Genomic DNA, 288,358 nt, shown 5'->3' on the forward strand with positions numbered 1-288,358 from the left:
GGGTTACAGGTAGACAGGTAGTGGTTACGGTTTGAATCAGTCTCCAGGAAATTAATCTAAACATTTAAACATGAGGTGTTAGTTGTAATTAATAGTAGTTTCTCTATTTGATTGTTTGGTGATTTGATTTTAAAGCTCCTAATTGTGATTGGGTAGAAACATTACTGAATGGGAGGGGGCAGGAGGGACAAAGTTTATGATGGATTCTTTAAGAGGCACCAGCCATTGCAGTGGTCATCCCAGCAGGCCAGCTCCACCTGGAAGGTGATATGAATTTACTAAAAATGGAGGCATTCAGGAGGGCTGTTTTTTTTTGTTTTTTTTTGAGAAACGGACCAACTTGTGTTATCCACTCTCAGTCAAATATTCAGTTCAGTTTACTAGCTAACAAGTTGACCAGTTAGAAAGAGCCATATAATTCATATCAATGTTACTGGTATTAAAAAAAGAGAGGGCCAACAACGTCAGTAGCTGCTGCATTTGAGTGGATCCGTTCGTTTTGATTAATAACAAGAATTTCAGGTCACCTGACAAGCAGTGCTTACGGTTGCTAAACTTTATACAGTAATGAACGCATCTTTAGCACAGGTCTTTTGCTCACATCCCAGACGTCCGCTGACCTCCAACAACCGGGAACAAACGTAGTCGGCTTTGATGGTTTTGCTAGGCTACTCCCAAACCATCCAAAAATGAAACACAACTCACATCACCAAACGTACCCTTAGCTTCCTCCGTCCGGCGGAGTTAGCAGTGAACTCACCCAAACGGCAGCTACACTGGGAGGTCAACTTATGACCAAATTGGCCAATCAAATTCCATCGTGGGCTGGTTTTCAGGCTTGCACGAGGAAATTCTGGTGATTGGCGTGCTCATAAAAATCTCTAAACCAATGAATGACAGCGGTAGCTCAGCCTGTTTGGTAAACCTGGCCATTGACATTTGTGCGTGGGAGGGGTCTCTTTCTCTTTCCGCCTTCTCATGACATGACATCCAGAATAGCCAATCGACAGCAATTATAGGCGGAGACTAAACGGGCTAACTTTCAATCATCGTCCGCGGGCGTGGCTTGCGTTGACAAGGCCCGCCTATTGGCCGGTCTGCGGACTTCCCACAGACAGTTGTATGTTTCATAAAAATGCACTCTGATGCGGCAAGTAAGTAGTAACGTTATAAAGGCTTTTCTGCATCAAATTACGACCCTTCACGGATACCGTACAGTTTGTCGTAGAGAAGCAAACAGACGCTTTGTGTTTCTACATCTACTTTTAGCCCGTGATTCTGTAGGCTTTGATGAGAACGAATGAATTCCGTGCTATTTGCTGGTCTCTTTGTATTTGCCAGTGCTGTCTAGGGCGACAACAAAGGAAGGATAGCTAGTGTAATTTCAGTTGTTTTGGACATACAGGAGGTTACGTTTGACTCGGCGGTATTCTTTAAGTTATTTTTCTGTGTACCGTCAGCAGTGCTCAGTTGAATGCAGCCGACGTTAGTTAAATTCACATGCTTTTTGATGGTAATCAGTGCGTTGTGATCTTTATATTCATCATTACTGAGGATGCACAATGCGTTTCAGCTCAAACTTGGGATCAACGTAATGCCACGGTAAATAGGTCAATTTTCTGGTCAACTGCGGACTATTACAGAGAATGAAAATTGTGACGCAGTTGTGTAAAACATCTTTCATTGCCTGGTGCAGCAGCGCTGTCCGGGTTTGCGGCACTTACACCAGCTGCTGCAAAACGTCTGCGCAATGTCTATGTGACAGTGAGCATATGATGGTAGGAATTTTTTAAAACAACGTAAAATGCATTCAATCAGTTGGGGTATATGCTGGGGGGTAGAGGGGTCTGAAAGAAGTAGTTGTTTGTTAAAGCTTGGGAATTGTAGTTTTGCACTCGAGCCAGAGCTGCGCGTCCAATGGCATCTTTGGAGGAAATGGACTACAACACCCATACGCCCAACTCTCCAGATACTTTGTAAACTCTGTGCAAGTTGCGCGTCTGCACTGCTATTTTAGGTATGCAGCTAGTGCTATCAGCTCGGCTGTGTGTTTTTTTGCCCGGTTTTGGCCTCCTGATAAACATTCCCACCGTCGGTGTTTGATGACAGCCTTTGAACGGCGATGTATAGATGACATTTGGCGAAAAGGTAGCACGCACGATCAAACATTTTCGACTTTGCATGTCTTTCGAGGAACGCCGAGAGTCACTCCCTCATTCGTGTGAGATATTTTTCTGTCGTAGAGCATTGCAGTAGAAACCAGACGAAAGTAGCCTGAGCTCTGTGGAGTCTCTATTGATTACGGACAAAAACTAAAACCATAGCTTCTCGCTGCTGTGATGATGTCACCTTCTTGTACCCTTGTACTTGTACGTCGCATGTAAGTTTGACCAGGAGCGGGAGCTTGTGTGTTTTGCTTTAGTTTGAATTTTTGATGTCATCTTTCATTTTTGTTGGACATAGATTTTCAGCTGAATTCCCACTTGACTACACTGGCCAGCATCCATAAGATCCACCACACCTTGCACAGGCTGGTAAATACATATTGGCAGCGTGTGTGTGTGTGTGTCTTACACGTGTGAGCGTGTGCTGTGTACATGTGTGTCCTGCTCACAAGCATGAGGTCTCTTTCTATCTGTTTTGACAGAACCTGACAGAAGACGTTGGACAGGATAGCCACCCCTCAGGTAATAATTCAGCCGGTGTTTGTGTGTTTCAGTCTTGCATTAAACTGCTGCCTCGAGCGGCTCTTTGGGATTATTTGCATGTTTAGCAGGAAAAATATGCATCATCATCAGCTGTGAACTGCCAACAAGTGGCCCCCTTTCATTGTGGCTTCCACTCCCCCCACCCCAGCTTGTTGCTCTAGAGCCATGCCTCCGAGGAAAAAGAGGAGACCCTCCGCTGGAGATGACATGTCAGCCAAGAAAAGTCGCCAGGACAGGTGAGACGTCCCTCTGTTGAAGATTTTTAACTGACCGCTTCAGTAGCATGTCTGGAACTCGGCATCTGCCTCAGTTTTGCAGGAGCTCTTGATTATTGTGGCTAAATCTGCAGTGAGGAAAACTACAATAGGAAAAACCTTTTTTTAACTGACTGCCTCTCGTAATCCTGCTGCTGATCTGGAGCCTGAAACTTTCTTTTCATCTGCAGCGTTTTCAGAAAACATGAAACATCACAAATCCGCGAGGAGGAGACGTTTTCCAGTAAAAGATGCTTAGAGTGGTTCTATGAATACGCAGGTGAGGGGTTCTGTTGTAAAGCTCTGCGCCAGCAGTTGCTCCGCTCGCATCGTCCTACCGTCCATTCTTTGAGCCGCGTTTATGCACGTTTAAGCATTGATCAGTGGCGTAGGTTTTGCGATCGATGCTGTATGTGGCTTCACGCTTGTCTGTCTGAAACAGGCTGTGACGATGTGGTGGGTCCAGAGGGCATGGAGAAGTTCTGTGAGGACATCGGAGTGGAGCCAGAGAATGTAAGCACATTTTGGTTATTTAAACAGGTCTTGCAGTGTGGTTGCGTCTGTGTGGCGGCAGTTCACACGCATTTCACTGTTTCTCTCTTGCTGTCAGTCAAAACATGCAGCTCATTTGTGGCTGTGGTAACATGTGATGAGCATTTCTAAAAATGTGCAGTCAGCACAATCAAAAAATCAGCAATAAGTGGACGTAATTGTGCAGACTTAGCTTCACTTCAAGGTCACTTCTTACTGTCCCTCATTTTCTGTTGTCTCAGTTGCTCTCTGTGTTTGACGTGTACTTGACGTGTCAGTTCATTTGATGGATTCATAATATGGATTGACACATCTTCTATTTAGGGATGTCTGTGGCTATAAAGGTTGTTGTTTGTGCCCAGGTGGTGATGCTGGTTCTGGCTTGGAAGCTGGATGCCCAGAGTATGGGATATTTCACCCTCCAGGAGTGGCTCAGAGGCATGGGCTCGCTGCAGTACGTCCTTTACCTCCGTTTTGTCTTGTGTTTTCTCCGTCTCTACTCATGTCTTTCCTGAGTGTCCTAGCTGGCACTCAGTCAGCAGGTGTATGTCTAAGGCTCTTCTGCTGTCGTCAGGTGCGACTCCACAGAGAGGCTGAGGAACTCGCTCGACTACCTGAGATCTGTCCTAAACGACAGCACCAGTTTTAAGCTCATTTATAGATACGCCTTTGATTTCGCCCGGGTGAGTCAACCAAAGCTCTCTCCGCAAAGATGGTCACATGCACAGCATCGCTACAACAAATTTAATTCAGTTCATTTGAATAATAAAACCCCTGCAGGACAGATGTTTGCTAAGTGCGCTTGATTGAAATTCTTGTAAGGTCTTATTGAAGTTAACGTTCAGACCACATGTTGATATTTTGCAGGTCAAAATCATTTTCCAATTTGACCTGGAGTGAGAGAGCACTTATCAAGTGTGTTGTCCATTTACATAGCCCTACTTTTCTCTCATGTAGACACTGAAGTGTGATTTAAGTCTCTCTGATATACTGAATGAAAATACAAATGGTGACTGTAAACATGGCGTGGATGCTGTGTGAACAGTTGTATGTTATGAACAGGGGCAGCGGTGGGTTAAGGAATTCACTCTGTTCTGTGTTCTGGGCGAATGTTGATGATGATGATGATGATGTTACGAGACTGCTCCTCTGTTTAAAGCAGGCTTGACATTTTGCATTGATTTCATGAAGCTGCGTGTGCTCTGATTGGACAGGAAAAGGATCAGAGGAGTTTGGACTTGAACACAGCCAAGTGCATGCTGGGGCTTCTCCTGGGAAAGACGTGGCCTCTGTTTCCTGTGTTTAATCAGTTTTTAGAGGTAGGCATGATGTTCACACATTTCCTCTACAACATTTTACCAAATCAAAGATCTTCTGTTCAGTAGGTGTAAATAAGACTGTGAAATTCTGTTTGACCTTGAAGAGAGTTGTTGAAACTAAAAGAATTTTCTTCTGTATTAATGTTTTATATTAATGTAAAGCCTTTATTTACTGTTCCTCAGCAATCCAAGTACAAAGTCATCAACAAAGACCAATGGTGCAATGTATTAGAGTTCAGCAGGACAATCAACCTGGACCTCAGTAACTATGATGAGGATGGTGCCTGTGAGTGAACACACACCTACACATAAATGTGAGCACAGAGCTTCGTGCGTGTTACACGAGTCTAATTTCTTACACCCTGTCTTTCCTTCTAACAGGGCCAGTTTTGTTGGACGAGTTTGTGGAATGGTACAAGGAAAGGCAGATGTCATAGGAGCAGAGCAAAATGGAAAATGGAAAAAATACAACTGTGACAACAACGACTCTGAGAATCAACAACCAATAAGTAAACAATAGAACAATGGTAAAGCAGTGACAGTGGGTGCTTCCTGGTAGAGGAGGGGTTCGGGCTGTGGGTGGGCGAGGGTGGGGGCGCTGGGTTTGCGGCCGGGGTGCATGCTGCCCAGAGCGCGGAGGCGGAGGGCTGCCATTGTGGAGTTATGTTCCCCACCGAAGTTGCATAGTGGGCAAGCTTGCAGCAATCCCCAGTGGCATTGCTCTCTCTCACTGTGACATGTCATATTGCTGTCTGTGTTAGGATAACATGGTATCATACATGGATGATGGAAGCGAAATGGTATTGTGTGGGAGGACCACTCCTCACCCCTTGTCTTCAGCACAGAGAAACCAACAGAAGTGACCATTCATGCATTGTGTCTGAGTCTTAAACAGGGTTGCTTTGACCTGGGCACATTTGAACATATATCTGTGCAATGAACTTGAACTTGAGCTTTTCTGGACAGATGGCACTAACTATTGTTTGTCATGTTTTGAGTTAGTTCGGAGTTCCTCGAGAAGCACACTGTGTCAAACGGTTGATCGCAGGTTTCTGATGCCTGTGTTGTTTACTATTGATTTGTGCCAGTGACACCCCCCCCCCCCCCCAAGTTTTTGTTCCCTCCTGCTGTTTTGCTCCAGCTAATGCTAACAGTTTGCTAACCCCCCCTGTAAAGGCTTCAGACCTCATAACACCAAACAAATCAGCATTGCTGCTTACTAACTCTTAATACAGTACAGCGGTGAGCCACTAGTGCTCTGATCAGCATTTATTGGTCTGATGACCAATTTATGTACATACGTTGTGTAGGTAAGAGTATTATTGTGCCTCAAAACATGGAAGTCACTTTGTGTGTCCCACACACATACCAACAAACCCAAATGTATATACACGTGTGAGAACACATACAACACACATGCACACACATGCTCATGCACACACAGACACACTGAGTGGTCAGGGATTATTTCAGGATGAATTCAGACTGTTTGGGCTGTGTTATAAGTTGACATAGAGCTAGTTGGTGTCCATTTTGTCTTGATATGTGGCATCTGTTTTGTCCTCCTTAGTCCACTGATAGTTTCAGGTCCCCTCTTACTAGTAGCATCTCTCCCAACACTGACAGTGTTAATATAACTACAGTGGAAGACAAGTGACCCTCTCAGGACGAGGTCCTTAGGGCTTGAGTAGAAAGGTAGGTTTGCTGAAAGCATTGCGTCGCACCACCCGTAGGATCTAATAAAATAAATGGACACTGACAGTTTGGAACTGTGTGATGATGCTATGCTGTTCTTTTCGCCTAGTATAATGTTCTTGTAACACATGTATAAATTTTTGTCTTTGGCTGTGGTGTGATGCTGAAACGTCAGATTTAATATTTGCATGCATGCTCCAACAGAGCCTTTTGTGAATGGATGAGATTTTTTTGAAAACATTTTTCCAAACGCGTTTTTGTTTTGTACAGGAATTTGTGCAAGTGTTTTGTGCTTAATTTGATATTCACGATCATGTTATCTTAATTCTGATGAACAACATGATTGTGTCTATTAAGACTTGGAACACACCTGTAACCTCACGGTGGAACAGGAGTTCCCTCCTGCATTTACCCCGACACACACATCCTCCCACATGCTGTAAAGCTTAAGGTAGCTGCAGCCACAATACAGGATCAAATTTTATTTATTGGAAGTGCATAATTTGTTTTGCAACTTCTACACCACACTGTCATGACACACATAAAACACATGTTGGAATTTGTCGTGAAGATATCATTCATCAGCTCTCGTGTCATTGAAATCCACTGCTGCTGAAATATATGAAAGCCTCTGTCATTACAACGCTTCAACCATCAGCATAACATCTAAGATTGAAGTAGTTGTGGGATTGCTTACCAAATACTGTGTAGAGATCAATGTTTTAGTATTCTCCCATCACAATGCAGGAGGATGAACAACCTTGTCCCAACTGTATATATGTATGTAAACTATGTAAGTGTCTATATGTCTGTTTTCACTATAACCTATGTCTATATACATAAATAAAAGGGTTTATTAACTTACTGGCTTATAATTGGGTTCTTTAGTTCATAGTTTATCCCTAACAACAAAAAGAAAACATTAAGAATTGATAGTAATGCTGTCATTGCTGTTGTCATTATTTACGTGCACTAATTGCTACAAATGAAAGCTGCATTATGTTCAGAGATATGGTTTTATTAAGGTCCTTTAATGCATAGATTAAAAATACATGACCACAGAGGTGATTTGGAATCTTGTTGCACCAATGATTACATGAGGACATCTTTGTGATGGATGATTTAACAATGTGATTTACAGAAATAAGGCAAATGTAAAAGACAAACACCATGTCCTCTACTGCACTCTGTGACAGTTCAATAAATTGTTAGTATTTACATCTCATTTCAAGGTTAATGCTGTGCAAATAAAATTGAACATATTTAGAATATTTGTGTAATTCACTGGCCAATTTAAAGGTCTAACAATGGCACTAATTTGCTTGTTTGGTCAGTCTTGAGGATGCCGTGACTTCTTTATTAAACCTGACTAATGTTCACATTTGAGGAGTCAGAAATAGGCTGCCTGTTTTGTGATGTAACTGAAGAAGGTTCAGATTCTTCTGTGTTTCTGCTCTGTCGCAAATAGGATCTGTTGCCCTCCAAGCCTTGTTTCTTACTGCTCTGGGGAGACCTCCATGTTAGCCCTACTGCCTCATCTGGCAGTGGTGTTGATGGAATAGGAGGTGGGGCCTCCTGCAGGGGTTCAGTTCCTCCAATGTTGTGCCTCCTATAATGTGGAATAACATAAGGCAAATTGGCTTCTCTCTCATCTACTGCACTAGAGGAAAGATGTGATTGTGTTAGTGGTTGTTTTGCCAGCAGCTTGACGTCCTCAGATCTTTGATAGTTAAAACTGGCATCAACTTGATCACGGCCATCAAATCGAGGAGATGCACCCTTTTCTAAATTTCGGGACAGTGTATCCCACTTGTGTCTCTCTGATGACATGGCTCTTAGGGCACTGAGGCCTCTCAGTTCCCTCCTGTCCTCAGGTACAGCCCTCAAAATCTCATTTGTGCTGCTGAGTGAGTTGTCAAATTTGTCAAGACCTCTGCTGGATACAAGAGAAACACTACTGGCCCCCAGAGATGAGTATTTATGCGTTACTGTCCCATCTGAGTTGCCTCTGTCTGGTTTTATTTTATTGTCACTTTTACTACTAGAGTAGTTGGAGGAGTCAAATGAAGGTAATTGTGGCTCTGCAGGTGAAGCCCGCTGTGGACTCGATAAGCCTACATCCAGGTGTCTCCTTGGACCGGATATAGAAAGGTCAGACAGCTGATGACCTACACCAGTCCACCTTATCTCAGGTGGCAGTTCCACATCTGTGGTGCCTGTGAACTGTTCGGCCCTTTTCTTTACTACATGATCAAAGCTTATACTGGCAAGTCTTGGGTCAAGAGATGCATTGCTGTCTCCCACACTAAGGGATGGCCCTTTTTGTGCAGCCGCTACCAGTTCAGCAAATCTTTGTCTTTGGGTTCTTTGGTCTATAGTTGTGCCACTCTGAGAAAAAGAATTACTTGGTGGTAATGAAGGTTTGAAAATTGTCCGCTTATAAGTGATCAAGGAATCATTATCTGCCATCCCTGTCGTATCTGATGCATGTCTGCTTGGTCTTGTGGTGTGTTCTGTCACCTCATTTTCATTTCCGCTGCTGGAAGATGAGGAAGTACTTGACTCTGATAATGATGGCTTCTCATTCGAATGCCTCTCAACATGTGGAACACCAAGACTCAGGTCAGGAACATTGTGATCTATTGTCTCATTCTCACTGTTGCTGCTTGAAGATGCTTCCCTTTGTGATGGTGCTCTGATATCCACAGCCTTCCTGATATTGGTGGTATTGGTGAGACTTAAATGAGGCCACACTGAGTCAGACTTCTCATTGCCAGCGTGGCTCACATACAGAGAGGTATGAATCTGGGATGGCTCCTTGTCAGTGACAACAGGCAGCTGAGCTCTTGCCCTCCATCCTTTACTGGCATACTCTGTTGATGCATCTTCGTTCTCACTGCTGGAGGAGGAATCAGGCAGTTGTCGTAATGGTGGTTTAGCAGGAGCCTTTTCACTGACCTTGGTATCCAGGTCCCTCTTAAAATGTGGAGTACCAAAACTAATCAACGTAGTGTCTGGATTTGACTTTCCTTCAGTTTTGGGGAGGCTGTAGTTGCCAGAGTAGTCTTCATGACCCTTCAAACTGAGAGAAACATTCCCTTGTTTGTTTTTAGGGGTTAGAGATGATCCTGTGTGTATGACTTCTTGCATTCCAGCTCCTCTTCTCTTTCGTCTTGTTCTGTCGCGTTTACTCCCAGTGTCATTTTCACTGCTGGAAGAGGAGGAGGACTCAGGTGCAGGTGATGAGGGCAGATTTGTTGATTCACGTGTATCCGATGTGATTTCAAGACGCTTCCTGAAGCGGGAGATACCAAGACTCATCGTGGCCCACCGTGACTCAAGTTCTGGGTTTATATTTGGTGTTGTGTTGATGTTGTCACTTGTTTTTTTGTCCTCCGTGTCATCCGTAGTAACTGTATACTTTTTTAATTTGATATTGTCATCTGTCTTTGGACTACGGGAAGTGTGTATCAGTGGGGACCTGATGAAGTCCTTTTCTGAGGCTTTTGATATGGCAGGCACTCTCAATCCTGTTTGTGCATGGTTTCTGTTTTCATCCTCACTATCACTGCTGGAGGAGTTTGATCCAGATTGTTGAGAACTTTCATTGTTGCTTGCTTGTTGAACAGGTGCTTTTATATTCAAACGCTTCTTGACAAGGGGGATTCTCATGTTCAAGTGAGGCAATTTTGTCCCTTGTTGGTAATTTGACATCCCACCATCAGCTCTGTCTCTCTCCACTTTCAGAGCTAGGTCTGTAGTCCCACCGTCACTCTCATTACTGCTGGAGGATGACTCAGGTGGAGGTGAACGTACTCTGATATCCAAGGGTCTTTTGACATGGAGGGCACGGCCAAGATCCAGTTGAAGCCACCTTGAATCAGGATCTGGTTTCACTGTTGTTGGCGTGTTCCTTAAAAATTTCATACCCCCCTCTTGCTCATCTGAGCTGCTTGATGACGAGTATTGGGGACTAATTTTGATAGCTTCCTCTCTCTTTCCTTCCACTCTGTTCTCTGTACTCCCACCACTTAATAATGAATCAGAATATGTTGTTGGGGCTTTGATGTCCAAATGCCTCTTGATGCGAGTAATATTACCAAGATCTACAGCAGGCCACTGTTTTCCTGGATCATGACTTTGTACTTGAGATTCTTGAGATTGAGGGCCTGCAATTCCCATCAACTCTGGCCTCTCCTTTGTATGGTGTCTTGCTTCATCCTCACTGTCACTACTAGATGATGAATCAGAAGCTGGTGATGGTGCTTTGATATCTAGATGGCTCTTGAGGTGTGTAGTATACTCAAGATCTATGAGAGGCCACTTTCTTTGTGGGTCATCACTCCCAGTTTGAGATACATTATTTGGAAGCCTTGCCTTGTACGTCTCCCCTTGCTTCTGCTGCTTTATGTGGTTTGTTGTTTCATCTTCACTGTCACTACTAGATGATGAATCAGAAGCTGGTGATGATGCTTTGATATCTTGACGTCTCTTGATGCCTATAATATGCTCAAGATCCAGGGCGGGCCACCTTGTGTCTGAATCGCGACTTTCTGTTTGAGATTTTTGAAATGGAATACCCACTTTACTGGGTCTCTGCTTCTCTGTGTGGCCTGTTGGTTCATCTTCACTGTCACTACTAGAAGATGAATCAGAAGGTGGTGATGGTACTTTGACATCTTGATGCCTCTTGGTGTGTGTAGTATGCTCAGGATCTAGGACAGGCCACTGTGTTTCTGGATCATGACTTACCACTAGAGATTCTTGGAATGTAGGTCTTGAAACATGAACCTCCCCTAGTTCATGTTTCTTTATTTGCGCTATTTTTTCTGCATCGGTAGGTGGCAATGGTGCTTTGATATCTGGATGCCGATTGACCCGAGGAATATGCTTGAGATCTAGGGGAGGCCAACTTGTATCTGGGTTTTGACTTTGCGATTTTTGAAGTGGAGGTCCTGCAGTGTCCACCTTGTCGGGCCTCTGCTTCTCTACTTGGCCTGTTTCATCCTCACTGTCACTACTAGAAGATGAATCTGGATGCCTCTTGATGTGTGTAGTATGCTCAAGATCACGGGCAGGCCTTTGTACAGTTTGAGGTACTTTAATTGCAGGCCTTGTCATTTGTGTCTTCCCTTTCTCCTGTTTCTTTAGCTGGTTTGTTATTTCATCCTCACTGTCACTACTAGAAGATGAATCAGAAGGTGGTGATGGTGCTTGGATATCTAGGCGCCTCTTGACGTGTGTAGTATGCCCAAGATCTAGAACAGGCCACTGTGTTTGTGGCTTATGAGATGCTGTAATTGGAGGGATCACCATGTGCATCTGCCCTTGCTTCTGCATGTCTGTGTGGTCTGTTGGTCCATCCTCACTGTCACTACTAGAAGATGAATCTGGATGCCTCTTGATGTGTATAGTATGCTCAAGATCACGGGCAGGCCTCTCTGTGTTTGTGTCATGATTTACAGTTTGAGGTACTTTAATTGCAGGCCTTGTCATTTGTGTCTTCCCTTTCTCCTGTTTCTTTAGCTGGTTTGTCATTTCATCCTCACTGTCACTACTAGAAGATGAAGTTATTTGTGGTTTATGAGATACTTTAATTGGAGGAATTACCATGTGCATCTGTCCTTGATCCTGCGTCTCTGTATGGCCGGTTGGTCCAGCATCAGTGTCACTACTAGAGGATGACTCAGGAGTTGGTGATGGTGCTTTGATATCTAGACGCCTTTTGACATGAGGAATATGCTCAAGATCCAGGGCAGGCCACCATTTGTCTGAACCATGACTTACTGGTTGAGATGAAGGCTGAGACTGAAGGCTTTTTACTTGTGTTTCTCTGTGCTTCTGTGTCTTATCTATTGTTTCATCTGCACTGTCACTACTAGAAGATGAATCAGAGGGTGGTGATGGTGCTTGAATATCTAGACGCCTCTTGACGTCTGTAGTATGCCCAAGATCTCGAACAGGCCACTGTGTTTGTGGCTTATGAGATGCTGTAATTGGAGGAATCACCATGTGCATCTGCCCTTGCTTCTGCATCTCTGTATGGCCTGTTGGTCCATCCTCACTGTCACTACTAGAAGATGAATCTGGGTGCCTCTTGATGTGTGTAGTATGCTCAAGATCACGGGCAGGCCTCTGTGTGTTTGTGTCATGATTTACAGTTTGAGGTACTTTAATTGCAGGCCTTGTCATTTGTGTCTTCCCTTTCTCCTGTTTCTTTAGCTGGTTTGTCATTTCATCCTCACTGTCACTACTAGAAGATGAATCAGAAGGTGGTGCTGGTGCTTGGATATCTAGGCGCCTCTTGACGTGTGTAGTATGCTCAAGATCACGGGCAGGCCTCTGTGTGTTTGTGTCATCATTTACAGTTTGAGATACTTTAATTGCAGGCCTTGTCATTTGTGTCTTCCCTTTCTCCTGTTTCTTTAGCTGGTTTGTCATTTCATCCTCACTGTCACTACTAGAAGATGAAGTTATTTGTGGTTTATGAGATACTTTAATTGGAGGAATTACCATGTGCATCTGTCCTTGATCCTGTGTCTCTGTATGGCCGGTTGGTCCAGCATCAGTGTCACTACTAGAGGATGACTCAGGAGTTGGTGATGGTGCTTTGATATCTAGACGCCTTTTGACATGAGGAATATGCTCAAGATCCAGGGCAGGCCACCATTTGTCTGAACCATGACTTACTGGTTGAGATGAAGGCTGAGTCTGAAGGCTTTTTACTTGTGTTTCTCTGTGCTTCTGTGTCTTATCCATTGTTTCATCTGCACTCTCACTACTAGAAGATGAATCAGCAGCTGTTGATGGGGCTCTGATGTCCAAACGCCTCTTGATTGGAGTAACATTACCAAAGTCTAGAGAGGGCCATTGTGGCTTCATGGGATCATTGCCTACAGATTGATAATCTTTAGTTGGAATCCCAGCCATGTGCTTACCTCCTTGCACTTGCCTCTTTGTGTATTTTGTTGTTTCATCAGTACTCTCATCACTAGAAGTTGAATCAGAAGTTGGTAACTGGGTGTTGAAATCCAGACGGCTCTTGATTTGGGGGATATGCTGGTGATCCAGGTCAGTTGACAGTGTTTCCAGCTTATTAATTTTGATCCCCTCATTAACTCTGTTTGTATTCTGTTCCACTTTGAGATTTATGGTATCAACTTCACTCTCACTGCTTGAGGAGGATGAAGAGGCTGCAGGCGGAGACGGTGCTCTGGTATCCAGACTCTTAATGTGACTAGTAGTTGTAACAGCCAAACTAGGTATACGCCACTTTGTGCGTGGCATGGGTTCAACTTTCCTCCTTGTATCTGGCTCCTCTGTAACTATCCTGCTGCTTAGATTGGACTTGTCCTTCCTCTCTGTTTCTTTTTGGTCCTCCTCATCACTGTCACTGGAAGAAGAGGAACCAGAGTGCTTTGGTCTCGCTGCACCCACTGCCACTGAAGGCAGTATAGGGTTTACACCATGGATCTGCAGTTGAAAAGTATCATCCTGATTAAGGAAAGCATTAGAGATCTCAGGTTTAGAGTGGTTCCTTTCTATATCCTCCTCCCTCTCTTGGTCTGAGTTCACAGTGTAGTCTGTGGGTTCATGCCCACTGGTACTTGAGCTAGAGCTGGACATATCATTCCCCTTCTGTTTATCTGAAGTGGTTGCCACAATCAATTTTGAATCCTTAAAAGAACCAAAAGTACTGCTGGACCTTGCAGATATGCTTCGAGCAGAATCACTAAATTCAAATTGTTCTTCATTTTCCTGCTGCAGATCAGGGTCTGTTATGTTGGTGTTCTTTGTATGTGGTGACCAGTCTGCAAAAGGCTCAGAAGAAAATCCAGGAATTTCCGTGCTCTCTATGTAATTTTGTGGCACCTCTGCCTGCTGAGCAGAATCCTCTGCCAACTGAGGAAACTTGGGTGTTCTGTGGTTTCTCTTAATCATTTGGTCTTTGTCATAAACCGAAGAGTCTGAGCTTGAAGACGAGCTTCTCCTCTTTTCCAGCTCAACAGGGTCTGGGATGTGCTCAGACTCTGTGTTGCGCTTGCCGCCTGTGATCCCTGACAGGTCTCTTCCAGCTTGCTGGTTTTCCTCTGAAGTAGTTGGTTGCATGCTGTTTTCACTTCCTGAATTTCCAGCTGTACGCGCAACCCTCTCAGTGGTACAATATTGTACATTGCCGTTTTTTCTATATGTGATTCTCCTTTCCCTGTGAGTGCCTATCTCATCTGGTTCATCTCCACTGGAGTAGCCCTCATTGTCATATTGTCTTTGTCCTGCAGTTGAGGCAGAGTTGGCTTCAGGGGAGCTTTTCTTCTTGGTGACCCTTCTCCAAAGAACATCTATACAAGGCCTTGCGAGGACTCCAAGGATAAAGGCTACCAGAAATGTGATGAAAACCGACAGACACACAGCCAGAACCAACTCAGACTCGGTAGCTGTCTGATTCCTTGGTTGGCCTATCCTATTTGGGGTGCCTTGTGGGATTATTTGTCTGCTGGTTCTGGTTAAACTTCTAGCTTTTCTTCCTGGGCCTCCTATTTTACTGATTTGGAGGTTAAAAACAGACAACACTTTGTTTTCCTCAGACATACACACATATAGTCCTGTGTCTCTCTCTGTGATGTCATTGATGACCAGACCAGCCTGAGGTTGTTGCACAGATGCTTGTCCATGGGGCATCCACCACACTGAATCTACAAAAAAAGATAACATTGACATGTATTTGAACCAACCTATATTGTAATATATGTATGAAGTCATTTTACACAATGTTACCTTGTGAAGAGCAAGACAGCAGTATCTCAGAGCCACTGTAAACTGTCACATCTTGGTGACTCTCTGGCCTGTTTTGAGTACTAAAACAGTTCAGGTCATCCTCCTCCAACTGCAGCAGGTCCCTGTCTGCGAGGACTGAGGGGGAAGCACACACCATACTCCAGGCCTGCAGGCCTCTGCTGCTGTCATAGGCCATCCGTCTTCTTAGGCTGCGCATACTGCAATCACAGTTCCACTTGTTCCCACCAAGCCTAACATCTGCCCCAATGTTGCGCAGGGAAAGGTACGTCAAAGGATGGAGACTGGTCAACATGTTGAAGCTCAGATCAAGGACCTTTGAGAGGGAAAAAATATGGACAGAAAGCAGATAACATGTAAACTAGTTGATTAAAGCTGTTGTATGTAACTTACATAAAAGTAATTTTTTGTCATATTTGCTAAAACTGTCCCTATGCCCAGACAGCAGCACATGAAACACGTAATCTGTGAAAAAACAGATCCATTGGTCCCACCTACTGCTCCTACTGCGATTTGCAAGAATCCACCAGGCCCGACACAAAACAACCAATCAGAGCCAGAGGAGCGTCTGAGGGAGTGTCTGACATCTGTCAATCACTACTCAGACACGCAGCGAACTGCCCCCCCTCCCTCCGTTCCTGCTGCCGGCTGCCGCTCAGTCAAACAGCTCTGTGAGCGGCTTCAGGAAGCTAGTGAAAGCTATGGCGGAGCAACAGCCACCTGCAAAGGAGAAACTGCCCATGCCGCCGCTACCAACAGCAGCATATACGGCTAAGACAACAAATAACCATTAAGCTAATATCGTGATTGTTACAGTAACACTCCGCAGTGCGTACAGTATGTTAGCGACTGTGATATAGCGGCTGGGCAGAGTTAGCTTGTTTCTGATGCTAAGGCTAACGTTACTGGTTGTCATTGCAGCTGCGTAGACACCACAGGGAGGGGGGGCTTGGAGGCAGCGCATGAGTGCAGCAGAGAGGGAGGGGGAGTGACATAGAACTTGTGTTGGTTCAAATTTTCAGGCTCAGTCTGCTCTCTTCTCCATCTTATATACTGCAGCTTTAAACAATTAAATATTCTCAAATTAAAAACTAAATTATCTTTTAAGTACACAATACTGCTGTGAAAATGACACAGAATGTGTGAGTTTATTGTTGCAATACTGAATATTCTGTGCATGTGTTCAATGAGTTACATTCAGAAATCAGTCTTACCCGGAGCTGGGCTAAATCCTGGAACATCTGTGGATGGAGACTGGTGATGAGGTTATGTTGTAGGTGTAGCTCCATTAGCTGCTGAAGGTGGCTAAGATCTCCTGGGCGTAGCGTTGAGATCCTATTGAAGGAGAGCTGCAGAACCTGTAATGACTCACTACCTTCCAGTCCTGGATTACAGAAAACAAGAACTGTAATTAGACCTCAATATTACCCACAATGGGGTAGCTCCTAAAGGGAATAAGGATTGTGCTGCATCTTGCAGGTTTTCAGTGTTAATAACAGAGGTCAGTCTGTCTCTTCTCGTCTCAGTTCTGCACTGTTTTACTTTCTTCACTGTAATTTGCAAGATGAAAAACTTATAGTATTTATAGTACTGCAGTGATTTCAATGCTGATATTAAATAATGTAAACTACATCTCTTTCTCTCAGGTGCTCCATATAACAGCTAGTATAAAATCAAATCGAAATCCCTTCACCAGAACATGAATCCACATTTTTCTGGCTTATTTTGACAGTGAAAACTCTTACAATATGACTAATTAGGGGCTAAGAATTTTCCTGTGGTGCTCATTCTCCCATGCTGTCTCCCCCTTTTCACTAGCCAGAGACAATCTCCCCGAGACTGCTGGGCTGAAGTAAGCCACTGTGGGTCTGTGCTTCATTAGAGAGGCACCGAGGGTTCTGTGAGCTGAATACCAAACAGGAAAGAAGTCTGTGACTGTCAACACAGCTCTTGCTAAGTAAATGGGCTGTCCACACATGCCTTTAAATGAACCACGGTGAATGCATTTCTTTGAAACACACATATGTTTGACCAAGCAGAAGGAATGCTATGAAATAACACGATGCATGGGAAAACGTAAAAGTTGTGCTGTGTGTTTACACCTTTCTTTGAGCCACTGGAATGTCAATAAAACACTGGCTGAAGGGTATACAGTGTGATTATCTTGGAAGGTTTAATCATTTCTGACTCGAGCAAAGTACCAAAGATAACGGATATCAATGAGAGAGTTTGTTTGGATGTGAGAAATGAAAGGACAGTAAAAGCAATGCACACAGCTCAGATTTATTCTACTTTATGGACAAATTAGTAGACCTCAGACTGCCTTTTTAGGCTGAATTTGGCAAACAGTATGGACCAACAAAGTGGACCTATCTGACGGGTCTGACTCATGGACATTTCTCAATGACATTCCACAGGGCAATTAAAGGTGTGCATCATGACTGTACAACTGTGCTCCACCTGTAATCACCCCCACCTCCACCCACACACACACATAAATGTTTTTAAAAATGGACATTCATCATCATCAAGTCGAAACATTTGGGAGCGTTATGGTGAAATGACGGATGACATAGAAAAACTAGTCACATTGCACTGATCACCTTCTTAATATACACATGCAGAGAAGATTTTCCAAGCATGTTGGATAGGATAGTTCAGTTCCATCAAGGATTCATTAAGTATGTGTGTCATTTTGTCTTTTTCCTGTTTATACCCGAGAGATACTGCGGTGTATGTATATCATAAACACACCCAGATAATAGTCAGTCATGTCACATTTAACCTTGAACATGTTGGGTGTGGTCTGTAAGTCATTACATGACACCAGGCAGTATACTTCTTGCTTGAGTAATCCCATTTTACATTACGTTATATTACAGTTCTGAGGGAAATATTAGACATTTTATTCCACTGCATCTGCTGAACAGTGATCAGAGTGAGATTTTATATACGAAACATATCAGTTTATAAAATGTGATTGTTGTTATAGCTCAAACTACCCATTTATAAAGTAATTAAATTAGCTGCACCATGACCAACTACAGTATTGAAGTGGTGCTGATGTAAACGCATCAATATTAATGATCCAATAATATAACTCTGTGAGGGAGCATTTTTTACCAACTCTGCTGTAGTTACTGAAGGTAAGTATCTTACGTGTAATGATGTATTTTTACACTGTGTTCTAGCAACTTTGACTTCAGTAAATGCTCTGATTAATTAGGGATGTCCAAGTTTAATCTGTCAATAACTCATCATAGATCAAAATGCATAAATAAAATGGGATTACTGAGTTTGGAAACAGACACTCGGCTTTCATGCACTGAGATGCAGATAACAGCAGCTGATATGGATGTCACTGTGATCATGTGAGGATACTTTAACACCAGAGTGTGCACCCTTGTAAGATGTCTATCTCAGCATGCAGCAGTGGCACTGATAGTGAAGTCTTTGTAATGCATTTATTTTCTTTATGCTGAGCTCACTGGAAGCAATGTGTTCTGTTCATGTGCTGTGACAGTATTTTATATATGGGCATATGACCAGATTACACTGACTCACCCTCTGGGAGTTGCTCTAGCTGATTCCTCTCAACAGATAACAGCTGCAGGGTGGGGGCCCAAGATACACATCCCCGTCTGCTCCAAGGTCTCAAGCGATGTAGATGTCTACCTCTGACATAACGGCCTACCAAGTTACTCTCTATGCAGAGAGACAAGCGTGTGATACTGTTGTTTCCCAGCCACACATTCCTGAGGTGATGATAGGGTCGGCCGAGTGCTACAGAGTCAAGGAGGTTATGAGACAAGTCTAGCTCAGTGACAGAGTCTGGGATGCTCTGCGGCACAGAGGAAAGGCCAGAGGAGGAACAGTTCAACAGGGGAGCTCTCTGACAGGCGCAGGGCTCTGGGCAGGCAGGCAGGGGAAAGGACCAAAGGAGGCCCGAGGAGACAAGGAGCAGCACGGCGGCCAAGAACGGCCCCTGTGTCGCTGTCATCACAACCTGGCCTGAGGGTGCAGATAGATCAGAGGCGACAGTTAGGCGATTCACTCAAAAAGAGAGAAAAATCCATTTTTAGTATCAGGATATTTGTACGCAACACAAACTGTCTTCACACAATCAAGACTAAAATCACTAAATCAAATCCTGCAAGACCAAATTCAAAACATGGATCATCACACAGTGTCAGTAAATTAAAATAAGTTGTAATGTACAACCAGTAGAATAAGTAAACATCTAACTCACCTGTGTGTCCACTCTTTGCCGAGCTGACAGGAAATCTTGTGACTGTCTTTCAGCGTATTAACCTCGTCTCCAGCAGCTCTGATCAAAGTCTGAGGAGTGTTTTGCTGCGTCGAGCTTAACATGCACCTACCCAAAGATGCTGTTCAGAGATTCATTCAATCATTGACATGTCGAGTTAATGTCTTACTGTCAGTGTTTTCCTCTTTATGTATGATAGATAACTGTGATCCTGAAAGTTTATGGCAAGGAGAACCATGCCCCAGCTGCACATTCTAATAGATAATAAAACGGCGCAGCACAGTATCGGTTTATGGTTTTAAATCACCATGTAAACACTTGAGACATTTAAGAAGTTTCACATAGCAACATGTTTCTTTATTGAAACAAACAGCAATGAAATGTTGGACAATGCTTCAAATAAGGCTGATTTCATTCAGCTGATCAAAAATACTCTCACAATTCATGATACTTTGTGACACTTCTCACATCAGCACTGTTACAAAACAGACAAGACAATCCAAAGCAAAACGCAAGTCAAATCTTTAATACCATATTGCACAAAATTCAAACCACTCGATATAGGCTTCAGTTCAAGCTACGGATGATTTCAACTTTCCAGACGTTCATGAACATTTCACGAGATCTGCATTCATCTGTAGCTTAATGTAGTGCACACGCTCTCCTTCTGTTTTTCAATATTATCGTTTTGCTGTAAAAAAGGTTCTGCAACAAAATTAGAATATTACATAAATATTATATTCTACATCATCCCTTGTAAATCCATTGGCACGTGCATGATAGACAGTCCATGATGTGCAGTAAGAGACCTACTCTGCTTTAGCATTGCTGGATGGCTTAAAATAGATCTTATGTGTTACACCCTCCAAATTTAATAATACACAAATCATTAAACTCATGTAGTGTTTCACGCTTGTCAGTGAATATAATAAAGAAAATATCAAACACAGCTGCCAGAAACAAAGAACAGCGAATAAAACGTTAGCAAACCCCTCTACAAGGTTTGTAAATTAGCAATACTGGACGGTAACGCAGAAAGTGAATACTGTACCTTTTAATTGCTATCGATGGGCAGTGCAAACCATAGTATAATGATAAATATTGGAGTGTTACGCACTGATATAGCATTGGCTTTTTAGGTAAAGTTGGCAAACCTGCAGAACAATAAAAATGCTTAAGCACTTCCAAGTTTTAATATCTTTGGCTACGTGGCATTGACCTGTAACACAATTCCTGTTTGGCAAACAATATGAGGAACAGCTTAACTGTAGAGGTATTATTACGTGCAATTAATGATGAATGGCCTAGACAATGCTCTACTGTACTGCAGTGGTGACAGATTGGAGGAAGGTGTAACAGCAGATTCCAGTCAAGTCTCCTAGTGAGCTTTTCTACAAGGGTTATCTGAAGTCTGGCAGCCCATGTTGGGATATTTCACCTGCACGCGGAACAGAGTCCCATCTGCACACATGCACAGTTTGTACCGCTCCAGACCTTCATCAAAGTACACATCTCCGGCAGAATTAGGGATGCGTGTAGCATTGAACATGACTGATCCGTTGAGGACGATGCTGTTCTCCTGCAAAGAGAAAATCCATCATCCGTCATCTGCAAGAGTCTGCAAAAACTTTACTGGAAAAGACAAACTTATGAAGGTACCTTTGTACCAAAGAGGGAAAACATGCCCTCCTCAACCCCAGTGTCACACACTGTCACGTTAACGGGACATGTTGCCGCATTTCATACTTACAGCCCTGAGCTCGATGCCCCCACCCATTTTGAACTCCACGGTCCGGCCCATGATGTTGACACCCTCGTTTCCGCGAATGATGGCCTTGCCGTCCCCTTTAATGTTCAGGTCAGAAGCTGCACTGCTGGTGATCTAAAATCAGAGACAAAACATGAGATCTATCAGCGCGATAAACAGCATATACAGAGGTCTGCAAAGTATTTAGACTCCACTATCGTTCCACATATATGTGTGTTCTAAATATATTTTTGCCATCACACACAGTTCACTGCGCAAACACCTGGACTGAATCTTCTTGGGTCAGCACCTGCTCCTAATCCTATCAATGCTTAATTTGTGCATTTGCAGAATTTCTACTTTACCATAATCGATCACTGTGTGTTGACAGCGTTTTGTGGACAGGTTGTGAAACACTAAGATAACATCATACATGGATTACTTTTGGTTACAGCTTTCAGACGTCTTTAGCGTCTTACACACCCTTTCTGTGGAAGCCTTTTTAACACTGAGGACTTTGACTCCTTTGGGCAAATGGAACTCATGGTTTTCAAAGTCTGTGCTGAAGAACGTGGTCTGTGTGCGAGGGTCCGTGAAGGATATGCCGACATCACTGACGACTGAGGTCTTATCCTTCTCTACACTCAGCTTAGTAGTGCCTTGCTGGAACACAACCTGGAAAAACATTAAGAAAAGAGAATAGTGTGAAAACTGTGCACACATGTGGTCATTTTTGGTGTTTTTAAACGCCCAGTATGGACCGTGTGTTTCTTACTGGATTATTGTTGCCGACAAGGACCAAGTCCTGATCCTTACGCCCCCCAACTGTGCTCTTGTGCAGCGGATGAACGATGCCCATGTCCGCCTTCTGTTTGAAGCGCAGCAGCCCAGACTCATGGAACTCCATACTGTCGCACCCATTGGGACCGATGCGGATCACTGTCCATATTACCAGAGTGATCTGAGGGACAGGAGAGACCGTGATTCATGGTTCATGCAACAAAACGTTTTGAAACTAAGAGGATCCATCAGATGGACAAGAACAAGGATTGTAGTACTCACAATGAGGTTGATTAAGGCGAGGAGGAAGAGGAGGACAACGATGCAAACAGCCATGTTTCCCTTGCGTCCCCTCAGCCCTGTCTTATGGAGCCGCTCTTCTTCTATGGGCACATAGCCCGCTTTGAAGTTACTGTTGTGTTCCTTGTTGATGTTACGTCTCTCTATGGCCTTCTCTCGCATGGACTTCTTCACAGGCCCATTGGAACTCTCCTGGAAGAAATACCACAAAGAATGAGTGAAATGACACAACTAAAATGAGAAAATCTTAGTGTCATAAGCTTATTACACACTCCATACGGACAGACCGGTTTTGCTCTTTTAAAATCAAACTTCCTACATCGATTGACATTCCCCTCAAAATCAGAGTCATTATACACATGTAACAAACTGTTTTCATGCTTCTCACTCAGATTAAAGCATGCCTCACTCTGTGCATGAAACGCTGCATTAATCTACATTTCCTGTCAACAGCCATATCAGACATCAGGTCTTAACTTCCCGGTGTGTCTTCGCTGGCGCAGCGTTGGAATGCCTCTCAGTTAAACGCCTGTCTGTCTGTGACCATAACTAAAAATAAACTCAACTCATTTTAACAATAAAACAGAAATAAACTCGACTGTCTCATTCCAATACAGCTTATATGCTCTTTATATTCGTAAAATTACGCTGCTGTCGACCAGCAGATCTGTTATAATGCAAGCATTTTTATTTCCACATAACGCTAGCAATAATAACGAAGCGAGGGCCGGTGGTTATTACACTGATATTATCGTAAGGGCGGACGACAAAGCCCGGAACATTCATATTTATTACGCTAAGGTTACTTAGCAATGCATATCATTGCCCTCTTAACAAACACTTGAGCAGAACACGAAGTAAAATGTGAGAATAACAACAAATATCGAAGATAACGGACCTGTTCAGACGCCATGTTGACCCTCCCTCTCCTGCTCGCCGAGCGACAGGGGACATACCACTTTTCACGAAGATGAAAAACTTAGGTTAAGTTGCAAGTTATTGACTGGAGGATGCTAACTCATGAATGAAAAAAGTCAAGTTAATACGAACGAGGGCAAACCGGGGGTATTTTTATTTGCAGTGAGCGAGCTCAAAAAATGGATGTTTCTATTATGCTAGAAAATGGTCCATTCCAAATTCAACCAGCCAATGACAGCCGGATCCTAAAATAGAAAAACACGTCCATTCATATTTTCCATAGGTTAACTTGTAAGCGGGCCATAAAGCTCAAGCTCTCCTTATTAATTAACAAAAACAACAATTATTAAGCAGTATTTGATCAAAAATAACAATGATTAAACAGGAATACTTTCACAAAGTGTAGTCAGGACATCTGACTCCTGACCTCATTAAAGCTCCGTGCTGCACAGCAAAATTATTTTTTTTTATTAGACATTAGTTTGCTCCGGCCAGTGATTCAGTTTTATGTCTAATTTATACGAAATTCTCACTGTTAAATACGGATATTAACAAATTAAGAGGAAATCTTGAGTCTGAGGCAAAGGTGTAAGGCTGATGCAGATCAGGACACTGTATGGATTGAAATGATAAAATACAATATAAAATATGAAATATATAATACCCAGTAACATTATTATTATTATTATTATTATTATTATTATTAGTAGTAGTAGTAGTAGTAGTAGTAGTAGGAGGAGGAGGAGGAGGAGGAGGAGGAGTAATAGTATCAGCATTATCATTCTTCTTGTTTTTTGTTGTTGTTATACTATATTAATTATTATTAGGTAAATGGGCATCGATATTGTATATTATACTACATAACTCCACAGAAGGGCTGCTGATTGCCTCTTATCACTAGCAGTCTGCTCCTTGGTCTTGGTTTTAGGCTGATATTCCTCACTTAGACCAGACCTACAAATCAGTTTTAAAAGTGCTTATGATCTGACGAACCCTCGCTGCTCATGTAAATCCACTTTGTGGGGATTATAATCGGATCTGAACTCGCTCGGGCGGAAACATCACCGTGTGTGTTACTGAGCGTCAGGGTTTCCTCTGCGGCTTTTGGTGTCGTTTGTCAGGATGACATTACGATCGAACTGACTCCACAGACTCCACAGCCACAGACGGAGCCCGTTCTTCACCCGCCTCCAGTTATTATTTAAAACACCGTGTGATTCTTTGGTCTCCTCACTTTGGTTGCCACAACTGAGGCGGTGCTTGGCATCTGTGCTGTAGGTGGAGAAAGCTGCCAGGACAGGAATTTTAACTGCGCTCACGGCTCTCCTCCTCCTCCTCCTCCTCCTCCTCCTCCTGCGGCGGCGTTTTAAACCCGTTACGCTCGGTGTTGTGGACGGACATGGCCGACTCTCTGAGGAGACTGACCAACACATCTTCCTTCAGCGTCTTGCAGGACAAGCTTGAGAGCTGGCACAAAGACTACCATGTAAGTTCATTAATAAGTGATGTCCGACCCAAATCTGACCAGAGCACTCCCAGGCGAGCTGTCTGTGGTTCCCTCGAGAAGCAGCCGTTAAAATATGTTTGTGTGTTATGCATTAATTATACATGTTATTTTAGTCAAGGCTTTGTGGATAATATTATAAACTGCTTTGTTTACGAAGGGCGACAGGTGTTTTTTTCACTATCTGCCCTAAAATTAAGATTACTAAATTAAATTTGACCCGTTATCATATCAGTTATGGATAACACAGTTGCAGCACGATGGTTTGCAGACTCATGAAACCGTTTGAAACATCACAGTAGAGGAATTCACTTCGTTTAGACGACATTGATTTCCCGGTAGAGTTTGGTTGCTATGGACGCCAGTCCCCATGGCTACGGTTGGACGATTCCAAAGATCTTTTACGTCACTGTTGAGATGGTTCACGTCACGTTACTTCCTGTATAAAACCCGCCGGGCGGCTACACCGGAACAGCGCTTTGCAGAGCGACCGGAAGCGACTTGAACTTCAAATATAGTGATTATTTGCAGGTTATATAGGCAGAAATACACACAGCAGTCATTGTGCGGCATTAAACATTTTGTTGTGTCGTGAAAAACTGGGCTAGCTACCTGCTGCTCCTCTTGGATAGTCCTCCGACTCTTCCTGTGGGCTATGAGAGGGAAATCTGCCCTCATCTGTCTGTTATAACAACTCTGTCTTTACATAAAAAAAAAAGTTTTTCTAACAATAATAATAACCAATTCCACAATAGCTTATAGAGATCATAACAGTAAAAGAGCAAGCCTATAAGGACGAGCCTGTAACGTTTTATGATTTCAAATGCTTTATGGGTTTTTAATGTAAAAACTTGACTACTAATTACTGTTCCAGGTTATTTCCTGTGACCAGAATCTAAATAGATGTTGTGAGCTGATTGAACTAACTGCCAAGATCCAGGGCCAACTGTTCGCCATCCTCAACCTCACAGCTGCTGAAGGTGAGTTTCACGTTGAGAGCATAGCACATTTTCATTTGCAAAGCATTAACCAGGTTGTAATCAGTCCTGAACTATTCAACGCGGCAGGCGGACACTATGCTGGAGTGGACACTCTCAAAATGCGGCTGCTGCCGTGGCTTGGAACCTGTTTCTCAATAGCGAGGCCCTCGGTCAGTGATGACACCAGTCTGCAGCTCATCCAGGTGCCATTACCTGTTACTAGGCTAAATAACAATCCACATTGCAAAATACATCAAAATGTACAACCAATTCCTCTCTTATGGCCACCTGGCATTGTGGTTACTGTATATCATTGGTACTGTGTTGTATCATTTGTCAGGATTCAGCAGAAAAGGACCGGAGAATCAGGGAGCTCTCTGCCTCCCATGATAGCAACATGCAGAGGATGGACACTGAGCTGTGCTCCACCCGTCTGCAGTTGGACTCCGTCAGATCAGAGTGAGTCTAGGAGATATAAGGCAGTAGAAGTGGAGCAATAGACTGCAGCCAGCAAGTTTACCACCTCTACTTGCATGACTCATGTTTAAATAATTGAAAAATTACATGGTATAGATACAAGTCCATGTACAAAGGGATGTATAGAAAAGCTGCTTATACATTTTATTTCCTTTTGCACCCTCCCAGGTGAACTGAAATGCTCTGAAATGCATGAAACATGCTATTAAATGTTCTTATTTTTTGTTGTAACAGATTGGCCGATGCTCAGAGGGAACTGGATGAGACAAAGAGCAAATCAGCAACCACTCTGCTGGCAACTGAAGATGAAATATTACAACTGAAAGCAGAGTGGGTGTTACCGTCAGCTACTGCCGTAATCTTCTGGCTTTAAAATGCAACATGTTGCGTGTGCTCCTCTGTTGATGTGAAGCGTGTCTGTGTTTCAGCCTGCGGTCCACACTTGAACAGGTGGAGATTTATAAGAGGAAGGTGGATGCTCTTGATGACTACGAGCGCCAGATTCGCTTGCTGAGAGATGAAGTGTCCTACCTGAGCACAGAGAAGGCCATGCTGCAGGAGAGGTACACCTGCACCCAGCACACACATGCAAATACTGAATACACACACAGAGACTCCACCACCACACAGAGCAATGCCTCAAATGGCAATTCCAGGTGTTCCTCTCTCCGCCTCCCTCAGGTTGGTGAGAAGTCGTTCTCCGAGCCCCTTGCCCAGGCTCAGTCGCTCTTCCAGCCCTTTGAGGAGCGAGTCGCCCACCAGAGCTCAGCTCACTAACTCCTCCCGCCACGCACGCCTGGTGTCACGCTTCAGTGACCTGTACGCTGTGGAGCGTCTGGAGGCCCAGACCCTGCTTAGACGCTACATCGCTGACTTAGAGATGGTCCAGAAAATCATCTTCATTGCTGTCGTGGTATGATTGTAGTTAGAGATGGGCAGATCAGAAGAGCATGTAGAGAAACTGAGTGCAAAATCTGCTTATTTGATCTGCCTAGTTGCTTTATTTAATCAGGGTTGTATATGATGATATATTTTTTCATGTTGTTGTGTCTCAGGAATCCTTCAAGACAGCAAAGCTGGCCTACCGTCAGTTCAAGCTACGTGTGAGAAAGACGTTGTCCCCGTCCCACTTCGGGCCAGAGAGTCTCGAGGATGCAGCTGTGGACTACATCGTCAGAAACCTGGACCTCTATGACGTTCAGGCCAGCGTCAATGTAGGACTGAATGCTTCTCTCATGTGTTCTCTGCGTCATTTCTGAACAAATGAATGTTTGATGCTGACAAGGGCCGACTGTGTGTATCATCCACGCAGGATGTGATCAATGCCATGAATGTGAACCCTCGGATCTCGTTCCCGCCAGAGGTGGACTTTGCCCTCATCAGTGCCTTGATCAGGGACACGTGCAGGGTGGCCTTCGCCATGCAGACGCTGGACCCCCCGCTCGACTTGGCCTTTGCCAGTGATGGAGAACTCTACGATGACAGCAAGTCAGTTCTTTGTGCAGTGATGTGTCTAAGTTCTTTATCAAGGCTGCATGAAGTTTGCTTTCACAGGAAATAGACGCCCATGAAAGGTTTCAGAGTAAATCTGTGGTGTTTATTTGGTCATTTTTATGCACTGTTAGCATCACCCTATGAACTACTGCCTGTATGGTTATTTGCTGTCTCTACCAGTAGATGTCACCCTCAACACATCACACTCACACATAAATGCTCACAGCCCTCCTTCACTGTTTAACCTCCCTCTCTGTCTGACAGGTACCGTCGCAGCTATGACTCCGAGTTCACCGCTCCTCTGGTGATGCACCATGTGTGGCCAGTCTTGCTGGAAGGAGATTCTGTGGTTGTGAAGGGCGAGGCTGTGACCAGAAGAGGCGCTCTGGTACTGACTGTATAATACTCCAAAAAAATAGCAGAATTCGTCAAAGTGTTGCCGTGTGTAAGAGCCTGAAGGCACATGGGAAAGCTCATGTGTTTACTGGTGATGTGTGTGTCCTTGCAGTGGAGTAGAAGCCGGAGCAGGAGTGTCAGCCCCATGCGCTCTCGTTCTCTCAGCCCAACTCGCAGTCTTGTAAGTCCTTATTTTATTTAACAGGGCAGCCAAACACACAGACATCTGGGGATCTGCTCAGCTACTCATAAACCTCAGATTCATTTTTTTTTCCACTTAACATGCATGCACACCCCCGGCCCAAAGGGTATGTACTGTCTAATCAGTTTATTTTGATTTGCTTTATTATAACTTTACTCAAAAGATATGAATGTAATCAGCGTCATTATCCCTTTTTAGGCATTTAACAGCAAAAGAAGCCTCTCTCCTGAACGTCTCACAGCCAGCCGCCTGTGAGCTCCGGCCGCTCTGTCAACACCTGTACGACATGTCAGTTAAATAAAGTCTGAGGTATTGTCACTTCTGGTTACTCTTGTGCTTCCACCAAATAAAGTAATGAAATCCTGAGATGCTGTCCCACCCAAAGGCTGCTCAGAGTTTACATTGATGGAAGGCAGCTTGACGGCACATTGACAGTAGCAGTAGTGACAGTAGGTTATAGATAAAGCAGCTGACTGAACAGCTGTCTTAGTTTACCGCGTTTACTCTGTGGCTTTTCATAGATAATACTAACAGTGTTTTAGTGATCATCAGAGACTTCAAAGTACACCCGACCTGCACAGTAGCCCTTTCTTAGTCTGGCAGCTATCTACAGGAAACACACTCAACCTTGACTCCTCTCTACTTTTTACCAAAAGTCAGCATCTATGGAGCAGACCTCTTTGGCCGTGTGGGACATGCAGTATGGTGCTAATGATCAGTGCTAACTTCAGCTCCTTCAGTACTTGAGCGACTGATATCGGTCAATGTGATTTTTAGTGTTAGTGGTTGCTGTGTGCTTTTTAAAACTTTTCTTATTTTGATTTTTTGGTGCTGTTGTTTTATATTCTGAAAATTACTTTTATAACCCTGATTCCAAAAAGATAAATAAAAACAGAATGCAGTCATTTCCGAACAAACTGTGTTTACTGACAACGGTTTTGAAGTGTTCCTGAGTCCATGCAGTAATCTCCTTCATCCAATCATGTGTTCACAAAGTGGTGAACCTCGCTCTGTCCTCTATGAACGACTGAGCCTTTCCAGGATGCCCCCCCTTTCATACCCAATCATGATGCTCTCACCTGTTACCAATCAACCTGTTTACCTGTGGAATGATCCAAACAGGTGTTTTTGGAGTGTTCCACATCTTTCCCGGTCTTTGAAACGTGTTGCCGCATCAGATTCAGAATAAGCAGATATTTACAAAAACCAATGAAGCTGATGAGATCAGACATTAAATGTACTGACTTTGTGCTGTTTTCAGTTGAGTTTATGTCAAAAAGGATCAGCAAATGATCACATTCTGTTTTATTTATGTTTTACACAGCGTCCCAACTTTTTGGGAATCTGGGGCTGTAGATCTGTAGATAAAGGTCGAGGTTTGAGAACAACCCTCAATGTGACAATTCTGTTTATTGTTTTTGTCATTTGCATATCACCACTTACATGATCACATCCAATACTACTGAACGCAATTTCCCCTCAAATGCTTGAATTTAAAAACTGACTCAGCACTGTATATGAATAAATTCTTTGACTGTGCCTTTCATGAGAGTGTTTTTAAAGAATAAATGACAAACCTTTAATTAAATTTTTGTTTTCAGTTTTTTGTTAATTGTGTCTATTTTTTATTGACTATAGGTGATTTTCTCAGCAGTGTAGCAAATTGTAGTTTAAAGATATATACTCATATGTATCCGGTGTTAGAATGCCATGGTAATGCAAATTGATCAATTAGAACTGAACAAGCATTCAGAGACAAATTTATAACAACCCTCCTTTTCATCACTTGTATTTTGGGCTCTCAAAGGATTCCACTGTAGTTATTTTCCCACAGTAGACTCAGTAATTCCCCCAATTAACATTTTCTGATGTCACAGTATTACTGCTACCCTGTTTTAACAACAGATGGTGCTGCTGCTCCATCATGAAGATGAGCTCCAGTTAAAAACACTGCAGCGGAAGTTTCTGAATACTCGGTTTTTATGTCACATTCATGTCAAAAATTTAATATGACAAGATATCTTCCTGTACCACACATGCAAAAAGAAAAGAAAAACATCTGTTAGAACATTCTTTGTACTTCTGCACAAGTATTTATGTGGAAAAATGTCCCATAAATTATACAGTGGCGTTGCTAGGGTCTCTTGGGGCTCCAAGCAAGGAATCCCTGGGGCCCCCACCCCACCCGTGCACTCTGTAAAAAATTTGTATTTTGCACACATAAATGCACAATTTCTGGGACATTCGAGATGAATACTGAAAAAATAGATTAGTGGTTCTCAAAGTGAGGTCCAGGGACCAACAGAGGTCCCTGAAAGCCCAGGCCTATCAGTAATCGTTGTTGTAAATAAGTGGCTGGGGCCCCCCTAGTGGCTGGGGGCTCCAAGCAACTGCCTGGCTTGCCTGTCCGCAAGCCCCTGAAATTATACCCTGAAAAGAAATACCAGAAGCCTAAAGTTATTCCAGATAGAGGACTTTTAAAAAATAAAAAAATAAACAAAACAACCCTCTCAGTCACTCTGCATCATCCATGTGTGCGGGTGCACCAGCATGTTCACATCTGAATGAGTTCCTTCAGGGAATCCCAGCAGCATCTTCCCTCTCGTGATGCCTTCACACACTGCTTTAGGATGTTCAGCCCTTTAATTACGTCTCCCTATCTCCAGGTCTTGCCCAGTCATGCACTCCGCTGCCTCACTGGGCAAACCAATTATATTGCTGCCTCTTCAACCCATATCTAATATCTAAAATCAGGCGTGTGCTCTGCAGGGCCTCCATGACCTCTGAGCCTTTAAGAAAAGTCTGTCAATAAGACGGAGTGCTGTTTCTTGTTAATTCTCTGCTCTATTCAGGATTATCGAGTAGAAAAGAAGTTATTTAGTGGATTAGATGGAAACTGTATTCATCTGATAACGCTCGGCTGAACAGCGCTTGTCTGTGCTGATGCTTATTATTGATTACATGGTGGGTTTGAAGCTGCACTGAGACGATGCAGCATGAACTGTGATTTTGTGTCAAGAACAAAATATACTGAATGGCGTAGCTTACTTAACATGATTTTACTCACAGACAGGGTAACAAAATATGTTGTGATTTCGGCGTCATACCAGAGTAAACATAAACCACCAACAAACTCTCTGTGGAGGCAGACAAATTCAAGTGTATCCTCACAGAAGTAGAAAACATCCTTTAACCCTTGCATTAGCAACACTGAGAGACTTGTGGAATATAATGGAAAATAAATGTGAAGAATATGCAGAAGCCCATGTCATGGAAACTTCTCCATGCCTCCTCATCGCATTCCCACACAATGAGTTTCTTGTCTGATCTGCAGCGGTTCAGAGAGGTCCTGGCTCCTGGGACTCAGACCCGGTCCTGCTACCGTGATATAACTGGGAGGCAGCCTGAAGGGTCTGCCTCAGTTCAGTTGTCCTTCTGTGAGCCTGGTGGGAGGAGGGGGTGTTATTTACTTAGGTGTGCTGTGCTAAACTGTGGTCATGGACACAGTGACCCCAGACTGTGGATAGATAGAGATGAGAGAGAAGTTTGAAATGGCTGTTCTCTGTCTCTTCAATGAGCTGTAATGCAATAAAGCGCTGGAGAACATATTTTCATTTGACAGCGAGAGAGCAATAAACTTCTACATCCAGATTTAGCTGTCTAGCAAACTGATGCAACCACTATTTCCTCTGCCACCAAAGTGACAAGGGCTGAGCAGGTGCTTGAAGTGAAATCTTAATTCACGGCCCAAGGTGGAGAGACGGTAGTTGCTGGAGCTCACCCTAAACAGACTCAGAGCTGCAAATCCAACCAAAGTTTCCAGTTTGGTGGAAGAAGCCTGACACAACACTGCTGGACCGTGTGATGTTTCCTCTGGACGTGCTTAATACGCTCAATGCTGGCAAGAGCTGAGATTCTGGAGCTTGAGCGTGATGAGTACCCGCCCTCAGCCAGACCAGAGGGGGAACTTTAATGGGGCTCTATATCACAGCACATGACGACATGGTTATGGGTGACCAGGCTGCAGTGCATAAATCAAAGGGAATATTAAAATAGAGAGCAGGAAATCAAGGGCGGGAGATGCAAAAACAGACATGGAGCAAGAATGTATCAGTGACAAAAGAACAAACTGAACATGAATATGCGTTATCAGTCAGCTCAGGCTGTGATTGTGGAGTCAATGAGTCAATGCAGGTCGACAGGGCCTCTGTACCTCCAAGAGAGGCAGTGCTGTCTTTGGCCCAGAGAGGCCGTTAAACACATCTGGAACAGAGCAGGATGCAGGTTTTGCACAGGAGGATCTCAAAATTTATGACAGGAGGGACAAAACAGAGGTAGACGGAAACATGGAGGACCCATGACTGCGGCTGCATACATGAGTGCAGTGCAGCGCGTGAATAATTGTGAGTGCACCACACGGACAGCCTGACCCCACCCTCTTTATTCGCTATTCTCAGCAGCGCTGGAACACCCAAGGGGAGACTTCCTTGGCACTGAGGAGCATGTGAGGTCATAGCGAAGGCTGCGGGCGTTGGCCCAATGGGTGCTGAGGAGCAAACAGGCCTGGCTGCTCGTCTTCTTCTCAGCTCCAGTGAGATCAGACATCAAGTGACCAAATCCTCTGCCAGAGACAGCGCAGATAAACGCTTCCTTCCGCTCTCTATGACGACTATCATATCAAATAAAGAAAAACGACTCAGAGTTTGGACTCTCATTTTCCCAACGCAGACATTTGTCCAGACTGTTTCCTCTTCCTGCTCTGTCATCCGTTTCACATCTGGGCTATCACAGGCAACGGTCGATTAAGAGGATTTGTAAGTCAAATGATTTGATGCGCTCTCTTCAGAATAGTCAGGCTCTTGCAAAGGCTGGAGCCTGTGGTAATGAACGTGTGATCGGCTGACGCCTGGGGCAGATTAAAGGCCTCAGCTGAGGTGCAGAAAACATCCAGCTCTGTAACATTTTCCTCATGAAATCCGCGTAGGTGCTCTGTAACGAGCAGTCCAGACCTGGCCTGGGAATCGTGTGCCCTGCCTTTCATGATCTTGAAAGAGCAGCGACACAAAAGCAGAGCCCAGACTGAGGTGATTTGGTTCATGGTTTCCCACAGAATTGTTTTTAGCACACCATTAAAGCCTCATAGGCTGTCATGATCTCTTCTCTTTCTCAGGGAAGGGGGGGATGTCAGTGGGTTCTGAGGCTCTGCTCTGCTTGGCAAAGAGGAATCTATTTTCATGTCAAACTGAAGAATCTCTCAGCTGCTAAGTGGAGATGTCAGAGATGTGATTTGCTTCGACGGCTGTGGTGAACTTAACCTTCTTCTCGTCCTCAAAAGGGAGCCCTGCCTGGATGCTGGAAGGCTTCATGTGAAAACACATCTGGATGATGTGATTAATGTGGATAACAGCCATCCTTTTACATTACAGAGCAGCACTGGCAGGGTAGAGTGCCATGGATGCAGGTGTGAGTTTCGAAGGTTACTGCTCCGCTGGGGCTTGTTACACTTTGCTAAGATTTGATACTCTCACGGAAACAGGCGATCAAACCTGGCGCCAACCTCGTGTCCGACTGGCCTCGGTGCTGTACACCCCCACCCTGAACAAGGATGGAGGAAATGAACATTAGAGGATGAGAGAAGGAAAAAAGAGAGGAAGATGTGGTGAACTGCCTCATGATGAACAACTATTAAATATGTGGAAACTTTCTTGTGGTTGTGGTTTGACCTCCGGGGGCGCTGAGTCTTTACAGCTTCGCTTACACTGACTCAACAGACTTCCATGTTTTTGGACGTGTCTGTCTCTGCTTTCTGACTGTTTCTGTCTCTCACAGACAGCTGTGAGGAGGTGGAACTGTTCCTGCGGTAAAAGCAGACAGAAATGAAAGCTGCTTTCTGCAAAGAGATTTTCAAATAATAGAAAAAGTTAAAGAGGCTGAGACAGAACAAGTAAAACTCTACAGTGAGACTTCAGTGAGAAAGCATTTGGATTGATCAATAATTTATTATTATTATTTTTTTCTTCAGGAAATTGGTTTAGATCTGACTTTTCTAATTCAGAACTTGCAGAAATGTGTCCAGCATTAGTTTCTCATCAGCAGTCATGTAGGTTCACCACCAGATGGCAGTTCAACACCAGATGGCAGTTCAACACCAGATGGCAGTTCAACACCAGATGGCAGTTCAAAACTATAATTTACTTCTTGTTCCTCAAGAGGAGATCCTTTACTTAAGTATTAATGATAAAAAAATACTATTGCAAGTAAAAATCTTGCATTCAAAGTTTTACTCAAGCAGAAGTACATAATTACAATAATAAAGTATCAAAAATGTAAGTAAAAAAAATACCTGCAGAATAACAATAAAATAACTTGCAATACTTCAATAATAATAATAAAATTCTTGCAGAATAAACCTCAGAGTGTTACTATATAATACACAGTATGCAGTAATATTACAGCTGCATTAACATGTAACCATGTAAGCACTGGGATTAAATATTTTAAATGTATTCTGTTTGTTCTCTGGTATTTTGCATCTGAGATCTTAATCCGTAGAGTCACCACAGATAAATGCACTGCAGTTAAAAGTACAGAACTGTGGTAATGTGCATTAATATGGCGTAGCCGCAGAGTAAAGTGCTTTCTAGTAAATACAGTACTGGGAATGGACTTTCCAGCACTGGAAACACTGCGCTCCATCAGTAAGCCTTTCTTCTCACTTCATGTTAACATTTTCTGCCTGGTCTTCTGTGATGTATGCGGGCCGGTCTGGACTGTGTGGACGCTCACTGCTGCTCTCCTGCTATAAGCCCCTCTGTGCTGCCCGACAGTTAGTCCAAAAGACTGGCCAGAAAGAAGATGGAGAGGATGAGGGCAGGATGGCTGTGGCAGCTCCTCCTGACCACAGCAATCGTACAGAGACTGACCATGACTGGTCATCAGCACTCTCTGACTAAGAGCCAAAGCTGATTCGGGGGTGAAGTAAAGGTGATCGGAAATCTTATGAGCAACATAATGTGGTTAGAAGTGATTGAAGGACACACGCGTCCTGTGAGCAATGAAGAAAATAAACATTATTTTAAAGAGGCGGTAATAAAAGGGCAGGTCGTGCCCATGTAGTGTCTGTATGTCTCTGGATGGAAAAGGTCTCTCATTTCTCAAACACGTAATGTTTGAGAAGTGAGAGAGTATTTCACCATTTATTTTCTGAGCTGCAAACATTTACTAGTCTTAGTTCTCAGATATGTTTTCAGACAATATGACTGCTTGTCCAGAGGTATCTGAACTTGAATGTTTCACATTATGTATTCATGTTGTGTATATATGTGTTCTCCTTTATGCCATTTTTTCAAGGACCATAAATGGACTACAGAAGTTTTGACGTGCCCACATATCAGTATTTTATAAGAGGGAGGAAAAGCACAAGTTATATTGATTCATAACTGGAAATGTTTAAGGCTCTGTTCTGTGAAAACACCTGAATGAAAATAATTCAAATTGTCTCATTGTCACTGTGAGCCTCCTGATCTTTTCTCCTTTACTGGGAGAGTAAACAACAACCTGAGCATCGACGTGTCAGTACAGACTAAGTGTTCAGAACAAATCAGAAAAAAAAAGCATCTTCAGAGAGAAGACGAAGACACATCATGTGCTGAACTGCTCATGTTTACTCACAATTTGGAGATATGAGGAAGTTCACCTGCAGGACAGTCGGGTCCCTGAATGAAACAGTGACTCCTCATTCATTCATTTGTTCAGCCATTCATTCATTGTGCTTGAAGTGTATATATAGCTCACTTATCTGGAGTAATGGATGAACGTTGCTATTCTAAAAATCAACACATATTGTTAAAATACTTTGTTAACAACCACATAAACAAATGACAGTGTGAGTAAGATGTTTAAGAAATGATTAGCAGATTCCCTTCCTTGTTTGTGTTTCTCAGAGTTCCTTTAGTCTAACATCATATTCCTCAGACGACCACGCTGCTGAAAGTTGAGAGCTATTTGTTCCAAACAGTCTCTGCTTCTCATGCGAAGCAACCAATCACATGTCCTGACAGTCTGATCCATTAGCACGTTGTTCTCTGCAGCTGGAGAGTCAGAGTTCTCAGGAAAGCCTCGTATGTTTACAGAAATCACTTTGCAATTCTCAAAGAGGAAACTGTTTGGCTCTTAGCTCTGTGGGTACTCGTGGATTCCCTTTGATGGAAACTGGAATCAGACGGTGAGAAGAAGAAGAAGAAGAATGTTTGGCACTCCATCCAGCTGTTTCAAGGCTGCCTAGACAATAAGAAAATAAGCCTCACATATTGTGTTTTTTGAATTCAAGCAAATGAACAAGCCAGAAATGTCCTATAACCATCCCACACGAGAATGATCTGACTCATCTGTTGCAATAATCAAAACAGAATATTTGTCCCTGACACCCTGTTATGACTGCTTAAAGTCAGACATCCGCACTTCTCAACTTAAACTGTCATAAAGACGTCACTTTTAATATTAAACATTTGCTGCAGGTTGAAGCTTTGTGGCGATTTAAACCCGAAACAGTCAGTCACTGCTCGTCACTGTGCTTGGTGGTGACGTATCGGTGTGTTTAATGTGAGCAGGAATGTCAGGAAACATCTTTTGGGAGGTTTCTGGGAATTGTGGACAGAAAAAGGGCTCAGTTGTCCAGTTGTCCAGAAAGACTGACTGGAAGTTATTGAGCCCTCCTCCTCCTCCCTCTAGGGACTCTGCAGAGGAATTTACATAATTCGTCTGTTTTTAGAGCACTGTTCCAATAATTAGTGAGAAACAGTGGGTTTATTTTGGTCTTTTCTGATACGCCTGTCACCAAAATAGCCATGACTCAGGGCTCAAGGTAGCGTTACAGGGTTTTATTAAGTATCACATGATAAAAATAGAGTCTGCTCCTCATTTCTTTGGAACTCTGATCACTGATTTGATGTGTAAATGCTGCTTCTTGTTTGTTCAACTGAGCAGTTGTTAATTTTAGAGCAACCAGTCCAGCTTCAGTCCATCTGCACAGCCTCAGAAGTGTGAGACAAACAAGGCAAAGAGCGAAGATAAAGACAGCTGGAAGTGAAAGAAGTGGCAGAGATTGCACAAATCGAACTGCTGCGAAGTGAGCCCATGAAAGTGAGTTTTCAAACCAGGATTCAAAAGAAGCAACAGGTTTAGTGGCTTCATAGTGAGGAAGGAGACTCAACATGTGTCTGCAGTATTTAAAAAAAAGAAAATGATATGATATTTTGCCTCCAAATATTCTCGTTCTTCTTCAGAACTTCACATAATAAATTGATTGATCTGTTACTTTGTTTTCCAGATATGACCCTGCACGAAAACAGAGCAGACACTGTAAGAAATGACACTTTGTCTCATTTCTGTTGCTTCACATCATTGACACACATCATATCTGTAGTTTCTGGGAAAAGCTGAAGGTCTGCCAAAATGTTCTGATAACTGGGACACTGTCATTGTTTGGATACAGATTCTGTGTGTGTGTGTGTGTGTGTGTGTGTGTGTGTGTGTGTGTGTGTCTTCATCCTTCTGTACAGCACTCTGTGGGAGATGAAGTGTTTCTGAGAAGAGGCCTGGAGCTTTCCATAGAAACAGAGTGAGGGGTCAGCGTGATGTCCGAGACCACCCATGGGTCTTCACCGTGGCTTCGTTTCCACACCTTACAATAAATTACTGGAAAACACAAACACCCACAGTCACCCTTCTCCTTGTCGTGCCTCAGACTTTTATCAAATCTTTTTTATAAGATAGAGACTACTTTGTATCAATTGGTGAGCATGTGTCTGAACGAAAAAAGACAATGGGTGGAATGCCACAAGGTTCCACTCTTGGACCACTTCTTTTCAATATCTACATGTTGCCCAGAGCTCAGATTATGGAGCATCATAATATTTCTTATCATACTTACGCAGATGATACACAACTTTATATTTCTGTGTCAACACATGACTACAGTCCCTTACTTTCACTGAGTGAGTGTATTTATCAAATCAATGAGTGGATGTGCCAGAATTTTCTTCAGCTTAATGCAGATAAGACAGTGATTGTATTTGGCCCCAAAAATGAAAGGTCAAAGATCAGTGCTCACCTTAACTCCATGTCACTGACAACAACAGATAAAGGCAGAAATCTTGGTGTAATTATTGATTCTGACCTGAATTTTAACAACCATTTAAAGCTCATTACCAAATCAGCCTACTACCACCTGAAAAATATAACCAGAATTACAGGATGTCTGTCTAAAGAAGACATGGAAAAACTTATTCATGCATTCATTTTCAGTAGGTTGGACTATTGCAACGGAGTCTTTACTGGCCTAAACAAAAAAAATTAGGCAGCTACAGCTGATTCAAAATGCTGCTGCACAAGTCCTTACAAACACCAGAAAAATGGACCATATCACACCAGTCCTCAGATCACTACACTGGCTTCCTGTGAGTCAAAGAATAGACTTTCAAATCTTACTGTTGGTCTACAAATCATTAAATGGTCCAGGACCAAAATATATTCTAGATTTATTAACTCCATATGAAGGTATCCAAAACTCTCAGGTCATCAGGGACAGGTCTATTGTGTGATCCAAGAATGAGAACCAAACAAAGTGAAGCAGCTTTCAGTTATTATGCTCCTTACCTGTGGAACAAATGATTTTAACAAATTTGAAATGATTTTAATGTATTTTTATGCTTCTGTAAAGCACTTTGAATTGCTTGGTGTATGAATTGTGCTATACAAATAAATTTGACTTTTCCTTTGGCCTTTAATAATATTCAGTTATGATTGCAATATAGAGTGCCTTCAATGTATAAATCTTTGGATTATTTATGATGGATGATTACTTTGTGTAATTACTCAGTCATTCTGGCATGCAGCAGACTTTTCCCCAATCAGCATACCAGTAATGTTCAGCTGATGCGGGTGAGCTAATGATGCAGATGATTATTACAATTATGTGTAATTAAAATAATTCGTGATTTGTCCTTTCAAGCTCTGCAAAGTGGAGGCGATGACCCACACACAACATGGTGAGAACAGGAGTTGTTTCCTGAAGCGGTGCTGACGACCTTCTTTTAAAGTGTAAAACTCCACGACGTCACCAGAACAGAATGTCAGACTTAAATTCAGGTGTGATGAGGGTTCAAAACATATTCTGGAGGTTGAACTCAGTTTCAAAAAGTTCTTCAGCTGACAACAAGCTGGTATGTTAGGACCTTCTGGGCTGTCTGCTCTATCTATATTTACAGGTGTCTTCATTTAATGCCTAATTAGGCCTCGCCTGTGTGGATGTGAACAGACAAACTTGATTAACCCCAAACTTTCCTGTGTTGTTGATTCTGTTCAACAGCTCACATCTTCAACCCAAACTCACTTTAAATTGAGGCCACAGCTGTGACCAAACCAGTTTTAAACCTAAAACATGTCTCTCACCTCAAGTAAGACAATCACCAGGTTCCACTTTCTAAGATATACCTTCTAATTTGCCTCACACCATATTAAAAAGTTGTACCAAACAGTGGCAATGATGATTATCCAGCAGACATAAAGAGGAAATATTGTTAATTTTATTGAAGAAATGATAGAAACAGGAAGAAAGAAAAGCACACAGGTTGAAGGTAAATACAGTGGAGATGCTAACTGAGATGATATTTTAGTGCAAACTAGTTAAACTTCTATGATCTTCAAATACACAGCGACCTCTCGCCTCCCAGTCTATTTAAAGGGTTTTTGAACTGGAAAAAATTACATTGCAAATATCTTCAGTGTGTGTGTGTGATCAGATCACTCTCTCATGAAGACACACAGAAAGATCTAATACTCATCTGTTCAGTCTAAATTGCGTCAGGTGTGTGTTTATGACTCCACACGTGAATGCTGAAACCGTCTCCCGTGTTTCCTGTGGATGCAGCCTCGGTGAGAGCTGAAAGAGGTGGAAGCATCAACACAGAGTGAAGACTGTGCCGGCCTCCTGGCAGCTGCTGCAGCGTTTCTCCTCAGGGATTAGCTGAGGTTTCAGGGTGACTGAGAGGACACAAAGCTGATAGCTGCAGAGATGGACATGTTGTCTAATTTTCAGTGAAAACCAAAACAAACAGGAAGTTTCTTCCAGGCTGAGATACGCTCGGGACGCTCTGGATGCTGCACAGGTGACGAGTCTTGATAATGTTTCTCTCCCTTCTTTCTCAGGAAACTGTGATATAACATTAATGTTCTGCAGGGGACATCCTGTTTTTCAGAGAGGCTGTTATGAGGATGCTTTCCTACGGGATGAGCATGCAGTGACAGGACTAAAGCTACACACACCGACACCATAGAAAGCGTTCACGCTGGTAAATTGACAGAAACAGAAATATCCTTGATTTTTGAATGTACTGCACTGCTGAGCTGGAAAAATCCTCTTTATAGAGACACGATATGAAAATACTTAACTACATGTGAAAGTCCTGCATTTTAGGTAAAGTTGAAACCTTCCACACTGTCATTGTAAAATATCCCTTATAGCTGCTCTATCAGTACAAAAGCATTAGCAGATAAATTATCAAAAGTAAAAGTACTCCTTAAGGACAGCATGTCTCCTGTCAGAGTGTAACATTACTGTAAGATTACTACACTGATTATCAAGTAAGCAGCATTTTCATGTTGTAGCTGCATGAAGTTAAGATAATCTTAAGGGCTTTATTTTGGGGATGCACTGATCAAATCCATCAGACAGGAGTCGGCCCTGATGTTGACTTTAATGAGCAGATCAAACATCTGCCAGAAGACACTGATTAACAATTAGCGGGAACCTCAGCTGTTTCTAGTTCAAGTTGTATTAGGGTCAACTGAAAAAATGCTGTTTTTAGTATTTTCATCATTCATCCCACCAAGTTTGGATGAATGCATGCCTGCTTTTATATTATTGGGTAGTTTAATCCATAACATATTTTATAAGGTGGTCACATATTAAGTATGTAAAACTTTGATCTGCAAAGTATTTAGCGCTAACTCAAGTTGTCAAATGAGTAAAAAGTGCAGTATTTGCTTCTGAACTGCAGAAAGTAGCACTGAGTGGAAATACTCAAATACCTCCTAAGTGATAGTACTTAAATAAACATACTAGACAATTACTATGTAGTTGTGTTCCAGATACATTCTACTAATTCTATTCAGCATGTACTTCAAATGAATCATCACATTATGCTGTTTAATTCTTCTTTTTTGGGGAAGTTTATTTCCTCTGTGCATTGCATTGTGGGAGAGTAGCAAGACTCTGCAGCCATGCAAGTTAATCTGTGAGGCTGTACTACTGCATATGCTAATCTAAGGCATAACATTTACCATGCTCAACATCTGAGTTTAGTGTGTTAGCACGCTAACATTTGCTAATTAGCACTTAACACAGCACAGGTGAGGCTGAGGGGCGTGTCATCAGTTCTGCAGGTGTAACAGGAATGAAAACAAACACTCCAGCAAGTTAGATGATAGTCATTTTATTGAACAGAAGGGAAAAAAAACTCAAAATGAGTGTGTTAAACTGTGGTTCTTCATGTTAAAGCATTGAAGCTCATCACTAATAAAGTGCACTTTCAGTTTACAGCCAAATAGAGACTCAAATTCATCTCCTTCCCTTCCACGAGCTCGGTCAGATCCCGGCTGGTGCAGGATCCTCTGCAGCCGAGCTCTCACAGGCAGAACACTGTCACAGTAAGATACATAAGACCAAGTGCAACGACTGATCGTCTCAGTGAGGGCCAGTGCATAAGTGTTAATGGAAGATCGGCGCGTTAGTCTCTTTCCTGTCACCTGTGTCTAAAGTGTCTCACTATTCCTGCTACTGTTTTCTATCCTGGCTCAGTTCAACCCCGTAAAAGCGTGACTGACGGTGACGAATGCGACTGATTATGTGATCGAGTGATTGTAAAAGAACAGCATTTCTCAACAGGGTTTCACTGATGGTCAGCGTAATGCTAAAATCTTTGCCATGAGTGTCTTTACATTTTAAGATCTTCACTTTAAAAAAATATTTTCCTATTTCCAGAAGTGTTTTTCTACATAATATATATGTACAAGTTGTATCTTTACAAAGAAAATAATGTTCTGTTAAAGACTGTTGCAAGGTCAGTTTGGACTCCGGTTTGGCACGTGTTCCTCGTGACTTCACCCAGTGACAGACTAAATGGAAGAGACGGCAGAAACAAGCGCATTCAACAGCCCGAGTTTCGCTGAAATCTGCCTCTCCTGTACGGACACACACAAAGCTCGCTGATGTGCAGCAAACAGGAATGCCATTCACATGAAAACAAACCGTCTGACGTCGCGCGGGCGGCTGAGGAGAAAACACCCACAGCACGGGGGGTTTGCATGACTTAACATTGAAAGTTGAAATTTCGCCTCTGTGGGGTTTTAGGATTCCAATGTGCTACACGTGACACACACACTTTACGCCATCAAAGCCAGAGACAAACAGAAAGAAAACTACCGAGCCGTCGCTCAGTGTTGGGGAAAAAAGAGACGATGCTGCGAAAAGTTACAGAAAGATGGACGAAAGAAGGTCGTGGGTAACGTCCTGGCAGGAAGTGAAGGGGGCGTTTACTTTGATACCACAAACACACAGCACGGGGAAAAGGTCAAACACATCTACCACTAACGTTTAAACTACTCCATATCAGTTGCACCCTTGGATAACTTCACCTCTTATTGCACTAGTATCACTTTTCATGCCGGTCTGAAGATCCTGGGTTGTGTCTCGCTTGCATCCTGTTCATCTGTCTTCTTTTATTTAACATGCAAACTACAAAACAAAATATTTTTTTGCCATCCTATCAAGTTGTGTATTACATACACCGTGTCCTTCACGCAGAGACATAACAAACAAAGCTCTCAAACGAGCCATATTACACACACACACACACACCTTCATTATCTAACAGTCTGCATTACAAATAACAGTAATAAATATGTTCAATAAATAGGGGTTTTCTAGCAGAATAAAAAATGATAAAGATTTGAAGGAGATCCATCTTTCCTGTGTAGTGTTGGAGCATTTGGCTCAGCTGGATTAAAGTACTGATCACACCTGGTTACCAGCGGACAGACAGCGACTCACAGAGTGATGCTCTATGGGAAAAAACCTCTACACTGTGAAAGTTTAGGTAGTTTTCAGTGCGTCGGTTCTCTAATCAATGCTCAGATATTGCTTCAAAACCAATGGAAATTCAACAAATCTCTCTACGCATGTTATACAGTGTTTGTCTCCAACGTCATTCACCTCTCATGCATCCACCAGGGACGTGAACATACCAAAGGACGAGACAGTGATGGGGAAAATAGCCCTAATGAGAGGAATTATGGAGGGGTGACACAGCATGAGAGTAGACCTTATTTACATAGAAATGATATAGTACAATTTCTGACAAGTCTGTAAGTGCACCAGACCCTTTACCCCGCTCCTCCACCGTGTTCCGGGTGGAGAATCACCTCTCCGGGCTTCTCCAGCTAGCCTACACCAAGCGCGTGGGGCTTGACGTGAACGTAGACTCCTTTTTGTTTCATGCTGTTGAGCATTTTTGCTTTTGTTTTAAAGTGCAGTCCAGATGCAGGTGACTAAAAGGCAAGAAGCAAATTACACAGAGAGAGAGAGAGAGAGAGAGAGAGAGAGAGAGAGAGAGAGAGAGAGAGAGAGAGAGAGAGAGAGATGAAGCACAGGTGAAGCCAGAGGACGGGACAGAGGATTGGCACATGCGTCAGACTCGGAGGGCCTGACTTGGAGAACAGGGAGCAGGATGGGATGAGGATGGCGGGAGTCCGGGTCTGTTCAGCTGAAGGTACAAAAACAAAACAAAAAAAAAACCTATTCAGTCCTCTCCTGTGTCGCTGATCCGGCTCCAGTCACTCCCTGGACTGGTAGAAGAGGATGTATCCCGACTCGGAGTTCTTGGAGATGTCTGAGGTAAGCCCGTAAAACTCCTCGATGGCCTGGGCGTCGATTTTCTGCATAAGCAAGACGAGGTTTACTGACAACACAAACACCGGTGAGCACAAACAGATGAGCCAAGGAACACGGAGCAGACCATAACAGGCTGAGACTGAGAGTGACGCACCTCCACAATGTCATCATCAAACAGCAGCCAGAAGCCGTGACTCTTCACGATGGTGATGTAATGACCTCGATTTGGACCGCTGAGGAAACAGAGACAAACAGCAGGAGATACGATCTTTGAGCTCCTGCACTGTGCCGCAGAGCAGTCTGACAAACAAATATCTGCTCATTACATCAGCGTTCGAAAACAGTAAAGTTTTTATCACGCATCATTATTTTCTAATCATCTTCAGGTCACATTTAAATTCTGTCTGAGGCATTCGCTGCACAATTTGAGAGTGATTCCTCGTTACTTAATGCCACTCAATGCACACTGGAATAGACATTTTGGGAAACTTTTTTGCTTTCTTGCCTTTAGTCTTCTCGTCATGGTGAGGATTTACAGTATCTGTGAATATGTAAATAAATTTCCCTTCAATAGCTGCGTTTTGAACCGAACTAGCTGTGATGCTGCACGCACGTGTCGCTGACTCAGAGAAACGAGCCTCCTTTCAGCACGTGGATGTGGGATCAGTCTTTCTGTGTCGCACTCTGCACCTACAGCCTTCTGCGCGGTGAAGGTCGAACATCCAACAATCGGCAACTCACACGCACGTTTTAGCGCATTTCATGACACCGACGTGAGCGGCATCAATCTTCTCATCTAATTCTGGGCAAGAAAGCGAAAGAGCGTGACCTGCCAGGTGCGATCAAAATGTCAGAAGTCTGAGTCTGCAGGAGCTCGAAGGGGATGAGCTTCATGATATATGTGACTCCTCGTAACCCTCCTCCTCTGGGCTGTGATACCGTACCTGCCACAGTGAACCACCACAGCCACCAGGTCGTACATGCGGTCCAGGTTGACCGCGTCCCCGGACGTGTTGAACAGACGGAGCTCCAGCGGGAAAACCACTCGGTAGGAGAGCTTGGTGTAGCGGTGCAGCTGCTCCATGTACTTAAACCTCTTCAGGTGCAGTGCCAGGATCATGGGAAGCTTCTTCACACGCATCCTGCAGGGAAAGCATGCATGCTCAGAGTGTGTGTGTGTGTGTGTGTGTGTGTGTGTGTGTGTGTGTACACTAACACATCGCAGTGGTGTTGAGCTCAGCTCTTTACTGACCGCTTCTGTGCTTCCTGCTTGCTGCAGCATGTCTCACAGTAGTATTTGTATTCACTGCACAAAGTCTCTGTGTTACTGAAGTCCCTGGAGGGGAGAGCATGCCACAGGAGGCTTTGTTATTCACTTCAATTCGCTCTACTGTGAGCTGTGTAGCTGTGACCGAATGGATAATAAATCAATCCTACCTGAGACAGTGTGTTATTGACGTGTTCTGCTCCACATCCACGGAGAGATCCAGAAAATCTTCATCTTTGCTGCTCACCTGTCAGAGAGGGGGAGACGTGAGGTAACTGAACAGTCATTTTCTTTGGCTGAGTCGGTGAGGATAAGCCCGCTGTGACGGAACATCCACCCGCCCGCCTGCCCGCCCACACCTACACACACAGCCAGGCTTTGAAATGCTTATTACACCGAGCGGCTTTTGTGTCTGCGCGGTGCAGCGCTTTGGTGTTTGCAGGGGTTGTTCGGGGCAACCCGTCCCACTGCTCGCCCTCAAACTTGCGAGGACAAAGCCTCCGGCAGCCCTGACGTAGGCTGGTTGGCCGGAGCCCACCGGGTGTGCACACCTTTTATTTATTTTGCATCTCTCAGCATCTCAGCTAAAGGCTAATCCCTTTCTCAGACGTATTCAGGACAGCTCTCTCGCTCAGGGTGACGCAGGGACACCGAACGTACGAGCCCTCCGGCGGAGCGCGGCCACACACCGTTTCACAGTTGAGGCAGCGCGTCTCATTGGTCAGCGTGCCCTGGAAGATATCGTGAACCCACGTCGGCTCCGTCTTGTTCTCCGTCTCGGCCTCGGTGGTGACGGCCGTGCCGTTGTTCTTGAGCCGTCCGTTTTGCTTCTCCTGCTTCTTCTCCTCCTGCAGGATGTCAGCCACCGTGTTCAGCAGGTAGTTGAGGAATTCGTGGGCGTCCTGTTGCATGTAGTTGTCGAACAGATCTGGACGGACATGCAGGGATAAAGAAAAGGTAGAAAAGTTAGAGGTGAACTGGCCATTGATCCATTTAATAACTATTACCTGCCCATACTGAGCCAATGTTTCCCGCACACATAAGCCTGAAGCAGGCCTATAATAAAATCAGTATTTATAACAGACAGCTGAACAGCTTCATGAAGGCTACTGTGATGAAATCATCAGGCTTGTTGACAACAGATCAGTTATGCTTTAATAATATCCCACCAGTAACGTTTTCATCTTTCACCCAGCTCTGTTGAACAATGCATCTTTGGTGCTTTCATGACAAAGAACAGGCGATAATCAGTAATTAGAGGCCTGTCTCTTTCAGCCATCTTGCTTCTCTAAATTTGAACAACCTTGATTTCAAAAACAAATATCTGTATCACTGTTATTTTGTGCACACTTTGCATTAACATGCGTCTTTCCCTATGTTTACATGTAGCAGCGTATTTTGGAAAACGGATATTTTAGCCCCTCCGTTTTCAAAAATAACATCGTGCACACAACATCGTTTTCAAAAATGTTGTCTTTTACATGAACCCGGATAAATACACCGCCAAGTGCATCATAACTATGCCAAACCTATGGGCGCGAGTGTAAACACAGGTCGCATGTTGTGACGTTTCGGAACCTAAAACGCCGTTTAACACCTGTTTACACGCCAACACATAACCGCCGTTTTCAGAAATCTCCACTTTGGCCAGAGTTTTTAAAAATGATCGTTTTCCGTGAAAAAAACTCTGTTTGCGTGTAAACAAGAGGCCAAACCGCATGAAAACATGTGTTTTCCCTAAGTGTAAACGTAGACTCAGACTGCATTTTAATACCAGGTGTAAGTGAGGCGTTTGACTTCTCAGGTGTGATTAATCACAGTAATTGGCACACTGAGCAGACCAATCATGACTGTGATTAGTTACACCTGTGCTTTTCCCGCTACGAGGATTTAATTCTCAGGAAAAGTCGATTATAGATCGCGTGAATAAAATCACAGATAACACAAACACCCACACGCACTTCTGTTTTGACAGATCTGTACGTGAAAGCCGAGCCAGGGGGACTGAGGGGGGACGGACTGAGAGCAGAGGGGGGCACGGAGTCCAGAGAGGAGGCAGCTGACCAAAGCCGCGTCCCAACAGAGATCGCATTGTTCATTCACATAAAGAGCTTCCTCAATGTGGACAGCAGAGAACAGCCGGCCTCTCTGTCAGCCCCGCCTCACCGCCGACACGCACCTGCCCTTCACCTCAAATACTCAGGCTGCATTCAAGCCCGCACTGCTGCAGTCTGCGGACACGTATGTGGAGAGGTGCGCTCAATGGCTGCGACATGAACAAGAACACAGAGTAAAAAATAAAAAAGGCTGCTGAGGAAACGCATCACGTTCAAGCTCGTTTTCGTTTGAGTCGCTCTTCAGACACCGAACCAGGTCACAGCAGTGAAAAGACCTTTTTCACTCAACACAGTTTCAGCCACTAGAAAGAGAATCGCAGGTGGAACCAGTAATTAAATGACAAAGACGCTGTTCCATTCACATCCCAGTCAGCCAGCGAGGCGGCCTGCTCGATACCAGTGCCCTGACCCGCTGGAGCTAAATGGAATGCAGCCAGTCTCAAGGTTATTAAGTACACCTGTGCTTTCCCTGCGACCACATGCTGAAACGTCTGCTTTTTCAGGTCACTAAAACCAAGGGTTTTTTTTTTTAAACGCTGATTTCTGTGTATTCATGTGTACTTGTACAACAGAGCGTTTGGGGGAAACAATGTTATCACCTCAATTCACATACGGCCATCTGTCTCTGAATCAACGAGCGACTGCTCCTCCGGTATTTAATCGTTTTATTTACTGTTGATGAAGACTTTATCGCCACCTCCTCGCCCTGCGTGCTGTTTGAGTGTTTGCGCGTTCGCGTGTACGTGAATAAAAACAGAATTTGGTTTTACAAAGTGTCCCTGAGTCCATCACCAAGTTTACATGCAGTCAATATTCCGGTTTCTGAAACATTTGGAATAACCTGTTTACATGAGTGAGCAAACAGGGGTAGTCAGTTGGGATATCCCAAGCAAACAGCGATGCACGGACGTGTCGACGCACGGAGAACGTCATGACGCAATGCGCGTCATTTCAGCTTCTTCTTCCTGTATCCAAAAACAACAACAACCCCCGCATGGTGGATAATGAACAGCCCGGGGCTGGTGCTGACCCACCACCAGTACTCGACACTATTCTGTCTCACTTTCTTCATTCACGGAAGGCGAGAACGCGAAGAAACAGGAAACGGAGCCGGCGTATACATGACCAAATATTCGGGTTAGAAAAGGAGTAACCCAGGGGTCATGTTCAGGTTTTTAGAAAGGGTTATTGGTGTTTACATGGCCGTGCGCAACCGGGTTATTGCTGATATTCCGGTTATGAAAGGGTTATTCGACTGCATGTAAACAGTTTGGCGTCAACGAAAGGCTTCGCCCAAAACTCCGTCTAAAGTATTTCATGCGAAGTTCGTGTTTCAGTAACCTTCAGCTCTTCAGCCTCAGGTACGGACTCTCACCGTTCTCTTTCCGTAGGCGGGAGATGAACTTCTTGGGCGGGATGACGCCCACTTTCTTCTTCTGCGTGGCGATGGAGTGGAAGAGGTCCGCCAGGCACGTGAGCAGGTTCTCCTTCTTCTTCTGCTGCGCTTTGTAAGCCAGCACGTTCTCCCGGAAAGGCCGGCAGAAGTAGAGAGCCTGGAGCACTGAGTTACAGTAGCACGTGTTTCCAAACTGAGGAGGGAAGGGACACAAAGAGCGATGAAGACATATTAGGAAACCATTCCCAGGTGTCCAGCAGAGGATGTGACTCAGCGTGACCTCTGAGGGTTTGGTGATACTCACGTTGACCAATCCGAAGTAGTGTTCATTGATTGGGAACTGCTCCGGGCCGATGTCTTTCTCCAGAGCAGAGGCATTGGTGCCCTGAGGGAGAAGAGACAGCACACGAGACACCAGACTGAGACGTCTTTTTCACTTCATCTCATATAACACAGTTTACTCACACTTCTTCAGAGTCACAGGGCTAAAAGGAAAGCCTCGTTCCTTTGATCTAGTCTGCGTATGTGTAGCCAAATCAATATGGAAATCGGGGAGCAGCAACCGGCCACGAGGGTTTAAAGCCGCAGCGGAGAGATAAACCTAAATTAGAGGCCTCTCTTTCATGCAGCATAATTGATAAAATGATCCTTCCTGCCAAAAGCCGGCGGATCAGTTCCTGACAGAACGCCGGAGCTCGTCTTCTTCCTGCCAAAGCAGAAACAGGATACGGTCTGAACAGGTAGGCCCGTGTCAAAAGTCAGGAGCATTTTGATCCTGATTGCTGAGACGGGCCACTTATCTCCTGTCAGAGTCCAAAGCTCGAAGCTTTTCCCAATGAACCGCAGCTTTGTTGAGCGGGCGCAGAGGACGCCTTTGACTTTCAGTGACCGTCATTTCTCTCCGTCAAAGCAGCCGCTGAATGCCTCTTTGTACGGTTTACCACGCTCCGTACACATGAACTGACCTCATAATCCAAACACGTCCCTTCATCCTACAAAAGAACTGTGCGAGGTCAGTGAAAGCGACCCCCAGCGCACCTGAAACTCAAATCTTCTGCATCCGTGCGACCCCTTCTGACAGCTGAGCCTCTCTTTCCAACCTGCAGACAGCGGCATCATTTATTGAAAAGGAGAAAGAACTCATCCTTGATTTTCTCAAAGGAAACGTGTAGGTGAACCTGAGAGGTGGCAGGTGCGTCGGCAGGGCTCAAAACGCCGTGAAAAGTCATGACGGCCGCACGCTGTCATCACCGGCTTTGTGTTGTTGTCGCTATTGTTTGGAAACCTTTTCAGCCGTTTGTGTAAAGTGATTATCTATGTGCTTTTAGTCTGAAGGTCCTTGACATATTGCAGATAATAAAGGACACAATCAGTGTGCTGTTGACCTGAATATGCAAAAAGAAGAGAAATTCTCAAGGATGCTTCGATAACAGACACACTTTCAGATAATCTGTGCGACCTTAAAACTTTCTTTAACGTTGCGTCGTTCATGTCAGTCTGTGCAGGCAAATTTCAACTGAAACAGAGCGACTGAAGGTGTGTTTGACTTTGCGTAACAGTGGAACACAGTTTCATTGCATTTAACGTCCATTAATTGTCTATGCATGCTCATTCTTTGGGGGGACGCAGAGGGGGTGAAGACAATTTCAGCTGACTTTGGAGGGACAGATTCATCACACACACGGCCAACCGTCTGTGGACTGCAGGAAGAAGCCAGAGCCAAAGCAGAGGGGACGCAGACACGGGGACGACATGCGGACATCAGTTCGATCATGTTTGACCTTTGCATGCATTTGCCATATTATCATATCGAAACTAAGCAGAGGTGCAAAGATTCATCGACTAGTCGATTCAGCAGCTCCTTTGATAATCCACTGGTCTTTTAATTAGTTTTTCTGCAAAAATGCCCCCAAAAAACTCTGGTTCCAGCTTAAATGTGAATATTTGGTGTATTTTGAGTCTTCTGTGATAGTAAACTGAATATCTTTGGGCTTTTTGGACTGTTGGTTGGGCAAAACAATCTATTTTAAGACATAATCTTCAGCTCTGGGAAACCGTAATCAGCATCTTCCAGAGAAAAATGCCAAATATTTGCTGATTCCAGCTTCTCAAACCTCAAAATCTCAGGGTTTTATTTGTCAGATATGATAGTAGACTGAATATCTTTGGGCTGTCTACTGCAGGCTTTGACGTCAGGACGGGCATTTTTCTATTTCCTCACATTTTAGCAACTTAATTAGTCAATTAATCAAGAAATAACTGGCAAAATAACTGGATGTTGCAGCCTTAATTGGAAAAATATTCACATCAATGTTGGCATTTCAAACACATCTTCAACCCTACAGCAACCAGAGACACCTGAACGCCTCATGACACTGATGTCCACTCAAACCCGACTGTGCTCGGACGCCTGTCTGTGGCGGTGGTGCGTCTGTAACGTGTCTGTAAGCTGCTCTGCACGGGGTCCAGTGCAGTCCCGCAGCGCGTTAGGAGTCATTAATGCAGGCAGCAGCAGTCAGAGGAGACACACTGCAGGCTTTGACATCAGCATCCAGTCTAAACAGAGGGAAGGCCAGTGTGTCTCTGCTAACAGGGTGCAGGCAGGCAGCCGTCTGCAGCTGCAGCAGCTGCACATTATGCAATCACAACAAGCCATCAGAGGCAGCGCGCGGCTCCATTCACCTGTCAATCATCGGTGACAGCTATGCAGTTGCACATTGTGTCATCTCACCAGGCTGCAGCACACAATGTCAACGCTACTAATGGTGCCAGGGTTTGGGCTGCAGGCCCGTCTGAGCACCGGGGTGAGCTGCACATCCTGCAAGTGGTGACCGCCGTTAAATCCACCGTGCATCCACAGCCTCCCCCTGCACTGTGTTTGGGTGCAAGGGGGGAGGCGACTCACCCATGAACATCATCACACACCAGGTCCGAGCAGTGGCTGCAGGCAAATCGATAGCAACACACACACGAGCAGCGAGATACTCACCATATTACAAATGGAGGCGATGTTTCTGACAGTCATTTAGTTTACAGTGTCCCCCTCACCGCCATCTTTATAAAATAAACATGATTTCAGAGCAAGGCGACGCTGAGAGATGAAGTTAATTCGCAGCCGCGGCTGGAGGCCAGACTGCAACCCCAAGCGTCAGAGAGCGGGCGGAGAGACACGGAGCGGCATGCGGCCGGCACGGAGCTGAGGGTCCGGGCTGCGCTCAGCGTCCACACGGCTTCATCCCCGCACACATTTCAAACGCACCGCAGCTGCGAGCCGTCAACGCGTGAGGCCACAGCGGACGGACAAGTTCCAGACAGCAGGTTGTTAGCAACGACCAGGAAACAAGCGTGATGCGGGAGCACGCCGGAGGCCCCGCCCACATGAGATTAACTCCAGTGCTGATTGGCTCAGATGGACTCCGTTTGATTGACGGGCTCGCGAGGCCAAATAGAGAACGCGATGGTGAAGCTTAGGTGAGCTGCAACCAATCAGCAGCGAGCGTGTGACGCAATGGTGTGAGGGAGTTGTAGTTCATATTTTAAGACGCGTTTAAAGAGGTTTTGTGGGATTTAAACTATATTGTTATGCAAAACTCAACGAAGTTATGAATATTTTTAAATAACTGATGACTTTTTGCAAATAATTCATGTGTAAATAAACTGATTCATTTAGTTTATAAATGAGAATATTGAAAAAGTGTCCAAAATGATAATTTATTCGATTCATCATGATGCAAAACACAGAAAAACACTGGAAGACACTGGAACCAGCAGCATTTCTTCTTGATAAGGGACGTTAAAGAGGGCAGTTTACCATTGAAATCACGTAGAAATATAGTACATTTCCATTATATTTATAAGTATATCATTATTATTAGAAATTATAATAGTATATTTATTTATTTATATTTAAATATAGAGTCTCCAAGCCCAAACTGAGATAGATATGTTTTCAGATTTCAGAAAGCTCCCAACAGAGCATCAGAAGAATTTATTTAAAATAAAGAAAAATCAGCAGATTAGTCCTTTAATCGCTGGAGACAAGCATTAACATTGCTGAGCTCTTGTCCTCATTCTTGATATTTTGTAGACTAAATAACTAATCATTCAATTTGCAGGAATCTGCACCCCAACCACCAATTAGCTGACCATAATGAAGAGAGGGGGGGCACATAAAAGGTAAGCGTCCCCCCCCCGGGACACTCTCATTCACCACCAGCTTTGCTTGTGCTTTCACAACAATCCCCTCAGCAATTATCTCCTTAGCATTTACATGTGAACAAAAGGAAAGGAAAACAACAAATAATTATGATTCTTCTGGACTTCAAAAGGAATGGGAAAGAAGACAGGATTAAAAGTATTCACGGAAAAACAGCGGCAGGGTTGGCGGTTTGAGCCGTGGAGGATGGGAGAGTTTCATTGTTGGGCAGACGTTTGATATGCATCATGAGTTTATTGAGAAATTTGATGATTGATGTGCTCTCATGGGTTTATTTATGAGTACTTCTGACTGATGGGGAAACACATGTGGTGGTAGCTTGTGGGCTCTTGATGCGAAGAGTTCCCAGACTTACTTTCTATTTCAGTCCAGTCTGTATTAATAGGATTGAGGGCCACTGAGGATGCGGCTTCCCTTTTCCTGGCTCATACTGCTTTTACTGTCATTACAGCCGCTCTGTGTGTGCTCACTGATGGTTCTGGATAATGTTCTCACTGTAAAAGAACATTTCATATGCTTTCTCTGACATCCACAAACCAAAGCACGTGTGAAAACATCTCCAGTTCTGTGCGTCTGATGATCCACTCCCAGCCTTGCTGATGAGATAAAAAGCTTTCTTTTCAAGCTGTGCAGGGCAGCTTACGTGTTGACACGAGGCTTCAGATGAGCAGAGACGATGAGTGAATTCAGTCTGTTTGTTTGGAGTTAATCTCTCTCATGCAGTATGTGGTTGCCTCCTCATGTTTGGACGTAGCTGACAGGACTTTTGTATCCACAACATGTTTTTTTCGTCAGCCAGCAGGTGAACCTCAGCAGACCTGCTCTGCTCGCTCTGGCTGAGATCAAAAGTGGAGTTTTCATGTGGGTGCACGTGCTCTACACACAGACAGACAAACACACACAGAAAATACTATTGAGTTCAGAAAGTGTTTGCAGGAAACGAGGCTGGCTGCGCCACAAAAAGCGCTGATGACCTTCCTGTCGTTCAAGCTGCTACAAAGAGAGCCACATGAATTATGCATAATTTCCGCGCCGCCGAGAAAATAATCTTCCAGTTTAGAATCAGTGATTCACTGCAGCTCGGTGGCATTTTGTACAGGCTGAAACATCAAGGTTAGGAACAGTCTGTTTGGATTGTTTTAGAGGAGTTTACTTGCAACAGAAGCTTTTAATTTTCACTGTCAGAGCTGGAACTCGGTGTATTGTGATGCCTGCAAATACAAAATGAGTCAGAGCCAAATCTTGGCAACTTTGACGTTGGTGATGAAGAGGCCTTCGATTTCATTATCAAGTTGCATGATTTGAAGTGACAAGTGAAAAACTGCTGCACCATTTTAGTCACAAAAATCATTTTCAATGCTGCAGAATGCAAAACTCATGTCAATTTTACTTATAGAGCATGAAACCTGATACATACAGTCCCTGCTGTTTGTGCATTAGTCAAAACTGTGCATGTATGAAAATAAGACAGTGATATTATCAGTCGCAGCCCATAGACGCTGCACTGAGAGGTGCTGACGGTCGGTTTAATTGTCTTGTATCAGTAGCACGAAGAAATGAAGCAGTCGAACATTAAAGCAGATTAACTGAGTGTAAAACACTTTTGAAAAAGTCTGTTCGTGTCATTACCGCGGACCTCCAGCACACAGATGCTCTGCAAAATTAAACTTGATTGGTATCTTGACCTCCAATCACGATTAACTTGCCCAATCAGACGAGACCTCGTGTTGGAGTTACTATCCAGGTCAGGTTACCTCATATTCCACTCATGGGGCTTCCTGAACACTAAAACCTAATAGGATACACATTGCCTGTGTTTTATGAAGGGAAGCACGGAGAACAACTATAAGAACTTGGCCAGAACAGCGAGAAGAAGAGAGGAGTGAATTATTGCACTCACAGGCGTTGTTGCGCTTATTGGCTCCTGGTACAAACTGTTCCAGACGGACTCATCTGGACCGTAGTTTACATGTACGGCACCCCTGCTTCTGTAAACAGAGGAACGGCATGCTGGGTAACGGCGCTCTGTTGTCTGAGGATGTGCAACAGACACCAGCTTCTGGGTCATCAACAGCAAAACAGGACACAGAGTTAATACAAGGAAAGGCACGTTTTGGATCAGTTTGATGCTCTCTATGACTAATACTTCTATTCATTATTGATTATTCTGTTGTTTTTCACATTAGTTGATCGATTGTTTGATGTTTAAAAAGGTCAGAAAACACAGAGCCTGTAAAAGATGTTCGCTCCCTTTGGAAGTTTTCATGTTTTATTGTCTTACAGTGTCAAAGGTTTTTTTTTTTTGACAAAAGTCTTGTTTTCATAAATATTCACGACCTCCAGTTTAATATTTCATAGACGCTGGATGCGCCTTTGACAGCACTTACAGCCGTGAGTCAAACATATCTATCAGCTTTCTGCATCTGGACGCTGCCATTTTCCCCCATCATTCTTCAAACCTGCTCCAGCTGCACAGGGACTGTGTGAGCTGACACAGTCTGTAAATCTCTTGTGATTCAGTGCCGCAAGACAAGAAAATACCATAGCTTCAAAGATGAATATTTTTTTAAAGGCACTGTTGTAAAAAATGCAAAATACAATTCCCCAGAGCTGAAAGTGAGGTCTTTAAAGCGCGTTTTGTCCGACTCCCAGTCAAAAACCAAAAGGCTTTGAGTTTATGATATAAAACAGACGGAAAACAGAATATCCTCACATTTGATGAGATTGGAACCAGTTATTGTTTGACAATTTTGTTTGATAAATGACTGAAGTGATTATCAGAATTATTCATCTGTATACTCCAATCCAGATGGCACCATGAATGGCTGCTTCGCTCTCTTCTTCTTCACTCTCCACTGCTGTGTACAGCCAAGCATCCAATACATCCATATACAGTGTACATACATATGTGTATTTATATATACGTATATACACACAGTATATACACACAGTATATACATAAATAGATACACACATATATACATACACGTATGTATGTATATGTATATGTGTGTGTGTCTGTGTTTGTTTAAATGCACACATACTGTATGTGCTTTATACATACACAAAAAGATGAAAGTGACTTCAAATTCATGTGAAAAGAAACTCAAATAATACATTTTGCCATGACAAACCCATAAAAATACACACATCCTGAAGTGTTCTTTCAGGTGACAGCCCTGTTCGCAGCCAGAAATACCTGAAAATGCACCTGTTCTCCACAAACACTTTCAGTCAGTGAGACAGTGACAACAAGGGCACAATAGCCGCATTGTTCTCATCGCACAAAGCGATGAATAGCAGAGTTGGCCGGGTCCTTCTCATTCAGGCAGCAACAGAAAGTATATCTGCATATGAGCATTGAGTGAGTGCAGGTGATTCATGATGCAATCAAATTCAGGTAATTATTCAGTGCTGAAAAAAAGGTTTATTTAAACAGCGGGAGTTTATGACAGCAGGTCAGCGGGTCAGTGGATAATAGTGTCGGGCTACATAAAGCACTGGCCTAGTTTTTGTGAACATTTCACCTAATTAACACGAGGAGAGCCTCATCTGCAGGCTTGTTTTGCAGTCATGGCTGATTCTGGGTTTCTGTAACTGCTCTTTATTTGGTTAATTGAAAGTGAACGAACGGCGGCTCTTAATTTAGACCTGACAGAATCTAATGAAGAGCGAGACCTCGTGCTGCAGACATGTTAGCGCAGCCCTGTCCCTGTCTAAGTGGTCTGAAATGGGAGATATATCAGAAACCCCCCCCCACGCTCATATATCATATCCCCTGCATATTTCCCTCACGTCTATGGCAGCTCCAGATTCCTCTGCTGCCCTTCTTCTCCTCTGGAAGCTGAGCAGCATCTTGTCCTCATCACGGTCAATAACAATAGATCTGTTTGTATAGCTGGATGTCTACAGTGAGCTGCAGAAAGCACCGGAGCTTGACCCACTTTCCAGTCCTGTGAACCGCATTAATTCACCCTGCCAGGTGCTTGAGAGCATGGAGGTCTGCTAAGTGAACTTACTGAAGCCTTTATCTGCCTTTACGCTGTCCAGGCTGGAGCTTGAGATTTTGATGTAAACAGGGAGAACCTTGACACAAGTTTGGTTGTATTGCTATCACTCAGCAGAGAAACACACATACAAAGATTTCTATTCACCGGCTTTTTTACACATTTTCATAAAACTAGAGAACTAGCGAGAGCCTTGTGGTTGTTTGCCTCCTCCAGCCAGACAAGCTGCAGTTTACATCCACGTCTGGCCAGACTCACATCATATATGTACTGAGGACTTTGAAGGAATTACAATAGTAGAAGGTTTTAAGTATATCTTTGGTGAAATGGAAGTTATTGCTATACTGACATGTGTGATTCCAGTGAATAATGTCCAGTGAGAAACATGCTACAAAGGACTGATAGAGAGCTTCATCATATGATGCAACGACAATCACCTGAAGATCAATATCAGCAGAACCAATCAGCTTGTGGAGGACCACGATGCTCCAGATATGGATGTGAAGAAGCTACAAACTGTAAAACATGGATGCTTCACACACATCTTCACCTGGCAGCACAGAAGATCGAAACAATCAGCACAGTTTCAAGGTGGACGCCCAAGATTAGTCATCAGTTCAGTTACTGACCTCTAGACTGTGATTAAGGACTCACAACATGTCTGTCAACCCTCCTGCTTCTGGTATCTAATCCAACCCCCACACAGTCAAAGCAACGACGTGTTACTGGGAGAAGTGATATTTGAGATCCCATAGAAAAAAACACATTACTGCACTACAATGACCTCAAATGCCAAAAATGTCCTCCTTGCTCATCGCTGATGTTTTGAAACTGTGAGCAGTGAGGTTTAAAATCAGTGAGCCAGGAGGAAATGTGAGGATTTGGGGGCGCCTCAATAAAACCTGGGGGTGCTCCTCTGCCTGTGCAGACCCCAGAGAAGGAACATCACCCCCACTATGTGTTTAAACATCCTGGAGCAGTATTTTTTAAATACAATATTAGTGAATCTTCTTCTCTGCTTGATGTTGAGTCCTCTCTGACGCAGCTGCAAAAGAAAAAAAATGTTGTGTACAAGTCTTTTTGTCCTCAGACAATAACCACTATGCTCACCTTGAGTTTCTTTTGCACGTCAAACCAGTGGAATCTACCACAGAGGAGGCTGGCTGCATTGAAAATATCCATTAATTAACATATGAAGCGCATGCATGAATGCTGAAGTTTATCAGTGAAATGGCTGAAATCTCATCGCTTTCACAGCTTTCTTCCACATGTCAAGGACTTGAAGCCTCATCTTCAGCCACAGCAAATCTGCCTGCCTGTAATGTGTGAAGCATTAGGAAGAGACAGCAATGAAGGGGGGGGGGGGTTCAAGTAGCACATGATGCTGCGGTACCCCCTCCCTCAGGATGTCTGACGCACATCTTTTTCCTTTTTCATTGTACCTGGTGCCAGTTTTCATGGAGAGTACAGTATGTACCCTTCAAGAACACTGACACCTTCGTTTCTGCCTGAAGCAGTTTGGTGCGTCTGTTTTCTCTTTCTCACTCTGAGGCAACCCAATGGCCCTGCTCCACCGCAGCTCTTCCCTGCAGCAGACGTAATGTGTTTCTGAAAGCCGGGCTGGGGGGCAAAGAGAGCCTGAGCCCCATCTGTGCTGGGGCTGGAGCGAGGCAGAGCTGGCTGCTGTAACCTTCCTCTTGTGTTAGCTTTTTGTTACCATCTCTTGTGTTAACGGATCGGTTTTGACTCATGTTTTAAATCATCTATCATCCAATTTGTTTCTCATCTCTTGGTTACCTTGTTAGGCTTCCTTATCCAAGAAAAAAATGGTTTTAATATTTTTGGTGTGGGCCTCTGGGCCTTTTTTTTTGCCAGCATACCCCTCGATTTCAATTCTAAAAACTGGTAAAATGAACCTCAAGAGAATCATATAAATAAATAAAAGGTTGTTGTGTTACCTGCCTATTACTGAGGGGATTTAGAACACATTTCTTAATTAAATTTGATTTATTTATTTTTTCATTTTAATATTATTAATTATAATAACATCTATGGTGTTACGGGTCAATTTCGACCCGTACATATTTACTTCAAGAGAAAGTCATAACATAAATATAACAAAATATAGATTTGCAAGGTCAAACAACCAACAACCGATCAAGCAAATCAAACCAATAGAAATCAATTACTCGTTCCAAAGCAAAAAGTTAAAGTCTCTGTGAGCAAGAACAAGCATGTGTGTATGTGTGTGTGTTTAGATACATGTGTGGCAAAAAGTGACACTTTCAGTGTGTTCTTCGCAGAGATATGTCTTGCAGTTGAAGCACAATATGTTTGTCTTTCTGTCTTTACTGCCTGGGCAGACCTGACACGGGTCGGGTGGCCTGAGTGGGCTCGCGGTTGAGGCAGGGCTGGCTGAGGAGGATGCTGGAGCGGATGCTCTTTGTGCTCCCGATGACGTGGACGGAGAGCTAGAAGAGCTCTGCAGCTGTCTGACCAAGGCTGCAGCATCTGGGTCTCGGGGCACCCGTTCCCTTCATTCTCTGCTTGTTTTGTGGAGTTCCATCTTTGGTGGATGTGGGTCCACAACACAAATGCATTACATGCCGACACATCAGGGATGTTGTAAAACACAACCTTTGGCCATCTCCTGGTCATTCACTGGCAAGTGTAGGTGGCAGTCAGCTTGTCCAGGTTGGCTCACTGAAAATCTTCATCTCATTTTTGCATGATGCAAATTGTAGATATGCACTCTGCAACTCACCAACTCTATACTGAACTGACCTCACATGTCTGGCCATACCCGTCTTTGTTTGTTTTGTTTTTGTGCAGGTATACTGGAAAACAAGGCAAAATGAGAATCCCCTAAAGCTCACATGACTGGGAGAGGAGCTGGCTGTCAGTGTGTTGGTTATAATTTCAGTTTTGGCTCTAATTATTGCTTTATAATGTTATTTCTTACACAAGAGGAAGGTTAACCCCACGTCATGTGTAGGATTTAGCTTAAAATATGAATCCCAGCAATGTCCACAAAATCACAAAAAGGTGTCTTTCAAGTTTCTACAAGTCCGACTGTCCTTGATTCAACCGTCCTCGGATAACCATGACCAAGGTGGCTCCACAGACGTCATGTCTCCAGTTACGTCTTTCGGCGTTCCTGCTACACACAGGTGAGTTGACAAAATGTGGCGAGATCTTCTTTTTCCCGCTTCCGCTAACGCACACACTGATTAAAACGCCCAGCATGTGTTCTCTCACACACTCTCTTCCTGTTTGGTGTCCTCACAAAGGACATGTGCTGCGGAGAGAGGTGACCTTGAGGATCTAGAGGGGGAGTCATCTCACTCCGCCTCTGAATCAGGCGCACACACATTCATGTGAAAGTCTTTCTTTGTGCAGTGTGTGAGCATGCTGCATAATTGGTGAGATTATGCCAAAGCATGGGAGTCTGTGTGGGTGCGTGTGTGCATATGAATGAAAGTGGGCAATCACTCATAATACTGTCATGATGTACATGTTGAAGAGTCCATTGTTCCTGAGTCTGTCTGCACATGCAGGGACAGAAGGCTCTGGGGGACAGTTCTAGCAGCTTTAATGGGAGGGAAAGAATAACTCATGATGTAATCTTCACTATGGACAAACATCATGACCTGACACAGACAAAACAAGACCCGGCAGATCTGCGATCAGCATCAGTAGTTAAGTGGGAATCTCAGGAACAAAGTAAAGACGCTGTCATCAGTGAAAGCAGGTGTGCAATTATCTCCCCGCTTCCAGTCTTTAGGGCTCCTCTGAGTCAGAGCGCTCACCTGAGAGAAGGCAGTCCTTCATCGATCAGGATCAGGATCAGGATCAGGATCAGAACCGGCTTTATTGGCCAAGTAGAATTTGACTTTGGGTTAAACATTGCACTCAATCAATGTACCTGTATAGGAAACACATAGGAATGAGGACAAAAGACAACAAAACAAAAAGACCTGAAAAAATAAAAACCAGCTCAAGATGAGCTGCTCAAGGCGACCATCATCTTGCATGAGATGAATAAACACTCAGCCCTCTGAAGAAGCATCTCATAGCAACACTTTCTAACCCAGACAAACGACAAACACAGGCGGATAATAATGTTTCCCCACAGGGCTGGTGAAACTGCTCTTTTCTTGGTTTATTCGGCTAACACCAGGATGTCTGTTTTTCATCTTATTTATCTGAACTTCACATCAGATCACAGGACCTTAAACTACCTCTGTGTTTTTGTACTGCTATCAGCTGTCCGTCTGCAGTACATTGAGGGAAAGCCCTTCAGATCACGGTCTAAAACAGGCCGTTTACATCCCAGTGTTGTCATGTTTTCCAGTGTTTTCTATTGGTTTAGGCGCACCTATTTATGCCATCAGATCTGTGTTCACAGGTGCCTAATCCGCCTATATTCAGGTTCATTCTTCCTGTGAGAGGCAGTGACAGGACTGAGCCTGTCTGTCAGTTTGCACACAAAACTTTATTTAGTCTTGAAGACACCGGACTGACAGGAAAGCTGCCTCTGGGATGACAAAAGATGACAGATGCTTGGGTAAACTGTGATAATAACGAGGTAATTAAGGTTATCGATATAAGACGATGATGGTGATGGAAGGATAATGGTGGTGACAGCTGTCTGACTAAAGTCTGGCTGAAAACAGAATCAGAATAAATATTTGGAAGCTTATTTTCCACGTGCACGTACCTCCGCTCTCTTTTCTGTTTACTTTCACGGACGCTCCACCTGAACCTGAATCGGGCTGCACGTGCACAGCAGCCTCTTTATCCCTATTCATCACTGGGCTCTTGTTACTTGTGAGCTGACGACAGGTCACTGTGTCCCACTGAGGGCTGTGAAGAGGCCACAGAGGAGTTGTGATAACAGTCGCATCAGAGCTGCCACAGTTAGAGCCATTTCATTCCCCCATTTGTTGCACACAAAGACCAAAACTTACCCTCCATGCCCATCACATGATTACACAGAACCAGTGTGCATAAACTCTCTCATGCTGTTTGTATAATTTCCAGTATGTGAAGCACTTCAGTTTGGCCAGCACATCTACAGATCTGAACTCCAGCCCTGGCCCAGAATCACCCCCCCAGGGAGCTGTCGGTCTATATTAAACCACCATAGAGGCCCTGCTCTGAACCTCGCTCTGCCTCCAGCATGAGCTCCAGCTCCGCTCCGTCTGGGCAGTAAAGCAGACTAGACGGACAGACGGGGCCCAGGGGGACAGTCTGATTTACCGACAGAGACCAAAAACCATAAATCTCAACCACTGGACCCCGCGTCCCAACACGATCTGTCCAGAGCAGAGCGTCCCCGTCCGCCGGTCTGCCTGTGTCATACTGATGATGACTTTATCTCATTACAACCGGCTGCCAAGCTTTCTATCCAGACAGCACATTAGAAATTAATGTGTGTGTTGGTTGCCATGGATGCCTGAACACTAACGATTCATGAAGAAATGAGGCCGAAGCTGTTAAGTCTCAAAGATATCTGGAGATGAATGTACCCACTTCTGCTTTAAAAATCAAACAGCGACTTGACGTTTCCACAGGTCAACACTGTGTTCCCTCACGCCCTGTACTGGTGTCTAATGGGTGGACTGCAGGGGTCAATCTCAGGCTCATTAGCGTTTCACCTACACATGTAAGTTAACGACACCATTATTTAGTGTACACACGTGGAAGAGGTGCAGAGGATGTTCCAACAAACTTCATAACTCCTACGAAGAAAGCAGCTGTTTGTGTTAATTATCTCTGCAGATTTCTGATGCAGATGGATTTTATGAGATGTAAAAAGTTAAAAATCTCTTTTAACCAAAATACTCTGGCCTTTTTGCACAGAAAACATCAGCATTCCCATCATCACAGAACCTCTAAATATAATTGTTGTGCAACAGATCACTGATGATTCACAACGGTTTCCTCCATTAAAACAATAAGACATGACCTCCTTACCCACTCATGTCAAAACGCCCTCTTAATCCTCCACTTAACAAGTGCAGTTTGTTATGTTTCCACTCACAGGTTTTCCACGTGAGAGGAAAAACAACAACCTCTCAATGAGTGAAAACAGGATAATCCCAGAGTTTAAAGTCTTACCTTAAATACACGTCTATGGTCACATGCACGCCAGACGAAAACACGCCGATCCCCTGTTATTGCTGCAGCACCTACGGCTTTTTCTCCCCGACATGCACGTAGCCACGCATGTTGGCACACATTAACAGTTTGTGGACTGCATGCCTGTCCTCAGAAATGAGAGTGGAAACCAATTACCCAGTGCTACGCCAGGGATCAGCTGTGGAATGTAAACAGGAGAAGGGGAGCATGAATGGAAGATGGAGAATCCAGATTTAGATATTTTCCATCATGTTCCTGAAGACAAGCTGCGGCCAACTGGCCAGCGTCACTTTTAAAAGCTTGAGCTGGCATTCCTCGAGTGGCAGGAGGAGGTGGTGTGTGTGTGAGGGGACTATTGTCATTCAGACCCAGCACCATAGTCCACACAACCCTCTAAAACCACCACTGCCATCCCCCTACTACTGCTGACATTCAGAGGTATGCAAATGGCCCAACATGTTGGAAGGTTTACATTTCAATAAGAAAAACAACCTCTCTTCCTTTGTGTGGCTCGAGAGCAGCTTGTGCTGGCAGGCCAATGCAATTTCCATTGGTCAGTGGAAATGCAAATTTGCTTGTAGATATAAACAAATGAGAGAAAAGATCTATGAAAAGATGTGTGAATAGATCTGCTTTTCACAGTTACCCCTGTGTTTGTGCATCTGCAGCGCAGCGCTGCGAGAGAAGGCGAACAAATGGTCAGTTCAGTTATTTCTTAAATTATCAATGCAAATATGGAACTTTTATGGAGAACCAAACTAAATTTGGAGTATTAAGCATCTGTTTTTTTGTGCAGCTTTGAAGTAACTACAAAATTACTGTGTTTAAGACCAGGTAAAATAATTGGCCCCCAGTAATCACCATTGCACTCCATGATTAAAGGCAATGGGAATGATAAGCATCTATCACGATGCTGATAAACACATGACCGTGGCTCATGAGGTTTGGCCCTGGGGCAGCTCCAAACTGCCCCAGCTTCTCTGATATCCCAAATGACCGTCCTTTGTGGGATCGCGCCTGGGGGGCAAGTGACGGCAGCGTGCTTCTTCTCAGCTCCACTGTAAAAGGCGAGGCCGCCTCGGGAAATCAGTCCTCACTTACGTGTCAACAAGGACATCCTTCTAAGAACACCTCCTCCTCCTGATTTCATCTGCCCCTGATCCCCCTCTCTGCCAGCCCCCAATTAACTCGACATTCCTCTGTTTGCAGCGAATACCCCGAATTCTCCCTGGTAATTGCCACCACCCCGGCGAAAAGATTAGCACCATTTTACCTTCTCTAACCGTCCATTGTCACCTATGTGTGGCTGACAACCTGATCCCTGAGCCAGGCCTTGTTCTGCTCTGCTGTAGCTACGATAGTCTGCTTTGACTCAAAGGGGTTGTGATTTTCCTGCAGCCCTCCCTCAGGGAAAGTGAAGGCAACACCGGCCTGAAGGCACGACTACAGTTAGAGTTATTGCACCGCTGTGTGAAATGCATCATCACCACAAAGTCATTGTCTTTCAGATATAAAACGAGTGATGTTGCACTGTGTTGACTTCTGGTGTGAGTCGCTCAGCATTTCTAAAACTGCCTAAGAACACCTCCACAGCATCCTCCCTCCTTCTCATTTGCCCTCTCGCCTGGTTGCTAGAGGAGGGAGCAGCCGTGATGCTTTTTACAATTCTGCGTTACAAATATGCTGCAGCGTGGGCTTGGATTACAAATGGGTGACACCTCGCTCACATCATTCAGTTGAAAAAGGCAGGAGCATCACTCCCACTCAGAGGATCTGAGGGAATCCAGTTTGCATGTCACAAAATGCAACCATGTGCAGGATTTACTCAGCAAGAAAACAGGCTCGCCCTTCCCATCATGCCGCTGGGGCGAGTTTGGCCGTGATGTGGTTCGAGGGCTGTGTGTGCGTGCGTGCACACCTCGCAACCAGGTCTGCTCACCAATCCCGGGCACTAATTTCATATTTCAGCGCAGCCAGCTGTCAACAGCGCTCTTATCAAAAATACATACCAGACCATAATCACAGAAGCACTGCATGCCAAAATACCTCAGAGCACATGAGCGCAAATGAAAGATGAGAGTGGGAGGCCTATGGGGGGGGGCAGAAGAAAATGGGACAAAGAGACGACACAGGTTGAATCAGAGCAGCTGCTGAGCTGCTTTGCCATGTGAGGTATCAACAAATGTTTTATTATGTTGCAGTTCACTTGTGAAAATAGGCACTTATTTTACCACTCTGTTTCCATTTTTAGATAAGTGGCTGAAATATTGTGTCATTTCTGGATGTCGGGGGCCGGTAGCTTTCACATCCATGGCATGATTGCTTGCATGAGTTCTTGTAAGGTATGTGTGTGTGAGTGTGTGTGTGTGGGGGGCTGTATTTGTACTACATCAGCAGCCATTAACCCCCTGTGTGGAAGATTCACAAGTGCAGGGGCAAGTCTGAACAGGTTACAGCTGCAGCACAGCGTGGGGAGGTTGAGCAGGATCCACCTGCATCCTTTAATTCCTCACAAAACTTAAACGTTATGGCTGAGACGCAGAAAACACACATAAGAAAACATACAGCTGAGCATGTGGATAATGTTAATGTGATGTTCAAATACTGCTTGATATTTCAATTCAGTTCAATATTCCTTTATTCGTCCCGCGAGGGGAAATTCCAATTTCACAGCAGCACCAATAAAGTGGATAGAATGGTAAAAGACAACAAGTGCATGCAAGTTAAACACAACAAGTATATACAAAAGGGTGGGATAAAAAGAAAAACATCATCCTAAAAAAATTGTAAATAGTATTTACAGACTGTTATGTACCGGTAGTGTTGCACAGGTTACTGCACAGATTGTTTCACAGGTTATTGCACAGATTATTATACATATTATTATACCGATTCTCAATAAAATAAGATTAATATTGTTACAATTACATTATGTTCTATCACAGTATAATTCAGTAATAGTTTTGCTGTGAAGCTGAATATAAACAAACATGTTTTGTTCCTTTCTCCCTCCGAAAAGAGGGACACTTTTGTCAGGACACCCAGCCGGAGCCCACCTGTTGCCCGAGCGTTTTTCGCTTGTGTGCAGCGCGCACATCCACGTGTAGGCGGGGGCGCACGAGGGAGGGGAAGGCTCACCGGCGTCCAATCAGAAGCGAGCGACGCTCGGGCGCTATAAAAACCGCGTGCGCCTCTCTGCAGCAGCAGCGCAGCTTCTTCTTCTTCGCTTGTGCAGCTGTATTGTTTGCTAGACATCTTCTGAGCCTTCCCGGGAGTCATTTAGGATTTACTTTCACCTGAAAGCTGAAAGAGTTTTGGAAAGAAAACCGTTGCTGTCTCGGACGGAACTGACGAACGGAGAAAAGAAATGCGTCTCATCCACAACATGACGACTATTGCGGAGTATCCAGCTGCGGAATACTCGGTCCCTAACCGGGTCATAAAAATGGCTGTGATAGGAGGCAGCGGAGTTGGGAAAACCGGTAAGAAAACGACTAAAACCCTCGCTTGTAGTTGTAGAGGTGGAGTGATTTGTGTCGTCTCATATTCTCTGATATAATTGTCTAATTTTGCCTCTTTTCTGGATTTCAGCGCTCGTGGTGAGATTCCTGACGAGGCGCTTCATCGGAGACTATGAGAGAAACGCTGGTGAGTAGCCGAGCGGCGTCACTGCTGATGAGCCGAGACGACACAAGTCTCTCAGTCCTGGTCTTAATATCCATTTTTCGTCCCGTGTGTGTGTGTGCAGGTAATCTCTACTCCAGAGAGGTCCAGGTGGACGGAGACCAAGTGACCATCCAGGTTCAAGACACTCCTGGTGTGGAGGTAAGATCCTCTTTTTTTCCCTCCTCAGGCTGAAAACAGGCAGATTAGTTTGTTTTCTCTTCAGGTAAACTGAGCCGACCGGGTTCAACACATGAAAACCCGCCGAGGATAAGCCAATACAAAGATGATATAATCTAATTCACCGTCTGGCTGTTAAGATCATCTAAGCCTCTCCTGACTGGGCACCAGTCCAAAACTAAAGATGTGTGTGTGTGTGTGTGTGTGTGTGTGTGTGTGTGTGTGTGTGTGTGTGTGTGTGTGTGTGTGTGTGTGTGTGTGTGTGTGTGTGTTTTCTCCTGAAGCTGAGCCCTTCAGTCTGGCTGTCTAATCTCCCATTTAGGCTAATGGATGTCTGAGGCCAGGGTAAATGATACCCTGATCCTCATCCAGGCTGCTCAATCACCCACACCTCACTGTGCTGGAGTAACCCTATAGCTCACGTCTGCCTCAGTCAGCATTCCAGTCATGACTAAAGATCAGTGGCAGGAAGTCAGGGAGCGTTTAATCTGGCCTGAATTCAGTTTCATGGCTCTTTAGGACAGAAACAATAAATGTAAAAGAGTCGTGTTTTAATCAGCCTCCTTTTGCTTCACAGATGACCGATAATGGCATCAGCCTGCCTGATCATGTGACCTGCTCCATCCAGTGGGCCGACGCGGTGGTGCTTGTGTACTCTGTGACGGACCGCCGCAGCTTCGACTTGATCGATCAGTTGCACCAGCAGGTCGTCCGTGCCGGCGGTGCCAATATGCCCCCGGTGATCCTGCTGGCCAATAAGGCGGACCTGCTGCACCTGAGGCGGGTCGACTCCCAGCAGGGCCCTTTGCTGGCGGGAACGCTGGGCTGCTGTTTCTATGAAGTATCTGCCAGCGAGGACTACAGCCAGGTGCACAGGGCCTTCCACAGGCTGTGCTGCCAGCTCGCCAAGCAGCCGCCCCCGGCCTCCAACTCCTCACACGGCTCCGCCAGCGCCGCCACGGAGAAGAGGCGCTCGCCCCTCATCCCCAGGCCAAAGTCTCCCAACATGCAAGACCTGAAGAGGCGCTTCAAGCAGGCGCTGTCGGCCAAAGTCAGGACCGTCACCTCGGTGTGAGGAGGACCAGAAGTTGAAAGTGGTCCAGAGCGGCCGCAGAGAGAAAGAAAGCATTGAAGGTGGAAAAGAGGACGGAAGATTCATGCTTCTGCACTGCAGTCCTGTGCTGAAGAGGGCAGGTGTGAGATGAAACAGCAGTAGGTGTTAATATCCGGAGGCGGTTGAATCTTTCCAGAGGTAATCACCTCTAAACGGGCAGGCGTCTCCTGTCGGATGGCACACGCGAGGAGAAGCGGCGGGGAGGCTCATCATCTCCCCAGGAGGAGAAACGACACCTGAGGACGCAGAAGCAGCCGTGCGAGGCTGACTGAACCCCAGACTCCCCGCATATCGAATCAGAAAGCTTAAATCAAGCTCTCCTGGCAACAGCGGCTCTCAAGGACTCTGCTGCTTATTTTTAGCCGCGCTGCCCATTGTGGCAGCTTTTTGTTCAGGCTGTTGCTACACGGTGCCGCTAAATGCTCGTGTCATTATAGCAGCTACTTGAGCCAGGGCTGTGTGTGTGTGTGTGCTCTTTTGTGTCAGTAGCTGCAGTGTATTTTTGCAGCATCCAGAAACTGCATGACAGAGTGACGGGTGGGGTGGGGGGTTGTAGAGGGGCAGCAGACAGTATGTAGCATGTGTTGTTATCACTGATGCACTTTATAAAAAAAGGAATAATCCAAAGGGCCTGTTATTTATTTGTTATAAATTCACTTTTTGCTCACAATAAACTGATGAATTTGATGATGAACGTGTCTGGTTTTTCATTCGCTGGCAGCAGAAACGAGCTCAGTTCTCAACCTTCACTCTTTGAGTCAGGGTGATGTTTTCGATTTCATAAGAGTGAAAAACTATTGTGAGGGGGTGACTCACGCAGGAGAAGGTAGTCTGGCTTATGAATAAACCGCCTCTTATAAAAATGCTTTGAAAACAGCATTGAGCCGACGGCGGAGGCGCGACTGTGCAGCAGCCTCTCGGCTCTTGAGGTCTGTCCAAAAACCCGGCGCAGTCCCTGACCCCCGAAAACCTTTCTGATTAAAAAAAAGTGGTTAAAATAGCTCGAGCCAACAGCGGCGGAAGAGTTCACGCTGGTTTTCATTATGGGGTCTTCTGAGAATCACAAACAAAAGATGAAGATGATATTAAGCTCTTTTCCAATAAAACCTGATGTTTGTGTTGCGTCAGCGATCTGTTTATTTACAACCCAAAAACTAATCAGTGAATCCTGAATATCCTGTTACTCTCAGAAGAACCTCAGAACGCAGGACTCACCGGATTTCTACACTCTGTTTGAAAACATGTGGGACGCTTATATTCATGGTAGGTTCAGGTGCGTGTAGGTGGGTGAAATTGCTGAGCTCTGGCTGAGGTGATTCATGGTGGAGAGAATAAAGAGAGCGTGGGCAAGACCGAGGTGTGAGCAAATCACCGGCCTCAGCCTCCAGTGTGAAACGACTTGTTAATTATTTTGCTTTTATTTGCCACCATATGATGCAGTGAGGTGTGAATGGCTGCTAGCAGAGTGTGTATTCCACCACCACAGCACACACACACACACACACACACACACACACACACACACACACACACACACACACACACACACACACACACACACACACACACACACACACACACACACACACAGAATGGCCTGCTTTTCACACATCCTGGTCAAACCAGCTAACAGCTCAGCCTGATGGACTGAGCTGTATGCAAACATAAGACACGACTGAGCCTGAAAAGTGACGGATTTTGTTTTATTAACATTTGACGGAAGCAGAACCTGGTAATTTTACAGCTCTCGCTCAGGAAAACTTCAAAGTGGCTTTTGACAGACTCGTCTTTGGCAGCAGAGGAGGGACAGCCGCACACAAAAATGGTAATTTATTTTACTGCCTCCAAGAAAATAAATCCCCAAAGCTGCTTTTATATCATTACTTTACAGTTTACAGACAGCACACGCTGACACAAACAGGACAGGAATGTCGCTCCGGTTGCATTATCATCTTGATTTCCCCCCGCGGCTTCACAGCCAATCTCGTTAAGTCGGGCTGCGCTCACACCTGACGAGGTGTGGAGGCGCATGTGTCCTTCCACGTGTGCGTTTCCACGTGACGGCCGCTCAGACACCGATGTCAGGCAGCAGTCTCTGGGTGCTGAAGAGCAGCTCGGGGACGTCCGTGGGCCTCAGTAATCTGGTGGACAGAACCAGCACCTGCAGCGGAGCAAAAGGTTAAAACAGGTCACGGCGTGCGACTCCACACTGATAAATGAAGCAGACGTGAGCGTCAGGGTGAGCAATGCAAATTGGCAATCAACAAGGTGCACGAATCAGGTGGCTTGGCAGCTGGTTTCTTTTTTTTAATTTGCTGTAATTGCTTCTGTCATGGAGGTCAGGCTGCGGGCGCTGCTGGTTCGCCGTGTTTTTTGGGTGGCGTGTTGCCTCGAACAATACTTTTTGATGAGAGTCCAGTAAAAATCTTGTGTGTGTGAAACTCTTTGCGGCTGTGCTCAGGTGTCAACAATGAGGCTGAAGCTGGTCGGCATTCATCCCTTTTCATCAGGTAACACTGCCGGTTTCATCTGCCTGATAATTGATGGCTTCTCCTCATTCAGACATTCGGATTCGTACATGTTCATCATCGCTTTATTCAGACGTGACGGGACTGTTAAGGTAAGCTGGTGTGTGACAGGAAGTGCTGGAAAATAGAAACTTAATGATATGAAGGAGGAAGAGCGCTCTCAGCTCTCTCACAGGCTGCATCACTGATGGATTTAAGATTATTTTGCTGTTGAAGCCTTCTTTTGGCACCTAAATCCCCAAATAAATTAAATTTGTACAGATCAGACTATTTCACAAACTGCATATTTTACAGTGCACAAGCATCAGAAACTTGCCTGATATTCATCCACACAGACTGCATGGATGAAAATTAAAAATACAGGCAGGTCCTTGTGTTTTTCAGTCAGTATCAATGCTTCCATCCAGGTACTCATAAGACAAATAAATCAGTGATGCAACACAGATTTGGGTGCTTATTCACACATGTAAGATAGCCATCACATTTACGTAATAAGGTGCATGCTTGCAGAGGTTTTAGAAAACGTTTGTAACCCGCTGGCACAAAGTTTTACATCCACCTGTCAGGCCAACAGGCGGTGACGGTTCGACACTGAGAAACAAAGATTTTCGGTGCAGTATCACTTTAAAGTCAGTGGAAACATGTGGAGAGTCTTGCCGAGGAATGAGTTGAATTTGATGTTCATCCAGGAATTTCTCAAACACTGAACATTTCTTCTCTTTAACTGCTGCTCTTTACTAGAAAGGAAACCCTGAGGCATACATATCCCACGATTCTCTGTCGTTATGTATATTCTGATGCAGAAGGAAAAAGAAAAGTAAGTCACATCAGTCGAAGTTCGCCCTCTTTAAGCGCTTTCTAGTTCAAACCCTGTCCTGTTGTATAACAGAGAGGCTCTGTGTCTCCGCAGCAGTGTTGCTTTAACTCTGGGTCAGCACCTAAAATTGGCACCGGACCTGTTTTTAGTGGCAGACTGTATGTTTCAGAGGAATTTAGTGCGAGAGCAAAACTCTGCAGGCTGCTTTCAGTCGAACTGCTCATCAGCGTCTGGTCCGCAGCCATCGCTCGCACACACTTGCCTATACAAAGTATGTCATGCATGTACACGCTGAGGCTCGAGCGTGTGTGTGCTCAGGTCAGCGTGTGTGTGGGCCAGCAGGTTATTGTATAAGCTCGTCTTTATTCGCTTTTCCTGATTACAGATGGAAGGCTTTGATCCCCGCCAGGCCTTTCATTGTCTCCGGCCTCCCTCTCAAAGCCCTTTATTAAGACAAACCAACATTACCCAGCCCGATCTCCCTCGTCGCCTTCCTGGCACTCCTCTCACACAGAAAGCTAATTCATCTGCCTGTTTTGCATGTCAGTGTGGTCTGCATATGTAATCAGCACCTAAACCAGCCAAACACACGCAGACAGACACAACAGCTCCTGTTTGCACTTGCTGTCTTAATGTGTGTGACGATCGAACGCCACTCTCGCCTCTATACCTCGACCTTATGATTCATATACACATCGTCTAGATCTGTCTGAATTTTTAGGCCTTGGAACAAAAAGATTTCCAACAATCTGCAATGACAGATTCTAATAAACCGCAGCTTTACACACAACCTTCCACACAAACTCAATCGTCTTCCACATTGTTTCAGTTAACCCTCGCCTGCAGCACAAGAAATGCTCAGATCTTTAAGTAAAAGCTGCAAAACCACAATGCACTGCAAGTACTTAAAAATATGCGAGCAGACAGTATAACTGTTAAAAGTACTAATTATGTCGGCCGAATGGCTCCTCTCAGTGTTAAACAGTATACTGGATTATCATTGCTGATTGTGGTCAAGGTGTGCTAATATTTACCATTTTACACACATATTTATATATATTTATATCTAAAATAACAGACAAAATTTTAACATTTCATCATAGTGTGGCAATTCAACCTGCACTGGAGTTAAAAATCTAATGTTTTTACTTCAAATGTGGTGGAGCAGAAGTAGAATAAATGGAATATAACTAAATGACCAGTACCTCAAAAAGCTTAATTAAGTTCAGCGCTGGAATAAAAGCACTGAGTTACGCTCCACCGCTGCCGTTTGCTGCTGGAGAGAGCAACAGCAACAGCGCTTTAAAAGCAAAGCTGAAAGGCAACATGGTCCATGCAGGGCTAAGAGGTGTTAAAATACATGCAGTTAGCGCATTAAGCTAAGTAAACATAAGCAAAACTTCAACTGTGATGTATATTTATATATTTTAAGCATTATTTTAATAGAACATGATTCTGCTTTCAGTGCTCGTCTCTGAGCTGAGTACATGCTGATGACTAGTTTGATCCTGACCTGCTGTCAGAGGGACCTAAACCACAAAAATACAGTGAGGTGTTCCACAGATTCAGTAATACTGCTCCAGTTTAATACCACGCACGGTATTTATTTACACTGGAGGAGAGGGAGAACACGCTGAGGCGAGCTGAACCACAGCTGAACGTCGCAGAGCAAAGAACAGAGCAGGACTCAAAGTCGCACAGACTCACCTGGCTCCCCGGTTTGTGAGCGCTGACGACCTCCCTGATGAGGCGAAGCTCTGAGGGCGTGACTCCACCCACCAGGAAGAGGAAGAGCAGAGGGTTGTCGCTGGGGTGCGGACGACTCACCTGGAGTAAAGACAGGACGCTGTGATTGGCCGGTGGATTCTGAACAGTGTGTGATAAGCAAGCCGCTTTGTGCAGGGAACACTTAATCATTTCCTCTTCACATTATCATGGGTGGCTGTCTCTGCGCTGAGTCACTGCTCAGCTGGACACTCGAGATATTGTGGCGATACTGATGAGAGCGGACTCACAAAAACACATTACTCCAGACAATGGATGCTGCCCTCTCACCCTGGTGTTATGATGGCTGACACGTGGACATGCACGGAGCAGGTGTACGCACATACACTCTCACATAACACATGTAGACACGCAACATGTCGCAAAATCACCTGTGTTAGAAAGCTCACACAGACCGAGCCATGCTGCTACAGAGAAAAACATAAACTGTCTCTTGAAGGGGCATTTTAACAGCAGGGTGAAGTCTGGTGCTTCTGCTAAGCATGATAGGCTGCTGGCGGAATAATGCCTTTGTGCTATTGGTCGGCGAGCTGCAGCCTGGGCACACCTGCTGCCTGTGAATGCTAACCGAGCAATCGGAGCCGCAGGGGGCGGACCCGGGGGGAGAGTGGCTGTACACGTGAAGCGCTAGCAGGCAGGGGTGGAGCGTGTCAGGGGTGATTCAACATGTGTTTTGCAAAGAAATGTGAGAACAAACAGTAGTGTGTTCGTCTATGTTATGTGTTTCGACACGGCTCGGCGTTTCATCACAGACATCAGCTTCCATGTGCGAGCACATCACCACATGCATGTTGGCCGGGGTGAAGGCGCAGCTGCGAGTGTCTGATGCATGTGCGCCGCCGTGGGATGGACGGGGAGGAAGGGGCTGATGAGAGTGTGGAGGGAGGAGGTGAGAAATGTGCCTCTGAGCGGAGGAGAGGAAAAGAAAATGTTATTCTGTGTCCTGATGATAAAACACATCCACAGGCAGTGAGCTGCCGTCGTGTCAGTGAGACACCCGTCATACCAGTGGCTCTTAACTGGTCTGGATTTTCTCTTAGACAACTAGTCATGTGATCTTAAAACACATTTCCATCCATCCATTCTGCCTGTGAGCGACTTCAAACCCAGGACCTTCTCGCAACAATGAATTGGCGCTTTTATTTTGAAGTACCATCTTTCATCTAGGAGGTGGGAAACAGACTTCACAATAAAAGCGCCGCTCTACAAGTTGACCTCATTTCAAAGTGATTTTTTTTTTGTTAAGGCAGGCTGGTGGGTCGAGGTCCATTTCAGCATCAGGAAGCAGCAGCTGAGGACCGCGGCTCTGTACGACAGCACAGCCGGATTGAGGTGCCTCATACAGATATTTAAGTTTAAAACACCGGCATGTTGCGAGGAGGTCGGCGGATCTCCTGAAGCTGAATCATTTCAAACATTTCATCTTTGTTGTTACTCATCAATGTGGCACACGGTCTCTTCCTGTCGCACACATGAAAACACCTTTCCACAAGGAAGTTAGCAGAAGAAAAACAGCAAACTGTGCTCCATAAGTGTGACACATGCTGCGATTTTAGGACTTAAGACTCAGATCTGGTTGCTGGTGTTAGATGGAGGAACTTCTGTGAATCTCTTGTACAAGAGGCTCCGAACAAAGAGGACACACAGGACACAAACACACACACATGCGCCGTTTAAGCAGCGGTGCTCAATGCACAGCAGGGTCCAGCACGTTAACACAGCAGGCTCTGTGCTTAAAAATAGAAGTTTTATTGTATAAAGGGTGTGCACGGCGCTCCTATAGAAAGGGTTTATAGGTTTAGTCTGTCTGAGTTGGTGGTTCGTGAGCCAAGTCTCTTAATTTGTGTAAAACCAGGCCGTGGTTACACAACCAGTCTAATTCCTCCACCCCCGGGTAATCATCACTTTAAGCAGGCCCAGATGTGGGATAATCAGACTGAGGATAGTGATCTGCTCTGCGGTGGATATACATTACCCACAAGCCCAGAACAACATGACTGTTGGAGGAAAACATTTGGTTGGAATACTAACATACTGTAACCTAAAATTTCAGCTCTCTGTGTCGCCCTGTGATGCTTTCAAAACATAGAAAAGACACAACTGGAAAAGAGTGGATGAATCGCTGAATGAAAGACAGAATAAGTCATTTGATAATCGAGCTGCTTATTAACAACAAAGTAAAACAATCTGCAAATCCGACTGCTTTGTTTTAAAGGCTGAAATCTGGGTTCAAATGGATTAATGTGGATTTAAGGTGTTTCTTTCATTGAGATTACTGTCAGCATCTGTTTCTCTGCCAGCGTTTCTTGTGCTCCTCAGGTATCTGGACCACACAGGTCCTGCTGCCGTCTGGGGATTAGGTTCTGCTTTAAAATGTAATCCTCTGAAGCGCTCAGCTGCTGTAAAGCTAAAGTGTATTGATTGATCTGTTACTGAATTAATTACCAAAAGGCCGAATGTGTGACTTCATGAGAAGAAATCTTTGCTGAAGGAATCTGAATTGAATGAAACTGCTGTTGCATTTAATGTCGCACCCCTGATATGTTGAACATTCAAAGGTTCAGATGATCAGTGCTGAAATGTATTTGTGTGATTACTGTTTTGCCTTTTATGACTTTTTCAGGCTCAGACTTCAGGCTCCTGCTCACTCTTTACTGCCTTATTTATGCAAAGCAACATCCGATTGCAACCAAATTTGGGGGAAATCTAGGAATGGACCCTGAAGAGGTATCCGTAGGGTATCTGCTCGACATATTCAAACAAGCTACCAACAGCGCCATCACTTGGCCAGTTATGCAGAACGGCATTACTGCTTTGAAACTGAGCAACACTAGCAGCAGCGGGCAAACGAATGAGCGCTCTGCAGACACAAAAAGGCCAGCGCAGGCGTTTCACATTTCCTACTCACGCCGTCTGTTGAGCTGAAGAACTGATCTCTTTGGGGTTTAATCGTCCTGCTTGGGTAAACACTGCACATGTGCCCACATGAGACACTTACTCAGCAAACTGTCGAATCAGGTCAAGTTCAAGCAATGGAAGAAGGCACTTTGCTGTCCACAGCAGGCAGCTGGCGAAGGCAGAGCGAAGAGGATGTGACAGAGCTGACCCCGTTACATACAAACGTGTGTGTGTGTGTGTGTGTGTGTGTGTGTGTGTGTGTGTGTGTGAGCGATGTCAGACCTTCATGAACATGCTGAAGCCGGTCTTGAGCAGGTCTGTGAGGCCTCCGGACATGTGCTCGATGTCGGGGCATTCGGGTCTGTCAGGGTGGAAGACTTCCTCCAGGATCTGCCGCAGGAACGGACGATAGCTCGCCTGCAAAACACAAACGCCAAATCACACGCTTGAAGACGACGGATAGCTAAGACCCAGAAACGCTGACAACACTGATTTATTTTTAGATAAATATGTGTCAAGTGTGACTGAGAGCAAACAATTAGGATATGAATATGTGTGTATAAATGTGAGTGGAGAGCTGTTGGCGTTGGCGTGTTCTCCACAGAGAGACTTCTTTTAGCCTCGGTACGTCTGCGTGAATGGACGTGGGCGTGAGAGACGGCGGAGTTAAAAACAGCTCTGGTCGCCCAAACAGGCCGCTAACTTATGAGTCACTTCAGGCAGAGGAGCTTAAACACTGCCGAGTGCAAACATCTGTCTGCTGCATGATGCTAAAAACAGAACGTTGGTCTATTATGAGCGAGTGTTAAAGGAGATAAACCAACAATCAATACCAGACAAAACTATCCAAATCATCAGCATTGTGTAAACGGTACTACATGATACCCAGAAATTCAAATATAACTCGACATTATTCAAACCATCGAGGACACTGTTTGTGAAAAGAGATGTTGCAGCTGAATTTTTAGCGATGCTATCGAAATGGTTCTAGAGATGGAAACGTCTGTCCAACACTTCGGTCCAGACTGATCTAAGCATCTCTGACGAGTAAATGCTGTGCTTGAGTATGCAAATTCATTCATGAATAAAGTTTACTGCATGCGTTGTAATTGCTTTGTGCTGATTAGCCATTGTTAGCATGCTAACACACACGACTAAGATGGTGAAAAAGGTAAACATCAGCCCTGCTAACATTAGCATGTTAGCATCGTCACTGTGAGTGCGTTAGCATGTTGATTAGAGTTTAGCTCACTGTTGTGCTTCAGTACAACCTCAGAGCTGTTACGCTGGCAGCTGTTTTCCTAGCAACAAAAGACGGTAAGACCAAGTTGATGTTGCAGAAAAACACATCTAAATGCAGAAGGTCAGCCATTTTTTTGCTTTTTGTTATAGTGTGTTTGTCACAGTCTTCCTCTGAACATGAACATATTGACACGTGGCACGCTGCTCATCACTGCTTCACCAAACAGTCAACAGCACCTGGCTCACATTTCCATAGTTATGAGCTGCGTGGCCTTCACAGCACAACATTTCATCACTTCTCCTGCTCGTTTTGCTGCTGAAATGCATTAAAACTTTGTTGTCCTTGGTGGAGCTGAAGTGCAGCACCTCAACAAAAGCTTCATAAAATGCCTCCTAATGTACTCAGAAGGTTAAAAATATGAAAAAAAGGAAAACTCTTCAACAGCAACAGGGTCTCAGCTAACTCTGCCCGGCTACATGGGACAGAATGTACCATTTTCAGACCTCAAAGCCAGCGGATCAAGAATTCGATGGGAGGGAAGTTTGCTGTCTCCGAGAACAATAAAGACCCGGATAAGACTTGGCAGAGCTGTATTTGAGTACAGTCTTAATGGTCTTAAAATAGAGGCTGAAACTGTTCCAGCACTGGAACACCAGATGACATTTTACATGAGGCCACTGTGACACATCAAGGCTGCATGCCAAAATGTGAGCGAGATAAGGAGCGTAACTTTTCCTCTAGATGTTTTGAAAGGAACACGAGGACTCGGAAAAGACTCCATCGACCAAACTGTTGATTCAAGCATCAGATACACACACCTACACACACAGCGCTAATGCATCCAGGTGTGTCTGCCCACAGACATCCTCTCACCTCCATATGGTCTATCAGTATGTGTCATTCTTAATGGACGTCTCAAAGCCTCCCACTCCTCGGGTCCCTGAGGAGCAGCCAAATTAGGTCTGAGGAAATCCTGCTGTCCATGTTGAGTAAATCATGAATTATATAAACTAATATTTATCTCTACCAACATGACTTTGCTGCACGGGTCAGCCTGCACAAACCAAGCTGGGAGTAAACACATTAATGATTCACGTCCAGCTAAATAACAAGCTCGCGCACGCACATACACAACCAACAGCATCGCAGGTATAAACAAGCAATCCGGCCCGCAGGCACGCGCGCTCCATTTTCATCTGCTCTCCAAAAAAGCTAAAAGCTGTCCAATTAAATCACCGACAAAAACACCCACATGATGAAAACAATGTTAGAATTAGTCATATGATAATGCCAGTGTTTAAATATTCGTCCGCACACACAAATATGCACACACACACCCTCACATGTGAGTATCAGTTTTCCCCACAGGTCTTCTTGGCGTCGAGGTGGATGAACAAATTAATGTTCCAAAACAACACGGCGACAACATCAAAAACACACGGAGAGCACAGGACAGGCTGGAATGTCTTTGGAAATAACGCGGTCAAGATTATAATGAAGCTGCACTTTGAATCTCATTTAAATCCCTAAAAAACAAAGTGTGATCAGCGTGCACGAGGCTGTGCTCTGTTTCAAAGACAGTACGGCGTGTTCTCCTCCGAGCCTGATTTAACATGTAATAACTCCTTTGTTTAACCCTTTCAAAGACCCAAGTGTGAAAAAGACAATTTGTGGTTTCATTATTTCTCAGCAGGACAGAGACTTCCTCTGTCCCCGGTAGAGGTCTCACAGTGATCACAAGGCTTCAGGGAAGTCTGGTCAAAAAATCGTCCCTTTAAAGGATGGAAATAAGAAGCGCTGTGAAACTTTATTATAATCTTAATGAGATTAAATGGGTTAATGAGAAAATGTCTTTGAAATTTGGGTAAACAGACCCTTTGGGTGGCACAGTGGGACAGTGGTACAGCCTCACAGCAAGAAGGTCCCAGGTTAGATTCCCGCCTGGGGCGCTGTGAGCGCTGTGGGGCGTGTCCTCCAATATGCCTTCGGTGCCTGCTGCCCCTTATCTTGAGGAAAGGGGCCTTTCTGTGTGGATGCATTGCATGCATGTTTGCAGGTTCTCCCCATGTTCACCTGGGGGGATCCTCTTTAAAAAAAAGAAAAAGAAAGAAACCCATCCATCCATCCATCCATCCATCCATCCATCCATCCATCCATCCATCCATCCATCCATCCATCCATCCATCCATCCATCCATTATCTATACCGCCTATCCCTTTCGGGGTTGCGGGGGGGCTGGAGCCTATCCCAGCTGTCAACGGGTGAGAGGCGGGGTACACCCTGGACTGGTCGCCAGTCGATCCCAGAGCAACACACAAGACATACAACCATTGACACTCACACTCACACCTAAGGACAATTTAGAGTCACCACTTAACCTAATGAGCATGTTTTTGGTCTGTGGGAGGAAGCCGGAGTGCCCGGAGAGAACCCACGCATGCACAGGAATCGAACCGGCGACCTTCTTGCTGTGAGGCACGCGCACTACCTGCTGCTCCACCGTGCCGCCCAAAAAGAAAGAAACCCCCCTCTAAAAAACATGCATGAAAATCACCACCTGACCAATGGTGACAAAGGAAACTGGGTCCCCGGGCGCCGGTTGGCTGGCAGCCCACCGCTCCTGGTCTGCCGCGGAGGAAGGACGACCAGGATGGGTTAAAAGTGGAAGAAGAATTTCACCAAGCATGGCGTGTGTGTGCATGTGCCTGTAGTGTGAAATGAAGGATGTCTTTCTTTTCTTTCTTTCTTTAGCGTTGCTTCAGAGGGATTCACAGGTCAGCTGAGGCAGTAACGGTTGATGTTCGGCCGCCACGCTGATGCAATCATAGGTATGAAATTAGAATGGGGAGAGAATGTTTATCAAAGAATAGAAAGTCGATACGTATGCATTCATAGGTGTGAATGTTCATCCATGTGTAACAATCTGTCTGTGGAAGACTTGGATGCATCTTCTTCTTCAGTGGCTTTTGATTGGTAATGTGACGCCCCTCTCGAACGCTCCCTTTTTCCTCCGCAATTCAAAAGAATTTAATAACAGTGCGAACGCTCACTGCAATGAAATTGCCGTCGTTTTCTTTCTCAGACAAGCAAGAAATCAAACCCCGTCCCTCCGCTGAGGTGTCAATAGATAGCATTAGTCTCCAGCTGTTACAGCCGCTGTCACTCAGCCTTCGTTGATGTATTATTTCCAGGAAATTCTACAGTGTTCAGTCGCTCACAGCATGATGTGCTCAGGAAATGGGCAATTTTCCTTCCATGCATGTGACGGTAAAGAGAATACATGAGTGCTGGCTTTCTGCTGCTCTGATTAATTAGGACTGGAATAAACAATGAGAAACTGTGATGTTCTCATTTATATCAGTAAATCATTTTGCTGTTGTCAAAATAATCCTCCCCTTACGAGGGCAGTAAAAGCTTGATTACTGAAGCTAATGGCACACGGTGCTCAGTGGCACTGGTTCAGACTGGGATGCAACCGATGCTCCCATCGATCCACTGCAGTGTTGAGAGAGTCTTATTCAGGCTTAGAGAGAAATAAAAGCAGCAACTTAAATGACCGACAGTAAAAAAAAAGAAAAGAGTGAGAGGTTCTGAACTGTGTCAAACCATCCGTGAACCCGGGGGAGGAGAGCGCCGCGCTTGAAGGAGGAGGACATCTTGACCGACGGGCTTTGGCTTCATCGGTGGAGGAGAAGCATGCTGAGAGAAGCTGATAGATTTAGGATGTTTCTCAAGCACAGCCAGTAGCTGGCAGATATCACGCTGTTCTCCTTTTATATGAAATCATTTCTCATAATGCCGCAGAAGTGGGGACAGACAGTTCTGTCCTAACAGAAACACACTGCTGCTCACACAAACGCACAAACAGCGTACCGTCATTCAGCTGCACTGAGATCAGTAAGTGAGCGAGTGAGTAATGAATGAAAGTCAGCCATGAAACTTTTGGATGATTAGCATTAAAACATTTTGATGGTTTCAGAGAAAAAACACTCAGATTTGGATTTTGCTTTGGAGGCAAGTACATTTTGAGAAACATGCTTATTCCCTGCAGAGAAGATCATGTCTGTGGGCTAGCTATGCTGCTAGCAGCCAGTTAGCTTGACGAGCACAAAAACGCACATAACAGAGTGGTATCTCCTGATCTAACTCGGGCCAAAAAGCAATTAATATATTTCCCGAAATGTCTGACTTCCTTGAAAGATTACTGTTAAAGACAAAAAATAATATACAGCATGTGTCTAAAATATAGCATGAAAATGGAAACGACACTGAACACTAGAGCTCCACTCGTCCAATGAGAATAAGGCTTTGTAGCCAACAGCTTTACGGTTGGATAAATGATGTATGTAAGAAAAAAAATCCTCAGTCAAACACATTTTAAAGGAAATTCAAGAGACACAAAAAAGAGAAGGACACAGAGGACCCCGCTCAAACTCTCTGCACTTTCATCGATTAACCTTTACATTCCTGACCTATAATTCCCTGAAAAAGCCACCAATCACAGCGAAGGACAGCGGCAGTGAAGCTGCACTGTTGACTGTCAGTAAGAAAAGGTAAGAGCCTTTCACAAGGACAAAGCTCTGAGATTCACTGAGGGAGTTACATAACCTGTGAGAAGCAGGCAGTTTATGAAGAAGCTCTCACAGTGAACTCCTTTCTGTGCTGTGTGACCGTGTGACGCAAGCCGGACAGGGACAAAAGCGAGGAAGGCCAGAGGTCCCCTGCTAAATCTGGGCTGTGTTACTGCCACAGGAGGAGAAAAATAGGTGAATAAAACAAGAGCTGCATGCAGTGATTAATGTACATTTCTTAGGGAGATATTGTTGGAGCTGTGATGATGGACTGCAGTCGACGTGGGTGTGACTGTCTCGACTAAGAAGATCAAAGAGCAGACATGTTGGATTGCCGTGCTAAAAGCAACACACAGTGTGTGTGTTTTGGTGCAGACAGTCTGCTGTTTCTGACCTGGTGAACTCCATCGCTGGCGGTGTAGACGGAGCGCAGCTGCTTCAGGTGGTCCCTGGTGTGGCTCAAACCTCGGAGGGTCTCGAACATCTCCTCCACAGCAGAATGGGCTCGCTCTGTGGTCAGCTCCTCTCGGTTTGCACAACCTGACAAAGCACACATAAACGCACACGGTTACCAAGTGCAAAGAGCGTCATTGACGGAGGAGCAGGACAAGGATCAGTAAAACGTGACATCAGTGTCGTGAAGGGGAACAGTTCGCACAATAAAGCTGCTACAATCCAGGACATGGCGGTGATGTGACACTTATGGATGCAAACTGCCATAAAACTCTAAAGAAGAAGAAGAAGAGGACAGCAGCAACTCTCATTGGTCATTACTACACGTGTCCCGTCTATATGTGATTCTTGTCAACGGCCAATCAAGTGACCGACTGTGAGAGACGTCCAAAACAGATATTAACCTAATACTTTAGCGCTGTACCGCCTAAATGTCTAGCCGAACCAGAGCAGAAGGAATTGTGTGGTGCCAAACAGTGGCGCTGCTCAGGTCTCTTGGGGCTCCAACCAAGAAATCCCTGGGCCCCCACCCCACCCGTGCACACTGCAAAAAATTTGCACAATTTCTGTGACATTTGAGATGAATACTGAAAAAATAGATTAGTGGTTCTCAAAGTGAGGTCCAGAGACCAACAGAGGTCCCTGAAAGCCCAGGCCTATCAATAATTGTCCCCCTAGTGGCTGGGGGCTCCAAGCGACTGCCTGGCTTGCCTGTCCACAAGCCCGGCCCTTGGTGCCAGATCATTGGCAGCAACATCTAGCAGACCAAACATGGCGCAAGCTATCGCTGACATACAAGGCAGTCAAACTGAAAAGTCCAGTCCAGCTTGTGCTTATTGAGACCACACTATATAGGGGTGGGCGCCAAACACCAAGAGTGTGACATAGCAGAGGACACTATATGTGCAACTGTTAGCATTTGTGTAAATATTAGCTTTAGGGACACTGCAGTGAAACAGCTTGTACACTTAAGTCCCATAAAATCAGAAACACCCCACTTTCCTTCAAAGCTGACCTGAAAAGAGAGCTAAACATGCAGGAAAGCATTAGCATCTGCGAAAAATAGCCTGTAAGATGTAACATGTTGTGATTTGCAGGTAATTTTCTCAGCTGGGTGTGGACTGAAACCAATTATCAAGCTTAACGCATGGCAGCGAGAGGACAAGAGCTGCTTTATTCGTGCAGAAAACGCTGCTGTCTAATCAAAAGCTAATGTTCCCTCATTTCTAAAGAAGTGCGTAGGGAAGCAAAGACCTGCTGTGAAATAAACCCCGAATGACAGCGTGCAAGATAAAAGGAGAGAAACGAGAGAGGCTCTGGCAGAAAGAGGAAGATGCAAGGAAAAAGAGCAAAAGAGTGAGAAAGTGAAGTAAACAAAGAGAGAGGACGGAGAGACTAGAAGGAAGACAGAGGACGGGAGCCAGGCAGGCAGTCCACAGCGCCGCTGGCAGAGCAGGTCGACTGGCACCTGCACTTCCCCCTCGCGCTGCTCAGGAATGTAACTGCCTTCTGTTAACAAGACGGTCAGCTGTGCCATAAAAGATATAAAAGCGAAGCTGAAAACTATCCGCACAGCAAACTCTGCAAGGCTCATAACAGCTAACGAGGACACTGATGACTCCAGCATGGGTGCTGCAAATCAGCAAGTTCACGTTAAGATGGTGTTTTCTTTTACAAAGCAATGCAGGAAAGATCCAGAGAGCCAGTCAAGCTGTGAGCTGGGTGCTGGGATAAGAAGACTGAAGCTACAGGAGCCACTTCATGTCTGCTTCCTCTCAACGCTCTGCTGGTCTGCTCTCTGGTACAAGTACACATGACCTACATGCCAACTTTAGGTGGCACGGTGGAACAAGTGGTAACACAGCCCTGCCTGGGGCCCAGGAAGGGCTGGGGGGGTGTGTCCTCCACCATGCCTTCGGTGCCTGCTGCCCTTTATCTCGAGGAAAGGGGCCTTTCTGTGTGGAGTTCGTATGTTCTCCCCGTGTTCACCTGGTGGATCCTCCATAAAAATAACCCACTAAAAACATGCAAGAAGAAGATCACCACCTGACCAAGGTGACAAAAGGAACTGGGTCCCCGGGCGCTGCTGTCGGCTGGCAGCCCACCGCTCCTGGTCTGCTGCAGAGGAAGGACGACCAGGATGGGTCAAATGCGGAGGAATAATTTCACCAAAAAGCATGACATGTTGTGTGGTGATTAATAAAGTAAAGATCTTATCTTATCTTATCTTATCTTATCTTATGTGCACAGGGTTCTCAAACGTGACTGTTAAAACACGATGTGCTTATTCCCTGCTGAGAAGATCATGTCTGTGAGCTAAAAATGTCAATATCATGGCGACGACCTGGAGACCATGAATGCTTGTACAAAATTACAGACATCCAACAGTTGTTGAGATAATTTTCAGTCTGGACCAACGTAGTGGACCGAGTGAAAGACTCAAGAAAGTATCTAAAGTAGCTAAAAGTGTCGTAAAATGTAGACTCAGTTGCCTTTTTCAAATATACTTAAAAGCAAAATGATAAAAAAAACACAATGCAGGAAGAAGTTATGCAACAATAGGCTAACAAAGTGGGTTATCTTCATCGCTCAATAACACAGAACAATAGTCCACGGCTGCATTATACAGAGCTTTTATACAAAGCACTTTACAAGGTCTGTGCTGCTGCAGAGGACTGTGAGCTTTGCTCTCAGTGAAGGCAGCAGGACTCGCCAGGCGCTCCAGCTTTGATTAGACTAATTAGGCTCAACTCCAAAGGTTATGCATGACTTCTGCCACCGCGGGGTCACCACCAAACCCCGGAAACTCAATTAAAACTCTTACTTCAAGATTATATAACAGCGTATGAGCTCACGTATTAGACAGCCGTGCTTTGGGGATGAAAGCAAAGACACATATAAGCGAGGAATACGCGAGCGCTGCGGATAAGATCGAACATTTACAGGACATGTGGTAAAAATCTCTCCGGCGCACGCTTATGAACTGTCTGTAACATAATTGATAGGGTGTCAGAGAAGCTATGTCACCCCCACCTCTCCCCCTCTGACTGTAAAGACGAGATGTAACTTCCACAAGGCTGAACACTGACCTTCATTATATATGTTAAGGAATACGTCAACGTCAGCGCGGTTAGATAACAAACGCCGAACAGCTTGACTGTGTCAGGCTTGAACCTCTGCTATTTGTTCTCCGCCGGTTCCTTTTCTCTCTCACACAGACCACATTGAATTCAGCACGGCGAGTCTTTGTTTTGAACTGCTGTCTTGAGGAATGTGAAGCGTCTGGCCCGCCGGCTCGCTCGCCTTGGCAGCCCCGGCTGAGCGGTAAACTCTTGGGAAAAACAGCAGGGCTGTTTGATGGAGCTGAGCGTGAAGACTCAGTCAGATGTGGGTCTTATCTTTCCAGACACCCGCAGAGGAGAAAGGCAAAACAAATGACAACTGATGTTTGTCTCTGAGCATTTATACTGTGCAAGAAGCTTACGATGGCAGAAGATGGTAGAACACGACATGTAAATATGCTGTAGATTGAGATGCATGATCTGTCGCCCTGCTTGGGATGTTTGCATCGATGTGTCTGCTCCAGAAGCACTGGAATGGGAGCAGGCTGCATATATTAGAACGTCTGGTTGGAGGAGGTGTGTAAATCTGTTCGAGTGCTTGCGTGTCTGCTGTGAGAGCTGGTTGACTTGCTGCCAAAGCATACAGTGCAGACCCAAGGCTACGTCTGGGGCTGTGGCAGGCCGTTGGATGCAGCCCCCCCCCCGAAGCAATCTGTGGTTTAGATGTTGATCGTGGCGCTGCAGATCTCGAGCGGGAGCGGGACCAGGTGCCGATCCCGGAACATCCCGGCTTGGCCGTGAGGCTGAACACCTGCGTCTGAACTCATCTCACGCTCTGCCGCCGCCACGCCACCACACCGTATTTCCAACACCACACCCCGTTTGATGTCTCTCACGCAAACGCTGAATTCCGGTTTGTTTGAATCAAGAACATAATAAATGCTTTTCTAACAGCCACCTGGCATCATATCTTGTTTTTATACGATCACGCCTTTTGCAAAGCTGATGGGAAATGAGGGGTGAGTGCATTTCTTTTGAGTCTGCCATCTACGTCTATGCCCAGCTGCTTCCTGAAACAACTGAGTTTAACAGACAGTCAACAACTCGTTTAGAGGGCTGCAAAGTAATTTCAAAGACTGACTCATCACCACGCTGCTAAGAGACAGATCAGGGAGAGTGAGAAAGCAGACGGAGAGCGGGGTTCGGTTTCGATCCACAGGCAGGAAACGGCTGATTGAGGGTTTTCTTAATTAGGTCTAACGGAGCCGGAGGTGAGCAATTGTTACTAAGAGGGTGAGCACAACCTGTGACGCTGAAAAGGTGGAACCGACCAACCAGAGAAGCCCAGAGGAATGTATCACTAATGAAAGGAGCTGGGTGAGGATTAAAATAAAGAGCAGAATAAAGAACTGAACGAAGCCCTCATATAAAACATGTGACAGTAAAAACTTTGCAGAGACGTTACTGTCCAGGTCCAGCGTCTCACTTTGACTCCAGACTGACGGTCAACACCAGAGGCTGTGAGCTCAGCCCCCTTTGGTTCATGCTGGACACCCATGACTGCAAACCCAGACATGGAGAGAACTCTGTGAAGTTTGCAGATGACACCACCATCATGGGTCAGATTTCAAACAGCAGTGAGAGGTCATATCAGAAAACTGTCTTTGTGCTGAATGTAAATACAAAGAGGAAGCACTGATTTACAAATCCTTTTTGACTGATATTCAACAGAAAACAGCACAAAGATAATAAATCACACTGATAAACTGAGTTCGTGTTGAGTTTGGCCGAGTGATAAAGAAGTTGGTTATCGAGGAAACAAAGGTTATATTAACTGTTACTGAATGAATTAACTGGATCGTTCAGCTGCAGGATCACAGACACAAATCAGTTTGATTGATTTATTTTGATGTGAAATTAGAAAAAAGCTGCCAGAACAGTTGGAACACTGTAAAATGTGAACAGAAACAGAACGTGATGATTTGCAAACACTGAAATGCCAAATTTAACTGAAAACAGCACAAAGACAACATGGAGCTGAGAATTTTGTCGTTAAAATGATCCTTATTCAGAGTTTGATGCTGATGCTCTGCTGCATCACCTCTTCTTTTAACAACTCTGTAAGCGTTTGGGAGCTGAGGCGACCGACTGACTGACGGATCTCTGAAAGTTTTCTCATTCTTGTGGGGGTCTCCTCTGTCGTATTTTATGTTTCATAATGCACCAAACATTTTCAACGGGGGACAAGTCAGGACAGACAGGCCAGTGTCTGACCTGGTTTATATACAGCTTCCTTTTTGCATGGTGCAGTTTTAACTTGCATTTGTGGCTGCAGCAGTAAACTGTGTTCCTGAGCTCATGCACTGATGCCCACCACAGAGTCGTGACTGTTTTCAGCACAGCGCCCCCTGAGGGCCTGGAGATCACGGCCAGCCAACGCTGGTTTTCGACCCTGTCCCCTGCGTACAGAGATTTCCTCAGATTCTCTGAATCTTTTAATGACATTATGTACTGAAGTCAATGAAATCCCCAAACTCTTTGCAGTTTCAGTTGAGAAACATTGTTCTTTCATTATTGTACTGTTTGTCAGCACAGTCTGGCACAGGGAGGCGAAGGCCTTCAGACAGACTCAGCCTCTCTGGAGGCTCTTTTTATACCTGATCCTGTCACTCACCTGTTGTCAGCTGAGCTCATTAACTGAGATGTTCCACCAGGTGTTTTCTTCATGGTCTTCTGTTGCCACTGACCCAACTTTTCTGAAATGTGTTGCTGGCATCAAATTCTAAACATGGATAGAATTTTCAATTTTCATTTCTCAGTTTAAACATTTGACATGTTGTCTTTGTGCTATTTTCAATTAAATATGGGCTTTCAGTGTTTTCAAATCATCCCATTCTGTTTCTACTGTTTCTACTGGACCTTCCACGAGGTTGCTCCGCTGTGTCGCACTGCTTCTGGTACAATGACATGTTTAATTACTTGAATCCTTTAAAAACAGACTGCACTCATTTTTACAAAGTGCTGTGTGTTTTTCCCTGTTGCAGGGTCATGTAACCACAGGTGGGGGTGCAGGTGCCCACAGCTTCAGCTTCAGACCCCGTTTACATTTAGGGAAAACGCATATGTTTTCATGCGGTTTGGCCTCTCGTTTACATGGAAAACGATCATTTTTAAAAACTCTGGCCAAAGTGGAGATTTCTGAAAACGCCAGTTATTTGTCGGCGTGTAAACTGGGTTAAACAGCGTTTTAGGTTCCGAAACGTCACAACATGCGACTGAATACTTAACGTCATGTGAGCGACCTATGTTTACACTCGCCCAAAGGTTTGGCTTAGTTATGATGCGCTCGATGGCGTGTTTATCCGGGTTCATGTAAACAACAACATTTTTGAAAACGATGTTGTGTGCACGATGTTATTTTTGAAAACGGAGGGGCCAAAATATCCGTTTTCCAAAGGCTGTGATTGGCTGCGGCTGCGGCAGACGTGTTGCACTGCGTTCGTTCAGCATGTATTTTAGCCTTCAGCTCATAATAATCTTCACCTCTGGCAAGCGATACAGAAGTATCCGCTGCCGTACCAGCAGACGACAGAGCAGAGCAGCAGATTCCCTGCACTCCACCATAAAAACAGTTTCATAAAGGGCCTAAAAGCTTGAATCTCATTGTTCAACTCTTTGCTGTGCTGCAGAATAATAAATAAACAAACCTAGAGACTTGAATGTTATCATTGATTATGCAGCACAAATAATGTACAAACCTGATTTAATATAAAAGCACAACACACTTGTCTGATCTAAGCTGAGCTTTGAGCCAAACGCAAACTTTATGAGGTAAAAAAATAAACTCCTATGAACAATTATCATGTGCAAAAATATTTTGGAGGGTTGACTTGAAATGTTTCAAAATCAGCAATGTTGAGTGAGATGAGGTCGATGTGAGCAGGAAGAACAACGTGTGATCAGCGTTTTGCCTTTAAAGGACAAAGCTGGTGTGATTCTTCTTGTTGTTGTGAACAAAGTCCGTGAAAAGATCCACAAACCAAACTGAGGCATTACTCGGTCCCTCAATACTTTCCATATGTGGACCCTCAGCCCCAAGACCACTAACTCCTACTGAGGAACTAAATAATTCAGAGTGAATCAAAACCATGTACTTTCCTTTAAAAAAAGGCTTCATCATTTCCTAAAAAAGCTGCGCACTGTACTGTTTTCAGCAAATATTACTCAAGCAGGAGTAAATAGTTTGGTGGGAACTATTTTCAGCCACAGGATCAATACGCACTCGGTGTGTGCTGAGCACTTCAGGCAGCAGGATGGTGTGTGTGGGCTCGCGGTGAACATATCACTGAGGTGTTCTCAGAGAACAATGTTGCTCTATAGATCAGCCTTTGGCTACACAGGAAATACATTAAGAAAAAACATCTTTTTCTCTTCTAACGCTAAAATGAAAACTGAGGTTAAAGAAAAAGAAAATCACTGTAGCAACAACAACAACAACTGAGCAAACAGAGGCCGGGCACACGATGTGTCAGAAATGTGGAAGTAAAAGGGTATTTGCTTCCATTACCACCACCAAACTGTGGTGCTTACAGGAAACACGGCCTCGGCTGAAGAACACAGGGAACATTCAATTAGAAAAACACAGTCTGTTTCCTCAAAAACCCTCAAAAGGCTGCAACAAATCACCATCCATGCCTGACACCACAATCAAAACTAATCGCTCCGTACTTATCAGAGGAATGTAGACAACGAGACTACTTATAAATATCCCGGCTTATTTTGAAACCTGGTCAAAAATTCTATTCTGGTCTGAGAGAAGAATGAGAGTACGTGATTCTCAGAGAGAGGGAGAGGATTTTTAGAGAGTTTAGACGAGGTGATCCTGTGTGGAAAATCTCTCTGCTACTGTATCTCAGGATGAAGAAAGAGAGGAGCGGTGGGCTTCTGGAGCTACATGCTCGCCGTGCCCTTTATCCCTTACGTGATGCTAACGGTCGCCATCGCAACCGTGGCATTTCTAGGTCAGGAGGAAGTCACTTCTGCGTAGTGCAATCATGAGATGATATCATAGAGAAGTAATGCACGCCGAGGCTTGCAGTAAGGTGCTGCTCAGTGGAAACGCAGACATGAGTGACGCACAAGACATTTAGGCTGCGATCTTAATTACTGACCCAATGTGATGTGAATACAAGAGAAATGCATGTGGAGGAAATGCAGAGGAAATATGCACATAAAGGGTCGTAAGGAGTTGCAGTGCATTTACATATAGCTATTCTTCTTAAAGAGGGGAAAAATGAAAGACAGCGGCACGGTGGAGCAGCAGGTAGTGCGCGTGCCTCACATCAAGAAGGTCGCCGGTTCGATCCCTGGGTCGGGCGGGGCCTTTCTGTGTGAAGTTTGCATGTTCTTCCCGTGCATGTGTGGGTTCTCTCCAGGCACTCCGGCTTCCTCCCACAGACCAAAAACATGCTCATTAGGTTGATTGGTGATTCTAAATTGTCCTTAGGAGGATGTTCGTCTGTATATGCTGCCCTGTGATCGGCTGGCCACCGGTTCAGGGTGTACCCCGCCTCTCGCCCGCTGACAGCTGGGATAGGCTCCAGCCCCCCCGCAACCCCGGAAAGGGATAGTCGGGTATAGACAATGGATGGATGGAAAATGAAAGACAAACATTGTGTTGCAATGTTAGCCTTTGACCTAAGACAGATTTGGAAAATAATGCAGATTAAATAATACTGACTGACTTTACTGTTACTCAAACGGTCTCATCTCCTCTGTCAAAAGTCCCGTTTACACACATTACAAAGACTCCGGCTGAGCTCCAACATGCACCGAAGTCGTGCTGTCATGACAGGAAATAATAAGTCATTAGAACGTGCTATCATTCCACAAAACTGCTATTTTCTTACTCCTCTCCGCGGGGACCACAGAGAGCGGGACGCCGCTGACGCTGCAGGAATCACAAGCTTTGTCTGAAACGGCCTCGAGCAGCTCCGGCAGCGGCCTTGCAGCGAAGACGTGAGCTGACGAGAGATCTGTAGTGCGCTCCTCATCTCTGCTCGAGGCTGCGGTTTGATGCTACATAACAGCGCCAAACCTCTGAGCAGGTATCAGGCATGAGTGGAAAAAGAAGCCCACATCTCTGGGCCTGCTGCATCGATGTCCTTTTTTAAAACTGTCCATCTGACAACGTTATCGAAGTGCAGTGATGAATTTTAACTAAGTTTTGCTTTGATTGGTGTCGTGACTCTCGGACAACACGTGCTATTGGCCAAAAGGCCACAGATAAAAGCCAACTGGGCCAACGCTCACTGGGAACTATCATCTCCCAGGACCTCAAGTGGGAGCCGAACATCAGCTCCCTCATCAAGAAAGCACAGCAGAGGAGGTACTTCCTACGGCAGCTGAAGAAATTCAATCTGCCAAAGACAGTGATGGTGCACTTCTACACAGCCATCATTCTCAGCTCCTCCATCACTGTCTGGTACGCTGCTGCCACCGCCAAGGACGAGGGCAGACTGCAGCGTGTCATTCAGTCTGCAGAGAAGGTGATCGGCTGCAATCTCCCGTCTCTCCAGGACCTGTACGCCTCCAGGACCCTGAGGCGTGCAGGAAAGATTGTGGCTGATCCCTCCCACCCCCACCCACGAACTCTTCAAGACACTCCCCTCTGGCAGGAGGCTGCGGTCCATCAGGACCAAAACCTCACGCCACAAGAACAGTGTTTTCCCGTCTGCTGTCAGCCTTATCAACAAGGCCCGGAACCCCCCCGACACTCTTCACACTCCACCTCTGCCTCACCAAAACAAATTCCTCGTATGTGTAAAATCATACTTGGCAATAAAGCTTTTTCTGATTCTGATTCTGACTACAGGCAAATGGTGGCCAGAGGCTAGCACGCTGTGTCAGCGCTCTACAAGTTGGGTCCACAGCTATGAGTTCCGGTGTTGAGCCTTAATCCTCTCCAGAGTGGCCTGCTTGAGAGAAAACACAAGACCTGTTAATCTGGGCTGCTTCATGCGCTCTTTAGGAAGTGCAGAACAACGCTCCGTAGGCCGATCTACACACACACACACACACACACACACACACACACACAAACATCTAGGATCTAACAGTCGCTTTAAACTGCAGCCTCCCCCGCCGATGCGACACTGTGAGGAGCCCCGCGGCGAACACGGCGTGGGGCCGAGTGTGGCTGCGTGCCTCATCACAGAATGAAGACAAGAGAAAATGTAAAGTGAGAAGGGCACACGCAGGCACAAACAGCAGCCACAGCATACCAGCTGCTGCAGGAGCCTGTGCACTCACATTGGATGTGATTAATCACATGCCGAGGAGGGCGCGGTCGCAGCCCCGCCACTTACGAAGAAAAACCTTTCATGGTTGGAGCGGACCGCAGGCAGCATAACTGCGGGGAGCGCAGGGATCTGCATGTAAAACACTGTCTCCTGAGCGCTTTCATGTCAGCTGGGCGGTTGTGTTAGCGGACGGGCATGTGGGCAGCATGGCGGCTTGGCAGCGAGGCCCTCAGATGCTGTCCTGTCTGCAAACAGGCGTGAGGAGATCAAACAGCGGGCGTGTAGGTCTCACCCACTGAGGGGGAAACACCTCCCCGCCGCCGAGGGGAGTGTCTGCCTGTGTGTGGTTATAATAAATGGCCGACAAGAGTGAGGGGACGCGAAGAGTGCCTTTCTATAAGTGGATAAGGGAGCCCTGCATGTGTGTTTGAGCGTGTGTGTGTGTATAAAAAGAGATGAAGGTGAGGGCAGAGGCTGAAATGACAGGGAAACGATCTGCTCAATTAAAGAGCGGCAGATGCTAATTTCCCTGTCTGACTTCAGGTTTTTTAAAGCAGATTAGGTGGTTAGGCTCACTCAGACACACACACACACACATGCACACACACGCACACATTCACATTCATTTGAGTCAGAGCACATCATGACACTGCTGCAGATATTAGACGTTCTTAAAGAATTAGTGAAAAGAAAGAAAACAAACTAGCCTTCATCTACATTTTCCTTTGCCACGGTGCTTTCACACACTTTCTAGAAGCCACAATATGGCTTTTGATAAGGCCACGAAAAAGCCAAAAATAGACCTTAAAGCTATTGTTCATGAAGGAGTCACATTTTTCCCTTTTTCATTTCAAAAACCTTGATTCTCCCTCATGACCGCAGCATTAAATGAAAGCCTCCATCACTGTAAAAGCCCCTCGTGTGTCCTGATGTCAGTCCCGGCTTCGCTCTTTGATATTGTTCCTCACGATGTGTGTTTCACCTCGCTGTCGCCTGCTATTAGCTGGACTATCAGACTCGGTGAATTTCACCTTGATCCGCTGTAATTACACTGCTGTGTGTTTGCGTGCGTTAGTGTGAGTGGCGTTGTGTGTCATAATCGCGGTGGTTACAGTGTTTCGAGCACAGTCTCAAGGTAAATCAGTGAAATCTGGCAAGGCGCAGAGAGTGGCCACCGACTCCACACAAAGACAAAATTACAACTCTGCACGCAATGCAACATGAGTCCCCCCCCCCCTTCACATGGGATGACGAGGGGGAGAGCAGCGTGTGTGTGTACCAGTGTGTATGTTACACAAACCTCTTTTCCACATCAGTCCTAGCGTGGCCGTCTGGCTGACTGGTATGTTTGCTCTCCTGTCCAATAAATTTCCCAGTTGTTACATAACTGCCTCCCAGTGGAGCACCAGGTGCTTATCCACATGTCTACTACAACGTTTTCTTCAGCAGATTGATTGGATGCATGTACACAAGGCATGCACACAAGCGCACGCATACTATGTGTGTGTGCATATTAAAAAAAGTGCTGGCCTGAAAGGTGTCACTATGGAGGTGCTTGGGGTCGGTATGTGAGCGAACACGCGGCTCTTCTCACTCCATGTTCTTGTGTTTCAGGCACACGGGCCAGACGTGGCTAACAGACCGGGGGGGTCCGGCATCGTGTAGTTCCTGGAGTCCCACTGCGTGATGGTGCTATCGGTCTACAGCCAAAGGTGCAACCATGCTTTGAGCAAAATGCTACAAGCAGCGCGGCACGGTGGGGCAGCAGGTAGTGCGCGTGCCTCACAGCAAGAAGGTTGCCAGTTCGATTCCCAGGTCGGGCGGGGCCTCTCTGTGTGAAGCTTGCATGTTCTTCCTGTGCAGGCACTCCGGCTTCCTCCCACAGACCAAAAACATGCTCATTAGGTTAATTGGTGACTCTAAATTGTCCTTAGGTGTGAGTGTGAGTGTGAATGGTTGTCTATATCTGTTGCCCTGCAATTGACTGGTGACTGGTTCAGAGTGTACCCTGCCTTTTGCCCAATGACAGCTGGGATGGGCTCCAGCCCCCCCGCAACCCCGAAAAGGGATAGTCGGGTATAGACAACGGATGGATGGGCTACAAGCAGCATGCTAATCACATCCATCATGCTAACATGCATGACGTGTAGACTATTTTCAGGGCTTTGCCTCGCCATCAGACAGCCCTTTGTGACACGAACCGAAGCTTTTAATATCGCTCTCTGTGCAACACCAGACGCCTTTAACAAAACCATCAGTGTTCCTGTCTGAAAGGGCTGTCTGACAGCAGGTAAAGCAGTGAAAATATTCTAAATATAGCATACACTTAGACTGCGATTGATTTTTCTGGTGGCTAAAATACGTGTTGCTTCTGTCCTCAGTCTACAGCAGTACATGGGGGCAAGCCGACTGCCATCCACTGCAGGTAATACACTGACTACCGACAAATACCTCACACAACCCCGCTTCAAATAATCTGAACGATAACAAGAGTAAGCCAAACATCAGACACTGTGTCGTGCACTCGGCGATGCTCATTGAAGTGTACAGAACAGATGCTTTGTGGCTAAGCAGCTAAAACACACTGCTAAAGTCCTTTCAGCAAAGCTCTGAAAAGCATACGTGGTCTTTTGAGCTCAGGGTGTCTGAGTTCATACAACGTGTCACAAGGTGCTGATCTGACCAGCCGGCAGAATTTGCTCCTGTGGTTGAGAGTGGTTGACATGGCAACCCCATACCTTCACATCGGCCAAAGAGGCGTCTGCAAAGCGTAGCTCATAAAATCTCAGGGTGTCTCTCTCCTTGTGTGTCTGTGGAGTACCTGTGCACACACACACACACACACACATCCACATGTGTACTAGCGTCTGGGGTGTTTCGCATTAGCAGCAGCGGCTTTTCCTGCTTTGTGAAATAGGAGAGCTTTAATTATCAGTGAACATTCAGGGAGATTTTATTACCTTTTAGGAGGCGAAGGTATTTTATCATGCAATGGAAATGTTATGTAATGATGAAAATACAAAAACCTAACACATATTTATACAGCAACTCTTACGTAAGTATGAAAGAATGAAATGACACCACTGAAATGACCTTTTAGGCATAAAGTAAAACTTAAAGAGATCTCAAGAGAGCTGTAATATGTATATGTATGCATATATTAAACCTCCATCTCTCTTTTTTATTGTGCAGCGAGGGTAAAGACATCAGTTTCAATGAAGCACTAAAGCCACAGTGTTGTGAGGAAACTGTAAAGCATTTTCATCTACTCATAACCTGATTAAACATAACTTATTATTTTACCAATACGTGTTGTAAGTATCCAAAAACCATGCAAATACCCTGTAACTTCTCTCTGCAGTAGGCCAGGCGCTGAACCCAGCTGAACCTGCACAGTGTTGCTCCCCAATCAAACCTGCATGCATGTGAAAGAATGTCATTAGCACTGCGATGACTGAGTGTGTGTGTGTGTGTGTGTGTGTGTGTGTGTGTGTGTGTGTGCGCGCCAGGCCAGGACAGACAGTGTTTTTCAATTTGACAAAATACGCCATAGTTGTGTGTGCACGCTTCAGTTAGCGGTGTTTTCATCACTCCTCAATTCGACATCATTCCTGAGGCCGGGCGTCAGCGGCTGCAGACAACAGGCCATACCAGCTCCATCTGCCACTCACACAAAGGCAGAGGCCACTCAGTGCTTTTGACTTACGCACAGACACACTGAGGAAAAGTAGACTTGTTGTGCCCTCTAAAGGACAGCAGTGACGGTGCAGACGGTGAGCTCTGCTGCTCGCTCAGAGTGGAATAAAGTGCAGCCGTCACGGCTGAATGAAGAGTGTGTAGTTTAGCTGCAGTTCCTCCAACACTCTTAAAAAGTAGAAAACTTTATTACAGTGTATCTGTTATAGGAAAGCCTTTATTAGAGTACAGGGGTATGCCTGGGAGACCAGTAAACCTTTTTCCACTGACAGAGAGCCCTCTGCTGGTCAAAGGCAGACCAGCACACAGCAAGGCCTCCGGCTCATCTGCCCAATGTTCACCAAAACTTAACGGACAGTTTAACGTGTGTCGGGCAGCTCCTTCTGTCCACATGTCCCTCTGCCCTTGAGCAAGAACCCCTAAGTTTGTGGAAAAAGTAAGTTGCTTTGGAAAGAAATGTGCCACATTAATGGAGCGTGGCGTTGATGTAATGATGACCTTTAAAGTAAAGTGGCTCATTTTCATCCAGAGTTAAACTTAGTGGAAATCACACCCAGTCCCAGCTGATCCAGCCACAGCAGCATCGACAACACAGGTGTTAGAGCAGCAGTGTTCAACTGTGGGGTTAAATAGGGATCATCTGTACTGTGTAGATATCGTCAATGCATCCACCTGTAATGTAATACAAAAACTAGCCCAAACAACTGTCACAGGTGAGAGATGCTCCACTGAACCATCCGTAACTTTTTAATACTGCGCTGCATGATGAGGCCTAATGGCAGTTATCTGTGCAAGCATTAAAAATGATTTGACATTTATGAATAGTTAGAAGTCCCTGAGCTTTAAGAGGCATAACTATTTGAAGTTCTCCAGAATTTAATATGATCTTCATGTGAATAAGCATTTATTATTAATCCTACATTACATAATCAATCAAAAAAGGAAACTGCTGAAACACCTGCGTTGATGTCATACTGCTGTGTTTCTGTCCCAGCCTGCGACAAACGTTTCAGTCTGTTTGAGCGTGTGTATAATAACATAATCAACAGGGTGTTCAGTGTCTCAACAGTTTCTGAACCGGTGCAACTTCAACAGCACGATGTCCACGGGGTCAAAAAGCCTGAAGAAAAGGGGGGTCAGGAACAAGGTTAAAAATGAGTAAACAAGGACTTCCTCCCTGAGGGTAAAATCTGCACCTGGACTTCTCATTACCGCTGCGCTGAGCCTGCTCAGCACCACGGAGCACATGTGGCCCAGAGGAAACAAGCTCATAGCAGTGCTGGTCTCCAACACTGCATCAAAAACACACACAAACACACACACACAGACGAGAGTTCTGGGAAAATGTGCCGGCCAATAGGGCTTCAATGGACCACCTCCCCAGTTTACATGAGCAACCGTAGCGGCGCTGGTCTCATGTTTAAGCATTGAGAGTGTTAATACACACACACACTCGCAGAGTTGGTGTAATACAACGTCTGCTGCATCTATCCACAGGGAGGGACGGGGATTTATTTATGACTCACTGACACTTTGATCCTCTTCAATTTCACAGCTCAAACTGCTTGTTTTCTTCCCCTCTGCTCCGACTCTGTCACATTCATCTCCTGCTATCAGCGGCGATACCAATGACTTGTCTGTGCCAGTGTGTGCTTTCGCTTCATGTCCTCAGCCTGAATCGCGCTTTCAGGTGTGAGACTGATGCATGTGTGGGCTTAAAACAACCCTTGTTATCATCATTATGAGGCCAAAAGACAAATGTCTGGGCTCTAGCATGCACATGAGCAAATGGACTGGTGCTCTGTCTTCATGTGTTTCTCTTCTTTCGCCTCCCTGAGGTCTTCACCCGGGGCCCTGCGGGGCCCTGCGAGGCCCTGCGGAGCTCCGCCACGCACTGTGCGGAGCAAGGCATTAATCAAAGGTGCAGCAGAAGGAGGAGGAGAGGGTGGCAGGAGTGTCCTGATCTCCCACCGTGTTTTCCCCACTCCCTCCCTCAGTCTTCAGGATTTTAAATCTCTTCTGAGGAACCATTACCCTCACCCTCCCCTGCGCTCCACCAGAGTAATGGATGGCCCAGACGCATGTGCAGACATACATAAAAACAGAGTGAAGAAGAAACTCACCTCTAAACCTTCTACTTCCCAATGCAGGTAAAAAAAACATCCTGCAAACCGTTTTTTAAGAGAGAGCGAGAGGGGATCTGCCAGTGAGTGAGGGAGTCATTGTTGGGGGAGAGGTCCGAAAGGGGCCAGCTCTTATTTTGACAGTCCCTCTGCCCTGGAGAAAATGGCCTCTGCTCTGTTTGTTTTCCAAGGAGAAACATCTGAACATCTGTGGTGTTTCTCGGAGCAACATGCTGGGCTAGAGTTACAAGCTGCACCGGTGCGCGGGAACGCATAAACACATGTGCACAGTCGGACGGAAAGATGCACAAAAACACGCATAAAGAGGGAAACACGCACACACACGAGGACGATGTTCAGCTGAAGATGGTGTGCTGTATCTCTGCTGCATCACATAACTGCAGCAATGTCAAATCCGCATTTTATTATCAGATGCTGTGGAAATACTACAAAACTTCAAAGGCAGCCAGAGGAATGTCGCCTGCTGTCGGAGCCGCTGTGGCGCTCTGACTTCTGTGGATGTCAGACATAAGCTTGTCTGAAGGCAGCACCAACGACTGGATGGACAACTTAATTGTCTTCTAGCCGTGGTTGGAGTTTGTGTTGCGTTACTACATATTGAACCAAGAAATCCAAGGCTCAAAAACAACCCTTAAGCAAATATTGTGTAAGCGCTAACATATTTTAGTTGGCAAGACCATCTGGCCTTTGTCACAGGCCTCCTTTTTCCGATGAAAAATGGAGGCTTCAGGCCCTTTTGTGCTGTGAGAAGTGATAAGAGTTCAGCGACGATGGCGCTCTAAGAACTTGGAGGCAAATGTGTTCTCGGTGAAGCGCTTTGATAAGAGAGAGGAGATCTGAGCTTATCTGCAGCCCATTGGGTTTCACACAACCTCAGCTGCTGCAGTTCTCAACATGGCCACCAGGGCGCACTGTTACATTGCTCACTGTGGCCTTAAAGCACGTTAAACACACAAACATCAGCCCCCACTCTTAAACACACTGCTGCCACGACTGAGCTGTTTTCTCTCGGCCTCCTGAGGGAGATCAGCATTTTTTTTGTCCAACTTCTCCATCTCAGATACTACAGCGAGGTTGTGGCCCCAGATGTGAGGCACCAACTCCAAACCTGCTAAAAAAACAGTCACTTTCCCTCCTCCTCCTCTGAGTGTGTTTTCTCGTCCGTTTTTAACTCATGCTTCTCCTGACTGTTCGCTGGGACTCATCATCATCAGAAATGCTGTGCGGAGTTAAGCACGAATGTGTTTCAGGTTTAAAAAAACTGCAGACCACACACACATACACACAGTATGCATGCACGTAGAAGTAAACGCAATACAAGCTGGGATGGAGAAAACCAACAACAGTAAAGCTGAAGCAACCCATTGACTCCAATTCAAACAATCTCAGTGTTTCACATTAATGGGCAGAAAAGTGCAGTGATGCCGCCTGAAAACGTGTGATTGGCTTTAACCTCCTGAATCTTCCCTTTCATTAAACCAGACTTGTGCATATTAAAACGATTCAAAACCACTACTCGAGGGACAATTAACCCCGGTCCAACACTTGGGTGTGACATGCAGCATTGTCGAAGTACAGCATTTTTCTAACCACATCTGGGAGGCGCTGTGCCCGACGCTGAAATTGTGACCTGTCAACTGGCAATGACGGTTGAAAATAGAGGCTTGTCCCGCTTTGTAACAGCACATGCAGCTCTAATAGACTGTCATACTGGACACAGGCTGACATTTGAGGGAGACACTGAGGCGAAACAGCTGGACCCAGCCCCAGAGATAAAGACAAGGTGAAAGGAAGTCTGAAAAACGCCACGCTGTTATACTGATTCAGGATGGGAGGATACATTTTTCAGCTTATTACTGTTTTATGAGATTTTCCTTGTCAGCCAGCAATCAAAATGAAAGAATTTAATGTTCAATTCTCACGTCCATGCAGGCAGTGAGCATGGTGCCTGATGTCTCAGATGTCTGCAGAAGCATTCAGGTGACAAGAAAACACCATAAAACCTGAGGCAGACCATCAGTAAAGAAAGTGAGCTCAGCAGAGGAGCAGGGAGCTCTGATCACGGAGAGGTAACGAGTCTCCGGTGTGGCATGCGATACAGAAAAAGAGACGGAGAAGCTACTGTTGAGCTCCGGTCTGTTAAACTGATGCAGATATTTTATCAGGGGGAAAAAACTGGACTCTCACACTTCCCCATCAGCGCGCCAACAAATACGGCGAGGAGAAAGGCTGCAAACATGGACGTTAACGATGCACAATTTGGAACATAAAAATCAGCTTTGCAAATGTTTTACGAGGAGGTAAATGCATTCAAGACGTTTCTCGGGCCTTAAGGACACACACAGTGAGTTTTGCTAAGAAACACTGGACCCACACAGCACCTTTAAAGGGATACTTCAGCATTTTAGGTTCGCTGCTGAGAACTGGGAAGAAGATTAACACCGCTCTCGTGTCTGTATGATAAATACGCAGCTAAAGCCTGCAGCCAATTAGCTTAGCTTAGCATGACGACTGGAAACAGAGGGAAACAGCTAGCCTGGCTGCCAGCCTCCACAGGAGACTCCAGAGAGTTATTGGTCCAAGCCAAGAAATACAGAAAAACACTTTGCTTTTTGTAAGAATTAAACACACAAGATATGAGACACTAATTTGTGGGCTTGGCTGTGCTGGCGGAGGCTACTTATGTTAGCTTTGGACAGAGCCTGTCTTGCTGTTTAACCCTGTTTCCAGTCATCATGCTAAGCTAAGCTAACTAGTTGCTAGCTTTGCATTAACTCTATAAACACGAGAGTTGCATACATCTTTCTATGTGAACCTTCTTCCATGTTTGGAAAAGGCTAAATAAACTCCACACGTCTACGGAAGCATCCTCCAAATCTGATCCACTTCTATTAAATGTTGCTCAAGAGGCCTAATTAAAACCTGCAAAAAGTCCTAATCCAACATATGCCTGAGCCAGAGGACCGACTGGTATGTTACATAAAGTACACATCGTTTTTAATGGAGAAAATGAGCAGCGAGCCACAGGAGAGCAGGATTGGTAGCATCCTCCACGAGGAGAAAATGGGGAAACTCAATTATTAGGTTCTATATATAGTTTGGTGTCTGGCTTGTTTTGCTGAATTGAGTTAGCTGCATAAATATACTCTGTTAGGGCCCATTAATACCCGCTCGGTGTCACTTTCTAAAGAAACATTTTCGTCACAATTTCTAAGAGAAACAACCCTTCCCCGCTTTGAGTGACTTGTCTCTGAACACTTACAGGGTCAGTGTTCAGAAACACAAATAAAATAAAACTTGTTGCAAATGTACACAGCTGTTTGCTGCTGTACTTGGCTGTTTGCTTGACAGACTTTATGATAAATCTGCCATTTTAAACTCTGCAAATATTCCAACGAAAAGGGGAAACTGCTTGAATGTCCAAGCAGACGGACCATAACGTATCCAACATACCAGACTCAAGGCGATGCATGCTGCTTTATTCATGAGACTAGAAGCGTCCAAAGTCATCAAAAGCGCTAGAAGCGTGTGCAGACCAGTGGGGGAAAGCGCTTTAGAAGCCTGATGGCAAATGTTCAATCCCGCACACCAGGAAGCACGATAATGTGCTAATGTGCATGGCAGCCCTGACAGCCCTGAGCGCGGCCCGGCTCCTCCAAACCCACGCCACCGTGCTGATGAGGAGCTGCAGGAGAGGCACGGCTCCGGGCCAACCTCACGGCTGGGGTTATCATTAATGAACTCTGGAGCAAGGGTGCTGTAACTCATGGCAGAATATCATTTCCTCTGCCAGGGCTGCTTGATTTCCCAGTGAAGATCAGCCAAACACACTGTGAGACCTCCTCACAACAAACGATTGGGAATGTAACTCCTTTGCGGTTTGTGTCTGACATCAATCAAGTACAACATCCAGAGTCTGAGCATGATGCCTGTGATAACAAAAATAAGCCCAAATTCAATTTCAATACATTAAAATCAAATCTTGATGAATTAATCAATTGCTTGAATGAAACTATGAACACACTTGGTCGCATATTCTCGACTACTTCCCAGAAAGATGCATAATTTATTTCATTTGCTTTACAAGCACACTGCCTGAAGCGCTGATCTGGAAGCCCGCTCACAGAGGAATATTTCGAAATATCAACTCATGGTTTGAGATAATTAGGATGTTGAAAATCACTGTCAAGGCAGGTTGGAAAGTCAAGACTAACTCGCATTCAGGCTGTTATTTAAGAACAGGAGGGCTTTTCAAGGGTCACTGCGCAGGCTGCAGGATCACATCACTTCAACAAGAGAAGATGTTTTATGATTATCTACTTAAAGCACATGTTCCTTTAACATCGTTCACGGCTTCTGAGCACTGCAGCTCCTCTCAGCCATTTTGAGCCACCAGAAACCTCCATTTGAGGGAGCAGGCGCGGGTTTTCTGTAAATGTACACCTCCTGAACGAATAACACTTCCTGTTTCAGTCAGGGTTGGGGTTCACGGGGGGGGGGGGGGGGGTTAGACTCTGAAATATCCCATTCTCTCCTCTTTGTTTCCCAACTCGAAGAAAAAAAACCTGCTCGAGCAGGATTTTCAGTTGACTTGCAGGCTCTTAAACATGAGCTAAAATCTCACATACTTATCAAATTATAGAAAGGCTCTATTACACAGACTTTATTGGAGCGTACATCAAATTAATAGCCAATTGTACAGCTGCAACAGAAACACTCGGTTCCCATTAAATCAGCTAATGTAAACAGAGAAATTTAGTTTCATAGGGAGAAAAATACATCCAGGAGATGAAGAGCGATAGAAAGAAACAATGGAAGAGGAGGACAGGAGTGTTTATTTACAGCGTGCAAGCAAGAAAAAAGTGCTTTCAAAGAGTCCACGAGCGAGGACAGAAGTGCTCCCACAGAGCTGCAGACAAACGCTGTCCGCTCGAAGACACACACACACGCACGCACGCACGCACGCACGCACGCACGCACGCACGCACGCACGCACGCACGCACGCACGCACGCACGCACACAAGCATTAGACAGGAGGAGGACAGATAGAGGAGAGGGTGGTGCAGCTGATGAAAAGACACGATTAACCTTTGATCTTCACTTTGTATCGTGTGTGTGTGTGTGCGTGCACGCGGGAACGTCCTGGAGAGCACGAGCGAGTGGACAGTGCGTGTGTGTGCGCTCGCCGAACGATAACCATGCTATGCGCTCGGCCGGTCCCGCGGGAGACGGAGACAGATAATGTTGACGCTGTTCAGATCCTTTGATAACGGCTGCGGGGAAGGAGCAGGAGGAGGTGGAGTGGAGTGTGTGTGTGTGTATGTGTGTGTGTGTTTGACGGGCGGGTGACATGTTGGGTGGCGTGGTTGCGTAGCCTCTAGCCTCTGGTGGTCCCTGGGTGCTGCTGGTCTGAATTACCCGCTGAGGGGGGCGCAGGAGAATCCGTGTGTGACCTCTGAAACCGCGCTGACCTGGCTCAAAGCCTGGGAACGCAGCGGCCTCGTACATGCACGTATGCGCCGTGTACGTCGAAGCGAGCGAGTGTGTGTCTGTGGGAAAGCAGAGCGGATTACTTTCTATATGTGCCGGACAATGAGTTGTGTATTTGTGTGAACAAGTTCATGCATGACTGTTTATTGACTCTCCAAAGCTATTACTGCGCAGTCGGACAGACGGGATACACATGCGATGGTGAGACAGAGTTGCGGGTTTCATTTGATACCTGAAAGCCAAATAAACAAGTCGGGCTTGCCAGATCTGAACCCGGAGCAATAAACTCCACCGATATCTGAGACGCTGGGTCTGTTTACTGGCTCATCAGTCAACACACCACAAGGGCATACACACACACACACACACACACACACACACACACACACACACACACACACACACACACACACACACACACACACACACACACACACACACACACACACACACACACAGGGACACATCTTAACCTGGACGGTCTTTCCAGAGCGACACTGTTGCATAAGGTTTGATTTTTTTGCTGTAGAAACATCAAGAAGACGAAGCTGATGTGAAATCCAGTAAGAACTGACTTGTTTTCAACCACGAAGACGTCTTCAATGGTCACAAGTCTCTGTGAAGGGTAAAAGAGGGGTGGGACGCAACAGAAAACAGAGATTGAAGCCACATGTTGAGGCGCACACACACACACGCACACACACACACACAGATTGATTGATTAATCTGGAATGTTTTTTCTTTTCCCTCTAAAAGCACAAAGTTCCACAGCAAAGCCAGAGCAGATGACAATATACTGCTCACATGCTGAAGCACACTGGAGGGATCCATTTCTCGGCCCTTTATCTCTTGCTGTCGTGCACACTCATGCACTTCGCGGTGACTCACGGCCGTCGACTCATTCAGACGCACGCCGCCGCGCTGCGGGATGAGTCACATGTTCTCCACGCAGGACAGCGATGAGGTGCTGTGGCTGCAAACAAAGCTCTGTCTCCACAAGAGCAGAAAATCGGACGATTTCTTACTGCTTTTACAACCCGGATTCCCAAAAAAGTTGAGATGCTGCGTAAAAAATAATTCAATCAAGCGTTCCTGAGCTCATGTAGTAATGTCCCTCATCCACTCATGTGTTCACAAAGTGGTGAACCTCGCTCCATCCTCGCTTGTGAGCGACTGAGCCTTTCCAGGATGCCCCTTTCACACCCAATCATGATGCTCTCACCTGTTACCATTCAACCTGTTTACCTGTGGAACGTTCCAAACAGGTGTTTTTGGAGCGCTCCACATCTTTCCCAGTCTTTAGCTGCTCCTGTCCCAACGTGTTTGAGACGTGCATCAAAGTCAGATTAAGTAGATATTTACAAAAATCAATGAAGTTAATGAGGAGAGACGTTAAATATCATGTGTTTGTGCTGTTTTCAGTTGAGTACATGTCAAAGAGGATTAGCAAATTATCACGTTCTCATTATTTTATTTGTACTTTCATGCAGCGTCCCCGCTTTTTTGGAACTGGGGTTGTGAGAGTGGAACAGCTTTGTGATGTTGCTCTGAAGTGACAGTAGCACAGAGCAGGCGGGGCGGGTTATAACGGAGTCTAATCCCACAGTGAGGAGGAGGAGGCTGCAGGGGGATCAGAGCCTTCCTGAGGAGTAAAGGGGAAAATGAAAGATCTTACAGGTTCAGAGGGGAATCATGGGAATTAAAACACTGCAGCATACTAGGTCACACTTGTGAAAACATGAGAAGTGCCACAGCAGACACTGCGAGCAGTTTTTAATGGCTGCTATTTCTTTGTTAGAATGAAGGTCCAAATAAAACAGATTTTGCAGGCTAACGAGGATATTGATTCTGGAAAGCGAGGGTCTTTCACTTCTCGTTTCACTGCACCCTCGGAGAGATCACAGGGCGAAAGGGGCATCATGGGAGCTAAAGACAGGGAAGTAGAAACGCTATGGCATACTTGTGAAAACATAAAAGCCTCCACAGAACACACTGTGAGCAGGGACTGTGGTTTTTCCAGAGTAACGGGGACACTCAGAGCGTTTACAGGTTTCTGGGAATCTGACGTGTGGAGCAAGGTTTCTCCTGGAGGAAGCTCATTTCTCGGCCATGTATGCGTATAACCAGGTCTCTAATGGGACAAAGACTTCAGAGAGCAGAGCAGCAGGATGAAACGACAGGCGATCCTCAGAAACAAACACTTAGACGAACAAAAAGCAGTCTCTAAAAAGGTCAGCTTCCACTGCTAAAGCTCAGACACGCTCACAGAATCATGGTGGCACGGTGGAAACACTGCTGCCTCACAGCTAGGAGGTCCCGGTTCGATTCCCACTGGTGGTGTGTCCTCCACCATGCCTTTGGTGCCTGCTGCTTGAGGAAAAAGGGGTCTTTCTGTGTGGAGTTTGCATGTTCTTCCCGTGTTCACCTGGGGTATCCTCCATAAAAACCCCCACTAAAAACATGCAAGAAGATCACCACCTGACCAATGGTGACAAAGGGAACTGGGTCACCGGTCGGATGGCAGCCCACCACTCCTGGTCTGCCGCGGAGGAAGGACGACCAGGATGGGTTAAACGGGGAGGGCAGATTTCACCAACTGCATGGCGTGTTCACGTGTATGTTGTGTGACAAATAAAGGGGATTGTCCCTCTGATTCTTCTTCCTCTTCTAATACTGCTTATTCTACAACCCTGTTTCCAAAAAAGTTGGGACTCACAGAATTCGATCACTTGCAAACAATCAGCGTTGTAAACCATGCGTCCACATTAAGGTTTGGGGGCGTGGGAGCGAGATCTGAATACCAATGTGTTTGAAGTACAGTACTCGCAGATCTGCTGCCAGTATCTATCAGCTGCTCGAGTTTTACTATCACTCTCCACAGCTTCACTGTCAGCACTTGTGAGTCTGGCACTTTACTCTCTGATGTGTCTCCTTCAGTCGCAGCATCGTTTATTTCCAGCTTGTCGTGTGGTTTTCTTTCTGTTTCCGTTCCTGCCAATTTCCTATTATGCCTGTTTATACATCATAAATATGCTAAATTGCTGTTGATATTACAACAAACTGCTAGATATACTCACACACCAGACAAATAAATCAAATCTAGATATGTTATGTGCAGAATAACATGGCTGTTCCTGCTCAGAGTTCCGGTTTCTGGTGATCATGTAAATGTACTGCTGCACCACCGACTACATTCACCTCCACTGTACTCGGGTGGAAGCTGAGGCAGTAAGTGAGAGTAAGTGTTTCTGTAGTTCATGTGAACTGACCCTTTAACCTGGAAGCGTGACACAAACAGCTGGTATGTGCGGGCAGCAGCGAACAAGAGAGGAGTGGACCGTAAGAGAAGTCATTGCCAGATAGCGAGGAGGGGGCCAGATAAGGTGCTGGGTCCCACAGACACAGAGGAAGCCTCCTATCACAGGAAGCTCCTCTTGCAAATGTCAGATCCTCCTAATCGCCCCTCTACTTCCTGTTTCAGTCCCCCGAGCTGGACAGCATCACACGAGCTCTCACAAGGATACCCACGGCCGAGCGGGATCATACATATACTTACTGTCCAGGCAGGCGTCCTACACAAACATCACATCCTGGTGGGGTAGAGGTCCACATCAAAGTGGATTACAGGGCGGATGATGCCGGCGCTACAGTGAGCGCTAGCAGACATACCACTTATTATTTCTGACCTCGATATGTTGACGCCACCCTCGGGTGAGGGAGCCCAACTCTTTTTCACTTCTGCTCACAAACACGGACCAACATGTGATCTACTCGACGGGTGAATCACAACTTTGCATCGTCCAAACCAGTGGGGGGGCCGCCAGGGGATACTAAGGGGGGGCTCAGAAAATTGGAGGGAAGATAAGAAAAAAAAGCAAAAATAAAAAATAATAATTATTAATTACTAATTATTTTTTTAAATCATTATTATAAAATATAAATTACGACCAAGCCCATCCCTCCCAGTAGTGTAATCTCTGTCTGTCTCACACACACAGACACAGACACAGACACACAGACACACACACACACACACACACACACACACACACACACACACACACACACACACACACACACACACACACACACTCTTCTTGTCTGTCAACAGTTTGTTGAAAAGTTCATTATTCAGTGGGAATATAATACAGTGTTGAAAACATGTTTGTTAATAATATTCTTACGTTAAACAAATTATTGAAGAGTGAATAAAAGTAAAATCATTCTAAAAGTTGATGTTTCTTCACATATTTTGTAGCATTGTGGGTTTGGAAAAGGGGTCCCCGGCCAGAAGCTAATGCTGTTTGGGGGGCCATGGCATGGAAAAGTTTGGGAGCCCCTGGTCCAAACGATGTCTACATGGCTGTTAATTGAGAAATGTGTGTGGTGACGGTGCTCCATGGTAACCTCGGCTGAAAGGATGCAAAAATGGGTTCCAAAGTGCACAAACAACACACTGCGCTCCTGCTAACACGCTACCGCACACACCGGCCCTATAGACACACACAGACGTCATAATCCCATCATTCAAAACACACACCGGGCTAATCCGCTCCCACACATCGCAACGCGATGGATCAGGACCCGCGGCAGAGTGTATCACAACTGAAAACATTTGGACTACAAAGCTGGTTAGTTTTCGAGTTATTCACATCCAGCTCAAGTGAAAGTGTGAGGCAGATGTGTGTGTGTGTGTGTGTGTGTGTGTGTGTGTGTGTGTGTGTGTGTGTGTGTGTGTGTGTGTGTGTGTGTGTGCTCAGCCTCTTGACTGGTGCAGTGATGCAAGGAGGCCTACCAGAGGGCGGCCGCTCCCACCTGAGGGACAGATGTTCATGTTGTGTGTGTGTGTGTGTGTGTGTGTGTGTGTGTGTGTGTGTGTGTGTGTGTGTGTGTGTGCGTGAGTCCATGTGTCTAAACAGACAGACAGCGGAGGCCCAGACCTGCCACAGACCTGCTGTAAAACACACATCCGCGTGTATAAGAGCACCTCAGCGGGACGTAACGCTCTACAAGCACTTACACATATATTGTGATTATCTAAAAGAATCCGTCCATAACACAGCAGGTGGTGTTGTATTCCAGCCTTAATTCTCCGTATGTTTAAACATACCCTGTGATCCATTTCCAAGATCTGAATCATCGCAGCGCTAATGTCATTTTGTCAACACGCGGCGATAAATGAGCGAGTGTTTCGATAAAGGGAAGAGGTTGTGTACAAGTGTGTAACTCTGGAGGGATGTTAGTGAGGAACTGTGAACACTTCCAGCAGCAATATGGGAGAGAGAGAGAGTCTAAAAGGGGAAAGGGAGGCGCGGAGGAGAGAGCAGGAAGAGGAGAAAATTAAAACCATACATCCCATCCTGGAAATAACACATCCCCTACAGTGGATTTTCTTAGGATTTGCTATCGTTACAGTACGGAGAGGGAAATTAAAGCGTGGCCAAAAATAGTGAGTGTTTTCAGTGTGGAGAGTTTAGTTTGTGTGTTCTGGGTCAGGGGCGATAGAGAAGGAGCTGGTATACTCAGGGAGTACACAGCGGGGGCAGGGGCTGCTCCGGCCTGAGGGGAAGGGGCGACAGTTATAAGGGGAGGTGTGTGTGTGTATATGCATACCCTCTAATGTGTTTATTTTCTGGGGGGCTGAGTTTACACTGGCCTCACTGCAGCAATCCTCGCCGCAGACAGTCATTATCACCATATTTACGCCCACGCCGTGTGGACGCCGATGATAACGGCAGCCGACGGCCCCCTTCGCCAGAATGTTTCGCGCCATCTGCGGCGCTGCGGAGGAAACGCTACGACAGCCGGTTCATTCACCCCTCCATCTCTGCCCATCAGAGAGAGACGTTTACCTGGACCGAGAGTGGGCCGAGTCGGATGTGATAGCGCTGAGCTCGCAGACACAGCGCAGACGGCGAGCAGCTGTCAGCATCAAAGAGCAGTTGAGTGTGTGTGTGCGTGCGTGTGTGTGTGAGTGTAAGAGGCAGCCTGAGAGCACCAAGCAGCACACACAACTAAGAGAAGATAAGATGGAGAGGCAGATGGAGGATGGGATGGAGAAACAGGCTCTACTGATAGAAGGATTTCAATGATGGCGAGCATCTCCCGCAACAATTCAACCCAGCACAGCGAGAGCACTCATCCACCAGGCGTGGACAGATTAACAGGAACACCTTACGTTCAGGGCTGGGTATCAGACCTCTGCAGACCGCATTGTGCTCAGGAAAGGTGCTCACTGGGCTGCTTGGTGTTAAGAGACAATTAAACAAATTAAGCAAAAAACAAATAGAAAATATGGTGGTTTATGTTGAAGTGGTGTAATTATGTGCACATCAGGTCGGTGTGAGGCCAAATAAAAGAACAGCATCAGTGCAAAAAGTAACACCCGCGTGCGTAATTAAACTCAATTTTTGGTGGTGCAGGTGGTGTTTTCAGCATTGATTTGGCCTTAGTGAATGAAAAGCGTGCAAAAACCCAGACATTTTGGATTGTTTATTAATGTGTTTACAGCACGCCACCAGGAGCGATGCCGGGCTGTTGGGCAGTTCTGGTGCAGCGGCCACACCAGCTTCTAGTACCATTAAGTCACATGTTTTTTCCCATACAGTGCAAAAGGAGCATCTGTAAAGAGTGGATGTGTTTTTCTGAGCGTCTCAAAGCACCCAAAATGACTCGTTTTATTATCAGAATTTGACCTATTTGGTTCAATAACATCTGGAAAATCTGGAGGAGTTGCACAACTACATGAATTTATCCCATTCATGTGTGTGTGGAGCTAACAGGAAGTCAGCCGAGGTCTTGAACATGTATGCGCCTGCACTATGAGCTCAAAAACGCAGAGGCCCTCTCCATGGGCTCCATCTTTAGTACTGACAGCATCCACAGATGAGAGCAGTGTGTCTCCAGAGAAATGACACGAGACCTGAAATCATGGGTGCTGAGACGACGTCAGCAGTCGCTTGCTTCCAAGATTCAGCTGAAACTGGCATGCAGAGCTATTTTTTTGACTGAACTTATTTCTTTCTAAGGCCGTGACCTCTGTTAGAGGAGAAAGAGACGTTTTCCAAAAACAGCAACAGATTGGACTGCTCGCGGTCATCAAAATTAAATCACAAATCTGATAATACAGCGACGGCGAAAACCAAAGCCTAATGGAATATTCTGTTTTCATGCCAAAGTATGACTCTGAGTATCATACTCGGAGTCTTTTTCATTCTTAGCTTAACTGAATTTTCTCTAACTGAATAATGTTTTCATCCACCAACCCGATGCTAGGGTACATGAGCTGCACATGCATGAGTCTCCACGGAGGAACCGCAGCCGAGGCGGCGCTTCATCACTGGACGGTGGACGTGAGGCACGTAGACCGTTCAGTGATTGAGAAAGACAAAGCAGGAGTCCAAGCATTCCCTGACTGGCCCAGTTTGTAGGCCTGTGTCTGGTCAGCTGAGCAGGCGGAGGAGCAAGGAGATAAGCCTGTCTCCCACTGTGTCCATCACACGACAGGAGACGCCAACAGACACAACAGAAAGTGACCAGACACCAGGCTGCAAGTAAAGAAAGACTCCTTTCTCCTCATTCCTTACTATCTATTGGCTGGTCCTGGAGTCCTCCACAGGGACACTTTGATAAGAGAGACCATTACGTCCTCATGATTTACGACCACCTTAAGACACTACCACCTAAGTATGACACGCACTAAAACAAGCAGGAGTAAGGTATGGAGGACAAAAGAGCAGAAACTAAAGGGGGAAGATGGGGGAGGAGAGAAAAATGTGTATTTTTTAGTTTCTCTGTTAGATGAGGGGGTGTAAGAGGAGAGGGGCTGTAAAAAAAAAAAAAGGAGGAGGAGGTTGGGGAGTAGGGGGGGCGTTCCCGCTGGCTCAGGCCTTGATTAACACCAGGCCTCCTGACAGGAAATGACCCGGCCAGCTCATAGCGCCAGGAGAGCTTCCATCTGGTGTCGAGGCCGTGGAGGAATTCTCCACCCAGGACGGCTCACAACCGAGCAGAACAACGGCGAACTGAACGTCCAAGAAGGCGAGATTGGTCCCGCGGCTCGGAAAAGAACGTCGACGCAGAGAGCGTCGACCCGTTCCTGTTGTTGTTTGAGGGCGTAGCCGCCGAAAGCGCCCAATTTACTCCAGGCATCAAAAATCATGACCACATCACTGGAGTTTATTGACAGTCGATGCAGCCAAACGTTTACAGCTGGACGTCTATTGCGGGGTGTGAGGTGGAAGTGGGTTAGAGAAGACTGAAAAACTGGAGGAAGCTGCACTGGCCAGGGATGGGAGGGGGTAGAGACGGAGCGAGGGGACAGCTTGGGGAGGAAAGCGGGTAAATTAGGACAGGTCATCTTTCACTGCTGACTGGAATCCTTAACGTAAACAAGTTCTTCCGCACCAACAGATAAAACGCAGATATACTGTAAAACCAAGTGGCTCTGGTACAAAACAGACGCGCACACAGTCTACCGACACACTCGCACACTTGTTCATGGATGCTGTCAGAGCCATTTGTTTCTGGGGCCATCTACAGAAAAAGCACATGTTGCTTACATGTACACAGACAAATGCTCCCAAAGACCCTCTTTAAATTCTTCATCTCTTAGTCTCGGTGCCGCACAGACTTTAAGCAGAAACGTATGCATGCAGATCAAAAGTCTTCCCAGAGGAGCCGGGGAGCGTCCCTGCAGAGGACGGGTAGAGCGTCTTGGCCGGACTCCTCCGCTGACCCTCCGTCTAAGGGTCACAGACTGACCCCCGCCTGCACCGACGCGCGTGCAGGGGCCAGGGGCCGCCTTCTGAGCTCGAGTCCCTCTGGAGCCTGTATGTGCGTCTGGTATGCGTTTCTGCCTTCGTTCAGTTGAGCGAGTGCGTGTTTATCTCGATGCGAGTCTGCGTGGGATCGCGATAGTGTCCTTTTTCATTCTACAAGCCCAATTCCCAGCGGAGATATAAGTGCTTACGAGTCTTTTATGATGTGCATTTCCTGTCATAAAGAAGGAGCAGAGGAATTCTCCGCTGAGTGCTAACACACTCCATAAAACAAAGAGAGGTGTAAACTACGCTGTGGGCCAGATCTGAGGAATCTGCCCGACAACCCACTACACGACTGATGACATACGATGGTTTGCTCCTGGGTGACAATAATACAGGTATCAACGACAATTTGACAAAAATGCCCTTAAAAGTACAAATGCAATGCCTCAAAATGATTCAAAAGCCCTTTTAATTGATTTCACTGCCGAGCCAAAATGAAATTTTCCACCGTACTGAAGCTGTAGAGGTCATAATCATTTTGGATTACTGTCCTGCACTAAGTGATTCATGGGAATTTTATGACGTTGGTGAGAAATATGTAGCGGTTTCTGATTAAGTAGACTGTGGATCATCATGTGGATTTCGTGGAATCAACTAACAACCATCATCAATGATATCTATAATTTCTGCAGTTGAATGGGTGCACTTCAAATTAAAGACACATGTCCAGCGTATTAGCAGACTTCCCAGCATGCATTGTTTGAAGGTAAAAACTCCAGACAAAACAAACGTGATAGAAACTTCTTAGATAAGATGTGATCGTCTCCTCCAGCGATTGTCCACTTATCAGCAGGCCGGCGGATCGATCCCCGGCAGAGGCAGAGGCAAGATACTGAACCCCAAATTGCTATTGATGCTGCGCCATCAGTGTGTGAGTGTGTGTGAATGGTTAATGCCTGTAATGACCACAGTGCGAATGTGTGTGCGAATGCTGTAAAAAGCACTCTGAGCGGTGCAGTACACTACAGTCTATTTACCATCCATTTGCTAATAATTAATATTATGTTTACCACGATTATGGTTATTGTTCCATTCGGTTCCTCACATTGTTTTACAGTGTAACAATAGAGCCTGTTGCAACAGAACAACTGTGATTGTGTGTAGAATATCTATCCATCATACCAAGTTAAAACCTCCAAACTAACTCCAGGTCAGTGTCTCAGCTGGTAAAGGCAAGCGGATCTTTCAGAGCTCATCGACTGCTCTTAAAGGAAAATAACTGTTTGTACAGTACAAATACTTTCTTGATTAGTCAGAGACTGCACAGAAAAACAGACAATAATCATTGACAGGAACTGTATGCAGATTCATCTCTACTGAGACAATTACTTGAAATTTGCCTATTTGCATGCAATCACAATGCACAGACGTCGGAGAAGAAGTTTTAAGATGTGACCTCCACAGAAAAAAAAAAAAAAAATCTACAAAAATGATCTGATATTTTTTCCATTCAATATTTTCTTGCAAAGTAGGGCGGTACGGTGGTGCAGCAGGTAGTGCGTGTGCCTCACAGCAAGAAGGTCGCCGGTTCGATCCCCTTTCTGTGTGAAGCTTGCATGTTCTTCCCGTGCCAAAAACATGCTCATTAGGTTAATTGGCGACTCTAAATTGTCCTTAGGTGTGAGTGTGAGCCTGAATGGTTGTATGTCTCTATATGTTGCCCTGCAATCGACTGCCGACTGGGTCAGGGTGTACCCCGCCTCTCGCCCAATGACAGCTGGGACAGGCTCCAGCCCCCCCGCAACCCAGAAAGGGATAATCGGGTATAGACAGTGGATGGATGGATTTTCTTGCAAAGCAGTGAAATAGCCTTCAGTCTCCATTCCAATTACAAGATAAAATGGCTGAAGCACTGATCACTCTGCGGTAAGCACGTCTGTGATGGAGGGTCACAGTTACAGTGTCTTCATGTGAGGGGGTGACGAGAGAATGAATGTTGTCGTCAGAGCTCTAATACTCCCGCTGTTTCCCTCAGCCAGCTCATCTACTGTACGCTGCCGTGTTGCTCCTCTACTTTAGAGCCATTTGCTGTCTTGCATCTCTGTCACCTGCAAACAGAACGATCAGACTGTCCTCCTGTGAGTCTGAATCAGTGTAACCTACAGGAGAAAAAAGCAGAAAGTGGGATGGATGCAAGCACAAGAGAGCCAGTATGGAGACCCAACCACAGTGCTGACTTGGGAGCAGACTTGCTGGGGTGTGAGTCTGGGGGTCTGATGGTGCCTCTGTGTGTGGCCCTGCCTGTTAACCAGGCCTGTCTGGCCCGGCAGTGACGAGCTGATGAGCCTCTGTTAATTAAAGCCTGAGCTCCGTGTCATTAGCTTATCTGATGAAGTGAAGTAGAGAGAACAACGCCACTAGCTGCTTAGTTCATCCTGGGGTCTATGGTTTTCACCTCATACATGTATGTGTGTGTATGTGGCTGCGTGTTTGTGTAACAGAGGAGGAAGTAAAGAAAGACCACCAATTAAAAATAATTGGGACTAATTTCATGAACACAGTGCAACAGGGGAAATATATTTAATCAGGCGCGATCATGAGGCTAACTTATGCTCCACTTCCCCCTGCGACCAGCCTGGTGCTTTAGGGCCTCGGAGGGAGGGAAGGAGGAGGAAATGCCGGGTGGTAAAAAGAGAGAAAGACGGAGAAAGAGGGAGAAATGGAAAAGGACATTTACAAAAAAACAAAAAAAAAAAAACAAAGAGAAAAGTTTAAGAAGTAGGCAGACGGAGAGTTGGTGGCCAGAGTTATGTGTGATCCCTTTCATGTCCCTCGACTGGCCCGTGTTGCTGTGCCAACCCAAACAGCAGCATTGGGGAGGTCCGACTCTCCCACTGCTCCCCTCTTCCTTGCCCCGTGCACACCCCACTGACAGGATGAATAACAAACCCAATGTGTGTCTGAGGCAGAGAGAGAGAGAGAGAAGCATGACACGAAACCAGCAATTTCAGTCAAAATTCACGTCTCGAAAAACTTATTTTGCGACCTTTTTTCCCTTCTTCTGTCACTGCCGCTTGTAAATCACTATCATCACCATCTGGGGACTGGGATTTCACATTCTCACTACTGGAGCTGTACACCCACACACAGACATGAGTGCAGACAAACTATGATCCATCAGCTAGCTGCATGTCCTGGGGTGGAGAATTAGGAACATTTGGGTTGGCCTGCTCTCCTGCTTGGCCTACTGTACCCCAACGCTGCGAGAAGAGAAGAAAAAATGAGGAAAAAAAGAGGGTGGAGGTTTGATTCTGCACCAAAGAAAAACAAGATCCACCAAGGCTGACAGGAAACAAATCCAGAAAGAAGTCTGAGCAACACTCATTTTCACTCCCTCACCAGCATCAATGTCGTTTTTGCCACAACTGAACCAGGGATTAACAGTAACTGCTCGGAGCTATTTACAACCTGCACACATCACACACACCACCCATGCACACCACAGACAGCCTGGCAGCGGCCAATCAGACTAAAGGTTTCAGCAGAGCGGTGGGCTCCTTATCCAATCGCGCTGTTTGTTCTCCATTTGCGGCGCTGCCCGTGACCAATCCGGCTCTTTCCCCACGTGTGGTTGGCTGTGGAGCGTTTGGTTTAAGAGCTCATTTCCCAGGCTGCAATAAGCGGAACCATTTTCCTGGATAAATACTGTTCAGGCCTTTAATCAAAGCCATGTCCTTAGACAATAATGCAGACATATTACACTGCACTGCATAGCATCAATGTTCAGTTCTCATGCATTTCACACACATTGTGTACCCAAACCAAACATACAGACAGAGCAAAACTTCTTGAAAAGTTCACATTAGGACATTTGAAGGAGACAGTTTAGGCTGCTCTACGGTCCTCCCTCTGGTGTGAAGCTGTAAGATGAACCACTGTCGTGAGAGCCATTATTCAAAAGGCTGTTCTGTGTTATTCTGTATTTTCTTATTGTCAAAAAAATCCAATGAAAAGACCAAAACAAACAACAAACTAATCTTTCTAACAAATATTGCCTGTTGAGCCTCAGCCTGTTACAGACAGTCAATATAGCTCCACTGTTGTCCTGAAATTACACATTAAACACGTTAATGAGTCACATTATTGCACAGATATATGTTCCTTTATCACCACAAACGTGGGACTGAAGTTTATTTTAAGTCCAGTCCCACATACATCATCCTGCTGCTGTTTGCAACTTCATAAAAAATGCAGTTCTAGTTGTTTTGACGAGCTGCTGTAGCTAGCAAGCTAAAATGCTAACATGCTAGCCAGCTTTGCTATATTTTCTCTGTTCTGTGCTGTTTACTCCCCTGTGGTGTTTTGTTCACTTTGGTGCACCGCTTTGCTCAATAAAGTTATTGAAGGGGGAAAGTTAAGCTCTGTGAGCTGACGAACTTGATGGCAGTCAGTTAGCGAGCTCGTTAGCTTAGCTTGGTTGCTAACAGGATGTTAAGTTCATGCTGGTTATTCAAAAGACGTGTTAGTACCATCGACTCGTCTCTCAACTGTCTGCAAATCTTTGCTCTTTTTGGTTCATACTCCAACAGGTTGTTACATAAAACTGAATAATCTACAATGATTTCCTCAAGTTTGGACTCTGACTCTGGCACTGTGAAGATGGCTTGATGTGAACTGACGGGTCAGCATTCATCCAAGTCGAAATCAACATGAAATATGTACGCAGATTTTCTTTCTCACTTTCTCATGACCAAATAAACTGAACAGATTGTGGCAATTCCACTGGAATGAACTCATTTTGGCTTGAAATAGTGCTGTCTTAAAAGGTTCACCAGGCTTTTATCCTTAAAATATCTCCATACACAGATAAAGGTCCATGTGATGGATTATGCAACATACCAAACCAGCTGACTGCTGCGTTGTAAAAAACAATGCATTCACCGAAGTTAAAAACCGCACCACAGAACACACAAGTCCAGCAGGCTGACAGGAAGCGCGGAGCAGACAACAAACGCACAGCGTACAGTTGTCTGAGGAACAGCATTTCCTGAAGATGCTCTTTAATTAAGTTCCCAGAAGGAGGCAGTTAGCGAGGTCGGGGTGTGTTGCATTAGACTGTCCTGCATCCTGTCCTGAACTCACTCGTCCCTCGTCCTTCTCTTTGGTCCTGGCCTTCTCGTGCGTGTATATTGTTCTTGTGTTTCTGCACCCTGTTTGTACATGCACTGTAGCCAAGGAACAAAATAGAGGAATTTGTAAAAACACTGTTCTCATGGTGACCAGGTTTCATTCAACGTCTGGTTTCCATTTGAGTCCTTTAATTGGGGAGAATGTCACAATCAGTGTTTTGCTCTGGATGCAGAGAGACGACCTCCCGCCTCATGTTACCCCAGCCAAGCACTTCATCGACTGCCATAAAAACCCTCCAACAGACGCCCGTGCACGTGCATACACACGCGCTGATCTAAAAGCAGGGTGCGCACACCCCTGAGCGCCTCTGAATGGGCAAGACACACATAGCTTTTCTGTCTAAAACACACCTGGCACACTATGACAGGGTAATTTCCAATGAAGTGTTTATAACAGAGAGTCAGGTTTTTAACATGAGCCACATCTCTAAGCTGGTGCCTGCCAAGAGGCCCCTCAACTCCAAGCTGCACTTAGCCAAGTAGAACAGGAAGAGAGAGAGACAGAGTATGAGAAGGAAAAGAGTGAAAAAGAGCGATCAACAATCTTTATTAGTGCTTTACATAGATTTACTGACCCTATATATACTATATGAGCTTATGCACGATATGAGATGAAAACCCAAACAGTGGTATATTATTTCAGGGTGTGTGCTAAGGTATGGAGCGGGCCAAAACTAAAAGTAGCTCTAATTATGAACTATGTGGCAGGGGAGGAGACCATGTGTGTACAGACTCAAGGTTAAAGACGCTATTACTCTGGGAGGTACAGCTAGCTGCGGTGAGGAGGTAGACAGTTAATTCAACTCAAGGGCCGGCCTTGATCTGCTCTACCACACAGTTACCAGCTCAGCTAAACTAGCAGAGGCTGCACGGGGGATTCAAAGAAACCAGCAGACACGTGCACAGACGTGCACACACGCGCCGAACCACAAATAAATACGCTTCCTATATGTGCATGCTGTATAAGTAAATCTCATTGTCGTGGCAGAGGAGCTGCTGATGTTAAAGTGAACGGTAATTTCTCTCTCACACTCATCCACATGCAAGCTCAGATGTTCCCACACTTCACTGTTTGTGTAGCTGCCTGCCACACCGACCAGAATGTGTGTGTGTAGGTGTGTGTGCATGGAAGAATGTGATGTGAAGATATAAAGAGAGGGATGAGGTGTGAAGACTTCGATAAAATCTGCCCATTAGCAGCGCTGGAGGCAGACAGAGGAAATAAACTCAGCTGTTCCCACTCTCTTACTCCAATTTCTCTCCTCTTAGACCATCAGCTAATCTGGCACACTGGGCAAGCTCCTGGAAGTAATCATGAAATTGTGATCATGTTAACTCTCTCTCACCGGTGAGTTTCTGGAGCATGGGGCTCAGCTTGGTCTCTTGGGTGATGACGAGGGTGAGCGCTCCCATCAGTTCCCTCTCCAGCTTCTCCAGCTCCTCCTCCTCCTCCTCGGCGTCCTGGTCTGAGGGCTGCGCCTCGTCAGCCAGGGAGTACAGGTAAACCAGCAGGAGGATCAGCTCATCGGGTCCGCATTCGTCCTCCCTGGACCTCGAACCCGAGGCCACGCTGTCCTCGCCTCCGCGGGGCTTCATCAAGGGCAGCAGCTGCCTCAGTACAGCGGGGAAATCAGAGTCTCCGAGAGCCTGAACACAGCCAACAGACACAGAGATACATGGAACATGGATGTTTGGTCAGAAGACAGCTTTTTCTGTACCGTCTAGAGACACAAGAGGGGATTCATAAGTGCGATTTTTACTGACTGCAGCACAAAATGACCAGAGGCCTGATATGGATATTGATTAAAGTGGAAGTTTTACACATCAAAGTCTATTTACAGGTGTGGAGAGTATAAAAAAGGTGCATATATCCTTCAGTGGCTCGAGACGGAGCTGTGAAAAGTCTCATAAACTGCCTCGAGTGATGTCACTTGAGTCAGCCACTGTCAGGTGGTAAGAAGCTTGAAAGTTAACAAAAAAAATCTGGGGGTGTGGAGTTAATAAGTGACTTCCTCATTTCTGTGAGAGGCTACGTCAGCCGCTGATAGCATAACACACCTGAATCTCTGCTGTGACTGTCGGTGGTTGAGTTGCATTATGGGTAATGTAGGTGCCAGGTTTTAAGAAGGAAGACTGGAAACAGGGGGACACATGAAAATGAATGCATTTAATCTTTGTTTAGTCAAAACCTGAAGTGTAAAACCAACAAGTTCTGATTGATTAATTAGCTACCCCCTTCTGTATTCACACCATTTAATATCACCTTTTCATTAGCCTGCACTGTTATCAGTTGGTGTCCTTGTGTCGGTGGTAAAAGCGCTGTAAGTGTTTAAATTAAGAGCCCAGTGCGAGTGAGCTCATCGTTCCATTCGCCAATTTTACAGCTCTGCGAGTGGCTGAGGTAACGGTTAATTTTGTTTCATTCTTTTGTTGGATTTGCATGGGCACTGAACTGTTTTCTCTCTCTCGCTATCACACACACACACACACACACACACACACACACACACACACACACACACACACACACACACACACACACACACACACACACACACACACACATTCACAAATCCAACATTTGGGGCAATGTTTAGGTGCAGTGACCTGTTTTCGTGAGCCTGTCTGAGCAGGTCTGAATAGTCCCTCGCGATGGTTGTGCTTTAGTCCAACACGCTGTAGATCACCGGACCGTTTACAGAACACTGACCAGTCTCACAACAAGGGTGAGCTCATAGAGCTATAAAACAAGGGTGTGGAGCTAATCTGTCTGATGAACAGCATGAAAATTGAATGAAAAATTGGGCTGAAAGAGGGAAACGGAGGCAACGGGGTCACAGAGTGGAGAAAAATACAGCGGGGAAGAGCGGAGAGTGAGGAGAGATACCGAGACATTACAAGAGGAATTAAGTTTCAGATGATAGTATAAAGGGAATGATTGTTGACAGAGGACAGTATGTTTGTGCCGGATAGAGCTACAAATGCCCCGGTGGATATAAATCATTTTAACGAGGGGTTCCTCTGTGAGGAGCTTTGTGTTCCTCTCACCAAGACAAACAGGCTCTGAGAATGAGGAGCTCTGGACCTTGTGGTGGGCCCACAGGGGGGATCCTATGTCTGACCCAGAAGAACTCTTCACTGAGCCAAAGGCGCAACACGATCAGGCCCAAAGACGGTGAGCCAAAGCCACGGAGCCAACTGACTGCCCCTCACGAAGCAACACAGAGGAGAAGACTTCCTGGAAAACGTCCCTCGTGGAGCGCGTTCACAATACGAGGTCCACATCATTGATGAGATTTGCTCCTTAACCATTAAGTTAAACTTAGTCACTGCATGAACAGGCTCTGCCGAAGGTGACATCTGCATCAGTCACATCCTCCCAACATCCACGGTATCAGGAGAGCATGCTCTCCTCCGACAGCTCCTCCTGCCTCGGAGCCCAGCCAGCACTCGGCCCTCTGGAGCATTCAAGCACAACCTCACCACACATTTCTCTTCTTAAACATTGTGAAATCAAATACTTCTCTGTTGCACTCGTTCAAACTGCCAAACAATGTTTGGGACCTTTCCCTCGCTCTGGGCGGCGGTGAGGAGAGAAATACAAAGGGCGTTAAGTGCTCCTCGTTGAAATGCAAACGGCTGAGCGCCTTCTCTTTCATCTCTCGCTTTAGAGCCGTCGATCGCCTACACAGCTGTCAGGAGGACATTCATGTGATCGCCGGGCTTCCAGAGATGCACGCCCACCGTCAGCAAGTTACCTTTTCATTCTGAGCAGCGCTGGCCTGAGAAGTACCTGCTGCCATGTAACTTTGGCATCAGAAGCTCTCAGCGGGTCAGTGGAGAGAGGAGGCTGAAAGAGGAGCTCTGGGCCTCCACATCATCCTCAAGAACAACTTCACTCAAAGCTGATTGAGCATTCCCTCCCGGGCGTCCGAGCCCTCTGACAGTGTGTGTTCTCAGCTGTGGGCATCCAGCTTTTCTGTATCACTGCTCAACATGTGGTCTTAACCACTGTTTGACAGGTTGCAGGTTGGTCAGCATGACTGCCAGATATTAAAAGGGTTGTTGGTTTGATTATGCTGCTGCCTTGCATAAAACAAGTATTTATTAAAAGCAGAAGCACGCCTGTTATCATTTATATCATCATGATCACGATAGTGTTGGAATATTCAGAGGAGGCTTGTCGGAGCTGCACTGTATTACCACAACAATAAAGACAAACAAAGTCAAGGGAGGGAGGGAATAAAACATGAAAGCCAGAAAAACAAACAGAATTTTGTGTTGCAGCAATACACACTTCCTATTTTTCATATCAGATTCATGCTTGGACCACCTGATGCAGCCTTGACCCCCAAATTGGGAACAGCTGTAAGTTAATAAGGCTGCTCACATTTTCTGTCAATATTATTTAAATTTAACTGATTCTGAATTTGGAAATCTGAATTTGAAATTGTTGCTAAATGTCAATAAAGGAACTTTTTCCACTGAACAGCATAATCTCTGCATGATCGTTTATCTCTTTCTGCCCCCGAGCCATCTTGTTTGTCTTTGTTGGTTTGTGGTGCTTTTGTACAGCTGCTTTCATCTTCGCACCACAGTATACCTTCCACCACATGTGTGCCATGTGCACTGTGCAGTACATGTATATGTTTTCACGTGTGACAGGAAGCATGCGCTTTAACCGGGTCCCTTCAGGAGATCTAGAAAAGCCGCTGTCAGCTACATGCCATGGCGCCAGGGCAGGAAATGGAGGTCTTTGGTCCAGAACTGGGACTGACCTGAGTGGAGCTGAGTGGGAAGACTGACTAAAGCTCTTTCCAGCACTGAAGCTAAACTCAACAATGCCCGACTCACAGCGCTGGCGCACAGGCTCACTGGAAAGGTAGTGTACCGTGGACCTCTGGGAACAGAATGGGGCAGAATGCAGCATGCTTTCCATGGCACTCAGGATGACCTACCAACCAGAGAACTGCACCCACATATCATGTGTTATATTTCATTAGATTCATTAAACCTTTGAAGCAGCTTACTTTGCAGAATAAGCATTTCCAACACAAGGCCCCCAGTATCGAGTGGTTAGACTTCGCGCCATCTGGACCACCTACTACATTTAAATGCAGGTTAATGCATCAAATGCATCAATAACTAAATGCTGAAAAAGAGCCCATTCAAATGCATCTTTCCGCTAACACCAATCGTATTTAAATCAACTTTTCAAGGATATCTTTGCACCACAGCATTCACCTAACTTTGGAAAACCTATTTCAGCAGGAAACCCTATAAAAATACTCTCAATGACAGACTCTAAAAAATGCTTCTTAATTCATGTGGCGTTTACGGTCCACTGTGCAAATTTAGGGGCAGCGCTCGTGGCCTGAAGTACGGCACTGCTGCAGTAATAACAGGAAGCTAACATTATTATTATCCACCATTACTGAATGCACTGGTCCTGCTGCCATGCCCTAATGTGACTATTACACACAATTATAGAATAACAACGACATGGCTCTGTCAAAACAATGCTAATTTTAGCGCCTGCAATTACTCAAATAAAGCCATTACTTTAAATTACTTGAGCGTTTCTTTTCCTGAAACAATATCCCCAAAAAGAAAAAGTGACTTTGGATAGAAATGCAGAACATAACACTTCTTTGTTCTGTGAAAAGATTGGCTGATGCCTAACCTCGCCGCCGGATTATTGGAATATGACAGAAACATAACTGGCCTCTTGCTCACGCCTTTGCACCAATCAGAAGCTCTCTCTTCCATTATGCTCTGGTCTGAATCAGTATGTGATTGACAGATTACTGTTTGGCAATTCCAGCCATCCTGGGGTCCATAAAGGCTCAATCTCGCCCAATCACAGCGCCCGGCCAAACTCCGCCCCTGCCCAGTGCAGCCTGAACAGGAAACCAGCTCCAGATGCAAACCCTGGAGGAAGGTGAGTGTTTCAGATGCAGCACAGCGCGCTAACCAGAACCAGGCCTCGCTCGCCTCGCTCTCTGCCTGCACAATGAACCTTTTTCTGGGCCTGAGGGCAGGGGGAGGGGCGCGTGCTGGAGGTGGGGGCCCTTGTGGGACCATGAACAAAGTTGGCTATAGGTCAGTTGTTGTAGTCAACCAAAGACACCCTGGACAAGAGTCACCTTACATGGATGTCAGACAGCTCATCATTTCCATACCAACTGCAAAAAAACCCCATTCACATTCTTTTGGAAGTCCACACATGTGCTTCATTTGCAGATGTGTAATCACATCCAATTTGCATTCACAAATAACAACACGCAAAGCTGGAAGGGATACAAGCAAACTTCTAAAAACAAAATACATAAATCTTCAAGTTTGAAGACGACAACTAAACTTTGACTCTAAATTATGTGCAGCGAGCTCGCTATTGATTTGTAGTAGAACAGCTGGAAAACAAACAAGTATGTCTTCACCCTCAGAGAGACTGGCAGGATTCTCAACATGTAAACAACACCGAAACTCAGACCAAACAGATGCGTCGACAGACATTTTGTAGACGAGTGCGCCTTATCTGAGCCTGCCGGCGCCCGCACACACCGAGCATCTCAGCAGGGCCGTGCGCTCGCTGCGACCGCTGGTGATGACAATGACAAATCCGAGGACGGTTCCACCGGAAAATTTCTGTTTATTAAAAGACGGAAACCTGCCTTAAGTTGAGCGGGAAGGGAACAATAAAGTTTATCTCTGGCTCCCTTTTTGCGACCATCATTCTGTCTTGTGTGAAAGGTGTGGAAAACGGATCAGGTCTTTAACAAGGAGAGCGGAAACGCGGCTCTAAACACAAAAAAGAGCGAGTCTGCGTGCAGGATGGCGCAGATACTGAGCCGCGGAAGGTAACCGATTAATCAAACGCTGCAGGATCACTTCATTTTTGCTATGATTGTGACCTTTCTGGGGCTGAAATACGAGGTGAGAATTCGAATTGTACAAACTACAATTTCTGCCAACTGGCAGCGGTCACCTGCCCTCTTGAGTATCCTTTGCAGTGTTCTCAGCTTTAAAGATATAATCCTGAAGATTCCCATGAAATAAACCCTCTTTTTGACGCTCGGTACTTCTTCTGCAAAAGCATTCCTGTAATTACCTCATTAGATATGATTTCCATTTTCAGTGGCGGAGTGCCATTCCTGTGTAAGACTGAACTTGCCGACATACTCATGAAGGATTCACTGAAATAATACATGCATGTAATCCAGAGTTACTGTTTTTAGGCTTATTATTACTGTGATGTGCTTTGCTGTCAATGCTAATGCAGCCAAACATTTCCGACTGCTGTTGATTAACACTGAAAGCGCTCAGCTGGCGAAACGCACTGTTTTTCTACTGTGAAAACACCATGTGTTTGTCACTGAGGTTAGCCCTGACTGAAATCCTTCATCAAAAATGCAACCCAAAACAAGACAACAGCAAATTTGGGCATTTTTTGACAGTGAATCAGCTTGAAATGTTGCATTGAGTAACAGTGTGAGAGGCTGCAGCCACAGACCGCCGTCAGATGAAGAGCTCCACCTGCACTGTGCCCTGCTGCTGTGTGGAAACTCACGTCGTGTTTGCAATCCTTTCTGACTGAAAGGTGTTGGCTCGAAGACCGTCTGTGCAGAATTAAACCGCACTTGTTGCTACCACCGGTAACCGACGGTGTCGCCAAATAAACCAGGTCTGAAACTTCGACTTTCAAGTCCGTCACTTCTCCAGAGTGATCATCACGCAGATGTTTTAATGACTCAGCAAAACACTGCTTGGATGCAAAAGGAAAACAGACAAGGATTTTCTTCACAACAAATCTATTAATACTCAGTAAACTATGGAATGTACTGAGTGTACTCTACAGCCTGACCACTACTCTGTGGCTTGTCCATCAGTCTGTTAACTCTTCCATGTCTCAACTCAGAGAAAAACATGCATTCAAACACAGCTCAGGAGGCAAGTTAAAGAAAAACACAGAAAAAACAGAGACTGGGAAAGATAAGACAATGTGATTGATTGATTGATTGATTGATTGATTGGACAGACTGTTGTGAGGTGAGATGGAAAAGCTCTTAAAGGTGAGGTGACCCCTGGTCTGGCTCCATCAGCCTGATGCCTGTTATGTTTGAGACATAAATCTCTGGCTTTAAATGAGGCCTGAATTACCACACAGACTGTGAGGGGAGTCTGTTTTGTTTCTGCCCGGCCGAGCGGCCTGGTCGCAGGGCCGCACGCCGGACCGCTGGGAGGGAAATCAATGGACTCCCGCGCGGGCAGGCGCGCAGCTGAAGGTCAGCTCGCTGGAGGAGGGACGGACGGGCAGCTGCGCCTCCGTCAATACAGGAAAAAGCTCTCAAAAGCTTTTACATCAGTCCGTCTCCCTTTCACCTTCCATCCTCTTTAAGCCACTGTCTCCACATGCATCTCTCTGTCTTTCATCTGCAGTTTCTCTCCTCTGCTCTGTGTGTCAAAGGTTGGCTTGGCTCAGAGCTTGAGGGCTATAATTTAGAGGAGACGTGGGACCCAATCACAGACACAAACACACAGTCCCCGCACGCCGCCCTGTCACCGCCAGTCAGCCACATGCTGGTCACTGCGGCTGGACTCTGTCTGCCCGGCACACGACACCCTGCCTGCTTATCACACTCGGGCTCCGACCTGCTGGCTCTCTGGCGCTCTGCTAGCAGAAGAGACGAGCAAGGTAGAAACGGCGCGTAGCTTTTAATGTGAAAAATACTCTGAGTGTTTAGAAACATAAGGGAATTAATGAGGCTTTATATTCGCCACATAGGCTGCAACAGATTATGGTGTAATTCACCAGATGAGAGTTGCTCTGCAGCCACAAACCCCAGGGCCATGTTAAACCTCCCGCACTTTTCTCACACTGCGAGAATCTGAATCATACACATTCAAGGGTAGACACACATGCACGCACGCACACACACACATCCCCCTAATACTGCCAAGGACAGTACATTACATCCACTACTAATTGACTAAGGAGGCTCCAGCAGGGAGAAAACATCCTGAGGTAAACAGACGGTTTCTAGACGAAGCAGAGTGAAACAGCCACAATTTATCCGATGGGATTCAAAGCAAAACAACTGGTTTTGACATTTTGCATTTTCGTTTTGCAGAGCAGCCAATCAAAAAATTTGAAATGGACACGATACAAGAGCTCACTTTTCATGGATCTTTTTTTAATGGGGAAACATGTAGTGTGAAAGATTAAAGCAGCCCATCTGATTCCAGTTTCAGTCTCACACATGGAGAGGAGGGCGCACAAGGGGGTGGGGGGGTGAGTAAGTTTAACCAGCACAAAGGAGGCTTTTTCAAAATAAGAGTTTGGTTTGACTGGTCGGGAAAACGGTGAGTGCAAAATTGTAAAAGTGCAGCCGCAACTCAGTTTGATCCTCTTCTGCTCTTGAGCTTCATTTTTGGAAAGGAGAACACATTTTTAAGTTCATATGAGAATGTTTGCACAAGAGGGAGATTTTAAAAGCTTCGAACAGAGTCTCAGGGCTTGTGGAGACTGTCAGCCATCAGGGGGCACTGTTGCACCACGCCGAGCCCAGAACGCTTGATCTCCTGCCTGCATGGATTGAGCTGCGTCTGCCAGTCTCCTTCCCTCCAAAACTCCATCCCTCTGTCTTGGAGAAGTCTTCAATAGACAGGAAATGGACCAGAGTCATGGTGTTGGATATTTTTAAACTATTAGCTGTATGTTAGGCGGATCACGGCTGTGCTCTGCATCACTGACCTCAGCTCCATCCATGCCGTCATCGCTAACCTGGCAGGGTGTCATCATGCGCTGCTGTGGTGATGCAGAGCTCCGTCGTGGATACGCTTCTGTCGTGGAGTTTGAATAAAACATGGAATTCATCATGAATAACCCGAGAGCTGTGTCACTGACGAGTGCGCCGTGATATGAGTCACTGCTCTGAGGTACAGCTGGTTCTGCTCTCTTGTCTTAAATGAGGGCCTGGACTGTGTGTGTGTTATGCCACATATAGAAAGAGGCACGGCTTCTTCTCTGCTCTCCACATTAACACAGAGGTCACAGAGGTAACCATACTTATGGGTATATGAAAAAGAGTTCATGTGCACATCTGCTTTAAAGGAAGGCGGTGCTGAGCCTTTGCAAGAGAGGACTTAGATATGCATGCATGAGTGTTTGTGTGCGTTCGTTTGTGTAAACACAGTCAACATCATAATCTGGATCGTCCCGCTGACCTGCGCCCATCTCTATCATGGACGCTGACAAACACGCCTACACACGGCTGCTCTTCCCTAAACATTTATAGAACTCTCATTAACAGACACGGGAAATGGAAAACAACTAATCTCCCTGCAAGCGCACACATGTACACACACCTGGGAGGATGTAGAGATCAATTAGGCTCAAAATAAGAAAGCACTGGAACATTTTAAGGAGCATTTTGTAAACAAACAAGAAGAAAAACGATAAGAGAAGGAGAGAGAGGAGAGATGGGAGGGAGGTGTAGTAAGAGATGCTATCGGTGCAGGGACGCCAGTGTGTGTTGGTAACGCGACCCGCACACTCATGAGGTGACTCAGACCAATTCTCTATTTACCAGTCAATTATGATCAACATGATTATTTACTGTCTGGCTAACTTGAGCGGTTTCTTTGTCAACATACTCACTGAGAGGATTAAATTTGGACCTGCAGCACACACATAAATACACGAACACAATGAAATGAAGGCATCACTGGTTAAACACCGCGTCATAAACAGTTACAGGAATATTCTCCCATCCATTTCTTACTGGAAACCCCTTTTCACACAAAAAAGAGACAGAAAATAGAATTAGGAACTGGGGTAGTCACAGTGAAGGGAGGCAGGGGGAAAGAAACTTTCAAAATAAAAGTTCAGAGGAGATAATAACAATTCTCTTCATCCACAATTTCAAAAGTTTTATTCATCACAGACGAGATCTGAACCTTTTCAGAAGTTTTCCCCACAAACGCTCACAGAGAAAGCCTTGCTGTGAGATTAAATATATTATTTTAACGCAGTGACTTGCGCCTCAGTGTATCACAGCGGCGGGCTGTGAAGAAAACGCTCTTTTTGTGACTAATCTAAGAGGCTTGACAGAGTGGCATTCTGCACACACAGCGGTCCTCTGTCACACATACATGCAAACGTGCCACCGCTAACACGGCCGTATGGAAGCACACTGATCCCCTGCAAAACACTATGGACCCAGTCTGACTGGAGCGCACACGCACACACATATATGCAGACATACAGGCAACAGGAGGTCTGTGTGTTAGGCCTGTGTTTACTGAAGTGTCACGGGGAGGGCTGGACACAACACACAGGTTGGAGTGAAAGCGAGCACAGACACACAGCGATCCCTCTGCAGACTGCATGTCTGCGCGCTAACACCCATCACCCTGCATGAAGCCCATCTGTTATAACACTCCGAGCACCAGCGGGGGCTTACCTGGGTTTCTGCGTGTCAATTCACCGGAGCATTGACCCACATTTCATGAAAAGGGGCGATAGACGCGAACAAGGCCGGGGCGGAGGGAGAGTCGGGCGCTGGGGTCAGGATGGAGACGGATGGAGCGACGAGTGAACTGCTGATTTCTCTTTATGTGCGTGTGTGAAAACAAAACACGGTCCTGCTCTGCTGACACTGGTTCGACACACAGGCTGAAATAGAACAATACAAACAACATCACCCAGGGTTTCTACTGTGCAAACATTCCCAGAGCCCAAAGCCCACGGCTCAGCTAAGAACACAACCAGGAGGGGCAACGAGGCAAACTCCAGCCATTAATACAGCACAACACCTCTTTTTTTATTTACTTTGCTCTGGACTAAACACATAATTCTCTCTATTATTGTGGGTCTCTCTCCCAGATTTCTTCACCCGCTCCCCAGTGCATCCCTCTCTCTTCCTCTCACTGCCGTGCTTGTGAAAGCGGAACTCTTCTCTGGCCAACTCACACAGACTCTTAAACTCCTCTGACGTGATAAAAAATCCCCCTGAGACTATCACAACTTTGAGAAATCATAACTCACATCTTTGACTAAATCAAAACTGCTAGGACTCATATGTACGATAACACATGCCACATCAACTGACGACCCCGCTGAGGTTTTTTTTTGCGAGACTGGGGGCTGAGAGAGTGTTGGAGAAGGAGTGGAGGCATGGATGGATTGCAACAGCGAACTTGGGCTGGAGTTCAGTCCATTTCTCGACCCCGCTCCATCCCGCTTCAGCCCTTATCTCCTCTGGGTCTAACGCACCACCTTCGCTTCCCAGAATTCAGAGCGGTGTTGTGTTTGTGTGGATAATTGCTACGTGAGTGCGTCTGATGTGAGGAGTAAAATCCTGAGAGTTGTTTCGGGGTGTTATGTTTTCTTTCAGAAGGGGGTGTCTGAGTGTTGGCAGCTGTTTCCAATGTGATTATCTCCCTGTCACCTTCGGGGCCCTCGTCCCAGGTGGGTGGGTGTATTATAAAGAAGACAGCATCATTGACAATCCCTGGCCTGTCTTCCACGTTAAGGATGACAGTGTGCCACGGCGTGTACACCAATGTCTGACTGGCTCCTCCGATAAATAATGGTTGATGTCTGGCAGTAAATCCTCGGACGTCCCCCACCCTCACCTTTGCGCACTGTGAAAATGTCTCTCTTCCTCATCCTCTCCCATCATGTCTGTCCTTCCTGAACAGATGGTAAACACATCACTGATGCCTCGTCTGTCTGTTTGTCTATCCTGTGATGCAGCGCAGAGCAAAGCTACTATTTAAGGGCTGAACGCATCACGCTGGCAGAGAGGCGCCGCCTCTCCAAACGCCACCAAGAATGTGAGACTGACAGCGTCACCGCGTGCTTGACGGTTGAAGCGCTCAAGCATCCAAAGTGTAACACTTAGCTAATGTTAGCCTTTTCTATTTTAGCTTCACCTTGACCACTGTGGTTGTTTTAAAGACATAATTTTCCCACAGCTACTGCAAACAGCAGTCTGTAGTGGACTCACACTGACAGCAGCGAAGGAAAGGAACTACGTACATTTACTCAAGTACTATTTTTTCATGCACTTAAGCATTTACATTATTGGGACACTTTGCACTTCTACTATATTTCAGACGGAAATACTGCACTTTTTACTCTTTGCTACACTGATCTATCACACTATTTTACAATCTTTACATTTCAAATTATGATTTCACATACAAAACATATGAAGACCTGTGAAAATTCAACAATATATGATGAGAGCTTAAAAAAACGAATTATCGATTAGCTGATTAACTGAATAGTGTTACACCGATTCTTACATTTTCAGAAAAGTAGCTAGCGACTGCTTTGAGCTGATTAATCCATAAGATTATTTTTCATGCCAAATGCCAAAAAATTCACAGTTTTAGCTTCAGCAACAGCCAATCACAAAGGAGAAACTGCCCATAGTGCCGCTGCCAACAGCAGCATATACGGTTAAGACAACAAATAACCATAAAGCTAATATGGCGATTGTTACTGTAACACATTTCACAGCGTGTACGGTATGTTAGTGACTGTGATATAGCGGCTGGGCAGAGTTAGCTTGTTTCCGATGCTAAGGCTAACGTTAACTGGTTGTCACGGCAGCTGCGCAGATGCTGCAGGGAGGAGGGGCTTGGAGGCGGGGCATGAGTGCAGCGGAGAGGGCGGGGGAGTGATGTGGACCTTGTGTTGGTTCAAATTTTCAGGCTCAGTCTGAGTCTCGAGTTTCTTCTCGATCTTGCCTACTGCAGCTTTAAGGTTTTTTTAAAAAGGCAACACTTGTGGATTTTCTTCTCAGTACTTTGTTTTACTTTGTTTAGTGTCAGTTTGAGGACACTTTAATGGTTTGAAATTGAGCATATGTGGACTTATTGACCTTTATAACAGTAAACTGAAAATGATTGTTGTTGAAAGTTCTTCACTAAACTAGGTGTTTGCAGTGACATTAATGTTGGTGGACAAAATATTTCAAACAACTTTCACTATAATTTAACGCAGTGCACCATCTCCACGCACCACAGCCTCCGAAATGCCCAAAGAGCTGAGTCAGCACTTCTCAACACAAACTGAATATGATGTGCTTTATAAGTAGAAGATTTAGTGCAGGCCGTCAGTGTTGCCTAACATTGTGGCTTAAGGAGTTTGTGTTTATTTAAGTGAGCGATGGACAAAATTGTTTTCTTTTGTAACATATCAGAACAAATTCTTTTCGTCAAAGTTTTGTCTGTTTCACAGAGGTGAAAAAAGAAACAGTGAAGTATGAGCAGAGTCAGCTCACTGCAGACTGCAGCAAAGCAAACTTGCAAAAATAAAAATGTGATTCGACAGTTTAACCTCGGTAGTGTTATGCTTCAGACGGGATGTGGCGTAGCGGTTGGTGCAGTGTGAACGAGGACATGTGAACTTGTGATCCACGCAGCCAGATGTGCAGTGTGTGCTTAGTGTGTCATCTGAGTCCATGCTTCGTTTTCTCGGCTGTGATCCCCTAATAACCACAATAAGAGGCTGAAAATTATTTGAAAGCTTATGACAACTTCCACACAAACATGACCACCAAATGTGAATACACATTTATCACATCGTGCCCGGTGTGATTTATGACGCCTCTCAAACACAACGCAAAGCCAGCAAAAAGGCCATAAACCTTGCTGCTGTCATGAGCGCCCCCCCCCCCCGTGGCTGGAGTTATGAGAGGGGGAAGAGCAGATATCTCAGCTGTTTAGACACAGAAACATCACGAGTGCAAACATGAAAGAGAGAACACACAGCATCTTAAATAAGTCAGAGCAGAAGGAAGAAAGCAGTGGGGCAGAGGAGATGGAGCGGCAGTTTGGGAGGAGGGGGCGAGGGGGGAACATGGCGGGCGTATGACAAACCAGCCTGCTCCTCCCCCTCCTCCAGCCCCTCCATCCCTCCTCCCACTCATAATTAGCGGTTCGGCGTCGGCGCTCGTTTTGGGTTACTTTCATTCCTTTTCCCATTTCCATGAAAACAACAGCGGGACAAACAGGCCCACATGTGTCTCCAAGCACTTCAAGAACAATAGAAGAAGAAAAGTGGGGCATGTGAGTTCACTCGAGATGAAAGCTAGAGCGGGAAAACGCAGGAATTAGTGAGGTTTTCCCTCACATGTTTTCAAATCAAGTTTTCCTATTGGATACAGCGTAGTGTGGAAGGCTGGAACAGCTTAGCTTTGGCTTCAGCTGGTATACACCATGACAGGCAGTGGAAACTTTTCAACAAAGCTCTGCAGGCCGACTGAAATCCACTGTTGTACGATAGCCCACATGTTTGAGTTGCTTCAACACATTCTACATATCTATGTCATGTGTACCTCATTGAAAGTGCATCTTTCTGTGTGCTGTATCCAGCAAACATGAGGGCAATCGGTCTCTATTTGTCATAATTGCACTAAACATATCCAGTATTTTGGCAGCTGTTCTGAGGCATTTCTAACAAATCCATTTACAAATATTTTGTTGATGCGTACATATTCACATCCCTCGCTCTGGTTTCAGTCTGGATGTTTTAGCATGTTGGCCACAGCCCTTCGCACTGCTGTACTAGATACGCTCTTCTGCCCCAAATAGCGCCTACGCTGATACACTGAGGCACATTTCTACAAATCAACACAAAACTAATCATATTAATAATGAAAGAGTAAAAAGGGCTGGGGGAGGAGACCATCAGACACTCGAGGCAGGAGGACAAACTACAAGAAAAAAAGATGCAAAACCAAGACAGAAAATGAAGAAGGACGCTTAACTGCCTCCAGACTCCAGCAGAGAGCCTGGGGGGCATCCTCCTTTCCTCTGCACCCTGTTGTCAATCATGCTGCGAGGGGACTGGAGTGGCCCGTTCTCCAAAAATCCCTCAACAGGCGAGTTTCATTTCTAGCTCATACGGGCCGATTCCAAGAACAACAAAAGGCAGATTGCCAAACGCGAAAAAAGAAGGGAAGCTGTACGCATTTTTTGGTCCGCGCAGCTCCTAACAAATGCAAATACCAGCTGAAGTTGAAAGCTGAGCTCCAAAGCAGATGCAGCTAATGTTGTCATGACCTATAAACATTGAGACGTTTACAGTTGAAGCTGACTGGGGTCTGCACGCTGCGGCTGCTCGAATCAAACGCCGGGATGCTGCTGGACGTAACTCAGATTGCTCTAATGTGAGCTTTTCAAACATTTCATCAAATGAAGCCTTCTTTGCAGTCTGGGGTCTCTGTTGGACTCCTCATGTCACAGAGAGATTTGAGTTATTATTGCGAACACGACACGTCGATTTGACACAGCCGTTTCAAAACGCCGTCAGGGGTGGATCACTCACCGAACTGGTAATAAAGACCTCGCTGACCCTGTCAGACACACACATATGAAACAAATGCAGTGCTCCACCGGATCATACACTCCAACTACTTGGATCCAGCCTGTTGAGCTATGTGGTTACACATGGAGCAGTGCCCCAGGGAACTATGGGTAATTGATGACAGAGCAAAGGTGGCAAGAGTCTGTCTCTGATTGACCTGGGTTGACCCTCGCTGCTTAGCTACCATTGTGACCGGTCAGCCTCGTTCCCTTTGGGTGACTGGGCGAATCCCTGGGGCGATGCGGTGGTCTGCAGGGTGGGCATGAGTGAACAGAGGGTTGGGGGTAGCGAAGGAGGTGTAGACTGGAGTTTCGGATGGGTACAATTACATGCTATAGCAAAGAGGAGTCATTGTCCCACCTTTGCTCCACCACCTAAGGGGGGGGGGGGGGGGGGGGGGGGTCATTGCATCTTCCCCCACATTACACCATTCATCTCTGTGTTCAGGAAGCAGGTCTTGGCCCATCCTTGGCAGTAGGGGGCACTGCTAATCTGCAGTGTCCCAAAACGTGTGGGCCAGCAGGGAGCCGGCCAAGTGAGTTCTGAGAGATTACTGTCCGCTGGCTCACAAGGAAGAGCATTCATCAACCAAGCACAGAGCAACTGGACAGTCACGTGACCATCCGCAGGGCTAAAAACATGCTAATCCTGCGAGGGCTAACGGCAGAGCGTCTCATTTGTTACCGCTCACTAATACACTCTTCGCCCTTAACTGATCAATCACAATGACATCTTCAGCCTGCCTAAAAATCTGTAATCTGGCTCAAAGGGGTCAATCAGTATCTAAAGAAGACCCTCAAAGGTCCTGGAATGTTTCTCTGTCTCCATTTCAGATCAGACATACAGACACAAAGGAACATGTCCTGTGGGCCGTGACCTTCCCTGGCCTGTGCTCAGCAGGTAGTGACAAATGACCTGATAGTTAATCTGTCCTGAGGTGGGGCTTTTCTACAGGGGACAGAGAGGCTGTTTGTGACAACAGGAAGCTGAGACACTGTTACCAGGATAAGCACATTAAAGGATGCACATGCATGAATGCATGCATGCACACAAGGCCACACATGCACTTACTTGCAAGCACATCTGGCTATGGTTCCAGATGCAGTGCATCATGGAAAAAATGGAATGTCAACGGTGAGTAGTGATATGTTAACATGAAGGCAGGGGTCATGTGCCAGTCAAAGGAGCATAAAGGTATGAAGTGGTTCGTTGGCCAGCTCCGTCTGGGACACTGGGTCATTGTTGGGTCTCTTGCAACCCCCGCCATCTTCCCGAATGGTCAGCTTTTTCTACGGCCTTCCTTATTAAAAATCCAAGGGTGAATGCTGGGCATTGTGGGATTTTCCCCAGTCTGTGGTGTCTTGTTGGAGCATGCTCAAATGAAGTCTGACGCCAAGAGTCCAAGTCAGCAGACCACACTGACCTGATTCACCAGGGATGGAGAGTGTTAGTCGGAGCTCCAGAGCCCCCTCTGATCACGTTCCCTAGACCACCTCACCCAAACATTGCAAGATGACAATGCAGCTCAGTACAACAGAGCTCTGGATAACCAAAAGAGCGCTTAAGTGGAGAAAGCACTATGGACGATCTCCAGGAAAGATCAACCATTTCATTCTGCAAGTTCGGTCTGAGTAAGTGTGAGAAAAACCTTTTGCCGAGGCTGTGAAAAACATTCAGCTTAAATCTTGCAGAACACTCAAAAACACACATTCGAGAGGAAAAAAAAGTCCAGGCCACATGAAAAATCCTCCTGACATGAAGGCTTTTCACTCCACAGTTAAACAGCCGCAGCAAACAATAGAGACCAGTACAAAAAATATCCGCAGATGCAGACATGCGGCGAATGCAACTTGATACAGAACAATGCCAAAAGAAAGAGGCTGCTTTAAGTAAGAGACAAAATGTTCGGTGTATTAAACCCTCATGAGCCCATCTTACGCCCTCAGTTTTAACATTCAGAGAGCTGTAGCTCCGTAATTCTACAGCTATTAACAGCAAAGCAATTTCTATAAAGTTTCAGTTCAGTGGGCTGAGATATAGATTTAGGAAAAAAAGATGCTTAGTAGAACATTTAAAATGCAGCACATGCAAATTACTATTGAGCTGAGAAGTGGAGCCACTGAGGTTTGATATGAGGCAACTTGATTGAGCCTTCTCGTGTTCCTCAACGGACTGAGCATAATCACAGCCAGCAGGATGGCGAGGCCAATGGGGGATAAGTAATGCAGAGAGCGGAGCGAGCCGAGCACCTATCCGTCTGAGAGACGAGAGGTAATGATAACAGGAAGTGAGATGAGTCGGTCTTGCCCTCTGGCCTGCCAGCCCATCACCTCTGTTAAAAAGGTCCCTCTCTATAAACAAGCCTCTCTCTGCCTATTAAACAGATAGTACATTAGGCCTGAGCTGCGCGGAACAATGTAAACACAGCCGTCTCAGGGTACCAGCGCTGAGAGAGGGTCGGGGTGGGGGCTGGGGGGGCTTGAGATGGGGACTATTCCTGGGTTTTCCTGAGAGCGAACTCCATCACGGAGCTTCTCTCCCACTGTAATCCTCTCCAGCTAAACACAGGAAGGAAGAGATAGGTAAATAACTCGATCTTCCGATAAACCGGACTTTCTTCCAGAAAGCTTGTTATGCTACAAAACACAGCGGCCTTTAGCAGAGCACACACGTTCATGCGGCATGTGGGTGTGTGTTACAGCGAGGCGTGTTTGGAGATACATGGCAAACATGACAACGGGATGAAGCAGAAGATGTTCGGAGGGAGCCAGACAGAGACTTTGTCAACACTGCAAAAAGTGAAATCTAAGAAAGATGAAATCTCTTAAATTAATACAATATGTGCTTGTTTATTGTCTGACAACACAAATCTTCTTACCAGGCAACTTTTATGCGCTTAATTTTCTATTAAGATATGAGATTTTATTGCTGGTTCGAATCAACTTGATGTTTCAAACCAGAACTTCGGGTATTATAAAGCTGTTGGATGAACACTGACAAGTACAAAACTGCTTTGTTAAAGTCAGAATTTCTTTGTTTCCAGACAAGTGTTCTTGTTTTCAGTCTTGCTGCACTACTTTTAAGATAATTGTGGATTCTTTGAGGCTAGATATTTTTGTGTTTTACAAATCTTAGTCAGTGAAATTTCCCGGTTCTGTTGGCAGATAATTTAGCTTATTTTAAGTTATTATTTCCCCATTTTATTATTTTTTTTCTTGAAGTAGAGCTGATTTTTGCAGTGAAGAGACAGTCAGGAGCTCCTCCTGAACCTCCTGATGCTCATTATGTGAGTGGCTCTGTGCTGCTCCAGGATTGAGGGGGCCGCAGAGAGGATACGGGGGGGCTGGATGAGGGAGAATGTGGTACACAAAGTGGATGGATGGGGAGACGGTCAGTCCAGGTCAGTCCAGATGTGGGGCCGTTAAACAGTGGGGAACTGGAGAAGGTCAGTGCTGGACATCTCAGGGCAGTGCCCTGGAGTCATTCACACCCCTTTGTTACAATCTCCAGCAAAACACAACAACCCCCCCCCCTGTGGGGACAGCAGGGACACAGCAGAGATGGAGAAGAAGGGGAATGTCTGGGATGTGGGGACAGGCTCCATACCCTGGGGAAAGGCCAATTACAAGCTTAAAGCCCCCTGTCTGCGGCATGCAGCTCAGATAAGATGAAAGTTGCTTGGGACCAATATCAGCATATTTCCTTCTGTCGCCATAAGAAATGATCCAATCCAGATGCTGCATATGTAACAGCATGTTAAGTATTCTGGGGATCGGCGTGCCGCCTTACAGCTTCACATAACAGGAAAACGACACAGGTTTTATAGTCAGGCTACTGACGTACTACAGACGTGTAGGGTTAAGTATCCACAGGTTGTATATGTCCAGGAAGGGTCAAGGGATAGAGGTGAAGGGTCATGCAGGCAGTGACACTGTACTGGGGGGGGGTTAATGGAGTATGTGGGCCACCAGGCTCCACCTTGGCTATATACTCACAGCAGACATGGACACACAGAGAAACAGAGCACAACAACAGACTAATAACTCATCCTGAAGAATTCTAGATGTGACACAGCAGCAGCAGAACGGGAGGTCTGCAGGGTTTCTTGTGGAATTGTTTGTGGATGATGGTGGAGGAGGTCCTCACAGGTCCAGAACTCTGGACAAAATGGATCCAAAGAAAGTCAGACCCCATCTGAATTGATCCACGTGGGACCTACCCAGGATGATCAGTCATTCAGGTTGTCTGGATCTGTTGCTGCATCTTGTTTATGAAGAAACAAATGGGCCCATAAAGCTCACTAACTGGTTGTCTTGGTACATTAGTTATTCCTTTTGCGTAGGTGCTGACATTTTCAAAATAACTCATTTGGATTTTTATCTTAGTTAAATACAACAATTTCCATTGTATACACAGTCTTTCTCCACTTCTGATAATTAATGTCGAGGGCACTGGGTTTGAGATCATAGCTCAGTTTTAACTTCTACAGTATTTCAGACTAAAACACAAACATACAGCAGAGACAGCGATAAGGACCAGCTTGAGTGACTCATGGGACAGCGGGACATGCAGCCTCGTGCAGCTTTCTGTCTGAGCAGCGCTGTGACCAGTAATAACTTGGAGCTTGAATGTTTGCAGAGGCATGCCCTGGTAATCCCAGCAGAGTAAAGCGACGGGTCGGGGTGAGAGAGGTTAGCTCCTCTCTACTGCACTGCTGTCATCACGAGCACGTTCAGCGGCGTGACGGACCAATCGACAGCCGGCTGTACGACGCACTCAAAGACAGCATCAGCCTTAAAAATTCAGCCATTACAAAAATAAATGTGGCTGCAGCTTGTCCCGAGTCAGCTCTCTCCGGGAGGGACGTGCAGTAGTAGTGTGCATGTTTAGTTTGGTGAGGCAGAGACTCCGGCTGGGCCGTTGATGGGAAGGTAGTGTGCTTGTGATGTTCTGGGAAGTGGTGAAAGAGTGAGTCTGTTGAATTTCGCCTTGGCTGCACCACCCCTGTCCAGCGCTGAACACGTCTAGCATACACATTCTGTAACTGCGGGCTGGAGCCGGACCAAGCCTGCTCAATCTGAGCCATTCAGACCGAAACCCAGTTACACGCCAGACAGCCAGGGCCCAGTGCAGCGGGGGAGGGGGGTTTAGGTGCAGGCAGGGTGGCAGTGCCAGCCAAGAAGATATCTGGCCATCTCACACAAATATAAGCACTATATTAGGAGGTAATAAATCCAGCAGTCTCCGTAAAGGCAGTGTAAACAGTAAATATCACATTAACCACATTTATATCAAAGTCCAAATAATATGTCAACCTACATAACCACATATGCACCAGTCTTATTAACCTCCCGGCTGCACGACACACACGGGTATATTCCCTTTCATGCAAAAACAAGGAAAAGGAAAGAAAGAGAAAAATCTGCAGCACAGTTTCATTCAACATGACCTCATGAGCAAAACACTCAGGAATAGCTGTCTAGGTCACAGAGCAGCTACTGCGCAGTATTTTATACAGTCAAAGCGTGCGCGTAACTGTTGGGAGAGGCGTGAGCCAGGCCAGGCCCCGAACTCAACGGCCCTTTGCCCCAGCAAAAGCCCCAGCGTGCCACAGAGGAGCTGGCCTGGATGAACTCACGCCGTCCGGCAGCGACCGAGGGACCGGCTCTGCCCAGTCGTACCCACAGCGGCCCTCACACACTCAGGCAGAGCAAACACGGCCCGACCGCCAGGCAGAGCCCAAAGGCATGTCGTCCCGCCATTTTGTAATGTAATTAACTTCCCTGTGTCCATGTTGAGCCAAAGCAAAAACCTCACATGGAAATTAAATAAACAGAGGGGGCACAGAGGACACACAACTCATTTCCCTTAATACCTCAATAAAAGTCAGGCCCGTTTTGATTGCAAACACCAGCTCTCACATCATGCTCAAGGCCTGATTGTGAGATTTGATTCTTGAAGAATGTCAATTTTGAACCTGGGCCCAGTTCCACGTATTCTGTCCTGATGCTGAACAACAGTCTGTTGTTAGCACAGTCATCATCGGTTTAATGAGACCCAGTGTCACCTGTGGACAGTCACCACAGAGCCTGGTGGTTATGAGACTGAAGGCTGCACTTTGAACGATCCAGGTACAGCAGACAACCATGGGGGAGTGGATCAAAGTTGAGTCATGAAGTAATGGATACTGGAACTATAAGCCCTAAAGTCTTCTTCCTTTATTTAATAATGCAACGATGGCCCCAGCTGAGGACCAAGGTTTACGAGGTTGTTTTCAAATTCCAATTTGGCATGGGGCACCGCTGCGAGCTTGTTTTATTTTTCCGTGATTTACTTTAATAAGTTCCTAAATACTCTGCTGTCCTACTGCTTGCTTTACAGCTCGAGGAATAAAAAGAGACTCAGTGAAAATAGCAAGGTAAGAAAGGCGGAGGAGGAAATGGCTTTAGCGTTAGTAAGCTCACGGTGGAGAGTGTGGCGCCGTGCAGCTTGGTGAGAAACATCCGAAATGATCAGTTGATCGCTGCTGAGGAGCAAAGGTGAACAAGTGATGACTGGCTGCTCTGGCTTTTGATTTATTCTGACGCGCTCCCCTCTGCCTCCGTCTCTGTCAGACTTGCCCTCCGACCTTTCCGCAGTCAAACACACGTGTGCATCCGCCTCTGTCCGCCCCCGTAAACTAGACCTCTTCCTCCTCTGAACTAAAAAGCCTCTAAACAACATGATGGAAATCTGGCGTTTTCGCACTATTTACTGGATCTGAATGTTTTCCCTACAAACACAACTGACCTTGTTCACGGAGGAGAGGAATTTTTTCCTGTCTCTGTCAGTTTAACACAACATTCTGGCCGGCGTTTAGCGAACCACAAGCACCCACTTACCTGCTGAGCATCAGTAATAAAATATTTACCCGAAGGGAGAGATGTGAAAGCATAATTACAAAGTTAATTACAAATTGCCAGTGAGCGTGCTGTCTTTCTGCTTCACTGTCAATGCAACACTGTTTATGTTAACTTAAAGATGTGTGTTCGTTGTTCAAGTTATTTGACCCGCATTCCCAGAGAACTGCTTGCATATGAAATGCTGTTTTGTTGCTAAAAGGCTCAAAAAAGATTCTGTCGCAGCTGGAATCGCGTTTTTTTACGGGGCCCATGTCCCGTTTTGACAGGAGACTTTTCCCTTTTCGTGGCTTGTAATGCACATGGAAAACAAGTTTCTGTAAGATGAGTACGGACCTGCAGCAGCAGCCTCTCGAAGGCCAGGCAGGCGTCCCAGCGGGGCAGGCTGGGGTGGCGGAGCGTCTGGGCCGTGGCCAGGCCCAGCTGGAGCACCCCGCAGTGACTCTCTAGCGCCCCCCAACTGCTCCGGAACAGCTGCATGTAGGAGCACAGCTGCTCGGGGGTCACACGGCCTGGGGGGGGGGGATATAATGTTATTATCCGGCGGGGATATTTGGAGCCAGCACAAATTCATCAATTAATATTGGTGGAAGCACATCATAGAGCATATGTAATCCACAACTGTATCCAACTGCTGGCTGAGCGGCCTTTTGTGCTGCATTTGCTACAAACAAATAAAAATGTACAAGGCTGCAAGGGGCACGCACACACATACAGTTATTCCTCCTGATGGGAAGAGCGGAGCGTGGAAACGGAATAAATAGACAACCTTTTCCAAGCATAACAGCCTTTTTAATAACGATCATGCACTCAGCTCAGGGCAGAGGGGAATGACTGATACCAAAACAGACCACAATATTATCTTAATGAGCAAAAACTCCACAGGCTGCGAGAAAGCCAGACGTGTGCATGCGTGTTTGGCTGTGCCAGTCAGGAGGCAATATTCTTTATACGTGCAAGCTGGAGAGCTGCTGTCAGAGTTTTCAGTGATATGTTCAGTCTGCATACATCACTGGAGGTGTGTGTGTGTGTGTGTGTGTGTGTGTGTGTGTGTGTGTGTTTGCTTCAGCGTGTTTACATATAGCAGAGGTGTGGGAACGCTGATAAGAGCTCCTCAGAGCTGTCTTGTGTGTGACTAATAGGTGTAAATCAGAGGTTTTCTCTGAACATTTATAGAGGCAGCAGAGAGAGACTAGACTCCTCACACTGTCTAAGACCCCCTGCCCCTCCAGCGAAGATTCACAACAACACAGGAAGAGCAGCGTAAAGGGCGTAAGGGCTAGAAGGAGGGGGGGTGCGCAGGGTGGCCTGGAGGTACAAGGGGCTGGGATAGAGAGGGGGCACACATTAACTCCCCATAAAGCCGACTTCTTCGTGTTGATGTTCTGAACCAGCACCAGATGTGGGAGTATTTCCTGTTGGACTACATGGCCAATGTTTTCTTTAGCGGGGCCAAACACATGACTAGAAGAGAAACAGACAGGCAGGATGAAAAAAAAAAAGGAGCAGAAAGCTCCAGTATGAGATATAATATAGAGTCCTGGCACTTAACAAATATAAAGACAATGTGTTTTTTGACTTTGTTCAACTGGATGTCAAAATCTATGATTGTGAAATATTTTCAGAGAGAAAATTGGAGGGAATCATCCATCGAAGCGATTAACAAAACACTCGTTTCAGGGCGGCTGATAAGTAAACCTGACAGCAAAATAGCTTCCTGCAAGTCCACCTGTTGGGACACACACTTTCCAAGCCCAATTGAAAGAGTCAGTGTGTTATGTGGCATTTCCTGTACAGGCATTATGGAGTAAGTATCCACAAAAGGGAATTAAGTTTCTTGCTGAAATTAAAGTATTTTTTTGGAGAATAATCTTCAGTCCAGATATATTAAAAATCCTGAAAAGCTCTATTGTGAACATATCCAGCCATAAAATCCTGGCAGCGTAACCAAGGTTGCTGGGCTTGATGTGCCAACCATAATTCAGCACAGAACCAGGAAATACGTCCGAGGCAAGGGCCAAGCATAATTTCGCCCGAGAATAGGCGACCAAAGAATGGCACACTGCGGGCCAAACAGAATCAGACTGCACAGCTCGGGCAGATCGTCCGAGACCGAGTGAGAAAATCTAAGACGCTGGAAAAAACAAAAAAAAGTACATTAGACAAGAAAGCCACACAAAAGCCTGTTCTCCATTACACAATCAAACAGTGCTGGCTGAGCCTTAGCTCTTATCTGTGCCACTAAACTTCCCTCAAAACAGCTCTGTGATTCCTCAAGCATCTTGTTGCCAGATGCAAAATGAATCTCAGGGAGATGATCTGTCAGCTGAGCCACGGTTTCAAGCTCGGGTGTTTCTGCAGTAACGGCAGCGCTGGAAAGGTTCTGCTTTTCAGTCTCTATTAAGTAAGACCCTGTGAGAAGAAGTGCACTTGTGCTTTGAATAGACTTTTCCAGGTCACTTCTATCACTTAACAACCGATTTTATTGGGCGAATTATATATTGCAGGCCTGATGCGTTTTTCAGTTCGTTTCGATGCTTTGAAAGGCACGCCATCAAACCATCACCGTCACCACCAAACACCGGCAAGTTTACATGTTGCAGTTTAAACTGTGGTCGAGTCAATCAGCATGTCTGTTTTGTTGACCAGTGCCTTGTGCCCAAAGACTTCCAGCTAAACACAAGACCCCAGTTTGTGTTGCTCTTTGGAGATCACCTAAGATGGCGGTGGAAACCTGAACCTTTTGGCCATTTAAATGTTCTTGTGGCTGCATTTATTGCAGGACCGGCAATAAAACAAATCACATTCTCAGCCTCATGCTATAAACAGTCTGAGCTGCTGCCCATTTTAGCCTGATGTGCAGAAGTGGCAATTGAGACTCAGCCATGATCAAAGTCCTGAACAATGCAAAAAAGGGCAAGGGCCAACAATGATTTAGTTCTGTTACTGGAAGATGACTTGCATTCGAGGTGTACAGGGTTACTCAGAGGCTAAGTGATGTCTGATGTCAGCTTGGAGCTGAGTGGTGGCTGGCCTCAGGAGCTGGACAGCCTCATAAGTAATTCTACATAGACACAGGAAGGCTGAGAGATTTTTATTTATGCACTCCAAGAGGAGAAAAGTCTTTTATTCGTGGATGCATGTTGGGGCCGGGCTTCAACAGGGCACAAAAAAAATGCATGCAAGTGATTTGCAAAACAGTATTTGGTGGTTTTTATTGTCACTTCTGCCATGCTAGTGGGTCTGTGAAGTGTTGTTTTGAGCTAAATGCTAATGTCAGCGTGAAAAACGACAATGCTAATATGTTGATGCTAGTGTAGATACACAGTTTACCGTGCTCACCATCTTTAGTTTAGCATGATAACATTTGCTAATTAGCACGAAACAAAAAGTAAAGCTGAGGCTGATTAGTCATTAGCATTGTGGGTATTTGGTCATAAACCAAAGTATTGGACAAAGTGCAGCTTTGACCTGATGATGGCGCTGGATGAAAGGTCATTCATCCTGAGGGGAACATAAATATGTGTACTGCATTCCACGGCAATCCATCCAATATGTTGAGACATTAAGGTCAAAATCACAAATGGGAACCTCACAGTGGCGCTTGAGGAAAAGTCATGAGATCACCAAAGTCATTAGGATTCATCCTCTGGGGACCATGAGTGTGTGTACAAAATTTCATGGCCATCAAATAGCTGCTAAGATATTTCAGTCTGGACCAAAGCGGTGGACTGACAAACTGGTCCCTGGAGCCATACTGCCAGCATGGCTAAGAATCATACATCACCTTTATATATGAGGCGTGTGCCAGTGACCTGAGTTAAAGCAGCACGATAGCACAACAAGCAGACCAAGTTTTGATGATGACAAATAATCTGATGCAAAGACGCATTTGACAAAGTTATCGCGGTCATGGACTCGTTGCTATTACTGTAAATGCTGCAGGTTTCATTGTGATCTATGATATTTTCATTTCATTTGCGCTGTACAAAGTGGAGATAAAGCCTTTTTTACCCCCAAGCATGCTTCTTTTGTCCTAATAAATTACACAATTATATTCATTACAATATGGAAGCCTTAAATCAATTAGTAGATGAAGTGCGAAGCCTTTCAGCCATTTAACAAACCGCACTGCGACCGTCATTTAAATTAAGATTAAAAAGGAGCGATGGTTCTGTAAAATACAGTATGAGGACTATTGTGATATTACACTCCCAAATCTCACCGCTTCAGATGATGAATGCCATCAATTGTCTGCTCGAGTCTCACTCCTCTCTGCTGTTAAGAGGCCAGACTCCACCACAGGAAGAAAGGCCCTATCAACACATCTCATTTACACTCAGTGCACGTCATATATACACAAACTGTGTTAGCTTGTGATGCACACGCATGCACGCGCACACACACGCAGATGAACAGATAGACGCACGTTTACGGACGATGAAACCAAAGCTGTCTCTCTAATTCCCTGCTAAGAGCAAAAACACCAAAGATAAACACTGGATTCTGCACACACACACACACACACACACACACACACACACACACACACACACACACACACACACACACACACACACACACACACAAGGCGAGGGAATTTCATCATGCCATTGTGCTATGAGAAACCTGACGGGTCATACTCAGGCTCTGAGAAGTGGATTATTTTCTCTGTCTCTCTCTGGATGATCTTATCCTGTCGAGATGAAAAGAAGCCAAGTTGGGTCAGTGCGTATGTGAGAACGCTGTGCCTGGAGGATCCCGATACAGACTTTTCTCCACTGATCTGCATAAATCTACCCGAGTGAGAGTGCGCCGGGGTGCGAGTGGAAAATTCTCCTCTCCTGGCGAGTGAGTGGGCACTGAGAGAGCGGATAGGTATTAATGCTGAGGCTTTGTGTTGCTGGGTTTGGCTTGGTCTCATATGAACAGAGCATGATGGATTGAGAACTCTGCTGGTGGTGCTGGTGGGCAGGATGGGAACTGTGTGGGGGTGCGCTGGGAGCTCAGGGGGCTTCATGAAATCTGGTCCCCTGCCAGTGGGGTATAAAGGTTCAGTGTGTTCAGTGAGGAGTTTGACAGTGCCCCCTCCTCGCCTCCCCACTTTTCCCTCATTCTCTCTCTCAGGGAAGACGTAGAGTCAACAGACTCAGTCAGCAGGTGGGAGCAGCTTTAATGCTACACCTTCTTCGTACTTCCATGCTTTTGCTCACACTCTCGCTTTGTTCCTTCTGCTTCTGCGGCTCAAACACTTGCCGGCGCGTTCGCCTGAGTAAATCCACGATGTAGCAGCCATCCAGAATTAGAAAGAGTGCCGGTTCGCACAAATGTGTGAAAGGAAACCACCATGTGTACGCAAGATGCTTGGCAGAGTGTGTGGGGTGTGTGTGCATGTGACCTCCAACATATTACAACCTGCTTGTTACGAGCGACAAGACCTTCTTTACCTCACAGATTATAGGAGCTGAGGGACCACACTGTCCCTCCCTTTTAACCCCAACCCCTTTCTGCCAGATGCTAACACATATTAGCTCTGTTTGTGTGTGTGTGTGTGTGTGTGTGTGTGTGTGTGTGTGTGTGTGTGTGTGTGTGTGTGTTTCTGTGAGTGCCTGTGTGAGTCAGGGGGTAGCATAAAGGTAAACTTGCATAAGGGCGCTGTAGGCTTGTGCGTGTAATGACTTTATTTTTGCGTGCCTACACATATTTTCATCCCTCGCTTCAGCCCCCTTTGCTTCATTAACAAACAACAAAAGTTTTCAAAAGCAGCGTGTGTGCGAGCAAGCATGTGTGTATCTGTATGTGTGTGTGTGAGTGTGTGTCACAGAGCCAACATGTGGTTCAGATTTCCTCTGCGGCCACATGGGCAAATACACGGCGAGGCAGAGAAGCTGGAGCTCAGTAGGAGGCGCTGTGGTTCTGCTACAGAGCTCTACACAGCACGCACACGCTCATACACACATATACACACATGTATCAGTTTGTGCTCGTGATGCTTTGACTTGACGCGAGTGCTCGTGTTTATTCAATTTTATTTTCTGGACTTGGTGTGAATTTGTGTTTTGTTTAGTGGGGAACGAGATGTGTACTCTGGTCCATCTGTGGCATCCCGCTTCTTACCCATGCTCATCTTGATTGGCAGCTTCTCCTTGCTGGCTGTTTCCACGAGCTGCCGACGCACCTCCATCACCCCCTCTTTGTGTTTACTGGTCAGCATGGCCTCCCATAGCGACTGCGCTGCAGGTGACCTGGCAGGTAAAAAGAAAAAAAAAAATCATTTAGTTATGAGGAAAAAAAAAAACAGTGTCGCTGTTCCCGCTGTTTGCTCAGAGCACACAGGGCTATAAGCGTTAACACAAAAGGACAACATGGACGTGATCGAGTGCTCGTCCCAGTGATGGAGAGCCCGCTGGAGTGGCGACTCCCCTGTGGGCCGCCTCACAGGAAAAAGCTGAAATTAGTGAAGTGAATGTTCTCAATCCGCCTTAAAACGGGTGCTGTCCTTACATCAGGGGCGAAACGACAGTCTGGAGACAGAGACTCCTCTTGATACCATCTCAGTCCCTCGTCTCGTTATCCGCTAGGTTATGAAACCCACTGATACACATCTCTAACGGGAGAGCGAGGACAAGGCATGTGTGTCAGACTATTACCATCTGCCATGAGCAGTGGAAACAGACTTTCCAAGAAAGAGTCAAAAGAGTGCCACTGAGGAGCTTCATCGTGAATGGCCTCACAGAGGGTGACGCTTTTTCTTATAAAACAGCTCCTAAACCTGAATTCAAGCAACGAACACAACATTTGTCCCCTTTGGTCTCCTCTCAGACCGCCCTGATAAAAGGCACTGACACTTTGTTGGCTGGATGAAAGGCCATCTACAGCCCGCATCTCCGTCTGCGCCTCTGACGGCTGGACTGACGTGAGCGGACACGATCTTCTCCATCCTCTCAGGACCGACCAGAGACTGAAGCGAGACAAAGAGAGAAAAGGGGCTATGGACGGAGAGAGGGGAGGTAGGAGGGAACTCGTTGACAAATTCACTCTGTTTTTCTTTTTTTTTTGAAAAACCTTTTTTCTCCTCTCGCCTTTTCTCCTTTCTAACTGCTGCCATGTGTTTAATATCAGATGTAATCTGTTCCAGACCTTGGGCTGGGGCGAGATGGGGAGGAGAGGGGCTCACACTGGGACGGCCGCCATCTTCACACCAGAACCAGACACAAAGCCCAGCAAACACGACTCAACCCAGGGCAAGAGTCTAATGTAGAAACTGATACAGTAAAAATAATAATAAAAAACTTTTTTACAATCTCTTGTTTTGCTTCCATTGAGATGAAGACATGAATATGAAGCAGAGCTCTGCAGTTACTGGTCAAGACTATGACGTGGAGTCACTTCTGGAAAACACCTCCCATGCAATGATGAAGTATTAAAACTACTACGATTACGCAAACCGTGAAGTCCCACATGCTTGTCATGGCTGAAATGCCAATAGTGTGCGGTGACCTGGCCATATGTGAGCAGGCGTGTGCGTTCGTGCACTGATGCATCTGTACATAAGTTTGCACACGACCCCCGTGCATCCGTGTGTGGACGGAGGGCCTCAGCAGAGTGTGGATGAAATACGCCTCTAATTTGGCTGCTTGCCCACCCCAGCGCACCCGCCCCTCCGCCAGCCAGCCCGCTCCCCCAGCCCGACGCTTTCCCTGGGCCATTTGGTCAGACGGAGGCGGGGGTTCGAGCAGGGCAGAGCGGTGGGGGGGGGGGGGGGGTGAGGTTTATACTGGCAGGGTGTGAGACAGGCTCCATAACCAGCCAGGGAACTTTGTTGAGTAACTACTCTACTATGGATGGGGGTGTGGGGTGGGGGCTGGGTGTGTGTGGTGTGTGTGCTTGGCCATCTGAGAGGGTTCAGTGCAGTGTGGCTCTGTCTGCTGAAAAGGATGCTGGGACACAGACTGAAGGGGGCACTCTTGCACTTGATTTGCACTTCTCTGGCCTCTTTGGACAGGCTGGGTGGGTGGGTGGGTTTGCAGCGTGTGGGCGTTTGTGCCCAAAACCAAATTCCACTAAATGTGTAATGAGTGCTGTACCATTAAAAGGCAGTTAAGCATCAAATACTGCAATATAAAGAAAGATGTGTGTACCGCACGAAGGAATGACCACGCATGTACCCATTAAAAGTGATGAAATGCCTCTGACCATGTCCAAGGCATTAATGAGCGCGGGGGTGAGGAGGGGGATCGTATTCCTGGAAGTGTGTGATGCAGCAGAAAAGAATTGCTCGAACCGTTCTGACTCAGGATTTCTTACACTTACTCCTCATCCTGTGGGCCGAACATGCATGTGGACGTGTAAACACACACATTTGAGTGTTTATTTCTTAATTCCGACACGCACACACGAGAAGAGTGTAGAACGAAATCCAGAGTTCAGGGCATGATTCAGAGGTGAGTCACACGACACTCATATGAATGATGAAAGGTTTTTAAAGAGTCAGTTCATGCAGATTAAATAAGAAACCCACGTTTACTCTTTTCTGAAACCACTGTTTGAGATACATCCCTGAGATCTCTGCTGCCATCGCAACACAACACAGGTGAAAGGAACCTTGTTTGTGGTGCGCTGAAAAATATCATTTACATATTCAGCGGCACCTCTTTCCAGGAAGTGTCCCATCGCTCTGTGTAATCCACTTAAGACGCCGTCGGAAGCTTTCATGGAGAATAAATCAAGACAAAGACAATGAAAAGTGTGATGTCTGTGGATTTTATGGACTTATTGTCTGGAAAGACACATTGCTGCTGATTTGTTTTTAAGTCCACAAATGAAATTAAACTGAAGTCAGCTGTATCCCAGTGGAGGCAGAAGTCTCATCTTAAATCTCTGCAAATGAAATCAAAGCTATCTGCATGGCTGGACGCAGTGACGTAGCCACATAAGGGCCAATGTAGGCCAGTGCCACTATGATTGACAGCTGGCCCACCCTATCAGAAGTGCCCAGCATTAACTTGAAATTCAGGAATGAAAAAATAGCCCATAATAATATTTTTGTGCAAATAATTGTGTGAGAGCAATTTTGTTTCAATAAAGTATCATTATGTTACAAATATTTACAGAAATGCTCTTTTGTCCATTTTTAATATTCTGTGCTTCATTTTGATTGGGTGAATGGCCGCAGCGTGCGTACGTTAGCTGTGTCAACAATCGCTGGAAGCTCACAATGAATGCTAGCTGTTAGCTGCGCTAAAAAAATATTTATTGACTGATGCTGATTCAGGCTGGTGATGGGCATCTCTCTCTCTCCACCCTCCCCGTTTTCTTCCCAATTCAGTTGTTCTATTATTTTTTGTTATTTTGAGCTGTACCTTCAGAATCCATGTTTACAAAGCACTCGCGGTCGCCTGCAGCGTTAGTCTTGCGTACGTGTTTTTGCTCATATTTAGCCCAGGCTACTTTATATGGCTCTCTTCTCCGTGGTCTTGACTAGCTATTTGACAAGTCTTTATGTTCGATGTTAAAATCACATGCATGCATGTCTGTCGTGCCTTAAATTCCTCCCGGGTATGAATAAAGCATAATCTATTTATCAATGTAGCCCATTGTTGTTTGCCATTAATCGTCTGATCTGTGATGAAATCATGTGTTGTTTAATTTTGGAACAATTGCTGTAGGCAAAAGTCCACCCTGTTGAAAAATCCTGGCTACGCCACCGGCTGGACGGATACCTCTGGAGGTAAGTGAGAAAACGTAAAACAGCAAATCTGTTCGCCTTTAACTCAATAGCTCGACAGTCTAGCTGAGAAACTTCATGCTCCTGATCACAGCTGACTTTTTGGAGTTTGTCAGCACCTGTGCAACATCCACAAACAACAGTGCTCTGCGGTGAATGTTAATGTAAGTATCCTCAATGTGATCAAGAGCGTCGAAACTTCACGCTCAGCAGGCTGCAGCAGCGGACTGTGATCCATTTCCCAGTGCAGATGATTGGGATGATCTGTGTCCTGTCCAACAGGTCTACATGTACAGTAACAGATCCAGCCCAATAGAATCGCTCAGGGTCAGTCCCATTCCTCAGCCACTTAATTTATGGAATGTTTTTAATGGGGCAAAACAGGCTGTCGGTTTCCTGTAAACATCCCTGTGTACGTGATACATGAGAGAGGGAGAGGTGGACCGAAAACCAGACCCGGCCTTGAGTGTCTGTGTGTTCTGGCAAGAGGGACAAATGACCCGGCGGATTTATGGAGAGAGAAAGAGGGAGAGGAGTTCCGCAGGAAGCGAGGGGAGGAGGGGAGATGCACACTAAAACTAAACACACCGACGCTGAAGTGCAGGAACGGGAGCTCTCATTGGCCAGTCTGATTCAGTGACGACTCCACACAGACAGGACCTCTACTGAACTACTGAAGAACAGCAAAGCACATAGACTGTTGGTGGCACGGTGGAACGGTGGTTACACTGTCACCTCACAGCTAGAAAGTTCTGGTTCGATTCCAGCCTGGGGCGCTGTGGGCGCTGGGGGGGCGTGTCCTCCACCATGCCTTTGGTGCCTGCTGCTTGAGGAAAAAAAGGGCCTTTCTGTGTGCATGTTCTCCGCGTGCTCACCTCCATAAAAAAATCCACTAAAAACATGCAAGAAGATCACCACCTGAGCAATGGTGACAAGAGGAACTGGGTCCCCGGGCCCCGCCCTCGGCTGGCAGCCCACCGCTCCTGGTCTGCCATGGAGAAAGGGTTAAAAAAAGGGTTAAAAGCGGAGAAAATACTTTCACTGGAGCTTCTTCTTCTTCTTCTTCTTCTTCTTCTTCTTCTTCTTCTTCTTCTTCTTCTTCTTCTTCTTCTTCTTCTTCTTCTTCGGGATTACAATATAGGTTTTTGAATGAAAAAAATGTGTTATTATCTCATGACAGTAGATGATGACAGTAGGAAATTTCCTTGAATGTATATGTAGAATTTATAATGTAGAATTATGAATATTTATAGTGAAAAGTTGGTAAAAATCCAAATTAAATACAATCCTGACAGCAAAAAAGTCGGGATGCTGTGTAAAACTTCAATAAAAACAGAATGCAAACAAACTGTGTTTTCTGACAAGTTTCCTGAAGTGTTCCTGAGCTCATGTGTTAATCTCCTTCATCCAATCATGTGTTCACAAAGTGGTGAACCTCGCTCCATCCTCTGACCGACTGAGCCTTTCCAGGATGCCCCTTTCATACCCATCATGATACTTTTACCTGTCACCAATGTACCTGTTTACCTGTGGAATGATCCAAACAGGTGTTTTTGGAGCTGACATCAAATTCAGAATAAGCAGATATTTACAAAAATCAATGAAGCTGATGAGGTGAAGCATTAAATATAATGTTTTTGTGCTGTTTTGAGTTGAGTTTATGTCAAAAAGGATCAGCAAATGATCACATTCTGCATCCCAACAAACCAGGGTTTGTGTGTAAAAATACACACAACTTGATGATGAACATGACAAATAATGTCAATTATTCCAGGAAACGTCAGAACCTTTCTTCTTCTGGGAAAAGGTGAGAATGGAGGATCTGTGCGGGGGTGATGTGGGACTCTCTTCCCCTCACGTCTCTTGGCTACTTTACAATTTCAAATGAAAGGCAGCAGCAGGAGCTCTTTGAAGAAGTGGGGTTGGAGGATGTAAACTGCCATCTTTGGGGTCTTTTTATCCTCTTACTGATTAAATGCACGCACACTCTTTCCCAAATAAAAAGTGCTCTCCGGAGTGAATATCAAATGACGGAGCGGGAGACGGAATGGGTTTCGTTATCTCGGCCTTGATGGGAACACGGAGCACAAGTTGTTCAGGTGAAAGCAATCTAGTGATTGATGTTCTGTGGGTTTCAGGATGAGATACGTTCTTCACTGCAGAGAAAACAGAATTGGGAAAAGGAGGAAACAGAGACAGAACACCTGAAATGAACGAGGACATGTCAGCTCCCTGAATCCTAAAACACGGTGAAATCCCTGCATCTCCTGTACGTAACGACCAACGTGTCGACAGCTATGAGCAGCAAAAAAAACGAACTTATTTTTGACGTGAGGGGGGTCTAAATGATCAGATGAAAGCATCCAGACTCTTGCATAAAGGCTCAGAGGGAGAACTGGATCTCTTCTGTTTGGGGAAGTCTTCAAAATATCAAATTGAGACTATTTTAGTTTGATCTTCACTCTGAGACTCTCATACTGAGACTGGTCCTCGAGCACATAGCAGTGTTTTATTGTGGAGAGGAAAAAAGCACTTTCCTGTTGGCATGGCTACCTCTACTTACTGCACGGCGTGACATACACACACTGAAATTAATTTTCCACACACTAACATTCATCATCAGCTGCGGGCTCAGCTACGGTGAGGGTGAGTGTTTTTATCAAGATACAACGTGAGGAGGCTGATGTATGCCAGAATCAACAGCCTGCACACCGCTGCTCACACAGGCCGTGTAATCTTCTAAACATAACAGGCAGGCTTGTATGGAAAGTCACACTAAGGCAATGATGGAGTTCAGTTGTTGTTCAGCCTATAAATCACTTGAAATACTTCACTTCAAGTTTAACTAAGTAAGTATAGAATAGCAAAACAATCTCTGGCCTGAAAGGAACCACCATATAATGACTGTGGCCGGTTTTCATACCCCTCCTTTATTCTTGGTGGGGTAAAAACAGGGTGAGCTGTGCTCAGCTGTCTGTCATTTGCTCTCTCCTCTCCACACTCTACTATCTCTGCTTTTTTTTGTCACGTTTCCCATACAGCCTGCGCTCAAATAAGCGTGCATGGCTTTTTATTCATGCTCATATTTCCCAGCTGGGACCGAAATAGGTGTTTTCCCTCCATCCTGGTGGTACGCACGGAGGAGCTGCTGGGCAGATTTGAGGAGATGGCAGCCTCGCAGTGTTTTCTCGTGGCAGGGTGCGGTCTGTGACTCTGGCTGGCTCAAGCTCAGCAGCTCCTGAGGCAGGCCCAGAGCACCTTGGCCACCCGTACTCGGCTCTACCCACATGCGCACACTCCCACCACAGGATCAAGGTCGAAGGCAGCCAGATGACGGGGGTGCAGGGTTCAGTCTGAGACTGAGGGAAACTTGGTGCCCTCTGCCAATGGGGTTCATGTGTCCTACCCTGGATCACAAGGGCTGTGCAGCCAAGCACAGCAAATTACACAGACTGGACTGGAAGGTACCTCACCACAACCACACACACACACAGGCACACAAAACAACACTCCCACTGCCACTTTCACTCAACATCCCTTTATATATAGCAAACTGTGCATCCTGGTACTACTTAATGACCTAAAAAGAACGCCATAGGACATGAATGGACTGACACAAAAGCAGCACAGGCAAAGGAAGTGTGTTTGCGTGTGCGTGTGCACGTACACACCCACAGAAAGTATACTTTCTCTCTGGCATGACTACTGGAACCACAGAGCGAAAGTCAGGTTGCAGGATCAGGAAAATTCACACCAGGTTATGAAAGACAATATGACAGTAATTGCAAAGTAAGTGTGGGGTCTTGTCAGGAGAGCTAGAGTCAACAACCACCCACAGAATGTTTAAGACACGGTAATCTATAAAAATATCCTGGAATTACTGAAGGAAATATCATACAAAAGGTCCAAATTAGGTCTGCACCTAATATTTAAAGGATTGAGCCGGTCTACACAACAAAACCAATCAAAACACACGGTGGTCTGAGCTAAAAATAACTCAATAAATCATAGGTGTATAAACATACAGTAGGAGGGAACTTATTATATAGACAATCAAACCACACAGAGCCACTAGGGTCCAGCCCTCTGCACAGTTCACATCATGCAAAGAAAACAGTCGGTTTTAGTAATGTGTGCTTTTGTATCTTTTGCAGACTTTGCAGAGATTAAGGCTTACGAGCAGCACACCTCTAAAACATGCATTTGCAGAACCCTGTCCTGAATATATTACGGTGATTGACATTAAGTCTGCCTGTGGTGATCTGGCACTTGAAGGCAGTTAAGTAAAATGGGAACTCTAGGCTTCTTTCTTGCTGTGCCTCGGCAGCACTTCAATCTCCTAAACATCTGTGATAAGGCTCAACTGGGCCATCTGCTCGAAGATAGCGCGAGCAATAACGCTCCTGCTGATCCTGCTGGCCCTGATCAGACACATACTCCAAACAGATAGTGCCCAGCCGCATTACTTATTACTGTCAGCTTCGCTTCATCGTCTGCCCACTTGTGTCCGGGCGCCTGCTGGAACTTGTGTGCAATGTCTGAATCGGCCACCGAAACGTTGTGAGATAAAGGTGTTTGGCTGATCGGGAGCAGTGATTGCAAACACTGCCGCTGGGACCTCAACCTCTGCACAGCCACCAATCCCACCTTAGGGTGCTTTGTCATCATACACTTTAACCTTGTTACAGAGAGGCGATGTGAGGGGGTAAGCTTGTTGCTGCAGCATGGAGTATCCAATATGAAACGCTTCATCCGTCTGCAGCTCTACTCAGCTGTGTTTGTGCAGTCGAGATATTCAGAACGACTACAGTGACCTGAGACATGCATTTGTGGGTGTATTGAAGGTATCTGGTTGACGTTTGCCCCAGACTTGAGGCCTGCATCCGAGGGTTGGTGCAACCTGCCCCTGCTGTGCTCGCATAATCTGCTGCAGTACACGCTGTCTAAACAGCGCTGACTAGAAAGATCTAAGAGTGGTTCCATTACAACAGAGCCTCCCACCCGGCTCAGAGCGGTCCCCGCTGCATTCGCTGCATGTGTACGCTCATTCATGAGCGCAGTCAGACATACTGCATGACAGCTCCGGCCACAAAACTCTTCTTCTCGGTCAAAGCCTTTTCCTCCTGCAACCACATGAAGGAGCAAGAGCGGGAGTGGAACACATGATGTAGGACTAATCCCTGCCATGTACAACAGCCCCACCGCAGGCGCCGAACACGTGCATGTGCACAGCCAAGACTACAGGCAGGCTTCACTGAGCAACTGGCACCTAATGCTGGTCATGTGCCACTCGACTCACTGAGGGCGGGCTGGCGGGTGTGTGTATGTGCATAAGTGTGTTTGGCCAGGTGGGAAAAGTATGCAAAAATGTATATTGTGGTGGTGTCAGTGTGGGGATGGGTTCCAATAAACAGCTCCATTTCAGATCCGCTTCCAAGCTGGTTTCATGTCCGTGGACAAGAATTAAAGACATTCAGGTAGGATAATATTCCACAAGGAGGTGGGTAGCAAAGTATTTGCCATGCTGTTCCGTATCTAAACTCATCAATCTGGACGCCATTTTGAACATAATACATAGACACAGGCAACCATTCGCACTAACATTCACATCTAGAGGCAATTTAGAGCCTCCAGTTGACTGAACATGGATGGAAATTTGGGAAGACATTTGAGCAGCCCGAGGAAACACACACAGGGACGGGGAGAACATGCAAACCCCACAAAGAGAGGCCACATCAGGCCAACAGGTTCCAACACTGCAGCTCCTTCTTATTCTTTTTTAAAACTTATTTTTTTGTAATATCTAATGGCAAAGTAGTCGCAAACTACTCAAATCGCTACCAATGTGCTTAAGCGGTTTTCAGAATGATACTACATCTGATGAGCATTTTTTTGTGCTCTCCCAACAGGAAACACAGTTCTTTGTGTGCAAAACCAGACTGAAACGCGAGCTTTGAAAATATAAGCTGTATCTCTGGATTATGCAATGATTTATGAATGCAATGAAAAAAATCGTGAGTGCAATCATTACTGGGGTAGAGAGTAGGGCCACAATTTACAATCATTTTTATTACTGATTAACTAACCAATCATTTTTTTTTCAGTTTTGGCCAAATCATTAATCATAATGATTAATGATCATTAATCATAATGATTAATGATTTGGCCAAAAAAATCAGAAAGAAATCAGAAAATAGGGAAAACTGTCCAACACAATTTCCTAGAGCCTAAGGTGGCGTCTTTGAGTGTCTTGTTTTGTGTGATCAACAGTCCAAAACCCAAAAGTATTCAACTTACTATAATATAACAAGGAAATTCCAACAATTGAGAGGTAAGAAGCATAAAACATTTGGCATTGTTGCTTGAAAACTGATTGAAATAATTTGACGATAATCAAAATAGTTGCAGTCTAAACAATTCATTGACGACTCATTGCAGCTCTGATAGGGGGATAAATATCACACTTTCCATATTTTGCTCCTGATGGGAACAACATCGCTGATCAGTGCATGTGATATTAAAATTCTGCAAACACCCCTCGAATAACAAATGGTGCTTATGCTGGCGAAACACAAAACTGCAAAATAGATGACCTTAAATTCTGCCCTGTGAACATCTGTTAAATGTCATACTGGGTCTCGGGCATTACAATGAACCACCAGAACTCTGCATAAACAGATGCAACTCACGCATGGCCAGAATATCTGAAACTTTCAGTTTAGCTTCTGATAGCTTGGTTGAGAAGTACAGATGTACATACAGCACGTACAGGTGTAGAAAAACTGCAAATGACTCTTGACTACTATCATACCAATGACTTTTGCTATGAATGAGCTACAGTCAAAGCTCTCATCAGAGAGGCACTCACTGGGTCTGTGCGAGACAGCCGGGGGCCAAGGTGGTCTGGGAGTGAGGGGTCCGCTGCAGACTGGTGAGCTCCAGCATGTCCACCTGTACGTCTGTCACATGACCAGGTAAGGGTTCGAGCACTGTGAGAATCTTCTCCACCAGGTTGTCGCCATGATGTCCAACAGCTCCTGGGAATCAAGAAATGGAGAATTCAATATGCTGTAACAGCTGTGATCGATCGACATCAATGTTTTTTGTACTCAAGGCGTGTCACAGGACACTATTTTTGCAGTTTTAGCTGTAAATACTATAAAAAATAATAGACAGGGTCATGATTGTGATGTGATCAGGGTTCTGCAGAATGATTTGATGCAATATGGTCCGAAAAGGATGGAGATTTTACCTGTAAGATCCATTGTTCGGTCCACAAAAATGATGGATGCTTTATTAGGGGCTGTCTTCCTTCTGTTTTTGGCCTGAGGGTGATTGGCCAGTTCCCCTGCTATGATGCGGCTCATGGGACCCACAGCAAAGCTCTCTTCCCTGGTGCTTGTAGCTTCAAACAGTGAATTTAATGCTGAAGCCAAGGATTTGATTTCAAGCTGCAGCTCAAGAGGGAGGGAGTGCATGTCTATGTCGACCAGGCCACCAAATCTCTTCTTCTCTGGTCGCTTTGCGTTTATTGACTCCAGATCAGGTGAGAGCAGAGGAAACAGGTGTGCAAACGTGGGTGTGAGGAGTAGCTGCTGTGATACAGGGGCGAAGACCACCGGGGCGTGCATGACTTCGGCCGTGTAGTTCATGTTTCCCATCCACTCGCACAGCTTATCTTCAAACTGCTCAAACACAGGGTTCCCATCCATTTCTGTCGAGACATTGTTAGCGAGCAGGTGCACGGAGTGAGCAACGGTGGTGAAGACGACACAGTACTGGAAGTGACTGAGGGATATGATGTCTTTAATGATGTCGACCGTTCTGCCCTTCAACAAAGTGCTCACCACAAACACGGCTTTCGGTTCATTCACACCGCAGGCTTCGAAGCTTGAAAACTCCTTTACATTTTTGGCCCCTGCCTCCAATAAGACCTCAGCACCTCCGCTCCAGTGTAGAGCCTCTGCACACTTGTCATCCATAAAAACAACTGCTTTCTTTACCTTCGTCAGCACCTTCTCCCACACCTGCCGCGGAAAGTGCGTAAAATCCTCCGTCGTCAGCATTTTGCCAAGTGTCAGTGTTAGCTAAATGCAGCGCAATACAAGAAACATCAGAAATGTCAGCTAATGTAGCTCCAACAAAACAAACACACGAGTCTCTCAAAGGTGACGTGGCAATCGCGCGTCGCAGCATATAAACGTCACACAAGCCTGAACTTGTTGCTATGGCAATCCGCAGCGTCCATAGATCAACTCGCTTGAAAAGCTGATTCAGTTTTTGCTACAGAAATATCGATTAATTTTCTGAATTTAATATTATTACCAAGTCTTTAGAATCCACAGACATTACTTGCAACGACATTTTATAAAAAGAAAAGATTGAAAATGAAAGGAGGGTAAACTCAATCCTTAAAAATCGTTCAAAACATATCAACCGTGTCTTTTGATATCAGCCGTTAAGCTAACGTTAGCAGTTGATCAACCCAGCGCGAGACGGCTTCTGGCCAGTGACGTGGCACGAGCTGTCACTTCCTCTAACTGCCTCCACAGAAACGGCAATAACGGTCAATTTCACTGACACTGACGGGACCACACTGTTTATAACAAGCTTAGCTAATATTGTGTTTAATCCGAAACGACCTTTTCCGCACTAAAATGTCTTCACCTGAGTCTAGTTCCAGTGTGGTCGCCGAAGATGAAGACGAGGAAGAGGACCAACTATATCAATGTAATTTCTCAGCAGCCCAACCGTTGTATATTAATATATTAGTTATCTCCATTTTCGGGGTTTAACAATATCATGAAAAACTAAAGAAATGGTCGCTACAGGTGAATGTGGCTGCACTTAAAGTATGAAATTAGGCCATTAACATTGATTTAAGTCTGTCATGTGTACGTGTGTTTCAGTTATTTATGAGATGGTCACCATAGACGAAAAGGAGGTAAAAGAGGAGGCTCAAGTCCCACCCAGGTGTGTCCACTGTGTGCCATACTGAGGCATATGGTCCCACTGTGTTTGCTGACTTATGATAATAACTGTTACTTTTAGGCATAAGACTGATATTACAGTTATTTCACCTTGCTCACTTAATTCTCCAATAGCTCTCTTACTTTGGTTTAACACGTTCAGTAGACATAGGTTAGACAGGCCAGTAGTGACAGTGAGCGGGTGAACCCTGCTCGCATGCTCATGAAGCATTCACATATAACACGCTTTTCACAGTACAATAACGATGATTATAGTTGCACAATGCATGTGTGCCGCCAGAGATGTGCAGCCATTCGTGTGGAACATTAAGAAGTATTTTGATGCTCATCAGATCTGCTGCCAGGCGAGCGGTGTTTATTTGTGAGCTGGGAAATGTGGATATAAGCAATCACACAACTGGAGCACTGACAATATCTTTGCCTGAGAGTAAATGTAGCATAACAGTAAGTTACTGTAATGTACACCAAAGCTTCAACAATAGTCTAATTTGTGTGTGTGTGTGTGTGTGTGTGTGTGTGTGAGAGTTTAGGCTTAATCTATTTTTGCATAATGTGACTTCATTTGAATGTGTAAGATATTCAGAGGATTAGAGTCAAGTGGCTTTGTTTTTGGTCCTCTTAAAGCCCTGATGCATGATGGCTGGGATGACTAACAGCACTAGGATAAGATTAAATTTAATTGGCCTCTTCCAACACAACATAAGCCATCCCTATCAGTAAATAAAGGCGTGTCTCGTTTCAGATGGCTTTATCGCGTTTGCCTTTGTGCCATGCAGTAGCTGGCTGTGGAAGTGATATCTTTTTATAATAATGTAATATCATTCTCTAAAGAGTCTGTGAAAGTGGGCACTTAGCCTGTGATTGGTCTTGACAAGGAGAGTCTGAGTGAAGCTCTCAGCTAAAAATAGCTCTGCTGCACTCTCCAGCTGTCATTATTATGTACCATGCACATTATTTTGTGTTTTTGTCACAGCACCTGCCAAATAAACTGTATTTTGACATGGAAGTGAATATTATTATTATTTCTGCGTACTTCTTTTATATACCGGGTCATTTGAAAGCTGTCCAACATGATGAAGACAATGACAATAGCAGTGCTGATGAAGTCAGTGAACTCTGTGCAACCATGCAGTCGTGTATATGAGAGCGTAACTGTTTGCTATCCATCTTCTGACAAAATAATGTTGAGTGTTTCAACATTTTACTGCATTTGTTGGCCTGTTGGGCATAATATGAATGTGCATTATTTGTCAGGAACCCACTTCTGTCAAAATATAGCTTTGAGATATTTTCATTGTTTTGTTTTGTTTTGTGTTTTTTCGGTGATATATTAGTCTTGCGAGTTGAGGCTCCATTTGAAATTAGGTCATCAGCGACAGCAGAGTTTCTCAGTGTTCAAGTTAACGTCGTGATGATGGAGATAACTGTGTTGATAATGTGCGTGCCTCTTGTTTTCGTGCAGCTCTGGGCCCACACCTGTGCAGCTGAAAAAGAGTTCTGAAAAGGACGGCGCAGAAGAGAAGACCACACGAAACACAGCGCCAGCACAAAGACAGAAAGACGAGGAAGGTTTTTATGCGGCTTTTGTAATTCTTTAAAAATTAGATATTGAAATAAAAACAAACTGATAGGCATTCAGCCTCCAAAAATGCCCACTTCATGCCTTTATCTGTTGTTAAAAAAGCCATGGAACATGCTTTTAGCCTACAGCCTAATTTTTATACAGCTCATTTATGAAACTGCAAATTTGACTGACGACCCAGGGAATATTTGACCTTAAACAGCAGGACTTTGCTCATTCCTAACACTGCACATCGGCTCAGTTTAATGATGTCTGTATGCTAAAAACTGTCCCACGGCCTTATGAAAAATGAATAAATAATAATCTGCGTTAAAGTCCTTGACTAATAACGCCTGTCACCGTGGTGAGGTGGTGATAGTTTCAGACACCTTGAATCCTGTCAAATGTTTTACAGCTGACAGTACTAAAGGAGACATAGATACATTGACCAGTATCCAAGAAATCCCCGTACAGAAGCCAAAAGCAAAGGAAAAGCCATGGAGGAAAGCTGGTACGTGGCCTTTGACCTGTAAATATCGGCGATTCTCTCCATGGTAGTCTTTCTCTGTAATCTCATTCAGCGCAGCTTTGTGCTCAGGACTATTTCTATTCTGTGTTTTGCTTTTAGACGCTGACATCTCAGATTACTTCAATTACGGTTTTGATGAAGAAAGCTGGAACACCTACTGTAAGAAACAGTCAAAACTCTGTGCAGCTCACAGAAAACTATACAAGAAAATCAAGGTAAGACAACATGTTACTGATGTGAATTAGGGAGAATATAATCTTTTGGGTTCATTTGACCTATAAATGAATTATGAGTAGAGAGCAGAGGATGGGTGTGACATTGTTGTTATTCCACTCAGGTCCAGAAGGGGCACACTAGACGAGAAGAGAAAGAGTCTTGCTCTGCCACTCCTTCCTCAGGCAACCCAGCTACACCAGCGTCCAGGTTGGGAACATGTCTTCTACCTTCTCTCTGTGTCTCACCCCATACCTCACTCTGAGCTCTAAAGTCCACGCTCAGTGCCTAGAGAGACTGGCAGCTGGTTGTTTCTGTTTGTTTGTGACACAACAACTATCAGGCTGGTGCCATCTGTTTCCTCTGATCCTAAGATGGGCTCAGCATATTAGGGTTGTATTGGCAAGGGATCCCAAAGTGTTGAGGCAAACAAAGGCTAATGTTCATCTGTTAAAGGCTGAAATGAAATTTCATAGAAGGTGTGTAGAGTACTTTGAAGGTGTTTATCTTGATTTAGAGTTTCAGGCAGAACAATGTTTGACACCACTTTGGACTCACAGTGGTGGAAAGTAGAAGTCCATTAACTCAAGCACTTGAGAATAATTTTTTGATGTCCTTGTACTTGAATTGAGTATTTCCATTTTATGCTACTTTATGCTTCTATTCTACCTCATTAAAGAGTAAAATATTGCACTTTTTCTCCACTACAATTATCCAACAGCTGCTAGCAGTTTTAATCAGCTAATAAAATCTGATGTATCATTATATATTAAAGTCTTGGTTAAAATTAATATGACCCTGACCCGCTGCAACATGAAAACACTGCTCACATGTTGATGCGCCACAAATACTGATTCATATGCAATATAACACTCGCACATGAACCACTGTGCTGTCTAATGAGTACTTTTATTTTCGATACTTTAAATACATTTTGCTCCAACTGTAATACTTCTGTAGTTCTTCAAAAATATCTGAATGCCGAACATTTAGCTGAAAGTGAGTATTTCTACATTGTTGTACTGCTACTTTTACTTAAGTAAAATATCTTAATACTTCCTCAATACAGCTAGCGTATTTCATTTCCATGCATTGGAATAATTACACATTCTTCAGTGTGTATACTGCATGGAAAAACAAGAGTAATATGGTGATAGAAAACCCAAACCTGTCTAAGTTAAATGGGTCAGCTTTAGTGCTGCGTGTACTGTCCTCTTCACGTGAATGTGAAGCTTTTAAGGAGAAGTTTAGAGCACCAGAACTGGCTGAAGCCTGTTGGAGCTGTTAGACTGAGCCCATGGTGCTTTACAGCCCAGTTACAGTCTCCCATCATTGATGTATACAGTCATGAGCAGGACATGCTTGCCATGTTAGTAAATAGCACCCAGTCACAGCATGCATTTTGCTTTTATTTATGGAACATTTATTTAAACTGTATGCCTGTGAGTGCCTTCGCTCGTACACAACGGCGTCTTTTCCCTAACCCCCTCCCATTTAGCTGGATGGTTGCTGAGGAGACTGACTGGCAGGACTGGACACTTAATTAAAGATTTGTCCCTTGTTGATGTTCCCCTCCGTCGGCAAGGTTGCCCCTCAGGGGAGGTCATGTGGATGTGAGCGCTGCGTGGCATCATGCGTCTCCCTGTTTCTCAGTGACAGTGCTGAAAACAGAGGGGGACCAGGACGCCATGCTGTAGCGTGAGACAAATACACACGCTCTGTTATGTAGTGGATGATGTGTTCGGTGAGACTTTGATACAGCAGCCGTCTCATTCCATGACAGTCTGAAAATGTGATGCCTGCTTAAGGAGGCTCTTGCTGTATTTGTGGAACTGCGTGTGATTTTCTCCACTGGTGTTGCCTACCAAGCAGCTGTCCTCTGGGATGTGAGTGAGACTCAGCACAGTTTTCCCCTTATTTCAAATTCACAGTGCATCTGAATGTAAAAGAAACTGTGTGTTCTCTCTCTACGAAGCTATTGTGCTAAAAATTTTATTTGGTGTGTATTTCAAAGCTGAAGTGAGCAGACGAGACATTAAGGAGCTCCCAGCACTTCCCTATTGAGTCACCATTAGATGTAGTTGTTGTTCCTTTTTCTGTGTGTTTCTTCTCTTGTTGATTAAGTCCTAGTGACAGAAAGGGGTTAGTGTCCCATCTGTGTGTGTGTGTGTGTGTGTGTGTGTGTGCGTGCATGTGTATGTGTGTAGTGGTGGGGGTTTAGGACTGTAAAGGGCTGTTTTGAGAAGAAGGAAAGAATGACCCAGATAAGGAGGTTTAATGCGTTAATGGACCTGCAGGGGGTTGTAGTAAGGGTGCGGGGAGTGAGATTAGGACAAAGTAATGTTCTGTTTTTCAAACTGTTATATAAGAACACATCAAAACCACATGTAGGTGTTGTGTAAGGTGAATATGAAACAGAACTTATCTTTAAGACAGGGCTCACCTGCTATTTTTGGCTCTGTATTAACATTTTGCATTAATATGATTTAGCTGTTTATCATATGACCTGATCAACAGACAGTCGAGTGCTACTGCTGATGCGATCAGAGGACAACCTGGACCCAGCGGCAGAGTAGAAAAGCATGGAAACAATACTCAGGTAGTGTGTGTGTGTGTGTGTGTGTGTGTGTATGTGTGAGAGAGAGAGAGAGAGAGAGAGAGAGAGAGAGAGAGAGAGAGAGAGAGAAACAAGGACGCAGTCACTGAGGCTATTAATACCCATGTTTACATTGCAGGTAGATACTGAGATGTCCCCCAAGGAGAACAGAATTACTTCTTATCATCTTCCTGCTCCATCCAGTTCTCCCTTTGAATTTACCCCTCCACCACGTAAGTCACCCCGCCACGGGGAGAAAGCACCACACTTATTCACTAACACGCTCATTCACAACGTCCTTAGACTTAACAGGCCCGTATCCTCGCATTTTGCCTTTTCTCACGTGATGCTATGATTATGAACAGATGAGTTGTCTTTTAAGAAGCTGGGGGAGTAGATTTAAGTGGAACACAGAGATTTCAGGTGGAATGGGCCCCACCAGAACCCCCGTGGGCCACATCACCCATCATGCAGCTGCACAAATGACTAATGGCAATCGAAGCACGTGTGTGTGTTTGCGAAGCTGCAACATGTGTCATAATAAATAATCCTGTGGAGTTGAAGGACAGAGGTGAACACTGGTAGGTGTGTGTATGTGCATGCATGCTTTTGAAGACCCTATAACGATATGTCTTCCAGGCAGGTGTCTGCAGTGCCATCCAGGTGCTGTCAGTCTTAAGACTTCCTCTTGGCCTTTGTAGTGAATCAGACAGAAATCCAGGAAGGTTTCCTGGCCTAAACACACAGCTGTGCACATGCCATATCTTTATCTTCAAAGGTCCCAAAATAGATGCACCGGTTCAAGCCCCCTTCTTACCCCTCACACACCCCCTGTGAGCCCCATACTGCCTGGTGAACTGATGCCAGAGCTGCTAATACAACCAAAATATCAAACATCCTGCCGACTGCAGCTTTGAACAGTCAACTCCAGCTTTGAAGTGCATTTGCGTAGCTTTTATCTAGGCCACTCCCCTTTCTTTAAGTAATAAGCCCGGCCTTCTTTTTTTGTGATGCAAATGTGTAGCATGATAAAAATAGCTCCTGGTTAAAAAAAAATAAAAAATGCTAGGCCAGCATATTGTGGCATGAGAAATGTGCTGAACAGACCGACTGTGGGGAATAGAGCAGAGGGAGAGAAGGCTGTGTGTGTTTTTTTTCTCTTTCTTTAATGTTTTGTTTGTTATCCATTCAGGTCACATTAGACGCCTTTGTGTTTGATAGTTACAGATTTTGGAGTGGAACTGTGTCATTGCAGGGTTGTTCTTGTGTCATCTATCAGTGCAGCGCAGTGCACAGCCAAGGTGAGGCTCTCTGCTGCTCTGCTCTGTGCTGCAGCGAAGGCTTTCCACAGCCGGTTAGTGGGTCACTACAGTCAGTGTAGCAACGCAGCTTCTATGAGAACGTCCTTCCATTTGGTACTAACAGACTGAGGATCAAAGCTCAGCAGATGTGCAGTTCTTCCTGAAATGACCATACCATTACCAGCTGCCCTCAGATCAGGGTTACAGAGGGGAGCTGCTGACCTCTGTAGCTTTATCATTGAAGGGACCATTTGAATTAAAACATAGCCATACTAACATGAGATGTATATGCATCTAAATTTAAAAATAATTTGGTTTAAGTTCCTGGCCTGCTCATTTCCAAGAAAACAAAATGTATGTGCTGCATTTTCTTTTATTTTTTAATTGATTACATCAAAAGGTGACATTTTGATGTTGAGATTGATCGGTAACTAATGACTCTGCGCTTTACGGGCAGCAGGGCAATGACAGGACTCTATCAAGGAGTTGTGCACATCTGTGCATGGAGATAGCATCTGAGAGTGCGGGAGACAGTAGCTTTTACCTAAGCAAAGAAAGCTCAGACCTCTACTGCGCTGCTGAACAGCAGCATTTGGTTCGATGTGAAATATCAACTCCATCTAAGACCCTCCAGCCTGTAGCTCTGTGAAACATTACCATGAGAGAGAAAGCCACGCAAGCACAATCTGCAGCAATTAGCCCTCAGCCATTAGCTCTCTCATATGCTGCCAACCATGGAACTCCAGCCCTCATCAAACACTCATTCGAGATCACCACAGGTAGAAGCAATTACTCACTCACGCTAGCATTCATGGCATGTGTGTGGACAAGCTGGTGTTTACTGTAAGTGCATGTGTCTGTGTACGCAGTGCGCACTACACAGCCTGTTTTGAGATCAATTACTGTGGGAAGGAGACGTTCCAGCTTTAAATGCTTTTCAATACGTACTTCTAGTATTTTCTGCCTAATAATTGATTGCATGAACTCTTGGTCCTGTCTCATGCAATGACTTAATCTATTTGTTGTGATGAATCCTTCTGCCGGGTGTTTGCTTGCACGCAGCACATGTTCCTGATGAACCACGCTGTTGTCTTTTGGTTTGTTTTCTTGAAAGGAACTGCCTCAGGTCAGCCCTTTCTCTCTCAGACTGTCGGACGGTTTTGTGTGTATGCGTGCGTCTTCCCTCGGGCGTCCAGGTGTCTGAGATATCAAAGGCCTTGCCGGGTCAGTCTTCCATAGTGAGCAGTTCAGGCCCTCTCAACTCTGTGGGACTTGTGTTTGAAAGGGAAGGAAGATGTTCTACATTTCACTGACAAAGCAGGGGAGCTGCGTGCCCTTTTTTCATATTCAAGCTTGAACTTCCAACAGCTCTTATTATTCTTCCTCCTATTTCAACAATTTTTTGTGTTCTTCGTGTTGTTGAAAACTGCTCTGAGCCTCTCTCACGTTAGGGGTCTTTTTTGGAAGAAAGAAGGGGATGGTATCCAGATGTGAATGTGTGTTTTTGCCTCGGCTCTTGTGTAAGCGTGTGCGCGTGTGAATGTGTACTTGGTGTGCCTAAGTGTGCGATTTAGAGCTGATTGTGTTGCTTGGTCACGTAAAATTTGAGCATTATAACAAGTGGGGCCATTAACTGTGCACCCAAGCGTTTGACTTGCTCTGTGTTATTGATGAAGGAAAAGGCAAGTAGGACTTGCCACATTTTGTTGCTCTGACATTTTGAGGCTGATCTAATTTCTCTGCCTTAAAAGGAGTCGCACCATAAATCATGAGGTTATGTTGTTGGTAATGGGCGATGTTTTTTGAATTCTTGGCTTGTGTTCCTGTTCCTTGTTCCACTTATTAATGCTAGGACATTGATCTAACACAACGTACCTTCCTAATATATATCCATATCCATCCAGCTGAAACATCTGCTCTGTGTTGGACAAGATTCACCTGTGTGTTTTGTCTCATGGTAACTGTGATTTGCACTCAAAAAACTGCCGAATGTTTTTCCTTAAGTTGTGAAGCAATCTCAGCTTCAACAAAGGCAGAGAAAAAAGATTGCTATTAATACCAAAGTGATGTTATGTGTTGTTGATGTGTCTACTCCCTCCCTGGGCGAACAGAGGAGCTGGCAGTGAAAATGACTGCACTGCATTGAGAACTGCACATTCTCAATTGGGGAGAAACTCAAAGAAGAAGAAAAAAAGATATTTTGCAGGAACATAACATTGAAATGAGGCATGCACTGATTTACTGTAACATATTTTCATCATAGTGCAAAGACCCAGAAAGTATACTGAAATTGGAAGACACACATTAATCTAGATTAATGGTCTCTTTTTGAAGAGCATGAGGTTATCTCAACCCTTTCATCAGGTTCACATTCTCCAGCTGGGTGTAGCCACGTTATTTGAAATCATAAGATGATTTCATATAAAGTCATGTGTAAACCTGTCAACCTAACTCAGCAGTCATGGTCTTGGTTTTTCCTCCACACAGCTTTCCTTTGGCGACGAGGACCCCGTCCTCTCTCCTCCCTTGCTACTTTGGGCAGGTGAGTTTGTCATTATGTATGTGTGGTGCCACAGAGGTGTGTATGTGGTGGCTTGTAGGAGCGGGAAGAAACCGCAGGTGGGATGTAGATAGTGTCAGGTGAACAGTATCCTGATCTGTATTCAAGGAGGTTTGACTCAGGTGCAGGCACAGGTAAGAAAGCAACTCAGCAAAAATGTGAGAAGAAGAGAAGAAAAACATTAAACAACATCAGAGATCAGACTACAGATCATTAATAAAAGGCGCATTAGTGCTGAAGATTTAAAATTATATATTTGCTGTTGGAAGCAGTTTCCTAATTTCTGAAGCAGACCTAGGATCTGTTATTTGACATCAAAGGACAGCCCATATTTAGGTTTTCTGACATTTCCTCCTGAGCCGGGTCAGTTTTATCACTGTGCTGCTCATCTTACAGCTGGACCAATGGCCAAATAAGGCAGAAAACAAGACAGCAACCTTGTTTGTGCCTGTTTATCAGTATCCAAGGCATCCCCCACTCCCCTCTTCCGATCCGTGTCACAACCTGTCTGCAAACTCCCACATTTCAGCTCTAATTTACGCCGCTTGGATCACAAGTGGGCCACGTTGTACCCTCCTGCGTTTTCTTACAGGGCCCTAAATGCAGCTCCACTCCAGTTTTGTTTGCTGCATACCTTGTTTCCTTTGGATGTTGTCTGTATCCAGCCTGTCTCATTCCACCTCTCTGTTTGTCTGTCTCTCTCGCTTCCTGTCCCTTCATCTTTTTTCTCTTTTCTCAATCCCACTCTTTCCCTTTCTCCTAATTTGCTGTGTCTACGTGTGCCTGAATTCGCTCTGTGCTCTGTCCTAAAAGATGTTTTTTCTCACATCGCGGTCCATCTGCCAAATCCTCACATCCTTCAGGGACTTACTGTTCCTATGAACTCTGCCAACCATCTCCCGTACGCTTTATGAATCATTTCCTTTATAACTTTTCTCCAACACACATGTGTGTAGTGTCTACACAGATAGTACCTGCCTCACTGTTGGTGCTCAGCCTTTCCTTTGGGGATACTAGGAACAGCAGGCATTTCTGGCATGATTTGGGCCCTGGCTTCTCATGCTGTGTGGAGGGCCAAGGGCCCAAAGGGCTCCCACCGTCCATATTTAGTTTTTGAACAAAAGTGTGTTAATTTCCCAATAAAAGGCTGATGATGATATTTATAGGGAGATTAGTAGTATCATGCCACTGCTGCACAAACATGGTTTTCAGCCTTTCACATTCTCACAATCACTATAAATCTAAATTTAATGTATTTGTTGAATGAAAAGAAAAAATGAGCACAATCATCACTGCAGAAAACAACAGTGTGAAAGGAAGATATCACAGTATAGTAATTGTTATGTAAATTCAATTAAGAAATGGTTTAAAATAACCATTCTGCACGATACTTCATCACATTTGATAATTTTCTACTTTTACTTAGAACTTCCATGCAAAGAAAAGCAACTGGCTCCATTACATGAGACAACACATCACATCAGTTTTGGATGTAAATAGACATGCATTGTTTTTTGCATGTGTATATGTAGCTGAAACTGTCCAAACTGAGTGCTGTATAGATGCTAATTTGGATCTATTTTTCAGAAGACCAGACTTATAGAACACAGGGTAGTAGCATCTAGAGCAATATGGATTGTGATACTGGCCAAAAAAAATCATTATGTTTATTATTGTTGTTTATTATTATTGCATTTGCCATATCACCCTCCCTTAATTTTCTGTCTCTATGCTTTATTCTCCTGTGATGCAGCAAAAGATCCACACTCCTCTGTTTGACAGATGTGTCAAAACCATTTTATGTGTCACTGACCATTAAAGGAACTCGTGTCACATTTGGAGTAAAGTTAGAATCAGTGTTTTTGTTGATGAAACTCATAGGCCACAAAGTAAGAGGGGTGAGGATTGAGTAGTACAGCGTGCTTTGATGAACCATTACGCATACGGTTATTACACCCCGTTAGGGCCCTGCCAGCAGCCACATGCTCACTCAGCCAGACTCGCTCTTCCATTCACTCGTTCTCTCCATTCACAAACAACCTCTCTACATCTCTATGTCTCTGTTACACCAATATAAAAATTCAAGAGAGAGAAAACTGGCCAGGCCAGTGCTGACACAGCACGGGGAATGATGGACCTACTTACTACAGGATTTATGCTGCAGTGTGTTTGAACTCACACCTGGTGGGGAGTAGTCCTATTGGATGAGCTTCATACACACCTTCAGCACACCAGGAAGTTTTCAATTGGAAGCGGGTGTGGGTCTGAGCCACGTGGACGGGGCAGAAGATGCAGATAGTATCAGTATATGCCCTCCATCCGTTCCTCAATGGTTGGTGAGCGCACGCTGCGCCTTGACAGAGAGCCAGTCTCTTCAAACACTTGGAAAACACAGCTGTGCATTTGGAAGAAGTGCTTTGATCATGATGCAGACATGTTTTTTTTATTCATTGATTCATCTGTAAATGTATTTTTTTGTGCAGCTTTAGAATGAATTACCTGAAGTGTTATATCAAGCTGAATGATAACTGGCCAGACATTTCTGCCAGGAATAGATAAACATGGAGGTTTAAAAATACTATAAATGTGGACTTCAGATGTGACCACGGCTCTGAGACAACAGTGTGGAGCCATGTAGAGACTGTGTGTTACTTGAAAGTGTGCTCACTCTTAATTTTAATTTTCAGCGGCCAGTCTAAAGGTTTTGATGACCCCTCATCTTCACAGTACACATGTTCATCAGGTATGTACACCTTTGTAAAAGTCCAGAATGCTTCATTATAACGACCATGACGAGTTTACATACAGCCTGTCAACCAACATCGAAGATGAGTGTTGCTTCAGGGTGTTAATGGTTTCCTCCAGTGTACACAACCGCTCTGAGAGTTTACTCATGTCATGCTCTCAGTTATCTTTGAGCACTGAGGCCTTTACATTAGGGCAATGGAAATACGTGATTTCGGCCCTGGAAACCTAGAAGCCTTTCAGACAGATCACTGTACATTTCCAGCCTTTTGAAGGTTTGCTCTGATTGTTTTCAGCACAGCCTTTTGTGTATTTTCTTCTCAATAGAAAACACTTTTAGCACCTGCCCTATTTATTCTGTTTGAACTTCCAGTAAGTGTGTCTGTCCTAAATATGCTCTCTGAAATGGTGTTGCCATTGAAGTCTTGCCCTCAGAAGTCACATTAATCATACATAAGTGTTGTTTTTGAAGAACGTCAACAGAAAGTGACATACTGTAAAGGGGTCAGGTGCTGCTCTGAATACAGTGAACGCTTAGTTTATGAATTGAGTAACTGTAGTTGATGTAGTTGCCAGCTTCTGCTGTTTATAGTCCTCTCCAGTTGGCTGTCAGGCATGGCTCTGCTTTTCCTCTTAGGTGTGTCATCCTTAATCCCAAGGAGTATGTCCTCCAGAGCTGGACTCATCAACACTGCCAAGGCCTGGGAACGCTACATACTGCAGGAAAAGCGTGACGTGTGCAGAGGCAGATCCGGAAAGCATGGCCGTGCTGAAGTCAGTAAAAGAGGCAGAGGTCGAGGCAGGGAGAGCTGTTCCTCTTCATGCAACAGGTGAGTCTCAGTGACTTGAACTTGTAAATATTTAGTTTCTTTAAGCCAGCCTCCCTTTTGTAGACCATGCTAATGAAGCATAAGAGCGCTCCCTCTTTCCTCACATGTGCCTCTTTCCTCTCTTGGGTGCCTCTATAGTGGATAATTGCAAATGTCTGTCGAGCAGCTGTGGCCTCCTGGGTTGGCCAATATATAGTACATTGGTTCTGGTCCAGCTATCCAGTCTGTTTTGGGCTCCTTCAATATGTGTCCATTCACAGCCTGCCCATCGATCCCACACACACACGCACAGGAACGTACATGTGTATACAGCAAGTCAACATTTGCTGTAGAGTGATTGAAAAGTTCAAGAGAAAGACAAAAACAGAACAAAGAATGAGGAGGAGGAGGAGGAGGAGGAAACGGTCTGTTTGCCAGGTGAGACAGGAGATGAGTGCAGAGTATGGTGTTTGCATCAGTGACAGTATCATGACAGTATAGTAGCAGTGTGGTTGCTGTTGCTGTAGGAGCCTGAACTGATGCGTATGGGGAAAGAATGGATTGGAAATTTTTTTGGCTTTTGTGTGGCCTTGTACTAATTATTTAGTTCTCAGAGTGACTTAATATGAGTTTAATATGTAGCGCCATGTTGGTTTTGTGTGACACCATAAAGTCAGAGTATGTTGTTTGTGTCCATTGTTGCAGAGAGGGGGAAAAGCTGCAGCTGGGAGGCGACAAGTGGTTCCTCTCATATCTCCAGCTGATAGCTATAAAATAACCAGCTATGTGTGAGAAAATGCACACTATTGCAAAAGAGCAAAACACTATTGTGACAGGAATCAAGACTATTGCAAGGCCAGGAGAAATTATTGCCAGCATACACAAAACTGTGTATGTTTTTTTTTTGTTCTGGAGGGATGAGATGGGCCAGAGTCCAGTCCACATGAGGGAGTAAGTCACTGTATTTGCCAGCTACTGCCAGGAAATAATTGAGTGTTTGCTCCTCTGCATGGAGCTTGAGCTCTCCTTCCCTGTGGTTCGCACATGATAAGAGCCAATCTGATTTCCACTCCAAATTTTGCATAGTGCCCTACTACCCTACAGTCTGACAGCCGGAGCGCTGCCGTATGGGTATTCAAACGCTCGTGCTCACATGCATGCACGAGCCAAATCCTGCCCTACATTTTCTCTTCACATTCAGTGTTGACCAGTAGCCAGATGTCTATTTAATTATTATCAACACAGGCAGCTGCCAACTGTAATACACACAGGCACGTCTTCCCCCCCGCTGACCTAAGGCTCGTACTGTATGACAGGTTGAGCGTGACATTTTGCTGTGACAGAGCATTCCTCACTAAAATGTGCACATAATAGGAATCAGGGATACTCGTGCCATTGCCCTTGACCGAGGCACTGGCCTCAGATCTGGAGTTGGGGACTGCCTATTGCCCCTGAATATTTAAATCTCTAAATACGTGGAGTAAAACTGGAAATTTGGACTGATTTCTAAATCATTCTGTCATTGGAAAAGCTGTAATGCAATTGATAACAATGAATTCCCGTGTCAGCAAGTTCACTGTTAATGAACTCGCATGAAAATAAGTGCAAAATAACAAAAATGACAAAGTGAAGCATCTCCTGCTGCACCGCGCTCATACGCTGTTCTGCTTTTCAGCACTTCTCCCACTTAAAGCGGTGAGCTCTTGCTGGAGCATTTGTGCGCATCAGACGCCTGGATTCAGGTTTTGCATGAAAAGCTCAGAAGAGTCTTGTGGGTCATATGAGGGAACTGGGACACGGGGACAGCTGGAAAGCTGTAGGCTAGCTGCAGATAGGAAGAACGTGAATCACATGTGCGTGACAGACACTCAGGGAATGCACGGGAGATTTGGGTTCTTGCGCCACAAGAGTTGCTCTCATGTCACAGTCGTAAAGGACTGCTCCTGTGGCCCAGAGTCCGGTGTGTGCTGCTCACACCTTCTGGGCTCTGTTGATGTGTTTGCCCTACATTCTGGTCACATGATCGCACTGCGCGTGTCACACACACGCTCATATGTACAGGCTACGTGTTTTCTGTTACATTGATTTATGAATGTGCTCTTGGCTATTTTTAGACTGGAACTGGAGGGATTCATTTTTAGTGTGTGTGTGTGTGTGTGTGTGTGTGTGTGTGTGTGTGTGTGTGTGTGTGTGTGTGTGTGTGTGTGTGTGTGGAAAAGGGAGAAACAGATGGAGCCTTCCATGGCTTTGTTGCTAGCCACCCTTGTTGTTCATTGGTGAGATCAGTGTGAGCGTTGCATTGTGCATTCAGGCTGCTGATGCGGGAGCTGTGCTTGGTAGCCCACATGTCCTGTGCTGAGTCACACACTAGGCAGAGTGTGGCAGGGCATCTCTCGAGGCGTCCGCTGCTGGTTATCAGCTGTGGTTGTGACCGCGTGCCTCGGATTTACCACCACCACTAACAGATTGCCTGAGCTTAATGCTCACAATTTCACCCACACATTTATCTAGTGGGTGATATACTGTTTGTTTCTGCCTCCAACACCCTCCACCCTTTCATCAATGGGTGTAGGCTGAGGAGCTGATTGGCCATTTGGTCAACACTGACTGCAGATCACATCTCTGGATGATAAATGTAGCTCTCATCTTTCCAGCTGGCACTGCCTCAGACTCTGTCATCACCGCCTTCATGTGCACATATGCACACACTTGCACAAAACAATGGCAACACGCAACGTCCACTTCTTGTCTTGGTCTATTTCTTACACATGGCATCGGTTAATACGTTCAAAGAGACGTAAATCTAATTTAAATACCCTTCAGCTGGTTTGATCATAGGTTGATAGAAAAGCTTGCACACATAAGGCAGTAAGTTCATTGGATGACAGTTGAGTGGAGACATCCCTGTGCGATGAAGAAATGAAATGATAATTGTCTCCCTGCTTAAACTTGGACTAAAAGCTTCATTAGAAAATGCTGTAAGGCTAGTTTCAGTTAACAAAGGCTTTAGCTGACTCTGAATATGGAGCGGGAACTGATAATTGGAAAAATGTAGCTGTAATGCAGTGCATTGAAACCAAATTAGGGCATTGCTAATTCAGAACAGCAAAAGCATGGCAATAACATTAACAGCTTTAAAACTAATTTGCACCTGTCAACAATAACAGGCTCGCTCAGTTTGCATCAGTGCACAGCAGAGATTTTCTTCCTCAGCTGAACACATTTGGAGAGTTACATTTTCATAAGTTTCATAAGTCTTGCCTGTAGACTCCTCAACGCAGCTTTGATGGCAGCCTTGTGATTTGGAGGAACAGCCCTGTCTGCCTTCCAGGTTTTTGATTTAGATTTAGGAGGCATAGCAAGATCCCAAATTGGCTCTTTCCTTCTACCGTGGGCAGAGAGGGGTACAGTAAAACCTGTCTTTGACTTGATTTTCCTCTGCTGCTTTTGTGCCTGATGCCACTTTTATCCTGGCTTCAGGGTCTATCTTGGGGCCTGTATATTGTTCCACCTACATCTGTTTTTATTTTTCCCACTACCCAACTTACTTAGCCCTTAATGTGACATACTTTCTGTCTTTCTGACTCAACTTCACGCATGAAAGTCATTTCTTTCCAGAGCCAGTCCTGGGGTCTGTAACTCATCAATTTTAATGTTGATTCTACTGCGCTTGCATGCGTTCAACTCTACGTTCTGTCTTTATTTATGAAACATACAGCATCACTTCCTGTCTTGTCTTTACATACGTAGCTGTCACGCATTCCTCTTCTTGCCCTTCATCTTCTTTCCCTCACCACTAACAGCCAGCAACACTTGCTCACTTACTTGCTTTGTGTGGGTTAAAGCTCTCTTCCCAAGGGCACGACGCACTGATTGTCTTTTACAAAACATGTTTGTTTCTCACACGCTCAGCTGCAGTTCACACGTCTTTCCTTTTGTTGGTTCAAATTGACCTAAGACCCCAATTTTGTTCGATTTTACACTCACCCTCCTACAGATATATTGCTTCTAAGTAGTATCTTTGTTCTGTCTGGAGCAAAGTGATTGGCATTGGTGGCTTTACACAACCATGGTTCCCTCATTGACCTCATTCAGTGGTGGTCCATTTGGCTGAATCAAATGATCTATTAAGAAAAACGCTGTAATACAACAGTATAGGGCAAAAAATACACCTCTACTAAACCAGCCAACTTTATGCATATTTAGAATGGACAGCCATGTATCTTTTTATCATCACTCACTGGGTTTGTATGGCAAGAATGATGCAGAATAATTGATAATAATTAATAATTACTTAATCAAGGGCCTAAACTTTGAAGCAAGATGACTGGGTTAGCCAGCTAACTCTGAGCTTAACTCGGGTTTTCTGGCTCACTTTTAACTGGAGTACATCAACACGGTAACTAAAGAGGATCAGATCAAAACCAGCTCAGCCACTGACCAATCAGCTCACTGCAAAAACTGACTCATTATTCCTACATGATCCTGACGTGGACACACAATCAGCACCGACTTTATAATAAAGGGACAAATAAAAAGCACTAGGTGTTTTTATAGATCAGTACAATCATTTTGTTATTCCACTCTGGTTTTTTAAGCGTCTAACAATGTCGTCAACACTATAAATAGCTAATGACAATTATAGCTACATTTTATCTGCGCAAATGCTCTTTCATCCTGACAGGATTCTTGACAGTGTCGATGCTTTTACGCTCTTGTTGCGTCGGTGCAGCTCAGAATAACATAAGGTGACTTTGTGATGATAATTGGAAATAAAAGGCCTTAACTACTTGTTCTCTCCCCTCTCTTCTCGTCCTCTCTGCTTTGGCAGCAGGAACAGTCTTGACATGACTTTTAACTCTTTTATGTGCGGCACATCATCACAATAGATTTGTTCGTCATCAGACAAAAGAGCAAAAATACTCTGTACCAAAGACATATAATAACTCACACACTTAATAATAGCCTGAGCCTTACTTTTAATAGTTGATGATTATTTTTTTCGGCTTTCTCTTGCTTATTATGTTCTAGTTATGTGGTTACATTACATACTTTTCATCTTTGCTGTCGCTTCAAACAACAACTTGTGCATTCATTCATGGCTGTAACTAACAGCTCTGCCTCTTTCACATGAATGTGTTCTGAATGTAAGAAGAAGAAGAAGAAGAAATCCCTTTATTAGTCACATTTTTACACACAACATGCGAAGTTAGGAGGAGAAACTGCACACGCCATGCATATGTGAAATTTATTCTCCACCTTTAACCCATCCTTGGACCGTCCTTCCTCTGCGGTGGACCAGGAGCGGTGGGCTGCCAGCCGACCGGCGCCCGGGGACCAGTTCCTGTTGTCACCATTGGTCAGGTGGTGGTCTTCTTGCATGGTTTTAGTGTTTTTTTTTATGGAGGATACCCCAGGTGAACACGGGGAGAACATGCAAACTCCACACAGAAAGGCCCCTTTCCTCGAGCAGCAGGCACCAAAGGCATGGTGGAGGACACGCCACCAGCGCCCATAGCGGGATTCGAACTGGGACCGTCTAGCTGTGAGGCGACAGTGTTACCACCTGTCCCACCGTGCCACCAATGCCATCATAATCTGTCACTAAAATAAAGATTAAGCTTAATTCAAATCTTCAATAAACAACACTGTGTTTTTACATACATTTCGCTTCTGATGCACATTTAGAGTGAAATCCAAACAAGGTGAGTGCCTGAAATTTGTCTCGGTGCAGTTGACACATAGCACCACTGGATGTGACAGAGTTACCAAATAAGGTAACATTAGTGGAATCTACATGTTATTTGGCCCTGATCTGTAAATATCACACGTGAGTGTCACAGAAAAGAGTTGTAAATAGGGAGAGGAGAGAAGAGAGGATAGAGGGAGAGGCAGCAGGGCCAAATAAGGTTGCATTGAGTTATTTGAGTTACATTTTGGCCTTAAAAAAGGTTATTATATAACCTTTGAGAGAACAATAACTTGCCTTTACAGAAAAACTCTTATTGCTGACCCCAAAGTACGGCCACGCTGGCACAGTTACATTTCTCTTGGCGACCAAATTTTCCACCATAATGCAGGTGATATAACAACACCTCCTGCTCCAGCAGTTATTAGATGTTCCATTCCATCTCTCCACCCGCAGCTCCTATTTGTTTTTGTAGATATTACTTCTGTGTTAATTATGTCAATCATAAATTGCGTTTCATATCCGCAGCGTAGCTCACTGAATCATCTGGGCTCCTCAGTTAAATAACTGGAGCAATGGAGTGGGTGAAATTACACCACCACAGGCTCAGGCATCTCATGAAGTCTGTGATACTGCCCGCCCTGACAGGCCGGGGAACTAGTAATGAATAAAATCATAAAATGTGAAAACACATCCTGAGGCCTCTGTGCTATAATTTACTGTTTCTAACACTGTCTCCTTGGGAATTGTTTGACTGTGTTCTTGGTGTTATGTGAGGTGGTTGTTTCTGTGTTAAAGCTAATGGCTCTGAGCAAGAATAAATGTGGGCCCTGGGTCCTAATCCCCGCTGCTAACAGAAGAGCTGTCTGCAAATATTGAATATATTTAGCTTTGTACTTGCAACAACTCTGCCCCTTAAGGCTCTCTCTGTTTTCTGTGTTGAGCAAGTGAATGGTAATAATTACTCCAGCCATGTGTGAGCTGTTTGCTTTCGCAGCGAAGTATCTGTGCTTTTCCTTTTTGAGCAAGACGGTACTTTTTTGGCCAAGAGAAATGCCTTCAGTGTGATGAGTCTTAAAGGTCAGGTTGATTATTCTAAGGTGAGGGAGCGTGAGACAGTTGCAAATTTATACGCACTCCACAGATTCCCCTTTGGCAGACTGTGAGGTTTTCTCTTTAATCTAACAGTCTACAGTATCATCTGTATTCAGCGAATTTTGTGGGCCTTTACGACCCCTCCTCTATAACTGAAGACCTTGCTGAGTATTATAACCATCCAGTCTGAATTAGCATTACCTCCTCCATAGATGTGTGTGCTGTGCAGTCCTGTGTATTGTGTGCTGCTTTTGATAAAACAAGGTCAACAACAACAACACTGATGTTGCTCTTGAAAAGGAAGATGTTTTCCTACAATATGAATCCAATTTGCACGATGTAACATTCTGAAGAGTGTGGTTTTGAGGAAGCAGCTGGTTTGCTATAATCCCCATTGTGTAGAATCAGGTAGTGGAACTGACAGCGCATGACACCTTCGTTGAGCTTTTATACTACTGGAAACGTTTGCGTGACTGATTAACTAAAACATAATGAAGTGTCAGTCTAGTCGTGATAATAATGTTATGGTGAATCTCATTTCGGGAGGGACAGTGTTGCAGCCAACCAGCCTCTGATCACCAGAGACGCCCTCTGAAGGTCACACTGTAATAAACTGCATCATTCAATGAAGCAGCTACTGAAATGAGACACTGTGCCAGTGGCTCCCAAATATTTTTAAGCCACGGCACCCCGTCATTGTGATCTGTTTTCATGGCGCTCCCATGCTACCTACACTAACACTGAATGAAAATAAAAGCGTGCTAATAGGTACAATGTTTTTCTTTTATCCCGTTCACAAGTAAAATGTTACCAATGCATACTTTGATTAAGCATTTGACAGTTTTTCTCATAGTGCTCATTCCAACCAGTTTGTGCTATCAGCGCTCGTCCTTGGTTGTTAGAGCTGTAGGTGTGTGAAACCAGCATATTTTCTCCGTCGTCACTATGCCCTTTGCATGAGTATATTTTTGCATGTGTGTTTTCAGAGGTCATACGAGGGGAGAGAAGGTGTGAAGTAATGATCAGTCCTGTGGTCTCACAGGACTGCAGGTCCTACGGTGAATAATAGATTTTTTTTTTTAGCTTAGAGGATACTGCAGCACGGCTGCTTGGCTTTAATGTAAAGGGCATGCTGTGACACAAGTGTTGGGCTCTTTGTTACTCAAAGTCTTGGCCGGTGGGGGAAGCTGCAGATGCTCAGGCAGGCGAGCAGCAGGCACTGTGGTTAAGGTTTTGGTCCCTTGAGTTCTGACTTATCTCTGTCCCAGTGGAGAAGGGGGGGGGGGGGCAGCAGTCTCTCCTCCTCTGTGGGCCATGAGCTCTTTTTTCTTTTGTATTATTTCCCGAAGAAAAAGCCTCCAGTTTCACCAATAGCAAATGAAAAAAATACACTGCATACGTGTCTGGTGTTTTTCAGCAGGGAGGAGCGCCTGAGGCACAGGGACACAACGGAGCGAGGCCACAAACAGCACAGTTTTAAAAGATTCAGTGGAGAAAAAGAACAGCCAAGAGAGAAGAGGCGCAGAGGCAAAAACGACGGATGGCAAAAACCCTCCTGCAGGTCTCACAGTGACACACACACTCACACACACACTCACACTCTCCTTATGACAAAAGAATGAAAGATGACAGATTTATAATGTGATTGTCATCTGTGTCCTCAACAGCAGCAGTGAAAGCAGCTGCAGCAGGAGTAGCAGGGAAGGAGGTGAGGACAGAGACAGTCAGAGACAGAGTAGACGAAAACACAAAAAGGCCATAAGAATTAGAGAAGACACGGAGACCAACAAGAGGAACTTAAAATCTGACTGACTGTCCGTCTCCCAATCTGTTTAATGAGAAGAACTGCATGTTTCATTAGAAAATGCAAGTTTAACTGGAATTGATTAGAAACTTAAGATCATTTTATGTACATATTGTTTATGTTGCTTTTAGTGTCGTGTTTGTTGAGTGGAAGTAAGGCTTTTAAGTATGAGTTTTCTCACGCAACGCTCGCTTTTCAAATGACTTTATTGATCATTTAACCAAATGTACCATCAGATATACTACACAGGCCGAAGCGTGACAGACAGAATCACAGTAGATGGGCCCCAGACCATCCACCGATACACAGAAACCAAGTCAGTTTTTTTTTCTTAAAAGTAAGAAAATTAGTAAGGCCTCCACAATGTCACCTAATTAAATATTATTTTTTAACATGTTATGAACACACTGATCCTTTATTTTTTTTTCAATATATTTTTTTATTGCCAGTGGTTTGATAATTTATCCATAGCTTCTGAAATAAAAGAAATAAACCTCAACACAGACTACTACTTGGCAACGTGTCCTCAGGTCAACAGATGAAGATGACAACCACTGTCAGTACAAACAGAATGGAGCCTATATTTAAAGGCCATACCACAAACGAACAAAAGAAACGTATTACAAGTGCTTGGATCAGTACTTTTTTAGACACCCAACATTTACAGTAAAGAAATGTGAGTCCAACTTAACGCATACCCTAATATATAACTACTGGAATTGGCAACGTGTTGTGTCTCCTCTCAGTCCACCCACCCCACTCACTGGGTGCCGTGCCAGAGAAGGACCGCGTCCTCTAAACCGGTAAACCCCAACATCCTAGTTAGAAGTGGCTCAGTCCTGGATCCTCCCAGTTCAGCGTTCTTGGAGGGGCAAGTTAACCTCTGGTAACAATCCGGTCTCATGTTTGTCCTTCTCCAAACTCCTGGCAACGTCTCAGCTGTCCATCAGAAGTGAGATATCCATACAGCTACAGCACTATTCTAAGCTTCTCCCACACAGCAAGCTTAGGGTGGTCAGCCAGTCTAAAGCTCTGCCTCCCACATTCCTCGGTCAGTGCTACTGAAGCAGCGCTGGATGGCTTGGAGCACTGCTACAACAGGCTGCCCGGCCAGGAGACGATGGTCAGGGTGATTCTGCCCCGGAGCTCCTTCAGGAGGCGCACCAACGCTGTGTGGGTCATCCCCCACGTACTCTTCCCGTTCACCTCGAGCAAGATGTCCCCACACCTACAGAGAATGACACAGCCGTCAGGGAATTGTTCAGTATATATAAAGGAAAAAAATCATGCACAGGTTGTGTTGAAGCTGGTCTGGCGCTCAGAGGCTGAATACCTTATCCTGCCATCGTTGTAGGCTGGCGTCCCCTCCACGATGGAGCGGATAAAAAAGGATTGATTGCAGTTGACCTCCTCTTGACCTCCCACGATACTGAAGCCCAGGCTGCCCGAAGTGCTTCGCCGCAGGACAATGTCTTTGCAGCAGTAGAGATGCCTGCATGAGCCAAGAGCGAGATTAAACACACTAATCTCTCGACTGCATCTTTGAATTATAGACACTGTGTATCCACAGTGAGTATGTGTGCACTCGCTAGATTGCAGAAAGCCGCCCTGCTCAGAAGACAAAGGCCTGGCTCGCTCCTCGACTGAAGGCATGGCTTTTCCTCCCAGCGGATTGAAACAATGAGAATAGTTGGACTTCTCTATCACTCTCGTAAAGATAACTCAGGGCTGAGTGAAAATTATATTCAAATCCTTTCAGTTGCACCGCTGGTCTAGACTACGTTCCCATTGTGACTGTGCTTGGTTTTGACTCCTAATCAATTCATTGTGTGAGGAGAAACACATTTTTATTTCACGTTAAGCTGCAGCAGCAGTCGTTGTTTATGGCTGTCAGCGCACTGCTGTCTGCCTGACAACGCACTGTAGTAAGATAAATTCACATGTTCCAATCGGAGGGAAAGTTTCTCATTCTCAGAAGTTTTACTGATATAACAGTGGTGAATATTTAAGCTGAAGACTTAGCTTGAAAGTATAATGAGCTCTCTCTCCCCAGCTGGCTCTGTCAAAATTTCAGTTGGCACCAGCTGGCGGAGGTCACAAGGACCAGTTGGGGGGGGGGGGGAGTAAATTATACTGGGCTGAGAAAAACAGGAGTGAGAAAGTAGAAAACTGTATATGGAGTGGAAACAGAGACATCAAGGGGGGCTCACCTGGGTAGCTGCAGCCATGACACCCACAGTGGGGAGTAGTCATCATTGGGCAGTGGGCTCTTGGTGCTGTCTGTGGGTGAGGGTGTGAGACAGGGCGGCAACGTGCACTCTTGCAGGCTTTCCTCCGGAGGACGCATCTCCAAGACCTTGAGCACGACGGGAGAGGAGGTGTTCTTCAAGTTGGCCACGGCTTCTCCTCGCGTTACCCCCGTCAAGTCCACCCCGTTCACGTTTAACAAGATGTCACCTGCGGGGGAGGAAGTGGACAGCATGGCTCATCCTCTGCCCACGGTCGCTGCTCTGATAAACGCTTTTCAAAAGACCTCACAGGACAGGGACTCATCATCTGCCTATTTAATATTCAGCAACCTTCCTGCTACAACACAAAGGGATGGAAACCAAGCACCACCTGTGCTTTAAAAAGCCTCCTAGTGATGAAAGTGTTGCAAAGAAAAACAGACGGCGCAGTCCGGCTTGCTAATAAGCAACTCAAAGGACACATTTGCCCCGAGCAGATATGCAAATGAAAATGAATAGTCTATTACAATACACAAACATGTTTCATGAGCACACAAACAGAGACAGCTGCTGCAGCTACGTCCCATACAAATGCAGCAATGTGTATCAAGCATCCATAGGACAAAGACAATACATTTATTCGTTTGTTTATGAAGTCTCTACGCTGCTGTTATGCTTAATGACTTAATATGTTCATGTTGTAAGATGGATATACAGTGAAGTGGAATCACCATTTGGGGCTAAAATCTCTCACTCCCCTGATTTCAGCTGCGTTATAGGCGATAGACCGCCGCTATTACATCCAATTATTTGTGTGCCGCTCCATGTTTTGCTCTATTTCAGAGCTGACTGACTTCATATAATGAAATAATTAAGTACTCCACCAATTCTCCTCTTGAGCACAGTGAGTCCTTAGTACTGCTGTGCTAATGTTTGTTTGTGTTTTTGTTTAAGTGTGTTCGAGCCAATTTACGGAGCATTGAACCACAGCAGCAGCGGCAGTGACTTTTCCTGCTGGATGAATGAACTTCATAATGAAACATGAGTCTTAAGTGTTCATCAATCACTCCGTCTGCTTTATACAACATATTCATCATCAAAGCCAACTCCATGACAGTCTGCCTTCCACAGTGTGAGCTCCAGAAGACGACCTCCTCACCAAACAAATACTCCACTAAATGGGTAATTATTTACACAAAGGTGCTGAACATGACACTCCTCGTAATAAAACACATGAGTAATAGTCTGATAATTACATTAAAAGATTGAGTGTGCAGGTAAGTAATGGAAAGAGACATCAAGGGATTCCTTTGGAGTTCATTATTACCTTTGCGGATGGAGCCCTCCTGTCCCACCACTCCATCAGAGTCCACGTTTGTGACATAAATGGGGAGGTCCCACCCACGGCTGGACATGCCGCCCGCCACCGTCATACCCAGGGAGTCGTACGGCTCCTTAGTCAGAGTAACCGTCTTCTCGTAGCATGCAGGCTTCTGACAGGAGTCCTTCACAGGGGATAAGAGGCGGAGAGAGAAGTTGCAGAGTAAATTAATAATGGAGATCTAAAAGCAACATTGATGTTTTTTGCCCCAGTTCCATGTACTGATTTATGTTCTGCTGCCGTGGTCGGAGACATAAAAACATGCAGGACATTCATAATTGACGCTGTCACAGTGGCGTCTTCTGCTGTGCATCCACATTCTTATAAACACAATAACTGAGGAGCAAACATGATATGAACTTAATTGTTACACCAAGGGCACCTTCTATACACTACATCATCTAATTGGATTTTGGAGATGCACATTTGCATATTAATGACTGTTTTCTCTGGGACTTGCTGTAGATCCTTAATGATCGGAGAATTCATAGGAATACCGCCCATGCTGTGCTATGGGAACAAGAGTCCAATGACATAGACATAGTTGCTAATTAATGAATGACCTCATTAGCATAACTGGTAGTGTATAATATATGGTTGTTATTAAGATAGGACATCAAGCAGCTCAAGTGCCTCTTCATTTTGCGTCCACGTTGGATACAGAGGAACTGATTTGTTCACGGACTCAGCGAAGCGCGATTCGATTCGTTGAGCGAGGCTGTGTGTGTGGGATTGAGCGCGTGAGATTTTATTTATGGCGAGTAAGTTTGTGTGTCAGACGGGGAAGAGCGAGGGAAGAGTAGAGTAGTGATGAATAACACATGGACTCATTGAGCTTGATGGGATGTAGCTTGTGCAGCATTCACAAATTTCTGCTGCACTCACGGGCGGAAAGCACTGTCCACACTGTGTACTGTGCAGTACTGCATGGTGTACTGCGTGTGTAATTATACATCAATCGTGAAGTACAAAGAGTACAGAAATGGGAAATACACTCATTTTCTTTCTTGCTGACAGATGAGAAGTTTATACTCTACAAAAACCAAAGTGTGAATGAAAAAATCGTGTTTCTTTTGGGGTTTGTGTGCCAGACTATGTTTTTTAATTAAAGTGTTATTCCATGAGCTTTAGGGGTGCGGGTGGGATTTCATTAGCTTTGGACAGATCCAAGCTAGCTGTTTCCCCTCTGTTTCAAGTCTTTATGCTAAGCTATGCTAAAGCACTGTTGGGTTCTAATCTAACTTTCGGCAAGAAAACAATTATGTGTGTTTCCCAGAATGTTCCAGGATAATTTGCTGAAAATATGCTGTTTGAAATGTGGTACAATGCGTTTTAAAGGATAGCGATCTACAGAATGATCACTGGCTGCCTTTAAAGCTAATTTGAAATCATACGCTTTGTGCTTGAAACAGTGATTCTGAAGAAAATCGCTCCTTAAATCAAAAAACAAGGCAGAGCTGATCGTTATTAGGAGAAGAGATATCGGCAGGTTGAGTAAGGAACAGGGAGGAATCTTTCAGCGGAGGATTATGGAAGAGTCTGTAAATCCTGAGGGGTGAGCGGCTGTTTTCTGTGCAGCGGAGGAAAAGATGGCTGATGTGGATGCAACGCTTCTGCTGCACTGCTGGATGACATGCTCAGCTTTGACTGGAGAATAACGCCTTCATGGATCATTTGCACCTGAATGACAGTATTTATCATGGGAAGGGGAGTCTGAGGAAGAAATCACCTCTTTATGTGTGTATGTCCATGTTCTTGTCTCACGTGTGTGTGTGTGTGTGTGTGTGTGTGTGTGTGTGTGTGTGTGTGCGTGTGCGTGTGTGTGTGTGCGTGTGTGTGTGTGCTTTCATGCAGCTCACCAGTAGCGTTTGTTCTATGTCCACAGGGGAATATGGTGGGGGACCGTCCATGCCCCACGGGGCTTCTTGTAAGATGTCTGGGGTAGGCAGGCAGATCTGACGGGACACGATGAAGTGGACAGCTTCCTCGCTTGCCTGGAGAGCGTTCAGAGACGACGCAAAGTTTAGACACGAGCTACAAATGATACTAAGGCAAGAGACATGCAAAGGAGAAGACTCTAATGTAATATAATGTGTTGATCAGTAAGCTTTAGATGTGCTGGTGGGTAGATTTAGTTGCTTCATACAGACGCAGGCTGGTTGTCTGCAGTCTTTATGCTAAGCTAAGATAACCAGCGACTGGCTGTAGCCTTACGTTCAGTGGATAGATATGAAAGTTGCATCAGTCTTCTGATGTGAACCTCGCTCCATCCTCACTTGTGAACTGAGCCTTTCCATGATGCCCCTTTCATACCCAATCATGATACTATCACCTGTTAAATATATCGTTTTCGTACTGTTTTCAGTTGAGTATGTGTCAAAAAGGACCTATCACATTCTGTTTGACTTATGTTTTAAGCGTCCCAGCCTTTTTTGAATCTGGGTTGTACTACTGAACTGCCAGTCCAGCTTCACTGATTCACACATTCACATTCAAATGGTCCAGTAGACACAGACTGGCTGGCTGCTTCCCTCTCCCCCCTCTCATTCCTCTGAGATTTCCCCTGTTCTCTGTCACACAGAGCTGACTCCTGAATTAGGCACTCCAGCCCATTATTGCCTTAATTGGACTAATTTAATTTCTTCCCTGCCAGTTCTTAATCTCTGACAGAGTGCCTGCTCTGAGAGGCCATGTTGGCTCCACAGAGACCCAAAAGAGCCGGTCAGGCTGCTCAGACAGGAACTCTGGGCCCAGAGACCCTGCACAGTCAGCCGCAAACACACTGCAATTAACCACGATTAACCACAAGCACACCACCATTGACTGGCATCAACCAGGAACCAGAGGCGGCCGCATGGCCCAGTCCATCAGGGAATCACCACAATTAAATACCATTAACTGCAGTGAGTGCAGACACAACAGCACAGCACAACACTATTAGCCTGAATCACCACAATTATCTTTAATACCTCAGGGACTCGGAGTAAGAACAGAACACAGTTGTTTATGCTCTGCGACAACACGTGGACTCATTTGACCGTCACTATGAGCTTTCTGTAAAATGCAAAGACCTGCCGTCTTAGTTAAATCGATGCGTTTAAAGGAAGACCTGCTGACCGACCTGGATAAGCAGAGCAGCGTGTTCTGGTGCCCCATAACGTAGATCGTGCCCGTTGATGGCCAGCACGCGGTCGCCGACGCACAACTGTCCGTCACGTGCTGCCAGGCCGCCCTCCAGCAGATGAAAGATATAGACTCCGTGCTCCTCTGACCGCCTCACTAGCTTAATGCCCAGCTGTTCATCTGGAGTGGTTTTATTCAGGACCACATGGATGCTATCATCCCTCAAGGGATGGTGGGGGAGGCCGTGAGACGGATGGCCGCCGGCGACATCGTGGCCATGCCCATGGCCGTGCGGGTGGCTGTGTGAATGCGAGCGGTAGCGATGGCGCTGCTCTCTGAGCACGGTTAGCCGGAGGAGTTGGCAGGGCTGTTTGAGCGTTGCCACGGCGTAACAGTGGGGTACGTTGCTGATGTCGATGCCGTTTACCTGACGGGGCAACAGAGAGTTTAGAGCACTTTGAAAACTGGACTTGGGATTGCTTCTTACTGATTTGTGAAACCAGTTTTGACTGTGATACCTTTAGGATCATGTCCCCGGGCAGCAAGCGTCCATCCCGAGCAATGACCCCTTCTCTGTAGATATCCTGGATGAGGATGCGAACCAAAGGGGTCTCATTGCCACCAACGATGCTGATGGCCAACGGTTCTGAGGCGTCCACCCGCGTGATCTTAATACTGGTGAGTTCACCGTCAGGGATCAGGTGATGCAGCTGAGGAAGAGCCAGCACTAAGGAGGAAGGTGGGGAGAAGAAAAAGGCTGAGTTCATTTCTGAATTTCACTGTACAATGACAAGAAAAACCAAATTTGACAAACAGCCAAATAAAACAGCAGAGGAAGTGGGAGAGAGAGAGAGACATCGAGGGAGAAAGAGTGGAAGACCGTGGTGGAGAGGTTCAGCAGTGGAACCAGCTGTCTCTACTCCCTCAGGTTACTAAAACAAACGTACAAGCCAAGAGGGAAAATTGACTTGGCTGATCATCCTGCACAATGTTTGTATCATTAGTCACATACATCTGTAGCAAGTATGCTTGGGAAAACCCTTTATTTCACATTTTCACAAGGTTATTACTTGGGCGGGGATGCACGAACAGTTACAATAAGCACACAAACACACACATATTCCAACCGTTTCACAGTGAAAATGTTAATCCATCAGGGAATATATCTTCTTCGCTTTTCTCGAAAGAAATAAATCTGTTCAGGCTTTTCACAACAGGCGTGACAAAAGGTATGACTCCAGGAATTTTACTTTGCATTTGTAGAACATTTTTCCACTCGTTTTCACCCCAAGACTCAACCAAACACAGGATCCTGTCATGAGAATAAATGCAGAATTTCACTGAGCCAACTGTAAGATTTATGCAAACAAACCTCATTTAACATTTCTGAGAAATGCGTATTTGTCTGCTGGTTTTATCTCACTCAGTTGTGCGTGCTCTCCTCCCCTCATGCCCAGTGGTGAATTACGCTTAGCAGCATTACGACACATCCTGGACTGGTCCGTGAGGAGGTGGGTGGGGATCTTTTGTGACTATTTTGGCCAACAGCCTTGGCCAATAAATGACAGAGAAGATGTATCCCTCATCGTATTTCTTCTTCTTTGGTTATGAAAAATGTCTCTCTCTGCTTATCCCTCGGTGGGCTCTCTTCCTCTGTGTCTCTAGCTCCGTAGCCTCGGTCGTTGGTTCTACTCACGCTGCACTTTCTCCTTTCCAAAGTCAATATTTTGTCGTTATCGCAGCAGATTGCTTCCAGGGTGGAGACCACATTAACACAGACCTGCAGCTATTATGTAAGCCTTCCTTCTCTCCATCACATTCCCTTTCAATGTCTGTCTTTCTTCATCCCATCATTCCCTTTTTTGTCCATTCTTCCATCCATGGGGGCATTTTTATGCCTTTATTTGTTTCCTTCCCTTCTTTTTCTCTATCCTCTCTTCCCTCCATTTATTTTGTATGGATCTATCTCTACTTCAGTCCTCCATCCTCTTCGTCTATCTTTGTCTCTCCAGCAGCAGGCAATGAATATTTAATCTATTCTCTTAGCCTCCTCAGTGATGGCCTCAGAGAATAATCTAGTCCCTGATCATTCGTCATCCATTCAAATGCAATACCACATCCATTCTCCTCTTCCCATCATGCTGCAGTCCTACTTCAGAATTATGCTCTTTTATGGTTGACTTTATTTCCTCCGCTCAAAGATCACGAGCGTCGGGCTGTGGATACTACATTAAATATCTCTAGAGCGGATTTTCTTTACTACATAACATCTAGTGGATCCGCCATGTCGAGAACGCTGCTCTCCCCGGGGGCCACTCCATCAAGTTGGCGCAAACCTGTTGACCCCGGCTGTGTTGGAGGAGGATGAAGATTCGAGAGGGGAGTATGGGATGGAGGAGAAGACGTCAGCAGCCTCGTCTCCAGTGACCTCCCCTATCCCTGCCATGTCCAGAGTGCCTCAGGCTACCACTCTCCATCTTGATCCGTCTCTAGTGATGCACCAGTGGACTTATGCAATCTGCAGCTGAATTATTAAAGAAACATATGCTACTGTGACACTCCGGGCTCCCACCCGTGTCATCCTCCTCTTACAGCTGAGGGAACATCACACGCACACACATTTGGAAACATGCGTGCACGCTTGGCCCTCTCCAGAACCCTCTTCGGGGAATCCTAAAGTGCGGACGCAGCAGTTACATCATACAACTTTCAAACACAAAAAAGCACAACACAAGTGCAAAAATATACCCGTCAAAGGAACAAAGACATAGCGCACGGGTCCAGATCCATACCTTCCTGCGGCACGCTGGAATTCCTGGCATTGTCTCGCTCTTCAGATGTCTCATTGCTCACTGCGTTGCCGCTCTTGGTCCTCCGTAGGACGCTGAATGCCCGGTTCAACCTCCTGAAGGAACGGCTCCTCACTGAAGAACGGTCAAAGTTTCTGACTGCAGAGGAGAGGGGAGACAGAGAGGCACTTTATAGGTTACCTCACCCTCAACATGCCCGGACATGTCTGAATCTGCCTCCTCACAGCCAATCAAACTCCTCTTTGAGGCTTAGTGACTCTTTGAGATCTGTGTTGGTGTGTGAGGAGATGAAATACCTGTATGAGCGAGAAGGTCCTGTTTTGAGTAATAAAACCATCATTTTTAAGGCTTACCAGATGCGATTAAAGTGCTTTCCAGTACTATGAAACAAGATTTTACAACTGTGGTAAGTTTCAGCAATCATTGCCGCCTCGATTAAAGTGAAACAAACAGTGCTGGATGAAATTGCATTATATCAAAAGTATCCATTAGAGTTTTTGATCTAATCTAGCGGCATAGAGGACTCTTTTAATGACTATGTCCTTGTGTTTGTAACGCAAACAAGGACGTGCATGTGCGATAGGTTTCACATTCCTGCTGCCAGTTTCATGCTATTCCCGAAATTCAGGGTATCTGCAGATACCTGTGTGACAAAGTAAGTGCATTTAATGTGGATTATGTCATGTCATGTCATGTCATGTCATGTCATGGGCGATACCTGATCTGCTTCATCAGATCAGAATCTGCGCTGATACCAGTCCAGTGTACTGGCTCTCCAGTACATATGAATGTAAACAAAATCAGCCTCGCAAGAAAACACAGCGTACCTTCAAGGCAAAAGTTGAGCCAGGCAACCTGTTTTCCAGAGCAGGGGCACCCACTGTGTCACTGCAGTGGTCTCACTGAAAGGAATGAAGAGACTGTGCTTTTGCCTCCAGTCCATCCTTTTTTTCTGAAGTTTATTTGTTGAGCTGCTTTCAACCAGCTTTTTAATTAATAAACCCAATCTGTGCTGTGTATAGTTACATGGTTGCGTAACTGCAGCAGTGATGTAACACACTGTGGACTCTAGTGACCACATCCAAAAGAGACCCTCCCAGAGAGACTGTTGTCTGGTACTTTGCTTTTCTTAGAAGAAGACAGACAGTTTGCAGGAGGCTGCAGTGGAGAGGCAGCAGCCCCAGCCTGGCTGCACCGAGCACGGGGCAGCGAGCCTCTGCAGCGCCCCTCCCTCCCTCCATCCCTCCCTCCCTCCCTCCCTCTGCGGGCTCGGGGAGATGCGAGGACTCCTGACAGCCACATTATTCTTTAAAAGCGCCAGCCGCTTCTGGAGCTGACAGCTTGTTCAGCAGTAGTGGCGCTTGTGGTGGTGGTGGGCACTCAGCTGGCCGGGCCTAAAGTGCTGGTACAGCGTCATTTGGTGTCCCCACTGCCTGGGTGTACTCACGTTAGGGGGTGGGGGGAGAGGGGTGGAGGGGCAGAGAGGAGCACTCGTGACTGCTTCCTGGTTTCACAGGTGGGAGAAATGGAGTGAGAGGGGTGTTCACGTCATTGGGGATTAACACACACACTCGCATCAGCTATATTTAACCTATCTCTCCTTCCATTTCTCCTTGACTGCATAATGTACCTGCCCTCTCAGTGACTTTCTCTCTCTGTTTCTCGACTCTTTTCCACAAAGCGAGATTTTATGGATTTGTGGGGGGAAAAAAAACAAGGCAGTGGAGCTAATTGGCTGATAGAATTTCTATCAGAAACCATTAGGGAGAACAAAGACTGTATTCGAGGTTGAACGAGCACCTCGGTTATACGGTGCAAGTCTGCAGGTGTGAATGTACACAGCATTTGAGCATGGATCACGGGCATCTGGTTTTGACTGGGAGACTATGTAACTGTGACTGGAGAGCTCTCTATTCTCTATTGATTTTCAATCTGTCACTCTGGAAAACAATCCCTCTGTCATCAGGCAACTTCAGGGTAACGTCATGCAGGACTGAACATGACCACGCACAAACACAACCATCCGTTCGCCCACTCACACTCACTCTTCTTGGTGCTGCTGCGGGCGGCCAGGCTTGTCGTGCTGCCTGACTGACTGTTGTCTTCCATGCTGGGGTCGAAGGCGGGGTTGACCAGACCGGGCTCGTCCGACAGGAGGGCCACAGCGGCGGAGGTGGGGCCGTCATTGGGCAGCGTGGCGATGGTGAGTTCTGACGTGCTGTCGGTGCATTCTCCCTCCTGCGAGCGTCGCTTCCTGTCTGCTGAGAGGCCATAGTGAGAGGCCCCTTTGCACCTGCACACAGGGGTGAAAATGCCAGGCTCAAAATCAAGTTACGCAGTCGGCACGGTGCAATTAATACTGGACATGCAGATGAAACGGTGACAGTAATGATCCGACAATGGATGCTCTGATTCTGTAACTGCAGCGGTCAACCAGTCCATGTTAACATCGAGCAAAAAGGTCACATTCTCAAGACTAGCGTGAGCAGATTTCAGCATCTCCCCCAGCCGGAGGCTTTCTGCGTGCTGACCTCTATCTTCTGCTTTGGGACTGCCTCACACAAAGGCTGCTTATCTGACCTCAACACTCAAACAGCACCTCTCTGAGATACCACACAGTCTGTACAGTGAGCCACAACAACAGATGCTGTGGCAGGATATATTTCCTGGCGCTCTCACTTAGGATTTACGCAGCAGCTCTCTGAGAATGTACCAGAAATGTCATATTTGCTCACAAAAAAAAAAAAAATCTGTCACCTGCACACTGTCTTTATGACAGTATCTGTAATCACATGTAGGATGGGTTTTCTCTGTGGCTGTGAGCGTGAGCATCCGACAGATGATTGAATACGAATGTAAGAAAACACCCGTCGGGGGAGAGAGGGTGGATATCTGACACCTTTGAATATAAAACAGAGATCATTTCAATGTTGTTTTTCTCAAAAACAAATCTAATTCCTAAGTTCCAGATGTCTCCACCACAGCCACAACATCTTTCCAGACTCACACACACATACACGGATGCACACCCGCGCACACACTCGTGCACATATTATGCTACACACCATAAAAGGCTTTTCACACTGACATTATTAAATTGGGAATGTTTGTGTGTGAATTAAAGATATCCCTTCAGAGGAGGGTGTTGCATTGTTGGAGAATTTCCCTCCATCTGTAAGCCATAAAGGCTTTGAGCTGACGCTTCATCAGAGGCAGGAATAACACTGGCTTGTCTCTCCGGCTGTCTCTGCGGAGCCATCAGCACAAACATTAACTGGGTTTTAATGAGCTGGATCAAACCCAGGCTCCACTTCAACAGTAGCTCAGAAAAACAAGAGGAGTGGCATCCATTCTCCTGTGCTGTACCACTGGATCTTACACGCACGGTATTAAGCCAGCAAAGGAGTGGCTGAGGAAAAGCAAGGTAAAATGGTGGCCATCATTGCAGAGTCACAAAAGACACAAGATTACATGCTGAGGAGCCATTTGAGCCCAGGGAGGCCTTCGCCCCCCTCGGGGCACCACATCAGTAGAAGCAGCATTTTGTCTCAATAACACAGCTGTCAGAGCGGGTCAGGCACTCTGTCCATATTTCACTGGGAAAATCATTTCATCCCAAAGTAGGCTCTATATCTCACTGTTCGGTACAGCGTTACACAGAGCTGAAGTACCTATTGATCCCACTCTGAGCTCTGTGACACAACACTGTGATACAGCGCATGTGTTCCTGCATGTGTGTATGTCTGTGTACCTGGGTGTGGACAGCACCATGTGAGTTACTCTTATTCATTCAGTTACAGTCGTAAATGCTATCAAGCATGTCTATGCAGCAACGTAGCACTTAACTGAGTGAAGTGGTTGAATAGAGCAATATTTCAATCAACAGCAGAGGAGAGGGCAGCGCTGCAGTCTTGAGGGGGCAGAGGCTTTCTTCGTGTCACTCACTATCAATTAGAAGAATTAAAGCCGTATGCTGCCTGAAAACACAGCTGGTCCTCACATAACTGTCTACAGGAAAGGAACTGTAAAAATAGTGGCTACTCAAACAAATACCTGTGTGCCTAAGCAACGATGGACAGATGTGGACATGCAGGGCTCGTACACGCTTTGGTGTATGTGCAACTCTTCTCATGTTTGAACTACACAAATTGTGTTTTATATCACAAATTAGTGCTAATTGGCAAACTTACTGGCTGTAATGACTGAATTTCCTCGGTGTGGGATCAATAAAGTGTTATCTTATTAGCATGCTAACGTGCTAAATTTAGATGGAGAACATAGTAAACACATATCCTGAATGTCGCTACATTAGCACTGTAATTGTTAGCATGCTGACGTTAGCATTGAGCTCAAACCACCGCTGTGCTGAAGTACAGCTGTTATATCTCTCTAACTAAAACTTACAGAACTTAAAAAGCACCACACATCCTTTCTGTTACACAACCTGGAGCTGCTGTGACCATTCCTCTGTCACAATGTCATTAACTTTAATTTCTCCCAGCTGGTGTTAAAACCTCCATATACATATATACAAATGGGGTTGTTCACCGCGTCCACAAGAGGAGCCCATATAAGGCCCCCCTCTTGTGGTATTCACGACCTTGGATGTGGATATTTCCTGAAAGCTCCGAGTTGTGATGCTAATGTTTTCAGAGGTGGTGAAGGCCATGGAGGTTCATTTTTCACCAGATGGTACATCATAACTACAAGCTCACAACTTCCACCTGAAGGCAGCATCACTCCCTACCAAAGCCTCCTGTAGCAGCACTGACGATGTGTGCTTCACTGAACATTTGCCTCCTTTTTATTTACACACACACACACACACACACACACACACACACACACACACACACACACACACACACACACACACACACACACACACACACACTTGACGATATGGAGTTGAAGCCTTAGACAACATTCCCCTGTTTCTGCATGGGGAGTGGAAAATGGAAAACCACAGTCAGTCAGTGGAAACGGACGAATGCCGATGAATACTGTTACATAAATCCTACAGACCACCCAAATCTTAGCAAGACGTCTGTCCAAGTATTAATGAATGCACACAACCCGCACAATTTGAGTAAGGATGCTCTTAAGGGGTTAATTTCTAGAGCGTATGCTGTGATTTTAGAGCTCAGACACAGAGGATAAAAACCAAAGAAAAATATACTTAGAGCTGTCACACACGGGTCCAGAGACGTCCCAGAGTCTCTGAGACAGCAGCACACACATAGTTTGGAGTGCCACTGGTTTATTAAAGGCCTCGTCCCCTGCTAATTAAAATCTCCTCCCTCCAGGGCATAAGAGTTGCCTTAAAAATGTTGCCGGATCTCAGCTGCTTAGAGCTTGAATGTTAAGGCCACGGTCTGTGAGGTTAAAGGCAGGGACGCATGACAGAAGCCCCTTGTATCTCTCATCAGGGTGGTCCGGGAGTTTCAGAGCCAAGGTAAGCGAACCAATTAAGCCTGGAGAGGTGCGGTGCGTCGAGGTATGCCTGCGAAGGTGTCCACGTGTAAACCCTTGCCCTCGTTATTTTCTTTCTTCTTTTCTCTCTCTCTTAAACAAACATCCATTATGTGTATAGTAATGGAACTCACGCAAAGCTACCCTTTTCTCATAAAGCGTCATTTTTGGGGGGAATGATGAGCGAGCTTTGAGGACGCTCATTAGCGCTGCAGTGTCCATGTCTCGGTCAGCACAGGCTCAGTTATCACATCATCTCTCTAAAGCTCGGGATCTGTGGCGAGATAAGAAGCCAAGACACCAAAACATCATCAGTACTCATCCGTCCCTCCTCCCTTATCCTCCGACTCCCTTTTTACCTCCACTCTCTCCAGCGTGACAATTAGCCATGATGCTTTCGGTGGTCGTGCTGAAGCCGCCCTGGCTGTGACACACACATCCCCGTTCTTGTGATGTGAAATAAACACCAGCTCACAACTCATCAAAGCCTGTGAGATTCTCCAATCCTCTTTAGGGGTGAGTGGATTATCCTTCCTAACCCAAATACTCTCTCCGCTCCCTGACTGCCACGGACAATCGTGTTGGGCCACACTTTGCGTACAAGGCAAATTACCTCCGCTGAGGTGACAATTCCAGGTCAGGCAGTCAGATGCAGAAACTGGGATGTGTCTCAGTGCATATTTTCAACTGCTGCCAGTGTGCATTCATGCAAATGGTTTGGACAAAGCATTGTTTATTCATAAACTCATTTGTGGGGGTACAGCTGGCTGACCTGCGCATGACACATGCGCGAGTTGGACTGACTTTGCTCAGCTGAGCTCTTTCTTGTCTTCCTCATTCATCTGAAAGCAGCAGCAGGCGGTCGCTCCTGACGAGTTCTGACTCCGGCAGCCGACTCTGTGATGCTCTTGAAAAAATGCCAGCGACACGTGACGCGTGAGAACCCGAGAGAGAGGAGAGAGTCTCTGGTTGCGCCGTGAGCCTGGAGGTAGCCTGCAGGTTTTTCTCACAGAAGAATATCTGGAATACGACAAAGGTGCGTGTGTGATGTATGGAAGGCTTCCTCGTGTAACAGAGAATGTGAGAGAATCTTAAAAGTGACAGCAGAGTTTATTCTTGGAGCACTAATGAATATGGGAGTGCACAGATGCTGCTGGTGCAATACTCAGCTTCTTCTTAGTCCTACTGATGTGATCGGTTTGGAGCTCAGGAACATCATCGGGCTAAAAAAGACCATTTTCATTTCCTTTAACCAAACGCCTGCAGGCACAGAACAAACAAAAATGTACCAAAAAATTCAAAAGCCTGGGGGGCGTGCTATCCCTTCATTACCAATGTTACCATCGCTCTCTTTATGAAGGCAAACGATGCTCAGAAAACCAGCTTTACGATGGATTTGCTGTTATTGGGGATTTCTGCTTTACTCAACATCCACTCCAGCTGATTCAGCGATGGGACTCCTGAGAGAAAACTGTCTGTCCACAACAGCTGTTGGCTGAGACTCACCAAGGACTGCCTTGCCTGAGACCCGACTGAGCGGGAAAAAAAATACAGCACTCTGGCGAAGCACCTGTGGCACACACGCACAAACACACACACACACACACACACACACACACACACACACACACACACACACACACACACACCAGGTAGCTAAACAAGAACTATCGACAGGCGTGCTGATCATTCATCGAATTTATGTTGATAAATGCTGAAATTGAACATTCTCCCTTGATTAGATTAGTACATCAATTACTCTTTTATCGCAAACTCGGGTCACCTGCCAGACCTATAAAGTAAGTTTGATTGGAGGGGATAGACAGAGTGATAGATAGAGGCATAGAGGGAGAGAGAGACAAAGACAGACAGAGTAATCCAGTTAATGATGAACTAGAGGAGCGTTAATCAGAGGGTGCGCTGGTGTGTTGATTGGATCCGCCTGCTGTGAGGGGTAATCCCATCTGCTGCGCGAGGAGGGGCCGAGACCACAGCTAGAGGGGACAGTCGCTGCTGTGGGAGGAAATTTTGGCGAAGCTTGTTTCCAACGACAGATCAGCTAAATCCAAGTAGGAGATGAGGATTGTTTTGGGTGTGACTTCTAACAGCCTTTGAAGACGACGCGCACGAAAACCAAAAGTGAATGCAGCCCACACGGCTCATAAATCCCGTCTTTGTGTCTGAACTTCCCACCGCGCTCCTGTGCCAGTGAGCGGCGGCTCGGCAGGTTTGCAGAGGCCTCCCCCGACCAGTGCCGTGTCAGCCTGTTACCCAAACTCCCCAGTCATGCTTTTTCAGCCAATCAATACGTATCATCAGTTGAGCCCTGACCTCATGATCAGGCTGGAAGGACATTTATGCAGCCTTTATTGCGTCAGTATCTGGTTTCAGCCGAGAGGTCAATCTCACTCTTTTTGTCAGCAGAGAAGAAGAAGAGCGCAGGACGCAGTGGAGCTGATTTATTCTCTGCTCTCTGTCTGAGATGGATCCCAGCTTACAAATACACCTCACATATGTCCACCTCAACAGTGGCTGAAGTTTTAAGTGCACACCTCTCTCTCTTCTCAAGTGTAACTGTAATTCCCTCCACGCTACAGGACATGATAGCAGAGAATTCCCACCAGGCCGCTGTCCCACATTGCTCTTGGCACCTTTTAGCCTATATTTCTCACTTCATGCCACAGTAGCCCTTGGCAGTGTCCTGTTTTCTCTACCTCCACGTGCCGCTGTACAACTGCCTGAAACACGGCCAGCGCTGATCGGCCCAGCCCAAAGCCCTGGCACTCAGTGGGGCGCTGTTCACGTGAGAGATTAACTCTACGCTGCTCTCGTCTCTGCTGTCAGTTACACTCCGCCGGCTCTCCGCTCTGCAGGCTGCTCACATGGAACCCTTCTTACAGATCAGCCCACCACGGACATGGAAATATCCCGCGTTAAACACGTCAAGCCTCAAAGACCCTAAACACCAGCCAGACCGCGAGCCAGCCAGAGGCAAAGGTTAACAGACACCTATTTTCACAACTTCAGTGAAATGGCGAGGAAAGTAGGGCACTTGATGTAAATGATTCAGCACAGATATGAAAGCGCACTGCACTGCGGAAACACATAGCGTGCATTTAGGTTCAGTGAAACGCTTCTCCTCTGAAACACCAAACTCAATCTGGTCGTTAAACCCTCTCTGCGTGCTGACACTAATACCTGTTCACCTTGCTGGCGTGCCGCATTTCTGCTTGAACAGAGACACATCTGACAGGAAGGCTCTGCTAAAGTAAACAAGTTGACCTGCTACTCATTTCTCTTCATGAATAAATGAATACATGCATAATTCATATGCTCTTCTGTGACTGTGTATTTACACATGCATTGTGCGCACTTCAATTATACATGGTCAAACGTGTGTTCCGGTGTGTGTATTTTCATGCCTGTTTGTTTTATGTAATGTGAGATTTATGCGTTTGTCTATTTGTTTGTGAACAAATTCGTCGTGTCCTCTACATGTGTCCTTGCCCCATGTTTCCTCTCATGCCTGATTGTGTGTGCGGCGCACACTGCTGAACACTGTTGCAGCTTGTAGACTCTGGCTGCCCATGCATATAAATACTCCCATGACAGATTCACTGAATGTGCTTCATACTGTAAATCTCATGCAAAGAAATAATTAAGCTGATTTAGTGTTATCTCCTTTTAGAGAGCCATGCAAGTTGTTCAGGAGGGCAGGAGGCTGTTAGTATGATTTTTATCTCTCAGACACTCTCCCTCTGGCCTTCCCTGTATTTCTGGCCTGCCAGATACAATGAGACAGGGAGAGCTGCCTCACTACAGATCAGGGATTAATATTTAATCCAAACAAAAGTCTAATTAGTGAAGCCTGCCCCACACTCGAAGCGGTCACAAAGCCAAAGAGGGCACGGCGTGGTGTGCTGCCTCAGACTCAGGATGGACCCGGCATAAACAAATGACTCGTATTGTTCGGATCTAGCGGGTGCGGGGCGGCCGGGTGGCTAATCCTGTTAGAACGCGTCCATGCTGAAGACGTCTGGAACACTGGGAGTGCGCGCGGCTCTCGCTGATCAAACACCTCCTAGATGAGGGCTGAAAGGAAGGAAGCTAAGCTAATCATAGTGTTTAAGACATCTCAGCACAGGCCCCGAAATGAGCATAGATTAATCATTAATGCTCTACAGCACTGCACTGTGATTATCAGGGGAGGCCATGTGGGCTGGGGGAGGGAACACACAAGGTCTAATGCTGGATGTGCGTGTGCATGTTGGGAAGTAAAAAATCACAATCTAGGTGCTCCGCTGCTGCCTTTTTATTGGCTGGTGCTGACAAATGGCAGTGACCATACCAAGCATTCGTCACAGAGAAACATTCACTCCCCCCCCCATTGTTAGCTCCTTCTCTTTAGCTCTGTCCAGTTAGCTCCATCTACACCCTGTGTGGAGTGCAGGCACACAAGCCTGTGAGTGCGTGTTTATGTGTAAGACTGATCGCAGTGACTGTGGCGATCGTGTCAATTGAAAAAAAAAAAAGATGGGGGGTGGAGGAAGGGAGCGGGCAGAAACGGTGGTCACACGGGGGGAGCTGGAGGCTGCTCCTGTCAACAGTATGGATAAAGACAAATGGTGCGCCGGTGCTCTCTAGCCAGGCAGAAAAACACCACGTCCGCGTTTGTCTGCTCCTGCTTTCTCTTTCTGTCATGTCATGATCAGCAAAAACCTCACTGTCACACACACACACACACACACACACACACACACACACGCACACACACACACACACACACACACACACACACACACACACACACACACACACACACACACACACACACACGCACACGCACGCACACACACACACTCTGTCTGACGGTCAATACGTCTCATTTGGTGGGCAAAGAGGGAAATCTGATTATTGTATTTACAAACAACCCCTCGTCGAAATGACCCACATACCATCACCATGGCAGCCGTGTGTATGGCCAGATGGGAGGCAGGCACATGAACTGACCTTAGACCCTCCTGTCTCCTCTCATCTCCCCTCTCCCCATTCTGCTGTGCTTCCCTGATCCACTCATCCACTTCATTGACAGTCTTAACGCATCCTTCTCGTCTGCCCAGTCTTTGCTGTATGTAATCAAATGTAAGGATTTCATCTCTGCTACCTCTCCAACCCATCTGCCCACATTGTCCTTCCCTCTCTCTCTCTCCTCTCCTCTTTGGCATCCGCTGCCGTCCAATACAGGCTCGTGGTGTCTGCAGGAGCTAAAGCCCCACTCAGTGGAGAGAGCATACAATGAAATGAGGGGATTTGCGAGGCGCTCCATTGTTCCATGTATTCATGCAGTATAATGGGACATTTCCGTCAGGCTGGAGAGAGGAGCGGTAGCCCAGCTTGGGGATCAGAGAGCCCTGGCTTCACACGGAGCTGCTGAATATAGCCAACGTTGACTCCCACACAAAGAGAGCCTGAGGGCTAACGCAGAGCAGAAAACACAGTTCACAGACGTCTATGCTGTTCTTACTGGGCTAATATTCTCCCCGCTGTGTCGCTGGATTCTGCTGAAGCGATCAGTCAATTATTCAAGAACTTGACAATTCTGAGACCTAATTGTTCATTATTTTTTCAAGCCAAAATGCCAAACATTCGCTGGTTCAAGCTTCTAAAATGTCTCTCTTTCTCTGTTTCATCACTGTGAACTGCCTGTCTTTGGGTTGTGGACTGTTAGTCGAGCAAAACAAGCCCCATAAAGATGTCGCCTTCAGCTCTGTGAAACTGTAGAAGGCTTTCCTCACTATTTTCAATATCTTTCTGACTAAACAATTTATATTAATTGCTGAAATTGTCACAAGATCTGTCCATAATGAAAGCAATCTTTAGCTGCAGTCCTGATACTGACAAACTGCATAAGAGGTTTATTTCCATGGTGTCAAAATTCAGCAACAACGTGCTGACCATCTGTGTGTTTACGGTGATATAACGACTGATAAAACATTAATTAAAAAGAAAGTGTGTGCACCAACAGGTGTGTCTCTTACATTACGTGTTATTTTATGCACTCATGGCGATTTTGTTTAGGTTAAATACAATAAAGATTACGCTCTGTATAGAACAGATGTGAGAGCAGCGAGAGTAACGGGCTATGAATTTTTAATGCTGAGGTGAAAGTCTATTCCACAAACAAACACACCGTAGTTACAACCGTCCACATGCTTAGCGGGACTCGCACGCACACACGGTGTATTCAGCCTACAACTGTGAGCAAACGCATGCTGACATTTTGCTTGAATCAATAGTCAGAGACACACTCACACATGCCACTGAAGAGAGAGAGAGAGAGAGAGAGAGAGAGAGAGAGAGAGAGAGAGAGCGATACCATGCTGCAGTGCTGGAGCATCCAAACTGTCCTGGACAGCACAAAGCATCCCGGTGCAACAGCAACCAGTGACCAGAGTATTAGAAAGCAATTCTATGATCATCCTCACACCACAGAGGCACGCCTGAACTCTCAAAGTGATGCAGACAGGTGAAGTTACACACAAATGTGCATGAGTGCACTGAACACACACACAAAAGAGGTGACAGACAGGCACAATAACACATGAGCAGCTGCATGGGCTGTGGATGGAGGGGAGCGATGGGGTGATGCTGGATGCAGGAGGAGGCTGAGTGTCGTACTCACAGCTCAGAATAGAGGATGTGCAGGTTGCCCAAATTGTCTGTGTAGTTGGCCGGGCTGAGCCAGGGCAGGACCAGCAGCAACAGAGCCTTCATGCTCAACGCTCGGCTCCTTTTCCTCGCTTTTCCCCCTCTTTTTCTCCCCTCTGCACTGAAGCGCTCTTCTCTTCTATTCCCCCCTCCTCCCCCTCCTCCTCCTCCACCTCCAATTCTCCGGACCTGGCCGTGCTGACCCCCGCCACCACCTCCCCCCACTCCTCGCCTACCTTCCTTCTCCAGAGGCACTCTCAGACCAGAATGAATCCTCCACTTCCCACCTTTTCAGCCTCTATCTGCCCCCCTCTGCTTCTTCCCCCTCTCTCTACCTCTCTGTCAGCGGGAGCTGGGCAGCTTCCTCCTCTGCCTCAGGCTGGCTGCCTGGTCATCTCAGCTGCAGAGGCAAACGGGCTGGTTGCCAGAGGTTGAAGACGGAGTGGAGGAGGAGGAGGAGGAGGAAGAAGAAGCAGCGGCAGAAGCAGGTGCAGAGGAGAAGTCCCGTTGTGGCACAAGAGGAAGAGGAGAAAGTGCAAGAAGAAGCGGAAGGAGACCCATGCAAAGGTGGCACATTTGGAATACAATTTGAGATGCGCGGCCCCTTAATCTGCTCTGGGCACTGGCGAGTTGTAAGAGGATTTGCGCTCGTATGCGTGTGTGTGCATGTCTGTCTCCCTCGGTGTGTGCGTGTGCGCGCGTGTGTGTCAGAGAGAACAGCGCAGGCTGTGACTTATACTGCAGCAGAAACCACTGAGGGGGGGGAAATGGAGCAGACCAAACAAAGGCAGGATTGGGGGGGGGAGGTACCTGGTGCTGCTTTGATTGGCTCTGGCCTCTTCACGCATGCACACACTCAGACGTACATACACGCACAGCCTCTGCATTCACCCCCCCAGCCCCCCCACCCCGGCTGCACATATGTTAGTCCCTGAAGGAGAGGATAGAGGGGAGGAAGGGAGGGAGTGTGTTGCCTCCAAAGCCTCACCCCTCCTCTCCAGCGATGGACTGCTCCCTGTGCAGCAGATTGGTCTGATCGCTCAAAAGAATCTGCCTACATGTGTGGAAAAAAAAAAAAAAAGGCAGAGCATGACCAAAACACACCGGCAAATTAATATTCTCTGCAGCCATGGAAGCTTGTTACTGTGAGTGACATGAAAGAGAAAGGCAGGGGCAGAAAATAAGAAGATTTGGAATAAATCTTCAGAGAACCGCTGTCCAATCATTCATTCAGTCAGTCAGCCATTCACACAATCACTCAGTTTCAGAATGTACAAAGAGGAAGACAAAGCAGGAGAGCAGGTAATACATAATAACAACCCTGTCCGTCATCAGCCCCTGATCTGAAGTCAGTGGAGGAGAGGCGCGTGTTGATGGACTGTGTTACGTGTTGCCGGCAGTGAGATAACATTTAAAGGCTGTTTGAGGTGTGTATTTCTCTCCTCTATCATCCCTTTCTTTCATCTCTCCACTGTTCTCGCTCAGTCTTCTTCTGTTGTAAACACATAGCAGGAGGGAGAGATGGCAGCAAAAGAGCTCTGAATGTGAATACTGCAGCGTTTATAATCTGTTTTCATCCCATCCTGTCAAAATGCTCCCTCAATCCCTTCCTGGACTTATTGATTTGGCTATTTTATTCCAAGTAGAGTCATGAGAACTTTATCTATAAAGGCCAAATTTTATGTTCTCCTTTTCCAGGCCTTTACCTCCACCGTTTCCTTTTCCTTTGCCTTCTTCCTTTCCTTTCCTCGTTTTCACTCTTTCCACCTTTTTTCCCACTCTTATCCAATTTTCATAGCGCTGAGCCGTCTGCTACCCTTGAGAAAGACACTTAACTGGTGTAAATACCCTGTCTGAATAAATATTTCATGGATGGAGGTAGTGTGGCTACAGACTGAATTCATCTGCGTATGTGTTTGTGTGTGTCAATGCATGCATGCGTGCATGCTGAAGTTATCCTGCGGTATTTGAACGCTACGCACAGCAACAGGACCACGGGGCACGCAGGAAATGGAAATGTAATTGGATTGTGACAGGATGCAGTTTGTGAACAGAAACCAGTCTGCCCCACAGGAGTCGTTTCATACGCTAGCGCATTAGCTCACACTCACAACGACACCGTCATAACCTGCACACACATACATACACACACACACACACACACACACACACACACACACACACACACACACACACACACACACACACACACTCACCCCATTATTCCTTTTCATTGCCCACTCAGAGCAGTCAATCACCTCATAGTGATGTGAAGTCAAAGTGGGTATTTTATAATATATTTCGCTTTGAATTTTGCCTTATGAAGATAAGCTAGCAAGACAGGTGTTATAAGTATGAACCAAGGGGCCTGCATACAGTACATTCATGTTATGGATATGAGATATCCAGTGAAAGAGCAGTATGCCACAGGGGTCTATTCTTTGTTCTTGGGGCTTTTTGGAGATTAATGACGTGGGAACACAACCCGTCACATCTTAAATGGGTAAAGTGGTCGGACAGTACCTCTGACTTCGACTACCATGGGATGGACGTCAGCTAAAAAGTTGAGGGATGAGCTGCCTGTTTGCTGTCTGCTGTGAGGCAAGTCCAGGTGTGCTGTGGGATTCTTCCATCCATGCATTATTATTACACCACGCAACTGGTGGTAAAACAAAAACCTGTCTCTGGAGCGTCAGGAGCAGGACTGACCCGGCGGATGTGTTTCAGAGTCAGAGCTTCTCCCGGAGTTTCTGCTCTTGGCGGAACTTTGTGGGGATTTTTGAGCTGGTTTTGTGTTTGTAGGTCGGAGCTCAAATGTTTTTGGGTTGTGGGTAAAACAAAACAGACTCTTTACCAAGTGGACTGAACTCTGGCACTGTGGGATGAGTCTCACGCACACACAAACCCTAAACCCCCGACCCTAACCCTGTAGACCCCTCACCCTAACCAAAATCCAAGTCTTCACCCTGAAATTTAATGATTTACATTATTGTTCCCATAAGGTAGGCGAGTCCCCACAATGTGACCGTGCAAAGAATTATGTCCCCACGAAATGAGTAATACATGGCCACACACACACACACACACACACACACACACACACACACACACACACACACACACACACACACACACACACACACACACACACACACACACACACACACACACACACACAGTCTCTCCCTCTTTTCAGTTCCATTACCTCATTTTAACTTTGCGACCTCCCTGGTGCTCTCTCTGTGCCGCTGCCTCGATGCACTTTTACAAAGTTTAAAACGAACCCTTGAATTATCTTGTGAGGAAATATTTCATGAGTAATACAGCTCTTTGACAAATTTTATTTGGAATCAGTAAATAAAAAGTGATAGAGGTGACGATAACCTGTGCTATGGAGGCAATTTTTCTCCATATAAATATGAATATGCCTCGACGGCCTTTGCGGCCCCAGAAGCAGGTAAACTGCTGCTATAGACGAAGAAACACTGAACAATGTGAAAAGGCTTATCAGAGCTCCCATAGCTCTAAGATCAGGCATGTTTTGTTAAAGGAGGCGAGACACAACCTTGCTTTTTTAAAAGCAGACAGACACATGACCCTGTTTAAGGGCTGATTTGGTCCAGAAAAGCTCCAACAAGAGAGGACAGCTGCAGCACACGCCTCACGCCTAAAGAAGCTGAGAGAAAAATCTGGAGGTTGTGCATCGTGGTTCTGCAGGTTAGCTTACCCACCTTCCACCTTGGCTGGCTTCAGCTTTTGGGCGAGGTCACATACAAAACGAACTGGCACATTTAAACACAGTGTAAAAATCTAGAAACCACCAGGAGTTCTTAATTCTTCTTCTCCAAAAATTCACACAAGCTTTGAAGAATCCTCTGTGGGCTTTGAACGTGTACTTGAAAACAAGTACAATTTCCCAAACACAAGGAGAAAAGAAAAAGAACCACCAATGTGCTCAAGGCAGATCATCAGTAAAACATACACATGGAGCTCTGGGTAAATTAACTTGACTAATACAAAAAATATGAGAGCGGGAGGCATTCAAAGCAGAGAAAAACCTGTTTATGAAGCACTACCGGCAGCACATGTGCCTACATGCAGCTGAGAACAAGAAAAAACCTGCCCAGGTGAGGAGGCCCTCTCTGGCTGAGCGCAGTGCAAGCCCTTACAGGTGAAAGCAACAAAACCAGCAGGAGATACTGCGGCTCAAGTGATTAAGATTTTACTCTTGACTGTGCTGGTTGTGTCCAGAATGACAATTTCTCCAAGCAAAGGCCAATAAAGGTCATGAATGATTAGATGAGTATGAAATGAGCTCTGACCAGATGGCATGGCTGTCTCGGTCATTACGAGTCCTGACCCACCGCCAGATTCTGGGGTTCTGCCAGAGACAGTGTTTTCTGCCATCATGGCACCCAAAACACCCAAAGAAAGACACGCTCGTGAAACACAGGTCTTAAAAACACACATCAGTGTCTGAATACAGAGGGGATGGACTTTGACCTTATTGGCTTAATCCCCATGATTTTGAGCCTCCATTATATTAAAGTTTGAAAAATGTTAAGTAAGCACAGCCCAGTTATGTCTTCCTGTCGTGCATTAAGAGGCACATTGAACGCATCACAGGAAGTCCGTTAACTTTAATATACTGTTCCAACAGGTGACAGATTAAAGGGGTTTCCACACACTGAGCGGTTCAATATGCTGCATCATTACCCAACAAATCTTCATCATAAATGAAGAGATTCATTGTTTGTCACTCCCCATGAATGACACATACAAGCGTTTTCCAATGTGACGCTCCATCTGTGCCAAAGTGGTACAAATCACATCTGACACCACTGTGGTTCCAGTTTTGTCTGATTTGGTTAAGCTCAAGGAAAGATCATGCTTTGGTATTATTCTGTCATGGTTATGAGATCACTTGGTCACTCTTAGGGGATGTTTATAGTCATGGTTAAAAGAAACCAATGCTGGTTTTCGGTGGGAAAATGGGAAGCAGTGATTGGATGTGCTTATTAGAGGTCTGTAACAACCTCAGACACCAGATTCTTTTCTTCTTTTTTGTCAGAGCATTTCATGTATTGATTGCTGTCGGGATGTAAACAGAATTTCAATAATTATAACAAAAATGCTTCTAAAATAAATGACCTACTCTTGTTATAACTTGAATGACTAGATTTTTCCAATACACCTCATTGTTGGCTCAACCCACACCTTACTGAAGCCGCAGCAGACGATCATATTTCATCATAATTTTGGTTGAAATAACTCATTTCGATCATTGTATGCCGCAAATAATATTTAATTGAGCAATTGAGCAGTGAGCACGCAGAAGTCGTGTCAAGAGCTGTGGCTACATCCTTTGCATACAACAGTCCAAAACAAGCCAAAGCAAGGAAGCCTCTGGAGGAGAAAGTGTTAGAAACAGAAAAAGGATCAGGTGACGGTCAACACTGGAGAGGCATTTTCAAAATGGCGAGAGCTGCAGGAATGCAAGCGGCTGAAGGGCGATGCAGAGGTTGCTTGACCTTCTAAGTGTGAACAAGTCATCTATGCCATGTTGACATCTTACCAAACCAGCTAAGTTGATTTGGTGCATCGTTTGGTGGGATGGCTTGGTTTTTCTTCTAGTTTCTCATCCATCCGCACATATTAAAGCTCAACAAAAACCAGCATTCTTCAACAAAAACTGTTCAGGGGATGACACAATCACTGGACCACAGTGAAGTGAACAGAAGAGAAATGCTGAAATGGACGAAATCAATGAAACATCCGCGCTCACAATGTGTAAAGTCGTCCCTCTGGACGTGGCCTCTCACCTTCACAGATAACACCTTCTAACTATGGGAGGGCAGCTGAATCCTTCTGGGAGTCGGCCTCAGCGCTCCACACCTCATTATGAAACTCACACTACATGAAGGAAAAGACTGGGAGACAATGGATCTATGTGGGGGGAAAGACAAAGGGACGGCTGGAGTGGAAAAGAAGGTGTAAAAAGAGAAGAAACAGAGGAAATAGGAGGGTGGATGTGTAGGTGGGTGGAGGGAAATAAAACAGAGAGAAGGGGCAGAAAGCAGGACACAACTTCTTCAGAGTTTACAGCGTTTTATGCAACTTGAGGTTTTATAAAGTGCAAATGAATAGAAAACACTGTGCTGCTTGTGTGTTATCTGTGGCGAGATGCACTAATTATCCCAGAGGCCTTTGGGCTAGGGGAGCATTAATGAGCATTAATGAAAACACACCCAGACTGGGAGAAACCAAAGTACTGTCTTTTAATGATATATAAACAGAGGAGCTGGGCCTAGTTTAGATGAAAGCCCAGATGGAGGAAGAGCTCTTCCCTTTGGAAATGGAGCCGTGGGTTAATGACGGTGGGCAGAGGGGGGTGGGGAACTGAGAGTGTGTGTTTACGGCGGGTCAATGAAGCCAGATCGTAAGGGTAAACAGGGGAGAGAGGGAAATGCCCAAGTACTTTCTTACATGTTTAATAATAACACTGATTATATCTCACTTTCTTTGATATGAAATACTCAGTAATAGGCCTGCAAACGCTTCCAGATACAAAAACACGAGTGCAGGGACACGCTGAACTGTGCCTCCTCCGTCCTACCTGCTCTTGATGTGGTCCTCCAGTTCACCGCGGGGCAGTATTTCAGTGCAATGGTCAGTGAAGGGGCAAGCCACGGTCAGCTTGTCCAGCAGCTTGTGCACCAGCAGGCTGGGCTTCCTGCAGCTCTGCAGCATGAGCGGCGTGCGGCACACGGGGCAGAAGTCGCTCTCCAGCAGGAAGCTGGTGAGACACTCCTGGCAGTATGTGTGTCCGCAGGGCGTGTCCAGGGGCCTGATGAGCGCCTGCAGACAGATGTGGCAGACCAGGTCGTCGTCCACCTCGTCTTTGTAGAGGTACTCATGGTTCTCCTCCAGCTGGTGACTGTGGCCACATGAAGCACACAGGTCAGGAGGCGGGCACAGCAGCCCATAGTCCGAGGGGGAGAGAGGTGGAGCCGACGCTTCGGCCATCGCCGCGGGCAGGCCTCGGGAAGTCTGTTTAATCCGGTGAGGAGGCCATTAGAGGCAGAGACCTGTGGGGGACATGTGAGGAGAAGGAATACAGTGTGTTGTTCAACTCTGTGGAAGTAATAGTACTCAGATTTTACTACTTTTTTCCTTCATTTCTAGAGCTGATTTTTGTTGTGAAGTACACAGATCCTTTACTCAAGTAAAAGTACAAATACAACACTGTCCATTACAAGCAAAATGTACTTTAAGTATGAAAGTAAAAGTACTGCTTGTGCATGTTTTGTATTTGAATTCTGAATCTAACATGTAATCAGTGATCAGAAATGGAGCAGAGTAGATGTATTCAACTCAAGCACAGTACAAGTACCTCAAACTAAGTACACTGACTCTAGTACTGTGCTTAATTACAGTTCCTTTCCAGCATTGAAGAAAGGCAGACATCAGTCAGGTAAACCGTGTGTGAAAATATTCATAAGCTGCGTTGCCGGAGCAGACGATGGCCTCATCTTCACCCACACATGAACAACAGCAGCGCCTGATGTGTGCGACAGTCCCTCAGACTGTCCTTTTCTCGGTTTGCTTGATTTCCTCCGCCGCCACAGAGAAGTGATACCGAACTACTGAGATTTCTTCTCTGGATGCAGCGACATCAATACTACTCATCTCAGCAGCAAGTGTAGAGACAGATAGACACAGATAGTCTCACTCGCTGCACTGCATGCCAAACGCACATTGCTGTTAATCCACTGTGCAAGCTTTTTTCTTTTTTTTTTTGTGCTGCCACACAGATTTGTATTGTGCTCCATGTTGCAAGCGTGCCAGCGAACACGTCATGTCCAAAACAAGCAGGATCCTCGAGCACATGGACGCTAACAGATGGGCTCAGTCAGACACACGCCACCTTGGCAACAGCCATCTTATTGGCGCTCCACTCGCTTTATTTCTGGACCCACCATTGGGTCTCGGCTGCTTAATGAGACACTAGATCTTGTTAAAAAAAAACAAAAAAACAACAAGAGCGACAAAACTTGTGTTTGGAGTCTGCAAAACAGTGCTGGTTTCGGTGGACACATTCCCATCCCCTCGTGCTAAATCGTTTAAATAGACTTTGATGTGCAACCCAATATGCTAATGCTGACAAATATGATGTACAACTACATAAAATCCTTTGAGCAAGTTGTTATTCACCGTTATTTATTAGGATAAACAAAAAGAAAAAACAGGAACGGTAACGCGCAGACAAACAAGAAACCCTGACAAACCACATATGTTAATCAATGGAAACATTACAAACACAAGGTGAGCCAAAGTCAAAACAAAAGGGCCGTCTTCACCGCGATCTACATCAGCAGAATGAAGTTGGCGCAGCTTGTGACAGCCATAAAAGCTCTGTGTCTTCGGCGTGTCTGGGAGGGGTAGGGCTAATAAGAAGAGGCTGAACGGACTTAACAAAGATGAACTTTCCCACTGAGAGCTTGCGGTAACATGGCTGATTCATCACACGCTGTGGCACCTGCTGCGACGGAGGCCTGGCCTGATATACGCAGCAGAGCACTTTCATCACTGCACAGGGAAAAGCGAGCGAGCGAGCGAGAGAGAGAGAGAGAGACTCAAAATAAAAGAAAATGAAAAATGAAGGTGGTTTGATATTTTCTCCAGCTCCTGATCTGAGCAGGATAACATAATCTCCTCTCAGCTTGCTCTTTTCTCTCTTGGGTAACTTTGGTGTTAAAAGAGAAACTGTGACTACGCACCGACAAGAAGAAGAGAGCGAAGGGATCAGAATGAACTCCTGTTCAGCCTGAAACAAAATGGACGACATCTCCGCCGCATAGCCTGACTGAAACCTATTAGCCTTAATAATCTGTGTTTGGAATGAGGATTGCATAATAACAATACTTTTCCTGCACAGGCATACATGTACCTGCATGCAGAGGCATGCGTTTGGCTCCGTGCATGCCTCTGCACACCCACTATCAAAGCCGGGCACATTCAAAGACACGCCCGTGCCCGAGGAGCATCAGTCTTCTTTGGCTTCTTCCTGGTCCATGAGGTCCACAGTGACAAGGACAGACAGCTGATAGGCTGAACTTTAACTACATAATACTGACATCCTCATAACTACACCTGCAATCCAAGCAAGCTGCATTCTGTCCACATTTCTCTTTCACTTTTGATCTCAAAGTGGAGACAAAGCCGTGTTTGGATTGTAAACTCAGCTCTGAGGTCTAAGTGTATCGAACAAAAGTCATGTCAGCTTTGGCTCAACAGGCTGCCCCTTTCCACGATTGAGAGCAGGTAGAGTTGTTTGTTTAAGATAACCTCTACCTTCTTCCTCACACATTGCACATTTTATGCAAATAAATCCGCTGATTCACTCTCAGGTTACTTTGCAGTGATCTGAGATGACTTGATGAGTTAATAATGACACAAGGCTGCGCCGAGTCAGCTCCTTTTCTGAACGATTGAGTGTGAAAAACAACCCGGCGAAGTGTGTGCATGTCAGCACTCTCGCTGGCCACGCTCAGCTAGCATGTTGCTATGTACACATCCACTCCTCTAATGCAGCACCGGTGGAATCAAATCGTATCTGTATCAATCAAAAGACACACGCCCTCTGAGCAAAAGGCGCACTAAATCAGACAAAGTGGAGGGCCTGCATGTACGCAGAGCACGCTGGATGAAATGTAGCACAGCATTCTTTTGCATAACTGGCTTGTTAATCATTTCAGACTTGATTTTATGTGCTGCGACGTGCTGATATGTGTGCACTGCACCGAAACCCATTGTGTCGCCGTGTTGTGACACAGACACACTGGGTCACTGGAGTCATAGCATGTGTCATCTCACGTTGTCAGGACCAGAAACTGCTCTGTGATTCATATCAGAGAGAAACTCGATCACGCTCGCTGACACAGTTACAGCCCAGAGCTGCACAACAGGTCGCTCATGAGCGTTCCTCTTCATCATCGGATCGTAAAAAATCTGAGTAGTGGGCTGAGACCGGATCAGCACCGGTGCTCCGAGCAGCTCTGTAATCATGGACCCCAAATGTGTGTGTAGAGTCTAAGAAAACACACACACTCCAGCTCAGTCTGTTGTGTTCAGACATGCCTCTGAAACAGTAAAAATTCCAGCAAGATACTTTTTTTTCTGCAAACATCTGCTCCATAACCAAACCACACACACCCACGAATCTCACCCTGAGTCATGCCATCTTATCTCTACATGTACTGCAGGAATCTCTGCAGGTAACGACGGTCATGCAGCATAAACAGCAAAAATACCGAATCTTTATTGTCTTGATTTAATTTTAATTCAGAGGTCTCCGGCTTCAGCATCACAGATACTATTACACAACATAACTTCATGTTTTCAGCATTTCCCAGATCTGGCACATCTCGTTCCATTTAGAATCAACATATGGGATGTGGAACAACAGAGCAATGTAAGTCCCACCCTTTCAATAACCTCTACATAAAGCTCTTGTGTATGTGTGTGTGTGTGTGTGTTTATGTTGTGTATTTCTGAGTCCATAGCAATCTCCACAGTGAGTCTGAGCCAGACCTGACACCTCAGTCTGGGAGAACAGCTGCAGGCAGATGTGAAGCTCTGTGAAGTGTCTCTAATATCAGAATGGCTGAGTGGATCAGCACAGACTGCACTGAACACCAGCTGAGATGTGAGATTAGCAGTCAGACACGTAGGTAACAGTAATCTACACATACAACATAATAATAGGCACCCTCTATCTCCTACATGTGACGGGAAGGTGGAAACGCGCTCACACAGGGATTCAATGCAAATGAATTCAATGCAAATGACACAGACCAGAAACAAGCAGTGGAACAATGTGTACCAACTGAACTCGATCAGGACAAGAAACAACCACTAATCTAATCAAAAAATCCACTTGGAGGGAGGAAAGTGTACTTACATGACTTCATGAGCGACGTTCACTTTCAGCAGCGTAATCCACCTGGACAGGTAAAGCCTCGCAGAGGGTGTAACGTTAAACCATTCAGAGAGTGGAGGGTGGGGGGGCAACGGAGAGTTAAATGACTCAGTAAAGAGGACTTTGTCCCAGGCAGAGTCGGCCGATTGGTTGGCAGTCCTCAAGTGGAGAAATTCAATCCCACTGCCGGTCTTGAGGGAATTCTGCAACCCAAAGCGGGGAGTACTGCTCCTGTGTGAGCTCAGAACCTGCTCACCTCTGACAGGCCAAGGTGATCAGGAAGTGCTGAGCAGAGGGGCGGGGCCACACAAAAGGTAAACAACAGAACTGCCCAAACCTGCTCTGGGAGTTTGGGAGAAGCTGGAATTTCCTATAAAGGCGAGTGGACATGGTAAAAGGAAGAATGGACGGTTACCTTAAGCAAACAAAATACTGAGATGTCTTGGAAAAGGGCAGCAGAAGCTTGGGCTACAAGTTGTGACAGGACCTCTCCTATAACACAATTAACAGTTTACAACCCACAAAACGTTTTATGTAGCTACATGATTGATTTCCTGCAGGCCATTTGCGTAAACAGAAGGACTGTGCTCTGCACTTCAAAGAGGAAGCCCATAATCTGAGTAAATGACAGCACGTCTCAGGCTTAGATGATGCTACCATGTACTGCGAGTACTCCAAACCTGTGTACAATACAGACACTGTGGTGCTCGTTGTTTGTATAGGGCCTTCTTTTCTTGTTGTGGTTTCGCTTCTCTGTTACAATGGCTGCTTTTGTTAAGCCGTGCGTGTGATTCCGGCTTTGCACAGAAACAGTTGTTATCCTTGTTTTTAGATGTGGTTTTCCTCTCGGCTTTTCCTTCCTCGCGCTGCTCTTTAAAGCCCAAGACTATGAGCCACAGGTGCTCCAGACAAACCCGACTGCAGACACGAAATGACGCTTCTTCATGAGTCAGGCTGTGACGCAAGCAGAGCTGAATCATTGATTTTTTTTCTCAGTATTTGTAATTGTGCTGTGGAGAATATATACAGACTGTGTATGTGTTACTCTGCCACAGATTATCAGTGACTCAAGTAAAGTGAGGGAAAATTAGCCAAAAAACAAAAGAAATGAGAGCCGTCCTGCGTCATAAATCCTTTACAACACAGGAAAATGATTGAAACCTGTGTTCATAGCTTGGTGAAGGCAGGTTTATGTGCTTCATATCATATCTACTCTTAAAGCTAAGCTAGCAGTGTGATAATGTTTGTTCTTCAGTCAGCCCACCCCTTTAGTTCAGACTGAAAAATCTCAACAGCTATACAGGGTGATTGCCATAAAAATTTGTACAGGCATTCATGTTCCCCTCAGGTTTAATGTAATGACATTAGGCTAGTGATCGCTTCATGTAGCACCATCGACAGGTCAAAATTTCATTGTTTTCTAATATTTCTTGGTTTGGTTTTTGACTAAATGACAAAAAAATAAAGTCATTCACCATCAGCCTCAGCTGTGCTTTGTGTTCAGTGCTAATTAGCAACTGTTAGCTTCCTCATGCACAAACTAAGATGATGAACATGGTAAACACACCTAAAGGAACATCAGCATGTTAGCACTGTCATTATGGACATGTTAGCATGCTGATGTTAGCATTTAGCTCCAAACACCACCTCAGTCTTACAGAGTTGCTAACATGAAAAATAGAGGCTATTTGTGACTGTAACTCTTATTGGTGTGCAATTGAAAAGTTACCGATCAGTGCAGGTGATGTTAAAATCATCCTCCCACTGAGAAACATCTCCAGTCTGAATGAGGCTTTTTGTTAAGGTGACAGATTCTGCTGTGATGGAAATGAACAGGACATGCATCTGTCACACTGTGATGAAGTGATGGGGGTGAACTGTTTTATTTACAGGTGATTTAAAAGTTTCATTCATCACATCCTTAACGAGTTGTTTTGCAAAGTAAACTGTATTTTGGTTGCATTTCACTCACAGCCCTCCTGCAACAAGTGGAACAGAAACTGCTTTTGAGAAAGTGAAAATGCTGTCGGATCCACAGAGTTAAATCTGAACAATCAGGCTCGTTGACGAACACGAAACCAGCTTTCCCATCACTCCCACTTCCTTTCCACATCAACGCTCTTCTCTTCTCTTCTCTTCTCTTCTCTTCTCTTCTCTTCTCTTCTCTTCTCTTCTCTTCTCTTCTCTTCTCTTCTCTTCTCTTCTCTTCTCTTCTCTTGTCATGAACAGCATAATTTAGCAGGACGTGCTCATGAAATAGCTTTACGAAATTATACGGTGTGTTTTGCCACAGCGATTCAAAGATTTCGAGTTTCTTGAACTCTTAAGTTCTCTTTGAAGTGCTGAGTTGAACCTGCATCCTGTTTCATTTCTGCTGAGTCTTCAGCTCCCTGCTGCTGGAGTTTATCTAAACACTGTGGTGCAGGTGAAACCAATCCCTCCCCGTCTCTCTAGGACACTTTCTCCCCTCTCTCTCTCTCTCACACACTTTCCTGCTCTCTCCATCTCTTCCCAGCTTAGCTGTGCTTCACATTCCTCTGACACACTTTCCTCTAAGTCCCTGGCAGTGATTTGAATTCAGATGGCAGATGAGAACGTAAGAGCTGGCTGATACAAAGACAGTGAATTTCCCTTTTAACTCAAATTTCCAAACACCCTTCATCAGTTTCTCTTTCTCTCCGTTCTCATGTGGCAGCGAAAGGTCGGTCGTCTCTCTTCCTTCCACACAGCATCCATATTTCATGGCACCGATGCAAATGCTGTTCGTAGCATGAATATAGAAGAGGGAAACGGGAGACGGAAGGTCATCAAATAGAAGCAAAGGAGCCGGCTCCACCACCACCACGGCCACGGCCTCCTTCTTGTCCTCCCAATGTGATCATTCAGACTGTGTGTGGGTGCAGGTGTGAGTCTATGCAGATGCATGTGCTCGGGTGTTGCGAGCGTACATTCAGGGGTCAGTTCCAAGGAAAGGCAAGATTTGTCAAACACAAGAGAAGCACCGGCTCAGCCGTTCCAACCTTCGTCTGTTTAAAAAGGGCAGTAATTTAGCCTCAACCGGTCCTCGCCAACTGTAGAGATAAAAAGCTACCTTGAGACTTTTGTGCACACAATAATAATGCAATACATTTATACTCGTCTGCCTCCACTAAGCCTGATGCTTGCTGTAGTTTAGTTATTAATCCTGCACCGCATTTGTTGGAAGAATACAATGTTTTTTAAATCTGGGTTTGACTTCAACATCAAATAACAGAAAGCTGCCAGGATCGCACAGTCAAGACTTACAGGTAAATTCCAGCATCTGTCATCTCATGTTTTTATCATTATGACTGCTGGACATGATAACAATCTATTCACCACCGCTGCGGTGGAGATTTGTGAAATGCAGACAGCGTCGGCGGCAGCAGCAGCGATGATTGTGATAGAAGCATATATCAGGTCGTTGTCTTTAAGTGGAATCAAAAGCAAAATCCCCTGGAAATCCCTGGAGCTGTTGAAGCAAACTGCATAGCAGCGTCTACCTGGTCAACTTGCAGGCTGACCTACCTGTTGTATTCATGCCCGCTGCTTTTGTTTGGTTTATTAGTGTGAGGGCGTGGCTCACTTTCAAGCTTGTGTGCATGTTGGAGGATAAAATGACGAGTTCCAAAGTGCAGTTTGCAGCCACGTCCACCAGCTTGGTCCAAACTGAAATACATTCATGGTACCCAGAGGATGAATCGTAATAACTTCTGTGATCCCTTACTTCACCTCACCTGAAAATACACGCTAACAAGCCACACGTTTTGTGCGCTGGTACAGCCTCACAGAGCTGCTGGCATGGCTGCAGACTTCCTATTGAATCACATTTTCTGACACAGAGAGCCTTGTGGCCAGTTGCTTAACTGCTGCACACAGTTTCTCCTTTGCTGCTCCTTGCTCCCATCAGTGTTGTTCTTGAGTCTTCACCTTGGAAGTGGCGAGTAAAAGGTTATCATGACCCATGTTCATTTTGAGCAAAAATATAAGAAAATAATCCAGGTTAGCAAATGTGTTTACCCTGACTGGGTTGCTGCAGTAGCCAGACAAAGGTAATGCTTTCAGACTTGGAACCTGTGTAATTATTCAGCAACCTGAATGGAAAACACTCGGCACTTCACCCTCTTTGCACTGCAGGCAAATGACGCACATTCATACATTGCTGAAAAAAGAAAGCGTCCTCTTTTCCATCCATCTTGTGGTTTACCCTCAGAACACTTCTGATCCGGCTTTTTCTTTTTCATCTCTCTCCTTTTTTCCACACCTCTTCTCATTTTATTCAATCTCAGAAATACAAATGGTGCTGTTACACCTTAGACGGTTTTTTTCCCCTCATGAATACATTTTCTGAGTCAAACACTTTCAATTTCTCTTGGTAATCTTCAGCTACCTAATTCAAGGTGGCATCTGAAATACACAAGTGCTCCATTCCCTGTCTCATACTGTTTCCCTTCCTCCTTCACTCACTGCAGTAATACAATGTGGCTTTCCATCACTCCCAGAGCGACACACAAACGTATGCACTTCATTTTCACATATATACGCACGAAAAGCAGCACATGTCAAACAGGAGCTCATCCATTAGTGTCTGCCTTGACACCACTGGCCCACCGCCACCTACCCAAGCCCCACCTTCGTCTAATACACTTCAGTCTGGAGCCACACACTGAGACAAGACGTCAGAGTTTTGGAGCATTTTCATCGCACTTCTCTTTTATCACTGCTGGTCTCATTTGCACAAAAAGGCAGCCATGGTGATAAAGTAGGGCAGTCGATTTTAATTTTCCCAGCTCTGACAAAATAATATGGGGAAATAATGATGTATTCAATAAGTCATTAGTCCAGTGTCAAAAAGGGACTCCTCTTGTGACACAGGAAAAAGCGTCTTGCATGGGTGCAGAACATGCATGGCTGTGTGCTCGTGCAGATCTGACGGCTGCTCCGTAAGCAGTAATCACTGGTGTGAGCATCATCATTCAAAGTGCATGGGATGGATAGTGTTATTTGTTACGCTATTTGTCAAATGTCACAGTGACACCGAGCCAGAGTGGAACAAAAGAGGGAGACATTTGTACATGTGGGACAAGAGGGACAGATGCTGAGCAGAATGCAAAATGAGAGAGACAAATGAAAGAGGACGCAGAGACAGAGAGAGATGAAGCGGGTGGTGTGTCTGGCTCTGTTTCCAGTGTTGAATCGGTGGTCTGAGTCTCAGGGGGGAAGCAGAGCGTTGCTGTTCCAGCAGGTAACACAGCTAACGCCAGCCAGCAAATGAAGATGAATGCACTTAATCTCTCTGCTGCCAAAACTACACCTTAGCATTGAGACACACACTCTCAGGCGTGCACCTAAAGGGCCTCAAACACACCAACTAGCTATCAATCCACCACAGGCTTCACTGCTAAAACATTTTACATTTTCCATTAGTTTCAATACTTCTGCCACTGAGTGAATAAAATTTTGTTTGTCACTGCCTGTAAAAGCCTGGACGTGTGTGTGCGTGCGTGCATTTGTATGCGTGTGCCCAAGTGTGCGTCGAAGGAAAACTAGAGCAGGGCCGCAGATGCTTGACAGCAGGACAGTCTCATTATCCCGGTCCAGTGTGAGAGGCTACCAGCAACCCCTGCCAACCCCGTATGTCACTCAGAAGTTGCCTTTGGTAACAACGGATTAGCCTGATTGGCTGCAGTTGCTCTCACAGGAGAAGGCTGATTAAAATGCCTCGTAGTGTGAGAAACACCATAGAGGATATGTGCATTGAAATACAGAATGTTCGAACTTTAATCAAGAAGCAACAATGTGCAGATGACCTGTGGGTGAACATGCAGATTCCTTTGATTCCTTTGATCAGTCGCTCCATTTGTTGAATCCCCCATAACCCCGCTCATATCCCAGCCCCTGACAAGCCCTCGATCTCCCAGCAGGACCTCTTTGCCTCTGAAGAGCTGTGAAAACACACTCAGTCCGCTGAGGATAGATGGCAAGCGAGAGTGCCCACAGACTAATTTTCCATGACATTTACATCAGGATCCGTGTGGAGACCGCTTCCCGCATCACCTTAACGTCGTCTCCTATCAGCCGAACCCTCACCTGAAAAATGTCATTTCATCCCCTCCAATTCCCATTCTGTCCATCTTTCATAATGTTAGTAATGGTTATGTAAAAGTCCAGTCAGGTTGGAGCATACAGTAAAAAGAAGCCTGTTAGGGCCCGTGTTGGTCTTTCATCATTTCATAGTATTTTGGAGTGATTAAATTGGGCTTATGATGCAACAGTCCAGATGACCAGGACTTACAAGAATGTGAACAGACGGAGTCATTCATCACAGCTGTAATCCTCTCATCCTTTTATTAGACAGTCATTCCACTCCGCTGCCATGCAACCCAGAACCCACATGCATGAGCACCTAGCAGGGAAACAGCACGCGGCCGGTGATGGTGCGCAAAAGCAGGTAGAAAAGCGAAAACCTGCATGAGGAGATGTTAGACCGAGGGCCTGTTTCTGCTCAGTGTTTCTGAAAGCAAACATCATTTTGCGAAGGGCTGTTGAGCGCTGAGTGAATTAAGCTTTATAAATATTCACAAGCCGCTCCTCCTCTCGCTCTACTCAACTGTGATCGCTTAGTCCAAAAAGCCTCAGATCTTTGCGGGCGCTAACTTCCAAAGGGGCTCTAAAAACTTATTAGCACAGTGAAACTCGACATGTTTATTTGTTGCGAGAAAATATTCATGTATTCAGGATGAGACATGAAAACATGCTGCATCGGATCACATTAATCTGAAGTCATGATGAGGACCAGTGTGATTGTGCTGTCTGGGTGTTCTGACATCCATTTGTGACGGCCATTATTTCTGTCTGTCTGTTGCCATGGAAATCAGTTTCTAATTTCATGCGTCTTGACACGACCTACGTGTTGTTGTTGCCACTCTGAAATCTGGTGCAGGTTTGTTTTCTGCGTGTCTGTGAAGCCTCTTTCTGCTGCTGCAGTATTTCTGTGTTCTATTGATTTTCACTGTACTCCCCTTGTCGCTCCGTGTTGCTATAGTGGAGCCTGATGTGTTGCTCTGGCCATTGTCCTTACTGCTCCAGTCACAGCAGCTGCTCTGCTCTTAAGCCGGCCACCGGTGGGTAACGTGGTCTTTGATGTGAAGCGTCTTGATGGCTCTCATTCAGCCTCAGGGCTCAGCTTTACAGCTTCGCATTGACCCGGACAACAGCCGTGTCAAAGAAATACTGCAGAAGGGAAGATACACTTTTAGCTGCTGAACAGTGTGTTTTGAGTTATTTTTGCAGTGATGAAGAGGTATTTAGAAATATTTTGACATTTTGGGAAATATATTTATTTGCTTTCTTAAGCCTTTGGTACCACTCTCGTATCTGTCTTGCAAGTATAAGGCTGATTAGCTTAGCTCCATGGACTGGAGGGGAAACACAGCTAGGCTGGCCAGGTGACAAAATCCTGCTACCGGCACTCATGAACCTCGCTAATTAACATGAATCCGACCATGGTCTGGGGGAATATTTGATTGTGATTGGCTGCAGGGTGGCCATTAAGTCCTGATAAGGGACACCTGCTAAGTAGCTCCAGTGAATCGGTCTGCTCACTCTTTTAAATTAATGCACTGCCTGTATCTGACCACAGCAACATGTAATCAAAGCCTGTTTACGATTTATTTCAACACTGAGGAAGGGTCTGGTCACTGCCTCATCTGTTATCTCCTGATAATCAAAACTTCATCGGGCGTCATCCATTTCACATTATATTTGTTATATCTGTACCAGAACTGTGTAAAAGTGTCAAAAAGGCTTCAACATGATCATTTATTTGATTTGTGGCCACCAAAGTAAGTCTGTTAGTCATTCTCCCTTTAGCTCTGTATCTGCCTCTTTGCCTTCAAAATTAAAATAATTGTTTTTACATGCTTTGATGCTGTGAAGGTGTTCATGATACTGCGTCACCCTCTGTAAGCCTCCAGCAACAGACCCATCACAGGATAATCTATGTGCGAGAGTCTTGCCCTCAAAAGGCTTTTTCACCAGCTTTTGCAACAGTTCGTCTTTGTCTTCTTGTGTGTCCCATACAAGATCTGCAAGACACACACGCTGGATGCGGTTTTCATAACCTAAGGGCGACATAAGATATTCAAGCGGCATTGCCCAGGCTTCTGAGAAAAGCTTAGCAGAAACAGGGTCACAGTCAGATAAAGAATAACAGCATTTGAATCTTAAGTTATTATGATGTGGGGGAGGCTGAGGGAGGAGAGCCGCTGTGCTGGAGCAAAAGAAAGCTTTCACATCTCAGAGCAGAGAGACGGCTAATAAAGGGAGGCGGAGATGAAGGGGAGAGCGGTGAGCGACTGAAGGCTTTTAAGCTAAATAACCGGTTCACAGACAGAGGAAGGAAATGGTCAGACGGACGTGAGGAAAACAGACCCACAGATGAACAGTGTAAAATGAGAGTCTTCCGCCGGCAGGAGAAGGCCAGGAGTGACACTTAGGTCACCCTTGGAGCTCTGCCTCTCTTTCTGTCCCTCTGTCTCCTCCCTGTCTTGTGCTCTTTCCAACACTAGCTCCTTTCATCCCACTCCTCCTCATCCCTCTTTCCCTCCCCCCCCTCCCTCGACCTCCCCTACGGCTGTCCTGTGACGTTGAGCAGACGTGGAGGTTAGCATCACTGAGAGGACGCAGGGCGCAAAGGGGGACTTAGGGTGGAAGGCGGCTGGGACGGAAATAGAAACTGACCTATCATGAACACACGCTGGCAGTTACCAAACATTAACGTGTGGGCAGATGGAATTTAACCAACGTAAACGAACGTAGCAAAGGTTACATACTGCATTAACATAATCTCTTTTCTGTGTATTTTTCTATCAGGATTAAAATAAAATGCCAACTACTGTAAGCTTAGCAGAGTGTGATGTCCCTGGTGATTCAGGGAACTGTCTCTCTCTCTCTATCTTCGACAACTGGAGGTGTAATCAGACATCTTAGGTTCGCCCGGTGTGGCAGTGCTCTGCTTTAACCGCCAGCAGTCCTGTGCTGCGCAGTGACAGAGCAAGGTTGGTACAAAGCAAAGCCGTTTAGCCAAAACGCACTCGTGGAGATCGAACACGGTGGATAAATGAACAGCAGAATTAGATTTTCAGCTGTTTTGAACGTTTGACGCCAGCCCATGCTGGTGAGCGAATAACAAAGGGGTCTTCGGACTGGTGGTAATCCCATTTAGGTGGCTCTTAAACCTGTATAGATGGAATGAGCTGGGTAGACTGTACTAGATGCTAATGGAGAAGCGTATTGACTGTGGCGAGGGCCTATTTTTAAACCGAAATTGTTACATAATTAAGAGCGGATCGATAAGTCAATTGAAGGAGAAAGAGGAACAGTGACATAGCCCACATATAAACATGTTAACAACCCCCGAGGGAGCTGTGTGCATGCACTCTCTTTTCATCACCATGAGCCCCCCCTCCCTCCCTGACACACACATACGCAGACACACATGAAAACAAACATCACGCAGATCTTCCTGCTTATTCATATTACGCACTGAGCAGCCAGAAATGTTAATTTGTGTGTCTGAATATTCACTGGCTGCTCGTAGCGACACAAGACGAAGCAGTGAAGTGGCCTCAGACCTGTAAAAGGGAAGCAATGAACTGGTGAGGCTGGAAATTATGCACAGATTGTATTCATTTCAATCTCTTTTGTCGTTTTTATGACAAGAAAAAAAAAACATCTGTGTTTAGTCATTATGCATATTATGCTAAATCATTCAAATGAAGGCAATGAGGAGCTCCGGTTTGTACTGTGTAGTGCTCATTCGAAAGTGGAGTGTTATTGACAGTGTTACCCCAGTTACACTGTGACAGCAAGATGATTATGTAAGAGCGGTTGTGGTGAAGAGGTAACACATCGCAGACAGTTGTAACACAGCATGTGGTTAGTCTCATGTCTTGCTATTGATCTGAGCTGCACTGCTGTAAGCAAAGCTTTGCTGAGGTTTCTAGGCCTTCATGTAAGCAGTAAAAATGGATTTGAGTTTCTATGAGTCTAATAATGCAGCCTGGATGTCACTGTGACATTATCCATTTAGCCTTGACACTGCATTGTTTACCTTTGGTGAAAAAGGTCAAAATGTCCGTTTGGCGCTAAGTTAGCGGTTATCTTACTGTAGCTTGAACTGCTAGCCTGGCTCGTCCAAACACCGACAAACATGCACAGCTTCCATGTGGTGTTTGAACTGTATGCAACTAACAGCTGTATCGTCTTTAAAGCTCAGCTCTCCAGCACCGTTTCTAAGTGCGATCTGAAAAAGGCGACATTAACAGCTGCAGTTCAAATGTAATGGATGGAGCTGGGATTACAGCTTACAGACAGAACTGATGCTGGCTCTACATATTTACTATCTTAAACCCAATCACATACAGTACATATGTGAAACCAGCTGCTGATCTTTGATAACACATGCAGTGCATATGCAGGATTCCTGATAAACCTCTCGATAACAGTTATCAGTTAAAAAGTGCTGTTTCATCTGTTTAAAGCATCCACGTCAGTCACCCGCCTGCCGTGGCTTCAAAGTGATGGAGTTGGGACACAGTGCTAGTGCTGCTGCTGCTGCTGCTGGAGTCATCAAGATGCAACTTCAGCCAGCACACAGTATTTAGCTCTAATGAGCCTCTGACTTTGAGGCACATCAATGAGGCGCCTCATTCATAATAAAGAGCTTCAGTCCCGCGGGCAGCAGCTAAATGAACTGGGACCGAATGCAGGCAAACAGTTTAGCCTGCTCCCTCAGCTCTGCGAGCATCGACTGTGATAATTAACCACACAGCTAAAATCCAGCGAGGTCTGATCATACTGTAGGTAGCTTAGCAGACACCGGAGATTGGGTTAGGAGATGACAATCTTGTCCATTTCCCATTATGAGCAGCCAGTGAGTCAAACGGAAAGACTTAGATTGAAAGAAAAATTCAAGCACAAAAAGAATTGCCTTCCCGTTTTGCCTGTGAGTAAGGAACGACTGATTGCATCTCATCACGCTTCAACCTCATTCAACCCTCAAGAACTAACAATTCAACAGAAGACCTGTGGGAGACAAAGTCAGGATTAATCAAACACGCAGCAATTTAAAAAATTATCTTACACAACAGACAACTTATATACAATGCCCTGTGGATCCCAAAATAAATTCAGTGTTCTGTCACACACTCTCCAAATCCCCTGGGAAATGATCAATGGATCAACTCTGCGATTCTAATACCCGGAACAAAGCACACGGGGGGATTAGCAATGTTTATCATCATTATCCTAACAGTCTCCAGCCAAATGAAATGAATTCCAGGAACTTGTCCGCGCCTCCCAGCGTTTGAACACGGCCATACGGCGCAGAAGAGGCCATTGCAAACACCTCAGACGCAGCCATGATGGATGGCATACATACAGGTCAGTGCTGACGCTGATTGATCAGCCTCTGAGGCCAACGATCTGAGCCACAGCCAGCGTGACAGAGATGAGGGAGACGTGCCGGCCAGAGTGGCGCACGACAGAGCATTCATCACACAACAAGCGCAAGGAAATGTGGCTTTTACTTCTATTCAGGTTCGCTGCTGGGTTGTGTGACTTAAGGACGGCACAATTTTAGCCACAACTTTCTCGAAAATGAGATTTCAATTGCAGGAAGCCATCCAGGTTAAATGAAGGTCAAATAAGATGATTGAATAAATGAATGATAGCAACAAAGCTATCCAGGACGCGTCAACCCTCCTTTCAAAGTAAACCTCAATGCAAAGACATTACTTACCTCTACTGTATGCTGAGCTGAGGAGACATTTGACAGCATCCAGGACTGACCAGGTGCAGATTGTATTGCTTCAGGGTTATTCTGCTGCTGCTGCTGAATTACCTACAAAGTTGCAGAAATGAGCACATGCTGCTTCCATAAATGCGACTGTGTGACCGAGCGACTGGTAACATACAGCCAGTGCATCATGGCAGCAGCCTTGACTCCAGTTGATAGCAGTTTAAAGGGAATGAATCTGCAGCAATATGAGTTTATATGGGACTAATACACAATCATCTAAAGTTTTACATGAAGGATGCATCGTTTAATTAGTCCTTGGAAGTTATTACTGAGGATTTCATGAGCTCAAAACCCATTTTTTCATCCAGTAATTGCATTCAATGTATCTTCACTCAGTAATTAACCCTCTATATCGTAGCTTCCTGGGTTAGCAGGGATTCTGGAAACAGATCAGATGTCAAAACACTGGTCAACAGTTTCCAGTGCTCACAGACAGGATTCTGAAAACAAGTTATGAGGGTGAAGTTAAAACACTGCAGAGCACTGATTGGTCAGAGGTTATCAGACACAGAGCAACCCCGAGTCATCTCATCGTTTGTGCTCTGATGCAGGATTTTCCAAACTCTCCTACCTTTTCTTTTTTCAGCAGTCGTTTGTCCTGCTGCCTTCAGCATTTTCTAAAACAAAGTTTGTCTCCTTTCAGTAATAAACAGCCAAATATCGAGAATCAAGACCACACAAGCGGCAACCTCAGGGGCTGAAGAATGAAGCCAACGCCAGGTGCTTAAAACTGCAGTTCCCCAAATGGCCACTTGAAGCTGGCTCTGAAAGCGAGTCAATCCCCGTAGTCTCCCATATGAAAATGACCAAATTTACAGCAGAAATAAACACGTTTACAGCCTGGTACAAAACACACTTTGCTCTCTGTTCCTTACTTCCCTGTTCACGACAACTGTAAGCATGTAAGCTCATGCCCATAGATGTTAGCATCAGTGTGTGTGATCTACAGACATTATATTCTGCATACAATGCTATAATTTTTGAAGACTTGTATAACTATAAAGCCTTGCATAAGAAATCAAGACTTTTCTTTCTTCACTGTATTTATTCACACCCACCTGAGCTCTTTACTGTGGTGACTAAGAACCTGAAGCACTCTGCCTGCCATGACTCACTAATTGACCACATTGTGGTGCTCATGGACGTAGGACAAAATAGCTCCATTCACAGTTCTGGAAATGGCATCCCTGCTGTGGTTACTGCCCTTTTGCTCCAAAAGCTGTTTGAATTTAATGTTAGTGCAGCCTTTTAAAAGTTCTGTTTCTGGGAACATCTCAGTGGGAGTAAAAATCATGAATCAGAGTCGGAAGAAGTTTGACTCTGGCCCTGCTTGTACCCCACTGTGGTATGTTGATGTATTAACAGCTGAACACCTACACTCTCTAAGAGCATCTCCTTAAGCATGAATGGATACAAATGTATTCATGTGGTTCTGATGGAAATATTAAGCTTATACAATACATAACCACATAAACTTTTGAAAATGACACCAAATGGTTATGTGTTGTTAGACAAGGCTCCAACTGCTAGAGTTGATTTACAGCTGATATGTGAAAGCCAGGGATTTATTCTGAGGTTTGCAGGGAATCTGCAAGTCAATGATTTAAAGCACATTTTAACTCAATTTCAATGATTTACAGAATCAGTTTTGCACAAAGTAACTACAGTGTGTTGGTTTCAAATGCAGAACTCTGATGAAGTTTAGAAAGTTTATTATGAAGGAGCAGAGACAGGATGTGTGGTGATTGGTGAGGATTAGCAAGAGAAGGCGAACAAGCAGGCGGGCGGGCGAGGGACGATCCTAAGCACAGGGAAAAATCTATTAATACAGTCCAGGAGCACAGCACAGAGAACGCGTCACTAAGCCGAGTGGCCTGAAGCGTGTCTCCAACACCGAAGCAGAGGCAATGATCCAGCACTGAGTGGGAGAGGAGCCCAGGTTGATGTACTGGAAGGCTGATGAGCTGATGAATGGCAGGTGTGGAGACTGAGAGAGGTGACAGGCTGATTGATGGCAGGTGCGCAGGAGGAGCAGAGCCTGGAGCCAGGAGGGAGACCACGCCCACAGCACATACACACACAGAGGGAATAACTGAAGGCAGAGACGCAAAGGTCAAACAATGCAACAACCATATAATCAGCAATCAAATCACACTTAGCCGTACTTTCTTTCTTTCAGCCTTTATTTTGATAGAGCAGCTTAGAGACAGACAGGAAAGAGAGACGGACAAGGACCACGCGCTGGATTCCTCTCCACAAATGTAAATGTCAGATTGAATAGAAAAAATAGTTACTTAAACACTCTCAAACAAGAAAATGAAAATACACTCAGAGTGCGTGCTTGACAATGGTTTCTTTGCCCTGGAACAGTTTAACCCACAAGGGGAGAAAATGGGCCATGGACCCCAGTTCAGAGCCAACAACCTGCCTCCTTAAGTAAGGTTAGAGCTAAATCAATTAAATGTGAATTTATTTAAGAATATTCAGTGTGTACACACAACATGAGCTGCAATAATAAAGATATCAAAACATGATTTCACCACATTCACACTCTACACTCTACAAGTAAGGGTCTAAAGATGAGGTTGCCATGCTGTATGCAGGAGCTATCGATAGCCATGCTAGCAGCTCTGGGAGGCTGTAATGCTCACTGTAAGATAAAAGCTGAGGTCTGACATGAGTTTCTGCTCTTTAGTTGTCCTGGGGAAGTAAATATAATAGCTCACTAGAGGTGTCTTTGGTTACCTTTGTCAGAAGGGTTTGTCATGTCGTAAGTGTGGAAGTGTTAAGATAACAGTTTGTATGAGGATGGTGTAAGCAGCAATGCTTTCATATTAAGTCCTTTGTGAGATTTTAGAGTATATGTAATACTGTGTGCACAAATCATACAATTTCCGTGCAGTCAGTTTTATAACATCACTGCTTGCCACTGTTGCCATTTTAGCTTAAAGTGTTAGCATGCTAACATTTGGTAATTAGCCCCAAATCCAGCTGAGGCAGATGGATATGTATTTCTCTTTGAAATGTCAGGCCATCCCTAAAGTTTTTATGATTAATCATCTGGCTGTCATAACTGTGTGTCCTAAATTTTATTGTCACGATCCACCAATCCAATCACTTCGGCTCGTTGTTGATCTAATTCAGTCTGGGCCGCGCTGCTTAAAAACGCCACTCAAAAATGACCTTACGGTTTCGGTTTTTATGTGCTTTAGCGGAGAATACTAGCAAACAAATTAGCAGTGAATCAGATTAATAATGGCAGTGGACCTCGGGCAGTGGGCCCAGCAGTGGTCCTTTGAGCAGATGCCAGTTTTGTGCATGCGTGCCTTCATAAGTCAGGTGACTTGTCACGTCAAATAAATGTTCACTTCTCAGCTTGAGGAACAGGGCCATTACCACAGTTTGTCAGTGAAATCAGCTCGGGTTAATTGTATCTCAGTCAACTCAATTAGCCTAATTACTGATGTAACCTGAATGCATGCACGTAATCACACAAACACACATTGGTGTATGACCCGGCTGCTATGACCCAGTACACTACTGTTCTGGCATTGTGCACTTCCTCTGTCAGGATGATCTAGAACATTGGGGACACAACTGTTTTCAAACATCCTGTCCAGAGGCTGAGAGATTCAGGTCAGGTCTGCAGCAGGTCTGAATCTGAAGCACACGGGCCCCAAACAAGAGAAAGAGACACTAAAAAAAAAGAAAAAGAACAGCCAAGTCACCCTCACTGTGAAACCTGCACCTCTTTCATCCCAGCTCAGTTATCACCACACAGTATCATCCTCATATCACAGTCACATGCATGTTCTGTGCATGTCTGACATGTGTACATATGAGCTCCTCCTACTTCCTCTGCTCGACTGCACCAGCGATCCGTTATCATATAATTATCATGACATTTAAGCTGAAGCTCAAAAGGCCTCTCTCTGCTTTAGTGTAATAAATAACAGTTAAACGTATTACTGTAATATCTCTCTGGACGGATGAGCTCGCCTCCGTGCATTTCCTCTCCTCTCTCTCCTCGTCCTCCACGCAAACACTCTCAGTGTTTGATTCACTTGATTAACCCTGAGTGGAGGACACTGTGCCTTCGTTGGGGGATGGTTCAAATAAATATAGACTTATACAAAGAGAATGCACAATTACAGTCAGGTCTCTGTGGTCACTTAGGCCTGAAATAGCAGGAGCTAGGCAGCACTGGGAGATTTATAGAGCCCAGAGTCTTCACCTTCCTCCGGGCTGGGAGCACAGGGAGAGTCCCTGATGATGGGATCGTCGATGATGAGAGCTCTCTCTGTCTCTCTCTCTCTCTCTCTCTCTCTCTCTGTGTGTGTGTGTGTGTGTACAGTATATATATAGCCAATTCAAGGATTTCATAGGCCTTTTTGACATATCCTCATATATACAAATATACTGTGCACAAAGTCAGTATCTTTAATGTTTGACCTCATCAGCTTCATTGACTTTTGTAAATATCTGCTTATTCTGAATTTAACACTCGTTCCAAACACGTTGGGACAGGAGCAACAAAGGGCTGGAAAGTTGTGGTATGCTCCAAAAACACCTGTTCCACAGGTACTTTGGTAACAGGTGACTGTATCATGAATGAAAGGGTTGGGTATGAAAGGGGCATCCTGGAAAGGCTCAGTCGTTCACAAGCGAGGATGGAGCAAGGGTCAACACTCTGTGAACATATGACTGGACAAAGGAGATTAATACATGTCGTCCTCGTCCTCGTTGGTGTAGTGGACAGTATCTCCGCCCCTCACGCGGAAGACCCGAGCTCGATTCCCCAACGGGGAGACCTCATTGTTCCAGGAAGGCTTATTCTCACACAATCTTGTGTCCTGTCGTGCCCATGCTTTGACAGCCAGCCAGTCGTGTAGAGGGCGGCACGGTGGAGCAGCAGGTAGTGCGTGTGCGAAGCTCGGTGGTTCGATCCAGGGTCGGGCCTTTCTGTGTGAAGTTTGCATGTTCTTCCCGTGCATGCGTGGGTTCTCTCCGGGCACTCCGGCTTCCTCCCACAGACCAAAAACATGCTCATTAGGCTAATTGGTGACTAATAATTGTCCTTAGGTGTGAGTGTGAGCGTGAATGGTTGTCTATATGTTGCCCTGTAATCAAATGGCGACCAGTTCAGGGTGTACCCCGCTCCAGCCCCCCCAAAGGGATAGTCGGTATAGAAAATTAACACATACAGTAGACTCAGGAACACTCGGTAAAACTGTTGTTAGTAAGTTTGTTTGCTACTAATTCTGTTTTATTGAAGTTTTACACAGCGACCCAACTTCTTTGCTATCAGAGTCGTATCTATATGTGTGTGTAGGTATATATGCTTCTGTATATTAAAATCTCATCCAGCCACTACTCACGGGGACACTGGGTGCAGAGGGGGTATGTCAAACAAAGTGCGCCAAACAAAGTTGTACCACTTAACTATCTTTTAAAAATAAAGTTTCTGCTGCCCCTCTGAAGCCACACTATGAATAATTCTATTCCTATTTATTCGCCTGGCTTTTATCTCCGTGAGACATATAAATCACCCAGGGCTTGTGTCCCCAAGCCAGCGCGTTTTTATCTGACTGTTGTTCTTACTTTTCCTAAAATTTCACCCTCTCTCCAGTGGTCTCTAATCTCTCCCATCAGTGTTCTCGCTCTCTTTCTTCCTCCCAGTCATAGCCACCCCCCTCGTGTCTGAGCACCGCTGGTAGCAGTAGGTATTTCGGGGCCATCTCTCCCCTCCTTCTTCAAATGTCATCCTGTCATGTTGTCACGTGGCATTTGGAGCGAGTCCTCCGGGGCCGGGCTGTTTGAAGTATTGATTGAAGTGCCCTCGTCCCCTGAGTGCCATTACGTAACCGAGATGCAAAAATTCACAAAGTCACAGAGAGGGAGGGACAGGGAGTACATAAAGAGAGATAGAGGAAAAGCCGGGAGGGAAGGAGGAACTGTGAGGGAGCACAAAGAGATGTATGGAGGAGAATGAGGGATTGAGAAGAGAGGCACTGCAGTGGGATGGAGAAGTGTCGGCTGAGGATGAGAGGAAGGCGATATCCGAATCCAAGGCTCATCCGTGAGAAAACGGTCGAAACCTGGACAGCTGCAAACGCGTGTCATAGATCAAGCAGCTGAAAATAGGCCAGTGAAGGAAGGTGTCTTTACCCCATCGTTATTGCCCTGTCTTATCACCGGAGCTCGGAGATTCTTGATGTGCTGCACGGAGATGGATTTCCTTGCAGAAAGAAATGAGGAAAAAGAAAGTGGGCTAAGGTTCTCAGAGGGATAAAAGGCTTTTTATTTACCACAAATGCAACAGAGTACAGCAGAGAGAATCAATAACTTGACAGTCGAGAGTTTATTGTTTCAAACTACGTTTGGTGACGGCTGCACAATCCAGGCTGATGGGAAAGTCGAGCCGCTCGTGAGCATATAAAGACTGAAATTGTTGAAAAGATTTTGTAGAATCAAGGACAAATATTCTTTTCTGCACAGTTCATAACAGCGCATGTGGCCTTAAGTGGGTGATAGGAGAGCTGTGAGTGTCTCATGGTTACTGTTGATCTACAACCCCGTCAACCCCGGCCATCGCAGCAAAAAATCTCCTTTTCACCAGACAAAACTCTGAATTATGTTCTGATATATATTTCCAATGTCAGTGTTTTTATTCTCACTTTCAATGATATCTGAAATATTTCTACACATCTCTTCACTTCAGCTTTTAATTAGCTATGACTTCCTGACTTCCTGCCTTGCACTTATGCACTGCTGTGCGTCTTTTAAATAGTTGTATTTTACTTGATTCTATGTGATCTAATTTTACCCATATTTTATCATTTTATTCTGTGGTTTTATCCATATCATGCCACGCATTGTCCTTTTCACCCTTATTCTTACTTTAACTGTCATTATTAATCCATGGTCATGATGGCTTGTGTGAGGCAGCTAAAAGCCTTGGTTAAGGTAAAGGGAAAGATTGTGGAAAGATGTATTATTCAGTGTCATGATGGGAGACAAAAGCGCCTGTGACATGGTGAAATAATCCAGGATGTGGGAAGGGCTGGGACTGAAGATGATGATGTCCACCCCCTGGTGCGCGCACACACACACACACACACACACACACACACACACACACACACACACACACACACACACACACACACACACACACACACACACACAAACAGGAAGGATGGTCCTTGTTGCACAAGGTCTTCGTTTGACACGCAGGACTCCCCACCATGATGTACGACCCTTCTTCAAAGGTGTCAGAGATGAACGTCGCTGCGAAGACAGACTCAATATGTGACCTTTGGTCCAAGTCAGACCCTTGAACTGCAGATTATTCTCCTGGTGCTTCAGGACGGGCCTGCATGTGTGTGAATGTGTGAGAGCTCTTATGAATGTGTGCTGATGCCTGTGTCTGTCTCTGGTTTAATTTATCTGCCTTAGATGATGTGAAAGCGCAGTTTTCGCAGACTTCTTTGGGCATATTGGAGTGATTAAACATACTTTTTTGGGGGGAAAACAACTACCCAAAAACCTGAATATGTTCCACTCATGAATCATCTGCCCACTATTCATGTTTTTTTGTGATTAATTTATGATTGGAGGAAGGAATTTTGTGTTTTGGAAATGTGTGCTCCCACCGAACTCTCACCATTTATTTTCCAATTTTGGGACATCTTGTTCTTCTCTTTGCCTTTGAATGAAAGTTATAATCCTTAAGATTTTCATGAAATCAACCTAGATAGTAAGTATTTAGTAAGTAATTTACAGGAAAATGATGCATTTGCTGTGCAGCCCAGTTTGATCTCCCTGATATGAGCCTCAGTGTTTACTGTTCGCTCTAAGCTGGATTCACTTTGAAAGCTTTCAGCTGGCAAACCGTGAGGTGTGCTGAAGAATTAAACTGCATAGTGGTAACCGTAGTGTTGCCAAATCAATTAGCCAAAAGGATTAAGACTTCATGATCAGTGTAGGCTGGTCTAAGATGCTTTATTGTTGTCACTTCACTGGTCGTCAGGTGGGAGGAAAAATCAAATTTCCTCCGGCTCTTATGGACAGTATGCTGCTCCTTCCTCTCTCTGTGTACGACTCTACACTCGCACTACTTCCTCCAATGTTTTTTCTTTCTCTTCTGACTCCATCTCAGCATGATGTTTCAATTCTGGCTCCGGCTACAGCAAGTCTTTGATTCTTTGAGTCTTTTGACGCTGCAGGTGGAGGAGAAGAAACATCTCTGTCTGCTTGTCTCTGCCTCGTTTTATGCCCTGAGCTTTTATCTTAACAACGTCTTGTTGGCCTGCTGTCTCTCCTCCAAACACAGAACAGACCTTTCTCATAATTAACTCCAGTGACTTTCTCCTACCCAGAACCACTCTTCTGCCAGCCTGTGCACGAGGACCGGGGTAGCTCGTCTTTGATTTTAGGAGCCAGGATTTTCTCTGAAAGGCATTTGTAAGTTGAAATAAAAACGTCTCACCTGCAGCAAAGTCGTAGATCACTGTAGGTAAATATCACTAGAGTGAGTGTATGATGGCTGCATGATAGGAGGCCATCAATAAGAGTTTGTTAAAGGGCCCTTTCCACCCCGGCAGTGCAACCGATTACATCTGCTTCCCTGTCTGACTGTGTGACTTTCTCTCTGGAGGATGAACAAAGGGGCTGCTTCCATTTATTAGACAGTCGAGCAGCCTACTGTCTAATTTTACCTCTGGAAATATCAGCAATTACCGAGACGCCCTTCGTGATGAAAGGTGGACTCTTCTCCGTTTTTGTACCATTGCTTTTCTTTTCTTTTTTAGTAACAATCAAGTCGACAGCTGCAGCCACTGGTGTGGGCGTTGTCAGTGACGGGTTTTAAAAGGGCAGCTCACGCATCTCCCATTGTTTTCTCTCCATGAGTGTTGCATTAATGAACCACAGCATCACATCCTCTGTCGGATGAGGACACTTCTGCGGCCGGGAGCAGCTGCTAGCATATTTCTCTACCTGGCTGCTGCTGTGAAATCCTGGATCCTCATTAGACTGAAGCAGCATGGAGAAAATATCATTTACAAAGTGGTCTGCCTAATAATGTAATGATCGCCGGTTATTACTGAGGATTGAGCTTCTCTCTTTGAAGTCCTCTTCATCATCTCTGTATCAACGTGTCCTTAAGGCGCCTCCTGCTGATTTCAGAGATAGGACGTGGTAGCCAGCTAGTGCTCACATTTATCACAGAACACTTATGTAACATCCCCGCCTCCCGTATGTATATACGCATCTTGTGACGGAGCGGGAGGACGGGTGTCGGGGCTGGAGCTGAGGGACATTCTCATGATTGTCAGGACTCACTTTGAAGATTAAGAGGGGAGATATCATCACCGTGCCACGCACACGGGAGACTGGAAGCTACCGCAGTGCGACTCGGCGGGAGGAACTCAAGGCCACCAGCTGCAACAATCAGCACACACAGTTTGTTCATGACTGAAGTTTTGTTTAGCTTAAAATTTTAAATCAACATTGTGCTGTGTGCAAGATTAGCAGTTTGCAGTCTGCTGCTTGTTGCTAAGCAATACCCACCTGACACTTGCAGATTTAAGCTTTCAGTCCATCCCTCTTATTTCATCTAGAGCTCTAATAACATACAGGAACTACTGCATGAATGAGCATCCACATGTGTACGTGCACGTAAACACGCCAGTCTGAGGTCAGCCGGTTGAGTCCGCATGGGGCTGACTCGGCTGACCTCACGGCTCGCGGGTTACCATCCATCACGGTCCATCCTGCCCAAGGTGAGTGTTTGTGATCGGGTGGCCCGCAGAGCCTCTGAGACAGCCAACCGTGGAGAGCCTCGGCGGTGAGGTCAGGGGTCGGAGGTCGCGCCTGTTCCCACAGTAGCAGAGGGGGGCTCGTCTCTGTTCACTGTCACCTCATCAGCACGCTCGTGGCGTTTGACCCCCATGAATGATTGCGACAGAGTAATCCTTGTTTCAATAAAAGTAAATTGAAGAAAGTCTTGTAAACACAATTTTCTAAGCGGATTAATTCCAATTTGAGAATTGCTACAGTGCGTGCTGTGGCAGCTCTGTAAGCCTCACATGAATTACTGAAGTCACCCAAAGTGCAAACGTTATTTTTAGTATGAAGATGACACGCTTTCAATCTCTGACACCGTTGAATCTAATAAGTCACTGTAATGACTGAGTGGCTAATTAGGCCCCTAATTGTCTAAATGATCAAAACTCTGTTCCCGAGCTTTGCTGTTGCTGACTGCAGACCAAAGAAGATAGAGCCACTCTGTCAAAGCATCAAAGCTTCACAATCCTCCTGCTTCAGGTCTAACTCTGGACCAGCACCTGGGAATTGTGATGTGAGCGTGATAGAGTCTGACATGTTTGCAGTGAGCTGGGACCCCAGTAAATGTCTTAAATACCCCAGAGGAGGGAAAGCTGCTGCTGTGGACTGAGGAGAGCAGCAGCAGTCACTGTCTCCTGGGAGAGTCTGGAGGGCTAAGATATAGAAAATGTCAGAGCCAATGCTGAAGGAAACCAATCTAAAAGACAGAGGCATTAACAAGGATGGGAACTGCTTTAGTGTTGTTCATGTCTGTCCCCGGTTTACCCTCCTCTTCCTCCTGTCCTCATCGGCACAGGTAAAAGAAAAGTACATGAAAAACATGAGTTGTAACACTAGTTCTGAAAAAAGGAACCTCACTCAAGAATATGCTCTGCGGTTCACGCCGTAAGTTAAGATAATGACGGTCATTTTAACGAACGAATATCTTCTTTAGTATAAAAAAAATGTTGTTTTTGTCAGTCAAAAGAAGTTCAGTTGAAGGTTATAATAGTTTTGGTAACTCAGTTAGGTTTGATCTTATTTCAGTTTTAACTTTTAGTTTTAATTTTGGCTTAATTTCACTCAGTTTTCGGAGAGCGTTTGCTAGTTTTAGTTTAGTTTTAGCTTTTCATAAAGGCTTAGTTTGAGTTTTTACATGTTTACCGTAATGTTAGTTTGTTTTGTTTGGTATAATGTGTCAGAAGTCTACACATACTAAATATATTTAATGTGCTAAATGCTTCTAATTCAAATAATTGTCTATATGTTCTATGTATGTGTAGCATAAATGGCTACAACTTTGGTTACATTGTCCAACCTTGTGTTGCAAAATGACAATAAATGAATCTTCATACCTTATTGATTTCTTTAATAATTAAATAACAATATATATATTAAATGTATTCTAGTTAGTTTTGTAACCAAGCAATTTCATTTCAGTTTAGTTTTAGTTTTCTTAAAGGGGATCTTTTAGTTTCAGTTTTAGTTTCCGATAATAACCCCGGCTGAACATTCGCACACACCCTTCTGCAGACACAGTTAGCTTGTCCATTGCTAGCTAGCTTACAGCTAACGTACGTAAGCTGTTTGTGGCTAATAAACACAAACGGTTCAGCGGTGAAGCTTTTGCTTTGCTTTAGACGTTTGGACATGTTAAACATCACACGGCTGGTCGATACATTCTGTAACAGAAGTTAACCGAAAGTAGGCAACCCACCCGACATAGCTGATGGATTTTTGGGAGTAGTTTTCTGTATGCTAAAAAGCTAATTTCTATGTTACTGCGAAGTTTATACTTATGATACACCGCAGGACCAGGTGTGAAGAGATGCTTAATGAGAGACTGCATTAATTTACAGATGCTCGTGGAGATGTTAGCCCGGGGGTGACCTCAGGAGTTCAGCCTGCGATAGCATCTGAAGTAAAATCCTCTTTTTCCAAAGTCCACACTGGACTCACTCTGTGACAAATGCACTATTCACCTACTCCAACACTATCACAGCACTGCAAGCCATTTTTTAGAGAATTGTTTTTCTGAATGAAATGCTATGCTTGTCAGTACTGAGCCTTCACATCATCTTTACTGATGTATTGTATTAAAGTAACCATGAAATCCTATTTTCACATTATCAGGCTCTGTGTAGACTCACTTTCCTTTTTTGCCCAAAATTGGGTTTCTAATAGTATTTGGGACACCTTTTGGAGCAGAGAATATCTGTTTTGGGCTTGTGGCAATCAGGTGCGGGGAAGTTGTAATAGAAACGAAATTGGAAATCAGTGATGAATAAATCAATGGCTAAACGAGACGCGTCAGATAAAAACACCGACTACAGGGACGTCGGCTGTCTCAGCCACAAGCTAGGCGCTATTTCAGTGTGGACAGCTCATCAAGATGAGTGACAAGTGTTTGAGCACAACTCAAACCACCTCAGCCAGGAAGGGCACAGTTAACAATACACTCCCGCCTCAGGAGGAGAAGTTTCCCTTTGTTCATTTAAGCATTTCTTTGAGGTGCATTTCTTTTTTCTTTGTCCTGATCCCCTCACTCCTGCATCACCCTCTCATTCACATACAAACTCCGTCAAACTCCAGGTGCAGCTGAGGGGAGAGAATCTATCTTCCCCATCAGTTGAGAGAACTCCAGGAGTGTTATTACTTTGAGCCGAGCCATTAAGCTTTTACCCCGGAGCGATCGATGGCAGATGCTGGAGGGGTTGTTTATCTTTTGTCTTCTTATCAGAGCGGCAAGGAGAGGCGAGGGGGAGAGGGGTGAGGGAGAGATACAGGAGGAAAGGAGGCAGACTGACGGAGTAGAGGGAAAAAAAGGGAAGGGGGAGAACACCTTGTTCCAGCAGAAGCAACGACTTTTACTTATAATTCAGCACGCCGTCCGTATGCTGCCTTTTGATTTGCCAGAATTCGTGTGAGCAGCTTGACACGTCTGATGTGGGAGATCAGTGATTAGACAAGGTTGTGTGAAAGGCTCACAGCTAACGGGCTAATGACTCAGTATGTTAATGAGATGATCTGAAAGCCATGCTTCGTGTCATTAAGCTCGCCCATGGAAAGGGGTGAGCCACATTATGCAACACTCACAGTCTACCTGCATGTTTTTTGGTTCAACGTTTTATCTGATGCAAACTCTGAGGACGGCTGAAAGAAGGTGAGTTATGAAAAGGTGGGAGGCACACACACACACACACACACACACACACACACACACACACACACACACACACACACACACACACACACACACACACACACACACACAGGAGAATCTGTTTTTCCAAACTCTGAGATGTGTGAGAAATCCTGATGAAAGCAACGCGAGTCGCCGCTAACGAGGAAGATGGACCGAGCATGAAGCAGAATGATGAAAACCAGCTGTCTGGGGGAGATGTTGCCTCCCTCTCTTTCTCCCTCTATCTCTGTCTGTCTCTTGTCTCTGTCTCGTAAACACACACGCACAAACACACGTACGCTCCAGCCTTTCATCAACACTAACCTCAAAGCCCTTCTTATTAAAATGTGTTAATTTCTCCTCATGAATGAAATAAAAACACACAGCGATCTGGAATTACAGCAAATTAATCAGGATTTTTTTTTTTCATTTGCCTCCATCCCCTTCAGTGCAGGTCCTCAATTAATGCTCTTATTCATCCTCTCTTCCTCTCTGGTGCTTTCTCGTCTTCCCCTTCTCTCTGCGTCCCTTGCCTCATTTCATTCAGTGCTAACTTCATTATAATTACCCAGATGATTTTGCATACAGGTGTGAGCAAAAATGACTTTCAAATCACATAATTCCAAACAAGCAAGTGGGTTTTCCTCAGAGTCTGGAGATGGCTTTGTTTATCTGACTGCAGGTGGTGCAATAAAAAAAAACAACTTATTTTTTGTGAGCTGGACTCAAAGGCTTCCAACAGAACAATGTGTGTGCTTGCATGTGCACATGCACAGACTAACTGGATGTGGTGTTTGCAGTGTTGTGAACGCACATTTCGGTTGGGTGTGAGTCGCGTTTTGTTTACCTGGCCTGAACAGGGATGGTGTGTGCCTGATGAAAGGGCCCATTGATAGGCCCGAAGCCTGGGCATTTCCTGCTGAGCGGCTGCTGACAGCGCTAACGGCGCTCTGGGGAGCTGCCTGTCAGCAGCTTCCACTCTCCATAAAGCTGCAGCTCCAAGTATCAACAGCTTCTGGAGGTGAACAGGGGTCAGTGTCAATGTGAGGTGGCACCAGCGTCCTTCCACTGGAGCACTACTTTTCTCAAGTACTTTTCCACTCTGCAGTGAGTTCAGCTCACAAGTCAGGTGTTCAGCTCTTGATGACAGCGTTCACAAGTTCCAGGTTTTTTATCAGGATATGCTGAATGTATATTGTGCTTATTGCATGGAGCTGCTTCCTGTCGTGATTTTATGGGAGTATTTTAATGGTGTATTAAAGTAAGACTAAGCCTGTAAATAAGTCATATATTTAAAAAAGGACAAAATCTCAAGTAGCATTAAAAGAGTATGGAAAGTAGATATATCATCTCTAAACTAATAATCTTGCCAAAATGTTGCCTTTATTGACTGAGCAAATTAAGAGCGTGCATAATTAATCTGCAGCTTCAACCATCATTCATTAGGCTCTCTGTATCTTTAACCATCTCTCGTTTTCTAGACGTTTTAAAGAGCTATCATGTCAGCAAAGTGGTTCAAGCGGTCAGTAAAAATATCTATTAGAGAACTTAACGTCATGCAGACCGCTTATTTATTTGACTGGAGCCAGTCTGGCAGTATGGTGGGTGCCAACGCCGTCGGGCTCCAGCAAAGAAACGCAGGGTCCTCTCTGTTCCTGAGGCCAGGGTCCTGGTATTGTGCACGTGGCTTACTGGAACGCTTCTCGGTAGAGTCAAAATATATGCTGTGAAAAAGGCCTATTGTCCAATGCATAAAAGAATTCTGGGATACTAGCTTTGTCCTCAGAATTCATGCAAAGTAAGGCCGCACTTCCTCTCTTCTGACATGGAACAGCCGCTTCCTCTCATTCAGCCACTGGCGTGCAACGCAGCCTGTTTCTGCGTGTCCTGTGTTATATTTCTCAGACTCAGTCATGCCATACCTGCCCAGTAGGCATTGTCAGAAGTTCCCCGCCTCTGTTGAATCACCTGACTGCTCTTGTGATCAGCCACCTGCCTGCACAGCTGCCGCTCGCGTGCTCATTAGCTCCCCAGGATATATAGAGGCAGTTAGTGTTGTAGTTGGGCAGATTGTTTATGTTGTGTTGCTGCTGCTGCAGGGTTTGAGCTCGCTTCACTGTACCTGTTGACTCTTCTGACTGCCTGTTGCAGATTGCCTGTTCTCATCTTACTACCTTTGACCAACCGTAAACCTGACATTTACAGAGTAGACTGTATTTTGACCACATCTGCATTTTGCCCTGTGAGTCTGCTTTTTTAAGCTCAGCCACACGAAGCAAAAGTAATACGCACAGGGGCCACGGCTTGTTGCTCCTCTTGATCCTAATAAAATCACTCCATCGGAAGAAAAAAGGGCCTCAGGTCGGATGAATTGGTTGGATGCATTCAGATGGTCGTTTGGTAGAGAGTACAATAAAAAGATAGATCACCATTATCACTGTAAACAGCAACAATTTAATGCAAGAATTGGAAAAATACTTAAATGATCATTAAATTCACATCTTTGAAAGCAATAACAGGATGTAGATGACTGTACTGTATCTTGCATGTCATTTTTACATTTTCCCTTCAAAGTTGTTGCATGTATTGACTTCAAAAGTTATTGTTGAGGAAAAACAGTGTAGAAAAATAAACATTGCAGTGTGTTGAGAAAGCACGATTTTATTGGATTACTGAGGCGCTCGAGCATTGTTAGAAGCTACAACATACATAGAGAGATAAGCAGAGAGAGCGAAGTGAAATAAAGGTCTGCAGCCTGCAGCGAAGGGCGGGGAGGGGGGTCATGCCGCAGGGGGAGAGGTCAGTGTGCAGCTGAGCCTCTTCCACATAATGACCTATATGGCCGCTGTTATGATCTGTGCCTTTAGATGATTAAATCCAGTTTAAATGCAGAGCTTTTACACACAGGGCTAAATATAGTGTACGCACATATACTGTATATAAGGAGTACAGTTGGGGAGCGAGCCATGTGCATGTTTACAGTCATCAGAGTGGGCTATTTTTGGCTCACTTGTTTATTTTCAGTAATGTAGTATTTCATTTCCATATAATGCATGTGGATTTATCCATTCTGCAGCAGCTCACTCTACATGTGCTTCTGCAATATTTAACTACAGTTTGCAGTTTAACTGACTATTTTTTCCAATAAGGCTGCTGAAGTTTATCTTATCATACTGAAAAATATAAAACTGTTTTCTTATCACCATTTCTTAATAACAGAGTTACATCAAATTATCCAAAGACTCTGATGATTCCCATCACCATGTTGTTTTCATCATAATCGGTTCAGCTAACGCGCCATGCTGCGAGCTCCGCTGACCCCTCTGACTGAGCCCGGATGGCAAAGAATGATAAAAAGTGACTGAAGTTAACTTAAGTTGAAGTATTCCCTGCGGCATTTGGGCACTTTATCGAGCAAAGTGATGACAGGAACATTGGACGTCGGCGGCGCTTTGTTCATCACTCGCACGCAGGCACACAGGTAACGTACTTTAACTGTACCAAAATCTGAAGGTAAGAGATGATGCAACAAGAGTGCAACACAAAAGCATCATTTTTTAAGGACTAAGAGGAGATTTCAAGATTATGCCTACCAGTGGATAGTAACAGTAATATTGCATTTTTTACTGAGAGAAAAGACAAATATACATTCAGTAGTATTAACATTGGCATTTGGGAAGCTTTTCTCTGCAAGAGTCAGATGAGAAGATTGATACCACTTTCATGTCTGTGCAGTAGCTGAGCTTACCTGAAATGAGAGCCCCTGTGCTGTTACATAGGCAGGTCTGAAGTCAGAGTATCACCACATCACGGCCGGTGGCCACGTGGCCGCTGCCGTTTTGCCACAGCCTGCCACCTCGTAGCTGCTCTTTCAGGAACAGCTGCGTCCTGAGTGCCAGCTGAAATCCCTGGCAGATAACCCGGAGTTCACCCTGCCTGGCCACTGACACACTCCCGCTGGCTGTCCACCCTGTCACTCCCCATGACCCTTATCGCTTATCACCAGGCCGGCCGAGGCGTACACACACGGAAACACGTAAACACTTCAAACCACGCAGATGGCCTCTCAGAGGACCACATGCACACTTGTATAAACTCAAAGTCATTCACACACACACACATTTGCTCTCCTACTTTCTCCCACTTATAATTCATGTCGAATGTCACTCTTTGATCACACTGGTGTTTACCGAAGCATCCAGCACCTCCGCTTATTTTAGCGGTATTAAATGGCGTCGGGGATGGCTACGACTGCTCCCTGGCTTAATCATTCAGAATGTGCAGGGGAATACGTTGAGGCGATTAGTGTTAATATGGGGTTGTGCTCTGCATCACTCGGCTGTCCGATAATGGGAGACCTGCATTCAGAGCATCCTCATCCCTAAAAGGATCAAGATCGTCTCTGATCCGTCACAGAACCTCGGCGGCTCTCTGTCTGCTCATTTGCTCATTATTATATGCAGGGTAGCGGGGATGGTGGATATTTGTGGGTGTACGAGTGTGTGTGTGCTGTGTTTTCAGAAAGTTTTAATAATGTAGTCGGCAGCCAGCAGCCACCTAATTACTACAAACCATAGACCCGAGTGGAGTGTTACACACATACACACACATTAAAGCTGGGCCTGTTTCGGCCTGTTATATAAACTGTGAAAGGAATGATGCATGTATGTTTTTATCAGTATAGACGTTGCATTCATGTCATAGTGGGGTTACTGTAATTCCTTGAAATCACAACTGGCATTAACTCAATATTGGTTTACATACCTTATATGAGTTACAAGAGGTGCATGTATCAGATCATAGGGAAGTGTCTGGGAAAGAAAATAGAATGAAAACTGCTGAAAGTAAATAAATGCTAAGTCAACACCCTGTCTCCTTGAAATTGTGTTGATACGCCACCATTTTTAACAGCACATGTGTTTGGTAAGAAACGTAATGCTGTCCAGATTAGCTTCTGTCAACATAATTAGGAAATGTTATCAACTACAACAGTCTGGCAAGTTGCAAAATGCTGATGTTGAAAGTTATCCGCCCTCACAACGCAATATCTGCTGATGGGAACTAAAGCGTGATGAAGCTTTGTTGAGGTTGTGTTCAGGCACTCGACGTGCTCAGTTAAAGTTGGGGAAAGATTGTGATGAGAAGTGACTTCAAGCGCGAGACACTTGAGTGTTGGCTTTAAAGGTAAAGAGCCGTGAAAGAGTTCGCGCTCTTGAATCCAGCAAATAATTAAATAATTAAATGAATTGTGTCAGGTGTGTGCAGCCAAGATCAACAATCCCTGTGGAGCCAAGACTTTATGAGAGGGTCCTCACGTTGTTCGTATCATGCATGAGCAGGAGGCGGCATATGGAAGTGGGCGGCGCTGATTGACAGCCAAGCAATGCTGCATAAAAGGCAGTGAAGAAGCCTGCAAGCGAGTAAACGTGGAAATAAACATTGCACAATGTAAAACATTCAAAAATTGCAAATTTTTTGTGAGGTGAGAAATGTTTGTTCAGACTCAAAGATAAGCTCAGTTCAGGAGTCGCGCTGAACATAAGCATGACTTTTTAATGTTCATAAGAAAACTCCACAAGGCGCCTCTAACATCTTAAAGGTAGTTTGAACCTGCCTGCATGCAGGATGCAAGCCTCAGTCTAAGCCCTGCTTCCTCTCTATGAACACTGCGCACTACTTAAATGCAACATCCCCCACACAACCCTGCCAGTGAGCATAATCCAGGTAGCAATTACATTTCCTTTCAAAACATAATCTGCCAAACAAATTAGTAGGATATAAACGTAACTTCGAGGACACGGGGTTGTTCTATGACGCTATGATCTTTAGCATTAGCAGCAAAGCTCAAGCGCGTGCCATAGAGGTTTTTATTCTGACCCACTGCACCAGACAATTTCAGTCATTTGTGCTCCTCTCTAGATGGCATCCAATGAGAACATTAGTGAAATTACCCAGCCACCTGCAAACTGCTGTTTACCTCTCATTGCACATTGTTCCTCACCTGCTATCTCTTCTAATGGTATGACAGCGTTCCCAAAGAAATAGCAGACATCATTGCAGATGTTCAGTGTCCCTGTGTTAGCCTCACGTGGCCCACAGCAGCTTTACTGATGCCAAGACTTAAAACTCTCAGCAAATTAATCATAAAAACACAATATACACATGCATCCAACATGCACATACACATAGATAACAGTGTTCATACAACACCCTCCTCTGCGCTGTGGACTAGTCCTGCCCGTAGTGGTGGTGGGCTTCAGATAAGAATCTCAGCTCTTCTTATCATGCTGGCACAATAACATGACCCTAATCCTGCACTGCAGTAAGTACATTCTTTAAAATCTATATTTGTACCGCAGCACGTCTTTGAACCATCAAGTTCTCTTATCACATCGTGTCTGCCCCACGAGGACCTGCGTTTCTTGTCTTTTTTGCCTGACAAGAACTTGTGGAAAATGTAGTCACTGTGTTGTACTCTGCCCTGAGCGTTGCTATAGGCGCGACAGCCTTATCTGATATTTCATCATCTTGTCAATTGTTCCTGCTGCCTTTACCGACTTCATCCGTGGTACAAGAAAATAAGAGTTCAGAACATTTTGCCGTTTGAAGCTGCGCTCTGCTGGTCCACTTCTCAGCCCTCTCTTGATTCTGCGTATGCAGATGTGTGTGATGCTGAAAGGATTCCTGGCAGCGAGTGAAGTCCTCAGAGTTCAGCTGCTCTGCATTTGAAAGATGACCTGCTGTCTGGTCAGTTACAGATTCTGCTCTATCAGGGTTTGAAAACAGCTCCCTCCTACTTCGTTTTGTCCCTTCTCCACTTTCTCCTTTCCCCTCTCCTTCCTCCCTCTTTCCCCTCAGATGTGTTCTTCAAAGTGCGTCACAGATCCGGCTGTTTATTCCCAGCCTTCCTCCAGGCGTCTCTCCTCCTGAGCATCACTTTCATTTGCCACAGCGGCTCTGATGGCCTGTCAACTCTGCCACACGTGTCCTGACGAGTACTGTATGTGCACAGTAACACACATGCTAATATACCTGAAGAGGAAGGGATGTGCGAGCATATTAGCACACCTTTTGTTTCTATTCCTTTACTAGCAAAGCACACACATGCAGACTGGGCTAGGCAGGGGAGGAGGGGGGGTGAGGGGGGGTGACAGAGAAAAACTGCACACACAATAAAATGTGCTCACATCTGCAGCTGTACTTATCCCGGCTTTAAAGCAGCCTTTGCAATTCGCTCGTTCTGCTGGGCGGAGTGTCCTGGGCACAGCTGAATGCATTAATTACACATCCACTGCTATGGATCAGCTGTCTAACCCTGCTGATTGCCTTCACCCACCGCACGTCAAACCTAATTGCAATTGTTAACCTTAAAGTTGGTCTCATAAATGAAATTGACAATCTGTCAGAATCGATTAACTTGGGTAAAAGATTGGATTACGTAATTTCCTTTTCACCTTAGCGCACCTTCCACGTTTCACATGGCCCGGCGTGCTTCGGCTGTGCGTTGGCAATCCATTTAATAATTAATCATTTGGACTTTTTCAAGTTTTGGTTGAGCAGTGACACTGAGACAGCAGAGTGTAAAGGTCCTCATCTTAAACACATGTCAAGCATTCCTCTTTTCCTGTCCTTGTCGTGACCAGCAGCTCTGGATGTCTGAATCTAGCAGCAGTGATCTGGGGATGCAGCATTGCGTAATAAGGTCCAGAGTGTAATCACTTTCATGATTTAATAATTTATGAACAAATGTTACACAACATGCGGAATGCCTCATCTAAGAAATTCATATAGTCTCACACATATTCTGAGCGTTTGGATATTGCTTTAACATTTTCACCCCCTTTTTTTTTTCTTGTTTTTGGGGAACTAAAATGCAAGTGAAGCTGTTGCTCCCACAAGTAGATCTAGTGCCTGAGAAAGAAGCTGGATTTATGGAACTCCATGTTCTGCAGTGTATCACACATCCTGGCTCTCTGCAACATATGAATAATGTAAAAAATTATGCGTCAACATGGTTCAATATGCACATCAATTATAGCGTAACTTGGAGGGAAATCACTTCAATCAATAGAGGGGGAAAAGGGAGAACACAGCTCTGGTATTCTCATACTTTGTCATGAAAATGGTGTTTCTGCTGTCTCTTAGTGACTCACTCTTTATCCTCTATTTCACTCCGGGCTCAGACAGGAGATGGGGACGTCGAGGCTTGTAGGTATAAAAAGACTTGGTGTTAAAAAATGTAAAAACAGGAATGAACCCCTCTGAACAGACGCGGACAGCCGTCTTAGTCATAGTCCTGGCCAGAGCTGGCAGAGTAGTAGGACACCGATATGGTGTAGAGCACATGACAGAGATGAACTCCTGACATGAAATAAGAGAGTGTGGGTGACTGCCAGAAGTCACTCCTTCGGTTCCATATGGACAAATGACTGATGCTTACATTTAAGTTCCTTATGAAAGCTCATGTTTTATGGACGCAGTAAAGACGTTAATAATGGCGAGCGTCATCCTTAAAGAGTCCAGTGGAGAAAACCAGCATCATTTAAAATCCTCTCACAGGCCTTCAGTCCATAGCGGCTTTACATTCCTCCTTTTTATTATAATGTATTCCAAAAGTAATTAGATTTGTGGACATTAACTTATTTTTTGTCGTTTTTAAAGGCACAAAATTTATGGTGGTAAACCAAGCTTGAAATTAACCACTGTTCTGCCTGCAAAAACCCTCTAAATAAAAAGACACGATAGAGATAATAAAGTTTGGACGGCGAAGTGTTTTTGGGGGGATTATATCCTGGCAGAACTTTCATTTCGCTCCGAGGGCGTCAGGTAACTCACAATAACCGGTCTGATATAATGAGCAGGCTGATGTGGAAATACTCAACTCGGAGAACGACGTGATAATAACAGAGACACGTTTTGACACAAATTCACGGCTACGTTGCCACTGTGACAGATTATGTGGTTCAGGCAATTTTCAAGGTTGTGGAATTTGATTTTCATAATGTGCAAGAAAATAATGGCTTCTTCTTTGGGCAGGAAAATGAGGCTTAATGTCTCCAGCTCTGCTCGCTGCTTACAGACGCCATCAGGGATGCTGGAGCTGGTGGCCTGGTTTCAGAGCTGTTTTGAAGTGTTCTGTGGGAAGGGACTCCCTGAAACCTTGGTTTTTCACCTGGGGCTGGTGCGTTACTTCCTGCGTAGCACAGTTTCACTCTTTAGTTGTGCTGCGTGCCTGATGTGCCTTCTTATTGGCTCGCATTGTGTCAGCTTGCTACTTTTTGGATAAGTTAGCAAAACTGCAACCTGAACTGTTGTTTATTAACTGAATATTCGCCTTAACCTCAAGATTAAACAGACCTCATACCTAATTGGGACTTTATGAAGATGCATTTAGATATTTGCTCCTTGTACTTCTGGTGCACCTAAGACCAGACCTCAAGACTAGATGCTCCTCCAGTCCCTAAAAAAGCGGATCAGTCTGTCAACTGAACACAAAGAGGCCAAACTGTTATCAGCCCACCATTAAACCATCAGTACATACAGCATTATACCACATTCAGACTGTGGCGCAGGTCAACTTTTTTTGCAACACAGCACCTGGCATGGCGCTGTGTTGGCCAGTAAAACGCATCCATGAACACCTTATTTCTACCATTTGCCTCAAAAAGACATACACGATGAGTTTCCAGTGTTGTAAAATTCACTCTGTGAGTATTACAAACTGCTATGCAGTGATTCAGGATCTGAGGAGCTTTGGTCTCTCACCCCAGCTGGACTTCCCAGATCTTATTACCTTAAACAACCCACTCCCGCCAGTGCAGCCTCCGGTGTTGTTTTAACACTGGTATATTTGTGGTCTGAATCCTCCAGTTCCTGAGATTAGTAACTGTAATGTAATGACTGAATCTCAAATTGCAATCCCTTGCTCGACTTGCATCTGGAAAAGATGATTAAATTATTGTAATGCTTTACTAAGTACAACACTTGAAGACTCGAGTCTTTATTTACTCAAGTCCTTATTTTTGTGTCTCATGTTGAAACCGCAGCTCTTAGCGCGCAGCCTGGAACAAACTTTAAAAAAACTATCCGAGCACACATAAGGATTGAAAACAGAACCATCAACAGATCTTACACATTAACTCCACCTCAAACTGTGATGAATCTCTGAGCGCCGATATCAAAGGATGATGCGTTCACGCCGAGGCCTGTGCAGCAGGCCAAAAAGTAGACCGAGCCCGCAGTGTCTCTCTCATCCGGGCGGTGTCGTCCTCGGAGACGGAGAGAGCGCGCTCAGTCAGCCGTGGCCTGAAAACAGACTCTGAGGTTGTGATGTGTTGAGAGTATTGTACTGTTACAACGGCTGAGCGACCCCTGAGGTTGCCATCTATCTCGCTCCTTACATCTACAGGCGCATCTACAATCTGAGTTTGTAGTTTAGAGCTCGTGCAGGCTCGCTGTATTTGTCAGATGAGCGCACAAATCCACTGATGATTAATAACCTCAGTGATAACCACCGGATTAATGATTAGTCCATCTCTCTGTTATTGGAAACACATCTAAGGGAACATTGAAATTAATGAGCAGCCATCCCAGTTAGCCGCTAATGCATATCACATGGACCATACTGCAGCGTGCTTCCTGAGCTGATGGCTCACAGGGCTCTTTTATCTCAGCTGTGGCCCCGATCCAGATGATGTAACAGCTCAATCGAAATATCATCACGGGAGAAAGCCAAGCATCAAAAAACAAGGAGCACCAGCCCCAAAACAAACCTTAAATATTAATATCAGCGATGCCACTTACGTAAGCCCCAGCACCAGTGGGAAGGAGGCAGACACATGTGCATGAAGAGAGAAGGAGACATTTGATTTTACAAGGGCTGTTATATATTCTGGTTTGAAACGTCTGAGTCATAACCATCAGCAGACACAGAACAGAGCGCCAGATCGCTCCAATTCATCTTTCCATCTCACTTTCTTACTTTCCCCGTCGTGGTTATTATGTGTATTTTAAAGCCAGAAACATCAAGTGACAATTTTCTTCAACGGTCTGGTCTCAGGTTTATTCATCACAGCGTTGGACAAGGGCTAGCAGATACACAGCGGTGAGATAACGATAGCAAATGAGACTCTATTTATTGGAAAGGTGAGGCAGAGTATGTGTCTCAGGAAACGCTTAATCTTTCTCAAGACAGAAAAGGTTACCCAGAATCTGCAGATGTCTCAAATATTTACATAAGGTGTGCGCAGACATTCAATCTCTCTTTGCTCCTTGCTTCCTCTCTTTCTTGCGCTGTGAAATAGTTTATGTCCTTCCTCTGAGGTGAAACACTGGGGAGACACTCTAAACAGTTTTATTAGATGTATCACGGGAACCTAAATATTTGTGCAAGGGGATGGACGGGAGGCTGATGTATTCTAGGGAGAAGCCTGGAGTGGGCACAGAAATGAAATTCACTATACCGACATTTTTACCTTGACCCTCTCTTTACCTTACGCTATTTGAAACACTTGTAATAACAATATTTTAGCAATGCTAGTAGCACGGCTCTACGGATGTCGGCCTGTCGGTCGGCCGCTTTGGTAACTATAAAATGGACTGCCATGAATTCATGGCTCCCAGAGGATGAATCCTAATTGGTGATTCGCTGATTTTTCCTTTCGCGCCATCCTGAGATCGGCTTTCATAGCTGACCTTCAAACGTCTCAATGACTACTGGACGAATTAGCATAAAATTTTGCAAGCTGTGTTCACTTTAATGAAGTTTAGTGCTGCCATCAGGTAAAAAAGAGTCCAATATTTGGGTTTAAAGCCAAATGGCTGCAAAATTAATGACATTCCCAGTTAATGGCAGCACTGCGCCCATAGCAGCTGTGCTTTTATGACAGACAATCAACAGTTGAAGTTTACATGCTGGATTCATCATGAATATTATTATTGATGGGCAAACACTGCAACAGTATGGCAGAACCTCCGTAGATGAGTTATCCCTTAGTATTACATAATCTCTACTTCTTGATGGCACTAATAAGAATAATATTGCATATCTGAAATAATAGTTACCGTCCTTAAAATTTCAGCAGATAGAAATAATTCAAAATAACATCATGCTGTGTGGAGCAAACTGATGTGCTTCTAGGTTTTTATTTAATGAAATCTTTATTTAATCAGGCAGTCTCGTTGCGATTAAGATCTCTTTTGAAAGAGAGACCCGAGAACAAGAATCATTGACAAGGACACTATCAGCAAAAGGAAACAGCACAAGTGCGCAATAAACAAGAGGATGAATAAAAGAGTCATAAAAAATAAACCACGAGACTATAAATCTTTAAAAGCTCCATGGAGGCATAGGACTGTAGTTTGCATTTCATTCCAGATTAAATGTGAATAATGCCTTAAACCAGTAGTCACTGGATGGCGTCCTGTAGTGAGAGAGGAGATGTGAGGTAGTCTGGAAGCTCCACCTGCAACGCTGAATGGTTGATCCATTACATGATCTGAGCTGGATTGTGCCATTTACAGTATTTGCATGAGTGATCCCAGTGATCCCTGACAAACCTCCACATGTTTGCAGTCTTAACGGGCGGCTGCGCTGTGGCACCACTGTCAGGACACAAGTAGGCACTTGACTACTGTGTGAACAATGCAGAACATCTCCGTCTTGCCTTCCTTCAGTGTCTTAAATACCTCTGTAGTAATCTCTTTTAATCAGCCACTCATTATTTTAGCATCGCTACTTAACATGCTCCCTCCCACGCAGAGGAAATTGGGAATCTAAAGATAACAACAGCCTGCGTTTACTAGTTCAGCTGTAGTAATGGATACCCTGCCATCTGCACCTCAGGGATAATTTGATTTGCCCTGACATGGTAAATTACCCTGCTACAGCCTGTCCATTTTATTTGCTAATTCAATTCGGTGTCACTTAACACCCAGATCCCTGCCTTCGACGGGGCCCCAGAGGCACCGGGAGGCCGGTTTACTGTACCTGAGCTGCTGTCCTGAGCTGGGGGACGGAGGTGGGGGACGGAGGTGACTGCGGTGAGGTGAGTGGCCGGCTTCTGAACTTTACAAACACTCACACCAGCATGACCTTGACATAAAGGAAAAATCTGCCACAGCAGCAGAAATAGATGCTGACTTCATTTGTGGTGTCTGGCCCAGATTCACATGACGAACACGTGCATATGCAGTTTTTCTTCTAATGTAGTTAATGATCCTCGCAGGGATGAAGAAATGTGCTTCATTCACGGCCTCACCCTGTTCTCTCAGTGGTATTTTGAAGCATTTGATTACTTAAGACACTGGCATGACAAAAGGTCTATATATACCATTAGACCTCTCTGTAATTCATCCCTTTGATATCCTAAGGGAAGGGAAGATAACTCTCCATTTATATTTTCCATGTGGTCGATTAAAATAAAGATGTGCTCTCACTGGCTGCTGACCTTGTTTTTCCCACCACAAATTATACTTCAAGAACAGACCATGTCATTTTTGGTCCCTCTGCATAAATACGTACAGAGACAGTTTTTCTAAGAAACTTTTTCACCCATGATGGGATATTTTTTCATAGTTTATACATTTTGAATAAAGAATCTCCACCAAGTGACAAACATGCAAAAGTTTCTTTATCAAATATCCTCTTCCCGTCTTCTTCTCACCAAATTTTTGTGTTCTGTCTCACATTGTTGATGTTTTCAAACCCAAAGCCCACTCCTCTGAGCTTTCCAGTAGACTAATATTTGTCTTTCCACCTCCTCCCTCTCTCTGAACATCTGGACTGGAGCTTTGCAGGAACACAAACTTCCTTGGCGAGCCTTCGTATCTTTTGATGAGTGCATACATAACCGTCAATAGTTTACTGTGACCATAAACATTCCCCGCTGGCCACCAACACATGGCCGCCCAGCTGACTGGTGATTTTTGTCAGTTACACTGTTCATCAGAGGGAGATGGGGCAGTGCGACATGTATGTATAGTCACAATTTCATCGATTGAATTGAAGTTAAATCCGAAGCATTCTGGTCATATGACTAAGATGGTCAACAAGGCGACAGCAGCGGTCTGGAGAAGCGATGCATCCAGAAAAAATTTATCACCAGTTTAAATTTATCATGACATAAATTTGCAGTTTTGTAACTCTTGGCTAAAATCTGTCTGGAAAATCTGCACAAAATCAGAGTAAAAAATGCAGTGGGGAAAGGTTTGATTGCATACAATCAGTCCATCAATAAATCCTCCAAACAGCTCAGCAGGAAGTCCGACTTTAAAAGGTTTCTTTGCTGCTGGAAGCGTCGTCCCTTGATTTTGATAGGATGTCCTGCAGCAGCCTGATGTGTCTGTGACCCCTGGGAATAATCAGATTGGTGCGAGCACTGAGGAGGAAATTAATTACACGCCTAAGCTTTTATTTTGTAGCATCTCTTTTCCTTCTTTCCTGCTTCTCTGGCTGAGGTAGTGATAAGAGAAGTGGAGCGGGGCAACAGAAATGAGCCCAAGCCGGTTGAGAACATACCGGTACTGTCAATCTGTATGTAAGTCCATGCATACCTGTCTGAACGTCTGTGTGTTACTGCATGTCACCAAGTCAAACAGCCTGAAGTTTGGTCCAATTTTCTCCTTGTGATGGAAGTCATTACAGCTCTGGCTCACTGCTCTGATTGAAGTCTTTTAGTCACAATAGGCTGGTGTGACTTCGTCTGAGGCAGGGTCAGCGGAAGCAGGCTCGGTAATCAGGTGGGATTCAGCAGGGAAGATGTGTTCAATCAGGCACATTCCAGCTTCACTCTGCAGGTCATGAGACTGAATTTCATAAGCAGCTCCGTGTATGAATGCTGGTGTCAATCACAGACACACACAGCGCACTGGACCGTTTGCATGGAGGAGACATGTATGCATGCACGTGTGCATGTTTACATGCACGTGTACAAACATCATACATTTTTAATGAATCTTTTATTATTATGCTAATGCAAATGTAATTAGTTTTATTAAGTAAATTCATCTTAAAGTTCTGGTTTTTAGAAGACTTTTGGCTTCAAATGATGAGCTGAATTAATGTACAGCTGAGATTTCACTTTAACACTCTGAATGAAAAGAAACATGCTCAACATTTTAACAGACTTCCCAGCGTGCATTATATAAGAGTAAAAACTCTCCAGAGACAAACATATATGATGAGAACTGCTTGTTTAAAGACAATGGAAAGCACAAAGTTACATATAAGGTTAGTCATTGTCATACAACAGCTGTAAATGCAATTCATATAGTCTCAAGATTATTGAAGTTGTTTCCTCATTTTCATGAAACATGAGCTGATAATTCAGCCTAAATTCAATTAAATCACATTTGTAAGGCAGCAGAGTGTATGGCAGGGTGTCTGTGATGCAGCAGGAAGCAGCCGTGTCTTTCTGTAGATGGCAGTGTTGCACAGATTTCCTGCAGCTATGTGCGTGTGTGGGTGTGTGTGGGGGTGTGTGCTCGTTTATTCAAGCCCCTGATAACTGAGATAAATCCTTTAAATGGAAAAAATTCCCATATTCCTGAAATAGCAGCACTCTATCTTGCCATATTTATCTCACTTTTACATGAATGTACTAATGCAGAACGCTATAAATCACTTAACTTGATTTGATTTCTGTCGTCGCAAACTGAATTGTCCTATTAAGTTAAGAGCTTTGGTATAAATATAGCAGAAATACCGGAGCGATCGTGCACGTGTGTACGTTTCAGAGGACGATTGACGGAAACTGCAGATTCCTCCTCATCCGCTACACAGGGCTGTCAGGAAAACAAGCCAGCTCTTTGAGCAAGAATAAGCCCAAGTCCTGCATTCATTTGCATTCATGCTTCTAGTAAATATATTCCTCTGTATTCCACAGACAGAGACATCACTGTGAAGAAGTATGCTCAAGAGTGGCCACAAGCAAGAGACGGCTGCAGGAAAGGGATGAAACATGGAATAAAGGACCAGATTAGGACAAATTTGGCAACGGAAACAGTAAATTTAGCAGATATGGTATTGATAAGAAAGAGGAGGCTGCATGTGAGGAATGCTGCCAGGAAAGACTTTGACACATATCGTAGTGTTGCGAAGGGAGAGGAGGAAAGAGAGGAATGACTTTATGTTGAAAGAAGGAGACGGATGTGACCCGGCAGTTAGTCACGTCCCCTGTGGGGTCCTGGGGGGCCAGCGGCGTCTCTCGCTTGCTTTTTCCTCCTCGTCTTCTCCTCTCTGTCTCTCTCTCTCTCTGTCAGGCCTCTTGCACTCTTGTCCTCTGCGCTCCTTCAACATCTGGAGTCTGTTTAGGATCATCAGCGCCAGAGCCCCTGCCATGACACCTCTCCTAAAAATGCCTAGGATCGGGCCTTTTTCAGAGGGTAAAAGGAGTAAACAGTTCAACGAGGGTTGAGCGAGGGTCCGCTTGCCAGTGGTTTCTTGCACTGTGTAGCATCTAAAACTCTCTTTTCCTGCGGTTTCTCACCACATAAGTCTTCATTTGTCCTGATTGTATTTATTACAAATCGGCCCCAACCTCAGACAGCTAAATCATGTCTGACTAAATGCTTTGACATTTTAATCCAAAGAAAATCTATGGCTTTGATGAAAAACACTTCCAGTAAGGTACAGCTCATTTGCGATGCTGTGATGATCCCTGCTCAATTAACTACAGGATTCCAGTGTTTACAGATGCAGCGATACTGAAGCTCAACTCCTGTGTGTTGTCTCTGGTCTTTGCTCCTGGTTGACAACATTGTAGATGAGTCATGTTTAATTGGGAGGTTTAACATAAGCTGCAAGCCGCAGCCTATTAGTAGGTATGTGTGTGTTTGGTGTTTACATGGAGCTGCTCCAGGCCCCCACCCGTGGCCAAAGGATTAGAGGTGAGCAAACACCTCTGTGAAAGTGGTCGACATCAGGGCCGCGATGATGGATTTTCACGCTGGTCAGTCAGCAGATGAGCACACCATTCATTTTCTGTTGTCAGAGAGATGACCTCCGCGCTCATCCCCCGTACGCCGGCTCATGGGAAACACCGAGGTCTGAGGGTCTGAAGAAGCTCTGCTCTGGTCAGCAGCTCAGAGCAGGGATGCTGTAAAAACAGGGGCGTGGGGGTTTTTGCGGGCAGAGCGCAGAATGGGTCGTAGCTTTTGGGTTTGGGGGCGCTGACAACTGTAAAATGTATTATTGAGTTCATATGAGGCGTACGTGTGCCTTGTGTGTGCTGAAATGCCTGATGTGTTATGCTTTGAGTTGAGATGTGTTTCGTGTCAGCTTATTCAGTGAAGGGAATGCGTGTGCAGTCTACTAAGTACCTCATGGGCGTGCAAAATGTGTGTGTGTGTGTGTGTGTGTGTGTGTGTGTGTGTGTGTACAAACTGAGGCTTGGCTGTGGGGGTCCACATGGGAGAGGGCGGGAGTTCCTGGGCACCAGGCCTTTAACAGTAAAACATTTCAGAGGCTGTCCATCACAAACCTAATGACTTCAGCAGACGCAGCCTGGATTTTGGCTTTTCCCCACCGCCGACACCAACAGCCATAAAACACTGCATGTTTGGAATGCAGAACATGGATCCTGTGGACGAGAGCGGCAGCACGGAGGCCAGAAAGCACTGCGGCTTACACGACAAGGTGCTCGACGATATTTTAATGCATAATGTGCTGTTGATTTGAGCAGTGGCCTGTGATGTTTGTTTGCACACACTCACAGATTCACATGTGTTTTGTCAGGATGCAGACTGATGTGTGTCCAGCTCCGCAGGGTCGGGATTCTGAATGATTCATAGAGTGGTGTAAGTGACGGTGTTTACTGGAGGTCGTACCAACAGACCAGTCCTCCTGACCCTTCACCCCTAACCCACAGAGGCTAAAGAAAGGGTCAGTTTACTACATCAGGATCTGTAACACCTCGCTGACCTGAGAAGTTTTATGGTTTGGACCACAAGAGAAGGCTAAAAGATAGGAAAATAGTGAGGTAAACACCAAAAATGGATAAATAACGGAGAAAGGATGTGGTTACAACACAGTAACAACAGGAAGTTTCAGGCTCAACGGAGACAGAAAATGCATTGTCTGTGAATAACGTTAGCCCCCCCAGCAAACCATGTCAAATTCCCCAGCATGTGTCCATTAAAGTCCCTTATCTCGGCCCACCTCCTTCACACAGGGTAGAGGTGGGGTTAGGTTACTGAGCTGACCCCCCACATGGAGGCAGCGTACAGCAGAGGTGGAGCTCTTGACTGTGTTTACGCTAAAAAATGCTCACCTGTATGAATCGAACTGCATGCATCTGCATCTGCTGCATGCATGCAACTTAAACACTAAACTTTTGTAATTGCTTAATCTTTTCCGGCGGAGCTCGCCATCCAAACCACTTCCACTTCAAAAAAAAAAAAAAAAAGTGAAGAAGTCATAACCGACAGGAGATGAGTTTTTCCACAAGAGTGACGGTTTTAATCTCGCCGTGGGCCAAACGACAGGTCAGGCCGATCGAAGAAATGACACAGATTATCCGGAGCGCCCCAGAGGTCGTTGTCATTTGTAGCTGGTCCCCGTCCACTGTAATAGGTCACCTCCCCAGGAGCCGCCGCAGGCACAGGGCCCAAGGCGCCGCGGTGGAAACCAGACTGCAGCAGGGGGGATTAGACAGGATGAGCTGTCATGTCTGAAATGAATACAGTGGTTATATGGAAGTGGGCTGTCACTGGTGCGGGAAAACGGTTGTCAGGGGGGCCAGGCGAGCAGAGAGCCTCATTAGCAGCGAGTCTGTTGTGTTTCTTTGAGGTTTTATGATGGATTTCGCACAGCAAACTGTTATTATTATATTACAACACGTCTGGCATTAAGGAAACTGTGTCACCTTTTCTTCTAGCTCTCAAACTTCATCAGAAATTAAAGGTTAATGGAAAATTAGATCAAGTTTTGAAAGTGAAATATCTCAGTTCAGTTCAGATTCCACCTTAAATTTAAGGTCAAGATGATGAGAAAAGCTGCGAAAGCAAACCTTTTGTACATTTGGACTCCTGTGAGAAACCAGGACCCGGTTGCACCAGCTGTTTGCAAGCCTAGTCATAACACAAGTGTTATCTGAATGGAGATTTCCAGACCAGTTCATTAAAATGTGGTGAACCACACAGCTAATTTGTATAAAGGCTGATCTAGGAACAGACTTTACAAACTAGCATAGACTACAGATGCTGTGGTATGTGGAATCGGTTCATTCTATAGAATATATAATTGTCCCAATAAAAAGCCATAATAATAACCCTTGGCTTCATACTGGCCTCCCCCTAATGCGTATTGAAAGTGATGGGGGAAAATCCACAGTCCTCATTTTGTGCAAAAATATATTCAGAAGTTCTTCTGAAGCTCCAGCGGAAGCAAATCAAGTGGATATCTTCCAAAGTTTATAATTTTAGCAAGAAATTTGCTCATGTGTTTCCCCAGACAGTCCGTCCCTGCTGAGCTGCAGTGGATGGATGGTAGCCTCACAAAAAGAGGGAAGTTTGTACTAAAATAAGCAGCAGCTTTGGGGGAAAACTGCTTGATTTGACGAAGTTTGACAGCTGAAGCCTCATAATAGTTTCACATAAAAACTTTTGAGCTCTGGATTTTGGATAACTTACAGGGAAAGTGCATTAGGGAAGGCTCTTTCTTTCCTCATATGGACACCTGACTGTTGTTTTAGCTTGACTTGAACGCTTTTCTATCCATTGGGCGCAAAAAAACTGACAGAAATAACATTATATTCGATCTGGAACATCCTCGCAAACACAGGAGAAAAGTAAATAAGGCTCTGATATGAATGCACTTTTACTTTGCTGTGCTTAAGCATCAGAAGCATTTAATGGTTATGTATAATTCATACCTCCATTCATGCTTAACGCTGCTTCTAGGAAGTTTGCCAGATGCATTCATAGGCAAAAAGCTTTCACTTGCTTTACTTTGAAGGCCTGCTTTTATGTTTTTTCAACTGCAGGCAACATGGAGACATCCTCAGCTACATCCTGGATCTAATACCCTCCCTCCCATTTGCCTCGTGGACATGTCCAGTGTTTTGTCTCCAGAAGAACTTACTGAAAAATGTTTGTTTTGCTTACAAAAACCTCCCTGCTAAAATGGAGCGTGTGAGAAAGCAATACTGCACTGACATGAAGATCAGGCTGACAGCGTCACAAAGGCTGCTTTCTTAGTGGGACCGGCTGAATGAAGGGCCCCATGAGCCTCACCCCCTCAGGTTAAAAAAGACATCACATTGTCATTGGACTGGTAAATGAAATTCTATTGGTTCCCTGTGAGAAACAATTTATCGATTCACCGACCACACTCCTCACTGAGTCAACAAAAGCACTGCAGCTTAAGTCTCTCAGCTATAAACAACTGAGGGAAATACCATCCAGAAACTCTATTACAACAAAAACATAATATCATCCAAGGCCAAATATGTAATTGCTCGAGCTCGCAGGCTTCGGGTGACAGTTTGGGTGCATCCCATTGTTTATAGACGCTACAAATGCAGGGTGAGTCATATTCCTGTGTTTCCACATGGCAGGGATAGAGGGCAGTGTTTGTCTTTTCAAGCAGGGTTGGTCTCTGCTGTGAAACACTGAACTGCCTCTTGATGATAAACATGGATCAGGGAGATTGAAAAGGCTCAGTTAATAACTTTTGCAGCACCCGATTTAAAAAAAAAAACAACGAACAATTTACAAAATGTTCCCACAGTGCATTAGCTTCAATATGGTAAAAAGCATCCAAAATTTATTAAATCCTGCAACGTACACTTAATGTCCTTAATCTCTGCACTGCACTGGGCCGTGTGGAGGAGCTGACCATTATCCTATTGTAGTTTGCATCTCTGCAGCGCTCTGTTGACCCGAAGAATGATTACTTACCGTAATTGCTGCACTTATACTTCGTCTCCTTTGAAGAGACGCATTGAGAGCGTCTTAAGAATAGTCTCGAGTGTATCTGTCTCTCTCGAGGAGTTAAGAGTGGTGTGGTTTTTGTAAGCTGCCTCATTTACCCTGAGAGTGTGTGTCTCCAGCAAGCCCTCTGCTTGTGCTCCAACCCATCGAGAACAATGCCCAACTCTGGACTTTGATCTGGAAGAACAAGAAGAAGAACAAAAAGAAGAGGCTTGTTCCACTTCAGATGCTGGTGAGACTGTCGCTGCTGACGTGGTCTGCTCCGGAGCCGGATCAGATGTGGCTTCATTCTGCTTCTTTGTTATTGATGTTCTCCAAACAGCATCAGGCACATAATGTTTTGTTTGTTGTGTATTTGTGAGCGCATGATGAGCTATAACTGCTTTGAGGGTTCAAACTCGATCCTCCAAGTTCAGCAAACTGTAGGTAACTCGGCTCGGTGCTGGGTCAGGCAGCACGCGATGGGCTTCACCTACAAATGACCTCAACTGACAAGCAAATCCTCTGACTGCATCCCTGCGAACAGATTAGCCATCAAATCCCCCTCTGTGTGCCACCTTGCCTCTCTCTCATGCAAGACAAATGTGTGACCATGACAGCCACTGACATAATAGGGTTTTGCGTGTCTCTGAGCTCAAGTGCATGAAGTCAGTGTGTGTGTGTGTGTGTGTGTGTGTGTGTGTGTGTGTGTGTGTGTGTGTGTGTGTGTGTGTTTTCCTGCTGTAGGTGGGTAAGATTATGGATAGACTTGCTAGTCTTTTGATGTGTCAGCCAGACATTAAGAAGAACTCCACAGAGTGATTTATGAAGGTGCTGGAGCGTGCACACACACTCACACCCACACACACACACACACGCTCATTGCCTCCCTGCAGAGAGGCGCTGTAGTGGACAGGACCTGGGCCAGGCCTGCGTTGTCTGATGGTGCAGACTAAACAGTAAACAGACGCCTCACCGGGCAGAGTCAAAGTTTGCGTAACTGCCTGAGCGAACTGCCCGAGACTCGAACAAAACAAACAAAATCTCACATTTTCTCAACCAGCAACATGATCATAATTCTTCATATTCGAAGAGAAAAGTGAGCTTTGAAATGAATTCCCGTTGTTATTTATAAACATGTGAGTGTTGACACTGTGTCTGTAATTACAGAGAAATGTGTCAGCAGGGGGAATGTCATAAAAAGAATGGCACAGCGACAGAATCTATAAGCTCTGAATGTGCATCATGTGTAACTGTGTTCGCCGTATCTGTGTAATCCTCGTGTGTGATGTCTGTCAGTGGAGTCTTTGCGGTGCAGGCTGCATAATAGGAGGATCTGGTTTTATAATAGGTCCCTCTCTATGGGCCCTGGCCTGCTGCCAGCAACCCCAAATGCCTCTTACTGGCTGTTGGTTTAGCCGTTGATCCCTGGAAGTGGCGGTGGAGGATCGTGGCCGTATTGGTGCTCATATAAATCACAGGGTATGGCTGGTTTTACTGTGGTTGATTTTTTGCGTCTCTACAATGGGCTCAGGCTCTCTAACAAAGCTGAGACAGTTTTTACCCACGCTTGAAATAGTCTTCTGTGTTCAGATAGGCCTGTAAGCCGACAGACCACAACACAGATCACCATCTTTGATGTTTGTCTCGCCTCTTTAATGTTCGTTAGTTTCAGTCGGGCATGTAACTGTCCCCCCGAACAAAGTCCCCTCCAGTATCCCTCTTATCCGTCCATGTACTAACCTCCTACACGCAGTCACAGACAGACGGGCGGGCACAGACACAGAGGAGCTGAGATTATAGCTGCCGGGGCTCACGCTGTCTAATCAGAAGCAGAAGTGAAGATGTTAGCTGCAGCCAAGGAGCGCTTGTGTGACACTGGCTGGTGCACAGAGCACAAACGGCTTAGGTTCACGGATTGCTTCATTTTTGTGGAGCAGAATTTGTGTTGCTCACAGGTTTTATTGTTTTCAGTGTCTGACGTGCTTACTGCTACAGCCAGAGTGATGCATCGTATTTTTAAAACTCTCTCAGGCACGAGCATGAAATGAGTACAACATCACCACTGACGAACAACACCAGGGTTGGGTTTGACCTCTGACCTTTGACTCTTATTAACAGTAAATGTTCAGTGCACTTCACTGCATCTTTGTTGAAGCTAAGACTAATAACCATGTTGAGGCGTCTCTGCAAAAAATAGTTCGATTTATACTTCATTAACTGTTTGTTTTAGAGCAAGGCTAAGAGTCTGCAGCCACACGAGGTACAATGCTACTTAGAGCTAAATGCTAACATGGGCATGCTAACATGCTACCAAAGACAATGCTAGCATGCTGATTTGTAGCAGGTATTCAGTGACGTTTACCACGTTCACCATTTAGATTTGGGCGTTACCGTGCTAACATTTGCTCACTGACTCTAAGCAGAAAGTTCAGCTGAGGTTGATGCAGGTTGCAGGTTTGAAGGTATTAAAACCAAAGTTATTTTGGTCCAATGAAAAGTCAGAGGTTCACCAGAGTTACTAGAATTTATCCTCAGGTGACCATGAATACCTGAGCCAAATTTCATGGCTATCCCTTCGATAGGTGTTGATATATCTAACAAGAAATGTACACATATGTATGCATGTATGTATGCTGTGTGAAACTCTTTGAAACATGTGCAGTAGAATATTATCATGTCATTTGCATAAAAGAACCAGTATGTCTTTGTCAAAGCTAAGTCTAAAACCCAATGTGACGATTCTCAGCTTAAAACAAGTAAATTTCTAGATTTATTTCTAAATATTTTAGAATAAAAACATCCAAATCCATTGTATGTAGCTCACAGCACATGAGCCCAAAGAAGACCTCCAATTTCCATACTTGGGAAAATAGAAAAGAAGCCTCTAATTCAAAACTTCAACAATGAAAAAAGGTAGCAGAGGTTCACAGATAAAACGGGAGATATCATCCCATCTCCTCTCATCAGGCCCGCAGGCTTATCCCGCTTGTAGAGCTGTTTCGCTGTGTGAGGGCGGCAGATACACCACCCGCAGCCCCACCCTCGCTGTAATGAAAAAGTGTTATGAATGTATGTGTCTTAATTCTCTTCTACTAATGTCTGTGGGTGGCAAAATTAGGGTGGGCTGTGCTGGGGCCGCTTAAATAGAAAACCGTGTCCAGTTTAACCGAGCTGCTCTAAGCCGATTTTTTAAGGTCACATTGGCACCAATGGGGGATTAGTTTGGTTCAGATCAATGTCTGATTGGGATCTTTCTCTCTGCCATTGCCTCCCTCTGTCCCCGGAGAATGCAGCCAAAGTCTTGCGATTTGTACTTGGGGAGAAGAAAGGCTCTCCCCTCCCATGGAGGACAAAGACACACATTAGCTCAGTTTTGCTGTTTTTTCTCCTCCAGCAGTAAAGCTCCCAGCCAAAAGGATCAAACGTATGAAGACATGACCAGTGATGGCACCCCACTGCAGCTGCTGTAGCTACTGTTGCGCTGGATGTGTGTGTGTGTGTGTGTGTGTGTGTGTGTGTGTGTGTGTGTGTGTCTGATATGTGTGTATGCTTTCCTGTGTGTGTGTTATGTAGAGTAAAAGAGGAGAAACAGGTGGCTTCAGCAGCCCGTGCATGCATATGTTGTGAATGTATAACTGTAAACATTTTGAGGCTCGTGAATTTTGTCTCTGGGAGGAATCGCCTCCGAACAAGTGGCGTCCACATGAGTGAAATGTTTGTCATGTTTCCCACAGGACTTTAAGAGCTCTGAGTTTAACCTTCACTGCAGTCAGCGCCATCCTCCCGTTGAAAACCTGCATCGTGTTACAGTCAGGGATGTTAATTTAATCCAGTCACTGCAGTCACTTTATAAAAATAAGAGCTTAAGTGGAATTAAAGGTAGTTATCGAAGTAATCACTTGAGTGAGAGTACTTACTAAAGTTTGCCTTACTTTACTTGTTATTGTACGTGTGACTCCTCAGGTGAAGGTAATGAAATTAACATATTTAAAGCCAATTTGTGAGGAAATGTCACATTATCATCTGAATTAGAGAATTAATTGCCACACCGGGAGAAGATTCAGTTATTCAGTCCTCATCAGGTTGCATTTAGGATGCATTTGATTGTTGTCCTGGGTTCAGTGGACCACCCACCTCTTTGAAGTTTGTGAAGAAAATGTGAACGAGGCAAAGTACTCCAAATGAATATAAGTACATATAATGAAGTGTTTTTAATTCTGCTTTAAAGCTGCTCATATTTGTCTATGACCTGCAGGATGGCTGAAGAATATTGCAAATGAACTGGGTCCTTATGTCAGAAATATTAATGTTGGTGATCACAAGAACACACTAGTAATATTAGAAATATAAGAATTCCCTTAAGCCTTAATTAGCAATGACTGAAATCAAACAAAGGCCGTCTGCAGGCAAATTCTTGGGTGTGCACTCATCTACTAAAGCCTACGGTGAGATTATTACGGTGAACATGCTGAAACTATAACATCATATTTGATGCAAAGTTGTGATCTGAGAGGAGCTATCGCCATTGTTTTTCATTTTGCCAAACCCATATTTGTTCAGACCAAAGGTTACAGTTCATCAGCGGGCACAAAGCGCGGAGAGATAATTGCTGGTGTACATGGAGAGTGAAATGTGTCTTTGTTCATCTATATCTCTCGTTACAGCTCAGTGTGTCATTATCCAATCAAAGAGCAGACCAACTAAACAAACAGGGCAGACCATAATTGACAATGAAGCTGTTTAGTAATCTGTAATTCCATCTGTTCTCCCACCAAAACCAGCGTCATTATTCAAATAAAAGAGCAAATCAGAAATGTGTCAGGTGATTTGTCTCTTTCTCTTCACTGTACGCACATTATGTGATTTATGCTGACACAAAAGGCCATGCATAAATAAACGGGTTTACGCAGAGAGGTTCCCAGCAAAGGCTGAAAATAAACACAGAGCGGAGAGCAAACATCAAAGAATGTCAACATGAAGATTGTTTTTTGGGAGCCTGAATAAATTTGGCGTTTGGCTTTTACTTTGAAACTATTGAAATGAACTGCAGGCTTTACATTATTCTCAAATAATGGCTAAATCAAAACACAATTCCTAATTTCCATCACGTTTATTTGACAAACACTGTGAGAGTGCTTTGTCCGTGCACGTTTGAATTATTGTTAACTGCTGACACAACAGTCTCAAGTGACTTCCTACAAGTGTCCCACAAGAACCTTGAGCCTACTTCGACTGCTGCTGCAGAATAGACACTCCTCCCCTTTGGGTAAAGCCATTGAGAGCCTCAGCAGCTGGGAGTGTTTGTCTCCTCGCAGCACACTGGTGAGGGTTAGTTAAATTAGGGTCACAGGTCAGAGGTCAACCCTGGTCCTGGTGCAGAACAGGTTTAATTGACACAGAGCCAACCACCTCAGCCTGGAGCAGTAGTCTTGTACTAAACGACTAACAATAAAAGATGTGAAGAGCGGGCTCCGTGTCTGGAGACAGCTACTTTAAATGCTCAAATGTTGTTTGGTGCCAAATCAAAAACTCACATACACTCAGCTGATAACAGTGCAAAGACAATATATTTAATGCAGCAACACGTTTCAGACAAGTTGGGACAGGAGCAACGAAAGACTGGGAAAGTGGTGGAATGCTCCAAAAACACCTGTTTGGATCAGTCCACAGGTAAACAGGCACATTGGCGTGAAGTATTCTGTATTTTGACCAATTTCTAACAAGGCGCCTCATTTCTAAATACTGAGTGTCCATAATTGAGCCGTTATGACACGGAGGCGGTGTGTTTTCTACCCTCCGCTGTGCGCGCATCCTGGACTGTGTGTGCTGTAAATGGGAAACTCTTTTATGTACACATCCGGCAGAGCAGCATTAGCTTTCATTTGGAGCTGTGTTTGTGTTCACCTGGTGAGTGAAAGTTCAACATTCACGCTTCTTTTAGCTCCGTTTTGTATCCAGATTTCTTCTCCATGTTTACTCACCAGTGGATTACTTTGTTTGCCGCTTGGTGCTAAGCTGAGTGAAGCGAAACAGAAAGCTGCAGGCCAGAGAACCATAAAAAGATGCTATAAAGCTCTGTGTGACTCTCTGCACGTTCGTCACTGTGAGTGTCATCTTTCACGAACGGGTCGTCATTTGATCCACTGTTAATATGATAATATTGCTTATAGCTGCTTTAAATTATCATCTCTATGTAGCACTCCATCTTCACAAGGCATTAGACTGATGCAAAATGGTTTTCCATTTAAATTCTAAAGATGTGCATGAAATCTGAACAAACCAGAGTGTTAAATAAGTCAGTTATCATTTGGCTTTCTGTGTCTTTTCCTGTCTGAAATAAATCAATAGACACAACAAACTTTCAGTGATCTGGAGCCTCAGAAAGCCTCTGAGCAGAGATGGCAAACGATTAGGGTTATGTGTTGTAGCTTCCTCTGGTAACTCGCTGTTTGTTTCTGCAGCGTTGCACTGAGCCTCACTAAAAGCACAACAAATAACATGCACAGCTGCTAAAAGCCAGAGCTTTCCTTGGAACAGCAGCCTCTGCTGGAGGCAAATCTCTGATTGTCTAATTACGTTAAGCGCCAATGTAGGTGAAATGGTCTGAGAGGTCATTATGAGGGGATACTTCTCACACAGCTGCGGGGCAGGGACAGATGTGTTTGTGCTTCTGTGGGTGAAATTGAGAGGAAGTTGGAGAGAGGAAGAGATGAGTGAGCAAATTATGCAGTTTAATAGATCTAAACACAAGAGGAAGACTTAATAGAGGAAGAATTAAATAACTTGAAAATCTAAAGATATGCTGCCTAAGATAAGTGGTATTATAGGTCAATCATTTACATCATTATTATTAAATTCATGTTCATTCAATTCATTCTCTTCTGCTGCAACTCAATGCATTGCCATCCAAGGTGCTGCACTGGTTCCATGTAGCTTACTTTCTAAAGAGGATGACCGATGCCTACTCTTTACTTCACAATCATCGTGACCAAAGAGAAAATAGCTGCTGCTGGTAGTTAGAAAATCCTGTCTGTAAATACTACAAACCACTGCAGTGTGTTTTAGTATTTGCTAAGCCTTTAAGCAGAAAAATCTGTTGCTTCAACTGTACTTCCAGGATCGTATTTCATTGTTTCATCGATACTTTAAACAACACGCGTCCACAAAAATGGTCCCTGTGTTGTTTTAACAGGGCTGTTTTCAGTCTGAGTCTCCCACCAGGACGGTCCAGTTCCACCCAGAAAGCCTCTGCAGTGTCACTAGTTGATTGTGGCAGCCTGTTTATCTTTGGTGTTGTGAATGCAAATGCTAATCCAGAGGTAGAGGCATCACTGGACAAGCAGTGGATGGGGCTGCTGCTGGTTAGGGTTGCATGCATGCAAAACTCATTGGCAACAGCATCACCGACATGAAGTCCTTCTCCCAGTGGTGAGACCGTGCTGCAGATTCAGTCCAGGGCACAGCAACAAGGAAGCTGGAGAGGTTTTATCTCTACAGTCGTGAGACCATCCTCAGAGCGGGCATCACACAAGTCCTCCAAACTGAACGTGATGAGTAATGTGTGTCAGTTATGCCCTTAAAAAATATTTAATGTGGGAATGATCTGATCTTAAGTTCAGGCACAAAGATTACTTGGTTAATTGCGGAAAGGTTGTGGTTATGGTTAAAAGAAATCAGCGTCATCTGAACCGCAGCCTCTGGTGTCACAGGAAGATGCCTGCTTCACCCAAACCAGTCAGTGCAGGAGTATGGCCAGTGAATACTAAACGTCTTTTATTTAATGAAAAGAAATGCAATCTTTCTCGCTGCACCAAAAATCTACTGAAGCAAGACCCCAAATAGTGATTTGTATGGAACCTTGTTATGAACCTGACTTGCTGTGCAGGCTGCTGGGCTCATTTCTTCCCATTTTCTCACTGAGGGAAAAAATATGTTTGTTTTACTCATGAGTTAGTTTTTGGGTTTGAAAAGGAAAGATTGACAGTGCACCTGTGGGCTGCCAATGAAGGAGTGACCCTGAAAAAGAGAGGGGGAGCAAGAGGGGGGAGTGGCTGCCGAGAGGTTCCTGGGCTCTGCAAACCACTTCAGTTCTCACTTGAGTGCCTCTCTTTGGGCCTTAACCCACACGGACCCCCACCTAACCGCTTCAGATTGAAATTCCTCCACTCGGCAAGACCCTGTGCTCCCCTCCTCCCCCGGCGCTCGGCACACACCGAGGGGCATTCAAAACGCATTAACACCAAATCAATAGGAAACAGTGAAAAAAGCAAAAAAAGAAAGAGAAAAATCTCCTTAGCAACATAATCTAGACGGCCTGACGAGAGGAGAAGTGAAAAGAAAAGAAAAGGAGAGGGGTGGCGGTGCCGTTTAGGGAGGGAAGAAGAATTGGACACAAAGGCTGGGCACACAGACAGCAACAAAATTGAAAATTAACACAGAAGAAACTGTTCCTTTTTTCACGGGAGCACAATCAGCTACATTAAACCCGAGCCAGGCCCCTCCTCCTCGCCCGGCCTTCCCTCGCCTGTGGACGGAGGCTCCTGCGGGACATGTTCCAGAGAAGCCCGGACGGGAGTTACCAAAGAAAAACATTTACAGCGCTAAATGTTTTAAAGAAAGAGGAGAATTAATCAGGAAATTCATATGAATGTGTCGTTCTAAGTGATCTCTGTGTTGATCTGAAAATGTTTCTCTCCCAAAGTGAATGCGTGCGTCTGTGCATCGCTCTGTGAACTGAGTGTTTGCTGAACTTATCTACATGTCCACAAACACTTGTTGGGGATTTAAGTTGTCTCGTCTGGCCTCTGGACAAACACTCAGTCTGGCTTAATGAACTTAGGCTCTGCGTCTGTGGCAGGACAATGCAGAAGTGCCTGAGAGAGGCTGCCGGTCTGTGTGTGCTCTGGGAGAAGACAGACTGGGTGGGAAATAAAAAGGTAATATGAGAAAATGCCTCCTCTAATGGTACGAGGAAGCATACTTTTATAACGTTATCCTGACAGAGTTATGCTGACGTGTTCATTTGTGTATTTTGGAGGGCAATTAGCATGGAGCAGGAACTCTGGCCACCAGCAGCCCTGTAAATGACCTCTGACCTCCACTACATGATCAGCCCATTGAGAGGAGGTGCTGCTTTAATTAGGAGGTCATTAAGAGCCAACCTCAACCCACCATGGGACCACATAAAGCCAGCACTCACTCCCACCTGCAATCACAAAATCTGCACTGCGGCTTTCATTCAGACGCAGCTGACCAATCACCAAGCCGCGTGTCCTCCTGTGTTCATTGAAGTACATGCAAAGTCTTTTTCTCTCAGTCTAAGAATAAAACATGTTATATTTGAGCAGTTCGGGTAAAACTCAAACGACAAGAACAGTTCATCACGAGAAGGTCGTGTGTGATGTAAACAGAGGCTGAGACTCTGGGGATGCTTCATGGGATGAAATGTAGAGGAAATGAAAATTGAAAAAAGTATGAATGGCGGGTGATCAGCGGAGAGCAGAAGAGAGTCTAAAGAGGGAAGAAACAAAGTCAGATAGAGTGTAAAGGTGAAAGAAAATAGATGACAAGAGAAAGAGTGATTCCGGAGCCCTTTTATTCAAGCCTCTGATTTCACACTCGCACAAAGAGCTTTGGGGACGTTTCATCCTTTTCACATTTCTTCTGCATTTAGTCAGTGTTATTCTGCGGTGCGGTGTCTCCTATATGGGAGAGGGAGCGCTGCCCGGAGAGGAGTCAGCTCCATTCACAGCTTTATAAATCACCTCAGCATGTGCAGACCGTGGCCAATCGGCCAATTACGCCCCCCTGACACACCGGGGCTGATAAAGAAGGCCCCTCACAATGGGATCACAGGCCAGATAAACGACCCTTTAATGAAGTCGCCCACAAAACAGGCCAAAACCGCGCGCCCCACTTACGTATTCCATCATGCCGTTGCCCTCACATTTCCTCTTGCTCAGCCGCCACGGCAGGCACAGCTGGGGAGAGGGAGACACAGAGAAAGAGAGGCAGAGGGAGAGAAAAATGACTCTGTGCTCTGACACTGCTAAGCCCCCCACCCAAGGCCCCTTTCAGACTTTTGGCCGAACAAAAGCATCTGTTGCCATACTGTGCCGCTCAGACCCCCCTTAACAACATGCATACTCGAGCCGGGTGAGGAGCTAAAAAAGGCAGCACTGGGCCGTATGCAGCTGAGGCTGCTCACCTTGTGGCACAACCTATTGTGAGCCCCATTCCAGGAGCTTCTCCATCCATCTTTGTGTCTCCCGGACAAATAGAGAGAGAGGGAGAGAGAGAGAGAGAGAGAGAGAGAGAGAGAGAGAGAGAGAGAGGGAGAAACTTTGTATAACAGAGTGAGAGAGAGGGGCACAAGACTGCAGCTGCAGGATGAATAGGAGAGGGAATGAAGGGATGAGGTGGGAGTGAGAGAGAGAGAAGGGGGCAGCTGCAGGGTGGTCCCACCCCTCCGTCCCTCCACCTCCAGAGTGTTGTTTGGCTTCTCTTAGGATTCAGAACACAAACAACTTCGTGCTACAAGAGCAGACTGTTCCTGTAACGGCGCTGAAAGGATGGACGGGGGGAAAGAATGCGCAGGGAGGGGGCAGAGGTGTATGTGTTTACCGAGATGTTTCACGTGTAAACTATCAGGATGGGAAAGGAGAGATTTTCAGACATCTCAACCCCTGAAAAATCCAGTTTCCCTCCTTTATTTCCTCTCAAAATCACCTTATTGCACTTTGTCTGACTGATCCTGTACTGTATCCTCAGCATCATTGCTCCTCGCTGAGTGAACTATTTGCATAACCAGCCCATCAGGTGAAAATATCCTGCCTGTCTCGTGCGCCCCTCCATTCCTCCAAATTCAGCATATTATGTGGTTTCCTTGGAAATGTGCTGCGTGTGATCTTCACCAGAATGGAAAATAAAGCTCTGTGTGTTTGAGCGATGTTCGGCTGCACAGCGTGAGCTTGTAATGACTGATCTGCTGGCAGGCTGCTGCTCGTTTGAATGGACGGATTGATAACGATGAGCTGGAGACTTACAGGAAAAAACGCAGGAGCTGCGTTGACGTCCTTATTGTAACTTCATGCATTTTGTTCCAATGTTTCATGTCTGTGCTTTGAAGAATAAAGTCAAAGTGTTTCATTGAAGTGTGCATCAATTACATGCTTATTCAGCTTAATATTGTTGGTTCTTTACATTATATACACAGTATATTTATGGAACTGCAGCCAGTTGCCAGTTTATTAGGCACACCTAGCTAAAACTAAAGCAGTGCAACACAGCAGTTGTGCAGCAAACCCCCGCCTCAGGAGGGTTATAACATTTTAATCTGTTTTAAAGAAGTGCTGATTCAACTTTGTGATCATTTTGAAGGCTGCAGTTTGTGTTTTCTGATGAAATGTATCATACATAGAAGTGTTTCTGCTATTTAGAGCACTACCTCTGATATAGATGAGGTGGACAAAGTAATAGAAACACCTGTAGCATAGTATAATTAAACAGCACTGCAGCCTCCAGAATGACAACAGTTTGATTGATTCCTCTCTGAAGCAGGACTGCTGCATTGCATTAGCTTTAGCTGGGTGTAGCTAATAAAATGACAACTGAGGGGATACTGAGCATCATTATTCTTTTTTTTTTTTTTAATCTCATTAGATTAGAGATTTTCAAGATTTTCAATCTAGATAATCATGTTTTTTTTATTCTATTTTTTTCACATTGTTGCTCTTCAGTGAAAACCACATACCTTGAAATTTGATGATTTTGAATTTTTCAGAAAAATTTTTTGTTCTTCTTAAGCTGAATTTACAGTTTCAAGCCCCCGAGAAATGCAACACAGCTGAAGATGGGGCTGTTTTTCTTGGAGATAAACAAATATTCCATATTTGTCTCTTTAGTAAACTACCGTTCAAAGAGCGAATCAGGTGCTGGCTTCAAATGCAGCAGGAGCCAATGAAATGAGAGAGTTCTGGTCGTTTGGTGGAAGAATGAGCGGATGATTAAGACAGCTGCAGGTGCAGAAAGGGTGTCACCAAGTTCAACTCTCTCCGCCCATCCCTCCCCTCACCCTCAGCGGTCGCGGCGTCCAGCGGTCGTCCTCCCCGTCGTCAGACTCCACGGGCTGAACCTCCAGCCTCCTCACCCCGACCCACTGCTTCACACTTTGTGTATGTAACCTTGCTCCTGCTCGGTATTATGGATCAAACAAAAAAATACTCTTTCATCCAAAAATACTTCTTGTGACAAAGTACTTCTGTCTGAAATCCTCTCGTCTATCCTCATGAGGCTTAAAGCCTCTCTGGAGAAGATCACCCACTGACGTCTGTGTGTGTTTTTCTGATTTATATGTAGATCAGGTCTCATCCAAAGATGCTCCTACAGTATCTTCACTGTAGAGATATCTTTTCTCCATCCGCACAAACATCCCCCACTCACACTTAAAACAAATTTACTCTCTCTGGCATTGTCATGCTTCAGAATGAGACTTTTAAGAGTGTGTTTAGCATTCAGGTTTGGTCATTCATCGCCCCGTCTCTGCCAGGAAATCTTTGTTTGGCCGCTCCTCTTCAAACCTTGGAGTGTCAGGCGGGGCGGGGGGATCGATTTGATTCTAATCGGACCATGAAAAGAACATGATCTAACTACTTTCAGACCGGAGTATATTTAGGCCCCCACTCCTCTTTACACTCTCACTCTCTGCGTCCCCCCCCCCCCCCCCCCCCACTTTAGTGCAGGCACAATGAAGCTGGCCAATTTAAAAAGCTTTGAATGTCTCGTCAATGACTTTGTGAATGCAGGGGAGAGAGATTTGGAGAGGAGGAGAGGGAGAGAGGGAGTGAGGAAAGCAGGGAAAAAGAGGGGGAAATGGAGGAAAAAAGGCCAGGGAGCAGACATAAAAATTCCAAGAGTTGTTTAAGCGTGGGTGGGTTCATTTGCATGACAGCGCCATGTGAATAAGACTGACCTCTTGGACCGCCCCAGTGCTAGGCCGAGCTGCAGCCTGACGTGCAGGCTTTGACCCAGCTCATTGACTCTGAATGGATACTCTGTCAAAGGGAGGGACCTTGCAGCTCTCAGCCGGACAGGCATCTGCAGACCTCCTGTTTGACACCCAGCTACCTCTATTTCCATCCGCACTGCTATCACAGACAGCGTGCACACACACACACAACCACACACACATTTACCAAACCATTAGGCAGATCTCCAAAACTCTTATCTCCGACCCCCAGGCCTGTGAGAAGAATCACACGCAGCAGAAAGATGAAGCAAACACCCGTAGAAGCAGCTAAAACATTTGCAAAGACTTTACTTTCTTCAGACAAACACACACACACTCACGCACACACACAGACACGACAGGTGCAGCAAAGCTCTTGCACGTGCAGACCCATCAACACGCTTCACTTGATAGCTCTATGATTTACTGCAGCAGGCAGGTGAGAGGACATAGAGTGGACCGGGGGGTGTCTGAGCGATGTAGTCTGCATACAAATCTTAGTAGCTGCCCCGAACTCCCCCTCAGCCTCACACAAAGTTGTGACTCTGTGCAAACACAAAGCTCGGCCAGCTTACAAACACTCTCTCCATTTATCTGGCTGGCGCAGAGCTGGAACGGCGCAGACAGGAGCTCCCGGCCCTGACCTCCACCGTCTAGGACGCCCGCTGCACTTGGAAATGCAAACAATGTGAAGCAAAACACTTGTTAAATTTCTGTGAACTGACTCCCAAATAAGAAACAGCCTGCGATGAAATGCCTGATAATGAGGGTGGTGCAGATTTTTGTTGCAGATTTTTGTAAAATAATTCTCCATCGAAGCGCTTACATGCTAAATATGGAACCCTGAATCACAACCTCACTCCTTCCAGCACCCAAATCACCCCAACTCGAAACCTTTACATACAATTTACATTTCAAAGGATTCTTTCATGACTTGCAGATTACAGAAGCAACTCGACATGTATTTCATGCCAATCGTGTTATCGTGGACCCTCCAGGTGAATAACTCTGCAACACAGCTGCTTATTACAGAACCACATAAAGCCTGCATGGAACAGGCCGTGCAGGTGGTCGAGGTCAGGAACAAGTGTATGGTTTGTGTGAAAATCAGACTTCCAAATACTGACTTTTAATCATTTTTACTGCTGTGTGAGAAGTTTTAGCTATTATTAATACTAGTATGTGGGGCTGAGTTCATGCAGTGGGCATGGTGTTGCTCTATGCTGAACATTCATCTTTAATAAATATGTAAATGCTTTTAAAGGTGTGTTGTGGAAGAAAGTTACATTTAGGGTTGGAAAGAATCATTTTGACCTTTTAAGTACGCGTACAATATGAATACTACAATATTAAAGTATCAAAAAGTAAGATTACTAACCTGCTACTACTAATTTCATTATCTGTAGATGAAGTGTTTGGTCTGTACCAACTCTATATGGAAAGTATCCTGAGACAAGTTCGAGTTGGCACCATAGAAATAAATTGAACTGAATTATATTTATCACATATATTATTTAAAAATCACTGCTGCATTAAAGTGTTTTGTTTTTTTAATGTTTTCAATGTGAAGTTTTTAACTACTTTTCTTTGGTGGTTTCATCCATAACAGCACATCATATTTTATAACAGCTAATGACAGCTAGCAGATTAGCTAGAGATTTAAAGGAGTAAACGGCGCAATGTTTCCCTCTCAGCTGCAGTGAAGTAGCGGTTTAGCATGAAAACATGAAAAATAAAACTGAAAACATTTAAATAAAGCACAGTTGAAGACTAAAATATTTCGCTCCTGTTCCCAATAAGTGCACTGAAAAGTGGCGGAAATGTTCCCTTTTAACATTAGTTTAATAAGGTTCATTTAACTTCAGTCAGAAAGTACATTTTTAAATGATGTTTTTTTTAAGTTCCTCTTTCTTTCTGACATGTGGCAGCAGGAAAAGCACAGGTGTCGCTCATAGCATTAAAAACGTTGCCTCTGTTTTACTCCAGTGTCCCAGGAAGTCATGACAGTGTGACAGCAAGCCAGCATGAACAAAACCTGCACCCTGAAACTGATGCAGCTACATGGAATTCAGCCATCTTTCATTTTATTATTTACACCTGTGCTTTTCCTTCTGTCACCTGTAAGAATGTCTTTGAGGAAAAAAAGTCTAGATTTTATACATAATTATATGAAAACAATTGCAATTCAAATTATATATTTTTTTATTACCTTGAAAGAAATAAATGAGTCATGTCTTGTGGTATAACACCGTGAGTAGGAATAAATATATAGACTAATTAATTAATTAATTAATTAATATGGTCTACAAACAAAACTTTTACTTTATGTTTTTGTTAACTGCAGCTCTTGAATCTACTCCTAAGACCTCCTAAGATTTCTTTTCAGACTTTATTCATTTAAAGGTTTATTCATTTATCATTTATTTGTTTGCCCCTAATGGATTTATCTTCATTTAAGTACTGTAACTGTAGATTTAACACACCCAATATTCCAAATGCGACTAGAAAACAACTTATTAAACAGTTTTATTTCACATGATGTCTGCAATTGTGAAGAAAAGTACTCAAAATGGGATTACAGCGTGATCTAGTTTAAAAAGAATCACATGAATTTTAGAAATCTGAGAATATGAGACGTACGAAACAGAGCAGACCTCCGGGCTGTGCTCCTGTGGAGGGCGTCTCTGTGCTGCTACGCCTGCTCACTCGCTGAGCTGGAGGGTGGATGCAGCTGCTCACCAAACTCCAGCCAGTTCATGTGATGCCCCAAACTACCCAGTGCACAATTAGCTGCCTGTTGTATAATAAACCCAGCAGGGATTGATGGGTTTCTCTGCTACTGCACCTTGTGATGTCCTCATGCAAAAATAGTTAGATTTACTTTGAGATGATTGCAATTCAACAGGATCTTCAGCATTTCTGAAAATGTCTTCCTGCAGGTTTTGAGAGCTTCGTCTTAGCTCTGTATCTGAGAATTAGACAAAAACACTCCTCAAGAAAAGACAGTAAACGACTGTCTGTGGCTGCCTGCTGCCAATTAACATATATAAATCTGATAATCCTCTCATAAAAAGAACCACATGCACCGGCGGGAAGGAACACATTCATGAGAAATGCAGGGCGGATTTCGATTACATCAGCTCGTGTTTTTGCACAACAGTGGAATGAATATAAATGAGCTCCAAAACGCCAACAGCTGTAACGATGAAGACGACAAAAACAGAGGAAGAAATCAGATCGATGCTTCCTTCATTGTCCAAATGAGCCGAACGAGGCAGAGTCTCCAAGTGCGGCTGGATCCTGACAGCTCACTCTCTACCTCCCTTTAAACTTCTGAATGTCTCTCAGAAAATCACATTAGAGGAACACTACAGGCCTAATAAAAGATGGGAAAATGTGGGCATCATCTCAATTAAGGAACGTGCAAGCTTTCCCATTTGTTTGAAAGCTTCAGTTGCACCCAGTGAAAACTAGGATGAAGTCTGAGAGACGAGCCGAGACACTAACAGGCAACAATGAAAATCAACATAATGGCAAACTCAACTCAACATGACACTTTTCCTAATCATTATTAAATCTGAGGAAAGAACACACGGAAATATAAGTCAGAAATATTATTTATTTAAAAATAAAGTCCCTCTTAAAGCAGTTTGGAGCCATGAAAGCCTCGATCTGTCCTCACTGCCTGCATGAATTCTGGAGGACAGCAAAGAGGATGCTGCTTAAAAGCTGCAGATCTGTGAGCTGATTGGATCAAAGGTGCAGTGGAAGTTACTCTCACTGGAGCAGTTCAAACATCCCATCAGACAGGGAGGGGGGAGGAAAAGGTGATTGACAGGTATAAGGTGGCGGTAACATGTGGATGAAACATTTTGGCTTGTTTGCTTCTTCACAGTCCGATGCACAGAGGACAGAGAGATTGCGGCCCATGTCTATTCACGTCCCCGGCCGGCGACAAAAGACGCAGCCCGGACACACATTCCAGTCTGCTTCCGCTCCAGCACACAAGCTCAATCCCAGGGATTTCCCCTTTGAGAGGGAGAAAAGGGGCTACAATATCACCTCCTTTTAGACTGAGGGAGAGACTGGTCGGGGTAACCGGGTGGAGGGACTCCTGTCATTCACTCTTTGAAACATTTCCTGATTTAGGTTTCACAGGAAGTCAGGATCTCTCTGTTGTGAGCAGACGAGGGGTGAGAACCTTTCAGGTTTGGTTGCTGCTGCTCCTGGAGGAGGTGACTGCTTTCCATTTGCAGCTACAGCTGTTTTTAATGCGTGAATTTGAGTAAGAACTTATGTCCGTGATGGAAAATGTTCTGTTTTCTGTGCAGATTAGCATATTTTCATGCAAAGCTTAAAATCATGGCTCTGCTCCGGTAACAGGCCGATCATTAACGAAGATAAAGCAGCATCTTCGGCTTCATAGAAACGGGTGAGGAGCCCAGTAATGAGTCCTTACAGCTGATAACAGAGAGAACATGCACTACAAAGTGACCAACAATGGACTCGCTTCCTGTTCCCAAAAGGATGGAATCGCAGGACTATTTGACAACTCAAGCAAGAAAAGATTGAAATAAGGGCTGTTCTGTGCTGTCTCTGTAATGGCATTTGCTTAGTCTTTCGGAAACATCAGAGGAGGCCGTCGGACAAATCAGGCCTCGAACAATGAGCTTTAATAAACACATTTCTGGGGGAACTTAACCGTGATCGGCGTCACTATCAGTTGGTGTTTATCTCATTTTCGAGACTCGTTAATTGTGTGCGCCATAAAGCTCAGACACATACACATGCCCCGTTGAGTGTGGACGTCCAGACGCACTCGTTGGCGCAGGGGCACACTTCAGTCTGGAGTGTCTGGTCTGAGCAGCTCTGTGAGACTGAGAAGCGTCTCTCTAATTAGAGGGAGCCTGGTGCAGGACATCTCTATAGGCCATCAACAGGGCCCTCGCAGGCTTTGTTCAGCAGCCTCTTCTTACGCCGAGCCTGTCACTTTACTTTTCTATAGGAGCGAGGGCCGTGCTCCCTAACAGTGTTGTCTGTTCCCAATCACAGAAACAGTTTGTGGACACTTTAAAGCTGCAACACAACAGTCCCGAACTGAAAGAGAAGCCGTTTCAGGATTTTGCACCAAACTTTTAAACGTTAGCTTGTTGATCTCGACCGGTGGATTGAAAACGCTCATCAGCACCTGGTGTGAGACATTAAAAGGGGCTTCTTGTCTTTGTTTATCAGGCTAAGTTGTCACAGCGTTTTAAAATGCAATTATTTCCAACTCATTTTTGCATAGAAACCTAATTATTCACCGAGATATAAATTAGATTCCACATTCATGGAGACCATGAACCCCCTAAACTCCTGCAGGATGCTATTCACAGGCAAGCCTCTTTCTCTCTCCGCTCCCCTTTTCTCTGCAGACCATGAGATGGAGAGTAGCCACTGCAGCTGCTATTCACATCAACCAGATAATTGTTAATGAAAAGTCATTGCATGGCATTATGTTGTCCACAGGATCATTGTTCATTTTCCCCCATCGCCATTGAGATCTATATGGAGGACCAGAGTGTTTCCTTTGAGTTTTGGTATTCAGGATCTGTTGCCTGGTAACTAATAAAGGGGCAAATCATCCACTGTATTGGCCAAGATGGGCCGCAGACTGGCCCTGCACAACAATGCAAGGTTTGTAAAAAGGCGTTGATACAAGTTAATGACGCTTGTTCAACAAAACATTAATGGACTTCTTCACGGTATAATATGGCATGGGATGCGATGTGAATGAGAGGGGGGAACTTTAGCACTGCACTTTAACAAGTTTGTGTGTTTTTTACTACTGGGAGGAGCTGGACGCACACACACACACACACACACACACACACACACACACACACACACACACACACACACACACACACACACACACACACACACACACACACACACACACACACACACACACACTTTTTCCCTCTCTTTGATGCACTTGCACAGACTCTCATGCTGGAAATGCTGAGTTCCACTGAGGAAAATCAGCCTGGACTAACCAACCTCTGCAGAGAATCAACCTTTTTTTTTCCCTTTTTAAATCCCCTGTTTAAATGTAATTTTCATGTTACTGAATAGGCCAGTGATTAATTGCCCATCAGCGTGATTTGAAAAGGGGTGAACAGTGGAGGGTAACCGCTGCACTATAAAGTAAAAGGCGCACAGCACTGCGGAGAAAGAAGAGGCAGTGAGAGGAGGGGCCCTGGGAGCTTTACGCATTTCTGAAATTCTCTCTCCCTTTTTTTCATCTAACGTTTAAACAGTGAGTGATATTGCACCGGCCCCATTTGTTGCACCGGCTTCCTAACCGAAGCGGACAAAAAACTGCAGCCCTGTCACCCCGAGCAGAATAAAGGGAATCAAAGGATTTTTCCCTTAAATGGACTAATTTTCTCCTTGAATTATGAAAGTAATGGCTAGGTAACAGCCTGTGCTCAGTACCCGACGGCTTAATGCTTCCTAAATCCTTCCACGTGGCTCCACTAGTCCTGGCAATTAGGCCTCATTATAGCCTCATAAAGGATCTCATTTGTGGGATTACTTAATAGACAATGAAATTTTATCGTGCAGAATTATGGAAAAATAATATTAGAGCTCGCATGGTGTGATGAGGGCGCGCGCCACGCATCATTCCGCTTGGTTTGCTCTCTCTCTCTCTCTCTCTCTCTCTCTCTCTCTCTCTCTCTCTCTCTGTTATCTGTACCATAACAACTCTGTGCGTCTTTCTTGTCAAACGCCGGATTCACTTTATTATAGCAATTACTGTCTGTGTGACTGACATGTTTGCTTTTGTCATCATTGTGGTTGGATTTTAAAGACTTTCTAATTCTTTCAAAACGCTGCATCTTAACTCACAGTTCGCTACCTCAGCTGCTTATTCTCATGTTAAAGTTAAAGGCAGATTTGTTGAAGTGATGGTGGAATATAAGCAGTGGTTTATTATCAACAGGCCTCTTCCACCCGCGTCTGTGGAGTCAGTGTGTTTTTCCGTCTCTCGGTGGACAAACTAACATGTTGTTGTGCTGGACCTGGACCTACTGACGGCTCGCCTCTGTCTGAAGGTCCGAGGCGTTGCTTGGCAGATGAAAGCAGAAACTAAACCTACCGGTGACCCGCCTGGGGATCAAACTCGCTAATTATTGTCACAAGATGAGGGATTAGCGCATTTCTGAAATAGTTGCCTGTTTACCCCCGCACAGACCGGCCATTATAAACACTTTCTAATTGAATCCTAATCGCCATCAAATAACCGCAGCCAGTTCATACTTCTTTAATTGCTGGAAGTGAAACCTGGACCAACCGGATTCAGAGAATGATTAGGCTGCAAAGCAATTAGTGCTCATAGTCGCGTGGACAATTCTTTAAATCGTATTTGGGGAAAATAGGAAATAAGTAGGTCTAGATAAAGCTTCGCTTTGCATGTTAGACTGATTACGCAGTCATTTCAAATAATAAGACCATTTTAATTGGTCTATAGATTGAATTTGTGGAAAAAGTGAATAATAACCAAATCACCTTTAGTCAGTTGAAAGCGTAAACAGTCATTATTCTGTTATAAGAAAGAAATTAAAGTCTATTGCTGTGTCTGTTTTCACTGCACCTGCTCCAACAGGTCTGTCAACTGTTTCTCGTTCATCTGATGTATTTAATGCATGTTTCACTTTTTTTTTCTTTTTAAAAAAATATGACTTGGTGATCAGAGTTTAAAATGTTCCACATTACATTTTACAGTTCAGATTTGATTCTGGTCACTTCCTCAAATATCCTGGAAATTCAAGTTTCACGGCATAAATACAGATTTTAGCAGCATGTTTGTGCGATTTTATTTTAAGTTTTATTTCATTTTGTTTGAAATGAAGGTTTAGTTATTGAAAAGAATGCAGACGTACTTACATTCCTTCATATGGTTCTTTTTTAAAATCCTTAAATATACATTTATTTTAAAGTGGCCGGTTATATTATTCTAGTGTCCAAGACTTTTCCAAATTCGGGGATAAAAAAGAGTAAATCTGCAAGTTGTGATTGGAGGCCCGCTGAGACATCACGTGGTTTGGGTCGCTGACAGTATAAACCCTTGGAGACGGGTGCGCACGTGGGTGACGCTGCAGGGCCAACCCTCTTCGGGTCCCTTTTGTTGAACCATCAAACATAAGCACCTTTGGAGATCCCGAGGGGTTCAGATGAGAAACAGCTATCATCTTGTGCAAGGAGCGATCAGTTATCAGCGGCACAGCCATGTCGAGGTCTTTTTACGTTGATTCTTTAATAATCAAGGATACGGTGCGACCTGGACCAGCTGAGCATCCAGGACAAGACTTCCTAATTCCCATCAGCATGCACTCTCCGAGCGTAATGACTGTCACCGCTCCGGTGTGCCCATCCAGGAAAAACGGGACTTTCTGTGTTTGCCCGCTGTGCGTCACGTCCCACATTCACTCTTCCCGCAGCGGCATTCCCATGCTAAAGAGTCAGTTTCCAGGAGCGGAGGCACAGTATTGTCAGAGGATAGCCCATCAGCAGTCTCCCGCACTCGCGCACCCGGGACATACACCTGTCTGCACGCCCACCTTCAGCGTCACAGATCCCAGGAGATACCACTGTCTTTCTATTGGTAAGCCACCTGTTTGTCACGGTCTCAGTTCACAACGAGGAGCACTGTTTGGCACCTGTTTGATAGCCTCGCTACACTTCATGGTGCACTTTCAGGCAATTAGATGAATTTGTCAGATCGGTTTTTACGCACAAGGTTTTACGCGCAGTGTATTGTTCCATTGTCTTTAATTGAGTTTAGACTTTTAATACTAAAAAGATAAACCTCTGACATGGTTTTTTTTCCTCCAACAGGCGCCTCTGAGAGCAGCCACATACAGAATGGCAAGAGGATGCGCACGGCATTCACGAGCACGCAACTCCTGGAACTTGAAAGGGAGTTTTCCACGAACATGTATCTTTCAAGACTCAGAAGAATCGAAATCGCCACGTATTTGAACCTGTCAGAGAAACAGGTGAAAATCTGGTTTCAGAACCGCAGGGTGAAGCACAAGAAGGAGGGCAAAGCCACCCAAAGGAGCGCGCACAGCGGTTGCAAGTGCACAACCGCTCACACAGACTATTCAAGGTCAGAGGACGAGGAGTCTCTTTCTCCGGCCTCTGCTGAGGAAGAGAAAGAGGTGTCACCCATCTGAGAGCGATCCCCGCCGCTGGCACGTCCTCCGCCCTGCTACACCTACGGCTTATCGCGCAACCTCTGGGCCAGAAACCACCTGCATGAAGTCTGAAAAGAAATGTTGAAAATGTCAGTTGTTCTTCACTCGAAGCTTATCCTGCATTTAAACTGAAAAGTGAATAAACGATTTAAACATATAAGAAATATTGGGAAACTTGACCTTGTATGCGTAATAGAGTGATGTATTTTGATCCCTTCAGGGCTCTCGCCTCACATGTCCAGGTCTCGTTCTTTATCCCCACTAAATGTTTTCAACTGCTGCCCGACATCCCATCGCTGTCAGTGAGGTTGTGTGGTAATGAAAGCCCTAACCTGCGGCCTAACCTGTGTGGAACCTGTACGCAACAATTTGTAAACTATGTATATGTGTATTTATTGTAATAAACATGACGAGTTGACCTAAGAGGTTGTCAGTGTATTAACTTATTATGATCAATGAGTTCATTTATAAAAAAAAATAAAGGACATAGTACTGCAAATATTTGTAGCATTGATGAGAATTTGAAAAAGAAAAAAGTACTTTTGCATCAATGCTAGTCGAAGAACTTCAATTAAAATGGGCACGGAAATAATTTTCCTTTATTTTTGCATTTTAAAGTGTATATAAATATACTGCATAGACTGTAATGCTATGATTCTATGTAAAATTATGATTATTATCAATATGTCATAACTTATTGATTAGCAGGAAGCACTGGTGAAAAAAAACTGTATCTCATATATAATGATGCAAATAAAACCTCACTGACATAACTGAGGTAAGAGTGGACAAAATATTTGAAACACCAACTCCTTCTTGAAAAAGCAAGTTCTGCACTGGGTTTCATGCGTGGGTTTCTATTTTTCTGGCCACTCTGTGTTTTTGGAGTTTTGCACAAACGCGCAGCAACTATAAGCGCAGTTTTAACACGAATCTTGACAACTGGCAGCTATCATTATCATTATTATTATTAAGCTGTCATTACCAGGCCACCGGTGTTCCGTTAAAGAGCCAAAGTTAAGGAACGTTAAAAAACATTATATAGCAGAGCTCCATTTACATGATACAAGCGATTTAATTCAAAATGGATGGAGTGAGCTATATGAAAGTATAGCTGTAATTTCTCCTTAGATCTGACCACAAAAGGGTACCCGATAACGCCCCTGGGGAGCAGCCAATAGCCCATTAATGTTCGCTTTTGAAAAGATTTTCGTTGTCCAAAGCGAGTTTAATTGCGTTTTCGGTCCCACGTTGGTTGATTATGCTGCTATTGCTTGAAACCACAGAACAAGGATATATAGAAGTGGGCAAAGGCTTTGACAGGTTAGATTGTCCTGCCTTGGGACTCGCATTTAGCCCGAGACCCCCGACGGCTGTGTGCTCAGAGAGCTTTGAGAGACAGCTACAGGGTTCCTCCGAGCGACAGAGGACGATTTAGTCACTGTTTCATTAGGCACTATTTGAACCTTTCAACTTATGGTGAATTAAAGGGGGCACGCTCAAATGGAAAGACTCTGAGGGGGGATTACGGAGGAGGGGCCAGTGGAAATTAGCTGACGCCTAATTTAACTCGTTTCTGTCAGAGTTTGGGATACATTCCTAATTGAGAGGGGAAGCAGGTGAAGTTTTGGTCCCACGCAGACCCATTCAGAGCGGGAATAAATGGCCCCCTTTCACATCCCGCTCATGATCATATATTATTGGGGGAAAGCCACCTAATGAATATATATTGAAGTTCCTATTAATCGAATTAGAGTTCCCTTGCAGGTGTGAAAGACCAGTGCAGCATTTAAAGCGACTGACAATGGAGGAAACCGCAGTGTGGAGAAAGACCCCCACTCCCCCACTCCCCCCGTCAGCCCAGCCAGCCCCGTGACCTCAGACTGTAAGGCCGCTTTAATGCGCTGAGGATCATTTTGATCTGATGGATCCCTCTTCCTCAAAACTGTCACCCTCACCACAACTTGTGATCACCCAGCAAACAAAACGTCAAATAACGCGAGGCAGAGTCTGCGGAATTTCACATGAAAGGGAGCACACCTACTAATGCGCAGACAAACGAGAGCACTCCAAGGACGTCAGGCCTCGGCCACTATTGAAAATGCTGCAATTACGCATGACAAAAGACAATTAATAAGAGCGCTTTTCAGCCGGTTGCAGCTGCTGTCTCATGCGGAGAGATGGAGGCGAGGAGAAGCTGAAGTGCCGGTGTGGAGGAGAGGGGAACAGCGTTGTCTTTCCCCGAAGAGACGTCCAGTTTACTAACGAATGGCTTATACTTCCCATCTGAAGCTCCGGCACACCAGAGAGAGTGAAGCGATCTGGAACAGACATATCTCCTTTTAACAGCTGAAATCATCACTGCTGTGTGAATTACTTACATTTTCAAGGAGACGAGTTTGTGCCAGGCTCGCGTTTGACACCACATTTTACAAACCTTTGCTTCAGTCGATGATGAGGCCACAGATTTGGCTGTTGTCGGTCGTTGGGGAGCAAGCAGAGGAGAGGCTCTAATATGTAGACTATTGAACTGGGTGCGTTGTGAGTAATTGTGGGGGTCATCTGTGTGTGATCAAATCTCTCCATAAACAAGGTCACGTCCATTCACACACGGGATGAGTGGAAGACTATAGACAGTTCATTTATTTTATTTAAGTATTTTCCTTCTGCTTGGTCTTAATGTGGTTAACCAAAAAATACTGTATGCTTTCGGGCAGTAAAATTACTTCAACTTCTCTTGATATGCACGCAGTGGTTAGGCCACTTTTAGAGAGCCTGAGAGCTGTTTGGCACGTATCGATGAAATGTGGCAAAGGTGTCTTTTAAATGTGTTTGGGCTGTGAGGAAATTAAATATATATTTGCATTTCAGCCTCAGTCTTCTGTTTTAATCTTGATGTGCAGGATTTAACTGTTTTTTGTTTGTTTTAATTAATAAAAGCTCACCGATAGATAGATAGATAGATAGATAGATAGATAGATAGATAGATAGATAGATAGATAGATAGATAGATAGATAGATAGATAGATAGATAGATAGATAGATAGATAGATAGATAGATAGATAGATAGATAGATAGAGCTGCCAGGACATGGTAGCGACGCAGTTCAGCACGCTGGACAGCTCCCACGGGGACCGCCGCCCGGAGGCCACCGACAGTCTGTGGACCCACAGCTCACATCTGCACCACTGACACTTATTAGACCAGACTAACAACTTGTAGAAAAAAAAACGTGGATAAGCCAGAAAGAGGCTGAACTCTAAATGTCATGATGTCAGTTTGAAGATCAACCTGGAAAATAAAGTTTTTTAACGCCGGGCGTGACAGGCTGTTAATCTCGGATTTTAGGCCTCGTTTTGACACAGGAAGGAAATTACATGCGCATGCTCAGTTTGTTCCATTTATGTGTGAATTTATCACGTTTCCTATTCAACATGTACCCTTTGAACGCAGGTTATAGCATTGGTCACTGACTTTGATGCACATTGTTATGTTGCCAAAGCCCCCTGGTGGACAGTAGGAGTCAGGACCGGGGAAGTCGCCACAGAGAAGATGAGCAATGTTGATGAAGACGGTGTCCCTGTTTGAGCGCAGTCATCCTCACTGTGAGGGTGTTGAGCGCTGCTGACAGGCCCAGCTCCATCTTTAAGTTAAGAGTATCCCACCACCTTAATCAGCACTTACTTATGAGGGCACAGGGGGCATATTTTGGAAGAACATATTTATTAAGTGCCTCATCATCTTAGGACTCAGCTGTGATGACTCAGCAGTTTTTTCAGTGATATTTAGCTGCAGTTATTTGCGCAAAAGAGACCCGACTGGAGACTTGTTTATGGTTCCTGTTCAAAGCTAATTTGTTGTTTTAAGTTTTAATGAAGGCAGATGTTTGCCTTTGTCATATCGCATTTATTCAAAACAAAAACATATTTCTGAGCAGATGCGGGTCTCAGACCAGCCTTTGAAACTGAATGTACCTGTAATTTGCTGTGTAAGTTAGAGTTTCTAAAGCGGAAAGTGTCAGAAGTGAGAACCTCAAACTGGTTTGAGGTAAGTTTGGCCTTATGAAGTTGAGATCCTTTGTTTGGAGAACAAGGACACTGTTCTTTTCGCCAACATGTGGAAGTAATTGCGCCAAGCGGCTGCGCGGAGCTGGAAGGGGGTGGGGGTTGATCGTCGGCCCCGGGGCTCTGCTCCATGCGGAGACACCGGTCTGATGCCCCTCTTCTGCGCCCACAGATAGGTGATTCATAGGGGGGCTATTATTCTTCTGTTGGCCGTCAGGGGAGCCCCGGGGGTAACAACAAAATAACGGCTGTGCTTCTGGACTCGGTAAACAGCTGACGCACGTGCGCCAGTAAACAGGGGTCCCATTAGTGCTCTGTGGTGAAGAAAAGAAGAAAAGGAGAAGCAGCCCGATAGTCTAATTTCTTTTCATATAATTTAAGGGATACACGCGTGTGTGTGTGTGTGTGTGTGTGTGTGTGTGTGTGTGTGTGTGTGTGTGTGTGTGTGTGTGAGAGAGAGAGAGAGAGAGAGAGAGAGAGAGAGAGAGAGAGAGAGAGATGCGGCTTGTGATATGACGGTGTTGGAGCGCCCTCTATGAGCTACGCGCTCCAGCGTTCCCAGTTTCTGACTGATGCCCCAGAACTGTGCGCGTTCACTGAGCTGCCATGCATCATGCAGAAAAGGCAGAAATAAGTGCCAGCTTGTGCTTCGCAGTTGCATTATTCTCAAAATTTGATAAGAGATAACGATTAAACTCACAAAAGAAAAAGATGTGTGCGCACTGAAGACAGTCAGACATCATCAGACGCAGAAGAAGTTACTCAAAAACGCACCGGACCCTCTTCTGTCCTCCAAAAGTTGTCGTCTCCAAATAAAACCCCATGAAAATGCCATTCCTCCACTCGCTTCGGCGGGGTTATTCGTCTGCATTCCCCCCTAAAACAGAAGACTCTTACTTTGAAAAGGGGTCCAGCGCTCGCAGGGAGGAGAGGGGGGTGTCATTTCCTGAGAGTTATTTACTTTGAGCCAGATGATTTTTCGGAGGGGGGCGGAGGGGAGGAGGGTGGACTGTAACATTGAATCAGTTACAGGTCGCTTAGCTGGAGCGCAGTTGTGAGGACGGTCGCGGATGCGGACAGAGGGTCGCACATATGCTCTCACAGCGCAGGATCTCTGAGGATTACAGCCGCTGCAAAGGACCCTTACTGCGCCTTTTGGAGCGACCAATTCACTGTGGATATACTTACACGAAAGGAATATAAAGAGGGGATTACTGAAAGGTAATTGAAAGGTTGCTGGAGTCCAAAAGATGATTGAAGCGATTTTTTGAGTCCTCTAAAAAAAAGTTTGTGGTGTTTTTTTATCGAGTACAGCTCGAGGAACATAAGATAAAATCACTTTCTACTCGTCTAAAAGGAGTTTAATTGCAGACTTAATTAGTTTATCCAATTAGGCCAATTCGATTATCGTCTGGAAAAGTTTCTTGAAAAGTTTTCCTCATTTATAAAAGAATGCACTGCTGCCTTGCAAGTTGTACTCAACTTCTGCATCAGGCGATGCATTCTACTTTTTTTTTTTTAATTTTTTTTTTTTACATTAGATATCTGTTGCCTGTGCACCATATGGCCTCACCGCTGGACGCCGAGCAGGGAGATGTCGCTGACTCTGCTGGATAAAGGGCGCTCGGTTTCGGCCTCGCAGCTGGAGGTGTCACCTCGAAGACTGAAGGCACCATTGTGGGATGCTGCCTGGCACTAAATGGGAAACACATTGGAAATTGTACATCACATTGTTTTCTCGTCTGGTCTTGGAATGTGAGGAATTAAAATGGAAAATCGGCACTGGAGGCACCGGAATGAGTCCGTGTGAGGCTCCAGAGAGGCAGCTGAGGGGATTCAAAGAGGGGGGAAAGAAGAACTGAGTGTTTTGGAGCCACGACGCATTCTTAATTAACCACCTACCCCACTGTGTCACCAAGGGATTTGCACAGGAATACTGCTTATGTATTTAGACAAAAAAAAAGATATATATCTATATATTTTTAAAAGTGCATTCATGCTTTTTTTGCACTAATGTCGCTTTTAGAAAAACATTTTCCATGGAAATCAACCTTTCTCTTGACGCGGATTTGAACTGATCACCATCTGTGGGGGGCAGAAAGTTGAGACGAGCCTTATCAGCTGCTGCTCAGATGCATCCAGCCCGGCAGAGCGACGCGTTTGCTATCTGCCACATTTGTTGAGTCGTTTGGTGGCAGCGGGGGAATAAAAGAAGAGCAGGACATGCGAGCAGCCTGACTGCAACTCCAGGCTCGCTTAGATTTACGCGC

At 45.1% G+C, this 288,358-nt stretch overlaps 9 protein-coding genes across 16 annotated transcripts in view; 5 read left to right on the plus strand and 4 right to left on the minus strand.

Annotated features, from left to right (window-relative positions):
- Positions 1-1,059: 1,059 nt before the first annotated feature.
- On the plus strand, positions 1,060-7,370 carry dcun1d4 (DCN1, defective in cullin neddylation 1, domain containing 4 (S. cerevisiae)). 4 transcript variants are annotated; one of them, XM_070961109.1, is made up of 11 exons: positions 1,060-1,154; positions 2,464-2,534; positions 2,648-2,687; positions 2,857-2,944; positions 3,154-3,242; positions 3,405-3,475; positions 3,856-3,947; positions 4,068-4,176; positions 4,708-4,812; positions 4,996-5,098; positions 5,194-7,370. In XM_070961109.1, exons 1-11 carry the CDS (start codon positions 1,136-1,138, stop codon positions 5,247-5,249), a joined length of 843 nt encoding a protein of 280 aa, XP_070817210.1. In that variant the 5' UTR covers positions 1,060-1,135; the 3' UTR covers positions 5,250-7,370. The 4 variants fall into 4 exon arrangements, with proteins under 4 accessions (XP_070817210.1, XP_070817211.1, XP_070817212.1 ...); XM_070961111.1 differs by lacking the exon at positions 1,060-1,154 and adding an exon at positions 1,534-1,602; XM_070961112.1 differs by lacking the exon at positions 1,060-1,154 and adding an exon at positions 1,876-2,148.
- A 12,529-nt stretch (positions 7,371-19,899) lies between these two features.
- Positions 19,900-23,414, minus strand: sgcb (sarcoglycan, beta (dystrophin-associated glycoprotein)). The gene is made up of 6 exons (XM_070961758.1): positions 23,293-23,414; positions 22,377-22,586; positions 22,090-22,275; positions 21,798-21,989; positions 21,318-21,449; positions 19,900-21,146 (listed from the first exon to the last, which is right to left on the minus strand). The coding sequence occupies exons 1-6, from the start codon at positions 23,305-23,307 to the stop codon at positions 20,946-20,948; spliced, it is 936 nt and encodes a 311-aa protein (XP_070817859.1). The 5' UTR covers positions 23,308-23,414; the 3' UTR covers positions 19,900-20,945.
- Positions 23,415-24,686: 1,272 nt separating this feature from the next.
- spata18 (spermatogenesis associated 18) lies at positions 24,687-29,949 on the plus strand. 2 transcript variants are annotated; one of them, XR_011602131.1, is made up of 12 exons: positions 24,687-24,798; positions 25,691-25,796; positions 25,884-25,999; positions 26,137-26,255; positions 26,508-26,603; positions 26,702-26,836; positions 26,955-27,186; positions 27,329-27,487; positions 27,586-27,761; positions 28,032-28,155; positions 28,276-28,471; positions 28,564-29,949. XR_011602131.1 is itself a non-coding variant. In XM_070961158.1 (12 exons), exons 1-12 carry the CDS (start codon positions 24,712-24,714, stop codon positions 28,618-28,620), a joined length of 1,476 nt encoding a protein of 491 aa, XP_070817259.1. In that variant the 5' UTR covers positions 24,687-24,711; the 3' UTR covers positions 28,621-28,748. The 2 variants fall into 2 exon arrangements, 1 of the variants encoding a protein (XP_070817259.1); XM_070961158.1 differs by having other exon boundaries at positions 28,276-28,344; positions 28,564-28,748.
- Positions 29,950-41,843: 11,894 nt separating this feature from the next.
- Positions 41,844-52,474, minus strand: usp46 (ubiquitin specific peptidase 46). The gene is made up of 9 exons (XM_070961491.1): positions 52,084-52,474; positions 49,399-49,479; positions 49,074-49,287; positions 46,271-46,509; positions 45,752-45,828; positions 45,567-45,650; positions 45,259-45,456; positions 44,469-44,547; positions 41,844-44,358 (listed from the first exon to the last, which is right to left on the minus strand). Exons 1-9 carry the CDS (start codon positions 52,117-52,119, stop codon positions 44,257-44,259), a joined length of 1,110 nt encoding a protein of 369 aa, XP_070817592.1. The 5' UTR covers positions 52,120-52,474; the 3' UTR covers positions 41,844-44,256.
- Positions 52,475-66,663: 14,189 nt separating this feature from the next.
- rasl11b (RAS-like, family 11, member B) lies at positions 66,664-69,105 on the plus strand. The gene is made up of 4 exons (XM_070961108.1): positions 66,664-66,943; positions 67,053-67,109; positions 67,210-67,286; positions 67,882-69,105. Exons 1-4 carry the CDS (start codon positions 66,829-66,831, stop codon positions 68,377-68,379), a joined length of 747 nt encoding a protein of 248 aa, XP_070817209.1. The 5' UTR covers positions 66,664-66,828; the 3' UTR covers positions 68,380-69,105.
- Positions 69,106-70,102: 997 nt separating this feature from the next.
- scfd2 (sec1 family domain containing 2) lies at positions 70,103-159,541 on the minus strand. The gene is made up of 9 exons (XM_070960113.1): positions 158,624-159,541; positions 158,240-158,408; positions 147,762-147,889; positions 141,981-142,156; positions 119,708-120,008; positions 82,655-82,800; positions 76,729-76,863; positions 73,471-73,590; positions 70,103-70,579 (listed from the first exon to the last, which is right to left on the minus strand). Exons 1-9 carry the CDS (start codon positions 159,435-159,437, stop codon positions 70,487-70,489), a joined length of 2,082 nt encoding a protein of 693 aa, XP_070816214.1. The 5' UTR covers positions 159,438-159,541; the 3' UTR covers positions 70,103-70,486.
- Positions 159,542-181,451: 21,910 nt separating this feature from the next.
- On the minus strand, positions 181,452-214,019 carry lnx1 (ligand of numb-protein X 1). Of its 4 annotated transcripts, none has more exons than XM_070960675.1 (11): positions 213,949-214,019; positions 209,602-210,073; positions 192,851-193,098; positions 190,788-190,943; positions 188,514-188,722; positions 187,994-188,422; positions 186,732-186,866; positions 184,819-184,996; positions 183,474-183,720; positions 182,597-182,755; positions 181,452-182,491 (listed from the first exon to the last, which is right to left on the minus strand). In XM_070960675.1, the coding sequence occupies exons 2-11, from the start codon at positions 210,009-210,011 to the stop codon at positions 182,356-182,358; spliced, it is 2,307 nt and encodes a 768-aa protein (XP_070816776.1). In that variant the 5' UTR covers positions 210,012-210,073; positions 213,949-214,019; the 3' UTR covers positions 181,452-182,355. The 4 variants fall into 4 exon arrangements, with proteins under 4 accessions (XP_070816776.1, XP_070816775.1, XP_070816778.1 ...); XM_070960674.1 differs by having other exon boundaries at positions 192,845-193,098; XM_070960677.1 differs by lacking the exons at positions 209,602-210,073; positions 213,949-214,019 and adding an exon at positions 202,960-203,713.
- A 66,928-nt stretch (positions 214,020-280,947) lies between these two features.
- Positions 280,948-282,114, plus strand: gsx2 (GS homeobox 2). The gene is made up of 2 exons (XM_070961401.1): positions 280,948-281,428; positions 281,662-282,114. Exons 1-2 carry the CDS (start codon positions 281,053-281,055, stop codon positions 282,000-282,002), a joined length of 717 nt encoding a protein of 238 aa, XP_070817502.1. The 5' UTR covers positions 280,948-281,052; the 3' UTR covers positions 282,003-282,114.
- A 5,024-nt stretch (positions 282,115-287,138) lies between these two features.
- Positions 287,139-288,358, plus strand: part of pdgfra (platelet-derived growth factor receptor, alpha polypeptide) — an 18,862-nt gene continuing 17,642 nt past the window's right edge. Inside the window, exon 1 of the mRNA XM_070961247.1 lies at positions 287,139-287,309. The gene's annotated coding sequence lies outside the window, so the exon portion shown is untranslated. The remainder of the gene's footprint in view (positions 287,310-288,358) is intronic.

Source organism: Chaetodon trifascialis, chromosome 4 (assembly GCF_039877785.1).
Source record: "Chaetodon trifascialis isolate fChaTrf1 chromosome 4, fChaTrf1.hap1, whole genome shotgun sequence".
Classification (NCBI taxonomy): domain Eukaryota; kingdom Metazoa; phylum Chordata; class Actinopteri; order Chaetodontiformes; family Chaetodontidae; genus Chaetodon; species Chaetodon trifascialis.

Excerpts from the sequence above, each read along its gene's own strand:
- dcun1d4 (XM_070961112.1), top strand. The coding sequence starts at position 2,103 with ATGACAGCCTTTGAACGGCGATGTATAGATGACATTTGGCGAAAAG. Across the intron at positions 2,535-2,647 it reads ACCACACCTTGCACAGGCTG|AACCTGACAGAAGACGTTGG; the intron begins GTAAATACATAT and ends CTGTTTTGACAG. Across the intron at positions 3,243-3,404 it reads GTGGTTCTATGAATACGCAG|GCTGTGACGATGTGGTGGGT; the intron begins GTGAGGGGTTCT and ends TGTCTGAAACAG.
- sgcb (XM_070961758.1), bottom strand. Across the intron at positions 22,276-22,376 it reads TCGCCTTAATCAACCTCATT|ATCACTCTGGTAATATGGAC; the intron begins GTGAGTACTACA and ends CCTGTCCCTCAG. Across the intron at positions 21,990-22,089 it reads TTGTCGGCAACAATAATCCA|GTTGTGTTCCAGCAAGGCAC; the intron begins GTAAGAAACACA and ends ATGTTTTTCCAG.
- spata18 (XM_070961158.1), top strand. The coding sequence starts at position 24,712 with ATGGCCGACTCTCTGAGGAGACTGACCAACACATCTTCCTTCAGCGTC. Across the intron at positions 25,797-25,883 it reads CAACCTCACAGCTGCTGAAG|GCGGACACTATGCTGGAGTG; the intron begins GTGAGTTTCACG and ends TCAACGCGGCAG. Across the intron at positions 26,837-26,954 it reads AAGGCCATGCTGCAGGAGAG|GTTGGTGAGAAGTCGTTCTC; the intron begins GTACACCTGCAC and ends CGCCTCCCTCAG.
- usp46 (XM_070961491.1), bottom strand. The coding sequence starts at position 52,119 with ATGACTGTCAGAAACATCGCCTCCATTTGTAATATG. Across the intron at positions 49,480-52,083 it reads TCGCCTCCATTTGTAATATG|GGCACCAATGCCTCTGCTCT; the intron begins GTGAGTATCTCG and ends CTTCTCCCTCAG. Across the intron at positions 45,829-46,270 it reads GCTGCCTCAACTGTGAAACG|GTGAGCAGCAAAGATGAAGA; the intron begins GTGTGTGGCCGC and ends CCTCTCTGACAG.
- rasl11b (XM_070961108.1), top strand. The coding sequence starts at position 66,829 with ATGCGTCTCATCCACAACATGACGACTATTGCGGAGTATCCAGCTGCG. Across the intron at positions 66,944-67,052 it reads CAGCGGAGTTGGGAAAACCG|CGCTCGTGGTGAGATTCCTG; the intron begins GTAAGAAAACGA and ends TCTGGATTTCAG. Across the intron at positions 67,287-67,881 it reads AAGACACTCCTGGTGTGGAG|ATGACCGATAATGGCATCAG; the intron begins GTAAGATCCTCT and ends TTTGCTTCACAG.
- scfd2 (XM_070960113.1), bottom strand. The coding sequence starts at position 159,437 with ATGCTGACGACGGAGGATTTTACGCACTTTCCGCGGCAGGTGTGGGAG. Across the intron at positions 82,801-119,707 it reads CATGCTCCAGAAACTCACCG|GTTGTGCAAACCGAGAGGAG; the intron begins GTGAGAGAGAGT and ends GTGCTTTGTCAG. Across the intron at positions 73,591-76,728 it reads GCTTCAGCATGTTCATGAAG|GTGAGTCGTCCGCACCCCAG; the intron begins GTCTGACATCGC and ends TCTTTACTCCAG.
- lnx1 (XM_070960674.1), bottom strand. The coding sequence starts at position 210,011 with ATGGCCGAAGCGTCGGCTCCACCTCTCTCCCCCTCGGACTATGGGCTG. Across the intron at positions 182,756-183,473 it reads TCATGGCTGCAGCTACCCAG|GCATCTCTACTGCTGCAAAG; the intron begins GTGAGCCCCCCT and ends TGGCTCATGCAG. Across the intron at positions 182,492-182,596 it reads TACAACGATGGCAGGATAAG|GTGTGGGGACATCTTGCTCG; the intron begins GTATTCAGCCTC and ends CATTCTCTGTAG.
- gsx2 (XM_070961401.1), top strand. The coding sequence starts at position 281,053 with ATGTCGAGGTCTTTTTACGTTGATTCTTTAATAATCAAGGATACGGTG. Across the intron at positions 281,429-281,661 it reads ATACCACTGTCTTTCTATTG|GCGCCTCTGAGAGCAGCCAC; the intron begins GTAAGCCACCTG and ends TTCCTCCAACAG.